We start from the raw sequence: 288,358 nt of genomic DNA, 5'->3' as shown, positions 1-288,358 counted from the left end.
CTTTTAAAAAAATAAAATAAAGGCTTTAATACTTAAATTTAAGCAAGGGATAGAAAGATATTTGATGTGTATTATAACAATAGTTAAATTATTTTTTACATGATTTAAGCAATATTTATTTTATTCTTTTAAAAATTTTAAAAATTGTGTCTGAATTTTGTTTATATATTTACCGACCTTTTTTTGGGGGGTAGTACGGGGGAATCTATTTCTGTTCTGAGATTTTGCAGGTTTTTTCCAGTGGAGTGGGATAAAAATGAAAGAAACAATATGGGAGCAGGTGGGAGTAGGTATTGGGTCAGGACAGGAATGGGATTTAAAAAAATAGACCTTCACTAGACTCTAGCATCTGACGTAGACCACATCTGATGAATAGCAGTAAAAGGCAGCAATGGAAATGTCAGGTGAGCATGAGATAGTGATTGAGCAAGTGTCAGCCAGATGTACACATGTGTTGGGAGAAAAATTTCAGTTAGAGAGAGGTTGTAGGATAGCTGATCAGGGATGGGTATTGCCGAATACAACCTTTTGTCTCTCATCCAGCAAGCAGGGGAAATATCCTTGTAAAATAGAAAGGCAGCAAAAGTTAAAGATGTTTAGGGTCTGTGGAACTATTATTTGAGACACAGCTTGTGTAGGGGTTGGCCAGCTTCTTATCACTTTGCAAAGTTATGGGATTGCTGTGCATGGGTGAAATGTCCAGTTAGGCAAAATGGAACTCATCCCAGCTTTTAAAAATCCCATATACAGGCACTTACATGGTAAGTGAATGGGGAAATGGGTGCTTAGCTAGCACTTACCTAGCTGGAAAGTTCTGTTAAGCAGTGGGTCACTGAAGGAGAACAGTGCTGGCTGGGACAGTGCCTAAATACCTTTAAAAATCTAGGCCTTGTTCTTTCTATACCTTCATTTTTCATTTGTTAAATGGGGAGAATATGATATTCTACCTTTTTTCTGCTTGTTTATGTAGATTGTAAGCCTTTGGGACATGGGTTGATTTAGACAGACAAGTAATTCTGACATAGAAAAGCAAAATTAAGAACAAGCATTTATAGAAACCATAATTTGGGTTAAGGTATTAATTGTACACAATTTCTACATGGTTAGCTGTTTGTGTTCACCATTTGTAGCTCATCTTACATTAGTGCAGGGACTGTGTGCCTGGGGCCTCTTAACACAGCTGCAATATAAGTAATAATAATAGTCTTCTCTGCAGTTTTGTTGTGTACTGCACTTAAAAACTTTCTCACACATTTTAGTCATGGAAGGTTGGGAGGTGAAAGTTCTGCCACACTATTCAAGTGATGCACTTCAGACAACTGAGAACATGAATCTCAAAATAGATCCCTTTACTTCAGTACCTTGATTGTATACTAGAGTTTAGCTGGTTTTTATGTTGTTAGTTTGTGTTTTATTATGTCCCCACTTATAATTTTCCAATGGTATCTTTGGGGGATTGTTGGTTTCTTTTTTGCTCAAGGCATATCTCACCCTAGCGGTGAGTCTTGATTGGAAGGATTTTTATTACCTAGCTATATAATACTTAAAAATAGTGGTTTCCTAAATGAAATTATTTTAAAAGTAGTACCATATGGGATACCATAATACATATATAATACATATACAATTTCAGCATTTGTGAAATCACTGTAGTACTCTGCTTTATACAACATGACGTGCTCAGTGGCATCTCACTTCTATGTCTTACAGTATGTTTTGTAACAGCTTGTTCTGTGATCAACTTAGGTATTTAATATTCTTACATCTTATAAAAGTGTTCTATCTTATTAAAATAGCAATAACCATTGCAAAAATGCTGTATATATCTTAATATTGCAATAACCATTAGAAAGATGATCCATAGATCTTATCAATATAACTATAACCATTAAACTACTTTAATATTAGTAAAAGTGTATAAAAATAAATTTCAGCTTAATATACAACACTAATGGCTTTTATGTATACAGTACATCTACTTTAATGGTTATAATAAAAAAGGAAATATTGTTCAATAAATATAGCAAAAAGGACATTTTTATATAGTGTGAAAGTAGTTAAAAAGCCCACAAAAATCCAGCAAGAAATAAACAAATGTGTGTACAAATACTGTAGTTATTATAAATATCTACATACCATAGTTATGCTAGTGAAATCAGTGTGATAAATTGAAGACTCATGTTGAATTGCATTTATCATGCAAAACTGACTTTCACCTGTGCTCTGTCCACTAATCCATTTCCACTGGAACTTATACTGGCACTGAAAATCTCTGATCAGCTTCAAGCTTGAGGTCAGACTAGATGATCATATTGGTCCCTTCTGACCTTAGAGTCTATGATCCTGTCTACACTTACCTCCGGGATTCGGCAGCAGTCGACGGGAGTTATGCAAGCTATGCAAAAAACTTGCATAACTCCTGTCAACTTCTGGGCTCCTTTTCTGCGCGCCGTCTTCACTGCACTGCACCAACGGGAACCACATTACCATCGACGCAGTGCTACATCACTTGCAAAGGTGGTCTTAGTATGTCGATTTCTGGATCAACTGAGCAGGTCTTCACTGACTATTCAGTTGATCCAGAGAAATCAATCTGATGGCAGCAACTTTGCCACTGTCAGTGTAGCCGTAGCCTATGAGTCTATAAGTAGCCACTATTTAAAAATTGGGGTGGAGGGGGAAGAAGAATGGCCAGAGAAGTGTTTCCTTTTTTCACTCCCAAGTATGGAATTTCACTCCACAAATTATGATAGCCCATGGCCTTGGGAGTTCCAGTGTGCAGTTCTGTGTCAAGGAAGGGCTTAAGTTCTGATGACTTTCAAGTCCCAGCTTTCCACTGAGACAGGCACTTGCTTCTTCTAACCTTGGAAAACTAAAACATATCAGACTCTGAAATGGTAACATTCTTAGAGATGGAAAAGCTATTCAAATATTTTTAGATGTTGTTTATGAATCATATTAATTGTGTTTTTCCTCTTGTCCACATAGATCTATACAGTTGAAATAGTGTTATGAAAGGAGCCTTATTATTTCAAGTGGACAGATGCAGAAAATAAAATGCCAATTTAAAAAAAAATCTAAAATTAATCCTGAAATATTTTTGTTAGTTGTTAGATATTCTGTGATTATATAGGCTCTTACCCTGCTAACACTTATATGCATGATTAACTTTACTATTTTAAACTTCTCATTGTGGTAAATTTAAGCATATGTTTACGTGTTTGTAAGGTCAGGGATGATAGTCTGCCTAGAAATTGTATAGATTTCTTTTGCTGGCTGATTTGCAGCATTCATTCATAGTTTTACTAATTAATAGATCTGTATTAAATATGCCTCTATATACCAAGAAATGTTATTGTTAAAGAAAATTAAGAATTACAAAATAAAGTTTTGCAGGTCGATAAATAGATATTAAAATATCCTCGGAGTTCATACGATGTCTTAAATATATGTACAAGTAAGTGTAAAATATCACGTTGCCTTTTCCTAAAAAGGACCTTACTTTTCAGCAATATTACCTGAACCTCAGTTAGAAAACAGTTTCATGAACATAGCCTAATAATATTTAGTGTAATTACACAATTAGTCATTGCTTTTGAGGGGTCTGATCCTGCATTTTTCTCCAGCCAGTAAGAGCAACTGAAGAAGCAGCCAAAGCAAAGACTGCTGTACCTGTGGGGAATCTCCCAAAAATGTGTCCTTGGGGGATTGCTGCAGAAAGGAACCAACCAGAGAATCCAGCCCATAAGAAAAGCTGTAGAAACTGCATTGGACATTCAGAGAACTTTCTACAGTTTTGACTGGACTTATATTTGCCCTGTGCTGATTAGCTGTTTACTCAACCCTCTCCCTCACAGCCTCTTCCTCAGGGATGTGTATACATAGAGCTAGTGCACGGGAAGCTGAGGATGTAAATCTTACACTGCTCTAGCCTGCTGCGCACTAGGTCATCATGTGGATCCTGCAACCATGTACTAAAAGTTCCCTAGTGTGCTTTGAAGAACTGTTGTTTGAAAACTCTTTGGAGCAGGAAATATCAGCTACTCTGTAGATGTGCAGCGCCAAGCACAATGTGGCCCCATTCTTGGTTGGTCCTTAGGCGCTACCATAGTAATCATAATTAATTTCAATAATAATATTTGCACAGCCTCAATCTCCCATTGAGTATAATAGAGTTTTGGGTACTCTAGAAATGCAGAGTCGAACCCTAAGTGATCCTGTGCATTTGAATGTTGATATGATTACTGATTAATCTTTTCTCTTCCTTTTTTTCTGTATTTTGCTATTAACAGTATTTCCCTTCTGTTCTTTTTACTTTTTATCTCTAATAAATCTTGTCATGTAGGCAGTGTATGACCCTTTGACCCTTGTTAATTTAATTGATGATTATTTATTATTTTTGGTGTGTTACTTGCAGTATTCAGTTAATTAAATCATTTTGAGTCATGGATCAACAATTTACCTTATATGGATATTTTATGGACTGTAATTGAGTTTGGTTTTGAATAGAAATTATTTTTTACTAAAGGAAATATATACAGTATAAAATATACTGTGTCTTTACCACATTCTTCAGATTCAATTTAAAATGGTGGGGGGAAATAGGTCCAGACTTCGACTGTATTGGTGCCTAACTTTTAGGGCTTCAGTAAAAACAGAAGACGATCACATTTTATTTTAAAATTAATCACAGCCTCTATAGCTGAAATGTCTTACAGTTATGTAACTTTCTGTGCAATACAATGAATAAACAACTAAATATATGCTATAGAATGGGATAAATATTTGAATAAATAATTCTTGTTTGATAAATGAAATAGTTTCAGCTGAAAGAGAGAAGCTGATGGTGAACATTTTATACTGCAATCTGAAAAGCAGCTGTAATTCTCTGTCATCATGGAATTTTGGAATCCAGTTCACAATGACAAAAGGGTTAAAAATGGTGTAATTGCATGTGTTGGTTCAGTTTCACTATAGTGTATGCAACTGAAAAAAGACGAAAGGTGGACCTACACAGATGCAAATTTATTTATACTATAATAATGTACATTAATGTGAACTGCCCTAATATGGGGTCAGAAGCATACTTTTCACTGTTTAAGGAGGAAAGCACATGATACTTTAATAGCCAAACAATAGCTAAGTGCCTTACCGTTAATTTGATCGAGACCTCAATTAATATTTTAGCAAAAGCCTAGCAACATATCACTCAGTTGCACTTGTCATAGATGTGAATGATGTTTAATTAAACCAGCTTGACAAGGAAGAAAATGCCAAAATCTTATCAGAATAAGGATTTATGCACTCTACGTATAAGTATTTTGTCTGTTCTGACAAGGTTTCAGTCCACACTGGGAACTTCAATATAATGAGGAAAAGGCATTTCAGAGATGAAAGCAACTTTAAATGTGCAAAGTGCCAAATGTAGTATCAGACTAGTGAAGGGGTATTGCTGTGTATTACTTAAGAACACTAGTTTGTCACATAGCAATTACGACCACTTTCAAAAGCATGTTCACGATGGAAATGCATCAATTGAGAAAATGGGGAACAGCTGTAGCAGTGGCCAGACCATTGATCTTGAGCTTATGGATTTAAAAAGAAATGTAATCCATTAGCTTCTCACTCAAGAGGTAAGGCTCGTTTGTGATGGCTCTTGTGGGGAGGAGGCACATGAAAAGCTTCTCCTCCCTGCCCATCTTGTGTGGCTGCACAAGGGCCACTCAAAGCAGTCCCCGTATTTTGAGGTAATGCTTACGGTTGCCCTTCCTTCAGTGGAAGCAGAATGCCAAATAGCAGAGGGACAGAGAGGAGGTTGGGCCATTACTGTCACCTAACCCTTGCACTGGATAATGTGGCAGGGCAAGCTCACTGGGGATCAGTCTACCACATTCTGCAGAAAAGGACCTGTGGGTTACAGTGGACAAGAAGCTGGATATGAGTCAACAGTGTGCCCTTATTGCCAAGAAGGCTAACAGCATGTTAGGCTGCATTAGTATGAGCATTACCAACAGATCAAGTGAAGTGATTATTCCCATCTATTTGGCACTGGTGAGGCCACATTTGGAGTATTGTGTCCAGTTTTGTCCCCTGCTACAAAAAAGGATGTGGACAAATCGGAGAGAGTCCAGCGGAGGGCAATGAAAATGATTAGGGGGCTGGAGCACATGACTTGTGAGGAGAGGCTGAGGGAACTAGGCTTGTTTAGTCTGCAAAAGAGAAAAATGAGGGGGATTTGATAGCAGCCTTAAATACCTGAAAGGGGGTCCCAGAGAGGATGGAGCTAGGCTTCTCTCGGTAGTGATAGATGACAGAACTAGGAGCAGTGGTCTCAAATTGCAGTGAGGGAGGTCTAGGTTGGATATTAGGAAAAACTTTTTCACTAGGAGGGGGTGAAGCACTAGAATGGGTTAGGTAGGAAGGTGGTGGAATCTCCATCCTTAGAAGTTTTTAAGGTGCAGCTTGACAAAGCCCTGGCTGTTATGATTTAGTTGGGGCTGGTCCTGCTTTCAGCAGGGGGTTTGGACTAGATGACTTCCTGATGTCCCTTCTATCCTTAATCTTCTATCATTCTATGTGCATGGACTGGCTCCAAGAGATGTCATGCCTGCCTGAGGCATTATCTTGGTAGTGCTTATGTTGTGTTGGAGCAGTTCTGCACCACTCCATAGTCAGGTTGTGGTGGTATAAATGAAATAAAGAGCAGGGCCTTATTCAGGGGGATAAGGCAATATGCTGCGTTTATTGTGAATGCAGAAGTTTTTAAAAGCAATTGCCTACACACACAAACACACACAATTGAAAAATTCTGCAGGTGAAATATAGTTTCCAGCCTAAGTGTTGCTCGAGTCAGTCTGCTGGCCAAACAGGGTGGAGCCGGGCCTTTGTCAGTCGCGAATTCAATGTTCCTTGATGTTTGCAGAATGAACTCAAAGTCCTCATCTTTTCGCCCCATTTTTATAGTAGTCAGTTCCCATTTGGGTCTATAGGTCTTGCTGTGTCATGCTGCTCTGTATATTGGTCTGATTATCAATCACCCGTAACATTGCAAGCATGACGGCTTTTCATTATCTCCTTGTTTCTGTTTCACACTTCGTCTTGTTCCTGTCCTTGAGACAAGACTCCTCTGTACTTATAGGGTTATCTTGGCCTACATTCTTCAGCCATCTCGATCATGAAAGTTATTAAAACAAAGTCTCTCCACTCCCTCTTGTTACGGAGATTTAGATTTCCATTTTGTTATCACACACATACTTCATTCATTCCTCAATCATGCAACTACTTTTTACTTCAAAGAAAACAAATTTAAAACAAAAATTACAACATCAAATTAAAACTACATTTCAATCAATTGATATACATTGAAAGGGGGAAATTACAACTTATAATAAAAGGAAAGATAGTATGGTGGAAATGGTCATCAACATGAATTCCACTAACATCAAATAGCAAAGTCCATTTACAGCAAGTGTTCTTTAATAGGGATCAAACAAGCACTTGTGTGCTGTAACGAAAAGGGCCTCAGGACATTCCCAAATAGATACACAAATAAGATCCTAAAGTGTTACATGTAGGATGTTTCCCAAACTAGTATAAACACAATTGCCTAAGCAAAACCTCAGGGTGTTACAACTGAGGTTTCACATTCACGTTTGCCTCCTAAATAATACTAGTGATAAAACAAACAAAATATCTCCTCTCGGTCTACATTGTCATAAATACTACATACTAGCATGTAATATGTACCTGCCTTTCATGGCAGCTGAATAATTACAATCACTTAGATAACACGTTGCACTGTTTAATTGAAATAAAGTATGGATAGATGGATAAAATGAGTTAATATGGTATGTCAGGATCAGGATAATTTCAGCAACTTTTTTCAAAATAGGTTCCACATTTGCTGCCCTCCTGTATAGTTCTTATAACAATTGATTCTCAGGATTCACTCTAGTGGCTATCCCTCTGTGCCGTAAATAGCTGTTATGCTTTTAATACATTAAAGTTGGCAGTTTGCACAATGTTCAATTGTAATCCGCTGTTCCCAAATGCTATAGTCTATCCTTAAAGTGAAACAAATCCATTGTCATAGTCCTCCAAGAGCTATTGGTTGTTTTATGACCAATTGAAAGTTCCTTTTGGTTACTGTTTCTGTTTTAGTGAACCTACAGACAGTTTGAAACAACATTTGAACTGAAATTTCTGGTCAAAGACTCTCTCTTCCTTTCTCACTGTGTTAGTGTTTATGGATTTTTCTCCCCTTATTCTCCACTGAGCCCATGGATAGAATTTGCAACATTTCATTTTTTATAGTAGATGACATGCATTTCTTTCTCTTAAATAATAATCCATCACATTCAGAAAGCTCCTCTCTGAAAACATTGTACTCTAATAACGTATGTTACTTCCATTTTAGCTATCCGTCATCCAAGTTGTTACCTTTAGAGTCAGGTCTTTTTACAACTGCGTCTTACATGTAAACAGCATTTTTGGGTACTGCGTTTTCAGGCTACTGAAAAGTAATTTGTCAGTTAGAAAATACATCCACTATATCAATGTACTGTTCTGTTTTTTACCCAGTTCTCATGTTATATTTTTAAGGACCCAGACTTGATTACTAATGCCCTAGACTTAATTTTATATACAATAATGTTTCCAATAAATACCCATGTATTGTTACTTGCTTTTAACGATGCTGCATCAAATATCTGTATAAAGTTGTTTGTGGAAAAATCCTGCACTGTGCATATCTGTGCATATTGTTTATAGTTTATCTATATACTAATAATCTATGCATACCAGTGCATATTTTTATAATAATCTCACACCAAAAATCCTATGGCCATAATTTCCAAAGCAGTCTACAGCTCAGTAAATATGATACTAGGTTTCTAGTTATATATATGCTGCAGTGACAATTTATATTAAGTGTATATTTAAAAATAGCACATTAAAGGGTTAATAAATTATTAATATATGGTTTAATGAATGGATAATGAATTGTCCAACAGATCATTATGTTGCTTTTAACCATGGCCTAAAACCATCTGTAACACCTTCTACTGATATGCTTATAATTATATGTAACACATACATACTACTCATGTCTGTAAGAACCTTGCAGCAGTTATTAATTATTGATTAATACGTTGTTGACGTAACCTTTATATAATATGGGACCTTTGCTACTTTAGCTAGGTTTCTTCCCATGTATTTTACATGTGTATTTTACTTTGTAATTTATCTATAAATAACTCTATAAAATAGTGTAAAAAAGCAACTCTCTTTTGCTGAGTACCTACTATTTTCATTGTTTAGATGTGATATTTTCATGGCCCAAAAGTATTGAGCTATTCAAGATCATTTAAAATAACTGTTTAAATAGAAAGCTCTGGAAAGAAAAAAAAAAATCGGGAACAGCACACGTGAAAAATAGTCTAATAACAAAAAACTGAAAGGGTATGACTTTCTGTCACACCAGTTTTACACTAGCATTCCTTAATTTCAGTGGGTTAATCCTGATTTATACTAGTGTAAGTAGGAGCAGAATTACATCCTGAGTCTTTCTATGTGGTTTCAAAGAATAGCTTGATATAGTTACAATCCAGCTCACGTAGCTTCAAGTAGTTAAGGTTTTGGAAAATAAATGAGAATCTCAAATTACAAAAAAGATTAGATGCATTTAAAAAGGAAATTAAAATGAATTCTCACTAATCTAATGCATATCAGTCAGAAGTAGGAAATCCTTTTGGCTGATGTAATTCAGGATACATTTTTATAGTAAGGTGAACATTTTAGAAAATCCTCAGAAGATGCTAATCTTCAGGGTGTTGGGTCTAACTGAGGAACTGAAGGCCTTATCCATAAAATAATCTTTTGGCTGTTCTTGAATTCTCATTGGATATCAATGTCCAGATTCTGGCTTTAAGCCATTTCCTGCACCTGAGAGTTGGGTGGAGGTGCTGTGCTGTAATGGGAGCCTGAAAAGGAATTATGCCATTCACATAGTCTGCAAAGATCCAGCCTAGGCCAAGGTGGAGTAAGTTATTTCTCTTCTCTCTCTCTGTTTTTGGGTTCTTGTGTGTTCAGAGTTCTGGATTTTAAGACATAAAACAGTGTTACGTTGCAACCTTCCTGAAAGAACATTTTATATTTTTATCGAACTTCCCTGTTTTGTATGCCATGAACATAACAATATGTAGACCATTTTAATCTGTCTCTTACCCAGTCTCACTGCAACAAGTATAAAGCCAAGGGCAAGTTCCATTCTCAGCTACTTACCTGCCATGCCCATTGAACTCATGGATGAGCTAGATTTCAATTACACCTGTGCAAATCCAGAGCACAGAAACCAATGAAGTGAAAATGAGTTCAGATTCTGGCCCAATGGGAGTTGCATGCATGAAATTAAAGCTGATCTTTAAATGTTTAGCAAATAAAGGTATTTTTCCCCAAATTCTCTCCACCCCCTCCCCCCAATAATTCCACCGTGGTGTAAAAGTAGTTCCAAGGGCTTTCATAAGTCCTCCATAGTAGGGTGAATTTATAGACCTTTTCTCATGACAAACATATATTACTCCTTTCCATAAATGCAACTCCCTTTAATGTCAGTGGAAGCACCTAGATACTTGCCCAGCAATTATATGACATATATGTGCACCACTGAGTTTGCCTCTTCCCCTCAAATATCTCAGATCCTTATTTGTGTGCTTTTGATATACCTGAAATGTACTGAGATAAAAAAAAACCCAAAAACCTGTCATCACTCCACTTACAATAATAATGTTACCTATATGGCTAGTGTACAATGACATTGAGTGTGACACATTGCCTTAGGAAGATCATAATTACAGTAATAATCCTCAACTCCTCCATCCTACATTGGGGAAAAAAATACCTAATAATCTTTTAACTACCTTGAGGACTTTCAGGAACTTTCTGCAACCAAATGCTTCTTAATCTGAGTTTTATGTAAGAAATAATCCTTTTTAAAAAATTGTCTTAATCTTTATTCTTCCTAGTGAAAGCAGACATGTCTTGGATTTAAGGTGATTAAAGATTCTTTTGGAACCCCCCACAAGATCCTTTAATCACCTTAAATGCAACCCAGCTAAAAGTAGTCCAAAAGGTCAGCTGTTTATGTTCTACAATCACTGCCAACCTCTCACTGGATAAAGAAATAAATATTCGCATTAGAAAGATTGCCACCACCTTGAGTAGACTAACTAAAAGAGCACGGAACAACTCAAAGCTTACCATCAAGACCAAAATGCTAGTGTACCAGGTTTACATCCTCAACACTCTCATGTATGGTGGGGAAACATGGACAATTTTCAATCATCAGGAGAAAAGGTTAAACAGTTTCAACTTACACTGCTTACACCATATATTCAACATCAAATGGCAGGATAAAGTTACCAACGCAGAGGTTCTGCAAAGGGCAAATGTACCAAGTGTGACAGCCCTGCTCAAACAAAGATGACTGCACTGGCTGGGACATCTGAGCAGATTGGAAGTTGGATGCATATGTAAGGACATACTATGTGGGGAGCTATCAGAGGGAACTAAGAGCAACAGGACGTCCCAAGCTTCTCTCTAAAGATACATGTAAGTGAGATATGAAGTAATTTGGAATTGATTCTGACTAATGGGAAACCTTGGCAAGTGATCGTAATAAGTGGTGCCATCATCTCCGTCATGGCATCAAAATTCATGATAGGAGTTAGCTCCTACAGCTTGAAGAGAAATGATCTTGTAGGAAGCAAGCAGCTCCCAACCAAGACGCACATATTTGCACTAACTGTCAAAGATTATGCAAATCTCAGATTGAACTATTTAGTTACATGAGACATCATAGCCTACAATCTCCACTGTCTCTCTCAGATGAAAGGATGTTAATCAATCATATAAAAATTCATTCTTTTTAAATTGTCTTAATCTGTATTCTTCCAAGTGAGAGCAGACATGTCCATCAGTCATTATATCCATTTATAAAATAGACATCATGAAAGGAGAAAATTAATTATTTTATCAGGTATTCATCCCCATGCTTTTCAAAGGCACTTTATAACGGTTAGAATAATACCAGACAACATCTTTCTCTAATAGGAAATCTATACTTCACAACATTCTGTAGCAGTTGATCTAGTTTCCCTGAAGAGCAACCAGGAGGTCTGAGAGCATCCAGCAGACTCATGGGACATTCTATGGCCTGCAGTCAGTGGAAAGCCAGAAAAAAAAATCTCTCTCATGTGGCTATAAAAGTGACCCGGTTTCAGCAGGGTCAAACATCCTTACCTTAGTCTTTCTTAGCTAAAATATGATCAGCAACATTTTGCACTAACTGATTCTTCTGAGTGGTTTTTCATGTAGAACATGGTACAGTATTCATAGTCTCAAGATAGTAAAGCTGGAGAATGACTATAAATAGGTTTGTCTGTAAAAGGAACAGGCAGGATATCACGGCCAGCCAAAAATGAATGAAAGCAGTTCTGGAACATCTGTAATTGAAGAATGTCTCAGCCTTTCAAACCTGGCAGAGTTATCATAGAGGGCCACCTAGAGGTGGGTGGCAAAAAGGGCAGTTTGCCCTGAGTCCTCCATTTGAGAGGCCTCTAGACAGTGTGGAGTTGTGACCTAGTGCATGGGATTGAGGTGCCACTTAGGTTTGGCCCAGCTGCCCCTCCACCCTGAGAGAGACCAAATTTGAGTGAATGGTGTTGTAACCTGATGCAAACGTGAGTAGTATTGCGACCCTGTGTGCCAGGTCTCAATGCCACTCATTCAGATTTGGTCCAGCTGCCCCTCCGTTATGGTAGAGGGGCAGCTGTGCCAAACCTAAGTGGTGCTATGACCTCGTGCATCAAGTCTCAACATCCAGAATGGGAGCAAGGTCCAGCCCCAAGGAACAGATGCCACCACTGCAAGGAGAGTGCACAACAAGCCTACTCTCCAATCCCACCCCTTCCAGGACCTTCCCTCAGCAGGAATTTTTTTTGAAGGACAACAGGGTCTCAGTTTCAGATCTTGCCCAGGCCCCCAAAAATCTCTGTGGTCCTGGCTGAGTATTGTCACCATTATTATTTGGAGCCTCTTGTAGAATTGCTGGAGTTGAAGTGTGGAGAGTGGAACATAAAGCATTTCACTATGTAGAATGTATCATAACTAACTCAGAGAAATTAACAAAGTATTTTATGTAACTTTTTAATGAAGATTTATTGAAACAAATTTACCAAAAAAAAAAAAAAAAGAAGCGCTCTCCTTGTCCTAGCTCTTCTCTAATACCTTACTGTATAAATAAAATTTCTAATGTCCACCAGCAGGCATGAAGTACTTGGGTATCTTGTTAAACAAAGCACTAAAAATATAGTTAAAGACCCTATCATTCCAGTAGTCCAACCATTCATGTGGAGCAAATTAATGCTCTCATTGTGGGGTTGAACCCAAACTGTCAGTGATAATAGTTCTGCAACTGAATTACTTACTTAATACGCTTCACTTAAAATTTCTCTGACTGACTTTAAAATAATTCAGCACATGATCAAACCTTTTTATGGGAAAGGAAAAGACCAAAAGTTAAAATAGAAAGATCAGAAGCTCATACAATAAAAGGTGACTCTGGGCTTCCAAATATAGCAGTATATTGTATTGCAAATTGCATCCCTGTCTTGTATCTAGTGAATCACTTCCTACCTGGATCCATTTGAAGGTTCTAGACATTTTACCTTTTAATTCAGTTCTGCTTAATTGCACCAAAGAAAAAAATTGTGAAGTTGAATGTTTAAGTATAGCAAGGATGCTTTGGTGAGAGCATATATGTTGATATACTTTTTGCCCAGAGCTAACCTATTCTTCCACTGAAACAATACTAAAATAAAATTGCAGGATAAATTCCTTTATTGGGAATTAGTTGGGATTTTTCACTTAGGGATTTGTATCTGGAGGATTTATCAGCTGTCTTTGTATTTGTAAAATGATTTTAACTAGGGAAACAATCAACAAACTAAATTTAGTATAATTTTAAATTGTCTGCAGTCTTGCTTGTCAAAAGCCCCTGAGCCATCTCATAGGGCTCTTCCAATACCAATTCTTCTCTCTTTCAGGTAGTCACAAAATTGTATGCAGTGTTTCTTGGGCTACTTCTACTTATGAAATACATTCTCTAAAAAAAGAGATGGGAACGTAAAATTAGCTGTGCTTTATTGAGAGATCATGGGTTTTCCAAAATATTGGAAAATGTTACAAGATCTGCTTGAGAATCTAAAATCAAGTTGTTATATTCTGGCCCCATTTTTTAAATGTGGTATTCTGAAATATGGTATTAGAAGTGTGGGATTCAAGGTGGTAATTTTAACACAGATTATTGGCAATGTTCTAATAAAAAAGTAGGTCACATATTATATTATAGAAATGGCATGGCATTCTCATTTGCCAGTAACCCGCACAATTTTTTCTTCAGTGAACTGGACTACCAAGAATTTAAAAAAAAAAAAAAAAAAAAAAAAAAACCAACCAAACCAACTGTGTGAGGAGATTGATCCTTTGGAGGATCAGAAGAAGAAAAGCTCTTTTGTTCCACTATTTAAAAAAAATGTCATGTTGACATGGTAGAGGTAAATATAGCTGTAATGCTTGATAAAAGCGACCATAACGAAATTAAATTTAACATCCTTGTAGGGGGGAAAATACCAAAGAAGCATTTAACTTGAAAAGAGGAACTATGTAAAAATGGTGAGGCTAGCTAAATGGAAATTAAAAAGAACAATCCCAAGAGAGTGCAGTTCTGGTTGCCCCATCTCAGAAAAAATATATTTGAATTGACAAAAGTACAGAGAAAGGTGGCAAAAGTGATTAGGGCTATGGAACAGCTTCCGTATGAGGAGAGGTTAAAAAGATTGGACTTTTCATCTTGGAAAAGAGAAGACTAAGAGGGGATATGATGGAGGTCTATAAAATCATGAATGGTGTAGAGAAAGTGAATAGGGAAGTGTTATATACCCCTTCACGTAACACGTGAACCAGGGGTCTCCCAGTTAAATGGGCAGCAGGTTTAAAACACATATAAACACATATAAGAAAGTACTTCCTCGTACAAACTGGGGAACTCATTGCCAGAAGATGTTGGGAAGGTCAAAAGTATAACTGAGTTAAAAAAAATGGATAAGTTCATAGAGGATAGGTCCATCAATGGCTATTCGCCAAGATGGTCAGGGATGCAACTCCATGCTGTCTGCACTATGACAGTTGAAAAGTTTGTTGCTATCTCTTCTTCATGCCTGTGCCTTTCCCATTCTGCATGTGGGGTAGATGCCATTAAGGTAAATTAATGCTGTTCCCAATGTTACTACCACACAGAATTCTTTTTGGAATTCCACTGTGATTTGATGATAACATACCCCACAGAGCAACTGCTTCCAGTTCTGTCCTCCTCCTGCTCAGACATACTCTCTCTTTCTTTCCCCCAAAACTGCAGATTTGTGAAAATGTGATGTAAGCTTAGGAAGAGATTGAATAATCCACAGATCTGCTTCTCTTCTGTTTTGCTGCTCCAAAACATTTCCATCACTTGCTACTCTCCTGCACTTACCTCCATGCTGTGAAGCAAAACGGGGAACATCTGACTCTCACGATGGGTGAACTCATTAAGGATATAGGTAGGAACTAACTCAATTCTTCACCCCAAACCTAGACATTATTCAGGTCTGAAAAATTGTATTAGGTTGTATTTTTTGTTTGTTTACTTTTATGTTTGCCTGCCTCTGTACTCCTAGACTTGGGTGAGACCAAAAGCTTAGGGCTTGTGAGCAAAATGCTAAACTGAGATACCACATGAGACCCTGTTGTGTTGGCATTTCTGACCCAGCTAAAAACTGGAACTACTGGAAATCACCTGAAAGTCAGAGCTCCTGATACTTCCAGTCTGCTTTCCAGTTCTAGGGCCCTAATTTCTTCAACCTATTCAGTGGAATATCAAAGCACAGAGAAACTGCAGGATTAGGCCATAAAGAGATTTGGATGAGCTGAAATTTAATGAGTCACAGTTTTTTGTGCTTATCAAAACTGAACTGAACATCTGAACTGTATGAGGTTCACCCTTCATTAACATGGAAGAAATGAAATCAGCCTGGCAATAAAAGAAGCCATCTGCCATCTCGGTCAGTAATGCAACATGACCTTCCATTGTTATGTTATTCTTCATGTAGATTTATATTTTAATATTTCATATTGCACCAGCACTACACAAAGAGTCAGTGGAATTCATTAGTCAGCTTGTATAATTTTGTAAAAAGAATCATTTGAAACTCTAGTTGCAGCTTGAATTGATGCTCATTCATTTCACAGTGTTTAGGCACTAGGAGGGAACTACAGTGCTCCACGTTTCTGCCTGACAAATACTGTATGCCATATTCTTTCTAAAAAGAATAATTTCTCGGTAAATAACTTGTACGGGTTAGTATTTCATGCATTAAATGGCTTTAAAATGTAAAAAATAGCTGTTAGTGATTAAGAGGACCTGTTAATTTCAGTTGATTATAGGGAAACATCAGCTCACCTCTAGTCAAGGTTGAGAAGTCCTTTCTGTTTAAAGGATGACTCTTCTAAGTGTTCTAAAATCAGCAGTTATTTGGAGTGCTGTGAAACTTGGTGTGCTCATGAAGGTGCAGGGTAGGATTAGTGATCCAAATTTGGGGGTTTCTGAGATACACCTCCCCAGCAAAGAAAGAAAAATGAGAGAGAATAATACAAATTAATAATCCACCTATTGTTATGGCCAAGAGATTCTACCAGTGTGATTTGCACACACCTGGGACTCAAACCACAGTTCTTATTGGACCTAAAGCTAGTGCATGGCACTCACTACCCCTTTGGGGACACAATATTGAAAATGTTATTTAACAAGAGTTGAGCCTAATGCCCAGATTTGAGCCTAATGCCCAGACACCAAGTGGACTATCCCTGTAGCACAGTGCCAAAGAAGGCTGCTAGCCAGGCAGTTTTCACTGGCTCAAGGGTATATGCTGTGGCTATTGAAGCTAAGCCACACCTACCAGTGTAAATTTGAACCCAACCCAAGGCAGAAATCTGAAAATGGACTGTAGCCATGTTGCTACAATCTGCCTTAGGTGGTGTTATTTTGTGTAAATGTAATTTGAGTATAGCACAAATTTCAGAAGGTGCTTAAAGTATTTTTTGAAAGAAACCATTCCACATGTGAATGCTTGATTGTAGGCAAGGGGGTCTTAGGAGATGGAGAAGCAGGGAGAGAGAATGAGGGGCTGTGCCAAAAGGAATGTGGATAAATAGTGATGGATTGTAGGGTACAAGAAAGTGGCTGAGAGGTTTAATTGAGAAGGATAAGGGAGAATTTTGAAGAATAGGATGAGAAAAGAAGAGGATGGGAAAACTGGGAGGGATGACACGGAGATTGGTAGGTTATTGAATGAGGGGGATTAGGAGTATGGGGTGCCTGTCAACCCCACAATCTCCCCTTGTTTGTGTGTACTGGGATTTGGGGCCTGCCTCTTGGTGGGCAGGGTCTGAGCCACTCTCCTTGACCTTCCTTATGTAAGTCAGGATCTAGGGATGCCCTGCCACACTGGTGATGTGTGAATCTCTCTTACTCACTCCCTCCTGATCTGAGCTGAGATCTGGAGAGACCCTGTTACTTTCCCTGTCCACAATGTGGAGTCTGATGTGACCTGCCCTTCTGTTAGTGTCTGAGTCCCTCCTTCCTATCCATCCCTTATGTGGGAATTGAGGCTAGCAAAAAATTCAGAAAGCACTCAAACTATTTTTTAAAAGAAAATTAATTACACATGTGAATCACAGAATCATAGGACTGTAATGAACCTCGTGAGGTCATCTAGTTCAGCCCCCAACTTTTATGGAAGGACCAAGCATTACTTAGACCATCCCTGACAGGTCTTTGTCTAACCTGCTCTTAAAAATCTCCAGTAATGGAAATTCCAGAACATTACTAGGCAATTTGTTCCAGTGTCTAACTACCCTGCCATTCTGTACCAGATAACTGGATGATAGCTAATATGATATTTTTAGAAACGACTTCAGAGGCAATCCCAGAAATTACAGGCCAATAAGCCTAACTTCAATACCAGGCAAATAGGTTGAAACTATGGTAAAGAACAGAATTCTCAGACACGATGAACACGATTTGTTGGTGAAGGGTCAACATGGTTTTTGGAAAGGAAAATCATGCCTCATCAATCTATTCAAATTTTTTTTGGGGGGGAAGGGATCAACAAGCATGTGGACAAGGGCGATCCAGTGGATACAATATACTTAGATTTTCAGAAAGCCTTTGACAAGGTGCCTCACCAAAGGCTCTTAGGCAAAGTAAGTAGCCAGGGGATAAAAGAGAAGGTCCTCTAATGGATCAGTAACTGGTTAAAAACAGGAAACAAAGGGTAGGAATAAATGGTCAGTTTTTAGAATGGACAGTGTAAACAGTGGTGTCCCCCAGGGGTCTGACCTAAGACCAGTACTGTTCAACATATTCATCAATGATCTGGAAAAAAGGATAAACAGTGAGGTGGCAAAATTTGTAGATAATACAAAGCTCCTCAAGTTAGCTAAGTCCAAAGCAAACTGCGAAGAGTTACAAAGGGATCCCACAAAACTGAGTGACTGGGCAACAAAATGGCAAATGAAATTGTGTTGATAAATACAAAGTAATACACATTGGAAAGCATAAACCCAACTATATATATAAAATGATGGGGTCTAAATTAGTTGTTACCACACAAGAAAGAAATCTTGGAGTCATTGTGGATAGTTCTCTGAAAACATCCACTCAATGTGCAGCGGCAGTCAAAAAAGCCAACAGAATGTTGGGACTATTTAGGAAAGGGATAGATAATAAGACAGAAAATATTATATTGCCTCTATATAAATCAATAGTATGCCCATCTCTTGCATACTCCGTGCACATCTTCTCACCCTATCTCAAAAAAGATGTATCAGAATTGGAAAAGTTACAGAAAAGAGCAACAGAAATTATTAGGAGTATGGAACAACTTTCATATGAGAAGAGAATAAGACTGGAACTTTACAGCTTGGAAAAGAGACGACTAAGAGGGAATATGATAGACATCTATAAAATCATGACTGGTGTGGAGCAAGTAAATAAGGAGATGTTATTTACTCCTTCTCAGAACACAAGAACTAGGGAGTCACAAAATGAAATTAATAGGCAGCAGGTTTAAAACCAACAAAGGGAAGTTTTTCTTCACACAATGCACAGTCAACCTGTGGGACTCTTTGCCAGAAGATGTTGTGAAGGCCAAGACTATAACAGGTTAAAAAAAGAACTAGATAAGTTCATGGAGGATAGGTCCATCTATGGCTATTAGCCAGGATGGGCAAGGATGCTGCAAAAACCATGCTCTGAAACGTTGCTAACCTCTGTTTGCCAGAAGCCGGAAATGGGTGACAGGGAGTCACTTGATGATTACCTGTTCTGTTCATTCCCTCTGAAGCACCTGGAATTGGCCACTGTCAGAAGACAGGATACTGGGCTAGATGAACCACTGATCTGACCCAGTATGGCTGTTCTTATGTCTTTGGGACAGTTAGGATGTTTTTTCTGATGTCCAACCTAAACCGCCCTTGGTGCAATTTAATCCTATTTCTTCTTGTCCTATCTTCAGAGGTTAAGGAGGACATTTTTTCTCCTTCCTCCTTGTAACAACCTTTTGAGAATGCCTGTCACTCTTAGGGGTTCTAAGTCCCTCTCTCGGCACACCATGTGAGCCAACATCTAGGGAAGTTCTGCCCTTCTGGATGAGGAGCTGAAAAAAACATTCTGGGAGCATACACCAAGACCACACTGCTGAGACTGCAGTGAGTTGAGAATGGGCATACTGAATGCATATCACAGTCTCTCCATCATTGGCACTGTGTGGAGATTGGAACACCCACTGAGATGAATGGAGCAGTTCACACCTTTCTGTTTCAGGCTATAGTCATCTCCCTGGGTTGTCCTCATACAGCTGAGAACTTCACATTGAGGTGAATGGTCCACTTCACTCCTCTGTAAGCCTCTGTGTTACAGATGGATGAGTAAAGCCCCTTCTCTCCAACCTCCCTGTAGCCTGCTTTAATAAATCCCCTTTAAGGATTATCCTGTGCTGAGAATCTGAATATAGCAAAGCAGTTGCTGATGATTCATTTCATACAGTTTTATAGCTCTGTTACAGTTCAGGTTGAGAAGACTTTTCTATTTAAAGCTTGGTGGATTGCTTTAAATTTTTAATCATGATTTAAATAATAGATTTTAATGGGGTTTTCTAGTTCTTCTTTTTTGTTATTTGCCTAAAGAAATTGATTCTCATTGGTTGGTTATCATTAAAATGTTGATTGGCAACTTTTTTTTATACTAGATTTGGTCATTCTTTTTGCTAATCATGAGGATATACCATATCTATACACAATTATTTAAGTGGTGAGATATCATAACTTACATTTATTTAGAATCTTAATTTTTACATTTTTATGTAACAAAATGGTGAATATGAATTTCTTATTTGCTAGATGATTAATTTTTTACTTTTGATTTATGTCAAGCTGTATTTGGATATAAATTCAAATTAAATTAAAATGCACAAAAACAGCATTTTAAAATTAATTAAACTATCTTAAGTGTGCTAGGTACTTAAGGAAAAAGGTTATCAAAACATGTTTTGCATTTACAACTAACTGATTTATGAACAAATGAAGTATTATCTGTCATTAGTGCACTGAACTGGTTATTTACGGTCACTGTGTCCTTCGAGATTTTAGAACTAATAGATGTCTTCTCACACCTAGGTTTTACTGATAAATTGGAAAAGGGCTTTCCTGCTTTTTCAGCTCTCACTCGAGCTATGTCTACACTACAATAGCTACAGCTGTGCAGCTGGACCGCTGTAGTGCTTCTGGTGAAGATACTCTAAGCACACAGGAGAAAGCTCTCTCATCAACTTAATAATGCTTGCCTCCGTGAGAGGCGGCAGCTATGTTAACGGGAGAAGCTGTCCTGCTGACATAGCACTGTCCATGCCAGCACTTAAATCAGTATAATTTACGTCGCTCCAGGATGTGGATTATTCATGCCCGTGAGCAACATAAATTATACCAAAGTAATTTGTAGTACAGACATAGCCTCGGTTTCTTTCTTAACTTTAGGTGACCTAGGCCAGGTCCACGCTACAGACTTATGTCTGTATAACTATGTCGCTCAGGGGTATGAAAAATACACACCCATGAGCAATGTAGTTATACCGCGCTAACCCCTGATGTAAATAGTGCTATGTCAGCAGGAGAGATTCTCCTATCAACATGGTTGCCGCCTCTTGCATCAGCATAGGAGCGTCTTCACTTAAGCACTACAGTGGTACTGGTGCAGCTGTGCTGATGCAGCATTTTAAGTGTAGACCTGCCCCAAGTCACTGAATGGAACTAGTTGAATAAGCTGAAAAAACAATTTTAAAAAACCCTCTCTGCACCTTCAGAGTTAGAATTAGGAGGCTGATTTATACTTTTTACCAAACATTTAAATGCTCTAAATAAAATGAAATCATATAGCAATTCTAGCAGTTTCATCATTAGCAGTCCTGTTTAATTTTTAAGCATGTGTAAACTGAGGCTGAATAAAGTTAACCAGTTTGCCTAAGATCCCACAAAGTATTCTGATATAATATCTAGTAAAACATAAATGTTATAATACATATACAAGCCCTAATTTTTTCTTGGACGCCATCCTACACTTAAATTCACATACTAGATGTGACTACTTTGTACTGCTTTGTAGGTTGGGGGGGGATCCAAATACAGAATCCTCCCCAAACTCCCTCTGCTGCCAAATTTTATTTTTAGTCAGTGAAAATAGAAGCTCTTTGGCCTTTTATGTAAGGAAGGAAAGCTTGTTTAATATAAAGGGCCAGTCTTATTCCCTACTTAGCACCACAAAAATAGATTAATGGATATTTGAAAAGTACCAACACTGTCTCTCTTCCCCCTCCCCCTTGCAAAATAACCTGTGCTTTGCATCCAATTTCTGTCGATCACTTTTGTCTTTTTTGACTACCTCGCTCCAGCATTTTCCTCTTTTAAAAACAAGAGAAACCGCAAATGGAGCTGTGTAGGAAAAGGTTCTATTCCTGGTTTGATTGTTTTAATGTTACTGCAGGAGGATGACCTGTTTAAGCCAGGCTACTGCTGCTGAGTTTTAGAGGCACTAGTTAATTGTACAGACTAGAAATAAACACACACATGGCAAGCCAAACTGAAAACCCTCAGTGGAGCTGCAGTTCCACTTTTGAAGTTGGAATGAGCACTGTACTCAGGTTTCTGTTTGGTTCTCTCTCAGATGTCAGAGGAAGGGCAGGTCATCAGCTGTGCCAGAGGAGCACTTGGTGCACCTAGAGGGGAAAGGATTATGCAAAGATAGCTTTAAAAAACATAGTTATGGCTCCCCAATCTTGGGCTGATCTGTGCCTGGCTGGCCTCTGGTGTAAAGGATTGCAGCCTTATTACATTAGCTACCAACAGCTCCCCAAGGATGTTCCAGGAGCTGGGGCACAGAAGAACTCTAGTCAGTCTCCTTGGCCTGTCCATGCCCTCTATAATAGGGACTTAAGAAGGGGACTGGCACAGGAGCTGTTATGACAGACCTATTCTACCTACAAATTCTTCCATGTAGATGGAATTCCATTGACTTTACAACTGCTGCGTGCATTAAGATGGTGAAAAGCCACCATGACATGGGCCAGTACCTTCCCATAAAGCCTGGAAGAAATCCAAACTAGCCACTGATCAGCTGAATGGGCCCATTCATCTGATTTAGGTTTGGAGGTTCACTATTCTCTAACCCAGCACACTCCGTCACCAGGCAAGTCATCCTAAGCTTGCAAACTTTCTGCCTTTAGGCTCAGGCCTGGTCTACACTGCCAAAGTAGGACGACGGAATGTGGCTTCCATCGACCACATAATGTATGTGTCTTCACTGGCTGGTCATTTCCCTCGACTTCAATCGCAGGAAAATTCGACATAATAAAACCACCTCCGCAAGTGGCGTAGCGCTGAAATTCAATTGTATGGATCGAATGAGCGGAAGTGTAGGCGGAGTGTAGCGTAATTTGATGTAATTCGCCTTTGTGAATTATTCCACAATGCTCTGCTGTGACCATTCTGCACTTTTGCACTCTGCTGCACTGCGACCATGTACACAGGAAATAGTCCTTCTCCTCAAGCCCTGTGAAATTTTGAATTCCCGTTTCCTGTTTTGTCAGCGTGAGAGAGACCTTATCAGCAGAACTGATCATGGCAACTGCATGCTCCAAACGCACTCCAGCCAGAGTCGACCTGAGGTCTTGGATCTCATCAGTCTGTGGGGCAAAGTCTGTTCTGGCTCAGCTCCGAGCTAGCAAAAGGAATTTAGATATTTACAAAAAGATATTGCTCTGCGTGTTGGGAAAGGGACACGGGGAACGCACAGCAGTGCTGCGTAAAAATCAAAAAGCTGAGGCAGGCGTATCAGAAAACTCAGAAGGCGAACAGTCATTCTGGCTCATCACCAAAGACATGCTGCTTTTATGAGGAGCTGCATGCGATTCTCAACGGTGACCCCACCACTGTTCTGCCATGCAGCATAAATACCTCAGGGGAATCCAGGATGAACAAGGAGGACTCTAAAGATGAGGAGGAAGAGGAGAACACCAGAGCTAGGCAACTGGGGAATCCATTCTCCTTGAAAGCCAGGAGCTGTTTGTAACCCTAGAACAGCCCAGCTGGATGCAGGACACCATGAACGACCGAGTTGCCGGGGAAGGGACATCTGGTGAATATGTATTCCAAATCTCATTTCTATGGTTATCTCCCCAGTCCAGCTTCTTGTCATAGTGGGGAAAAAAAATGTGTAGTGGTGGGGATGGACTTCTTTGTTGTTAGTTCACCTAAGCAAGGGGTTCCCCCAGGAAAAGAATGTTTATTTGCACAGGGATGCTCTGAGAATCCTCCATGGATATCTCCAGGAAACTTTCATTTAGGTAGTCTGTGATCCTTTGCCGAAGATTTCTGCAGAGAGCAGCCTTATTTCTTCCACCACAATAGACATTTTCCCCCATCACTCTTGTTAATTCTGCAGGCATTATTGCGGAACACAACACAGCAGCATAAGGACCAGGCCTGTACCCAGAGGCTTGCAGTAAATCCTCCCTTTCCATCTCTGTTACCCTCAGGAAACTGATATCACTCATGGTTACCTGGGGAAGATGGTGCAAATTTGCAGTACCTGCTCCATACAATAATTTTTTCTTCCATGGAAGGTCTTTTGGAGTACGTGAACAGCAAGTCACAAGACAGCATGTGACTGTGATGGCTCTTAGGGGTCGAGAGAGAGGTTCCCACATATGGTTTCACCTGAGGGAATTTCAACCCCACACACACACACCGCCTTTTCAAAAAACAATTTTTGGGAGGGTCGAGGGGCGCAAAAATCCTGCTTGTTGGGGAACTATGGACTTATGCAGCATGCACTGTGGAGATTTCCCTGAAATGGGTGCACCAGGGCCTTACTTAACATGACTGCAGTAGGTAGAGATTGGTATGCAGGTCTGCCGTTCCCTTGGGAATATAAAGGGGAGTTATTTTTACATTGCAACATTGCTTTTCGTCCTTGGGACTGGATAACAATGGATACCTTGTGCTTTGCTTGCCTTTCAGTGGACAGTGCAGCATTCAGCTCAGCATCTACTACTCCCGCTGACCACCTGTCACAGATTAGAAGGCGGAAAAAAAACCCTCTGGATGACATGTTCACCGAGATAATGAATGCCTCCGTGTCTGCTGACACAGAGCTAAGAGTCTGGAGGATTTCATTTTCAGAGAAAATGAACATGGACATGAAGAACAGGAAAGTGGACCAAGAATATGAGCATGCAACACATGATGAGATGCTGCGCATAATGAGGGATCAGTAGGACATGTTGAGGCATTTGGTTGAGTGGCAGGATAGACTCCCTCTGCAGCCCCTGCAAAACTCTCAACTCATGCACTCTTTGCTAGCCCCCCACCTGCAAGTGATCTAGGGGGAGGTTGAGCAGGGTGCAGTAAATGCTTCACGTCGGGTGAGGGGAGCAGAAAGAGGTGCCATCCTCTTTAAGAAATGGGACTGTGTTGTTTGTTGTTTACACATTGAAACTTTGCTCGGTGTCCCCTCACAGTTCCAATCCTTTCCCTCCACTGTTAACGACCACCAAGAAAAATTTACTGCTTTAAAGATCATTACTCTTTCTTTATTGAGACTGCTGGGGGGCAGGGGCTAGCACAGTGATGTAGTACTGGGCAATAGGAAGGGAAGACAGAACACAAATTTTTCAGAAACATTAGGTCTCACTGCAAAACCGATTTTTCAAGACTTCCTTGAGGTGCAGTATTCTGCAGTTGGCTGTCAGCATTGCACTGCTATCTGGCTGCTCAAAATTGACAGCCAGCCTATCTGCCTCCACAACCCACCCCAATAAGAACTTCTTCCCCTTTGTCTCACAGAGATTATGAAGCACACAGCATGTACAGATAACTGTTGGGATTTTTTTCCCACTGAGGTCTAGCCTAGTGCGTAAACTGAGCCAGCGAGCCTTTAAATGTCCAAATGCACATTCCATGACCATTCTGCACTTGCTGAGCCTACTAATGAACCTCTCCTTCTCGCTGTCCAGGTGCCCAGTGTACGGCTTCATCAGCCAGGGGAGCAATGGGTACGCAGGGTCTCCAAGGATCACTATTGATCCTTCATTTCAATATCACCAATATTTATTTTATGGTCAGGGAAGAAAAAGAAAGTCCCTGCTTGCATCTTTTGGAACAGACCTGAGTTCCTAAAGATGTGCTCGTCATGCAATTTTCCAGACCACCCCACATTAATGTTGGTGAAGCAACCCTTGTGATCCACAAGGGCCTGCAAGACCATTGAAAAGTATTCTTTTTGATTAATGTACTCTCTGTCTAGGTGGTCTAGTGCTAAGATAGGAATATGCATGCTATCTATCGCCCCCACACACACAGTTTGCGAACCCCATTGTGGAAAACCCATCCACTATGTCCTGCATGTTTCCCAAAGTCACTACCTTTCTTAGCAGAAGTCTGTTAATGGCTTGGCAAACTTGTATTACAGCAGCTCCCACAGGGATTTACCGACTCCAAATTGATTCCCAACTGACAAGTAGCAATCTGGCATTGCTAGCTTCCACAGAGCGATGGATATCCACTTCTGCACTGTCAGAGCCAGTCTCAAGTGAGTGTTCATGCATTTCAGGGCTGGGGATAGCTCTGCGCAGAATTCAAAGAAAGTGGCTTTTTGCATACGAAAGTTCTGCAACTACTGCTCATCATCCCACACCTTCATAACGATGCAATCCCATCAGTCAGTGCTTGTTTCCTGGAATCAGAAGTGGCACTACACCGACTGCAGATGGTGTGTGACAGCCAGCAGCAAACGGGAATTGTTTCGTTCTATGGCTTGTAGCAGGTCATCTTGAGTAACATCACAATTTTCAGTGCTGCAGCCCCTCTTGCTCTTGAAAATTCTGCAGGATAAGGGGTGAAGTGTTTGTGCTGCTCACAATGATAGTGCAGAGGTGAGCGGGCTCCATGCTTCTCCCGCAATGGCATGCACGCAGCAGAGACTGAAAGGTTTAGAAAAATGGTGCGGAAAAGCGTTAATCTGTTTGTTTGGGACAAAAAGGGAGAGGGAGGGAGGACGTTGCATCATGGGAGGATGACAACCTTCTCAGAAGCCTCTGCAGCTAGTTGCACTGTGGGAAAGCTATTCATAGTGCACTGCTTTGATTGTCAGCCTAAGCGCGGCTAATGGGGACTCAGTGAGCGTGGTGTGATCATGCTCCTGCGACTTCTAAAATACGGCATGTGAAAGTCGATTGAAAATAAATCGACTTCACGCCGCCATGTAGACATATCCTCTAGCTTGTGAAGGGCTGGCATGGAATGTACATTTTTCCAAGTGCCCAAGCCAACAGAGAAGTTGAAACTAAAGGTCCCATTGAGAATGAAAGGACTCTTGTCCTATTTTGGATACACTTTAATGAGAAAGCTAAAATGATGCTTTTTCTTGCATTCCTGAAGTGTATTATCTCCACACTTCACTAGTGATAGTATAATTTCCAAAAGGTTTCTTTGGCTGGGACCTGATACCTTAGAATGGGCCTAATCTTGCAACTCTTAATTACATGAAAGATGTGATTTCAATGGGATTATCTATATGAGTAAGGGTTTCAGATATTTTAATATTGTCTGATACTAATCTGTGCTTTACTTTAAAAATGCCAAGTAGTAAGTAATTGAATTGAACCCTTGTCCTTCTTGTCTGGTGAAAATCAGCAGCAAAATAATCTGTTGTTTGAAGTTATCAAAGCTCTTCTCAAGCTCTCCCTGCTGGACGCTCGCCAAGCTACTATGTTTGGACACACATGCTGGCCCATGTGCTGTTAAGCTCCTCTTCATCACTGAACAAGCTCCAGCCATCATCTCTAGCTCTGACCTCTCCAGCACACCTCCTGGGCACAGATTCTTTGTCTGATACCCACTTCTGGAAGTTGCTGTGAGGCCCAAGGGTCAGTGCTGACCACTAGCTTAAGCACACATTTTCCCGGAATTCACTTTTGTGGGCATTCTGGTTTATAGCATATTCTGTCGGGGAGACACCATAGTTGTAGCAAACAGACACACATTTTGCAAAAGTATTTCTAAATACTTCATTTTAGATGGGAGAAGTAATATAAAGATCCATGCAAAATAAGAAACACCCTGTACGTGATTCCGTGCCTCGGTTTCCTCACCTCTTTTGAGTGTTCTTTGGGATTTGAGTCTGTGTCCCTTCTGGGATCCACGTGCCCTTAGTCAGACTGCATGTCCCCAGCTTAAGGCTGCTCCTCTGAATTAAGGAGTCTCTCTCTGACCCAGGCACTTAATGTCCTTCAGCTCTGGCTGATATAATAATAAAAAATATTACCACTCAGCAAACCTGCCTCTTTAGAGTCCCTCTGTGACTCTCTTGTCCATTCCCTTTATGGTAGAAACCATGAAGGGGACTGGCACAGGGGCTGTTATGACAGACCTATGCCACCTGCAGATTCTTCCGTGAAAGGGGAATCCACTGTGTTCTGAAATCCCTGCTCTGACGCCTCTATCTCTTTGTCACCTGCTGAGAAATTTCCACGCCTCCAGCCTCTCCTTCCTGCAGACCACCTGGAGTAACTAGATTCTTATTGCTCCTCCTTAGTGTAATACCCATTGTCCTGCAAGAACAGTCATGTTAACTTCTTTTGTTTCTTTGGTTGTTTCTTCCAAACTGGGGGTGTTTTATGTGACAGGGTTCTTGTCAGCCCATTGATTTTAGAAACGCTATGTATTACTACACTGAGTGTTGGAACAATCAGAATTCATAAGCTGTACAAAGACAAGCCTCCCAAATCATCACAGAAGTGATCATCACTGTCGGCCTTCAGGATATCAGTATGATTGCTTCTTATAAAGTGTTGGGTCCTTACTTTTAAAACCATCTTCAGGCACTAGCAATCGTACCTGTTGCTGCCTTGTCTCAGGCCTCTCTTTTTTTTTAGCAAGGAATCAAATACTGAGAAGGTTGTGACAAGACAGCCCCAGCTTAATCTGGAGTCCTCTGTTTTTTTAGGCCAGTCATTCTGATTTTAGGTCTGAGTGTAGAAAAAAAAACTGTGCTAGTTGCATTTGTTGATGATCACCTTTTGGTAAGCGAATGGAGACCAAATGACCATGTGGGCATTTTTAGATCTATCTGCTACCATTGATTATAAGATGGTGATGATGGATCTGCAGTCCACAGCAGGTACAGATAAAGTTGCTTTTCAGTATGGCAGTTGAGGGGTAGTATGGAGTTCTGAAGGCTCTCCAATGCAGGGTTTCACAGCATTCCTGTTTTTCTTTCCTACTATGAAATGTAGATAGGGGTGTTAATGAGAGCGGAGGATGTGGGTGACTGTTCCTTCAGTTGATACCAGCTGTACATCTTTAACTTATTGGACTAAAAGGCTCCAGTTGAGTAACATTCCAAGTGTCTGAGACTAGAAAATGGATGAGACATAAGGTGGTCTGGGCCACCTCGAAAGAGCCTCTTAAATCTCAGAGCAGCTGGTGGTCCTCCAGTGAGCCTTAAGATTTGAAGGAGTCAGGAAGATCCCAGAAGGAGCCTCAGGCCATGTCCAAGCTACAAAATTATGTTGACGTAAGTTCCATCAGCATACAGCTGCGGCAGTTATTAAATTGCTTGTATATGTACAGACTTGCTCCTTGTGTTGGTGGTGCACATCCTCATCAGGAGCATTTGTATCAATGCAGAATGCAGTGCACCATGGGAAGGTATCTCGCTGTGCAACTCACCACCTTTCAGCTCAGACCCTTTTGGTAAGTTCTTGCAATGCCTTATGGGTCCAAAACAAGTCACATGGGTGATGGGACCTGGGGTCAATTTCCAATCCCCATAATTTCATAATCTCCATCCCATAATTTCATCTGCAGCCAATAATATTTCATGCCTTTTTGTCAGAGTCCCACAAACTCGTGTGTCCTTTCTCGGTGTCTGACAGAAGCATGGAGCCTGCACAGCTCTGCGCTATTGTCATGAGCATTCCAAGCACAGAGCACCTGATCCTGCTGTGTTTGCAGAGCCACTGGAGGAGCTGCGGGGGCTAGATTGCTGTGGGATGTAGAAAGAAACAATTCAAGTTTGTTGGTGGCATTCATGGAGCAGCTAGAGATGGTGGAACACTGGTTATGGGCCTGAGAAACAAGCACTGACGGGGGGGAGATCACATTGTCATGCAGGCTTGGGATGACAAGCAGTGGCTGCAGAACTTTTGGATGCACAAGGCCACGTTTTCTGGATCTGTGTGCCAAACTTGCCCCAGCTCTCTAGCACAGGGATACTGAAATGAGAGCTGCACTGACAGGTGAGAAGCAAGTGGTGATAGCACTGTGGAAACTTTCAATGCCAGATTGCTACTGGTCAGTTGGGAATCATTTTAGATTCAGGAAATCCACTGTAGGGTCCATTGTCATGCAAGTGTGCAGGGCCATTAATTGCTTCCTGTTACACAGGACTGTGACTCTGGGCAATATGAAGGACACAGTGGATGGTTTTGCAGCAATGGGCTTCCTGAACTGCAGTGGGGTGATAAATGGCACTCAGATCCCTATTTTAAAACCAGGCCATCTTGCCACAGAGTACATCAACAGAAAGGGCTACTTTTCTATGGTTATGGAAGCACTCATGGATCACTGGGGATGCTTTACTGACATCAGTGTGGGCTGGTAAGGGAAGGTGCATGATGTGTGCCTCTTTAAGAACACAGGGCTGTTCAGAAAGCTGCAAGCGGGTACCTACTTTCCCAGCCAGTGGCTTGCCATTGGGAATGTTGAAATGCCAATGGTGATCCTGGGCAACCCAGCCTACTCCTTGCTCCCCTGGCTCATGAAGCCGTACACCAGCCACCTGGACAGCACCAAGGAGCTCTTGAACTCCAGGCTCAGCAGGTGTCGAATTACAGTTGAATGTGTCTTTGGTCATTTGAAGTGTCTCGGGTGTTCTTTACATACAAGATTGGTTCTCAGTGAGAAAAAAAAACCTCAATGGTTATAGTTGCCTGCTGCGTCATGCGTGATATTTGAAGCAAAGGTGGAAAAGTTTCCGCCAGGGTGAAGGCGGAAGTGGAGTGGCTGTGTGCTGAATTTGAACAGCCAGATTCAAGGGTTATTAGTAGAGCTTAACGCAGAGTTATACAGCTCAGGGAGGCTTGGAAAAACCATGTTAATACTGAGCTGGAGTAGTGTGTGTTGCTGTTGTGGCCTTGCTCTTTTGTGGCCCGGAATGAATCTTGTAGGTGATTGGTGTGTATGTAGGAATATAACATTGTCCATGCACCTATTCATATTTTTTGTGAGCTATGTTATGGGTTCTGTGACACAGGGAAGTAACAGGATATTGATCGCTCTCAGACCTGCTCAGCACCAACCACCATATGTTGTGAACTAATAAAGATAAATTATCTAAAAAATAGAATCTGTAACATGAACCAGGCAACTACAAACATTTAGAACCTAGTAAAACTTAATAAATGAAGGGAACGGAACTTATGAAAGGGAAAGATCACTCATCTCCGTTTCAGGTACACACACGCCAGCTGTGGCTTTCACAGGTCAGTGTATGTGAAGCTAGGATTGTCTTTAATGTCCCCCAGAGTAGAGTGGTAAGGGTAGTGCACCAGCCCCTGATAGCACATAGAATGTTGAGGAGGGGTGTAGGGAGGTCCCAATTGGCGTTCTCTATGGGCTGAAGAGGGGGCAAGCATGGGATTGTTGACCCTGCAGGTCTACCAGTCTGCAGCATCTCTGTTTGCTGTCTGAGAAGCGTAAGCATCTCCTACTGCACATCCCCCTCCTTTTCCTCTACTTTTCTCCTCTCCACTCTATCCTTGTCCATGCTGTCTGCAAAGGTGTCCCTCCAGGCCCTGGTCTTGTTCTCTGATGCTTTCAGGATCTCCTGGAACATGTCATTCCAAGTCATCTTCTTTCTCATCGGCTCAGGCATTCCGTGTGTGTGGAGGGGGAGAACCTGAAGGCCACAATGTCAGCAGCTGCAGGTACAACACACACAGGTACCATTTTCAGTGTATTCATGTTAGAAATCAAAATGTAGGATGCTGAACTCACTCTCCTTGATCCCCAAAAGTTGTAAGTCTCACATTCTCACATCTGCTTGGAATTGATAGAGCATGGTGCCAGTCACAGCACCAGCCATGGTGAGTATGGCCATTGGAGTGGGGAGTTGGGGAAATGAGGGGGAATAGCTTGCTAGCATGATTTAGTTTTATAGGGCAATGGAACTGAATACTAGCACCATTTCCTATAGGTCATGGTGATTTTAGCTGTTCTCACTCCTGAGGATAACAGAGGCAGAGAAAAGCACAGCTGCTGCTGGTATCCCCATGAAACCCAGGCCCATATACTGCAAACCTATGTATTGCAATGGTGGCTGTTGAAGTAGTTGCTGAGTGGTATCGGGACGCGTCCTACCACTGTGGAAGACAGTAGGCAGCCCTCTCCAGAAACCTTTGTCAGAGAATTGTGGAGTACCTCCATGAAAGTTTCATTGAGAACTGTACAAATGATTAATGGGATATCTGGTGTACATAAACAAACTGCTCTGCATGGCGCCCACTGTATAACCCTAGAAGGGAATGAAAAGCAGATAGCATCTGTACCTCTCTTGGTTGGTCCAGTACCTCTTCTAGCACAAGTAAAAATGAGCAAATCAAAAAGTATGTCCTGCTACTTTGGGGACACCATCCCTGTAATTTCAAAGTAAAGAGCATACTTTCCAGAGGTTTCTTCCTCTGCATTAGACTCACCTGTGCTTGACTATTGGGATTGGCTGGACTGGGGGGTGGGAGGTCAAAAACAGGTCCTGACTTGCTGTTGGATCCCTCAGTCGCTTGTTCCCCATACTCCTCTTCCTCATCCACTTCCTCCTCCTCGCTCTTCACGGCAGGGGTCTGTGACTCTGGCTTCTCAGAGGTATCCACTGTGCTCTTGGCAGTGGAGATGGAGTCTCTGTTAAGGATGGAATACAGTTCTGTAAAATAGGTGGGTCTGTGGCTCTGCATCAGATTGATTGATAGCCCTCTGGTATGCCTGCCGCAGTTCCTTGGATTTTACATGGCACTGCTACTGATCCATGTTGTAGCCCTTCTCCTGCATCCCCTGAGCAATCTGCTCATAGATGTCCGTGTTTCTACGGTTGGCTTAGAGCTGTGCATGCACAGCCTCTTCTCCCCACAGGACCAGGAGATCCAACACCTCCTGTGTACTCAGCAATGGAGAGCTGCTAGGTGTGTTCACCAAGCTAAGCAACCAGGAAAAGGAATTTAAAAAATTCACAGAGTTTTAAAGGGGGTGACGGCTTCCTATCAAGGCAGCAGAGTTCACAACAGTGCCCAGAGCAGACAGTACGAGGTATTATGGGACAGCATCTGGAGGCAAGTAATAGTCGATGTAAGCAATGCAGTATCTACACTGACACTGCATCACCCTAATTACATTGACCCTGAGTTACACTGCTCAGAAAGGTGGTGGTGTTCAGTTGGCATAGAGAGGCACATATGTTGGCAGGAGCCAAATTTACGTGAAGATACTTCCACAGCTAGGTTAACGTAAGCTGCCTTGCATTGACCTAACTCTGTAGTGTAGACCTGGCTTCAGATTTGGGGGTGAATTTGTTAAGCTTCCTAAGTCTCAAGAGGTGGTCCAGTAAGCCTCATAAAGCTCACTGAAGTGCTCCCTCCTGCAGATCTCAATAAGGCCACAGAAAGGGAAGGGAATGACTTAGATTCCTCCTTACCCCCAGTATCCTGCTCTCTCCAGACCCCACCCGCACAGATCTATATAGGTCTGCAGGAGCAGGGTTCTCTTCCTACAGACCTCAGAGGGTCAGCGGGTGCATGAAGCTGGGTTAGAACAGAGAGACTCTGGGGAAGAGTCATTTAACATGCTATATTAAGATCTCCAGAGGGGACAATCCCTCAACATTAGTAAATTAAATGTTAATAACTCCTATAGTTAGTCTTCTGTCAAATACATTTTTGTCCCAGGCACTAGAGCTCAGCAACGGGAGTAGAGTAGAGCAGGTTTAGATTTCTCTAATTACCTGGGTTTTTTTTTTTTCCTAGTTCTTTTTGTTTTTTTATGCGAAATGGAAAAAAGGTGAGAAGGAAGTGTTTGGAATTCTAATTAACACCTCTGTTTTTAGTTTATCAAGAAACTCTAGTTTGTTTCATTTCAAATATTATCAAAGCAAACTCGGACCCATATATAACCTAGTATTTGCGTTTGATATGGACTAAAAAATTAAAAAGTATCCAAATGATGTAGAAGCCTAAGTTAATTAGGCACTTTTGAAAATTTTAGCCATGACCTTTTTAAAAAAAAAATAAATAAAAGGAGGATGTTGTTTGGGGAAATATATGTGTGTGTCTGTGTGTATATGATCATGTAAATGAAGATGGTATCATAATATACATAATATGCACAAAGGGGCCAAATTAAGCTTTCACAGAAAACCTGAATTGTATTGCTTCTTTTGTTTGACTTTTGACCTTAATGATGATGTTTTAATATAGAGATGAGGGTTTTTTTGTTTTGTGTTTGGGTTTGTTTGCGTGTAATTACCTAGGTTTCTAAAAAGCTGTGATATGGTGAAGTCAGAAGGCAATAGAAGAGTGCTCCTATTTGTAAACTAGGAAAGGTGGGCGGGCGTGAGCCCCAGAATGCTCCGGGCTTTGTTCCCTGCTGACTAACTCAGAGCCACTGGGGGGCAATTAGGAGCAGCTGAGGCTGATTAAGGATCAGCCAGGTGCTCCATAAAAGGGCTCCGCCCCAAACACACAGGGCATGAGCTGGAGGAAGTAGGAGTGCTGTGCTGATAGGAGTACGGAGCTGTGCAGAGGAACAGACTGGAGAGCAGAGTGCTGTGGTGGAGCAGTGAGGAGGAAGGTACCGGCTCAAGAAGCCAGAAGGACTGAAGGAGGGGGAAAATTAGCCCAGGGGAAGAGTGTGCCGTCTGGAAAGCAGTACCAGCAGCACATAGCTGCTTCTCATAGGGCCCCTGGGCTGGGACCCGGAGGAGCGGATGGGCCCGGGTCCCTACCCCCTCCCCTGGGAAGGCGGGGTGACGGGCAACTTCCTGGCCCACTACAAGCAGGAAGGTGTGAGACCCACTGAGGGAAGCCGGCCATCAGCCACAAAGCATACTGAAAAAACAGAAGTACTGTTATGTAACATCATATTGACACCCAAATGATTCATCATCAGGGTTGGAGCCTTCAGATCTGCAGCACAGACGTCTCTGCCACTTGAGCTAGTGGAGTAATTGTTAGCAATAGTATATAGTCATTCTCTGTGTGGATCAGTAGTAGAAGGAGATGAGAAACACCCTTTGCTAATAGGTTTTACAAGTATTTGCTGACAGCAAAGGAATGTTGAGACTCAGAAATCATGGGTTCCATTCCAGGCTCTGGATGGAAAGTGCTTTAGTAGTCTCAGACTTTTTTGCCTGTTCCCTCCAAGCTTGATACCTCCTGCTTGCTCTCCTCCAACCTATCTGTATCCCAGTCCTTTCTCTTTCCCACACCTGGCTCCTCATCCCAGTCCCTCTCTCCACTTCTTCGGCATCTAAACCCAGTTCTTATCTCCTTGCCCAGCCAGTCCTGATATCCCTCCTGGGTTTATCCATATGAGTCCCAATCTCTCCCCTTCACTTCCAGGCTCTCTCAGTCCTAGTTTGTCCCTCTTGGATTCCTCTTGATCTGTTCTCCACCTTCACGTGTGACCTTTCTGTGCCTAGATTAGCCTACCTGAAAATGCCAAGATCAGGGCAGGCTGCAAAAGGAAAGCAGATTTTCCAAAACTGGTGGTTAACACTGCAGTTAGATTCACGAACCAGACACAAACAATGCTCCTGATTTCCAAGCCAGGTTATCAAGAAGCTACAGCAAGAAATACACAGCCCCTTTATTGCATTTCAGTGTCTGGCTCCCAATCAGCAACTGGGTCCAGTAAAGAGATACATTATTTAAACTCTATTCCCCTTAACCAAAACTTCAGGTGATGCAGTGTCCCTGCGCTTTTGATCAGAGAATTTCAGCAGCCGTGCTCATCTGGGTTGCACATGCTCTGTCCCTGTCTCATGTTGCTGTTAGCACCTTATCTAGCGTGCACGACCAGACTCCCCTCTGTTTCTCCTCTACCATATGTACACAAATTGGGCTCCAAAATTGAGGGGAGGAGAGTGGGTAGTGGAGCACCCCGAGGGACACCCATCTCGAAGAACCTCAGTTACTTCACAGGGTGAGTAACCTCTTCTTCTTCAAGGAGTGTCCTGTGGGTGCTCCACTTCAGGTGACTGTCAAGCAGTGTCCCAGTGGATGGAATGGGCTTTGGAGTTGCATGTGTAAATGATAACAGTGTAAGATCTAGCAATGTGTCTGATCTTGAACTCTGGACAATTGCGTAGTGTTTTGTAAACACGTGTGCAGAGGCCCAAGTGGCTGCTCTACATATGTCCATAATCAGTATTTTGTTTAGAAAGCCTATTGAAGTCGACAGGGATCTGGTAGATTGAGTTCAGATCCCCAATGGGGGTTGCAGGCAGATACACCCTGAAATTCATTTAGCTAGTCTCTGTTTGAAAATAGTTACAACCAATTTTTTCCTTTTTCCTCAGTGGAAATGAAAAGCATTTGTGATTTTCTTAAGGCTTAGCTCTGTCAGGGTAGAATACCAGGGAATGCCTGACGACATTACCCATGTAGTCTTGTTCTGGCAGGAAGTGCAAGCACATGCTGTGAACTGCGTGCACTTCCAGGAGATTTATGTGTAACAGTGTCTCGGAGGGAGACCTCCTCTCCTGAATTGTGTGGTGCTGTAGATGAGCACCCCAGCCCATCAAGGAGGCATTGGTTGTAAGAACCATTGAAGGTGAAGTCTCTGTGAAGTGACACACACACACACACTCTTACTCTCACTCTCATATATTATATATATATATATAATGTCCACCAATGTAGAGTCTTTGACTTTGATCGGCATTATGAGGTGTCTGTTTAGGCTGTGTTTGTGTGGTATGTAGACGGTTCTTAGCCAGCCCTGAAGACAGTACATGTGAAAATATGCATGTCGTACCATGAATTTGGTTGCCGCTATATGACCTAATAGTTGGAGGCAGATTCATGCTGATATGTGTGGATTGTTCAGTGCTTAGGAGATCAGATTGGTTATAGTGATAAACCTGTTTGATGGTAGTGATGCTTTAACCTCCAGAGAATTGAGAGGGGCCCCGACTGTTGATATTAGAAAGTCCAATTTCTGTATGGGGTTTCAAGTTGATTTTTGTATGTTTAGCTATAATCCTAGTCGCAAAAAAAAGGTGATTGTACTGTGAGTAACATTGAGGGTGTCTGCCCAATTGGGGGCTTTTAGTAGACAATCATCCAGATAAGGGAATATTATTCTCCTTACTTGTAGAAGTGCACTGCCACTACCACAAGAATTCTGGAGAACACCCATGGCAGAACTTTATATTGGTAATCTGTTCCCAGAGGAAATCTGAGAAATCTTCTTCGGGGTTAAGAAGTAGTGAGAATAAAATCCCTTCATTCTGTGTTGTGATGGTACCTGTTTCATGGCATCCAGATGTAGACAGTGGTTCACTTCTTGCCATAGAAGATGTTTGTGAGAAGGGTCTCTGAAGAGGGATAGAAAGGGAGCATGAATGAGGGGATGAAGATAAATGGTATTGAGTACCCTGTGTGGATTATTTCTAAGACCCATTTGTCCGTGGCGATAGAGTGGCGATAGTGTTCCACGCTAATTAGAAAGGGGTGGAACAGTGTCCAAAACGAGGGATGGTCAGTGATGAGTAGGCCTTGTGGTGAAAAAGGTTTAGTTGTTTCCATTTCTTGTCATATGGGGGTAGATTTAAATTGGTGTTGTTTACCATGCTGGTTGACTGCATCAGTGACTAAAAAGTTTGGTGCTGGGTGGGAAAATAAAAAGCCCACCCCTTTTGAGGGGATGTAATTCTTTTTATCAGCTCTCTTGGGGGTGGGTGTTATGGTTGCTAGGGTCTGCCATATGTTTCTGGCTGCCTCTATAAGTGCTTCATTTATTGGAAGCACTATTTTTTTTTGCCGATGTGGTTTGCAGAATGTCCAGTAACTTATTTTGGGACTCTGGGACCTCCTCTAGAGGGATCTCTATAGAGTCAGCAATTCTTTTGAAGAGATCCTGAAAAGGTTTGAAGTTGTCAGCAGCAGTGGGTGGTGGAGGCATTATAGCCGCATCTGGAGAAAAGGAGGAGATATTGGATGGTAGTGTCATGTCCTGTTCCAGGGCCACCTCCTGTTCCTCAGAACTTTCCACAGGGGGCTCTGACTGAGCAGTCATGGAGGGTGGTGGGGGAGATTTAATCCTCTCCCTGTAGGAACTCCGGGGCCTACAGCATGCCGGGGCCTACAGCATGCCTCCTGTATGCAGGTCTGGGGTTCCAATAAGGCCACTGTGTGGGAAATGCCATTGGCGGAGGCATGCATGGGTGGCCATACCAGGCCTACCATACCTGTGATGAGGTTTCAGCTGTACAAGTGGTCCTAAGGTTGCAGTTGGATGAATAGGAGAGGAGTGGTGTAATGAAAAATCACCCTCCTTCTCATTATCTTCCTCCTCACTAAAAAACAAAGGTGAAGCAAGTTGACATGGTACCTGGGAGACATAGGTACTGAAGAGTGGAGATTCTGGCATCGGTGAGACAAGTAAGTTCTTGTGCTGCAGGAAATGGTGCGGTGCCAATTGATTTGGCACCAAAGTGGCTGGTGCCAACATCTGGGTGCTCTGCACTATTGGGGTAGGTGGTGGTGCCACAGTCTGTGGGGAGCATCAGTATGCAGTATTATTAAGCAGTTCTGTCAATGCCGTAGCAGAGGAGATGGTCCTTTGTTTGCCTCTTGACTCCAAGCCTGACTGCTTGGGGTCTCTGGTTGTCATGGCATATATGGTACCGGAGATCCTGGTGCCTCGTATGTACTCAGCCACAGTGCAGTCCGTACCAAGGAGACAGTGTGAGCCGGAAACCGTTTATTTTTTGGTGGCTCCTTCAAGGGAGAAGTTGATGCTCTTTTCCTCGCTGCTTTTTTGGAGGAATGAGCTTCCCTCTGTGAAGAGGGTGAAGTCTGTGGAGATTGCTGTTCGGGGGGGGAGGGGGAGGGGTCTGTTGGCCAGGATCAGATGCCGGGTGTAGTGACTTGAATAACTTTGAGATGCAGGTCTCCATCCTTCCTGGTGCAAGCCTTTAAGTTGCTGCAGTAAGAGCACTTTTATGGAATATGTATCTCACCTAAGCATTAGACACATTCAGAGTGACCGTCTGACAGCAGGAAAGGCAGCACTTGAAGTCCGGTGAACCAGGCATTGCTCAAATTAAGGATAGGAAAAATATATGTTTTGGGTTTTGTTTTGTTTTTTGAAAAAATAAACAGGGAAGAAGAGGGTAAGTAAATCTAACTATTATACTAACAACTACTCTAACAAACTGCTGTAAGCATTAAATAAAGCTATTGGTTTTCACACTGCTGGGAGGTGCATCTCAGGCGGAGGATGGACTTAAGAAGGAACTGAGGGTCTGGTCGCACACACTAGGTAAGGTGCCAACAATAGCGCGAAACAGGGACAGCACATTCACAACCCAGATGAGCACTGCTGCTGAAATTCTCCAATCGAAGGCACAGGGACACACCATCACCCGAAGTGGAGTATCCAAAGGGACACTCCTCGAAGAAACTGCATTTTTTTCAAAGGTTTATAATTTGACCAATTTGGGTAGATCAGGAGCATCAGAAAACACAACCCTCATCCAAAGGAAGTCCCCTGCCAAATTTCACATCTCTGCTCCAAATCATGTGGATGCTAGTTGAGCTCCTCATAGAAAAGATCCTATGAAATTTTTTAATGTGGGCAAAAGAACGTATTTTTTCCTAGCCTTGTTTCCAGAAACAGGTGAATGCTTTTGGCTGAAATTTTCCATAATAATTCAGCCTGAAGCAGACACTCAGCATGGAAAACTTCTGCCCAAACAGTTACGTTTGGCAAAGCTATAAGCAACTGAAAACAGGATTTTATAATTAGAAGTGTCAGGCGATCTTAATGATATGCTGCACTACCAGACCTGCATATGATTCTCAGACTTTTTCTGCCAAGATGGGTTGATTGAAGTAGGAATGAGGGGATTTTATTTATGGTGGTGGGGTATAGTGGATACTGATCCATTATTTTTAATGAATATAGTATAGGATAAGCTCTTTTAATAAACCAAAATAAATAGTATATATCACTTGAAAGAAAACAAATAGGACTAGTGACCTTCTCTAATGCATGCAGATATCAGGAAATCAAGGCTGAAAAATAAGCTTAAAGAATAGGTATGATGATTGTATTGGTTTGGCCTAAAAGTTATGAAAGTGGGTTACTCATCAGCATAAATTGGAGACTAGATGAATGGAAAATATGCATTAGCTGGGGAAGTAGAGAGGATCTTTATTTTTTCTTATACCAGTGTTCTTTGTTTTGACATTCTTATTCCAGTGCTGTCACCCTAATTACTGAAAAATGTATCCTGTGAGGTTTAAGGGCTTGTCCCACTTAGACCAAATTGCTTTTCATATAAGAGTAAGTAAAAATATTGCATTGTGTCACTGTATTTAATGTGTTTGCAGTAACAAATCTAATAGCATTTTGCAAACTAAAAGTATAACGCCAAGTTTCCTGCCCACACAAATTTCCTGCCCACACAATTTTCTTTTAAATTGTTTTTGTGACTTTTGTGTTTTGTATAAGGTGGCAGATGGTCAGCACTGGAGTTTGATGTCGTCTGTCTATCCACAGCAGCATGAAGGTTACCTGCACGGCCCAATCAAGATACCTCAAACCTAACTTAAAGGAATCAAGCGTGGAGGTAAACACAGTCAATCACTATGTCCATTCAGTCTTTCAAGGTTGTCAATTATTGTGTTTATGGTTTGTCATATCAACACTTGTCTACTGGAAACTGGACTGAAATATTAAACTCGTTTTACATAATCATTGAGCAGCCTTATGATGATGACTTTCACTCACTTCTATTCTACAGTAAAATCTATCTTAGCGTATTTTTTTCTTTTCTAAATGTATATAATTCACTCATCTGTTGTCTGTTGGGAGTCTCCCAAGTTTATGAAATATATATAAAGAAAGATTTCTCTTTGTTCCTCCTAGCAACAGTGGCTAGATTGGTGTCTGTGTGTGTGTGCAGTGGTGGTAGTGCAGGGTGGCATGGGAAATCTAGGATCAAGAAGAGGGCTTAGCATTTTGCATCCTGACCTCTAGTGGGACTAAGTTCTATATTTGTAGGCCAGTTACTCAGAAAGTTCTGTCTCTTGCACACATGAGTTTCACTCTTAAAGGTAATGTAGGTGACTTGAGAGGTCATGATTGCATAATGAGTCAATCCTATGAGGAGTTTTGAAGATGAGGACTGAAACCTTGAATTCCATGTGGACCCAGTGAGAAAGCAGGACACTGGCTAATGTGCTTTTGGCATCTTATGTTGTGTACGTTGTGTATGATGTGCTGTGTTCTGATCCAACTGTAACTTTTTTAAGGTCATCAACTTCTTTCCTGAGTACAGTATATTACAGTAATCAGACCAAGAGGTTAGGAATGTATAAATCCCAATGGCTAAGCTCAAATCCGGCATGAAGAAGTGCAGTCTCCTTGCCAGTCATAGATGAAAAATGGTGTTTTTCATGGCTGTGACTGTTTTGGTACCTAGGCACAGGAGAAAACAGGAGCCTAGGAGAACACTGAGACTGCAGGGAGTCCTAACAATATGAGGGTGGACTTTGTCAGTGGAGGGTTGAGGTTAGGAAGGTAGCGAGTTTTAAATGCTCCCTTTACCCTGCCATCATCACCTTAGTTTTTTGGGGTTCAGTTTTAGCCAGCTGTTTGCACTGAGTTGCTTATCCTAACCAGGATCTTGAATAACTAGGAGATGGTTCTCTTTCTATCTCCTCTGAAGGTGATGTAGATTTGGTTATCACGTGAGTATTCCTGACATTTTAGTTTATTTTCCACAGTCCCCATAGCTTCTTCATTATTCAGGGCTGGTAGCCCAATATTTCCCATTCAAATGCCCATTTTTAGTTTCTTTTTGTCAAACTTTAACTAATTGAGCTGAAATGGTTCATGCTAGGAGTCTGCCCCAGATGTTTTATTTTAAAAAAAATTCAGCCAATTGTTTTACAGTGTTAAACATATTTTCCTGACTTGTTTATTGAGGAGCTCTAGGGCCCTCATGTTTTGGAGTAGGAGCTAGACATTTGATAGAGGGGTGGCCTTTGTGTCATGAATGTGCTTTTTGCTATTCCTGTAAAATCTTACCAGATTTGGCAATTATCATCTTTTAATCTTTTTCAATAACATCCGTCCGATCTGGGACCCTCCTTTATCTAGCATATGTAGGAATGGTCTGTCACTCATCTCCCTGGACCTGGACATGGAGACAGCATTTGACAAGGTGGATCATGGATATCTCATGGGCACTCCCTCGGATTTTGGCTTCCGGCCCCACTTGATGGGGTTTCTTTGGGTGCTGTATGCCTCGTGAGGAGTGTCTGGTCAAGCTCATCTGGGCCTTGACCGAACCTGTCATCTCTGGTCGAGGGGTACATCAGGGCTGGCTGCTGTCTTGCCACCTCTATACCAAGCCCTTTCTCTTTTGCCTCCAGAAGAAGGGATGGAGTTGGTGCTTTGGGACCTGGACTTGTGGATGGTCCTGTTGGCGTATGCCAATAACATGCTTCTTGTGACCCAGGACCTGGGAGACCTGGCGTGGGTGGATGCTTTCCAAGACATCTGTTCGGCTGCCTCTCCTACCTGGCTCAACTGGGTCAAGAGCTCTGGCCTGATGGTGGGGGATAGGTGCCATGTGGGCTCCCTCTCACTCATGCTTTCTGCCATCCAGTGGGACACACGTCCACTGCTCTGTCTGGAAGTGTACCTTTCTTCCACCAATCCCTCCTCCTTGGAGAATTGAATTGACCTAGAGGCCAGGGTATCTGACCAATTGCAAAGGTGGATGGGGCTGCTCTCATGCCTTTCCCTTCTTGCAAGGGTGCTTGTGATCAACCAGCTGATCCTGTCAGATTTGCACCAGTTCGACACTCTGAACCATCCCACAGGAACCCTGGATGGTACCAGAAGAAGATCTTGGAGTTTTTCTGCACGTCTCTGTGGGTGTCCTGAGCCGCCTCCTGAGTGAGGGTGGGCAGGGAATAGTCTGCATCCACAGCCAGGTCCATGCTTTCAGGCTGCAGACCTTGTAGAGACTCCTTTACAGAGCAGGTAGTTCATCACGGAGCTTGCAGTCTCATGCCTTGTTTCACCATCTTGGAGGTCTTTGGTATGACCAGGCAGCTCTTTTTTTCTGTGCACAAGAGGTCTCCTGAGACCTCTCTGTACTGCCATTCTTTTATCAGGACCTGCTCAGCATTTGGAAGCTAGTTTCAGTGACCAGGTCAGTTTTTTTTTTATCAGGATCCCTGTTATGGAAACCCAATCTATGTGTGCAGGTGGTGGAGTCCCCCTTGTGTGCTGGAGAGTGGACCCTGTGGTGCTCAGCCAGTGCATGGGGCTGTTCAACCTGTGCATCCTCTTTCATGTGCTTCAGGAGGTGATGGCTGCCTTGCCTCCTGGTTCTCTTGCTTTCCTCTCACTGCTGGCCCTCCAGAACTTGACATCAGATCACTGCCCTGCATGTCTCCAAGGCCACCCCCAAAATGCCACCTGAGTTGGCTGAACAACATCCAGCTGGTCTGCCTCTGAATTGCACCCAGAGAACATAGGTACACACTCATGCTTTATGCCATCCTCTTCCTCACCTTTGTGTCCCACCCTGACACCAAGTGGTGGGATCTGCTGTAACCTGAGGAGGGCAGGGGACCCAGTGGGCCAGTCTGTACTCCATTCTGGTTCCATGTCTCCCCCCACCCCCGGGGATATTAAGTGGTGGCTCCTCCACTGAGCTGTGAGCATGGGTACATACCTGGCACAGTTCACCCACTCCCACAGCACTTGTTCCTTCTGCAGTGAGAGGGAGATCCTGGCATACATCAAATTGCAGCCTCTCTTTCAGCTCCTCCAGAACATGGTAAGAGCCATATTGGGTCAGATCAATGGTCCATCTAGCCCAGTATCCTGTTTTCTGATAGTGGTCAATGCCAGATGCTTCAGAATGAACAGAACAGGGCAATTATTGTGTGCTTCATGCCCTGTCATCCAATCCCAGCATCTGGCAGTCAGAATCTTAGAGAGACCCAGAGCATGGGGTTGCAATCTGGCTAATAGCCATTGATTGACCTATCCTCCAGGAACTTATCTAATTATTTTTATTTATTTATTGAACACAGAGTTTTGGCCTTCAAAATGTCCCCTAGCAACGAGTTCCACAGTTGGCTGTGTGTTGTGTGAAGTACGTCATTTTGTTTGTTTTACACATGCTGCCAATTAATTTAATTGGGAGACCTTACTGAGGTACTGGCTGCACTTCTCTCTGCACTGCCTCATTTATGCACACTCCATCTGTGACCCCACAAAGTCACAGGACCTTTTTGTCAACCTCTTCCTTTTCGCTGACCAAGAGGCCATCAATCAGACCTGGAGGAGGAAGGTGGCTGGGGCAGAGAGTGCTCTGTGACGGTGGGGCCTATTTCCAGTCCCTTATCCAGTCACACTTCTTGACAGCGTTCCTTTGGGCAGTGGTCCACTGGTTCCTTAGATGCCTTTGAGTAGCAGTGGGCGATGTTGAGGTGTCCTCATCTGGATCACTGATTTTCAACCTTCGACCTCACTCCTGTCCCCCCCCCCTTTTTTTTTTTTTTTTTTTTTTTTAAATTTGTGATCCCCAGTATGCAGTTGTGGTCTGGGTCCAATCTCTGCTCCCTCTAATTTGAGGGGATGCACCTCCAGCTTTGATGGGCCTAGACCTACCTGGCCCAATACCTACAAATAGTAAGGTACGCACTTTCCAACCACTGCAGCAAATAGCCCAGAGTCCCAGAGCCAACAGCCTCCTGCATTATACTACCCTGAGTCATCCACAGCAGGTGCATCCCCTATAGTGATAGAAACAAGAATCCTGTGGAAAACAGAATATCTGATTATGTAATTCAAGACAATATCATAGTGGGTTGAATTAAGGTTGCATGGACAACTGCAATTATGGCATTTTCCTAACTTCTGGGTGGCTGACTTTGTAAATCTAATGTTCTTTTAACATAGAGTGGTTTATTTTGTTTTGTTTTACATGTAATATAATTGTTGTAGAGGATGGATCCCTATAGGACTTACCAGGAAGAAATCTTAAGGAAGAATTTGCCCATCAGAACTCACAGCATGTGTTCTGACTTTCAGAAGAGAAGTGCTGCCCAAGCTCCATCTGAAGTCAATGGAAGCTGCAACCCCATAGTCCTTATGGCTTCTGTTGGTGAAGGGTGAACCTCAGAAGACTTCGCTTCCATTCAGTGAACAACTTTAACTCTTAAATGATTACCTGAGACAGGCACAAGGCCTCCATGAGCCCTGTGGGAGAGTAGCTGCTGAATCTCCTTGCCGAGGGTGCAGTATGAACTAAGTTCAGGTGGCTGGTGCAGAGAAGGTGGAGCCTACAGGCTTCTCACTCCACCCCCTTTGAGAGGTTAGTGCCAGCAATGACACTAGCCCAGAGCAGTCCTTGGTTATGTAAGGACTCCATTGTACTCAGCCCATGCACAGATCAGATCTGCTGTGCACACATATGGAATGAGGTACAACTGAGTCCTCAGATACAGAAGACTGCTTTTATAAGAACTATTCCTCAGATGCTGTAATTAAGGGTCAAAAAACCCAACCTTCCTGTTTTTTTTCCTGTCTTGCAGGCTCATTTACACAGAGGCTGCTCAGGTCACTGCTCTGAGATGTACGGAAGGTTTCCATGTATCTTTGACATAATTGTGCATAGTTCTTGTCAAGAGTTCTTCTGCTGGAACTGTCATCTTAAAAGGTTACTATGACATTTCCAAAATTTTCTGTTTCAAATATAAATGAAACATGTTTTCTCCATATCTTTATATGGAACGTGATATTTTACACAGCTAAAATTTTAATTATTATTATTATATTGTTAAGATTAATTTTCTCCAGTTAGCTGAAGGTTGAACTAAAAATAAAGCAAACCACCACCAGACTAACTGGCCTTTTAAAATGATTTTGGTTGGTTGGTTTGGTTTTTCATGTTGTTTCATATTTCTTAAGGTGTTTTTTTAATTGCTAGTTCTGAGGTGCCAGGTTAGTAACATGCTGAGGTTTCTTTTTAGTTCTGACATTAAAATAATTAATAAATTCGTTTTTAAATGCCTATTTTGAAAACCAAAATATTAATTATATTATAATATAATATTAATAAAATATAAGAGTTTAATAATTCATATAGTAATATTACATATTATGTTACATATATTAATATAATAATAATTTTTAAATTAAGTAGAAAATTGTTTGACTGAATATAGGACAATTTAAAAAAGGTGGCATGAAAACATCTTTGAAATTTGTTTGATTTGGCAGGTTTTAGATATCCTTGCTGTTTTTGTGCTATGATTCTTGGAGACCTTGTCTGTCCTTTGCTTCCCAAGTTAGGAGGATGTTGATGAAAGCCCTTCCCCTCCACAACCCCGGTTATGCTTTTGAGGAACTGGAGAGTTGATGGAGATGGCTTATATGGAGCAAAATGACACTAACCAAAGTACATCTCTACAGTCACAGCTGCTCGCTGTGTGCTCTATCACAACTGAGACTATAATGAAGAATATTACATGGACACATAGGATACTGGAGCTGCATACTGCCTGTTTCTTCAGCCCACTGTCAGCTCTGTGCTTACTATGCTGATCAGGTGAGCCTGATAAGGGTTGTCCTTTATCAATTGAATTCAGGACCATAGTTTGTTCACAGTGACACTCATGGAGGGAGGAAAAGGAGCATAATCTCTAGTTGCTGTCATGTACCTTTTTATTCATTTGTTTTTTTAAAACTGATTGATTTAATATCAGGCAGTCACCAGTGTCTGTCTGTAAAATGATATCTTTAATTAAGTGTTTCCATGCCTTTGATATAGTCAGAGAAATGTTAGCAAAACATGTCTTTTACTAGAATAAAAAAATTGACAAGCTAATTTGCAAACTACAAACTGGGACAAAAAGTGCAGTCATGCCACTTGCTTTTATGGTACCTCACCTTTCTATGTAGCAATAAGCACAGGACTCAGCCCAGCAGCTGTGTCGCCACTGCCGAATGTTTTGCAGACATCATGGAAGAAGTGAGTTTTATGAAGCATTTTATCAGCTTTGGAGGTCTTTGTCAGGCCTTTGCGCCAGAGAAAGCACAAACGTACTTTGGGAAAAGGTGGCTAATGGGCAGTAGAGACTGACCTTATTGGCAGACCAAAGGTGAGGCTCAGTAATTCGGTAACATATAAGTGTGGGGAGGTGACAAGTAGTTTGTGTTTGAACTTGACTGCTGCAGAGTCTGTAGTCTGAAACAAGGATCTTTTCATGCAAACAGCAAATATTTACTGTAGGATATAGAAATGAATAGACTGACAAGATGCTGATTTACTTTAGGATAGATGGGTGGATGGATTAATTGATATATCTGCATGGGGTTGGTAACTGATAGATTTGGGAAAGAATTGATGGATGCGAATGGAACTGTGCAGTGGAGCATACTCATTTTGATATTTTATGTAGATTTTATTCCCTGCCCCTGGCTTGTCATGGGCAGCTCCTGCTACTATCCCTGCCCCTTGAAGATGTCACCAGGTAGGAGTGATGAATCAGTTTCGTAATTCTGAAGATCACTTTATGAAATAAGATCTTCTGGTGGACCTACCTCCTTTCCTAACTCTCCATTTCCTATACTATTTGCTATGATAGAGGGTTTGGTGGGAAGGATTGTTTGGGGACAGAAGCTCAGTGGTTGGGGACCATAGGTTGATAGAGTTTTAGATGAGTATCTGAATTCTTGGATACTTGTCTGATCAAAAGAGCAAACCTTTTGAAGTTCCACCTTCACTACAATTTATAGGTATTTTTGCTGTGCTGGGGTTGGTTTCCCCTATGGTTCTATGATGATTTTTGTCATACAAGCAATAAGCACACAGACAACTATCCTCAACAAAATACATTTTTACTAAAACTGGGCTCTGGCTCACTACATTCTGCTATATGAATTTTGACAAATTTGACTGAGTCTATTTGACATATAATCTGGATCCATGATTACTGGTTCCCTGCATGATCCTGTCCAATAAGCAGATTTATAAGGTTGAGATTACAGTTCACATTTCTTCAGATTCACATATAGTAATAGTAAAAAAATATTTAATGCGGAAGGGATAGGATTATCTTCTCTTAATAAAGTGAAAAATATTTCATATTTATATGTTTCATGAATCAAACACCAGGAATTTGTTTTAATATTTACCCCCTGCATCATGTATCCATTACAGAACCTCAGCAGATGTCAGCAAGAGCAGGAACCAGACTAGTTATTTTAATAACCATTTTCTATGGCTACTAACGGAAAGATTGTGGCTAAAATGGTGCCTAACATGTAAAGGCTATATTTTTAGTTCCACTCCCTTCAAATTTTAGTACTCCACAATTGTGCCTTGATTTTTATCAAGGAAAATGGTCTCAATATCTTTGCAGTGATAAAGAAACACTTCTTTATCTGCTCAAACAAATATTTAATGCAAATCAAAATATTACACACTTAATTAACTTTGCATGTGTTTAAAGAGTAATTTTTTCCTGTCGTTTGCTAACCAACTGCTGGGCCTCTTTTATACAGAAGTGTTGGCTGGATTTATACTAGCAAATGTTTGTCTTTTCATAGAAGTAATATATAAATGGCACATTGGGATCAGTCTTGAATATGCAATCTACACATATACCTCCTCATTTCCTCTGTGTATTATATGCTTAGGTAGCTGCATGTGCAACTCCCATTAAATGGATACTTACTGATATTGATTCTTCTTTAGAGAACAGTATTTGAACTTGATATTTGAGTATTGTGCCCATTTGTAATATAAACTTATGTTGTTAGCCTTCTATTACAGGGAAACGTGGAAAATCTGGATATGAAAATAAAAGTTGCCCCATAAAGAAACTTTTATCTTCTGCATCTGGAATTTACTCAGTTCTGACGATGACCTATGGGTAACTTAGTGTTACAAATAGAGTCAAGTGCTATTAAAGTCAATAGTTTTTACATCACTGTAACTGAGACTTTTGTCCTAAGACAAACAGGTAGGTCAGTTTTTGTGTCTTGTTTAACTAAATAACTATGGAAAAGGGTAGCTGTTTAAATGAACTAAATATATGTGATATAGCTTTGAACTGATGATTTTCTATGACCTATCAGATAAAATAAAAAATACTAAATATTCTGCATTTGTAAGCTAAAATGAGTTTCAAGAGGGGACTCAAAGGAGGGAAAAATCAATAATATGCATGTTTTTCATAATTCGAAGATGTAACTCATTAGAAGTTTGATCTTTATACACTAAAGGAACTTGGATGCCTACCACTCAACTGCACTGGGTTTAAAGCATTCCATTAAGGAAAACAGAACTGTGTTGTAATAAGCATGCTGCATTACATCTCTCAAAAAGTTAGTATCCTTACAATATTTGTTGAATTTATACCAGTAAGAAAATCAGAAAAAGTTCACTATACAAATGTTTAAGATTTTTTCCTCTTAAAAATTATTTGACTGAACAAATTTTATATAATCTAAAGTTTGGAGAATCAGTTAGAGAACCAAGATGTCTTGAGTATCTCCTCTGTTCTGTACTCATTAGACCATGATTCCTGTTATAATCTAATAACTGTTGTTTCATACCTTTTATTATGTGATCTCTAGAAGGTATCTGTAGAACTTAACAGAGGCATGTTAGTAAAAATATTGGGGGTGTACCTGTTCTGTGGATCAATAATGTTTTCAGTGCTGTCAAGATGTAATCTTTTTGAATAGGTAATTCACCTTCTAATTCTAATAAACTAAAGCTTTGTCATCAGTTAAGGTGCCTTACCAAAAACGAAGTAAATGGTGTGGGTTTTTTTGTTTAAACTGTTATGGTTGGATTGACCTCAATGTCTTTAATGGGACTCTGGACCAGCAAAGGGGAGCTGTGCTAGAGGTCTTACCGCAGGATTGAGGCCCCAAGTGGTCCACATACATTTGAGTAGTGCTACTGCTTTAAAGTTTAATAGTGAAAATGTTTACTTAAGTTCTATTTCAAGAATATGATGAGTTTGTTTGCCCACTTCTGCTGCTTCCCATCTTCTTGCTCACAGTTGAAAAATGTTTTTTTCATCAAATGAATTGATTCCTGCTTCTGTCTCCCTCTGAACACATTAACTTTTGGTGGGATATGCTTGGTTACATATAGACAGCATATAACTGCAAAAAATGGCTGGAGTAAAGCAGTGTTGTTACAGGAGTAATTGCATTCTGTCTTTATCTACAAAGAGTTACGAATGTAGTCTTAGTTATCTTGGAGGGGAGGGATTCCCAATTCATCGCCCAGACCAGGCAACATAGTTGTAAAAACTGGTTTATTTCTTAAAAATAAATACAAAAATATAAATATAAAACATTGGCAGATAGAATTCGATGAAATGAATTTGCACAAACTCTTTTAAACCAGCTGCATATCACACTTAACACCACATGTTCATTTTTTTAAAATTTTAATGTACAGAAGTGGACATTTTTTCTTTGCCTTCTTAAAAGCAAGGGGGTAGGACATGTATCTAACAGAAGCGGCTTGTACAAGAGGTTGCTTAAGGGAATATCACCTTGTTCAAACTTCTGAAAGTACTTTTACTTACTAAAATGGACAACATTGAATTTCCATAGCTTTGGCTCTTGGAAGGTGATTAAATAAAATGTTGTATATATTCCATGACATCCTACTAGAAAGAATGAATGACAATGAACAAAAGAAAACCCTTGTGCTGAGTGGCAGGAAAATTTTCCTGAATGTTAAATATTGTCAAGTGGAGAAGGTGTTTGTGAAGTTACTTCCTCTCAAATGAACGAAAATGTAACCTATTGGGGATTAAGAAGTTTCTTTGTCACTTTCTCCTCCACCATACATTTCAGCTAGCTTATTAAACCGAGGGCCCCATTCTCTGAGGTAATCGTAATTTTGGTCTCCTTCAGTAGTGCCTGACTCTAAGGAACTCAAGGATTCAGCTATAGAATCATTCCCTTCATAGGCATAGGTGGCAAGTGAATCATAGGGTGGTGCAGAGGGATCAAGATCATGCTCCTTTAGCCTTTGGTTAATGAAATCTCGGACATCTGTATTATCTGGTGCTGATGGAGTCCTCCGTGGTATAAATAATGTTTCAGGGATGATATCTCGTCGAAGCTTCTTATCTTCAATCGCTGCAGGATTCCTCAGTGTGCCAATATCAAAGGCTTGGGTGTCTTCTTCTCCGCCACCTTCGTCATTATAACTCACAATGTTGTCTCTGATGTCTTCTTTAGACAGGATGAGAGGCTCTTTCTTTCGCTGCCTTTTCAGAGCAGCAAATAGCACTACTATAACTTTAAAAAACAAAAACAGAATAGCAGATAGATAAACTAAAGATCTCAGCTGCAATCTTAGCAGATACAATAGGTTTAACTTTACCTAAATTTTACCAACTCCACTTAAGATTCCCTTAAACATCAAAGACTCCATCCTGGTTTTTGATACACCTTACTGTGTATTGTATAAAAACTATATTGTGTTTAAGACAAAATGTGCTCTAACTGTAGATGTGGGCATATCTACAGGTAAGGATGCACTCATTAAATATTTTCTGTATCTTTGGCTAGACACATTGGTTTGGGCTGAAAACAGCCATCTACTTTGATGGTGAGGGAAAATATTTTTGCAAAGTTTGAAGCAGATTGCTCAAACTGTGCGTGAGTTACTTTGAAAAACCATAAAATTCAATCCTCATAGCCTTCCACATCCAAACAGCTTGTTTCTGACAATTTCAAACTTTGTAAAGTTAAACATTTGTAAACTAGTGCACAGGAATCTACGTGAATAGACTATGGTGGAACTGAGTCAAAATATTATTGATTGGTGTCTATGTAATGGTGATTCTGTTCGAGAACGAGCATGTTTTCACTTTATGGCTGGTTGTAATCATTCTTTATTGTTTTTAGTTAACACAAATATTCTCTCCCTGCCAATAAGAAATCTAAACATTAAACACTTAAGCACTATCTAATGGGCAAATAAACACCCCACTCATTATTCAGATAAGAAATGGCTAGGTATTTTTTTCTGGTGTTACCTTGTCTTTGTCTTTGTTTTGTTTCCCCTTAATCCCATATATTCAGGCAGCATAATATCAAGCATATGAGGTGCATATGATATTAATAAAAAACATAGATAACTCCCTTATACTCCACAGCTACATGCATCATTTCACCAAAGTGACTTCTGAAAAAATATTTCAACATTATATTGGACAATTTTTCATAAAACAAATCCCGATGGTGATCTTGTATGTTCTTAGAAATATCTGTTCTTTATGATTACTGAGGCATCATTTGAGCTTCTTTCTCCCATTTGTAAGAAAATTAGCCTTGATAAATAAAACTACCATAAGGTATTTTTACTTGCAGACTAAGGTTTTTAATACCAGCAAGACCCTTTACAATTTTTCTAGAATTCTTTCACTCCCCTATATTCCACAGGAGACATTAAAATTTAGGACATTTCCTAAAACACTGCAATACCCCTACAAAGAATAATTTACTCTTCAGTTCATAAGACACAAAATTATGGGGTGACTCAGTGTTAAAGAAATATTAAATCAGGTTTCTCCTAGGGCCCAGTAAAGGCTCAATTGTATGAATGCTAGCTATATAAGAAAGGCAAAGATCTTATGTCATGTATTTTATAAGTAACATTAAATGTGATTTTCTTATTGGCGGACTAAGAGCCTGTAAACACAAATTCCATTTAGGCCACGCTAGCAGGATCAGCCACAAACCTATTGCACTGAACAGAATCAGTGAAATCTGATTTACCAGTGTAATAGTAAAATTTGCCCTTTACTTAATATTCCTTTGGAATTTTTTTCCATGTGCATGAGAGAGAGAAAAAAAGTGTATATATTATTGATAGAAGAAACTAGACATGTATTTTAATATTTGAAATGTTAGAATAATAAGCATTTGGGGGCATTCCATGGCAAAATAAGTATGTTTTGCTTAACGTAAATAAAGTTTACATAAAATAACATTGGTCATGGACCAACCTTTTTGTGTGTGTTCTCATGGAACACACACTGAAATTGTCATCTTTATTCCTATTAAATATATTCTTTTCTTATCTAATTTTATCTACTAGATCCCTTTTGAACCAAAGCACTTTAGGAGTTTCAAGAGTGTCCTGGCCTCCCTTTAGTTCTCACAAGATATATTGTTTCAGGGAGTAAACTCCACCAGTTCATAGGGAAAAGAACACTGTTTCCCTAAGAAGGGTGAAACACTACGTGAACTTAAATTCTTAAGATGAAAGTATTGACCTGTTTGCTTGGCTCTCTCAAGCATTTCTAGTATATTTTCAATTGCAAAGGGCTATAGCTAATGGTTTCACATGGGTGAAGGGGTCAAAGACTCTCAAATCATTTATCTGATTAAAAGTACATTTTACTATTCTCTGCCAAAAACTGAAATGCCAAACTGTAAATGCCAAAAACTGAAGTCCCTCTGCATTGATTTGACTTTGCTATGTAGTTCAACCCTCCTAGTCATTTTTTTTAGAGAACAACTTCACTGTAAGTATGCAGGTACTGCTATTTACATACTGAAATTTGATTAAACAGTTTAACAACCTGGAATTTTTCATTCTTAGGTGTAGTAGTTTCTAGGTGACTAAGTTCACTACAATATAAGCCATTTCCACTCTAATTTTACAAAACCATGTAGCTTGCAACTGGTCAGGCCTGTGTATCTCTGAAATATTGGTTCATTTAAGAAAAGATACATTTTTCTATAACTTACCTAGCAGTATAATGATGCAGAGGAGAATGGCAATCAAAGCACCTGTGCTAAGACCCGCAGGAAGGAGCAAGGCCTCAGCGTTACAGGACTGCATATTCCCCCGGTTGTCGCAGGCACACACTCGAATTGTCAGAGTACCAGTGCTACTCTGAATTGGGTAGTCATTGTCTGATATCACCACGGGCAGGAAATAGGTGCTTATTTCATGTCTGCTGAAACCATTTCTTCTCGTCATAATTCTGGCAGTGTTATCTATATTAGTTAAAAATAATCTGTTACTAATGTATAACTATAAAATTCATATGAAATATAATATACACAAACATTGTTATCAGAGTTTGTGGTTCACTATGTTATTTTGGAAATTGCACTTCCTTAACATCTGATATTGGCCTTTTTTCTATTGGTATTTGAACTTGACAAAAAGGCTGCTTCTCTATTCCCTCGCCCCTCTCTCCCCCTGTGTACCACCACAACGCTGTGCACCCAGTCAGGCTGGTTGTGATTCTGCTATCATGCAGCCCTGAAAAATAAATAAATAAAATTATGGTTTCACCACAGCCTCAGTGTATGGCATCTCAGTCACATGCAGTGCATAAATAATGGAATCCCACACCTAGATTTCCTGTCAAGAGATACACTCTAGCCAAGGCACGCACGCAAAAAAAAGAAGAAAAACAAAAATCTTTCACTTCGCATTATCTAACACATGGGCATCATGGATCGACATTCATGTCACACTCCCCAGTCAGTACCCATTGCAGGTGGGGGAAAGCTAATGATCCAACCAGCAGACCAAATATGGTGATGAATCCTGGTCACGTGCCACCTGAGATACGTTGTGCATAAACAAAGAAAATACAACATGTATTCTGATTTTAAAGATTCATAATTTAGCCTCCTTGTACTAATACTCCTAGGAATGCCATCTATAAAATAAATAAGTAGTTCCTTATAGGGAAACAGCCTCAAAATGTTGGACAATGCACTGTGTTCCTCAGTATCTCATGCTGAAATATGATTGGAAGAGTGATTACCTCAGGCATTCAGAAGATCAAAATGCAATACTGTATTCCTAAGCAGTTTAGAAATGTGTATTTACTCCAGATACTCTCTAAGTGCAAATAACACAGAGTCTTACCATACTGTTATTAATCTGTAGTGTAAACTGTAGCATTAAATGCTGTGCAAACAGCCACCCTGTAAGTCAGAGCTGACAGGAGGGATGCTGTTCTTCCTTCTAACATAGGACAAAAATACAGAAACCAGAAATAAGGGCAAATGTTTCCTCTTTGATCAACCTTGTCAATCTCTTATAGAAGAGCATTATCTGTACTGTCAGCTGACTTTCCATTGAAGTTAATGAGTGTAATCCATCTATAAGAAGTATAGAATATAATTAGAAATGGAAAAGATATATTTTCTTAGAGTCCATCCTCTGCATTGCCAGGATCTAGTCCCCAGAACATATCATCTATTAAACTACTACATTTGGTTTGATCTAGAAGGCTAAGGAATGATGAACATTCCATCACAGATGTTCTAAAATGTTCCTTTACAACTCCTCCCATCTGATGTCATTCTGGTTTCAGTTCTTTTTATGCTGGTTAGTTTCATAATTCTAACAAAAGTCAAAAAGACAATGGGTGAGTGCTCATGTCATGTCCCATTTCCCCAACAGAAGACAGAAACTCCTGAAAGCCTTTCCTGGCAACCGACAGAAAAAGAAATGACAAATGAACAAAGAAAAATCCAGTGGCTATACATTTGGAGTCATCAGCCTCATTCAACTTTACAAAGAAACAGAAGACGGGAAGGACCCGGACTATGCAATAGAGATCTTAGGAATCTCACCCTAAGAAGTGAGTCCCTTTGCTCAAGCTTCCTTTGCTCCCATTATTCCTCCTCCCCCCCATACCACTCCAAAAATCAGTCATTAGATTTAGCCTCTGCTATACACTGCCTTGCACCCACAACCAAAAAGAATTGGATATTTCCAGACTCTGTGTTGTTTGTACATTGGCCAGAAGAACTTTTGTCAATGTTGTAGGATCTTACTAAACCATTGACAAAGGAACAAAACTGAGAAAGATTCTTCTTTTGAGTCTAGGATTCTGTGAGTTTAAAATGAGGTTGAATAGGTGAACTGGGATTGTATAAAGTGAAATCTTCTGCAGGACAAGGACAACTGATATGTATGGTAGGCATTTACCTACCTCAAAAAACTATCTTATGAGTTGAGATTCCATCATTTTTGTACTTATGGCATACCTCTCTAGAGCATACATTAGTTTATTTGTTTCCAGATAAGAGGCTTAATGACAAGAAAAAATATGTCATTTGTTTTTGAATGTGTATAGATGAAGTATAACCTCCAGTGAATACAGGTGTGTGGCCTTTATATGACTTAAGTGAAGTTATATTCTGGTTACGGTGTCCTAAATGGTTATAACCACTACATGTAGTTTATAGATATGTCATAGATGGCATTTATCATGAGCCTTCAACTGTCTCATCTACTCCCTACTAATCCATCGCTACTGGGACTACTTAAACATTCCAGACTCCTGAGCAGCTTCATACAGTTTAAGGTCCAATGTCCTGTGACCCATAGGAGCCACCAACAGTTTTATACTATCAGAACGAAGAACATTCTTAGCTACCCAAAAAGGGATAACACTGCTTCTTACCTTGGAAAGACCCCAGATATCAGGTGTCAATGCTATTTTCAAAGCTGCCTAGTGGGTTTAGACACCCATTTCCCATGAATTTCAATGGCAATTGTGCATTTAGTCCCATAGGTAGTTTTGAAAACCTCAGCCTGAAGTTGTTGCATTCAGACTTCAAAGTCTGATATCTTAGTCTTATTGTTCCTTGTGCTCCTCATGTCTCTTCCCTTACAATTAGATTATAAACGTCTTGGGGCAAGGACTGTCTGTCCCTAGAGCCTAGCACTATGGGTCCCTGGTTTATGACTGGAGCTGCTAGGCACCACCATCATCTTTCCAGGGCTAAAACCAAGTGCTGTGTCCCCCTTTGGGAAACTGTTTTTTAATAACATTAATAAATAAGAGCTGATCAAGACTCAGCAGTCTTGATTCACAGTATGAACTTCTTTCTAATTTTACATAGATCAGATTAACATTACTCTCCTGATTTTCCGCTTAGTTCAGTTTATAATGATCCCCCAAACCAAAAGGCAGCAAAATCACTATATTTTGAAAGCATGTAAAGCCACCAAATGCAACTGAAATCTTGATGCAGATTTACTTAAAAATAAGCTTACATTTTTGGGTTTGTAAAATATTTAAATCTTTACTCATTTTAAAACAAAGGAAATTATTTCTATCAATATCCCCCACCCACAAAAATTTTGCAATATAAGCCATGATGATACCCAAATTTTCCAATATATATCCCATAAAGTGTTGGCATGGATAAGGCAAAGAAAGGGTTATAAGCACAGTAAGCTTATAGGTAATTCCACAGTTGTAAAATTAATTTTGTTTGCTATTTGCATGAGGTTCTGTGGCCCATGAAGGCCCAATCCTTTTTCCCAGTTAACAGGCCTCAACTTTTGCAAACACAAGTCCAGACATTTCATGAAAATACCTGTAGCATGTTTGGAATTAAAGATAAATCTTATGTCATGTGCAAGCTCTGTATTTTACCTTCATTATCCTGAACAGTAAAGTTTGGGTTAACAGCAGCTAAACTGAAGAAAAATTTTTGTCCTCCAAGGGGGTCATCTTTGTCTACTGCACTTATGGTCTGTATTAGCTGCAAATAAGGAAGAACAAAAACAAGCAGGAATTGTGATACAATTTTCTGCTTACTTCAAAGAGCAGTGCCATCTTTAAGAGAAATATGGAAGGAATCCATATTTATTTCTTTTGTTATGAATAATACCCTAAAATAGGATAACCTATCAAATGTACTTTTCATTGTATATGCTGTTTCTTTTCCTGATGAAGTGCAAAAAATAGAAAGTAAACTCGTTGGTCCAGAGTTTGGGTTCCAAACACTGCAAAGCAAAGTTTAAACCCAGTGCTTATAAACTCAAAACAACCACCTCCCCCTAAAATTCTGAACCACTACCTACCTTTGCCCCTTTCATGTTTTTCTGTATATTTTTAGCAAGACATACAACAGTCATACATTTTAAATTAATTTCTCATAGGAAAATGTCAATTTCAAAAGAAAAGTATTCATTGCATTTCAAACTGAAATTTTTATTATATTTAAATGTTTGAAAACTGAAATTAATTTTAAAAAGTTTTAATTTTATTTTTTTCCCCCACTAAAGGTAAAAGATTTTTCTTTCATTGTCTCCTTTTTTCCACTCAACTTTTCAACACTTCGGCATCAACTTTGGAAAGTTGGAGTGGCAAAAGCAAAAATGAAACATAACTACCACTACCTCTTCCAAATTTGAGGAAGTTGCAAGAGGGCAAGGGAGTGAAAAGAAAAACCACTAGACATTAACTTTATTGCACTAAGTGGCAAAAAGGTGGAAGATGGGGAAACAAAAACTGTCCAAAGTCAAACACCACAAAACAAAAACTTCTAAATTTGTAATAAAATTTATTTGTGCATTCCTCAGCACAGAAAATCATGTAAATTAAGAGTTTCTGAGGGGAAAAAATGGTTTACCATGCCTCTCAAAAGTTCTATTCAAAATGCTAAAGGACATACAGCTTTATCACCCCAGGCTGGGATTTGGGATTCTGGGCAGATCTCATAACTTAAGCAGCAGCAGGGTACTTGGGTTGCAGACTTCCAAAGAAAGCCTGTTGAAAATGTTACAGGAAGTAGTGGTGATTCCCTGTCATTCTTCTATTTAAGTATTCAGTGAACCAGTGAAGTTCTTCATTTAAACTTGCTGGCACTTAGCTACTGCAAAGACCATCTCCTAGATGAGATGCAAGTCTGAGATCTTTACTGCTTCATCCCAGCGTGACTTCTCCCAATCACACAGCCTCAGTTACCATTCTATGAGGATGGTTACCAAAACTACCTCTCCACTGACTGACATCTTGCCTTGCCTACTGAAGCTCAACTTGACAAAAACTGAAGTTTCTTTTAGAACCCACCTACGTATCCTCCCTGCTCCATTACTGTTATCAGCCCTACAATCCTCCTGGCTCCTCAAGCCTGAACTCTACTTGTCATTTTGGACACATCTTGCTCCTATGACATGCTAAATCAGTGGTTCTTAACCTTTCCAAACTACTGTACCCCTGAAGCCTGAGTCCCACCCCCACGGGGCTGAGGCATGTAACTTAGTTTCATGGCGCCCCTGTGGCTCCAGGCAATTGCCTTTCTTGCCACCCCCAATACCAGCTCTGCACTTGCGACCCCTCTAAACCCCCAGGTTAAGAAACACTGTGCTAAATCCTGCTTGCTTTGTCTCTGAGAATCTCCCAAATGTATCTGAATATCTTTATTCCTACCATCAAAACTCTTGATAAGATAGATCATCCTTTGCAACGTCCTCTCTCAGGCCTTTCAAACACTCATCTAACTCCCCACTTCTCTCTTCCAATCCTTCCACAATGCAGATGCAAAACTCTTGCATTGCAACCTTTGGCACTCTCTGCACTCAGAAGCTCTCTCTCTCTCAGGCACATTCCTTTATCCTTCTCCAAATAGTCTCCTTTGCTTTCTGGGTTACTTGGCAGCACTCACATATGTGCCTAGGTATCTGATGATGATGACAGTAACAGAGATCCTGAATATCCCAGTGTTGATGCTGGGTAGGTGGGAATCCTCTACCCACCCCTCCACAACAGTCCTTTTACTTATAAGAAAATTAATCTTGCTGATGCCTCCACCTAGCTGAACCCCATGCACACTCACTGGCATGCCTTGGGAGCCTGGAAGAATAAACCAGAGCTAATCTATGCACTGGGTCTAACCCAAAAGTACCAATTATAAACAAACAATATACTCTTAAATTAGATTTAACACGCCATTACTTAACAATTTAGAAAAAAATGATACAATAACAGATTGAGATAAACTACATTAAAGAGAACATATAAAAATCAGAACATTTCATACTCCATTGTATGGGCTACAATACCCCTAGGGGTCAGTTCAATCAATTAATAAATGCAGTTTACAGCAGTAAATAAAACTTAACCAACTTACATTTACCCTGATACCATTTACCCTACCCCTGACAGCACGCTCCTCTGAATTTCAGAGCTCTAGATGCTTGCATGGGCGTGTTTGAAGATGTTGAAGCTGGGGACAGCACTCTGTTGGTCCAGTAAAGTAGTCAAGCCAAGGAAAAAAGGCCCAGAGCAATTCTAACTTGGGATCATTCCAACCTGCACAATCCTGCTGAAGCTTGGAGCTATATTAACAAGAGGTCAGTAACCCGGGACCCTGGTTAGACAATAAGACCACTTCTCTTCTCAGACTCAAGAAAATCCTCAAAGTCTCTTGGCTACCCCCCTTCCCCTGACAGCACTTTGCCAAAGAAAAAGGTGGCGTTTGTTCTCCCTGCCTTCACTTCAGGCCAATCTCAGTCAGTCTGGTCACAGTCAGTCTCTGCCTTGGCAATAGCCTCCTAGGCTCCCTGTTTGGTCAAAGCCCCAGCAGTTTCTCAGCTGCAGCTTCTAGCTTTCCTGCAGCAACTTCACAGATGGCTTGGATATAGCTCTACAAAGCAATCCCCTAGTTAGTTTACAATTGGTGAAGTGATCCTTGAAAATATATATACATGTATGTATAATTAAAAATCCGTCTGTATAGTTTTTGAGTGCTTTGGTATCTCTAGATGAAATGTGCTATTATAAACACATATATCAGTCAAGACACACTTTACAGTGTCATGCCATGAATTGGGACACTACTTTAATTCTAGTGGCTTTATTCTTAAGGCATAAGGCACAAGGGAAGTCCTCATATATTTAATTATACAATTAGATAAGTGAATTATCATAGACAAGTGTGTCATAGCTTAGGCTGAAGGAAAAAATCGTTTTAAAAAATTTAATTCTGCCAATAGGCAAACTCAACGGAACAATGAAATTTAGCTTGAGACACTTCCACATATATACACTGGCACCAGGACCAATCATAATATTCCTGCACATTTAGAATTTTACAGCTCTTCCATCTCTCTCCCACACACACTTACTTTATGTAACCTCTTTCGTAGTAAAGACTCCTAAAATGTTTTCAGACAATAGGAATCACACCATCAGTGAGATATAGCCATGTCGTAAGTGGAATATGGCAATCATTCTGGGCCAACAACACTACTAAACAAGATTTAGGAGGGAATTAAGTCAGATGAAATATTCATGGGAATTTTAGGAGGACAGCATGCAATTAAGCCAGGCTCAGTTTGGTGAGGACTAACATCATGACTATTTTTAAAATGCCCCATGGGATCATTAATGAAAAGTGGTTAGTTCCCATGGTTGTACACCTGACCTGAACGACAGCACCTCCAGCAGAGCAGAGCCATCTAACATTATGCAGGAAGGAAGTGTGCCACCTGACTCACTATTAACACTTCTTGCAGCCACAGGATTTTCTCTGGAGCGCCCCCCATCTAAGTATCAGTCAAACCTACGCTTAAATTGCTCATAAAATACATTATTAAATGGAAGGATAGGAAGCAACTGATTATCTGAATCTGGTACTAGCCTCTTTTGGAATTAAAGAACATTTGTATTATTATTGTTAATTATTTGTTGATTCAAAGTTGTAGGAGTTTTAGTGAGCTAAATCCTACTAAGTTCCCTACATGCTATGCTCTTGATTTATGTATCTGTAATGGTCATAAAGTTAGCATTACCTCTATGTTAAGAAAGATATCGGTGAAACACACAATGTAAATAAATAGGTGGTCACATTTAGAGATGATTTGAATATTCAAACTGATTTGCAAAATACATTGCAAATAAAAACACTAAATTTGGTTCATTATTGTTCTTGATCATCTGACTCAAGTATTCCAAATATTTCACAAATTTTAGCATAAATGAACAATTGCCTGAAAATTCAGGTGTGGTTTTATTTATTTGTGCTAAGACAATGATTAAAGGATGGAAAACATGCCTTATAGTTAAGGTTATCATTTGGCACAGACATTTATAATAAATTTCACAGACCAGGAGGAGGAAAAAAAAATGAAAAGTCACAGAAGGGTCACCAAATAACACACAGGAGTCCAGTGGGTGTGCTGAAAGGTGGGGAGGGGCCTTGGAGACACTTCACCCTGTGATAGCAGCTCCTGTCCCACAGGGTTGGGCCCTGCTCCACGTGTTGCCACCTGGTGCATGGAGCTGTAGTACTACTCAGGTATGACTCATCTGCCCCTCCATCTTCATCTATGGAGGGGCAGATGGGCCAAACCTGAGTGGACTTTAACTGTGTGCGCCAGCTCTCACCGCCACTCGGTCTGGGAGCCTAATCAAGTGTGTTTTAACAGCCATTTCCCAGATTTCATGGACTTTATTCAAATTCACAATTTTTGTGACCTATGCAACAAAACTGTAGCCCAACTTATAGTGAAAGACTCAAGGAGCTCAATCGGTTTTGCGTAATGAAGAGACAAGTATGTACATGTGACTTGTATCTACATGGGGAACAGAAATTTGGTAACCCGGCTAGCAGACAAAGTTATAACAAGATCCAATGACTGGAAGTTGTAGCTAGACAAACTTAGACTAGAAATAAAGCACACCTTTTTAATAAGGGTAGCTAGCCTTTGCAACAATTTACCAAGGGTTGTGATGGATTTTCCATCACTGGAAATTTTGAAATCAATATTGAATGTTTTTCAGAAAGTTATGCTGTAGTTCAAACAGAAGTTTATTTACAAAAGTTCTATGTTTTCTCCTATACAAGAACTTAGATTAGATGATCACAGTCATCCCTTCTGGCTTGCTATTAATCATTCATTCTTCTCTAGTTTCAAATGTTTCAGTCCTCCAGCAATGAAGTAGTCTTCCTTCAGGTTCTTAAAATCACCTGCCTGGGTCACATGACACTTTCTGTAAAATACTACAATCACATATAAAATAGCAACTAGGTACGATATGGAAAAATGAACTAATATATCTACTAGTTCATTTTGTTAAATTAAGTAAGCAAGGACAATAATAAATGGCTTAACTCTGTCTCTCCCGACTCATGGGGGTAAAATAGATGAGTCGGAAGTTCAGTTATATCTCCCACTATCAGAAGTAAACTGTTTTTTAAAAAAAGGCAGAACATGGGAAACATCTTGTGCATTATCACTGTGATTTTTCAAGAACAAAATCTTAAACAGATTTTACTGAATGCTAGAGCATGTCCATAAAGTGAGTTTAAGCTAATTAACGCTGGAGATGCCACCAACCATCAGCTACCCTGTTCCACCTACTTTTTTCTTACCAAAAATATACTGAAGCAACATATACAAATTTTTTTCCACAGTTCTGAATATAAAACAAAATGCGTATATTGGAATTATTATACACATTAGATTTTCCAGCAAGCACCAAGAAATGTACTTTGTTTAAGTAATAAATTTAATACTCAGAAAATGGAAGTCCTAACAAACCTCCAGTTTATTTGGAATGGTTAAAAGAAATTCATGCACAACACTTGAGAAAATAATGATATTTGGTGACAAAAATAGGGGAGAATACACTTAAATTTGCTATTACTAGATGTCATAGGGCTGATATATGATGCCATAATATGTATAACTTGTACACTATTACTATTTAATTGTATATACTGGTAGGTGCCCCATTTTGCTAGGCATTCTCCAAGCGTACAGTAAATTACTGCCTCACGCCCTTTCGTCACGCACTTGTTGTTTTGTTTTGTTTTTTTCTAAGGAAAAAGCAGAAACTAAAGAAATAAAGTTACATGTGTACATTCCTTTGTCCTGGTGTCACTAGCAATTATTATTGAAATAATTTCAATGTTTTACTCATTGCATTCTTTGCTTATTGATTTTTCAAGAAAAATACAAAACCAAGGAGAAAAAAAAAAAGATTGCTGTCTGGAAATGCCACCAGGGATTCCCCCACACTATTATATCCTTCACCAGCAGCTTTTCATTGCTGGACTGGTATATAGCAACTGCAATAGAGCCAAGGATTGTGTGCACTCTGCTGATCAATCTATCTCAAAAGAGGGAGAGAAACATAAGGTGATCTAGAGACAGGTGAGTAAAATAGCTACAGAAATGGAAATATTTCCATGAAAAGACTGTGTAAAAAGATTGGGAATGTTTAGTTTTGATAGGAGATGAATAAGAGGGGACAACAGGGGGAGGTCCCTGAGGACTGGAAAAAAGGGAGGAAAGAGGATCCAGGGAACTACAGACCAGTCAGCCTCACTTCAATCCCTGGAAAAATCATGGAGCAGGTCCTTAAGGAATCCATTTTAAGACACTTGGAAGAGGGGAAGGTGATCAGGAACAGTCAACACGGATTCACCAAGGGAAAGTCATGCCTGACCAACCTGATTGATGAGGTGACTGGCTCTGTGGATGTAGGGAAGGCAGTGGATGTGATATACCTTGACTTTAGCAAAGCTTTTGATACTATCTCTCACAGTATTCTTATCAGCAAGTTTATGAGTTGGATGAATGGACTATAAAATGGATAGAGAACTGGCTAGAGCATAGAACTCATCGAGTAGTGATCAATGGCTCCATGTCTAGCTGGCAACCGGTCAAAAGCAGAGTTCCCCAGGGGTCAGTCCTGGGGCCGGTTTTGTTCAACATCTTCATTAATGATCTGGAGGATGGGGTAGATTGCACTCTCAGCAAGTTTGCGGATGACACTAAGCTGGGGGGACTGCTAGATACCCTGGAAGGTAGGGATAGGATACAGAGTGACCTAAACAAACTGGAGGATTGGGCCAAAAGAAATCTAATGAGGTTCAACAAAGAAAAGTGCAGAGTCCTCCACTTAGGAAGGAAGAATCCCATGCACAGCTATAGACTGGGGACTGACGAGGTAGGCAGCAGCTCTGCAGAAAAGGCCCTGGGGGTAACAGTGGATAAAAAGCTGGATATGAGTCAACAGTGTGCCCTGGTTGTCAAGAAGGCTAATAGCATATTGGGCTGCATTAGGAGGGGCACTACCAGCAGGTCGCGGGAAGTGATTATTCCCCTCTATTCGGCATTGGTGAGGCCGCATTTAGAATATTGTGTCCAGTTTTGGGACCCCCCCTACAAAAAGGATGTGGACAAGTTGGAGAGAGTACAGCGGAGGGCAACACAAATGATTGGGGGCTGGAGCACAGGACTTATGAGGAGAGGCTGAGGGAACTGGGCTTGTTTAGTCTGCAAAAGAGAAGAATGAGGGGGGATTTAATAGCGGCCTTTAACTACATGAAAGGCGGTCCCAGGGAGGATGGGGCTAGGCTGTTCTCAGTGGTGGCAGATGACAGAACAAGGAGCAACAGTCTCAAGTTGCAGGGGGGGAGGTCTAGGTTGGACATTAGGAAAACGTTTTTCATTAGGAGGGTGGTGAAGCACTGGAATGGGTTACCTAGGGAGGTGGTGGAATCTCCATCTTTAGAGGTTTTTAAGCTGAGTCTTGACAAAGCCCTGGCTGGGATGATATAGCTGAGGTTAGTCCTGCTTTGAGCAGGGAGTTGGACTAGATGACCTCCTGAGGTCCCTTCCAACTCTAATATTCTATGATTCTATGATCATAAAGGTGTAAAAACATAATGAATGGTATAGGGCATTTTAGTACATAAGCCAGCCATTAGCTGATGAAAATAGTTCATTGCAGGGTTCCTTAAATCTTCCTCTGAAGCATCTGGTACTAACCATTGTACTGGAGTAACCAGACCACTAGTCTAAAATATGGAATGAAGATTCCTGTGTATCTGTGTTCTACTCAGGGAACAAAAACCATAACATATGATTTAGATACCCCATGACACAACATACATTGCGAACAGTACATTGATGCAACATGAGTTGCATCAGTAACCTGGAAACATAATAGAGTAAGGCTTGGAGAGTTGTGAAACACACAATATTGAAAGAAGAAAGGCTAATCTCAATTTAAAACAACAGCTTAAAACTCAGGGGAGATATAAATAGAAGGGAAGGTCCCTGAAGGAACTAAAGTAAGAAATAATTGGAAGTGATGAGAGATTAATAAGAATGATGTTTAAGTAAATGAATCACTGAGAAATACTGACAGAAAAAAGCAAAGATATCGTTCTTGCTAAGGAATCGAAGGCAGTAAGAATGTCCTATAAATACATCTAGAAAAGAAGAAGAATGGTGGAAAATAAAATTGCTACAACTTGAAAACATGAGGACTGCATTTTTAAATACATATATTTGAATGTATCTTATAATAAAAAGACTAATGTTAACAAGGATTTCTGAGGACTCTAATCAGGGGAACTGTTGGATACAAAACTTGAAGATGCCAAGAGCAAAGGATAAACAAATAGATGGTAAAAGAATATTTGATAAAAACAAAAAGGATATAAATGTATGGACCTGGATGAAATGCACCAAACAGTTTATAAAGAATTAGTAGAAAACATCCAGTGTTTATTAATCTGTAATAAATTAAGGGAGTCGAGAGAGATACCCAACAACAGAAAAACACAAATTTTAAGAAGATTAATGAAGAAAAATCCATGAATTAGCCAATTAGATGGATATATTTTTCAGATATTATATTTGCACATATGATCAGTGAATCAGTCTGTATAGATTTGGTAAAGGAGAGTCTATTAACTGAGAAACAGCTTTGGTTTATTGAGCACTGATCATGAAAACCACATTTAAAAGCCTTCTCCATCATAATTATTGATTCAACAGCTACTCAAGACTCTGTGCAGGTAAGGCCAGGTGTGTTCCTGATCCCTGCTCTGAGGATGCTACTAGAGGAAGTAGCCTGTCCCTCCCTCAATAGGAGGAAAAAGTGGCCAGACAGCACTCAATATCTGGAATAGATTTGGCTGTACTTACTCTAACCCAATGATTTCTCTGATGAATGCAGTCCTCCTTCACAGAGGAAAGAGGTGATAGGGACCCTTTCCAGACTGCAGGTTGTTTAGGCTGCTCTACCTCTAGGACAACTGTCATTACACGCTTCTGTTAGCATGTACACCATCTTACCGGCTGTAGGCGTGTTTGTCTCTATGATTATATAGTGGGGTGATCAGGGTAGCTGAAGGTTGGTGGATAAAGGGGAAGTTGAAAGAGTGGAATAAGGATAGTTTGGAAGAGGAAGAGGAGGAAAACTATCAAGACTCCTACTCAGCATCACCTTGTACTTATCATAGAATCGTAGAAGATTAGGGATGGAAGGGACCTCAGGAGGCCATCTAGTCCAACCCCTGGCTCAAAGCAGGACCAACCCCAACTAAATCATCCCAGCCAGGGCTTTGTCAAGCCAGACCTTAAAAACCTCTCAGGATGGAGATTCCATGACCTCCCTAGGTAACCCATTCCCGTGCTTCACCACCCTCCTCGTGAAAAAGATTTTCCTAATATCTGAACTAAACCGCTGTTCCATTCCCCTTCTTGGCAACAAGGGCACATTGTTGACTCATATCCAGCTTCTTGTCCACTGTAATCCTCATGTCCTTTTCTGCAGAACTGCTGCCTAGCCAGTTGTCCCCGGTCTGTAGCAGTGCATCGGATTCTTTCATCCTAAGTGCACAACTCTGCACTTGTCCTTGTTGAATCTCATCTGATTTCTTTTGGTCCAATCCTCCCATTTGTTTAGGTCACTCTGTATATTATTATACATTATGTATATATTATACATTACATTATACATTATGGTGTTTATGGTGTCTTTGTCTGTCTTGTATATTTATAGTGTAAATTCTTTGTGGTTTTCTGCAGGTTTGGAAAATGCCAGGCACATGTTAGGTACTATCACAATAGAAATACATATTAATATATTGCTTTCTCTTATTTAATATATTAGATTTCAAGAAGCCAGTCAACATAATGACACATAATAAACATATAAAGAAATTAGATAAATACCAAACTACATAAAATACCATATTCTAGCATGGGATTGAAACGTTTTGATAAATAGTGATTATTCATCAGTAGGAAGTGGGAAAGATTATTAAGTGAGGTCTAAATTTGACTATACACCATTATAAATAAAAAAAGAGGAACTAATATACAAGAGGACAGAACTAAACTGGCAATGACCCAGAGAGATTAAGTTACAGGCATCATAAGCTTAATCAATGCCAGCGAACATACAGTTATAAATTCAATCAGAAGGGGGAAAAAATAACATGGGGACAGCCCTCTGGAAATGAAGGAGTCCAAGAAATAACCTGTTTTCAGATAAGCCTGCAATCCTCCTCCATACTCTCTTCAACAGTACTGTGATGCTTACATGCCATTCTGGTGCCTCTGCTGCCACTTTAATCCAAGAATAAAAATGCCTTTAATGTGCTCTGGAACACACTACACATAATAGGGAAACTGGTGGGTTTCCAACAACCCTAATGGTAAGCTGCCTACTAGAAACTAGACAGCAGAGTCTTTTCACTTTGATCAAAGTATATTTTTCAGTATCCTATAAAAGGATAAACAAAATAATACATTACCAGTTCAGATATTAATATCTTTTATGTTTTTGTTTTATACCCTCGCATAAACTGTTTGGAAAATAAATTGTCATTTGCATAAAAATATGAGTGTGACACTGATGTTTATAAATACGATAAATATGAATTCAAAGTACAATTGAGCTCTGTAGTAGTGACCTCTTATTGAAAAAATAAATAAATAAAATTTGATTACCAATTATTATTTATACCATGTTGCTTTCTTCTGGGAAGATAACACTGAAACCAATTAAGAACACATCTTTCAGACCTATATACTTAGGCATCTAAAGCAACAAAACAAAAACTCACAGATCCACTAATGCAAAAGTTTAAGAGTAAAATGAAGAGCGCTCTTGTAGAAAGCCATTTCTGCAAAACTAAAGAAAAGTAATTTGGTAATTTACATGCTGATTCAATTGTTATGTATTATTATGCAGGTCTAAAGATATTTACTGACAGCCATTCTTTGCTTTCATTTTATGTTTCATAAACTCTACTAGAAGCACTCTCTTTTTTAAGCAGCATGCTTTCTCAAGCGTTTTTAAAAATGACCTAAAGCTGAGTGCGATAGCAAAACCAAATAGCTTTAAGTATTTACAGAATGCATACCTGTCCAGCTCTTGCATTTTCACATACAAAAGTATCATAGAATATGGCAAACTGCGGGGCGTTGTCATTAACATCCAAAATTCTAACATAAACAGAAACACGAGTGGTATCTTTGGGATTGTCTGCCAAAAGAAAAGAAATGAAAACAGGAACAAGTGATTTCTTCCTCTCATTGGGGGGAAAAAAAGTTATGTTTTCTTTAAAATTTTTCCAGAGCTCAGCATTCAAGGTCAGATCCACAGCTGGTGTAATTGAAACAAATTTATTTACCGGTATCTAGTGGGCAATTAGGCTGTTTACATAAAGGTAAACACTACTTCTGTTAATGAAATAAGTAAATGTAATATATAAAAAGTATCTCTATTAGTAACATCAAATGACAATTGCTGTTATTGTTGGGCTTGAGTATTGTTCTGATGGAAGTTTGGTTTTTTAAAGCAAAACACAATGGATATAATCTAATCTGTTTTACACTGATGAGCTGTCCCTAGATTGAGACATACATACTCTGAAAAGATCTGATTTTCCTTTCACTTCTCCTTTAATAAATCAGGAAAACTTTCAGTGAAGTAAAAAACATTACACCAGTGTAAAATCAGTGTAAACCTGGTGTAAATCAGAGCCGAATCAGGGGCTACATACGTTTAAATCACTGTAAGAAAAAAAAATTTGAGTTGTTTTTTTTAAAGCAACCAAATAAAAGAGCTTACATACCCACTGACTTCTGTGGGAGTAGGATTCAGTGCAAATTTGCAGCCCTAAACTGAATAGTTTTTGTTTGTTTTTTTTAATTGTTGAGGTACTTACTCAGTAGGGCAGGGCAAGTCATGCATATGTCATCCATTTCTGAGAATTCCACTACTGAACTATATTAAACATTTATATGCTTTTGCTTTATTTATGGAATAGGATAGGCAACAATGAAGATGATCCTGAATTATAATATTCACTGGGTATATGACTTGCCATAGTATCTTGGGAGCAATTTCTAAAGATTCAGGTCATGTTCCCACTGTACTCAGTATTAACATTAGTAGGAAATTAGTAGGAAAGGTCTACTTGACATACTGAATTTCTTAAAAATGGCAAACAAAGCAGAAATGTAAAAGCCATGAAAAACAATGTCTTCTCTCTTCAAAGAAACACAGTGATACATTATAAAAGGATAGGGACTGTCTGGCAGATATGGATAGGGTCTGGCAGGTATGAATTTCAAGCAATTAATATGCCAATTGGTTGCCCTTAAAAACCTGAATTTAAAAAAAATAGCTTACCCCTTTAGAGAGACCAAATTACTACAACTAGATTGAGAATTTAAATGAGTTTAATAGCTCAGTTAAGCATAGAAGGGCCTTGAATTCCCACAGTATAAAATACTATGGAACAGCACAGTTATCACAGTGGCCAGAAGTCTGAAGAATGGTGGCATCAGCCATGTTTATCATTAGAAACTATCAGTTTTACTAGTGATGTAGTGCTTGCCCTAAAACAGTGAATTTCATAATGAATGCTCCTCATGAGTTGATTTGAAGAATCACAGACTTTTTTGTCACCTAGAATCTTCTGTGCCTGTGGGGCTGGAATTAAGTGCTATGGCATAGTAATCTTAATGGTACCTCAGGTTTATTCTATTTACTTTTAATGGCAAAATGGCTTCTTGTAAATGTCTGAGATGAATGAAAATATGTATAAAGCACAGTTGGACTATGCTATTTATTTTTAAGAAATTTATTCTGAGAGCAGGAGGATTTTACTGAAGTTTTGAAATTATTAAACCAAGGAAAACTAAAAAGATTTGGCTTACTGATCTCGGCTGCTATAACACTAAGATTGTGCCACTGTGATATCTCACGGTCAAGTGGTTTGGAAGTGTAGATGGATCCATTTCCAGAGTGTATATTAAATATTCTGTCAAGGTCAGTATGACGATCCAAAGAAAATCTAAATATGATAAAGGAAGAAAAGATGTTATGTAAGTGATTGAAAATGAAAAGATGCAACCATACGTTACAATAAATCTGTATATATCATTCAGATTCTATGCATATTCTATGAAAAATGTGTTACTTCAGATGAGATGAATACTTAGTTTCCACAAGTGTAAGCTTTTAAAATGCTGTGCATTTCATCTATTAGTTATGTTGATGACTGTCCCTGAAATCAAAAAAACCTACTTAAAATAATTCTTACTACTATGAATTACTATGCAATAACCTAGTGCACAGGAAAATACAAATCCTAAGAATGATCTTAATATGGATTTACCCATTACATTTAGTCTGGCAATTTATCCTGTAACTTTCATAGACTTCTATGAATGTTTTCTTTTTTAAATGATACCATATTAAAATATGAATTGTTATAGGGATTGGGGGAGGGACATTGTATAAATTAGTAATTAAACACCTTTTTCCTGAGAGGAAAATTTTCTTTCAGTTTGAAAAAACATTGACATCAGACTGACAACTCATTCTGAGCTTTTTGAAACTACTGTTACAAGTTTTCAGTTCCTATAGTTTAGTGTAGACTTATATAAAAGAAATCAAGTTTTTAAAAAATCAAAATAAAAAATGTTGACAATATGTTGACCAGCAGTATTTTCAATTTAATGAAGCTAATAAGGAATCTTTGTACAGTACTGTAAAGCCTTTGCCTTGCAATACTTATATGAGCAAACATTGTAGAGAATGTCAGTCATTCCATCACATGGTGGTAAACTGAAATCAATAATCAAATTGCTCTCTGAGTCTTCCCATTTTGGACCCAAAGTGTATTTCTCATGCACTCCAAACTGTTAGTAAAGTCAGTGGGGGCTTGGAGTAAATGAAGTATTAGGGTCTTTCAATGGATGTATCATGGGATTGCCAAAAAGCACTCAAGGTCTGTTTAACTCTGTGCTTAGTGGGAGCAGATTTAGGCCAACACTGAGTTATTTTCAAAATCCTGTCCCCTACCTATAATAGTATGCAGGTTTGATCTTGTTTGGAGAATCATCTAAGAGTCTGGGTGCTTTTGTAAATGTATATCAATGATCTAGAACATTCACAAAAATTGTCTTTGTATTTCCAGCACTTACTGATTTCAGCCAGACTGGAAATACTGTACCATGAGAATAGCCTCTCTCATGGTATTTTGATGCTTTTATTCCGAACTAAACCAGAAAGTGCAGATGTATGTAAAAATGACAGAAATAAAATAACCTGAAGTGAACATTCTGAAATCACAATAAAATTTGCTTCAGTGTTAGGATAAAAGGTTTGTTAGTTCTTAACCAAGCAGCCAAATCCTATGGTTACAATTAAGGAAAAATCCCCAGTGCCTGCTAGTTTTGGGGAAATTGTATTTCATCAATATGTCTATAGCGCATAGCAGTGATTCTGTAGCCATCAAATGTATTTTTTTTAAATATGGAGAAAAGACAAGTTTGATCATATAGACTTTTCAACAGGCAAGTGAGGCACCTATTTCTCACATCACAGCTCCACAGCCCAACAATGAGGGTCTGGATGAATAAGATTCAATCCTATTACCTTTAGAGGCCCAAAATCTTTCGTTATGTTTGTGTTATGCAACTGTATACCTTCTACATCATCCCAGTGTTGCCAAAGACCTGCAAATGCTGCTGTTAATCTTCTAAATCCAGGCAATAGCCCTACTGTTATTCAAGATCATCAAAAAACAATAGTGCCATAGGAAGCAGCAGGCCACACAGTTTATCTGTAGCTATAGCCTATTTTCACTTAAAAAAAATCATATTTCTATAGAAGGGGAAATTTGAGACACAAAAATTCAGACACAGCAGTGGGTTTTGAATCCTACCTAAAATTTGGGGTATTTGCATCTTGGCTTTGGTTTGGACTATTTGGGTATGCCTACACAGCCTGCAGAAGCAGGCTTCCCAGTCCAGATCGACAGACTCAGGCTCATGGGGCTTGTGCTACAGTGCTAAGAATTGCTTGTGAAGACATTGCAGATTCAGAAATGTAGGGAGAGGGTTGGGCTTTAGAATCTGAGCGCCAGCCCAAGCTGAAATTTCTAAGTGCTGACTAGACAGCTAGTTTTAGCATGGTAATGCAAGCCCCACAAGCCCCTCAACCTCGGCTGGGAGGCTCGCTGCCTCGGGCTGTGCAGACATCTCCTTATAGAGGTAAGGACTGCATGTAGAATACAGATCTGCATGATAACATCAGATTCATCCAAGCTTTGGAAGAGAGTGGTTAATACTTAGGCTCATCTCTATTGAAAGAAAGAACACACAACCTCATAAGCTGCCCAAATATTTCTTTTTAAAATAGGAAATCTCATCAAAGCTTTACCCAGGCTAACCTGATTACAAAAGAACACTATCAGTCTTAATAAAGAAGGAAAAAACTTAGCTGTTCGTTGTCTCCTGTAATACCTGCTATTCTATAGATGTCTGATGATTTTTCGGTAATAACTAAAATGTTATAGTCTTCATTTTGAAGAGCTGAATTCTTTGAATACAACTGTGAGGCTGTTATTGAAAAGAATAGGGACAACACATGCACATTGGAGTGTTGAATTTGACCCCTACTATAGAACATGTTTTAGTTACATTTTTTCCAGCAGAAAACAGCAACAACAAGAAAGTTAAACAATCATATACATTTATACATATTACTACCACATGTGGAAAGTCCTGACTTGATCTGTTCCTTAAACAACTTAAATCAAGACTCATTGATTCTTTTCACTTTTTTCCCTATAAAGCTGTTTACATCTCTGCCCTTCATGCCATTAGTTCCCCTGTCTTGCCTGTTCTGAATTACCTTCTGTCATTCAGCAGAAGAAACACTAACATGACAGAGACTGATGGTATGACAGCATCTTCAGTTTATTGTGCTATATCAATAATAGAGCATGATGGGGGAAATAGCTTATTCTGTTGAAGCGGAGACAACACAAGTGAAACCACCAGCTTTGTTCCTTTTTAGATCACAGCTTCAAAAACATGACTAGTTGTCATATAAAGTTAGAATGGATAAAGGAATAATTATCAATACTGGATACTTTAGAATTTCAAAATTTTCATCTGCTATCTTACTATTCCACCCTGAGTACTCATCATAACTGAGGCAGTTTCCTTTACAAGACCAGTTTTACCACCCTTCAAAATCTCCAAACACAGGAATATTGGCCTCATAGATGGTAAATGAGGCTCTGTAGCCAAGACAGAATTTGTCTATCATATGTGAAGTAAATCAGACAAGACATACACATATTTTGACACCTTTGTTAAATGTGGTCAAAGTCCAAATAGTTTTCAAAAGCTTAGTGCTCAGAGATTGTTTTGGGTTTCCTGCATGGACTCCAGGTAGGCTTCCTGATTTTTTTTTAATTCCAGTGTGTGGTAGCATGTTATGATTACTTATTTGAGGTGGTCCCTTCTGGAATACATAAGGTGCATGAGATAGTTCCTTAGATTTTTTGAGGTCCTTCTGCAGAGCTATTCAGTATATATGGAGTAGTATGCAGCGGTCACAGAAACATTACATCCATCACACACTCTCCACCATCGAGAGAATAGTTTTGCAGTCCCTGAAATCCAGCCACCATAGTGCAGATAAAGGGGGCACCCTCCTAGTCCTTAATTGTGATGAGTACATCAACAAGGCCAACAGACAACTCTTGGTACCACTTACTAGAAAGAACTCAGAGACCCTCCCCTCAACACACTAGTTCTCACAGGAATTTAAAGATACCATCAAATCCTTCCCCAAACAGCTCCAAGAAAAACACTACAGTCTCATCCCTCACAAACCTTCCTTCCTGCCCAGGGACCTTCTACATGCTTGCTAAGATACACAAACAAGGGAACACCAGCAGACCCATCATAATCTAGCCAGAGCACTCTCACTGAAGGAATATCAGGACACACAGAAACCATTCTCAAAGCACTCACCACACAAAGGGCCAATATCTTCCTCCAAGATATTACCGACTTGCTCCAGAAACTCTACAAAATTAACAACCTCCCCCAGAACAGCATCCTTGCCACCGTAGATGTGACTTCACCATACACCAACATCCCTCATCACGATGGCATTACTGCCTGCTTCAAATTCCTACAAGAAAATGTACAACACTTGGAAATCACACATCTCCAAACTCATCCATTTTATCCTCGCCCAAAACAAATTCCTGTTTAACAACAAACACTTTGTTCAAACAATGGAACCAGTCATAGTTACTAGGATGGCTCCCTATACGCAAACCTCTTCATGGGCCACCTCGAAGAAGCATTTCTGTAAAAATACATAACCAAACCAACGATATAGAAATGTATCTCTGGTTTATTGTTGATTTTGTTGTGCATGATAACATCAATGATATTTTCATCTTCTGGACAGGCAACCTAAACTTCCACATAAACTTCAACAACCACCTCCATCAATCAAACTCTCTCTACAATACATACAACACCAATATCAATTTCCTGGACACCATTATCTGCTTCAATAATTAAATCCTACCAACAGCTATATATAAGAAACCCACAGATCATTATATTTAACCTACACACCTTATCTACATCCTACACATCTTATCTACAATCAGGCACTCAGATACCACAGAATTTGCTCAGAAGAGAAAGACTAGGACACCCACCTAAACACACTTAAACAAGGACACTCCACCAAACAGGTGGATCACATAAAGGAAAGGGACATCCAAATACCCATGAGAACCAATCAATGCAGACAAAATTCTCTGACAACACGCCCCTAGTTGTCACCTACTGCCCTACACAGGAACTATATGGGGTATCCTTAAATAATTACAACCCATACTCAATGGGGACCACATCCTGAAGTAAATCTTTCTCAAACTCCCTCTTATGGCTGTCAATCACTACCTGCGGGTGAACACTTTTCACAAAAGGTAAATCCATGTCTGACCTCTAGTCCTAATCTCAAAGGAATCCTGCATAATGCCTTCAAAAGACAATCCTGGGAATATAAATTTATAACTCTGTTAGACACTAAAAACCATGGACTTAATGAAGACACAGGTTTTATGATTCATTATAACAATTTGTAACACACCTCATTGCCTGCTAACCCTTACTTGCCCACTTCATTTTAAGTGGTCTCCTACAACATGTATGGATCCCTTATATGGATCAATCTGTCCCAACTTGTAATTAGTTCAGACATCCTAGTTATCGTCTGCAGACCAGAGGAACAGCTCTGTGAAGCTTGAAAGCTTGTCCCTTCCCCAACAGAAGTTGGCCCAATAAAAGATATTACCTCACCTACCTTGTTTCTCTTCTACAGTTTATACTTTTTTGACGGGTGAGGGGAAGCAGGAAGCAGCAATCAGGGACTGAGGTTGTTCATTCCTCATTGCTCCTACATGCAGCTTAACAAAAGGAAGGAAGACCTGCTCCTATGGACCTTAGGAGGATTGTAGGAAAATGGGGAGTAGATCAGAATGGCATTTCAGCCTACCTTTGGGCCCCCTGAGGTTAACATGAGCAAATACTAGGAGGTTCAATAGCCCCCACCCTCCCATGTATCATAGGCTTATCAGGAATCTCCCAAACCCCCACAGGCTTAGGAACAGGAGGGCCTGACAAGCCTACCTAGGCTCATCTACGGCTTGAGAGACCCCCAAAGGCTTGGAAGTGGTGGAGGAGGGCTTGGGTGGCTGCCAACAAGCCTCCTGAAGATGAATGGGGGGGGGGGGAAATAACGAGGCCCCTAAGGCTCACAGTGGCTGGAAGTAGGAGACAAGGGTAGGCCCACACCAAGCAATAATTCTGAGGCTTAGAAGGGCTGATGGAGTTCCTAAGGGGCTACCAGGAGCTTATGCACATATCGAGGTAAAGATCAGCTCCTGTGTATCACTATTGTCTGTAGGTGAGTGGCTTTCCCCTGAGGACATTAGTTGTTGCACAGAAGAGGGGCTCTACTCCTTCAGACCTCAGAAATTCCTCCATGGTCTCCTCTTCCCAGTACCAGGGTGGAAAAGCTACCTCAACATTCAAAAGTTTCCTCAACTGCAATTTGAAAGAGAAATAATTTTTCTCCCTATTTTCTTGTTTGTTTTTGAAATCACGAGGTATACAGAGAGACTATGACATTACCTGATAGGGCTTGAAGCAGAATCCGGATCCCGTGCCATCACTGTTCCTATGATTGTCCCCACCTCGATATCTTCATGCGCCTCAAAAAGGTAAGAGGATCTGCTGAAGACAGGAGGTTCATCTCCATCTTCCACAGAGATTTTTACAATTGTAGTATCTTTAAAAGGCCCAAGATAATAAAATTGTGGATCCACATGGATATTCTCAGCCTCCACTTTCAGTGTATATAGTCGTCTGGTCTCATAGTCCAGTGGCTACAGGGAGGGAAAAAGGAGAGAAACTTTATTAAATTACATTGTATGTATTGGCTACATAGGGGAGGTAAGGACATAATTGGCAAATCATCAGCTGATGTAAAATCGTGCAACTCCACAGTGGTTAATGGGAGCTAAAGACACTCAGAACCTCATAGAAAAATCCTGTGAATTGTTTTCTACAGCTCTATAGAATAGGGACCCAGTTCCTTGAGCAACCAAAATATCCATCAAGTTCAGTGGGAATCACCAATTATTATTACTTGTATTACAGTAGCAGCTGCAGCTACGTAGATAGTGTAAATCTTAGAAAATTCCAAAAGTGAAATGTTTTATGAATTGCTATTCTCAAAACAGTTTTTCTGTGCAAATTTGCACCTACAAACTTAGCAATTGTTTGATGAATTTTGCTGATGTTTCACAAACACCATCTGTCGCTGCACCAATTTTGCCATGACCACCCCTTGACCCTTCCTCTACCCATTCGGTGCTAACAGTCAACCCACGACCTGACCTTATTAGGGTATGCCTATGCGATCGGCAGTCCCTTCGGCTCCCACGTCATATATGGGAAACGAAACTTAACTGACCATTATATGGGAAACGAAACTTAACAGCAACCAGGAAACGAAACCTATTGCAAGTATCCCCTGGCCAATCTGGTGCTGGCACAAAGCCCATAAAAGGGGTCTTATCCACGCCCCTGGTTGAGAGCCGTCCCGAACTACCAGCCTGATCACCTGGTCCGGACTCTCCCGCTCCCATGTCCCCCCCCCCCGAGCGCGAATCGTCTGTTAGCCAGCCGAGTTTGAGTTTTTACGTTTATTATGCTGTGTCCTTCTCGCCTGGATGGTAAGGAGTTAACTGTCAGTCTGTGTTGCAGCTTTACATTCCTTCCTCCGTATCAGTCTGTAACTTGTAGTTAACTGTTTGTTGTCTTTTTAAAATTAGTTTGTACCTGGCAGTTAACTGTCTGTTTAAAATCATTCTGTGTCTTGCAGTTAACTGTCAGTTCAAATTCAGTTTATATTGTATAGTAATTGTCTGTTTCATATTCTATTGTATTAGTCTAGAAATGGTTAAAAATCTATATTATTCCTGTTGTTTTATAATACAATTCATTTAGTCATTAATCGACTCATTATTGACTCTCGGGGACCATTAACCTGTCGGAACACAATCGAATCCTACAAGCATTCCACACATAGACTTTTCCATTGAAGTGAATGGGAATTGTGTTTGTGGAACTACTGCAGGATCAGGGCCATAATGTCAAATTTCATCAGGAAACATTTGCAGGAAGATGAACGTAGATGAACACGATGTGTTGGAAGAGAGTAAGTGGCTTTTGTAAAGGGGAATCATTCCACCCCAATCTATTAGAATTCTTTGAGGGAGTCAACAGACATATGGACAATAGTGATCCACTGGATGTAGCATACTTGGACTTTCAGAAAGCCTTTGACAGGATCCCTCCTCAAAGGCTCTGAAGCAAAGTAAGCAGTTGTGGGATCAGAGAGAGAGTCCTCTCATGGATGAGTAACTGATTAAAAGATAAGAAACAAAGGGTAAGAATAAATGGTCAGTTTTCACAGTGGCAAGAGGTAAATAGTACAGTTCACCAAGGATCTGTACTGGGACTAGAGCTGTTTCTGGAAAAAGGGATACAGAATGAAGTGGCAAAGTTTGGAGATAATACAAAATTACTAGAGATAATTAAGTTCAAATCTGACTGAAGAGTTACAAAGAGATCTCACAAAACTGGGTCACTGGGCAACAAAATTGCAGATAAAATTCAGTGTTGATGAATGCAAAGTAATGCACATTGGAAACATAATTCCAATTATACATACAAAAATGATGTGGTCTAAATTAGCTGTTACCACTCAAGAAAGAGATGTTGGAGTTATTGTGGATAGTTCTCTGAAAACATCTGCTCAAGTGCAGCAGCAATCAAAAAAGCTAACAGAATGGTCTATAAGTCATTAATGGCATTGAGCAAGCGAATAAGGGAGTGTTATATACCCCTTCGCACATAACACAAGAACCAGGCATAACCCAATGAAATTAATAGGCAGAAGTTTTAAAACAAACTTAGGGAAGTACTATGTCAAGGTCTGGAACTTGTTATCAGGGAAAGTTGTGAAGGTCAAAAGTATAACTGGGTTAAAAAAAAAGAATTAGATAAGTTCACAGAGGATATGTTCATCAATGGCTGTTTGCAAAAGATGATCAGGGATAGAACCACACGGTCTGGGTGTCCCTGAAACTCTGCCTGCACAAAGCTGGGACTTGGACAATGGGGTGGATCACTTGATAATTGCCTGGCTCTCTTCGTGTCCTCTGAAGCATTTGGCATCATCCACTTCGGAAGACAGAATACTGGGCTGGATGGACCATTGGTCTGACTAAATGTGGGCATTTTTATGTCGGAAAGTCATGCACATACAATAGCCTGAGTTTCATTGTTTAAAGACAAATAAATTTATACAGACCTAATCCACCAGGTGTAATTTTGAAAAAAAAAATTCTGAACAACTAAAGATTTAAAACTTTAGTGGGGAAAAAAATCAGTGCTTAATCTTGCTCATTTTCATTGAATTTCATGAATCCAAGATCAGAGAATTTTTTGAAAAATAGATTTGACATTTTGTCAGCAGTTACTTTTAAAATGAAAAGAGGAAGGGTTCAGGGTTATAATTAGAATCCAATTTGGGTAGACAAGAAACTCCATTCCTCAATTTCTCTGTGACTGTCACAGATGAAAAGTGGTAGCTAATTAATGATATATAGAATGAGCAGGCTGAGAATTTACCTGTGTGACAGCAGAGCAGACTTCATTAGCTCAAACAAAATAACAGGGAGATATCAAACTGATGATTTTCACTTATCAAAATGGATTCTAGGGATATTTAAAATTTTCCCCCCTAAAACTATTACAATAAAATTAGTGTTCATAAAAAATGCCAGAGTGACAACTTGGGGACTTAAAATGTTCTATATATCAGCAGAAGAGGTACTGTACGGGGAATGGAAACTTTCCTATGCAATGCTCCACCTTGTTATGAAGAGAAGGCAGAGCAGAAGGAAGAGTAATTATGTCTCCAAGCCCATTCTCAATGCCTTTTAACTGAGACTGCCATTGAAGATACCAATTGAAATGGAGAAATTTGTCCACTAGAAACTGAAACTCAGACATGGCTATCTGATACTAATAATTAGTAGCGTCCAATGATGCAAGGTGGGAATGAACCCATCAGTTTGAAGTGAAAGGCCTTCTGGCTCATTACTAAATCCCCTGAGCAATGTAATCCACCACATATATGATTTTAAACCCCAAATAAAAACAAAATACCTAAACAAGTGCTTACCTTTCAGTATCTAAAGCCAAGTCTTCAGTACAGATGTGTAGCAGTGTAAATACGTCACTCAGAAGTGTGAAAAAGCCTCACCACTGAGAGACATAGTTATATGACCTAACCCACCTGTGTAGACAGTACTACATCAATGGGACAGCTTCTCCCATCAACACAGCTGCCATCTCTTGTGGAGGTGGATTAACTACACTGACAGAAACAGCTCTCCTACTGGTGTAGTGGCATCACTACTAAAGAGCTACAGTGGCAAAGCTGCACCAAGTCGTATGACCCCACTGCAGGGGCTGAAGAAGTTAACCTTGCCTATGTTACTATCAAGTGGTGATAAGATTCTAGTTAAGATGACATGCATGTGGATTGTTCATTGTTTTAATTTTTTTTTTTTTTTTTTTTTTTTTTTGCTGTAATGTTTTGTTCCTACTACTGTGATAAACAGTACTTTGCTGATAAGAAGGCCATCTGCTCACTATCTAAATAAAGACTCCTAAAGGGAAGAACTGCAAGTGCTTGAGCTCAGTCGAGCCTGCAGGGTAATAAAAGTTTATATCCAGGGTACTGTAGCCCAGGGCCTGGTCTAGGAGTGGGAGAAATTGTGAAATTCCACCCTGAGATGTGTCAGATACCTGACATCTTAGGGAATCCACTTGGGGAGACCAAAAAGAGGACAGAGGTCCAGCTAGCCCTGTAACTATAACAGTATTCATCATTTTTTGTTCTCCTTTTTAAAAAGTTTGAGTGGTCTAATCAGAGCATGAACAAAACCACACAACTACGTGACTTAGACGGCTAAAATGAATAATGAACAGCAAAATAGTCAAAATCAACCATGTACGAACAATCAGAGGCTTAAATTTGTTCCCAGAAACTCTTAGCGAATACTTTTATGTAAAACAAATACATTCACAGAAACCAGGAGGGCCTCATGAACACTTCTGAAACAGGTGGAAAAATTGAGCTTCTATTTACTATCAGCAAATTGATTTGCAACAAGCCAACTCTACCACCAATACAAACCAAACAAATTTAGGACTGATCCATAATCCTTACACAAGAATAAGAATACTATGAGTTTATGCCTTGTTCAAAGAGTCACAAGCTCCAGCAACAACTTGTGCTAGTTTCATTAAAAGCAAAATATTTTTGGCTCATTTATGAATGTATGTGCTCTGCAGCACTGGAGGAAGAGGAACACTCCAGGAAATATGGAATTCTTAATGCTTCTGCAGTCTTGGAGAAAATGGTGTGCAGCAATGATGACCTGATCACAACACTGGACTAAACAAGGCATGTATGCACAAACATAACAATGTCTTTCACACATTTTCACTGTGACGACACACAGCTGAAACTAAGGGTAAGTCTACACTTGAAATGCAACAACTGTGCTGCTATAGTGTGGACACTTACTACAGCGATGGAAGGTGTTCTTTCATTACCGTAGTAAATCCTCCTCTCCAAGATGTGGTACCTCAGTCAACTTCTGTTGAATTCTTCTTTTGAGTGACCCGTGTCAACACCAGGCTTAGGTTCGCATAACTACATCACACAAGGCACAAATTTTTATAGCCCTGCGCAAGGTAGTTAAGCCGATCTAACTTTGTGATGTAGAAAAGCACTAAGAAATCCACAGTGCTGTAGCTGTGGTTAGGCATTCAAACTGTTCTAGGCCTTTTAGAAAATCACACCCTCTTAAGCTGCTGCTATAACTCTGTAGAGGTTGCGTGCTACAAGAGCCTGGCTGGCAGTTACTGACCATGATGCTCTTGCCGTCTGATACTACAGTTATCAAAAGAGAGTTACTGTGCACTTGTATCTTAGATACAACAGTATTTCTCTGTACTATACCACTGCAGTATTTCCCTGTGAAATACACTGAAATCTGTTTCTAGTGCCTAGTGAAAAATTTGTTCGATGGATATCAAACAAACTTGTATTAAAATCAGCGATATTAGTGTCAGCATACTGGAGATGGCCCTTAATACATCTACCTCTCAGTGATATCTCAAACTCCAATTATTTCCTGTTCTAAGTACAGGGAAACAGTACAATCTCTAAGCTACAGCTGTGTGGTAATTCTTGCAATTGTTGAGCTTTTAAGGGAGGTCATAATATGATCTATTTTTTTCCCCCTATATGTGTCCGATATATATTGGGATTTGCATCAGTTCTCAACACCAAAACCATTCAGTGGTCATTACTGATTATAGACACCTTTCGCACAGTTATGATGCCTTCCTGTGTGTCCTTCTGTGTCACAATGTCAAACATATCTGTTCCGTCACCATCAATAATTCTGTATTCCATTTCTGCATTTTTTCCAGTGTCAGCATCAGTGGCTTTAACACTGCCAATGGCAGTGCCAACTGGGGATGATTCTGGAATGCGGAGGTGGATGGTGTCTGAAATAGAAAAGAAGCGGAACAAGTTAAGAGATGCACAACCACTTTTAGAAATAGTGCATCATGATAGTCTTTAATGACATTACTATATACTCTTTGTTATGATGGACCCCTGCTTCATTCAGTACAGAGGCTGGACAGTGAATGAGGCAGAGGGATAGTAAGAAGGGAAAAGTTCAAGTAGAGGGCAGATCAGGATTCTATTCCTGGCTCTGCCATAGACTTCCTATGTCATGTTAGGCAAAATCTATATAAATGGATACAGATAATGATGATGAATTAAAGGCAAACTTAATTCTGACATTTTCTAATACATGCATGCTTGACTTTACAACCTTAGTGTCTTTTAATGTAATATTACATACTGTTGGTACTTTTCAGATACTAATAATCACTCTACTATATGACTAAATATACAAAATATTCAATCATGCTCCTTAGAATGAGATGTATTTTTTATAGACACAGGATACTCCTTTTTCGTGTGTCCCACATACATTTTATTTCACTTATTCCTGTATACATAGCTATAGCCTTGGAAACTCACAAATGTAATTCTTTCCTTTGATTAATCATGTTATTTTTTCCCCTTAAAATTTTTATTTATTGCTCATTATCTAAAAATTTCTGTTAATTTTTAAAGCATTATTAAATGATAGTATAATTTCATTGTTACACGTTACTTTATGCCTAATACTAAAAGAGCTGTAATCGTAAAATACCCAATTGCAAAATGACATGTAATTCTAAGACACAAAATTGACCTATTTTAAATTTTTTATAATTGAGTGGCAAACACTTTCCAGATTCTAAATACCAAGGCTGTTATCCTGACTGAGCTCCTTGAAGAAGGGATTGTTTTTTAGTTAATTTTTAAATTTACCTTGATGCCACAGAAAAATTAAAATAGAATCAATACTATTTCTTTATGAGGTCACATTATCTAAGAGAAAACCAGAAAGTGTTTAAGGATCACCACTATACAAGGAAAGGAGGTGAACAGGTCACCCAAAGGTGCATACCCAGTAACACAGTGATGTCTTACCCCATAGTGGGGCATGGATTCAGAGGGCAGGATGCAAAGGGGCTTGTTGATAAGATGTATCCTAATAAATTAGCAATCCCACTTCCTGAAATATTTTGGATTTTTCCTCTAGGTGTTTCATGCAAATACAAACATTTCTTAGTTTAAGAAATCTGACTGCATTACAGGAGTAAGTAGTTTATCATTGCTTGTTTTGTCTATATGTAGTTTATATTAATTACTAATGGGGGAACCTCAAAGGATTGGAGCTTCAGTTCAGGAAAGCATCCAAAAGTTCACATGCTTATCCAAACCTCTTGAAATCTCACCTAACCCCGCTCTAAAAACAAGTCCATGATCATCTCCCATCCCTTAATCATGTCCCATTTAGGTCCACTGCTCCTTTTGTTAATATTGTTGCAGAATGCTTCAGAATTCTGAAATGGGAAAAACTGACTTAGGCACATCAGACTGGAAATCTAATTTCTGCAGGACTGCGTGATGGTGATGCATTCCAAGCAAGCAGGATCATTAAGGGAGCTAGTGGTGGACATGTTCCCCCAAAGCAAGGCATAAGAAGAACTGGGAAGGCCACTGGCAACCTTCTTTTGTCAATAAAGCTGCAGGAAGACCTAGGCAAGTCACTTGGTGATTGCTCCTGATACCTAACAGAATTAAAATACGGCATTGCAAAGAGAGAGGTGGACTCCTTTTGAGGAGATCCATATCAAGGAAGTTCTCTGGTTCATTTCGGGGATAGGACTGAGTTTCAGGCTCATTCTTATTTTTAGGAACTAATTTATCTAGTTTACATAGTGTTTGCCCAGTGTAATTTAAACTTTCACATTTTACATTGGTTTTAGACTGTGCCACTTAGTGAAAGGCCATCAATCACCACACCAAAGACAGACGCTAAGTCAAATTACATTCCTCATAGATTCACGGGGTTCATAGATACATTTTCATAGATTCACACAGCAGTGACTCAGTATTGTATCACCAAAATGCACTTAGTTCTGTTTATTAATATCAGTTTCTTGACACTCTTGCACCTCAGTCATTTCAGCTCCATGATTTAGCTCATGTTCTCTTTGTCATTTTCATTACCCATCTGTAATATTAAAATCTGTGTACTTTGCTACATTAGTACATAATCTCGCTATAATCTGTTAATGGTTCAAAATATGAAAAAACATCCTACTGCTCATATATATAACATAAATATTTATTCAGTGCTGTGAGAGACCGTGAGGAAAGACCATATGTCCCATAACGTTTCACGAGACAGTACACATGAAGGGGAAGAATTAAGGATGCCATGGCAACATTTAGTCTCATTTTCCATATTCTTAGGTGTTTAAAACAAACTATAGAAGTGATTTCAATTTTTAATTTTTTTTCACACACACACACTCTCTCTCTCTCTCTAATTGTTTTTCTTTTTAGAATCTGAAAATGCTTAATGGTGCCTGAGAAACTCTCTTTGAATTTTGTTCTGCACTGCCATTAACACATGGAAAAAAGCCCCAAAGCCAGACCACAAGGCCACTACTTTGAATCCCTCTGCAAGACCCACTTCTTAATGCCTGTAGTACATTGGCCAACAGATAATGGATCATTTGAAGAGCTGTTTGGGGTGGGGGAGATGGATGGAACTAATGAGATATTTGTATATCATTCTGACCACTTCGTTTTTATGATCTGCCTAGGCACTTATATATCCCTGATCACCACAGTATCAGACCACTCCTCTCCCTCTGCCTTTTTTGTTTTGTTTTATATTTTAAGTTCTTTGGGATATGAATTCACTATGGGTTAGATTGTGCCTTCAGGCACAACTCTGAGCAAAAGGTGGAGCATGAATGGCAACACCCTGGCTTATATAGCCTTGTCAGGCACTAAGCCTCAGAGACCAGTCTGAGACTCCTCTTCCTCCTTGTTTTGGGGGGTGGGGTGGGGGTGGTGGTAAACAATTTACTGTGTGCCAGTATCAGTAGCAAATTAGGGGACACCTGCATCCACTCAGCTGTGATAGCCAGTATGCTTAGAGGTGAGAGGGGGAGGGAATAGGAGGAGCAAGAGGGAAAAACTAGGGCTTCACCCACTCCTTGTCCGGTATGTTGTGGGGGGGAATAGTGGGCAGGGCACATCCACTTACTCCTGCATATCCAGACCCATTTGGCCTGCACAAGGGAGTAAGTGTGTCGGCTATAGCACAGTTTATCATTGCTTGCCTATTAACCCTTGTAAAGTACCATTGCTTGCTATACCTATGTTCAATCAGAACAACCTGGGATGTAAATTACAGGGGGAAAAGATCTGTCAATTGCACTAGCTTTGTGAGTCCAGAGAACCCAAAGAAATTAGCTATATTGTTTTTAGCAACTAGGATGATCCCAAAACAAAACTCCACTTCCGAATACAACTAAAGGTAGGGAAAGTTTATGTACAGATCCAAACATGACTCTTGTGTTCCCTTCTCACCTTATGATTCTATGATTGTGGCTCAAGTCCATTTCCTGAACAACGGCAGCAGCCGTACAACCCTTAGTGTTACACATCTGACCAACAGTGGGGGATCCTGCTCCCAAAGTGACAGTTATCTGCTTGTGGATACTCCATGGGCAAAAATAGGCTAATATATAATGTATAATAAGGGAGTGATTTACATAAGTGCCTATGGGATAAGGAGCAAAAGGCCCATTGAAAGTCACAAGTCCCATTGATTTCTAAATTCAATTGTGCACATAGGAGCTGGCTAATGCTACTGAATTTGTACTGGATAGTCTTGCTTGTAAATATTACATTGGGATCAGAGGTAGAATTGTCTAACTACACTTGCATCATCTTGTAACCAGACAGAATGAGCTTTAGCTAAAGCCTTAGTAGTAACCGATGTTCCCAATAACGAGATGAGCACTTGAGAAATTGTGCATGAGCTCTCAGAGAAATGGCCTGGGATTTCTGAGATGTTCATGTTTCTCTAAATGTTCCACAAAAGGATGCTCTTGCACAATGAGTTTTCTGACATGCAGCTGGTCGTTGCATCATGGTTAGTTATGTCAAAATCACAACCAAACCAAAATGCTAGATTTGTTCACAGCTCTAAATTCAGTTCTCTAAGGGACACATTTTCTAAAAGCTTAACTGAGAAGCTTATCAGTGAAACCTATCAGTGAAATAATTTGCTGGGATATGTAATGATAATAAATACTGGTTAGTTACAATCAAAACAGAACACAAAAAATGAAGTTATGCATTTCATTTTTCACATGCTTCTAATTAGTTCTTTATATTCTTTACGTTCAACTATTCTAGGATAAGACATCTTTCTTTTCCATCACAAAATGCATGTTTTCCCTGTCAAAAATCAGAAATGGCTTGATATACTGAAGTGGTACATACTGACTCCAAATCCTTGGTTGCGCTTAAGTTACTTATGCCACAAAGTGACCCTAAAGCCACCTTAACTGGACATTCCCCTCCAGCATATGGTGATCCTCATGTTCCTACTCCATCCTTCTTCCCTATAGATGGGAAAAGGGGTATGGCTAGGGCATTCGAGCACATTGGTGTTCCCAACCTCCCAGATCCAAGTCCTTGTGGCTGTTATCAAGTTGCTCTAATTTATACCCTGGGACCAACACCTGTTTCCTCTATGACTGGATACCCTTTGTGCTCCCAATTGAGCTGGACCAAATGCCCTATGCTTGCAGCTGATGATTGGGCTCACTGGTATTAACAGAGATCAGTTCTCTGAAGTATCTGCAGTAAACACTCCACAACTGATATCAGTGTGGTCTACACTGGTTTCAAAAAACAGATTTTTATCTAATGAATTTATGAATCTAGTGAGACTGTACAACTCACGAATCTGAAAAAAAAAGTCTGATTAATATGACAGATTTATGATTATAAATTCATTAACCTAGTAAGAGATTGACAATTTCATTAAGCTCATAGACATATGATGAAGTCAGGAATCATTTTAATGTTTATTTGCAAGTTTTAAATGCAATTTAAAGAGTTTTTTAAAAATCAATACTACGTTAGTAGTGTCACGAATCTGGCAAGTTTTCAATCAGTGTCATGAATGCTTTAAGGTTTGTGTGTCTGGTATAATGTACTCCATGTATATTGAAGCAGTGGGAGGTGTCAGTAGAAAGTGGGGGATAGAGACCATACGAATATCCCCAACTACAAAGTAAAACAGTAAAAATGTGCTGTAGATGAAGGGCTTTGTAATCATTTCCATTTGAAGTGAACGGAAAAATGCCCATCAACCTTTCTTGGAGTTGGATCAGGCACTAAGTGAATACAATGAATATAAAGCTAAAAAGTCAGATAAGTATTGAATGAAGAAGTCTCTTACAGCAGGTCTGTAAAGTCTACTCAGACACTCAAGCCAACAGTCTGACTCTTGCTTAAAAAATCCCAAAGTAATATACAGAAATAAGCAGCTGCATCTATATTGCTGCATATATACTGTACTAAATAAAATTGCTGATGCCAATCTGTGAGGCTTTTGCCCTGCAGTTTCCAGTGCAGACAGCACCTACAATGGTCTTCTGCAGTAGTCTGCAAAACTTCTGACAGCAGCAGGTTGTAATACTTTCATCCACAAAGAATCAGAGGTGCCATGATCCTGTATGAGCAATGTGCATCTACAGAGACGTTAACATATCAAAAGAATAGCCATGGAAAAGGGAAGGTAGATCAAAAGTGACAGGTGAGTGGCAAATTCTATCCAGGGGAATTAATTGTAAGTACCCGGAGCTGTCCTTGATTTATCTATTTTGAATTTACAGATTAAGTTACTTCTCAATATAGTCACATGCTGTTAAATACAAACAAGAGACAAATAGCTACATAGTAACTGCAGTGTTAGTAGAGAATTTAGAAGAACACACTGCATGTTATTTTATAACATGCTGCAGGCAGAGGTACTGGACCTGATTCTCCTGCATCAGTAGAGAATTTAGATGCAAATCTGCAATCTCAAAAGCAGGGGAGCTTTGTCCTGGACTGGCAGGAAAAAGGGGCAGTGGTTCCTTTATGGGTTCCCTCTCCCTTGAGGGTTGGGAAGGGAACGGCCAAAAGGGGCTGAAGGAATGACCTATTTGTGGGTGGGCAAAGTAGGGCCCAAGGAAGCAATTGGTCCCTGAGGGTGGGGGCGTGGGCAGCCAAACTAATTGCTGGTGCCTCCTTGTGGCAGATATGTAGTGCAGGCATTCATTACACAGGGGATACAGTTCCCTGATCGAAAGGAGTTGGAGGTGGACTTAAGGGAAGACATCCTGTAAAGAAGCTGGGGGAATGGGGCTCCTAATATCTGGTACAGCAAGGAGATAACCCACTTTCACCAGCCCCACCACTGAGATCTCAACAACAGGCTGGGAACAAGCTGTGGAACGGTGGGTGGGTGGGGCATGAAGTGCAAATGATTAAGGCAGGAATCATGACCTGCACTGTACAAGTTATTGCTTGATGGTTCCCAGAGGAGTTTAGCTAATAAAGTTGTGGCCTAATTAAACCACATCACTTGCATTTTGTCTTTCTTCCTGCATGTCCAGGACAATTATGCACTGCATGCTATTTCATAATGAACTTGCTGAAGTCAGAGACAGTGGGCCTGATTCTCCTCTGCTGTACAGTGGAAATCAGGAATAACTTTACTGAAGTCAATAGAGTTGCACCAGGGTAAAAGTAGAGGAAGAGAAGAATGGGAAACATTTGCTATTACAGAATCTTGGGCACTTTATAAATGTTCTGGCTGCGATATATGCAGAATATGTTAAATATACGTAGTAAAATGTTCACCTGCATAAACCATCCTACCACAAAGAATATTCAAGGAACTGGGACTCATTTTGCACCCAGTTTCCTCCAGCTGTTTAAATTCTAAGAAGTTTGCGATATGAAAGAGTCTAACAATTCCAGGTTACATAAATAGAGGCTAATAATGGTTTTCTATTTTAGTTCAAGGCTATGAAGGCTTGAAAGCTGTAATATCACAAAAAAGGTTAAAAAGCAGTATAAAGTGCTTTGATAAGCTTAAGCTGTCAAAAACAGTGATGTTAAATGCCAGTCACTTTCACTTTGGGAGGTTCTCTGCATATCAGCTTTTTATAGCTGTGTCTATACAAATACAGATCTGCCTGGATTTCCTTCATGTAATTCCTCCCCAGAGCTGTGGTCTTCATGATTAAATGTTTAAGCAGGAACTACAATGCACCTATTTCCTCCTTGCTAAAATTAATACGTTTTGTTTTCCAGTAAGAATAAAAAAAAAAAAGTTAATCCATAGGTAACAGGTAAGAAAGAATTGCTCTAATGCTCTTATGGTCCTGCCCCACTCCCCCAAATAATCCTGAAAGGTATCCCAGTTTTCTGTTGTTATATTTGATCATGTAACCATTTCCCTGAACAAAGGAGTACTGTAACATTTAATTTTCTACTTTAATAACAGTGAATAAATCTGTACATAAGCTTTTTGTTCATGTGTACCCCATAATCTAGATTTACTTTAAATTAAACCAGATGGCGATTGCTTAACTCTTTAATTCTGAAGCTTTTGTAGTGCAGGAGGACTATTAAATGTAGCTTACTCTGGGGGAATCGCGGCGGATTGTCATTGACATCAGTCAGTGTGATGTTCACCGTGGTGGTCCCTGATAATCCACCCATCTGGCCTCCCATGTCTTTTGCCTGGATAACCACTTGGTACTGCTCCCTGTTTTCTCTGTTCATGTTTGGCAAAGCAGTCCTGATGATGCCTTTAAGAAAACACGCAAGCAGTTGTTATTCATCCCTGCATTTTTGATATGCACAGTACCATGATACTGAGTCTTTTTCAATCCATCTTTATAACATATTTTTCAAGTGTGCATCCACTATCAGTGCGATTTAATTATCTGTGTATCACTGTAAACAGTCTTCAATACAGCTTCTCTCTATGTAAAATTATAGAAACAAACATTAGTACTACATTACTACTGTTTTGTCCATTTTCTAGTTCCTAACCAAAACAATACAAGTTACTTACGCTTTATTTAGGTAGCTGTAATATAGATAGATTTCGTATTTATTACATAGATTGTAAGTTATTAAAACACAGCAAGTAAGAAACAATGTAGCACTTCACTGCTTGACTTTGTACAAATCTGCCCTATTTGTGGTGAGTTTTCTAGAATAAGAAAGAAAACCACCCAGCTTGTGGTAGATGAAAACAATATCATTTTTCTGACCTGTTTCTGGCTCCACGGAGAAATATGGCTGTCCCTGAAGTATGCTATAGATGACACGGGCACTGTTTCCATATGAAGGGTCATCGGCATCAGTAGCTGTGACTTGCACCACAGAAGTACCTGGAGTATCCAAATTCAGCTTAGTTCTGCATGGTACCAGAAGGAGGAGCAAAAGCACTGGTTTTCATTCAAGCAAACCCCATTGAAATCTTCATTGATTCCTGCATCACAGGGACCTCAGTTTGTTCATCTACATATAAACTTGTGGTCAATTTTTTAAAATGTATTTACTTACTCAAGTTTAAGAATATAGTACTAAGCAGTTTGGAACTTGCTTTCTTGAATCTGAATATATGATCAGAACCCAGTTAGTAGTGTGAAACCAGAACAGCAGCAAAGTTTCACATATATCCTTATATGATTATTACTGGCTAATAACCACTGTTCTCTTTCAGGTTTTTGAATATTTAAAAAGTGTCTGTCTTTCAATGACACCAGATTGTCCAATAAATCTTTCTGTGCAGTATTGTCAATGCATTATATAAACAAAGACCCCAGGAATATTAAAAGGACAGCAGATTGAATAGTTCATCCAGTCTGCACTTCTCGCCCTGGTGAGAAGAAGGAGATATAAGCCACCACTCCCTCTCCACTGTAAAAGGGGAAAAACAAATAAATATTACATACATACATTTTTACCTAAAATATATATTTTGAAATGCCTTAATTTTTTACACTTCATGAAATAGCACAGCTATTTCAAAATTTTCTGGGAAATTATCCCTCCTCAAACCCTTCAACCACCTTCACTATTACTTGTTTTTGCAGCAGTACTGATTCCCGTCCTGCTCAATTCTAAATGATGGCACTTATAGTGATAGTAAGTATCACAATTGTTTCTTGTCTATTGTAGCTCCATATACTGTTCACACACATACTTTTGCTTCTCTTTTTTCTATATTCTTAAAGAATCAGCTACCACCATGGTATCTCCCTGTTTGGCAAGCTATCGGATTTCTAGGGGACAGGAAGTCCTTCAAATTCATGTCTTCTCTTGCCCCAGTTATCTTCCCTCTGTTGCATACTCTCACCACATCACTGCATAATATTGACACCTGCGACACCAGCAACCAGAATCAGTTTTCTGTCCCTTCTCATCTGATCGATAGTAATTCTGATTCTAAAAGCAATTGTCACAGCAGGGCGTATGGGGCTACAGGCTACACTGTTTCTTTGCTTGAAGCTGGATTCTGTAAGATGCTAAGCACTCTAGTCCTGACACAGCAAATTACTTAAGCAAATGATTAACTTTAAGCACGTGAGTAGTCCTGCTAGCATCAATGGGGCTATTAAGCACATCCATAAGTGCTTTGCTGGACCACGGCTAGAGAGCTCAGCATCTTGCAGAATTCAGTCCCAATAGAGCAAACAAGAAATGACTGAGAAAGAAGTATTTCTAAAATAAGGCAAGAGAGTGTTGGGGGGACAGGAGAGTGTTTTCTGCTTTTGTTATGTTGAAGTTTATAGGAAAACTTAAAAAAATAGAATGCAGAATTCTTTTAAGAAAATGAAGTTGGGAATAGAAATCATAGAAAAATGGCTGCACATGGAGACTGGTGAAATAGAAGATAATCATCTGGAATACCTTGTTATACTAATGACTGCTAAAGACCATGTCCACTTGAGGCAGAAAACTGAAAATATGGTACATGCTTTGAAATATACTAATGTACAGATTTCCTTAGTGACACTTAAAAATATCCAGCTCATCTTGGAAACTGATGAAAGGTAGTGCTGTTCTTTTAGAGACGGCACATTTTTAATCCTGTAAATCAAGAAGAGAGCTGCATGTGCCCCCAGATGATGGAAGGCATTGGAACAGAGAGTGACTCAGTTGTTTGTGACAGTATTACCACTTTTGGTTCAGAGTAGATGTTGGGGGGTGCAGTGCACATAATTTCAGACACAGGAGAAAAAGTTAAGTTTTGAAACTCTGAGCCTGCAATTCATTATGTGGGGATGGACTGATGAACCTGCAAGCAACAAACCTGCAGGGCTTATGGTCCTGTTCCCAAACAGTGTAAGAAGTATTGCACGCATAAGACAAAGGTAATAAATGACAATCCCTACAGCATCAATGCAAGTGATACATTAACGAATAGCAGGAGTCAAGCCTCAGATGCAATGCATAGCTCATTCTCTGCCTTTTTCCTGCTCCCTTTTTCTTACTCTTTGCATTCGCAAATAAGGGAGTGCTCGCAAAGGGGCTTGGCATATAGTAACATGATGCATGGAAGCTTCTGTCTAGTGCTTAATTTGTGCTGGAGCACAACTTTGCACACTCCTCCATGCACAATGGAAGGACTTGCAAGACCATGTGTTACACAATGGTGTAAAGTACATTATTCAGTGGAGAGAAAGATCTTTAAACTCCCCATTTATGCAAGGTGATATCTGTTCTTCCTCTTTAAGCAGCAGCTTATAGATTTAGTAGCTGAATTATCTCTCTTTGTTTTCTGTTAAGTGCTGGGTGAAATTGTAGGGGCTTATATATACATGTGGTTTATACACACCAATTAGCAGCATTTATTAAAAGGAAGTCAAATGTGTTGCAGCTGGATTCTTTTCCTGTTCCTACCAAAACTGAAACAGATCTGTCATAGTTCTCTCTGGAGGGTAATTTGGAGTAAAAATTGGAAAATATGTTTAAGGTTTCTGAATCCTTAGCAGAACTGGACCTTTGAGTGTTATTTGATTGAATTTCGAAGGGCAATAAGACTCTGGATATTGGATAATATTTCTTCCTCCTATATGATGATCTACTTTTATTTTGTTTTATGGTATGAATGCTGATGAGAGAATTAAATTAATGGACACTGAAGTGAAGTTACAGTAAAAAGGTCCACTTCTCTTTATGCATTTTTCTTTTCAGTCGCATGTGAATACTCTACATACCTCTTCAGGGCTTTGCAACCTTAATGACTGAGGGGAAAGTTGATGCTCAGTGTTTTCTTACATATAAAAAGAATTCAGCAAAAAATGTGAAGAATTATTATTATGCCCTTCCTTATAATTAATATATTTAAGATTACAAAGCAACTTTAAAGATGCAGAAGTACAAATATTTGAAATTGGCAAATGTTCTACATTTTTTGCCATGCTTCTAAAGAAATAGAGCTTTCTAAGTAACATGACATTTATTGCTTTAACTTCAGTTCTTGATTATTTGTTGTTAATTTAATGTTAATTCTTAATGGCTTGTTGTAAACTATTAAAAAAAAAATCAAGATTGCATGCCTTTCTGGAAGACATGCTTTAGTTAAACACCAGTTGTTTGGCTCAGTACAGAACTAAATGGGTGAAATTATATGTATTCCCGTATTATACAGGAAATCAGACGAGATAATCTGTTGGTTCCATCTTTAAACATCTATTTTTTTTCTTCTGGACTTTATAACATGCCTCTCTGAGAGCTATGCTCCACCAGTTGTGTTTCTCTAGGTGCACAGACAACATCTGACTGCATTTTCATTTGAAGCCACACCACACTAAGCACGGAATAAATAATTTTCTATATCCTTCCCTCTACTTTTGTCATCTCTTTGTCTGCAGTGACCACCACTGCAAAGTGTCTCCAGTGCAGTTTCACAAGGAAAGTCTACGCTGCAAGTCTGAGCAAACCTCCTAGTCCAGGTAGCCCAATTTGTACGCTAAAAACAGCAGTGTGGACACTGTGGAACCAGCTGAGGATTGGGTTAGTCACTCAAGTTCAGACCTCGGGGGTTGGGCAGGCTTGAGACCCTGAGCTGCCGCTCAACCTGTAATGTCCACATTGCTATTTTGAACACACTGGCTTGAGCTGAGCTAGCTCAAGTCTGTGTACTCGGGCTGGGAAGCATGCGCCCATCTGCAGTGGGGACAAACAAACACAGGCTTCTTCTGAAAGCTACAAATTTGATCCTGCTCCCGTTGAAATCAATGGGAACAGGCCGGGGCTTGGCATCAATTATCTCATTACCAGATGGTGTCATGCTGAGGGCAATGTGGAGCCACATCACCCAGGGTGGGGAGTCAGGGCTTGGGCAGGGACTGTACTTTTCAGTGCTGCACTCTCTCTTTGGATGGCGCAGCCCCTTTCCCTTTGTGCATCCCATCAGCTGCTATGTGGTGGTTGAGGGGGGGTCATGGTCAAAGCAAGGATCTTGCTAAGCTTATTGGACTTGTGCCTCCTTAGGCCCTTGCATATGGATGAGGGCAGAAGGCCACATAAAATAAAGCTTCTTGCATCCTCCCCATGCACTAGGGGGACCATATTTCCCAAAGAGAAAATGGGACACTGCACGGGGTTAGCTTGAGCCATCCCTGCCCAAGCCCTAGCGCCTCTCCCACATGGGGCTGGCCTGAGCCCTGCTTCCAACCTTAGCTGCACAGGACTGGCGTTGTTGCTTGCTCAAGGCCTGCCTCCTTCCCCACGTGGAGCTGGGGTCACCACACGTACCCCCCTGCATGTTCCTCTGCACCCCTCTTTTTTGACAAAAGTGGACATTTGTCCTGCTTGCTCTTGCTAACTGATTAAGCTGGAACGAACAAATAGGACAAATGCCCACTTTCGTCAAAAAAAGTTGGGACGGCTGGGACACAGCTTATAAAAGGGACTGTCCCAGCCAAAACAGGATGTATGGTCACCTTACCATGCACCCACACAGGGGTTAGACACATCTACAATAGGGACCTTGATAGTAAACAAATAGGGGGGAAAAGACTAAATTAATTAGATAATATATTCCCAAAGAATAATTCTACCAGCTCAAATTATGGTTAGTTCTACCTTGCAGCCTTATTCCTTTTTATTTCCCTATGCTAAATTGCATGAGTGTTTAATCAGCCCTGAAAATTAATTTATTCAGATCAATTTGAATGCGTTAGCTGTTATCTTTGTTTCACCTGCACATTTAGCCACTTTTGAAACTAACCCCTCTTTCACGCCATTCACATTATATAAAAATTGGACCTTGAATTGACACTTCCAACATTACCTAGCCCATTACCTCTCTGCAAATTATAGTTACCTTTTATCAAACTATTTATTTCTCATCTGGTAGCCAATTTTTAATCAGTTTCAATCGCTCTCCCATGTACCAGTCCTTATAGATTCAATCTTTGTGGATAAATCTTTTGTGGAGAACAGTTTCAAAAGCTTTTCTGAAATCCAAGCAAAATGACTGCTCATCCTTCACTTCTCCTTTGTTTGCCAATTCAGTAATGTACTGAAAAATACTGAAACAAATTCATCAGGCCTCCGAGTTCCATGGTCTTTCATCAATGTTTCCATTTTTAAATGAAGCCAGGCTTAGATAATTCAGGAAAATATGTTGCATTTGTGAATTTACAGCATATATTATACCATTTTAGATAGCCAAGTATCTCGTGGTATTACTGAAATAAATAGCAGATCTGATTCTCCTCCTCTCGCTTACACCTGGTGTCAATCAGGAATAACTATCAAATAAATGGAAAATTTATGAGAGAGAAGAATCCGGCCCAGTGTACTTAAGAGACATTTACTGCTTGAAAAAAGAACCGTAAATACTCTTCTGTATGCAGCCCTAGAGTAAAATTCTGTCCCTTGCATAACTCCTGATGAAATTGGTAGGAAGCAAAGCTACACACTGAGAGCAAACTTTGGCCCATACATTTTAAAGCTGAGAATACCATTGTATAGTAGGACATAAAAGGGCCAAGATTCACCAAACACACTCCAGCTACTCTGTGAATAGTGCAAAGTAGTTGGAATGTATTGGTGAATCGGTCCTGTAATATATAATTTATAATACCACTGCATTAATCCAGTTTTACCCTGTGGTAACTCCAAGGCTTATGCTGTGAAGTGGAGTAAAACACCGGTTAACCAGGTCCACAGCGTTTACATAATAAAACTAAACAGCCAGCTGCTAGATTATTGTAGCTCTCAGAAAGCATGTCTGAAAATAATTGTAATTATACCTTTTGAGCATCTCTAAAATCTGACCTAAGATGGGTGTAATAATATTAATACACTTCACATTTTTTAGTGCTTTCCATGTGAGCATCTTAACACACTTTACAAATATTAATGAATTTAACCTTTAAATTAGGTAAGGATCAGACAGGATAATTAACTAGAAGAAAGGCTTATAGAAAATGCATGGCAGAGCTTGGACTAGAACGCAGACCTTCTCCTTTGCAGTTCTGTGTATTAACTACAAATTAAGCTCCCTTCCGTTGGAGCATCTATACACATAGCATGCTGAAATAGCAGAAATCTATCTGCTGTTTCTAGAGAAAAAGAGAGGAAATAATTACATATGGTTTCCAGTTTGTTAATTTTTGAAATACAAGCACTATATTACATGAAACAAATTAAATTGAGAGGCGATTGACTCAGTAAAAATAATATCAGAAAGAGCTTCTGGATACATGGCATTCCAGTAAGTGGGCATAAACGAGTTGGAGACAAGCATAGCACTAGAGATTGTCCAAGTCTTTTGGGTGGCCTTTAAAAACAAAACATCATCACGATTCTTTGGATTTTTCTGCTGCTGATTGTAGATTTTATTTTAGTGTGCAGTGGACTGAAAAAGAGTTCGGTAAGAAATGTGAAGGTGTGCATTGTAATAATATGAGCCATTAAAACTTGTCATTCTGAGATTCTAGCTCAACAGATGCAGGACGGTTTTGCTGGGGAATTAGCAGGAGAAAGTAAAAAAAAAAGAAAAAGAAAAATATCCAAAGTGTTAGCATGGTGAGTGACTTAAATAAGAAGGGAATGCTGTAGGAAAAAAAAAAGCGATGATATGTTAGCAATGGGGAAAGGGGACATATAATACTAATGAGAGAGTGAACAAAAAGCCTGGGGAGCGAGTAGAACAGTGACAACTATAAATAGTCTCTGTTGGTCTTCTGAAGAGAAAGACGAAAGGAAAAGTATGTCTAAAGATGACAGGCTAACTGTGGGATGCCCAAGATGCAGTCCACATGTAAACCCAGAGAGCGCTTACACCTATATGAAGTGCATGTTGATATCCATAATGTAGGGGGGCAGAATTGATTAGAGGGCTAGAGAAAAAACTAGGAAGGATGTCAGCCGCCAGAAATGCTAAGAAAATCACAGCCTTGGTAATTCATAGTGCTGTTAAACCCTGAAGATATGAGGTGGGATAAGGCTAAGGGAGTGATTTAAAAACAGACTATCTAGGCTAGAAGAGATGAATAGAGAAACATAATTGAAAGGAAAGAAAGGATGAGATCATAAAAGGAATCAGCAAGTTTAAAGTCAGAAACTTCTATTCTTGCCTGAAGGATATTAGCGGAGAGTCCGCAGGAAAAATCATAGGGAAGAAAATGGACTTATCTGCAGCCAAGAGAAGAAACCCTCAATGAGAAACATCAAAAAGACAGGAAAGAACAAAGAAAAAAGTTACAAGTGATAACCCTTTGGGACTCAGTGAGGAAAAGAATGAAGGAGGAGGATATGTACAGTAATCTGTACAAAGACATCAGGACAGCAGGCTGCCTTACTAGGCTACTGACCTAAATGCAGGATCCTTAAGATAGCCCACTCATCTTTGTCCATGACACACACAGAGGAAAAATGAACAAGATAATAAGGGTCATGAACAAGAGACCAAAGTAGATAATACAGCAGGGTGACATTCTCAGACATTTCTCTCATACCACAACTGGAGATAGAATTCCTAAATGCACGAGAAAAGCACTAGCTGCCACCCCACACCTGAGGAAGAGCAGCATACTGTTCCATGTGTATCCAGGCAACTCCATGAACTGACATGCTGGGGGGAATAATCCTGAGTCCCTTCCTATCACCTTTGGAGTATATCATGATTAAAATAATGCTAGGAGGGAACAGTCCCTCTGCTCTATTGATAGGGTGACCAGATAATAAGTGTGAAAAATCTGGACTCTTTTTTTGGGTGAGGGTGGGGAAGGGCACAGAGCTGCCTATATAAGACAAAGCTCCTAATATCGCCTCATGTGTAATTATTTATGCTTGTGCTAATGGGCATAAAATGCTATTGTTATGGGTTGAGCTAAACCCCATTGAAACTGATGGTTGTAACATCTGCCTTTTATTATTGATAAGTGTAAGAAACAATTAAGCTTCTTCATGGGACCAGATAGATGAAACAATAGCAGCCTCCATGCAAAACAATGGCACATCACTGCCCAAAACAAAGGCAAATGCAAGACAAAGGGGTTTTGCCTGGGTATTGTCTGGTGCAGGTGTCTGTGCCTGTTTCCACGAGAGAAGCAGGAGAAACAGCACCGGAGCTGTGAGAGAAGCAGCAGAAAGCCAAGGACACAGCCAGAACAAGCATTGGGAACATTGCCCTGAGAAATACACGGAGAGAAAGCTTTTGGGTTATGTGTTGGCTGGACAAGGGCTTGGAACTATGAGAAAAGAAACTCTTCTGCTGTTTGATTCCTGCTATATTCAGGGAAACAATATTCCATACATTCTTACTAAATAGGCACAACTGCATGAACATCAGACTCTCCCCTAAATGAAACAAACTACTAGTCCCCAAATTTTAGGTAAGTACTGCATTGAAAAAGTGTTAACACTATTACCGTGAATGGTGAGTGCAGAATTCTGATTTAGCAGCATTTTACATCCATTTCGCACAGCTTCAAAAGGTGCAATGCTGTGGAAAGTCAGGCCCTATGCTTTCAGCTGAAAAAACTTCTGCAGCATTTCAGCCCGTTAGAAAATTGTCCTTGAATTTGTAGACCATACTTTTGACCTAATTTTGATTTATACTTCCTGAAGCCTGATAAAAGTCCTCCTGGCAACTCACAAACAAAAAAAGGCTACATTTATTAAATAAAATTGTTCACAGTTAATTGTTTGAGTAGCTGTAGTTACAACTGAGTTAAAACAGTGGTCAAATTTTGCCCTCTACTTACAGAATTTAGCCCTATTAACTTCAGTGGGACTACGTGTCTAAGTAAAAGGGTCAGGATTTGGTCCACTATTCTGGGAATACACAAATTCTGCTTTCTGTAATAACTAAATCTTTTAAATATTCCAGGTATTTGAGCTTTCTCCCTACACCTTCAATATTTGCACTAGAATAGGCCTAGCAGGTCAATCAGTCTTTTGGTTGCAGTGCAGTGATTTCAAAGGTTGTTTACTTGGTGAAATGAAGTACATACTGTCACTTACATCCCCAGAGAGTGCAAAACTTTGAACTGTATGTGAGGTCTAATGATTGAACATTAAGCTGCAAAGTCATGAATATCTCAGAAGCATTTACAGGAACGAAGGAAGGGGGCTTTTTTTTGTAACTGAGTATGGAATAATAAAAGCCAACAGGTTGAAACTGAACATGAAATCTTCACATTAGATATTGTACATTAGCAAAATGTTTTAATTGAAGGCATTTAATCACTTTCATTAAAAGTGTCCAAAAATACTTTATATAAAGTCTAATGGGATTGTGAGGATGGGACTGGGTGATCTGGATGTCTTTTCCAAGCCCAGCTCTTGCCACATGCCTCCCTTTCTATATGATACAGAATTGTTCTGTCAAAATCCTCTCCTATATTGAAGTTGCATGACATTTGCTGAGATTTATGGTACTAGAAAAGCTATAATCAATGTTATTGTTTTGTTCCATTTTTAAAAAGAATGAGCTAGATAACCTTGATTGAGATCCTTTCATTATTCAAACTAGTTTTGTAGGGTCCCACTGTGTAGTGCCTTCCTGTGTAAAGCATTACCTTTAAAAAAAAATTGCTTGGTCAATGTTGAAACTTAGAGATGTTTAAGCTACATGGCAGATGGATTAACTTCTAGTTAACAATACAGTTAATAGGATGATGCTCCCACAGAGTTCTGTAAAGCTATGTGGGGGTTCTCTTCTTCCAGTATCCAGACATTCATCTATTGCTTATAAACACTAGTCAGGGTCAGTAAGATCTCTCAAAACATTATCTGATATACTCGTAATTCATACATTAGTAGCCGCCATAAAGTCAATATTTACCAACAGATTTCACAGAGTTACTCAAGTTAATTTGTATTCTAAATATAGTAGGAAACTGGTATCATATATACAGCTGTATGCTAACTTGGCAAATACTGCATTTTTTAATATTGACCATTTTTTAATCATTTAAAAATTCCTGACATGGTCCTTCTGTAAAACTGTTTTCATCATATGCAGGGCTGTTCTGTAGATTGAACAGGTTATCTGATATGATGCTGATCACAACATTGCAGTCCATGTACACCAGGACAAATTAAATTCAGCATCATGTCAGCTAATTGTGGTTCAACCCCGACATGATTCTGAATGTTATTTGTCCTGATTCATATTTACCACAGAGTCATTGTCAACATATAGGACAGTGTGTAACACTGCTTTTATTTCCTCCCATGAGGCTCTGCCTCTTCCTTGGCCTATGTACCAGCAACAAGCAAAAATGAGAAGAAGAACCAGTGAAGCTCTCCTGTAAGAAACAGGATAGAGAGTGAAATGAAGCATAAAGAGAACAGGGACGCCACTCAGGATTCTGATTGCCAGCAGCCACAAAGCAAGCTGGGGGAGAACTGGAAGGGTAAGCAACAAAGTCCACGCCCCCAATAACCAATGCAAAGAAGAGAACAAGGGGAGAAAATGAACTAGAGAAGTGTCTTCAGGACTGTGCCTGCTGTCAATGCACCAGCATTAGGAGACAGGAGCAAAGGAGTATAGCTCCTCATCCTCAGAAGGCAGACAAGAGGGAGCCTCAACCTACTTTAGAGGGGCTCCAGTTCATAATAAAAGAAAGGAAACACTCCACTGAAGTTTTTCCTTCCCTGCTCACCTTTTTCCTGTAGATTTCAGGGAGGGATACAATTCACCCAGACCAAACCATGAAATATGTATCACATCTTTTCATTCACATTCCAATGAAGTTTAAATTAACATATTTAATATCATAAATAGACAAAAGCTCCAAACATAAAATTTGTATCTGGATCTGGCTGCAGAGTTTGAATCCTGAACTCTGCACCAGGAGTGTAGGGTTTGGTCTCAGGCCAATTTCCAATTTTAAACAGCGAAAATTACTAATATTACTTACCCTCTAAGGAAAAAATCAGGACTTAACTGACTTTATAATAGTTGGGAAATGATTATTTCAAAGAACATAGTTTAAAACATGTCCTTACCACTGAAGTCACTACTTACCCACTACTGACATTTCAGGAACACTAGCGGTATAAATTTCTTCTGGAAATGTTGGTTCATTGTCATTGATGTCATGGATTTTGATGACAAACTCTGACTCGGGCTCCACTGGCCTCAGAGTTCTTCTGTTAATAGCCTGGGCACGAAGGGTGTAAAAGGCTTTCTCCTCCCTATCGATTCTCCGAGTGGCATGAATGTCACCTGTTTTCTCATCAATAATAAAAAGAGTACCAGCCCCATCTCCTGATAAAATGTACTTGAGAGACCCATCACCTTTGTCCTGGTCAGAGTGGAGCTAAAGGAGAAAGAGAGAGAAAAAAATCCTTTTCTTTAAAAGAGAGGGTCAATTTTTTAAAGACATGAAGTCATTCTGCGTATAAAAAACAAGATTAGTACTGAAAAAACAGTCATTTCTGATGTACACTGACTTGGCATATTGCAGTCATTGTGCTGTATTAAAGCATTCACTTCTCTCTTATTTAACACAAAGAATCTTTTTGCTTGACTGTTGCGGCAGATTTTAGTTTTCCAGCAACACCTGTTCTCTGCTGTGAAACATTTGTGCCACAAATCTTAAAGAAGAATTTTATGTTAATGTTGACCTTTTCTTTCCTTGAAGAGAGCCTATTAAAAATTCACAACCTGCTGTGTTAGTTGTAAATTCACTAAACAGATAAAGGACATGGCAGGATACATGACAATTAAGGAAAACAGAACAACTGGCTGTGTGTCACACAATTTTTAAATTTTTTATTTCTTATTATTTATGTTTCTTTCTCCTAAACTGGAGTACATTTCAGTGTAACTCATTATCACTTTTACGCCATCAAATAGTTTAAATGGCTTACAGCAAAATACAACAGATTTATTAAGCAATCAGTATTGATTTAAATCACACTATCTAGGTATCTTTTCTTACTAATGGCTTCTAACATTGGAACATCCCTAATGCAAAATGTTGTTATATAGTACTCTACTGAAATGTAACTGGCTAAGCCAATTAGAATGTTATACTCAACACTACACCTCCCTACCTTGTATTACACAATTCTCTGCTATCTCATTGAATGTGTATGTCTGATTTGCAGAGTTGAATAATTCAATTTATTTTTTCCTGGAAATGTATTTTTATAATGATTTTAAATTTTGCAGATGATAAATGCCCCGATATTATTTCGGAAAGCACCTTTAAACTGTTTCTGATTCTGGGGCTGCAATGTTGAGCATGGAATTTTGAGAAAACCAATAATAGCCAACGATTGAGGTCCACAAGAAAATGAGTTGAAACAAACCTGAGCAAAATTTATGATTGTTGTAAGCATGCACTTCGGTGCCTCACTAACTTATTTGGGCATCTAATGATGCACCAATAATTAATTACTATTAAATAATAATTAATTGTACCTAATAGTTAACAGCAATAACATTAATTTATAGGTACAAACACCTGGACATCTAAGTGTTACAAAATGTGTCCACAATTATTTGGACCTTCAAATTTGTCACAACGTTTATTTGCAGGCATAAAATTGTACAAAACTGAAAATCAAAGTTCACTTAAAAAAAAAAAAAAAAAAAAGATTAGGCCCCAGAGTATTAGAACGGTCCAAAAAGTTTCACACTGAAATAAAACTAGTGCACTTTGGGCTTTTTCCTTATGTTCTAACTATAGTTAGGAAAACAGCATAGCAATATTAAATTAGCATTGAATATTTATAAGAATACCATCTTAAATCATATAAGCTAATATAATAAAAAGATGTTCAAGCTTACGGCATAAACCGATCACAAACTTAGATAAGATATAAATATTCCCCCATGGTATGCAGTTGTTATATTTTTTTCTGGTGCACTATGTTGCTTTCATATTGTCCTTTAAAGCGTCTATTTCAGGCCAATATCAGAGGCAAGATTCTAGACTAGATGGACCATTGGTTTGTTCTGACATAGCAAACCCTGGGTTTCCGTGCAGAAACCAAACAAGTTCAATGGAGCAGAGGGATGGGTAAAGGTCAGAGGCAAGTTCCTCTTGCTGTGGTAAATTTTCAAAAGCTGAATATTTCCCACACTCATAATGAGGATAGCCTGGAGAAAGGAAGGAACTCAGGCAGGATCTGGGCCCAAAGCCATTATCAACCTAAGAACTGAGAATCTTAGAAAACTGATTACATATTACTGAACTTTGATGAGAATAATTTTCCAAGTCTCTCTTGATTCAGCAATAATCAACAACAGATATTTGCATGGAGCAAAGAATTACAAGTTAAATTTTGTTTGAGCTAAAAATTAAAATAAACAGTGTACACAACAAAACAAACTACATGTTTGTCATACATCTCTCTTTTTCTACAAACAAGGAAGACAGTCAGGGACTGGCTGGCTGTATCTAATAGGATGAAAGCATGGAAAGTAATTGTAAGGGAAGCCTCTTCTATGTAAGTTCCAGTCCTCTTCTCTCCTCCTCCAGTTTCTTTGCCCCCTACTATTTGGAAGTCTCAACTTCTCCTCAGGCTCCTTCTCTTCCACCTCTTCTTTGCTTTCTAATTTTCTTCCCTCTTTTTCTCCTAGGCCTTCCCAAGGACAAAAAGGAAACGTCACTGACAATTCCTTCAGCTATGTGCTTCTTAGGGGGCAGAGAAATGATACAAACCATTCCTGATGCTCTCTGTCATGGGAAGAGAGAAGATGATACTGAGATAAATTTAATTAGCAACAAGTAATTTTCCTTTGTGTTTTGAAGCAGTTTTTTGGCATGCAAACAACTGTGTCTGCAAACTTCTGGGGTACATGGACCCAACCATGCAGGAAATAAAAAAAGGTGCAAGGGATGTGGTTACATTAGGCCAGATGTCCTTAAAGTGTGGAGCCCACAGGCCCACGGCTAAGAATGGGGAGCCCCACAGTTAGCTGATGGGGCTGACAGACAGAGCGCTACCGCTCATTTCTATAGCAACTTTCCCGCCTTCCTGTTTAGTATCATGTACAGACCTTACAACAAGCAGTTGTACAGTGCTTATTCTGCTGGTGAGTTTGCTATTTTTTCATATCATTGTGTGGTGAAAACAGGATCAGTACTTATTGCCAAAAGATGGCAGTATTCCAGAATGAAAGCCAGAAGCTGAAATGGCTAAAGTTGATTCAGAGAAAAAAAAATCTGCAAAAACAAAAAAAATATGATGAAGCATATTTAGATTTTGGTTTCATTTCTATTGCAGTTAATGGAGAAATTAGGCCTCAATGTGTAGTGTGTGAAGTAGCTTAAGAAAACAATAGCCTGAAGCCAAAAAAATTAAGATGCCATTTAGAAACAAAACATGGCAATCTGGTGGAAAAGAACAGAGATTTTTTTCGCAAGAAAGCTACAAGAAATTAAACACACACACACACACACACACACAAAAAAATCCAATGAAAAATGTGGCATTCACCTCTTCAAGTGCTTTTAAAGCAACATATCAAGTTGAGTACCACATTGCCAAGAATAAAAAGCCTTACTCGACTGGGGAAAAACTGATTCTCCCAGCTGCAACTGACATTTGCAGGATGATGCTTGGTGATAGTGCAGCAGAGAAATTAAAAATGATCCCCATGTCAGTCCTCGAATCTCTGACATGTCAGAAAATATCAGGGCATAGATGATCTTTTGATTACAATCCAGTCTATTTGCAATCTAGTTGGATGAAACAATGGATATATCAAAAGAAGCTCATTATTGCTTATATTTGGAACTCTCACAAAATATCAATATTGGAAGATTTTTTGTTTGGCAAGCCAATTAAGGTGCATGCAAATGGAATCTGAACTGTTTAACATTTTAAACGACTTCCTAACTTCTTGTGAGTTGAAGTGGGAAGCCAGCGTCAGAATCTGCCTGGATGGAGCGCCTTCTGTATCTGGAGGAAGGACAGGATTGATAGCCAAAGTGTTTGAAATTGCTCCACATATATCATGGACTCATTGCACCACAAAGCCCTTGCAACTCAAAACATGGCTCAGAAACTTATACATGTTCTGAGTTCTGCTATTAAAATCATGAACTTTATCAAGATGCAGCCTATAAAGGCACATCTCTTTGCAATGCTTTGTGCAGAAATGGGAGCGGAGCACAATGCTTTGTTGTTTCACATGGAAACATCATATCCATAAGGAAAGTGTTGCAATGTATTTATGAACTAGGAAATGAAGTTTGACTTTTTCTATTGCATTTGAATTTCAGCAACGCAGACACACTATGTGATCCCTGCTGGTTTGTGCTTTTTGCTTACCTTGCTGATAATTTTGACAAACAGAATTCTCTAAATGTCTCATTGCAAGGAGCAGAAAGTACTATTTTTGACCTGCACAACAAGATATCAGCATTGAAGAGAAAGCTAGATCTCTGGAAAACAAAGATAGAAACTGGTTTAAGCATTCCATTCCCATTGTTAATGGACGCTATTGTGGAAAGAGAATCTGAACAACTGAGTGTTATGGAGCCAATCAAGAATCACTTGACTTTTCTCACAGCCAGTTTAGATAAATATTTTCCTGAAGAAAATGCACCCCTGAATGATTGGATTATCCAACCTTTTGTAGCTGAGGCAGTGACCTTGTCCCATCTCTCAAATGACATTCAGGAGAAGCTGATTGAACTTCAGAGCAATAGGACACTGGAAATTCAATTTAAAAAAACAGTCCTTGGGGAGTTTTTCGTCAAAAGTTGGCTCAGAACATCCACCTTTGTCAAAGTGTGCGATCAAAGCTCTTTTACTGTTTGGTTCATTTTATTTGTGAGAGATTGGATTTTCTGCCCTGGCTGTGCTAAACACAAAGTACTGTTCGAGACTGGAAGGGGAGGACAAACTCAGAGTGTTGGTTTCAAAAATCTCCCCACAAACTGATAAACTGTCTGCAGAGAAACAGGCACACCCTTCACATTAAGTATCTATATTTGAAACTTACAGGTGTAGGCAATGCAATTAAAGTTCTCTTAATGGCTTTTCATGCATCTCTGGACCCTGTTCAGTTGTTGAGCCCTGACGGTTGGAGGGGTTGAGTCCCCTCCTGAAGAACCTGAGGTTGAGGTGGGGTGAATAATCGGTGCCGGAGAGATGGCGAGAGCCGTGCTGAAAGTATTTCTCCGTAGAGTCCGAGTTCTCTTCCACCCTCCCGTTAGGGCTCGGCATTAAGCTGGCAGGGTCCCCTCATTCGAGGAAAGCCTCTGATTGGCAAGTCCAACCGCAACCTCCTCGTGGTGAGAGTCGGTAACTGGCGGAGTCCAGGCTGATTGTGGAGGACGAACCCCCCCTGCTGTGTGTGTGTGTGTGTGGGGGGGGGGGGGGGGGGGCAGCCCCAACACCTAACTGCCCCCTGGTAAGGATTAGCCTCCCCCAGGCATGGGTTAGTCTCCCCTGGTAACGGGTTAGTTTCCCCCTGGAAAGGGTAGTATCTTTTAAATTTATGGAGAAAACAGAAATTTTATTTCATACCGGATTGGCGCTGGACCGGGTTAAAAACGCCCCTGCTACTAGTTTCGACACCCCGGCTAGTAGTGTTAAATTGATTAGGGGTATTATTCATAGAGCCGGATCGATGCTATCTCCTTATGCTATAGATAGAGTAAAAGATGGAATAGCTGGTTTTATGGATGATATTAATCTCCGAGTTGGAGAGAAGAGTGTTGTTCGGGAGGAACAAGAGGATTTTAGTGAGAGCCAAGTTTTAGATTTTAATCTTTTACCGATGGCTTTTACGAATGTTTTATATAGTGACCTTAAGATAATCGATTCTAAATCTAGCTTTTATGACAAATATTTAGATTCTTTTGATGATCCATATTTAATAGAATTTAATAATCTTAATAATAATAATACATTTTATCAATGGGCTTTAGTTTTCATACTATTGACCTGTTGACTATGTTTAACTGTCCTTTCATGTAATTTTAAAATTAATTGAATAATAAATATTACTTATAGGTTAGATTTTGATTTTAGATTATCTTAGCTACTGAATACTAGATTGGACGGCGGACTGGCCGCATAGTAACCAGGACAGGGCAGGTATTTATGCCTGTACAAATAAAAGGTCTCTCTTTGGTTTATGAGTAAGCTATCAAGCATACTTTTGCATGTGTCTATTTTTGTCTGGGTTAGGGAGGCGTGTCCAAAAATTGTAACTCGGGAGGGGGGTCCTCAGCTCAAAAAGGTTTGAAAACCATTGCATTAAGCCACAGCTTTATTAATGCATCTGGGAACTATCCAGCAATAACTTGTACAATGCACGCCATCATTTCTTCCCTAATAGCTTCCACCAATTTCAGAGGTGCCATCAGCCCTCCCAGTTCCCAATCTGACCCAGATGCTGATGTTGAGATGCCATCACACTTCTGTCATATGAGAGTTTTGGGGCTGGGAAAAAGGATTTGGCTCCCTGCAGTACCAGATATTAGGAGCCAACCCCTCCCTTAGCTTCATTAGGGAATGTCTTCCTGTGCTAAGGTGGCCCTGCCTGGGGTGCCCTTTTGTGGCAGGTCACGTACAAAGAGTATGCCTGCCTCAGGATCCCCTTTTCTTCAAGAGTCCCCAGTAACTCCAGAGAAGCTTCTACATGTAAATGGCCCATTTCATAGAATCATAGAAGATTAGGGTTGGAAGGGACCTCAGGAGGTCATCTAGTCCAACCCCTGCTCAAAGTAGGACCAACCCCAACTAAATCATCTCAAAGGCTTTGTCAAGCCACACCATAAAAACCTCTAAAGATGGAGATTCCACCACCTCCCTCGATAACCCATTCCAATGCTTCACCACACTCCTAGTTTTTCCTAATATCCAACCTAGACCTCCCCCACTGCAACTTGAAACCATTGCTCCTAATTCTGTTATCTACTACGAATAAGAAGCTAGCTCCATCCTCCCTGGAACCCCCTTTCAGGTAGTTAAAGGCTGCTATCAAATCCCCCCTCATTCTTCTCTTCTGCAGACTAAACAAACCCAGTTCCCTCACCCTCTCCTCATAAATGATGTGCTGCAGCCCCTTAATCATTTTTGTTGCCGTCCTCTGGACTCTGTCCAATTTGTCCACATCCTTTCTGTAGTGGGGGGCCCAAAATGGGACACAATACTCCAAATGTGGCCTTACCAGTGCCAAATAGTGTGGAATCATCACTTCCCTAGATCTGCTGGCAATGATCCTACTTATGCAGCCCAATATGCCGCTAGTCTTCTTGGGATTTGTGGGGTTAGTTTGTTCCAGAAGTCCCACAATCATAATTCAAAATTCCACAGCACAGTCCAAACAGTACATTTACTCTTTCAAGTCCCACCAGTCCATCAACACACCAAATACAGCTCTGGCTCTTCTCATGGTGCCCCAGCTCTGCAATGCAGCTCTGGCTTCTCTGACCACAGCTCACACCCGCCTCTCTTGCGGAGGTACTTCTCTGACTTGTTTCCATATGGTTTCAGCTCCTGCCCAGAGACATTAGTGGGCTCATCCCTACATCATTTCCCGAACTTCAGCCTCCTGACTTCAGCTCTCCAGCTCAAAGAGCCAGCAGACATCACTCTCTGCTGCTCTCAGCCTTCATCCCTCTCCAGGCCTCTCTGGCTGTGGGTCTGTGGCCTGGCCCGCCCCCAACTGCCTTCTGTTTTCACCAGCCTGATCTGGTTTTACTGCTCCCTCCTTCAAGGGCATCCCCTTCCTGAAGCTGTCAGCCCAACTCTGCTCTTCCTCTGAGCTCTCTTATTCTCTGGATTCTGAAGTCTGTTGCCTTTGGACTGCCTCTCATTTATAACTCCCAGAGACAGCCTCCCCTCCTATTACCCAAACTAGGGTGCACCAGGTTTGCAACAGGAGAGCTTGGCCCAGTTTCATTCAGTTATACTTCCCCAGTCCAGGATTTATCAGGAAACTGCCCTTCCTCTCCCCACATGGCATGAATACTTCCATTGAACACTCACACCTGCTAAGTTGTGACAACTTGACTCACACCCCCCGAACCTATACATCAGATCCTGGAGCTGCTGTGGGGTAGATGGAAAAACTCACGCCTGTCCCCAGCTAATCTGGCTATGAGGGGAAAATTCCTTCCCAGTCCCAAAAAGCTGAGTAGCACAATTCCCCCAGCAAACCAAAAAACCTGGTCTGATGCTAACCCCATAGGTTCTGATTTGGGGAGAAACAGGGCTCTGTCTGAAGCGACAAGTGCATAAATACCCTTTCTCTCCCCTAAGTGCACAGTGGCCCAGTGACCTATCTGAGCCCCTTCAGGTCAACCCCATCTCAAATGATGCCACCCTTGCTTGCAAAATAATGGAAGAGGAAATCTTTAAAGGGACTACAGCCTCTTTTCCTCCCCACCCCCACTGGCCAGACAGAGTGCTCCCCCCTCTTTGTGGTTGCAGAGAGCCCATTTTTAGAAGCCTCTGATAGTTTCACCCATTAAATGTAGTACTCTGAATATGTGATATATTATCTGTGCATATCTAGATATATACAGTATTTAAAATATATTTAGACTTCATTCTAATACATTTCTAACTGCTAAGTCCTGAGTCAATAATTATTTTGTCATATTAAATATCAAATTAATGCATGTAGTCACAGATTGTCCCAGTTTCTTAATACCATAGCAAAGTCAACATGCCATTCTTGAAATATACATCTGTTCAGACCACTGAGTGGTTATAAAAACAAGCAGTGGTGCCAGGCTAATTTAAAGTAGCCCTTTTCTTTTACCAAATTATTGTAGAGATGAAGGGATTTATCTGCCCTCAATCTCCATGTGAAATTTCTAACAACTTTAATGGGAGTTGTACATGCAGAACAAATTCACTTCACCTGCATAAAACCAGAGTAATCAGGGTCTATGTGGATAAAGGGAGTCAGGTTTGCACAGGTAAAACCAATTCCCAAAACCAGAGGTAGAGTGTGGGGTCAATATTGCAGCTCCCTTCAGCCACTTTTCTAGCCCGTGAGATGCAGCATTTTCAAATATCCCACAAATATTCAAATATCACAGGAATCCTGGGTTTATGATAAGAAATAGAGGTTTATAAGATTCATTCCAAATGTTCAGTGTCACAAAGGGTGCTTCCATAGGCCCAATAGGCACTGATTTTCTAGCAGTCTCCCAAAACTCAGTGGTGCTGGTAGCACACGTCACAATTGCAGGTAGGCAATGATAATACATGAAGAATCGTAGGTATAAAGGGTAAGTAACTGTCTTCTAGCATGTGTATATCACCCTCAGGTGGTCTGACGAGTGAAATTGTATTCAACAATAAACATAAACGCATTAGTGATGGGTGGACTTTGCAACACTCAAGGAGTTTAAATTGGGCTTAGAGAATCACTTATCAGAACTTTAGACCCTCTTTCATTTGCAAATGGGGGTACATATCTCACAAACATAGCCTCGCCTGGGATTTCTCCTTTTCTTCTTTTGTACCAGCCAGCAAATAGAAAATAAACGTGATATAAACCTGTAAGGATGAAACGGTGGTGGGTAACCAATTTTTTTCAAACCTCCAAAAAAAAAAAAAAAAAATATCTCGAGTTTGAGGGACAAAGAAAGGTTCGGGTTAGTTCTTATTTATTCAGAACCACCTTACGAAAACCATTCAATTATTTGTATAGTAATTTGGAAAATCTGTTTTCTTCATTTTCACAAGATATATTGAACAAACTCACAAATCCATTGTTGGCAGAAAATTACACGATATATTTACTAGGGTGAATCTTGAAAAGTTCCCAAACCAAAAAATGAACTTGATGTAACTAATCACTTGTTTTAGTTGGTGGACAACATGATGGTTGCCTGCTTTATGTAACTTGGACTGTCCCTATTTTTCATCAAATGAATATAGCATAGCTAGACACTCTGGATAAAGGCAATATAGAATGGAGATATAGGGTTTCCTGTTCCTTTACAGTAGGACCGTGCATAATAGTCATAAAATATTTCAAGATACTTTGTTATGAGTTTAAAATGGTGTTCTGTTTCTCCACTAGGATCATGAACCTATGCTGAGTTTCAGGCATTTGTCATATTCCAAACGGTCTCTCAGTATAATGGCTCCTCAAAAGCCAACCAAGCGTTCTCGCACCCAAGCTTCTATGGACACCACCTTATCTTCAATCTTTAGGGGCCCTAGGTAGAACCTTTCTGGGAAATGGAGAAGCTGGCTCTGATCAGCTGGTCTGCCACATTAGGCTGGAAAGTATCCTGCAACTCCACTGAAAACAGATGCAGGAGACGGATATGCCCCAGACTTCTCTGTGCACTGACTAATAAAACCTGCGAGGCCTGTGGGATGGACAGGTTGGAGCAAAATTTGTCATTTCCATCAGAAGCAAGTGAGTTTCTCAGGGTTCTCACAAGTTTACCTAAATTTGCACTGGAGTTTCAGGTTCATGCAACCTCAAATTCCACAGTGAACCTGTTGGGACTGAATTTTAGAACAAACCCAGCCAGAACAAACACAGCAGCTTCTGAACAGCTATAATTTATAGCTATATCTTAATCTAAAGTCATGCTGAAGCTGATTTTTGGCTTACAATATGGGCCATCATTGAAAATATAAGTATGCTCACTATGAACTACCTTTGGGAAAAGCCACAACATATAGTCAGCATAGATTGCCTTCTTCTACAGTACCTATATGAAACAGAGGTAGTTAAATAAAGGACTTTGAGGATACACTTATGAATGTTTTTGGAGTGGCTTACAGCCCCATTGCAGAGCAGAACATTTAGAAAGAGGCTACTAGAGGAGTAAAGCAGTAAAATACATAGAAGTGAAGTGAGGAGATGGACTGTATTCTACCTCATTCTGCAAGCACAGCACCAATTAAATAAGCGTTAGGAGAGGCAGTCTTGTTTAGTAGTTAGAAGATATGCTTGAGAGGACAGTTGATTCCTAACTGACTGGTTCTGTAAGCTTGCACAACCTTACTCTGGTGTCAGATCAGAAGCAGGTCTTCTGACATTGGCTTCACACATGCAGCATTATTGCAAAGAACCCCTGGCCATTTATAGTGGAGAAATATCCATCATAAATGACGTTTGGGGGAAAAAAACCAAACATATTCAATGATTTTAAGCCATCCTATAAAAACTTAAAGATCTTGTCCCAAGTGAAATGTGATTTGTCTTTTCCTGTTTAGCAAGGAAGTTGACAAAAAATAAGCTGGTGAAATTTTTCTGTACTACTTTAAGTGTAAAGCTTTTCACATAGCTCTTTTGCCTAATGGGCATCTGTGTTTCATGACAGCCAAGCTGAGAAAGCAGGAGACATCTGTTTCACTTAGCAATTTTGTTTCACAAAACAATCAGCTGTAAAGATGGGGTTTTGTTTTTATATCCATACCTGATATTTTGCAAACCAATGAATTTCTTGTTTCTGCCTCCCACAGGAGCATTTCACTTTTCAGTGGTCACCACTATATAATTTATCTTATTAGACAGAAAATCAGAATATCTGCTGTATTTATTTTTCTACAAGTCTGACTCACTGTACGGCAACTGCAATTACTGAACGTCACAGCCCTGTCCATTTAATTATCTTTCTACACTGAGATTAAAATACTTTGTTTATCTGAGAACACATTCATCAGAGCACTATCACTATCAGAGTACTACTATAAGGCAGTATTATTAAAATGAAGATAGTATAATAAATATTGGACAATGTTTGGAAAGAGATGTAGCAACAGGCCTATTAGATGTATGGCTTTTACAAAAAATGCTATTAATAGGGAATAGGGAAAGATATATAACAGCTAGAAAATGTAACTGAGTTACATAAAGCAGAGCTAACTCAGACTCAATCCCCACTTCCCACCATGGAAAAGACACATATGTAAAGACGATTGACTATAAGTCTCTGGAGCAATTTCCATTCAGTTATGCCTCTAGAGATCTACAGTATCTTCACTGAAGTTTGTCGAGTTACTCTAGGTGTAAACCAGTTTAGTTCTAATTTGAAAAGTGACTTGAAAATTGCACTGGGAAGGCTACACCATTACTGCCTTTCAAGGATTACAAATCAAATTTGTCCGATCTATAAGTAAAAAGATACTTTTTCCCCTTAATTACCAACTCTCCAAGCTGCACAAGGAATCTGAAAGTTGGTTTCCTTCTGTAGTACTAAGGGTATGTCTATACTAATGGTGGCAAAGTCGCCACCATCAGATCGATCTTTCTGGATCGATTGAGCGGTCAGTGTAGACCCACTCAATCGATCAGGAAGTCGATGCGGTAAATCCACCCCCTCAAGTGGCGTAGCGCTGCGTTGATGGGAACACGGTTCCTGTCGGCGTAGTGCAGTGAAGACGGCGCACAGAAGGGAAGCACAGCAGTCGACGGGAGTTACGCAAGCTACTCTGGAATAGCTAATAATAATAGCAAGCATTCTGATGTAAAGATTAATACAATGTGTTTCTATTAAAATCACAGATTCAGAGGTTATATCTGAATTTTACATTATCTAAAATTCACAGTATCAAGATATAAGTAAGAATGTATGTAGTCACTTTTTAGACTAGAAGTATACAACAAGTAAAATCTATCAGCTGAATTCTTACATTAAATCTTAATTCAAGTGAAGCCCGTTTTAATGCACAGTAATGTATAGGAAACTACCCTTCCTGAAACAAATCTTCACTTTTTTCTTCAGCAGTTTTCACCAATAATAAGGACCATTCAGTTCTAACTTCCCAAAAGCATTTTTTTTTAAACTTCCCATGGCTTGCAAAGTATCACTGTGTATTGTGTCTATCTTCAGTAGTATTTGTCTCCTGTCATTCTACCCTTGGCTTCCTGAACCTGCCGTTTAATATGAGTACTACACCAGCAATGAGACCTAGATATGAAAATCAGATTCAGATAACATCCTGAATTTCCTCCAGTTTTGAACAATAGTTTCAGATGGTATGTTTAACTCCATCTTTATTTGTTAGCTTCTTTCTATTTAATTATATTGGCTACATGATTTAAATCACATATTTTTGGAACTGCTCTCATTTATACTGTAGTTCTTTTCCCCAGCCACTGATTTTCAGATGTTGAAAAGCAGCATCAAACTCTTTATTTTTTCATTCATCTCTTTTCTGAACACTCTGTAGTACAGTAGTACTCTCCTTACAATTAACTCCTACAGGAAGGCTTACTTATAAAATACAAAAGCAGACTCTAATTCTAATAACCATGGTATAGATGAACAGTTATTTCTTCTAAACCTCAAAACATGAGGTATTAAACTTACGTCAGTTAATTTCCCTTTGTACCAGCCTAGAAGACTAGATCTACAACAGATGTGGCAAAACCGTTTCTTCTTTCCCTTTTTTCTTTCTAGAGTATCAAGCCTATGCGATCTTTTCCCTAACTGCTGAGCTTTAAGTGATGCAGCTTGGTACCAAATCTCATTCATTTGTAATGTGACTCACTTATTTCGACTTATTCTGAAGGTAGTTTTTAAAGTAACTCTTGTCTGATGACAGATTTTGCACTGTGTTTCAATGAGACCCTTACAGTCACACTCTTAATTTCCCAAAATCTCACTCATTTATGTTATCACAGCTTGCGAGTCCTGTGCTAGTATGTTATTTAAAAGAGTGAGAAACGGAGAGGAAAAATGCATATCTCAAAGAGCAATTTTGTGGGACTGGGAAAGATGAAGAGAGAACAAAGTTAAAAGCAAGTATAGCCACTGCATACCGGCTGTGAGCTAAGAAAACCTTTGAAATACTCTTGCTCAGGACAAACACAAAAAATGGAAGACTTCATTCTGCACTGCATTGCCAAGATTAGATTAGTTCATTTTAGTTTGGATTCGTAAGCCTCACAGTGCCAAATTTATCTGCGGTGTAACTCCACCAAGTTATTCCGGGGGGGGCGGGGGGGATTGAACAAACCCACAAGATCCATTTGGCAGCTAATCTCAAATCCGGTAAGGCATTGTTAATGACTGCTTGCCAGCATGATATCTGTTGCCATTGGCTCTCAGCTGTTTTAGACATCAAACTCAAGTGGAGCAACAAAGGCTTCATCATGAGTGTGTTTAATCAGTGCCCCAGTGGCCACATCCCTCCCCAGGTAAAGGCCGCCTAGCAGAGGGGAAGTTGCAGCTTCCTTGGGCTGCCACAAACTTCTGTTCTGGCGGAGGCTATATCCATTCTGGCAGAGCCAGTGGGAACTATAGATTAATCTGATATCATACACCAAGTGGTAGTTGTGAGTTATCAGGCCAATGTTTAATTTTCCTTCCATTGTTTTATGCAAAAAGTACAATATTAGGGTAAGTTCACCTTTTAAAACAGCTGAAGATCAAAAGCAGACTAGTGCAAACTACGTTCTTAACCTGTTCCTGATAATGGGCCCAGATAAGATATCTGATAATAGTCCAAGCTAATAGGAAAGAAAACATTGAGAGGTTTTCCTCATGGAGTTTCTCCTACATCATTCCAGCAGGGTAGCTGTGTTTGCCATGGACTGAGCTGCAGGGCACATCCACAAACCCTGCTGATCTATAAGAGGCCAGGACCATCCACATGACGACTGTTTCCCCTCATTGGCTCTGGAGCCCAGTTTCCCTTTCCCACTCCCTAGAAGCTTGGACCAACCTCCTCCCACTCCCCATGACCAGAGCTGCTGCAGAACCTTTTAAACAGGCTTCCTGTGGCAGAGGGGTTTCAATGATAAATGTAAAGCAATCCCAAGATATATCAACTCTCTTGTGTATTTTTCCCATAGCTATCGGGCAAGGTGATGTGTATCTTTTGGCTCTGCCTGTACCCAACTTGGGACTGCACACTGCCTGCCTCCTCCCGCCTTAAGGATCTCAGCACACTCTGTGGGGTCTCACGGGCAGGTTCTGGGGAGGCGGGGAGATGCTACTCATGATTAGGATTTCAAATTTCCTTAGACTCATTATTATTCAGTATGCATAGTTTATACGTTTCAAGATTGGAATGTTTCTTTTTGCTGGCTTATTAGGTCTGAAGTAGCAAAACCTTATAGAGTATAATTGAATGTTGTCTACTTATGAATGGTGCAAACAGTTGACCAATTTTCAAGAGCATACTCCCACGCTCAGCCAAACATTCAGCAACAATCTACATAAATTGGTTTGAGGTGAATTAGGAAGTTTAACGTGCTGAAACCCAACACAGCCCTTTCTATCACTGCACAGGAAAATCCATAAACCCAGGAAAGAGAAAAATATTAATGTACACAGGTTTTTCAATTAAGACAACAATCAAAGAGGTAATTAAGCAACAGTTTGAGATGACCTTCATTCCAACAATAAGAAACATTTTTTTTTATTAGATAGCTTAAATATGACTTTACAAAGGAGCTTAGGTATTAACCAAATAACCATTAAAACAGCATTAGCCTTCATACATCTTATTACACAATTTGCATTATGTATAAACAGCATTAAGTCCTTTTCTTTTTAAATGAAAGCAAACTTCATTAACATCAATGCTTCTTAGCTCTTTTGGCTATTGCTGGAGGCTCACTGAAAACGGAGAAAACAAGATTTTCTCTGTTTCAAAACAGAATCACTGTAAAATGTAAATTGTTATGTATTGGGCACAAATTTTACCTCTCTATCTTAAGTCAATTTTGTGTTCACGGAAGTCCTGGAAACCAACTTATAGCAGTACAGCAGCACCAGCTCTGCCAACACACTCAAAACTTCCTATACCCCCCAGTTTCATCAGTGCACCCCAACCCATGCACAAACCCTGCACCGATCCATCAATTGACTTAGACTATAATCACTTTAGGGCAAGAACTGTTTGTTATTATAGAGACATGGGTATATTCTTGGGGCAGCTGTCCCATGCCATCGCTCACCACTGCCCTGACACCAAGGCTACCCAACTCTTTTTAGCACGTTAGCTCTCACTGAGCTATTGTGAGTACGTCTACTCAAGTTAGGAATCATGCAACTAGCTCTAAGTATAGACATATTCTGGTGGTGGGGTTGGAGGACGGGGAGATGGAGAGGGGTTGCATCTGCAGAGGGGCAGGAATGAGAATTTGTGCTAAGCAAGCCTTGAATGGGTTGTTTGAGAAAATCTGTGTGTTACTAGCCCTCAGTGTCTGAGGTGTGGCGGGAGGTGAAGATGGGGGAGAAATAGCTACTTCCTGATCTCAGCACAGATTAATGTGGTGTTTCCAAAGAGACACAATGCAGAGGTTTGGAACTGACAGTGTGGTTACCTTGACCACTGAGGAAAAAGAAATATGTGCACTGCCAGAATTGCCAACATATGGATGCTGGATGATTTTTGGATCACAAGGTTGCAGAAGCTTGAGAGAGAGCAAGGGGTACATCATAACCTGGGCATTGCTGTGTACAGGCTGATTTTGATGGAGAGAAGTGGCCCATGTAAGCATCATGTTTTACCTACTCTTCAACATCTAACTGGTTGTGATCTTCCGGACTTTGTGGGTGGAAATGATCATTGTTTTATTCCTGGTGTACACCTCATACAATCTATCAGAGCAGATCTGGATTGCATCAGAGATTTGTATCCAGAGGCTGTGATAGTTTTCTCTGATTTGTCTGAGCATCTGAATAATTGCAATATGAAAGCTATTAAGTGTTGAAAGAACATTAATTGGGAAATTGGAGCGTTCATGACTGACCAGAAAATTCATACTGTATGGCACAGAAACATTACAAGCTCTGACACTTCACTGTTTCTCAGAGATGGGGTATATCTATTGGACAAGGGTCAGATCTCTCTGTCAGATGTAAAACTCTTAATATCTGGGAACAGAAACACTGACTGTGATTTCTCTAACTTTTCCTGCCAGAAACTCAACCCCTGAATCATTCTGAAGCACAACCAGGAACACCATTCCACTCTAACATAGTTGTCCCTCATTCCAGGCACTGAATGTGAATCAGGTTACAGGAAGGGAGGAACGGGAGCATTGCCCCCCACACCCCCTTCTTGTCCTCTAATAGAATTAGATGGAATCTGGTGGGTCAGAGTAAATGGGTTATAAAGGAGCTTGTATATTTCAGAAACAGTGAGGTTGGCAGAGTGTAGGTGTGTGTGTTAACAGAATGTATTGGAACATTGCTGAAAAAGGGCAGAATTAAGCTTGCATGGGCAACCTTAACTGTGCATTTCCTGATTTTCAGAAGTTTGAGTTTTACAACTCTGTGTTCTGCACGATAACAAGATACCATCAAGAAATCTTAACTCTGCATTAATATAGGGTTGTTGTTTGTTTGTTTGCCACTGATTTCTCTACAGCTATAGATCAGGTACATCATGGGAAATAGCAGACAGCTAACAGATACCACACTACCAATGCACTTTGACCTTGACCTGGCAAGACTACCGCCAGAGGTCAAAGGATAATTCAGCTTTCATATACTCTTCTCAAAATGCTAAAATGGGTATCCGGTGTGAAGTGAACTGAAAACTTATTTCACATTATACATCACTAAGAAGCCATAGATGATGCCCAGACAAAAGAAATATTAACAAGGAGTTAAGGGGGAGGGCTTGTATCAGAGGTTAAGGATTAAAAAAAAATCACAATGATATTACAATTATCACAAATCCTAGCATTACAAATCCAGGAAATTAATTTTTTTTAAAATCCATACATGTTCAAAAATCTCACCACAAATTTGTATTCATACTGTTTGGGGCTGTTTTTGCCTAAAGGAGCTATTTATGGGTCTGAAATAAATGTAATATTATATGTAGCATCATCATCATCATCATCATATTTCCACCATGTAGGAACCAAAGTACCCCAGGCCAAATCTTAAACTCATTTTGAATAATCCCAATGAGGTCAATGTGACTACTCACATGAGAAGATCAGAGGTTTTAGTATTTCATCACCATAAAAGACTACTCCAGGCATTAAAGCAGTGAAAAAACAAACACAAATATAGAATAGTCACATACCCTTAATGATAACTTACATTTCCCTTTATCCTAAATAACAACAATGGAAAGTTAGAAGACATTGTCTTATTTTATTTATTCCAGAAATATGTATTTGTAACTGAAATGTTTTAAGTTAAACCCTCACTTACTAATATATCATTTAAAAAAAAAATCTTGAGAGTGTAAGATGCTTAAATAACCGTTCTTTCACTTTAATTATATAAATGTGGGCTTGATTCACAAAGAGGATATTTTCTTCCCAGACTACTTTTCAGACTAAACATCACAGGATGACAAAGTCTAGAGAAGCCCGTCTAAGTCCTTCTATGATTAGAAGCTGTACCTGACAGTATTTTCTTCAAAATGCTAGTTGCTGCCCTTGGCAATTTATGCCATACACTGCATCATTAACTGAAAAGAATGTCCAAATTGTGCAAATCACAGAAACTGGCTCCACAATCTCACCAAAGCCTTCCACAAAGCATTTATACAGTTTTACAAAATTTGCAATTTCTTGCAGCACACTGCATCACACTGTTCTCTTGCTCTTTATCTAATGGAATATACTATATTCACTTCATTGTGATAAAAACCAAACCAAAACCCTACCTGAATTCTTGCAGTCCTTGCTCAGTTTAGGTTGGTGTCCCTTGCTTACTGTATTTGACATTAGTTCAAAAATCTTCCATTTGCTTTTCTTTTGCCTTCAAAACTATGTATGCCTACCTCTATGCCCCTTCTTCATCTCCTCTTTTCCAAATGACATTCGTCTAATTTTTCAAACTTTCTCAAATAACTGAAATCCTTGGACTCCCTGTCTCAATCTGTTTGCCCACTTCATTTCTGTATTTTTTTAAATATGACCAAAATTATACGCACTATTCTAAATGTATCCTCTCTAAGCTACTCTTTGTTATCTTTTCCAACTTACATAATGCCACTTGAGTTTTTTGTAAGGTTGCTGCCAAGCCTTTTCCCCTAAAGTTTAACCATCGTTACTTGATAATCATCCTTCTTATTTTAAGCTAAATGACACTGCAACTTTTTCTCTCTTCACTGTTTCCCAACTACCTTCCCACTTAAACTGCTGTTGTAAAACAAAGTATTTGTCCCTCTTCATTTATAATTATTGTCATTTCTATGGCTCTCATTATCTGTCCTATAGTATCCTTCCTTAGGAATCATGGTAGGTGTCATGTTGCACAAAAGCCTTTTGGATACTTTGTAGGACAGGAGATGTACCAAAAACATGGAGGAGAGTGTTAACGGCCCTCCTGGCCCTATTGAATCTAGTACCCGGTGTGTTCCAGGAAATATTAATCTCTGGGAAAAAAAGTTTACCATTTGGGCTGGCAGAAAGGAAAGGCTGCAAATGCAGTACAAGTTCTTAGATAGATTCAGTGAAGACAGGATAGCTTTTATTCTCTGTAGATCCTGAACCAACAATTCATGTCCTTTAGGGGGTCTCATGTTTGGTATCAGATTTTCCCCTTTGGATCTCCCTCTCTCAAACCTCAGCCCTAGAGGAAATTCCAGCAGACTCCATTAGAATCCTTCAACTTGTCTCCATCTTTCCCCCTCGGGAGCAATCAGTAGCCCAATTTACCTATTTCTTTGTTCCATAATCTAGCCGCCAACTGGACCCTCTGGTAACCAGCTGAAAAATTTCAACTGGATTTCCATTAGGGTGTTCCTTGGAATAACAGGCCTGAGCTTGGTTCTGCCTTCCATCTCCTGAGAATTGTCTGATTGAGGTGATCTAGTTGAGATCCCTCCACATAGCCTACCTGCTGACTACCCAGTCTGTAACTTCCATATGAGGCCCCTTTAATCACCTCACTCCTGCAGTAGTTCTGAAGCTTGCTTTTCAGTTCCCATCTAATCTATACTTCCCACCAAAATTGGTCGGAAGTCCAAGGCACCGACCCTTCAAAGGCCAGTGAGCCTTCCTGGATGTGGCCCCTCTGAAAAGAAAGCATGCCATGCAGTTTGTCCACAGCCTCACTGCCCCCAGACTAACTCCCATTGTTAACATCATGTATTAGTTTACTGTCCCTCCAAAACAGCTCAAGAATGCAGCTTCTTAGACATACTGTGTTACTTGCTCTACCATTTTACACTGCTCATCCACTGGCTCTGACTTTGTGCCTCTGCAGGCTCTCTCTCCCATCTTCCCAAGTGCACTGCTTCCAAGTTGCTTCTCTCAGTTGCTGGATCCCTGACAGTTCTACCTTATGGGCTACTTTCTTCCCCAAATTATCCAAGTTGCTCCTGATCTCCTTCAGGGCTGGCTGTGTGCTTGACCCCTGGTAACTTGATTGCTCATCGATCCTTCTGGGGCACTTGAATTTGGGTCCTCTACCTCCTTGCGGTTGTAGCTGTCTCTGATTCTGTCCAGCACTAGATTTGGCATTGTGGTAGCATTTCTGGCCTCAGTCTTGGCTTCTTCCTTTGTCCCTTAATTTTCTTCTGCAGGTGCAGGGCTGATCATCCCCCTGTGGTCTTCCCCTAGCTTTTTCCTTACTAACTGGAGCTGAGTTAATGCTGGGCTTTCCAGTTGATGCTGGGTTCCACGTCTCTCACTTTGCAGGCATTAGCCAGTTTACTTCAGCCCAATATTCTGGGCTTTTCAGGAAGTCTCCTTTGATGGTAACTCTTTAGTAGCATCATACATTACTTTAAGGAACTTATTGCCAGTGCTCACCACCAAATCTTTCTCTCAGGCTAAACAACTTTTCACACTGCCTTTTCTCCAAGGCAGCTCCTGTTGACTTTTTCCAGATCTAAACCCACTGGTCCCATTATTGTAACTACTGAACTGCATTTAGTTGATTTATGCCTCATTGTTCCTGATACTCCTCCATTTTTTCCCAAACGACAACTCCACATTTAACCCTCTGCAGCCCTCCAACTCTGCATTCCTCAATGGCCCTCTGACCATTATTCCTGGGCTTTAAGGGTCACTCCAACATATAGGGGGCATGTGCTGAGGAGCTGGCAACCTCATTACATCAATCACACAATTTAAATACCTTACTATTCAATATTCCCTCTAAACAATAGATATTTACAGAGAACAAAACATCTTCTAGTACTGATCTCTGCGACATCCCACCATTCAAACTGTATCTTCTCTAAATGCTTTCCTTTACAGATACACTCTGTATTTATTATCCAGCCATATCCATTTAGCTACACTTGCAGCTCAATACTGATACCATATTTACTTATACTAAATTAGAGATTCATTTTTTTCTGGAACTTTATTAAATGCTTTCCTAAATTCCAAGTAAATGGCATCCACCATTACCGCATCAGCTCTTTTTTTAGTTTCCTCAAAAGTGATAAAGATGTCATGATCATATTTTCTTAAATTCATACTATATTTAAATAAATTATAACTCCCTAGATTTTCTCACCTGTTTAATTTGGTTTCTTCTGCTCAATTTCCTTTAAAGCCCTTTTCATTCTGTCTGAATTTGCTTTGGTGAAAATCAACATAGTTTATTTCCTTTCTGTTACCCCTTTAACCTTTATTAATAACCTAACTAGATTACAACTATGATTGCGTAGGAAATAACAAGAATGCTTAGCCTTTATATTCTTCTTGATACAATATTTTCAAAGCTCTGCATACACTGAGTTACTCTTAACACTCTTCTGAGTTTGATGTGTTTTGTTATTGTAACTTTACAGGTGGAATAAGTGAGACAGAAAGTGTCACACAGCAAGTCAATGTGTATTCTTCCCCTCCCTGAAATGTTTTGTATGCACTCAGCATAAGCACCCACATTTCCGGAAGCAGACGCTCATGTATATATGGAGACACATGAACCTCAGAATACACAGGCATAAACAATTACATCAGAACTGCATCTGACTCAGAAGACTGCATGCAAAAGAACATTAGAACCTTTGTGGATAACATGCAAGAAAGAAGGCCCTGCACTATTTCGCGTCTGCACAGCTCCTTCTTAGCTTATTCCTAGTATTCAATTTGCTCCAATACATGTATTTGTATTATATATCATTAACCTATTGTAAGCAATAAAAGCCTTTTAGGGGAAAAAAAACAATTAAAAAATGTTCATAACGTAGGATAGTTGCAAATAAAAATGAGAGCATCTGTTTTCCTCCACAATTATTTTTGGCAGAAAAGAAGTCTTGCTACACGACCACCTATTCCTTATCATGAATCCACATTAAAAATTATTCCAAATGGGAACTCTGTTCAGTTTTTCTAAAATATCACACTTTCGTAATTTTACTATAAAACAAACCTTGCATCCATTACCTAGTTCTTACAACCCATTGGTTTTCAGAGCTATTGATTTCTAGTTCAGGCTTGTACCCATTTCTATGGTCAGACAGGCAGGGCTGGGTGCACTGTGGAATCAGTATGCCTAGCCCCAAGTTTGTATGATTTTATCACTGATTTTAATCATGATTTAAATCAGCAAGCAGGAAACCTTTATTTAAATAATCAATTTTAATTGTGTTTTGCAGTTGTACTTTTTAGTTATTTTCCTAAAGAAAAGCTGATTCTCACTAGTTGTTAACCATTAAAACATGCTGATTTGCAACTAACTATAGCCTTTACACTGAATTAGGTGCTTCTTTTTGCTAGCCAGGAAGATAAATAAAAGTATATACTTACAGTGTAAGAAATTATATAGTTTATCTTAAATGTATCAAGAGTTACATTTTTGTTAGAAAATGGTGAATGATGCATTTCTTATTTACAATGTATTCATGATTTATTTATTTATTTTTGCTTCTGATTTTGGTGTGTCAAGCTCTATTTGGATGGAAATCAATTGAAACAAAAAAAAATTGCAATTTTATCAGTAGTATGATTATTAATTAAAGCTACTGTAAATTTGCTGGACACATTGAAAAAAATATTAAAATATGTGTTACATTTAAAACGGATTTATTAAACAAAGGAAGTAGTATCTTTAGTGTAAGGAAGTATCTTTAGTTAGGGAATTGAACTGATTGTTTCTGGTCACGATGTACTTCAAAATTTCAGAATTAGTAGACCTCATCCACTGACATCTACTTTTTATTCCTAGTTTGGAAGAGGAAAACAAGCTTTTCAGCCTTTTCAACTCCCAGTTGGTTTCTTAATTTGAAATGAAATAGTTATAGAACTGATCTTGCTGAATAAATTGAAATGAATAAAATATTCTCTCCACACTTGCAGAAGAGGTCATTGCTGTCAAAAACCAGTTTAGTACTTCAACAGCTTTGGTTCCAGGTGCTTACCCAGTGACTTCCACCAGTTCAGTGTTTGACTTTCTTTAAAACGTGACAGCGAACATGTATTGCTTAATATTATATTTATTTAAATTATTTTAATAGATTATAAGACGTTTAGGCCTTGCATAAGTTATGAATTTCAAATGAATTTTTTTTAAAATTGAACCTGTATTTAAACAACAACAAAAAAAATCCATTAAAAATCATTGCATTGTATCCATCCTGATAGCCCATGGGCTACAAAGACAGGAGTGACTGGTATAATTCAGTAGTTGCTTCCTTTGACTGATGTGAGGAGCCACTGCTGCTAGCCATGAAGTCTCAGTAGTATAGAGCTTTAGAAAGAAAATTGTTTTAAGTAGAGAAAACAGCCATTGGGTATCAAGGATGGTTTAGAGGTCACTGGAAATAATTTTTAAAAAAAGGACAATATCATGCCCCCAAGATCCAGGAGAGGTGGAGATTCCTGTGACTGCATTAGCCACTCCCATAACACCACTATGCCTCTCCATCGGGGGGGCACGTGGCAGCAAAGTTCAGGGAAATGGATGGGGTTAGGGCACTGAGTGGATACCCTTGCATTGGGTAGGGCGAAGATGAGTCACAAATAAATGATCTCACTCCTCTGCCCCTATGGAGATGACCCAAGCAAAGGTAACAGAGTCTGGGTCCATGCTACCTTCCCAACAGACCCATTTCTATGAAGCAAAACCTTTTGAGGGGGGGGGGTCCTGATCAAGCAGCTGCACTGACAAGGGCCTAATCCTGCAAGCAGTTGAGCCCCCTGAAGTCATTGGGAGTTGAAGGTAGCACAGTACCTGCAGGATTTGCTCAGCAGCATGCAAGTTCATGCTATTTAGTAGTCTCCTGGCAATGATACGACTCATTCCCATTCTCTCTCTGATGGATTTCATTCTCAAACAATAAGGACACAGAAGCTGGATTGAGGCTGCATATTTAAAACTTCCAAAGGGCAATGCACATAATGACCTACACTGAGGAGCCATTCCTCCTTTAGCCTCCTAAAACAATGAACCATGAAAACAGTCAGGAATGGGAACATACTTTAGCCTGAGACACTCATGACTCAACAATATTAGTTGGGAGCAGGGGTAGGTGGTTGTTCTGTGGGTTTATTCAAAAGAGCAACGTCCCTCTGTCCACGCAGGATGACAAATAAATTGAATCTAAATTATATATTGCCTCAAAAATGACAACAAGGGCCCTGTTTAATGCAGAATTTTATGGTTAACATTTTTATCTGCCACACAAACAAACATTCTAATATAAAAATAAGATCAGGATTCCAGCAAAAAGACAGTTTTAAAAGATAAACAGTCATTTTAAACTTTTTTCACACATCCCCTCATGGGTATTTTATTGTAAGTGACTGATTTTCCCTTACCCACACCCTCTACTCATTGTTATCTGTGTATGTAGGATTTTTAAAAGGTCATCTGCATTTGATAAAAGAAATACCCCTAAAGTGCCAGACTTTAAATTGCTGTTGAAACTGCAGGGTTTTCAGCTATTTATACATTTATAACTTCAAACAAGGTGTAGGTCAAACATTTCTGAAGCTTCCTTTTTTATTACACTTCTAATTCCTGGAGTGAATGGCTTTATTGTAATGAAGTGGACTCTGCTTCTCCATAGCTACAGCTATGAATACAAATCATCTCAGTTTAATCAGTTCTTTACTTTTTAGAGAATTCTTTTGTGACAGGAAGACATCACTTTAAAAAGAAAGAAAAAATACTTTCTAATTCACTGGTTTAAAATATGAATATTGTTTTACACTGATTTCTTTCTTTCCTTAAAAAAAGCCAGCCTACAGTAGCACATTATGATTTAAAAATCCTCAGTTGGAAATCACCCAACAGGATTGCAAGTCCCCAGCATTATGGCAGCTAAGTGCATCTCACTGATGATTAATTCTCTTGTACGTCTGGTGGAAGGGTGCCCACTGCCTACACTGTCCTCCCTCTAAATCTCCCTGCCAGCTGATCAATGGGATTGCATTTTTGTGCTGGCACTAGACTGAACAGAGCGTCTCATTTAGCAATAAGATGCTGCAACGACAGATCAATGCTACTGTTGGGTTATGCAGGAAACTTTTAGAACATTTTAAAATCATTTTCTTATAAGGCTGAAAGAGGCAGATGGCAGAAACCCTACAGCAACAGTTAGTGTGACTATGTCAACCTCTCGATTTCATTATCGGTTAATTTACTAACATACACAGTTCTGTATTCAGCAGGTTGCTTACTGTGTAACTAACATCTCTACCATTGCAGATGTCTTCTTAGTTCAACTAAAACCATCTATCATTTATACTGTGCTCACCACCCTATTATGAGCACCCTCCAGATCTCTCTTTCTCTCTCAGACACATCCTGCCTATTGTTTGCAATTTCAGGATCTTATCCTGAAAGGTGCTCAGAATCTATTTGCTTGCTTTCTTTAAAACAAAGAAACACACATACACCCCCCTAAAAATTTATAAATGGTCTGCACTCCAAGTTCATGTACAATATGCAAAACATACTTAAAAGCAAAATCAGTTTAAATAAACCCTTCCTCACCCACCCATCAAAACGAATAATTCCCCTTTTAACCGATTTGCACTTCCTCCATTGCCTGGTTCAACATTAAAGCTTACAGCATCCCCTGCTGATTGATAGACTCAGATTGAGGAAGCCTGCCAAACAATTAGTGGGACTACCGAGTGACAGAGGTGCTAAAGGAGCACTCAAGGAAGACAATGACATTGTGGAGAAGTTAAATGAACTCTTTGCATCAGTTTTCACTGCAAAGGATCTGAGGGAGCTTCCCACATGAGTCGTTCTTTTTAGGGGACAAATCTGAGGAGCTGTCCAGATTGAGGTGACAATAGAGGAGATTTTGGAAGAAATTGGTAATTTAAAAAGTAATAAAGGTCACCAGGACCAGATGCTATTCACCCCAGAGTTCTGAAGCAACTAAAATATGAATTTTCAGAACTAACAACTGTGGTATGTAACCTATCACTGAAATCAGCCTGTGTACCAGATGACTGGAAGACAGCTAATGAAACACAGCATTTTTAAAAAAGGCTCCAGAGGCAATCCTGGCAACTACAGGCTGGTAAGCCTAACTTCAGTAACAGACATACTGGTTGAACCTACAGTAAAGAACAAAATTATCAGACACATAAATGGATATGATATGTTGGGGGAAGAGTCAACAGGGCTTCTTAAAAGGAAATTGTGCCATACCAATCTATTAGAATTCTTTGAAGGGGTTAATAAACATGTGCACAAGAGTGATCCAGTCAATATAGTGTGCTTGGACTTTCAGAAACCTTTTGTCAATGTCCCTCATCAAAGGCTGTTAAGCAAAGTAAGCAGTCACAGGATAAGAGGGAAGCTCCTCTCATAGATCAGTAACTAGTTAAAAGATAGCAAACAAAAGATAGGAATAAACAGTCACTTTTCACAGTGGAGAAAGGTAAAAAGAAGAGTTCCCCAAGAATCTCTACTTGGTCCAGTGCTATTCAAGTATTGATAAATGATCTGGAAAAAAAAGTGAATGGTGAAGTGGCAAAGTTTGCAGATGACAGAACATTCATCAAGACAGTTCAGTCCAAAGTTGACTGTGAAGAGTTACAAAGGGATCTCACTAAACTGGATGATGGGGCAACAAAATGGCAGATGAAATTCAATGATGATAAATGCAAAGTAATGCACATGGGAAAACATAATCTCAACTATACATACCAAATGATGGGGTCAAAATTAGCTGTTACCACTCAAGAAAGAACTCTTGGGTTCATTGTGAATAGCTCTCTGAAAACATCTGCACACACTGCAGTGGCAGTCAAAAAGATAACAGAATGTTACAAACCCTTGGGATAGATTGTAAAACAGAAAATATCACAATGCCAGTATATAAATCTATGGTGCACCCACACCTTGAATGCTGCATGCAGTTCTGGTCACCCCATCTTAGAAAAAGATACATTAGAATTGGAAAAGGTACAGAGAAAGGCAACAAATATTACTAGGGCTATAGCACAGCTTCCATATGAGGAGAGATTAAAAAGACTGGGATTATTCATTTTGAAAGAGAGACAAGTAAAGGGAGGATATAATCCAGGTCTATAAAATGGTGAGTGATGTGAAAAAAGTGAATAAGGAAGTGTTATTTACCCCGTCACATAATATAAGAACCAAGGGTCATCCAATGAAATTAATAGGCAGCTGGTTTAAAATAAACAAAAGGAAGTATTTCTTCACACAATGCACGGTCAACCTGTGGAACTCATTGCCAGGGAATGTTGTGAAGGCTAAAATTATAACTGGATTCAGAAAAAAGAATAAGATAAAGTTCATGGAGGATAGGTCTATCAATGGCTATTAGCCAAGATGGTCAGGGACACAAAAACTCCATGCTCTGGCGATGGATCACACGATAATTGCCCTGTTCTGTTCATTCCCTCTGAAGCATTTGGCACCATCTAGAAGACGAGACTCTGGGCTAGATGGACCACTGGTTTGACTCAGTTGTGGCCATTCTTATGTTCTTATTCTGGCAGACTGACGGAAAAGAGGAAGAAACTGAGTTTTTGAACACTGTACTAGTGCTTGAGAGTATTTTGCACTAGTTGAAGTGTCTAAATGGCCTTCAGATATTGTCCAGAATGGGAGACTGCATGGTCAGAAAGAAATCAGGTGCTGGAAGAATAGCCCTTAAGGAGCCTATGGCAGTTAGAGGGTCTCAGAGATTGCTCTTGCACTGAGAACTAATCCATTCAAACTTCCAGCCAACCCAAGTTAAACCCAGGTAAACTTTATGTCTCCTCCCCTCCTCACCAGTTCAGAATTCCCCCTTACACTAAGTCGCCTTCTGGAAGAAAGTCTCCTTCCCTACAGCATTTGAAGGGATTGGTTGAGTGTCCTCCCTTCCCTGCTAGCTCTTCAGTAGCAGCTGGTTGGCCTGTTCTCCCATCCTGCTTTCCCAGATGCATAGTAAGGTAGTAAGCTATCTGTTCAATAAAGGTCCAATAGAGTCAGAATATAGCCCATCACCCTGATGACACCAAATGTGTGCTTGTTGGGGACAGGTAAAGGAGGACCCAAGATCTCTCCTTCCAGAACACAAATGAAAGGAAAGGAGGAGTCTGGGACTGCTGGCAGATGATCATTGGCTGAAATAAAATCTAATGTCATGTAAAGTTGCCTGGTTTTGGACCAGAAGTTTTGCAGATTTTTGTCAAAGATTTTTGTGAATTTGAAAATAGTTTCTCAGGAGTCTATTTGCATGGTTTCTGTTTCATTTAATGTTTGCAGAGCTCTGCTTAGAGTTTTACCTTTCTTTTAGTCATTTACTTCAAGATGTGAAATATATGGCTTCTTTGATAGAACAACACGGGTCAAATGATACTGGAGCACTGTTTTCCCTATACCATTGATTCACAGACTGAAGACAAATCTAGTAGGCTATGGCACAGCCTTTAAAGCAAGTAGTGGAAACACATGCCATTTAAAATAAGACCACACAAAGCACTGAAAAATAAACAATTGGGAACAGTCCTGCATTTGCAGGGGGATAGAGTTGGATGACCTAAAAAAATCTTTTTCCTAATTGTCCTGTAAGTTTTGCAGCTGCATTTTCCTTTTTCTGCTTAAATTCCTTTCTTCATGGCTAAATATACTATATGTTTCACCATCTGTAACATCATTGGACAAATTTCTGAACACTAGCAGACTCTATTCATATGTATTTTGTGTATTTTCTTTTTCTAAACTATATATAGAGTTTTGATTGCTGCTGCTTCAGATCTTTTTGATCTTGGATCATTTCCCCCTCACTTTGGGTAGATGTCGGTCTAAGCTGCAAAATTCAGAATTGGAGTGAAACTAACTCAAATTTTGAGAGATTTGTGGATCCTAGCTTTTGTTTTGGGCTCATTTTTACTTTCGCATTACATCAATTGGGCTATTATAATATTATGACCCACATTCCGTTTTTTTGTTTTCAGTTGCTAAAAAATTGTATTAATGGATTTTATGTATGTCTAGTCTAAAGAAAGTACAATTGTGCATTTTTGTACTACTGTTACATTGCCCCTTATTATTACACACAGTCACTTCTATTATGTGATACTCTCTTTACTGATGCTTACTTCTTTTGTGATGTATTGAAAACTGTGTGAAAATTACAAGCTGTCACTTTAAATTTCAGGGGGGTTTTCTGCTCCTGCCTTGCAGGCTAGGGAGCTCTGCAGAGAAGCCTGTGATCTATGCCTAAGAGTCTGTTAGCAGGCGGACAACCTAGGATAAAGTGGGGTGAGTTGTGCCTTTATGTTTTCGGGAGAGTCTGCCTTGTCTGGGGGCTTTTTGCCTTCCTCTGCAGCATGAGAAATAGGTACCTTACAGGCTGAAACCAATGTAAATGGTGAATTCTCTGTAACATGAAGTCTTTAAATCATGATTTGAGGACTTCAGTAACTCAGTCTGAGGTTAGGCATCTATTACAGGAGTGGCTGGGTGAGGTTCTGTGTCCTGCAATGTGCAGGAGGTCAAACTAGATGATCCTGAAGGTCCCTTCTGACCTTAAAGTCTATGAGTCTCTCTATGGGTTCCTGTACATTATCATTTTTTATTCTAAGAAAGTAGTGTTATTTTGCAACCTTCCAGCAAAAGTATTCTTTGTTTTATCTAACTTCTCTATGGCATGCCATGAAAGATAACACTTTTCATTCTTGCGTACCTCCTGGCCTACTCAGATTTTTCTTATGTAATGTATTGAGTATGAGACCATTCCAAGTCATGACATAACTAATCCACTGAAGGTATTGGGACAAATCTTGCTCATTTTACTCAAGTGGATAATCTCTACTGACCTGAGTGGTGACTAGTTGTGTGAACACAATCATCACCAGCTGAAAGAGATGTGTAGAACTGGGTGGAAAAAATGTGCAGTAGTGGATTGGGGGAGAAAATCCAAACATTGAGGTATGGCATCAAAATGCTTCTCAAAATGCAGGGGGGGACACACCACAATGTTATTTACGCTGTGGAAAAATATGCAAGTTTTTGCCAAATATAATTTTGTGAAAAATTTCAATTTGATTCAAGGTTTGCTTTCTGTCTTCTTATTTTCATGTATGTATTTATTTATTTTTGGTAAGAAACACTATGTCACCCGTAATTAAATTCACTAAATTCTCAATTTTTGCATATGGAAATTCAGGAAGCAAAAAACATATAGTTTTGGAGAGCCCTATTTGTGAGACATACATAACATGGTGGATTGCTTGATTATAAGTTTATTATATGAGCCTGTAACATCAACTATCATCTAATCTACACATGAAGAGAATAGGGCAAATCTATACAGCTAAGTATTAAATTCTGTGCTGTAAAGTCCATCCCATAAATTCAGGGGCAGGAGATGTCAGTGAGAGGACAGGATGTGGAGTATTGCTACCTTTCGACTCTCAGCCTCAAAATCTGAGGGGATCAATTTATTAACATATGGAACCTTTACTGAAACAAAAGTATTTGAAATACCTATTCATCTTTAAATCAGGTTAAACTAGAAACTTTTAAGCTTCAGCTTCTAATGGTTAATCCCATTCAGCAGAATTAGGCCAAAAAGGAGTGTAAGATTTATTTTAACAAACTTTAACTGCATCCTACACTGTGTCCTTAATGTAAATGAAATGGAATTGTAAATTAATTATTTTTATTCTACATTTGTGTGACATTATTGCTGATGTAAGCAAAGAACAGACTAATAGCAACGATTTAAACTAAGCATCATACTGTAAATTTGCCAGAAAAGTGCCCACAAATGTCTTTCAGTATCAATTATAACAGCTGCACCATTCCACTCTTTCATTGTTCTCAAGAAGAAACTGTCAAGTGTCAATTTATCTGGTAATTTGTTTGTTCTACAGACCAAGGAGAACTAGGATTAGACTATGAAACTGATCTTCACTTGATACCTGGACAAGATATGAACTCACACCTGTAGAGATGAAATTATAATCCACTTACCCACTGTAACACATAGTCACTACAACTTTATGAAGTCAAACTAATTGGATAGTTAAGTTGAAACACAGGAAAAGCTCAATTCCTGAACCTATAGCTGTAATGTTTTGCCCTGTGCATTCTTCTGTGTATGTTAATTTTATCTTTTGTGATACACTGTATGTATAATAGCAGGAAAAATGAAGCGTTTTTCAAATCATTTCAGAATATTCACTACAGTTATTCCTGTACACTTACTTACTATGAACAAGTCCTGTGTTGGATTTTTTTTTTAACAGCTGATTTAGATCTGTTCAATCCACATACACCCCTCTTCCTTTCTGCATCCACACACCTACACACCAGCTCAAGATGGAGAGAGAGAGAAACTTATCTTTGAATATGTGAGCATGAATTATGATATTCTTGACACATCTGGTACTTCCTTAAGCTGATAATTGTTAGAACAGCACTTTTGGTTCTGTAGGAAAAAGTCATTGATTTTTTCTTCGGGTATATTTTGAATTAATCCAATTTTGCACAACACACTTGAAAATAACTCATGTCTTGTAACAGCGCCCCTTTCTTAAATAAATAAATAAATTGCACCTGGAACCTGATACTAAAACAAAGGGGGAAAAAAAGAGTAGGAATCAGTCTTTTGGGGCACATTAAGAGTCTATATTAAAGTCATGTTACCCTTCACCATGGCTAAAACAGAATGGAATTCTTAACCATTATTATGAGACAACAAATCTAGATAAAATGTCCTTGTTGCTGTTAGAATTTTAAACTTCAGTGGAGCAATCTCTGAGTTACCTCTCTGGAATTATGAAAAAAGAAGTAGCTTGGTTGTAGGTATTATCTCCTATGTTAGCAATACAAAGATATTCCAGTCGATTCTACAAATCATAGATAAACCCATATCCTCCTATAATGCCTTTTCTGGGTCTAATTTTCTCTCGTTTGCCAGAAAGGATAGTATTTGATAATGGAAACAAAAATATAGCTTTGACAAAAATAAGCCATGTTTTTAGTATTATCATCATCATCCATTTCCACTAGCACTCACAAGGTGCTAGGCACCATACAAAGGAAGGCCTAGCCCCTTCCCCAGAAAGCATACAATATATAGTACATAGTTATTGAGATTTTTTTTTAAATGTATCCTTTGTTAAAAAAAAATAAGTCACTTCATATATTTAGTAAAAACTCAGAATCACTGCAATATATTCAGAGCTATTGTGTCTACCTCAGCAGGTCACAACTGTGGTTGAATAGCTGCTTTTTTGACATTCTGGTCCGCACTAAGTTTGGCATGTCCTGTAATTTGCTCACAATAATTTAAGCTATATTCCTATAACACTCTTCCAGTTGGATTTTCTGGAACTGGCTTAAATAATAAAAGCCACAAAACAAACAATGTGCAAACTGCATTTTGAACTTCACTCACTGGTTCCAATAGTTTCACAGGATATTGTGATATTCAGTAGTCTTCAGGCTCCTTCTCAGTTGCTAGATATGCAGATGCATGCTAAAAGACATGTGATTTGCCACAGATAATTTTACCCATGAGCTTAGGAAGCTAGCAGCTGTGAAATCACAATCATGAAAAATCTGGTACTTCAGAATTTGAATCTCTGCTGAGCATCTCATTGCTGCAGTCCTCATAGTAACGGCATTCTGCATTTTTAAAATTAACTTATGTTAAGCACTTACTTTGACTTTGACATTTTGCCTGTGGCAAACATTGTCCCTACATTCTTGGCCACCTTAACTGAATGATTTGTTTCAATCTTACATTCCTCATCAGGTACAGACCCTTGCCCCCACCCCACACAAACTCTGGAGAAACAAGGACCCAGTTGGTGTTTCCCCTCTCCATGTGGCCTTGGGGGAAACTACAAAGAGGAATCAACCAGAGATTCCAGCAACAGAGGCAGCTTAAGACACTCAGAGAACTTTCTAGTGTTGACCCAGACTTCTCTGCCCTATGCTGACTGGCTGTTTGCTCCCTCCAACCCACTACCTCACAGTCTCTTCACCTGACCTGCTCCTCACCCTCATCTTCCCTGCCCTGTCCCCCTTACCCTCCTTTCCTTCTATTTCCCCTCTCCCTTCCCTTTACTTTCCATTTAGCTTAGCAACTCCTACCTTCCCCCATAACTGTGGAACATCACATTGTTCATTCTGTGTGTTCTACCTCTTCCCCCACCCTGTGTCTGTCTGGTCTATTTAGATTGCAAGCTTTTCATAGCAGGAACTGTCAGCTATTCTGTTTGTGTAATGGCTAGCATTTTAAGCTGTTCCTTACGCACTACCATAATAAAGCAGATTAAAAATTATTTAAAAACTGGGTTTCATTCTTCCTCTTCCCAGCCTCAGCCATGAACCTTGGAAAGCAGATACGAATATACCAACTTTAAACAAAAGGTGAAGACTTCAGAAAGAGATCTGAACTGTTTATATGAATGTGTTTTAGAAACATGGGTTAAATAATGACACTTATTGTTCTGTTTTTATATGGTGAGCGGCTCTGTAAAACTCCAGAGAATGAATCTGCTGTAGAAGGTGGTTTTACAGAAATATATTTGGAAATATATTTCTGCTGCCCTTCAGGTGGATGCTCTGAATGTACAGATTGGATTTATTCTTTTCACAAAGCGAATATAATGAACATGAAACTGCAATCTTATCTTTAACTCGCCTTCAAGCCTCTTCTTGATTCTGTTCCCTCTATATTTATTTTCTCATCTCTTATCATTTTGCCTCTACCTACACTCTGATTCTTCAGCAATGCCAGCCTGTTTGCATCTCCCCTCACAGCTGCCTTTGTCACGTTCCTTACACATGGAAAACTTTTCCTGAACCAGCCCGTAAGGCCATTATTGTCTTCTCCTTCAAATCCCTCCACAAGACCCATTTCTACTATTGTGCCCACTAGAAAATTGCCAACTAATAATGCCCAGGTACAGGGGCAATTGGAGATAGTAGATATTAAAAAGTGATTGTATTTTATCCTCTCCAGCGACTCGATAGGGCTTGCCATCAAAAGTTGTGAACACCTCAGAACAGGGATTCTGTTCCCTTCTCCCCCTCCATTCCAATGTAATGCTGCCATGGCTGTGATCAGTGGAGGCGTCAGAACCAAAAATGTCTTTGTGCAAAAGAGGAAGCTGCTAGCAGGGCATTCTGTCTGAGGTGCACTTAACTTCAAAATTTACTCCACACCTTCATCAGCAATAGTCCAGAGCAGTTGCTCTTCAGGGCATGCTGCAGGGCCTATTTATTTCCCCAGGCCTTTTGAGAGGTAAGACTATGATGATGGCTGCTATTTGTGAGCAAGGTGGGGTATTGTGCTGATCAGTTTTCCTCACCAATCAGTTATGTTCTGTTTGGAATGGGGACATGCTGCTGGTTTGGCTTTGCAATTGTGTTTTTAATTCATGGCAAAGGTGTGACTTGAGGTTGCATAAGCACTTTTGAAAGATGTATTATAACCAGAAATAAAATGTCTGCATTTTTTAATGTTTTAAAATGTCTGCATAGCACCCTGACCATTTTGGGTGCTACTGTAAATACAAACAATAAATAATAGTCTTTAAAGGTCAGCATTGAAACTACATCCACAAAGAGAAATGGATAATAAATGGAAATAGTGGCTGACAAAGACAATTTAGTCACATTTAAGCTTCTGTCATTCTGGAACTCCTTGCCATTTAAATTTCCTGGAAATTTTAATCAACGTTGTCGGGGGGGAAGGGGCGGGGGAAGAGGGAGAAGGAATCAGTTTCCATTCAATATATTCTCCACCCATTAAAGAAAAAAAAGTCTATTAAAATTATTTTCTCTTCTTTTTTCATGAATTTTAATTCTTCAGCTATGGATGCAAAAAATGCTTCATGAGAGAACGAACAGGGAAATATTTAAAGAAACTACTAGGAATATAGTCAACGAGCCAAAGTCCTTCTCCACATTATTTTCCAAAATAAAGTACTTTGTAAGTGAATTTTAACAGAACCTGGGACTAAAAGCATTAGAATTAGCCTATGTAGCTACAGATGAAAGGTGTTAATCAGAATCTTGATTATTAACACCAAGTTCCACTTCCAAATAAGCTACTGTCTGTCCTGAGAATTTTACCACTTCTCAGCACCATATTTTTTGGGTGTTAATGAGGGAGAAAAACACTCTGCCTTGAGTGCCAATACCTCATTATCCTTTGGTCCATTTAAACTAATTTTTCAATCTATTTCCTGGCGAAAATTAGATGTTGGGTTTAAATATTTTGAACTGGCATTTCTAGATATTCTGAACCCAGTCCTGCAATACTTATAGTCCTGTGAATAGTTTTACTGACTTCAGTTGAATGAACCACATGAAGAAGGGCTGTAGGACTAGAACTTATGTAATTTTTTCCAAAATATCATTTAGACGCCTACATCACTTTTGAAAATAGGACTTAGGCATTTTTGCAAATGTTACACTCTTTACCTATCTGGTCAATTTTCATTGCTATAGTATGTAGGTGTTTTAAGATATACCCTGTATAATTTAAAAGCACAAATTCTTCCTGGAAGGCCCTTGTTTCCACCTCACGTTCACTGGACTGTTGACTCATAAATTGCATATTTTAAAAATGCAAATCCTGCTGGACTGGTCTGCAACTGCATACGAAGAACTAGACTGTGTAAAACCTTTATACAGCAACACAAAACTAAATCCAGGATTGCAAAAAAATTAATGAAGTTAAGGAACCTGAGCCTATTTATGGTTTCTAATGGAAGCATACATCATGCAAGCTCTAATAAAACAGTCCTATAGAATTTAATAGAAAAATATACACCTGCTAAATAATTTCATAGGATTGTTGGGAAAATCTTTAAAAAGGATTCTCACTCTTTATTAAATTATATAAATCTGTAAGAATAACTCCTATAGCATCTTATTGGTTTCACCCCTGTTCCATTTCATACAATTGTTCCATAAGAATGTAGTTTTGGCCAAAAATCAGCTGAAATTTGTTTTACATGTTGGGTTCCATGAGACGTATATTCAGAATGAAACTCTGGGGGATATGAGCATGGTCTTTCATTGGTACTTGCTAGCATAGATCCCTGCACTTGTGCAGCACACCCATGACATCAATAGGACCCCATACAGGCACAGGTGATCCCAATGCAGTACGGCTGTTTAAAATTCTTGAGTTTTGAACATTTCTCATCAGGACCTAAGTCAATGAAAATAACTGAATCTGCATTGTCAAAGCTTGTGTATGGCTGTTGAATCCTCAGTTTGTCATGGGATCTTGCAACACAAAAGCCCCAAATTTTGTATTTATAGAGAGAGAGAAAGAATTGGGCCTATTTGAATTAACAAATATACATAACCCAGTATTTTATATTGTATTACATGTGGTTATTTGAGTCATGAACCTTACTTAATCTTAGCAAGGCAACATAACATGATGTGGCTATTACCCAGGGTAATGCAATGTAATTAAATATTTTCAGAACAAGCATCCACTGTCACATAAGATCATGAATCTAAATTCACTAAATGTATAAGAAAGTAATGGAGCAATATCAAACCTTAATACAGATCTACCTTGCCTACATATTGATAATTAATAAATCTGTTGTATAACAAAAGCATAAAATGTAAGGCCTCAGCTAGTGCATTCTCAAAGAATAGTTACTGATTACTGGTACAGTCAATGGAAGGAGAGAACCACCATGCTAATGGACCAAATTCTGACTTCATGTAAGCTGAGAAACCAATAGCTAGGAGGAGATATGTGAGAAACCAGTTACTCAGAAGAGAGCTGTTGTGCCTGAATACCAAAAATCCAGAGTCAACAGAATGTAGGAACGCTATTGGTTTTGTCTTTGATTAACCATGGGAGTTCATTCAGGAGAGGGTTAAAAATAAAGTATGTAATCAATGCATTTTTGCACCTCCTTCCTGTCCCATCCATGGTCTCTGCATTACTCTGATTACCCATACTCTGTATAAGTAATTTGCACTCATATAAGAATTCATTACCATCTGCTTTGGATGAAAAGCATAAAGACAGGAAGATTTAGGTTGAGCAAGTTGCTGTTTTTCTTTCAGTAACAGTGTATAATAAAATTATTTATTTGAACATTTTCCCTCTCTGGAACATTATTCACTTCTAGTTATTCCATCTACCACCTCACCATGGCGCTTTGAAATACTAGGCCCAGTACCGCACTGATAGATTCAGTGCTACCGTACTGACTTCAAACAAATGGGACTACATCAAGTGAAGTCAACGCAGAAAGTGGCCCATTAATTTATGCTTTAATCTGGGAATACTGAATTCTTTTCTTGGTGTCAGTAGCATTAAATTCACAATTTCATTCCTCATATTTCTTTTCCATCACATTTTTAATGACATTCATCTTCTGCAGTTTACTGAGACATAGGGATTACTGGAGGAGGGAGGACATTTTGTGTTTGAAAGGATTTTGTGTGAAAAGTGCAGGCAGGGGACAGGATTCCATAAGAATGTGCATGAAACTGAAGAGTCAAAGAGAAAAAAAATATAAAACAGAATTTTAAAGTACTTGTTTTAGACAGAGGAGAGAAAAGTAAGTAGATGGTGGCAGGAATTATGTAAAGATCACACAAGTACTTGTGAAATACACCTTAGCTTATTTCAAACATTTATATGTTTCTAAATAGTTTAACAGCTATTTTCATTATTACTTTTAGAGGTCTCTAATAGAGCAGATAAACAACTTGCATAGTATTGCCTGGCAAACCCACCATTCAACCATGAGAACAAGTCACTGTAATAACTTGAGAACAGTAGTAGGACAAATGTATAAGAAAGTAATGGAGTAATATCAAACCTTAATACAGACCTACCTTTCCTACATATTGATAATCAGAGCCTGTATATTCCTCCAGCAAGAAGAACTGGTTCCACATCCAGCCCCTCTTTTGGCGGTGAAGTGCTTTCCCATCATTCCCTGATACACGTGCCACAAAGCCTTTTGGTTGGTGGTCAGTAGTCCTTCTGAACAGCATTTCTGCATAGCAGGGATGTGGCAGGAACACCCAGAGCAGCAGTAGCAGTACAACTTGCTGGATTATCATAGTTCTCCACTGCTGACTGTCCTCCAAGCCAACTGGCTGTGAGGTCAATAGTGTTGTTTGCCTGTATTACCTTTAGGTGTCTATTTAGTTGGACGTGCAGCCCAATGGTTTCCAGTAGTTTCTCTCTCTTCCACTCATATCCACCAAATCCTCAAAGTAAACAGAAAAGACAGTGTAAGTTGAAAATATTCCATTTTCCTGTAACTAACTTCACATGGTATTTGACAGTGCAGCTGCAAAGCCTTGCAGCAAAGAAAGCAAACTGGTTATTTCCCATGTGCACCTAACTGATGGCTGATGTGGTGACTATAAAGGTTTTCAGTCAACCTTCACCAAGTGGGAGGGTTGCAAATATAGTCGGTAGCTGCTTTCAAAACATTACATGAGAAACACAACAAAACTGCACTGAGCTGATTAACTTTTTTCCTTAACTTTTCAGTTTAAAAACATTGAGGATGTTTTTCATGTAGACTAGGGGATTAACACTATTAGCACTTACATATTAAATACTGCAGCCTTTACTTCAAATGTTTTCCACCTGATTTGATTTACAAGTAATCCAGTGTTTTATTAATCTTGTTATCCAGAGGCCTGAAAGGCTAATGCAAAGAAGCTTTAGAAACCACAGAAATGGTGAAACACTAGTTCCCTAGGGCACTTTAAATGGCAAAAGAGAACATCATATGCATCAGAAGAAATGCAACATGACAAGAAGCAAACTTTTAATATAAAAAGTTCTTAGGATTCAGTACTTACAGTATGAACTGAGGGAGCATACAAACTCAACTTTAAATGCAAGAAAAATGATTAAAGAATTAGGGCCTGATCAGATTTGATGTTAAGTCATTGTGAATGCAGGACGTTTTGGCTTCCAATATACAGTACTTAAATTTGACACTCAAGGTGCAACTATTAGTGGGGGGGGGGGGAGGGGAGTAAATCCATTTCCAAACCTATTTTGTTAAGTTTGTATAGCATCTTATGGTTTTTCTATACACAACAAGGCATTTATCACCACGGTGAGACAAACAGGCAGATTCTGTCAATATCCTACATTGGCATCTAACAAAAAAACTGCTTCCAGTTTTGCGCCTATGCTCCCTCTCGGCACATTACTCTTCACCTCTGTTAACACAATTAGCTGATCTACATTTCTTTAAAAGATGACATTTGGAAATTACCAAACACTTAAGACCAAATGGCTCATTTAGATTGGTTTTGGTAGCCACATGATGTAAAATACAATTTTAAAAAAGAATATTAACACTTAAATATTTTTGTTTCAGATCTTTAATTTCATTCCAAAACATCTCTGCAACTTGACACAAGCTATTCTGAAATATATATAATTATGTAATGATACATTATGGCCTTTAAGTAAATCAGATTTTTATGTAATAAATACAAATAGAGATTATTCTAACGATATACAAATATAGCAGGCAAAAATTTAGTAGATATAAATACAAATAACTCTATATATGGGAATAAAAAAATGAAACAATGAGTAACTAATGGTTCATCATTTCTGTGGTTTCTAAAATTGCATTTGCATTCAGACCTCTAGATAACAAGATTAAAACAGATTACTTGTAACTCAAGTTTGTGTACTCTGTTCCTTTTAGTTCCTCTTTGCCAAGCCCTCATCACCACCTTCTTCAAATCCCGCTTAAAAATATTCATTTTAGCTGTATCTCCTGTAAGTGCCACACACCTAACAGAACTCAGATATAATACACATGCCTAAAATGAATAATTACATACAATTATTAGTGTAACACTTGCTTTCTCTTCCCATTACCCAAATTTAAGTTTCCTACCCCTACTTATTGTGTCATGTCTAATTTTTAACACCCAAATTTGGCAGAGGGGTCTTCTGAAAAGAAGTCACTTGGACTGTGTATGAACACAAAGGAATTGATTTTACCATTAAAGCAGTGGGAACAAGATTGGGCTGTTTGACATTCCTCAACAATCTTCTCTTTTACTTATTCTGCAAGACACAGCACACTTCTGAGCACTAATAGTGAACTTCTGGGAAATAATAATCTTTACACAGCATTTTGTTTTAGATGAAATAGCAATAGCTTTGCATAAGCTACATAATGCAGTCTGCACCCAGAACAGATGTGCATAACATAACTGTAGAATTAGTTAATTTCCTACTGGTTAATTTGTGTAAGAGAAATATTGGCTTCCTATTTCATCATCAAAATTTTTGCATAGCCCACTGACTCCTGCTAAAGGGGAAATGATGCCTGTTGCTAGGCAGCAAGAGTATATAAATGCTCCTATGACTCTTCTTCTCAATAGGATATATTTTCTCTAAATTTTCTTTTTTAATGTTTTATCTTAAATGTGCAAAAAGAGTATTTACAGCCAATGTTTGCAGCTCCTTAGTATATACATATACTGTATTCTTCCATACGCAACAAAAAACCTTAAGTGATACAGAAACTTGGCGGGTTTTTCTTTACTTCCCTGATTTGGATACAAAAGTATTTAGCACACCTTAGAAAAAAGGCATTGGGATACACTGATCCCTGACATAACTCCACTGACGTCAGTGGCTTTACACCATGGTTGAATATGGCCCTAGGCATTCAGATTCTTCAAAGTAAAGATGTGTAAAATTTTCATAAACTTTTCCGTGGCTGGGGGTTTCATTACTGACCTGGAAATGAAACCAGGCTCACTCAAGTTCACCAACCCAAGAGTTTTTAGTGAGGCTGGGCTGATTCATGCTTTGGGGTAGAAATCATGTGAAACTTGGCAATTTCACATGGTGTCGGAACATAAGGCCAGATGAAATTCAGAAGCTAATTTTTGCTTTGAGAGTTTGGATTCACTCAGAGCTGAGGGACTGGCAAACAAAAGTATTTCTGCTGTGAGGGAGGACTTGAAGGGTGTTATCCATAAATATGTTCATGGTAATCTACAGGAATTTAAACGTGTTTATCATCATAAATTTCAAGCAATGCACCTCGTTGCTTGCCCCCTCCTCTGAGTTCTAAAAAAAGTCACTGTACTAATCCTTTTTTCAATTTGCAAAAGTCTGATGAGTCTCTTTCCTTAATAGTGAGTTTCAAATATTTTATTGCTTTACGCAGTAAATTAATTTTAAAGCAATTCATGAAACAGGAGCATCTCACAGCACAGTGTATTCTTGTGAGACATTGCTTAACTAGTATGTGTCTGCTACTACCAGGATGCTCCAATTAGGGTTTGCTTTTGACTTTAATGACAGCAAGATCAGGACCCAGGAGTCCAGGATATACAATGATATATTACTGTAATGATATATTGCCAGACCAGCACATCCTTGTATGAGACAGGAGTATTTATGTGAGCAAAGATTGGAAGGATCAGGCTCAATCATGAGTGTGTAACATTGGATATTGTTTGTACTTGTTGCTGGATTGCACTACCACAATTCTATGTTGCCCATAACCCCATACCTATATTCTTTTTATTGAGACAGACACAGAGAGAGAGAGAGAGAGACTAAATTCTGCTCTCATGTGGTGGTTCTTGAAGTCAGTGGAAGTTGTTACTATTCTCTTCAGCCCTCCCCCCGCTCCCCCAACATGGAAAATTATTGGATTACCTGTGTAAAGGAGGTAACAGTATCTTCTTTCTTTTGCTTCCCTCTCCACCTTACGTATGTATATTCCACTAATCACACATCACTATTTGATGTAGAAGCATTGTTAAATTCCTTTTGGGAAATAATTCTTCAATGTTAGGGGTTGTTATTGAATTTCCTTCTTGTTAAATTAGGTCAGTGGAATGAAAGCTCTGATGGAATTTGTTAAAGCTACAAAACTAGCTAATGTACATGGACTTGGCAAGCAAGGTTGCTTAATGGATGTATATAGTACAGTTCTCCTCCATTCCCCCTGAGACTCCTGTCTGAGTTCAGCTTGCTGTTTTAAGTATATTATTAATTTTGATAGTCACCTACTTGAATGAAATAAAATGTACCTTTAAAAAAAAACCCAACAAAAACTGGACTGTCCTTCTGCCTAATGTATTGCAACTAGTAGTGGCAATGTCACTAGAAAAAGAGCACTGGGGGGAAATGGTAGTTTCGGTTTTGAGTTAGATGAGAACATACAAATAACACGGAAAACAGAAGGCATCCCCAGCTCTGTATTACATAATGCAGGTAAGCGGAGATTGTTCATTACCTTAACAGTGCTGATCCAATCACTGGAGTAACTTGAAATTGTTATCGGTTTCTAACTGTTTTCACTTTATTAGTGCCATGGAAATCTCTGGGAAACATAGCCAAATTCTTATGGAATAATTTCTCAGAAAAGTTATGTGGAATGCAACAGAATTTCAAGACTTGTTAAAAACATATATTAATTCAGAATGCATATGAAAATACTGACTATTTCACCCAATCTTTCCCTTAGATCTCTACCTTCGGATTCTTCCAGCATCCTATGGCTATGACCATGCCCTTCAAGACTATCAAATAGTTGTGACAACATACATTTCGCAATTTACATCTTTAAAACCTGAAATCTTATTTCTGTAAAATATTATTTCACATTAAAGCAAACCCACTGTGAGAGTGCACTGCGCCTGATTCTGCTCTGATTGACAACAATTTAGTTCCACTTACTTCAAAAGGGTTACTCCCTGTGTTCTGTGGTGAGAAAACAAAATCAGGTTAGCTAGCTTGCTATATTCCTGCTAAAATAAGCATCACTGACTAGCTAAAAATTTCAACATTAGGTTTCAATTAACACATTATTGAACCGGCATTTCACATCTCTCTCCGATCTACTGTTTCAGAATTAACAATTAAGAATTAAGACAATAAAGGTGACTCAAGGAGAATCCACATGTAACTAATACTAATAGGAATTACAGGCACATTTACTTTAGGCTGTGTGCTCACCTATCTCCCCCATATTTTCAGTGTTCTTCAACTTCAGTGAAGAGTAAAATTAATCTCATCTGGCAATAAAACTCCTAGTCAAACTGACATTGTGCAGTTCTTTATGTGAAGTTATCAAGAACCTTGTCATTTCAGTTAACAATTTTTTTATTTAAAACCACACAATTTATTATTTCTACAGGTAGCTGACAATTATTCATGTCTTGTGTAGGTGTAGGCTTTTGCCTGTTTTCTTCTTCTTTTTTAGTATAATAATAAAATAATCTTAAATAACCAGTTTTATGTACATCAAGTTGAAGGACTTGGTATTGACTCTTCTCTTTTTGTCCTCAAAAGTAAGCAAGCTTATAATAATATAAAATATCTGTTTTCATATGAGCCACAATGAAGACTAAATGAAGGATAAAGAATCTTTAGAAAAGATGTAACCTTTAGAAAATGTTCCTTCACAAAAGGTTAAACAGAGAATGGAATTATTTACTTAACATGGAGAACACGTGTTTGACATTGAATTCTACCGCCCACATTGATTATACTGATGCCAATTCCTGGCTCATAAGCAACATTTCCTTTGATCCAATGAGATTTGTGTGAAACATAAATGTGTGCATTTAGACTTCTTTTGATGAAGACCTGCCTCCTCATAACAGCAGTGCTCAATGCTTTTAAGTACTTCGTTAATAAAGTCAACCCCAGGCAAGAGGCTAATATCAGATTTTATGTATGAGAGGTTGGAAGAGGTGCTTGTTCTCAAACAAAAACAATAAGATGACATTCCTGAGCTGAAATCTTGTCTACTGCCTTGGCTGTTCCAAGGATTCTCAATGCACAATTTAGATCCTATCCTGAAGGAGCCACTCCCACCTCTCTTGTATTCCTGTGCATTAATGCATCACTGACCTCAGTGAGTCAGCAGAATTCCATTTAAAATAGTAACTACATTAATTATCAAAAATTGATCTAAACCTCTTTGGTCTGTAAATCAAAGTGATCTGGAAATCAAAGTAGGCAGATCCTCCTCACATGATTGCCAGAACAAATAGGAAAAAAAGTTCAGGTAAAATAGGAACTAACCTAGATTCTCTGCTCCAAACCTGACTTTGGCCAAACTTGAACTACATTTTAAGTTTGAAACATTTCAGAAATCTTTTTTAAAATTATTTTTCCACTCTTGTGTTCCTCTGCATTGCCGCTTTGAGTCAGAACTAGAAGTAGGTGTGCCAAATACTATGTGAAAGGCTGTTTGCATCATTTCAGACCTGACTAGAAGCATGAAATCCCACGACAAAGATTTTTCTCACAAAATTTCCAGATTTCAAAGCATTCATAAGTAGATTTGCATTGAGTTAGTGTCCAGATTCTGCATGCTTGTCCAAATCAGAAAGAACCTTTGCATCTTTCAAGAGATGCCTTTCCCTAAGTAACATTGCTCCCTGGTTTCAATATGCCAGAAATGCCACAGGAATAGACTCTTGCACAATAATTTACTTCTCATGCTTACTATTTCAACCACAACAAGGAGGTACAGAGATTCATGCAGAATTTTTTGAAAGTTCACTTTTGGCATTCAAATAGGTCAGAGTAAGATTAAGTTGGAGGTGAATTTTAGCTTCCTGAAAGTGAAATGATTTATGGCACTGACAAGAGTTGCAGAGATGTTGAGAAATAATAATCCACACACAGCTTCAATAATGTCCCTCAGTCCTGCACCACAACATTGCTAATATTCCAAAGAAAAGTATTTTCTGGACAGAGAATGCTTCATAACGAATTAAGATAAACTGTGTGGGCAGTTTTATGATGAGAAAGTTTCCATTCTGTTAGGGGATATAATGGAAAAGATTCTGCTTTCACACCAGTTTTACTCTGGTGTAACTCCACTGACTTCAGTGGTGTCACCCCTAATTTACATTGGTGTAAGTGAATTCTAAATTCTTGAGCCTAATTCTGAAATAATAAGACTAGTCAACTAGCCTTTAGCAGAGTGGGCATGGGAGTGTAACTGGGTATGTAAATGCTTCATTTCTCCATCAGCCTTAGAAAATCCTACGTTCAGATGTACTTTAGGGATTTTAACCTCTTTTGCCACATCTTTAATAAAAAGAATAAAAAATTGAAAACTGGAAAAGGAAAAACCTTGGTGATATTCTAGGATACTCAAGGATACTCCTGTGATACTCAAGGATACTCTTGTGATACTCTAGACCATAGCTGGTGTAACAGATTCTGAATGCATAAAAGTGGCTTTTCCAAAACACAACTGAGTATTTCCCTCTCAGAATACAACTTGGTACTCATAAATAATAGGATGTGGTTCTTTCAACACAGCTTCAGTTCAAAGTAGTTGAAAAAGAAAAATGAAATTGTTTCAAATGACCAGTTCTTAGAAGATTTTAATCATATCATTCATCTTATTATGCATGAAAGTCCTTCAGTTTAATTTGATGCATGTAATTATGAAGATGTCCCCAAACCTGTTCACAAGATAACTGCCTCGTTCTGAATCAAGGGACTAACTGATGATCTTACTGTCAATTTATTTTGCTACCTGAAGCTTAACAGATCTGTACTGGGCATGTTCATAATATGTATTTGTGAAAGAGACAGCTATATTTCTGAACCATGTTCAGTCACCCTTGAAGTCTTGTGACTTCAGATCCACATAGGAATTTGAACCGAAGTCTACATAGGAATTTGAACTGAAGTTAGCTGCTAAACTGGACACAAATTGAATGGTTCAGAAAATTTGCTTCTAATTAGGGATAGTGAACTCATATCCCCCTATTTCAAAGCTGCGTGATACAAAATTAATTTTCCTTTCAAGTCCAAATATTATTTTATCCACGTCGCAGTCAGGAGAAAGAAACTGTGAAACACAGAACAGAGAAAAAAATTCTTAGGAGAAAAAAATACTGAGCAGTATTATTATCTTTGTCAAAAAATATAATGTTGTTGAGTGTTAGGTGGACTGTACTGAAACATACTTGAAACCCCAACTATTTTTTTTAGCAGTGTTTCATGGTTAAGAATAGGTGTGTCTGATACAACAAAAATTCTAAAATTTCACACCTTTAAAAAACCCAAACACACGTTAAAAATGAACAATAAGGTATCCAGTGTGTCCTCTATTATCATTACCCATCAATATTCCCTTATCATCCCCACGCACAGCTTTAACTGATTTGTCCCATAACAAAAAAAAAACAAAAAAAAAAAGGAGTTGGTGATTATAGGAAATGGATCCCTTGAAAAGGAACTGAACTTTTATAATCATCCAGTCCCTTCCATCCCCTCTCTATGGCCCACCATAGTCTCCTAAAAACTCCAGTCCATATTTTGTTCCCCATCTCCTACCACAACTTTCATAAAGCCTGTCCTCTTATATGCTCCTCTGTATTCTGCACCTTTTGTGTCATCCCTCTCAATCCCCTTCCATTATTCCTCTATATCGTCTCAGCATGTTCTACCCCTTCTATGTTTACTATCTGTACCTTCACCAGTTCCTTGCTAGCAAGTTATTCTTCCCTGCCACCCCACCCTCTTCTGGTCTCTATTTCCTGACTCATTCTGAAATTCCTTCAATATGATCTCGAAAACTCCAATTCCCACCAGTGTCCTCCTGCCTCCTCCCATTCTGAGGCAGGGGAATCAGCTCCATCCTGCTCCTCTGTGATATATCCCCATTCACCTCCTCCTAAACTATTTTTCTACCATATTCTTCTCCCCATCCACCCACCCACCTCACTCTACCCCAGTTTATTCCTTTCCTCCCTGGGTTCAGCCTAGCAGTTCCTACAGCAGCAAAACTTGGAGTCAGGAAATCACTCTGTTTACATTTTGTCTCACCTCCCCACAAATAAAGTACTTTGTCTGCCATGTCAACCAAAGAAAAATAATTGGACGTCTCTAGGCCAATTATTGTGGAGAAAAGAGGACTCAAATAATAAAACAGGTTTTAAAAAGAATAGGCAAATATTCAAAAACAACAAAACATTAAAATGGCGGTTCTGATTTTTAGCAAACATGCCATAAAAAAACAAACAAACAAAAAGTCCACTCTGAAGGCTATTGTCAGGGCTACTGAGTTTTTCTTTGAATAAGCTGGAGGGGGTTTTAAAAATTTTGAATTTATATTAAGAAGTTATAGCTTTAATGTTGACTACTGAGCAGTTAGTGATATTTCCAACAGACATACAAATGCACAGACACACTCACACACTATAGATGGGTCAGCCATGTGCAACAGTGATTATGTATTCATTTGCATTTTAGCAACTGAATCTCACTTGAGAGAAACATGGTTTTAGATGAGAAGAAAAAGTATTAGTGAATGAGGTACATTTTGTAAATCCCCAAAACAATAAATCTGCCAAATCTTCAATCTCTATGAGATACACTTGTAGTATATGAGATTGCAATAAAGGAAGTATGCAAATAATTACAGTGATAGATCCAGGCAAGTAGATCTATCAGGATTACTGTAATGCTATAATTTAGAAAGAACATGTGCCAGAGAAATAATTGTATGCGATCTTAGTAACAATACATTTATTTTTTTCTTATTCTGTTCCAGTCCATCCTTGATGTTCTTTGAATTTTCTGGGAATGGAGAGATCATAAAATTCTATTAGGGATGATAGATTGAGAGGTACAGCAAAACTTGCAGTCCTGGAGGCTCAACTTTCCCCTTGTGCAGCAGGTGATTTCCTGGCTAGCAGCATGAATTCTAGTGAATGACACTGAGCATTTATGAACAAGACATTTTTTTCCTTCAAGGCAGGTGGAATTTTAAGGCTTCAGGTCTGTACTTTCCAGTGCTTTCACCCTGCCAGCCAACTATCAACCCCATCGGAGAAATAGAATAAGCACAGAAGCGTGCCAAACTCTAAAAACTCACCATAATCACATCAGGAGTTTATATCTGCAGCTCAGGCTGAAACCTTACAGTTTCAGAGAGCAGAGTCAGTTCACTAAAGCATGAAGAATGGGAGCATTGAGAGACTGTGCCTGCTTAGAAGGCTGTGTAATTTAATAAAGTGTTCACTGGTGTCTACACGCTTGCTCCTCAAACTTGTGTTAGAGCCTGTGCCTGCAGCATGGAGACTCCCATTGCTGCTAATCGGATGAGGGTAGTGGAAACAAATTCTCCTATGAAGACGGAAAGAAATGGAAGAGAACTATAGAGGCTCACAGTGTGAAACCTTACTGTAAGAGGATAGATTGGAGGTGGTATCACATTTAGAAAGTTTACTAAAATTATATCTTTGTGTCTTTACAATTATTTATTAGAATAAGTTATTGAAAGTCAGAGCACAAGTATTTAAGAAGAAACAGTTCCTATATTATGCGTTGTTATTCAGGTTACCACACAGGTCCAGCATTTGATTATTCAGCTAGAGAACAAGAGATCCTTAGTATGCTTACAATGTTCTCAGTGATTCTGACAATACCTTATAAATGGTTTATCAACAAGCTTTTTCAACTAATTTGAAGTTTATTTTGGTTTATTCTTTAAACATGTGTCACTTTCCTATAGCTGTACAATTTGTTCTTATATTTGTTGCATCATTCTCTATTTACTCTTTTACCTAGCAAATGAAGAACTAGTCTCTGCAGTGCTGTTGAAACGCATTTGGAATTCATACAATTCTACAGTGAAGTACTTACAATCACATATTATAGTCATGGCTTTTTTTGCCTCATGGGTTTTACTGAAGAAGCTGTTGCTACACACAAGTAAAATTCTGCTAAATGAGTCAGATATGTGGAGTCTGTTCTGTAAATTTTTTAAGAGTTAACCCACAAAAGAAATCATGGTTCAACATGGATTATATATTCAGCCTTTTGTGCCTTAAATATTATATCTGCTATGGCATATTACATCCAGAAAAACTATTTAAAGACAATTAAGATTTCAATGTCAAGCACTCCAAAGTTAGAAAACATCAGAATTAAGATTGTTTGTGAAACATTAATTCAGCCCTCTTATGTGTATGCATTATAATACAGTCTAATTACATGATCTCATGTTATTTCTCCCCCGCTTCCCCAGGACCACTGTCACAATCAGTGTACAACAGGCTGCGACCTGCATCTATTGAAGTCAGTTTCAGCACCAGCTTCCATCAGAACGTCAGGTGAGGTAGATGTGGTTGTGAAAAATTATGAACTGACTGCAGTGCTTCTGAGAAGTTAGAGATATTAGTTAGAGTGTCTAACCAGTTCCTCTCTCTATCCCAAGTTTGCAGTCAGACGGCAGTCAAAATGTCCAGGTGGCAGTGCCCCTATTTGCATGGTGCCTCAATTTAACTGGGAGGGAGTTCCTCAAGAATGACGACAGTGTGCACAATGCTTATCATTGACTGAAAACTGTGACCACTTTACTTAGCAAGAATCCTCTTCAGACATGGTAGCACTGCAACTGCTCTGTGAGCAGAGAACAAAATGAAAACAATTTTACTCCATCCTAATCTCAGAGGCTAGACTTCACTTAGCCTCTTCTGAATGGCTTCTACCATCTGTGTATATCTTAGCTACATATATGGACCCCAGAAGCACAGTAATAGGATAGTATTTGAGCACCTCAAAATATTCAATGTATTAATCTTCTTTTCCACCCCTCATCCCTGAGAGTATAGAAATACTATGATCCTTAAAACTGATGGGGAACTGAGACCAAGAGAGACTGTGATTTTCCAAATGTCACATAGGAAGTCTGTGACAGAGCAGGGAATTCAACTCCAGTCTCCCACGTCCCTGGCTACAAACCTATCCACAGTACCATCGTTCATCTAATCTCTGCTAGCATCCAGCCACTCTTTGACAATGCCACAAAGCTGGTGAGCTGTGATTAAAACTAGTGTCAGCCAAGCGATACCACTCAACTGCCTACGAAAACCTGACTTTTTGGCTCCGGTGCCCAAGAATTCTATTATCCTGTATAAACAGGCAAGTGATGAGGTAGCACAGAATAACTAACAAATCAATGACACAAAAAAAAAAAAAAATTAGCTACATCCTGTCTACCGTCCTCAATCTGTGATTTGACACAGTGCCTGGATAAATCAAAGTTAGATTCTGGTCACACAATAGTTGCAATTAAGCCTGCCAGTTAAAAAAAGCACCACAGGGAGGTAAAGCATATCAAAACAGTGGTGCACATGCGTAGTTATGAGACAAAATATGGAGCTAATTAATAACAATTATTTACATTCACACATAGGCCAGGATTCTTGGCATGATTTAGGCCTAAGCCTTTGAAACATGTAAAGTAGCAGATGCTGTTTGCATTTCATACAGTTTGAGTAACTACAACAGCTAACTAGCTATGCGTAACCACAAATTCTTACCAACTTAAGTAATTTCCTTTAACTTTTTCTTACGTTTTAAATATTTTATGCTTATAAATGGAGATATATAAATGGATGCTTTATAATGGAGATATAGTAGATCAAGCTGTACTATTTGATACAGTATTATAAGGTATAATGTTACTAGATCAAACAAAATCTAAAAGTTGTTCCTTTAAGACTTAAGAAAATATATAAAGGAAAACTAAAGCTATCTAAGGGCATTCTAGAACATATCCCTTCACAGTATGAGGAAGTTTGGCTGCCTAGGCAAGCTGACCAAAAAAAACCTGACCACAAAGTATTGCTAATAGTTCAGACCATGCTATTTTAAACAGAAATGTGATCAAGAAGATTACATATAAACTTTTAACAAAGGTATATATAGAACATATTTGCTCTGCATTAAAGAAGTTGGAACAGTCAAATAGTATGTTGCAATGTGAAGTGTAAATCTTTAAGGTGAACCATGCAAAATGTTTTAAGGCCTAAATAGCCATACAGCCTGATTAACTGTGATTGGTAGATGCACGGATTGTTTTGCATATGAAATGATACTATTAACATTTTCATTGCGGTATAGGTAATAATCAAGTATTAGTACAGGGGTGTATACAGCTGTTTTGTCTTATTTCAGTAATTATATTCTATTGGAATATAAATGGAACAAATAAAGAGTTAAATGACCGTATACTGCTGCATGATGAACTACTACAAAAAGACAGACCCATGATGGAATGTGAAAGACTTCATGTAGTTTCCATTCTAACTTCAAAATGGACATTTCTGTAGACAACTAAGAGAACTTAGATGGCAAAAAGAACTTGCAGTCATGCAAAGTTGGCCATAGGACCATACCTCTAAGGGGCCCATGGAAAGTAACTTGGGAAGCAGGTTACATACTGGAGCTAAATCAGCAGGTGTTGACTTATGGCACAACATATCATATACAAACTGAGATGGCTCAAATTGTTTACACAAAGATGAAAGAATTTTCCTTACAAAGTTGAAAAAAACCATAAAGAGATGACATTTTCTCACTGGGGATAAGGGACACCCAATTTTACCCTGGTTGGACATTTCAAATCTCTATGCGACGCACTGATCACTTTCTGATTCAACCACATCAACTCTGCCAAGAAGAGGAACTGGGCTATTGTACCCAGCAGAAAACGTACAGAGTGCCCTGTGATGTTCAACACATTGCTTCTGGAAGCCAAAACACCTGGACGAGAGACTGAGAGTGGGACTATCACTGGCTAGCTGGCAAGGGCACCCTCTGTTTGGGAACAACTGAAATCTTGCTGTTGACAAGCAGCCTATTAAAGGACTATCTAGGGAGATTTCTGTGAAATCCAGACAAAGAACATCACCTTCTGTTCTCTATCATCTCAAGAAACCAGCCACTGCAACTGTGAAACTCAGCTGAAAAACCCAACTTCATGCCAGTTTCAAATGACAAAAATACTTTCATATATGTATTGTTTACCCTAGTGTTGACTTGGTTATTGCTAGGTGAAATGCTTCTCAGAAAATACATAACCGAGTTAAAAACCCGAGTGACTAAAATTTATGATCATATGCAATTCACTAACAAATTTAGTTGTAGTTGTCTAGAAATTATACTAAATCAATAAGTAGTTGACATCTTTGAGACTGGAGAAACTCACTACACTAATTACGTGTACTATTCTTTGTAATAGTAAACTATGCTCCCCTACAGCAAAAGTTCACTGTGAGAAACCCTAAACCCTGAGTTTTCAAAGAGTCCAGCTTAAAAATCACACAGATTTTGTGGTCAAAAGAATTTAAGCCTTCTTAGATAAAAAGAGGAAGAAGCTTTGAATTGACTTGTAAGCTAAAGATTTTACTTCTGCTCGAACCTTTGGACAAAGAGCTTACAGTACTGGTGAAATTCTGGAGACATCAGAATAGTGTTAAAATTACCTGCATAATTTGTTTGAGTTAATGGGTGATAGTCTTGCATGTATAAGTGGCAAATCTTGGCTATGAGTATGGCCTTGGCAAGGTCTGTTGCTGAATTGACATTTTTAATAATTAAATAACTTGTCTACATTTCTAAATTCTACTTTTCTTGAACTGACACAGCAATCCCATAATTCCACTGACATAGAACCCTGACTGGAAATAAATAAGAATCTATATTTATGGATCCATGGTTCCATATCGGTACCAAAGTCACCTGATTGGACTGGTACAGACCCAGAATTTTACAAATTGTGATAGATTGAGATAAGACAAGACTTTATAAGAATTAAACTGATTTATCAAATCTTGAAAATTGTAAGATGCCATCTTGAGTTTTATTTTGATATTCTGAATGCTGTCATCTAACCACCTTGATTTTGCTTTCTGTAGTTTCTCATTTGTTTTCAAAACTGTTTTGGTTAATAAAACTCAAACTCATAATTCTTCAGTCAGTACTTTACCTAGGAAACACAGAGCAAAAGAACAGGGAGAAACCTAGTAGAAATAATTAGCTAATTAAATTATTTAACCAATGTGTGTTTCATAACCTATCTTTCTCACCTCTGGTAGAATGACCCCTAGGGACAGTTGCAGACTTTTGGATTTTTGTGTGGTGTGCTGAAGCAGCATGATTCTGCAGAGGGCAGGGCCATGCAGACAGTAGAAAGCTGTCTTCAAGAAAAGTCCATTGTGTCTGCCTAACACAAGTCACTGTTTAATGGGCAGCACAACAGTGAGTTATGGATGGAGCTTCACCTGTAATTGTGGCTCCAAGCTGTTTGCCATTCAGCATTGTACCGTGTGGAGGTATCAACCACAGCAGAGGCTGTTGGGGCATGTCTATACAACCTGTGGCAGCAAGCCTTCCAGCCCTGGTCAACAGACGCAGGCTCATGCTACCGTGCTAAAAATAGATATGCAGTCAGTGCTCTGAAGTTGCAGCTCAGGCTGGAGCTTGGGTTGTGAAGCCTAAGGAGGGGGTGTAGACTTCAGAGCTCAAGCTCCAGCCTGAGCCACAACTTCAAAGCACTGACACCATAGCTCTTTTTAGCACGGTAGCATGAGCCCAAGTCAGCTGACCCAGGCTGTAAGGCTCGCTTCCACAGGCTGTATAAACACACACCTAGGGTTCCATCTTGTGAGGTGCTAAACAATGCCTGAACACTCACAACTCCCACTGAAGAGGTAGCAAGTTGAGAGAGCTCTGCACCTCTCAGGAGGTGCTTAGAACCTTGCAGAATTGAACTCTCAGTGGCGCTACAAATGTTGTGACGAGGCTCACTTTTATTCAAATAAACATGAACATGAGTGAGAGAGGTGCCAGTTGCAGGAATGCAGTTAGTGACAAGGACAGAGATTAAGAGAAACATATGGAAGGCCTCTTCATATTCCAGTTTCATTTTTATGTAATGCATTTACCATACTGGGCATCATCAAACCCAGGAAGGACAAAGGTGCAAAATCTATGTAAACCTAAATGCCAGATTACACACATCATTTCTGGCACCAGATGAGGTGTTGATCTGAAACAGCTGAGATATGAAATAGGATCCCCACAGGTTCTAATTACTGATGATAATCTTCAGCAAAATCGGAAACATCTTACAGGCCAAATTTATCACTGACATAAGCAGATGCTACTCCATTGACTTCATTTTTTGGTGGAAAACTGTAGCTTTCCCATTATCAAGAAAATTCAAAGGAATAAAAATCAAAGACCATTAGTAGGCTGATACCACACCTGTTACTACTTTGCATTATGAAGAACCCCAAGCCACTTTTGATTTTTGCTTGGAACCCTAATTAATACCAATTGAACTCCCACTAGAGGTTGATTAGAATAGCACCCAGGCTGATATTTTAAGAAATATCCACTGATTTTGGGTGCTCATCTTGAAACATCTAGGCTGTGATTTTCTCAAGTGTTCAGCATAAGCAATTCCTGTTTGCTTCAGCTGGAATTATAAGTGCTCAATATCTCTGAAATTCAGAGCTTGTGTGAGAGAAAAGGGAGAAAAAGAATGTGTGTGTTTTGGCACCCATAAATTGAGGCATCCTAAACTTTTGGATATGAACATTTTGGTCATTATTTCTTTCCATATGTGGAATTCTGTCTCCTTTTTTACATTGTAGTGAAGTGTTTTCCCAACATAGTGTATTATGACAACATCCTACTGGCAGAATATTACTTTTCTTTTGATGCCACTATTTAAATGTCCTTAGTTTTCCTAGCCATGACTGTGTGGGGTATTGTCTGTACAGTATGCAAACACTGCTCTGGAATAAAATCCAGCTCTTTTTCTTTTGTGCCATTCTGTAGGCAACAGATTTTGAGGCCTCACTGTCATTTGCAGATAATCCAAGAAGTTTCATATACAATTTCTGTATTGGAGACATGTCAGACAATAAAAGTAATTTTTTTCTACTATTATTGGAAGCATCTGCTGCATTAGAAAATAAATGACAGGACTGCAAGTTATAGGTAAGGATTTCCTTGGAGACAGAAGTTATTTATTTTCTTGTTGCTGCTTTTATTTGACCACAGCTGTAACTGGCAACCGTGTTTTCAATCAGGGAACACAGTGAATTTGCAGGTAATATTCCATAACTGGTGCTGAACTGCATGTTATTTAAGGCTAGCTTCTGCTGAAACTCATTCAGCCTTTGTATCTTTCAGACAACAACAAAAAGAGGAGGAGCTTTCTCTTGTATTTTGTTTGTTCTCCATTATTTTTCATTCACTACTGATATTTTCATAACTTTTTAATATACATTATTCACACTATTATGACCTAAAATACTACTTTATACATTATCCATTTTGCTGAATAAGCATCCTTGTGGCTGCAAAGTGAAAGAAATGTATTCAGTCAGCTTTTAATTTTTTCAGTCTTTTAGCATTCTATCAAAAAGGGCTTACTCAATAACTGTTTATTACTGTCCTAAGAGCTGGGGCACTCTATTTCTGATTCTACGTACCTTTCACCAACTCTAAGATGATCTCAAACTTTTAGTCGAAATGTTTTACTTCGGAATTTCCACAAAAAACTCACAAAAAGGGAGAAGGCCAATTTAACTCCCCAGTATATCCGAACATCTCCTTTCAGTTATCATAATTGAGCATTTTTCAAAAGGTATCATTTGAACTAGCAATTTCCAAACTGATTTGTGTATCACTGGTGGTCTGCAGAGATACGGATGGACACATGGCTCCTTTTGCTTCATAAATTTATTTCTGAATGTTGAACCATGCAAGTTTTTGATTTTTCAGAATTTTATAGCTGATTCTTGTTTTGTAGGTGTGCATACCTGGCGTTTTTCTATTTTTATTTTATCTTAACCATTCCTAGTAGCTGTGTGTATTATCCCTCCCCTACTTTTCTTTATATTAAATTATTAATCTCTCTCAATTTTCTGTTAAATAAACCCCTCCTCTCTCACTCATCTTATTAGTTGCTGTATGCAGTGTTGGTGTAACTGTATTGATGCCAGGATATTAGAGAGACAAGGTGGATGAAGTATCTTTTATTGGACCAACTTCTGTTGGTGAGAAAGACAAGCTTTTGAACTTACACTCTTCTTTTGGAGCTCTGTGTAAGATCGAAAGCTTGTCACTCTCACCAACAGAAGTTGGTCCAATAAAAGATATTACCTCACCCGCCGTGTCCCTCTAGTTCCTTCTGCACTATTATACACATCATCCCATTGCCCTTCTTCAGAATCACCTACCACCCAGAACTCTGCACTTGTGAAACAGAAACAGAACAGCAGGCAATTTGCAGGGACTCTCAAAAACAATCCAAGAGTAAAGAGTCACTGCTGACCCTCCTCTCCCCAGTTTAGTCTCAGGAAAGAAGCTTACAGAGAAAGTCTATTTGGGAGGAATTGTGGGGGCCTCACTCCTGCCTTACTTAAACAACACCCCTCTTGATCTTATAATAATTTGCTAACATTGCACATTTTTGTTATGCTTCCCTTCTGAGCAAGATGAGAGAAACAGGCAACAATGTATTGGGAGAACTTTAAAGGCATTGCATCATATAGTGGAGATCAGTGAAATATGGCTAAGGTTCAGTAGGAATGTGCTCTTAAACGCCACATGTAAAGTTTATAGAATTTCTTCTATAGGAAATCTACATAACGTTCTCAAAAATATTTGTAAAGAATAGATTAAAGTTCCTCCTGTGAGATCTCACCCCACCATTTTTACCCCAGTACAACTCCATTGACTTCAATGGTGTTAGCTCCTGACTTACAAGAGGCAAGAGCAGAAATGGAAGTTACTGCAAGTCATTAACAAGGACTTCAGTGGGGTTGTACAGAATACAGTTCTGGGAAGAATTTGCCTTATTTGTCTACAGTTTATATTATTGTTCATCTATTATCTAATTATTTTTGGTGTTTTAATGGATTCTGCTTCTAGGGATTCATAGTGGTGCATTATAATGGGAGGTTAATTAGGGGTCAAGGACTTCTACAATTTGGAAGGGTGTTACTGGAACAAAAATTAAAAGTGCTGATTTTTTCAGCCCTTCCACTGAATCTCCATTTCTTGGCAGTAACGTACTAAGAAGACTAGATAACAGGTAGATTACTGAGGTTCTGCCTTACATCTGCCTGTCATTATAGACTATATTGCTATGTTGTTTTTAATTAGGAGCTGTTTTATCAGCATGTACACCAAGAAACCATCTTTTAAGGAGATTTACAATAAAAGACTGAATTCTCTCTACACTCTTCTGGTTTATGAGTCATTTTTAACAACAGGAGTATGTCCTATCCTCAAAATCAAACTAACAAAGGATGATTCGTGATGATACATATTATTTGTCAGCCTACTTCTCTGAAAAATTATTGGCAAGAGAGATACTAGGAATCATACAGCACATGCAAGCTTAACAACAGGACACCTTCAGATCATTCACACAGTGGGAAGCAATGTAGGAAATCTGAGCCACCACCGGTTTTTCTGAACCTTACTGAGGGAGTCAAGTGTTATTGTAGCCATGCTGGTCTCAGGATATTAGATAAAAATGTTAGGTGAGGTACTCTCTTTTATTGGACCAACTTTTGTTCATGAGAGACACAAGCTTTCGAGCTATACAGAGCTCTTTTCTTCAGGTCTGGAAAGGTACTCAGAGTGTCCAGCTAAATACAAGGTGAAACAGATAGTTTAACATACGTAGTTAGCACATACTCTAAGAGACCACTCAAGATGAAACAGCCTGTTGATACTCCTGTAGGCAAGGGGAGTTGTCGGGCTGCAAATTGTTTTTAACAAGCCATAAATCTGGTGTCTTCATTATGACCATGATTTTAAATGTGTAGCAAAATTCTGAATTTAAGCTTTTGAAAGCATTGTGCATGTTCGATCTTGTATTTAGCTGTAGCACTGCGAGTACCTTTTTCAGCCCTGAAGAAGAGCTCTGTGCATCTCTCACCAACAGAAGTCAGCCCAATAAAAGATATTACGTCATCCACTGCATCCTTCTTAAAGAGTCAAGAGCATTTGAAACCACTACTAACAAAGTTGTCAACACTTAGAGCTGGCTGAAAGACTGAATACATTCTTGGTGAAATTTTAATCCAGTTTTTCTTGGAAACAACGTCCAGAAAATTTTGACAAGCCCTCGTCAACACTTCTCTCAAGGAGGGAAATCCACTGTCATACACAGGCCAGTAGTTAAGGAATTTTGTTTAGCACAATCCCCTTCTGTGTGTCTTTATCAACAGGCCAGTATCTAACCTCCAATTCCTGAGCAATTTAAAGTAAGCATAATCTTTCCTGTGCTGTTCCATGTATAATTTGCTGCATCCATTAAGTCCACTGCATGTACTGGGCCTTAGTGGGGAATGAAGGGGAAGAATAGGGCTTAGGATGCAAATCCTTTTTGTCTCCTCTTTTTTTAACTTGCTTCACAGGTGGAGTACTACTAAGCAGTCCTAGTAGCATAGAGATGACTGTTGTGGGAGGATTTTGTGCAAATGTACAGGAGGAAGGTAATGTGAGGTCCCTCTCTGTACCCATGCGGTCCCAAAAGGACAATCAGAATCTGGCTCCAAGGGCAAAAGGATGATGTAGCAGGAAATGCTATTAACAGGAGAATTTAAGAAATCATAAGTTAAACTAAGCAACCTTCAGTGATGTGTGTTTTCTGCTACATTCTTCGGCCTCCTTATATACCAATTTATACCCACACACCCTTACGCTGACTTGATAATAAATTAACAATGTATTGATGAATTAACCATACATGGAGATGCATTTGCTCCATATTTTCAAAATATATTGGCTTCCAGACAATATAACGATAGCTCTACCTCCATTACCTATTCCTTTTTTCCTTTTCTCTGCTATTTCTTTGCCCTCTTTGTAGTATACTTTTGAAAAAGGGTTTAAAAACTGCATGGCATTGAAAACATTAAACTTTGTTACTGAATACAGGTCTAGAGTCTGATCTCAGTTACAACAATATAAATCTGGAGTAACTATTGGCTGAAATGGAGCTACTGCAGATTTTCACTGGTGTATTTCAGAGTGCAAGTTGATTGATAGTATCGACCTAGAGAGAAAGGGAGTTGTATTTTATTACACAGATATACACACATACACACACACACACACACACACACACACACATATCAGTTATATAACACGTGCCATTATCAAAGCTCTGTACAAAACATTAGCCAATCCACACAACAGCCATAAGACAGATGAGTACTATCATCTTTATGAAATTATATATGAATGAATATGAAAGCACTCTGCAACTGCAAGTTGTTTCTTTGCCTCTGAACTTTTCCATTTGCAAACTCTTGACACATTACTAGAAATAACCATTTGAGAAGAATGACAGTAGAACTATACGATAATAAACCAAACAGCATGTTCAGCATGTGGAGGGGGGTACTCGCAATGTGACCAGGTAGTGAAGAAGGGGGATTAAATGCCATGAGACTAGTGGAATCTCTCTACACATGACACAAGGTCCTGCATCTACAAGAGAATTCACAAGACATCAAGTGACTGCTGACAGGTAAGAAAGTCACCAACTTGGTGGTTGTCATCAGGAAGAAACAGAGGCTAGCAGTGACAGGAGAAAGAGAACCACAGCAGCACTAGAAAACCACTAATTGCACTGAATCATTCCCAGAAGAACCCTCTTGTTCAAATACACCAACCGCATCTGCATCCTTCTCCTGCTGTGATTGGAAAATAGCCTCTGTGCAAGGGCCGGCCTTCCAGGTGGGCAACGCTTGTGACAGCCTAGGGCACCCTGGTCACGGTGGGGAGAACCAGGGTCAAGAGACTACAGAAGGGCTGCGCCCACATGAGAGTGGGGGATAAAGGGGATTGCGGGGCAGGAGTCAGGCACTCACGCACACTCACTCTCTGCCCTCCCAGCAGCATGACACCTGCAGTGCCGCCACCACTCCACCTGCTGCTGCTGTGCCTGCTGCGTGGTCACCCACTGCTCAGGGAGCAGAACTTAAAGGATGCCAAAGGGCGCCATTTTCCTTAAGGCCAGCCCTGTTCTGTATTCCAATAGGTTCCCCAACCCACTCCCTAAATTCCTGCTTTTCCAGTTAGTGTTTCCCCTAAAAGACTACTGTTTCTTTGCAGCACATTGCTGTGGACTGACACTAACATAAACATACAACTGTGACAAGCTACGCTGGTGTTGCCTATAGTAAGAGCGCCCCTGAGCAGCATCTGCCCCTCCCCTTTGTGTGTCTTTTTAATGGAGCCCTTATACAGTTTGAGAACAGGAAAAAGGCCATTCCAATGCAAATGGAAGTGGGACATCGCATAAGTAAATAGCAACAGCCTGATATGGTCATATAGCCTGAACCAAGATTTAAGAATTTCCAATATCCAAAGGAGAACTCTCTACAGTTTCTGAACAATCCCATTAGCTTTTATGAATATAGTAGAGCCATCTGCTAAATAATTACCAGTAATTAACAATTTTGCAAAAGTTATTGGGGCAAATTTTCTCCTGATGGGAACATTTTCAGGTCCCTTGATTTCAAAGACTTACTCGTTTGCACCAAGAGAGAATCTGTTTGCAAATGATTTAAAATAGGAAAAAAGGGCCCAACCCAGCAAAGAAATTGCTTGCAGCTCTAGGGATGACTATATCTAGCACACCGGTTCTCAGACTGTGGGTTGGGACCCCAAAAAGGGTTGCAATCCTGAGTTAATGGGATCGCCAAGGCTTCGGCTTCAGCCCTGGGTGGTGGGGTTCAGGTTACAGCACCCCCACTCAGGGCTGAAGCCCTCAGGTTCTGGCCTTCCACCCAGGGCTTTGGAGCTCAGGCTGAGGCTTCGGTCTCCTCTCCCGGGATCGTCTAGGAATTTTTCTTGTCCGAATGGGGTCACGGTGCAATGGAGTTTGAGAATCGTTGATTTAGGGCAAGGGTCCTTATGCTTTTTCCACAGTACGTCACCTCTTAATAAAGTATCTTGTGGACCAACCCCAATGACCATTTGTGCGCTGATGCCCAATGGTAGCAAATTTGTCAAGGATATTGTTGTTAGCAGAGGTGTGGGGGGTGGGGGAGGGGATGAGAGACAAGCAGAAGAAACACAAAAACAGGCACATAAGAAGCGGAAAGCCAGACACAGTTGGAACAAGCACTGAGAGCATGGCCCTAAGAAAAGTTACACAGTTTATCGGTTGAGTGTTGTCTGAAAGGGGCATAGAGCTGAGAGTAGTTTGAGTTTTCCCCGTGTTCAGGGAAACAGGACTTTGTACATCCCTTATAAATAAGCAATGCTGCATCACAGGTACCTGACAATCAACGTCGCTTCCTAATGAAAATAACCTGCAGGGCCCCAAACTTTGGCTACCCCTCAGGTTAAAACGGGTAACAATACTTTTAGCTGTCTTAATTCAATTTAGCAGACTGAAACAAAAGAGTCAACATGCTGGGACCAGCAATCTTTCAATAGACCACAGTCTGGGAACTACAAATAAAAGTCTCTTAACCCAGTTTCAACATAAAATGATTATAAAGTCATATATTTGTTTTCACATCTGCCCCCGGGGTAGAGCAGAATTTGATAAACTAAATACCTATTTGTATTATGTTTAGTCAGAATTCAGTTTGCTATTTTTTTTTTAAGTTGTCACTTTAGACTTCTGGGTTTTGATAAATACCTTTAAACATTACTGGCAAAAGGAAATATAGCCCCAAGGACTGAACATACAATGTTTAATGTTTAGATATATTGTGTATTGAAAGGGAAGGGAAATGGAATGATTCCAAGTATGTAGAACAGTTGCTGTCTGAAACAGTAAAAAATGATAATATAAAAGCAGCAGTAGCATCACTATTAAGGATGGCTTGTCTCCAATGTAATGTCTGATATTCTGAGTTTGATTGAACCCCAGCCATTTCAAAGCACATTCAGTTCAAACTTGCTATGTAACTTCTCATCAAATGTGCAGTTTTATGTTTCCAAAAGGAAGGATGGGGGTAATAACAGTAGTTGAATTTTACTTTTTAAACAGTGACTATTAGCTATTGCTTTTTGCTACACTAACTCACTCGCACATTCCCTGTACACCCTCATATGCTTCTCTCCACTGTTTTTTAATTAAAAAATAGCACATCAAAATTATTATTCGCATGCTTATTTAAAATATATTAAGCAGCCAGCAGGGCCTAGTGAATAGGGCAGTGAACCAGACTCAGGAGAGCTGGTTTCTATTCATGGTTCTGCCACTGACCTGCTGTGTTGACTTTAGGCAAATCACTTCATCTCTCTGTGCATTAGATTCCACCTCTTACCTTTATTCATGTTGTCTATTTAGTCTGTAAGCTTTTCAGATCAGAGAGAGTCTCTCCTTACATGTTTGTACAATATCTAGCACAATGGGGACCTCATACATACAATAACAACCTATATTTTGGTTTATTGCAAAGATCCCAAAGTGCAGCTTCTTTTGTGGAGAAAAATACCAGTTGTTTAATAGTTTAATAGTTTAATAGCAACACCACACAATTGTTGAGGACAGGCAGGAATAAAAACCCTATTCAGATGAAACAGCAGGAGAATTTTAGGCAGCAAGCAGGACCAATTCAAACAATTTTGTCCAATCTGCAGCAATAGGATGTATGAAAAATTATATTCAGATGATTTTGCTCATGGTCCAGTGCTGCGTGGTGTTGACTACATACAGGATCTTGCTGCTGAGAGATCTCTGGGATTGCACCAATTATGTACAAGTTTGATTACTTATTTTCTGCCCCTTTTCACACATATAGGACATGTCTCCAGCTCTCCCTCACCACCCTAGCACCTTTTGCTCCCCACTGCCACACAAGTTTTTATTAGCACAGCATTTTGGGTCAGATGGAAGAAGGTCACAGACAATTTTGGGTTTGAAATTTATGCCCCACTTGTGTGTCTTTCCTGGAGACCCCAACTGTGTTTAAACAGGCCCTGACTAAGAAAATATAAATGACCAAGATAGTATTTGGCAAGAATGCCAAGGTTAAATCTCTACTTTGACACAATGTTTTTTACAATCCCAAAAGGTCATCGTATGTTTCATTTGAAATACAACACCTACAACAGCACAGCTCCCCCTGGCACAATGCTGGAACATTGGTTCAGTTCTGATTCAACCTTCAGTTCAGAAGGAAAAGAGCCACTTACTGAATCAACATAATTTTTTGCAGACACTGAGTGTTCCTTGTTTATTTTCCATCCAAGTGTAAACCCAACTCAATCCTGATTAGTTTAATAAAATTTAATGGGCTTCAGAACAAAGTGGGGGTGAGTCCATAACTAGAGTTTGGTTGTACTTGTTAATTTTAGTATTTATTATTTGAATTATAGTGATGCCTAAAGTTCATAACTGACATCGAGGCCACTACTGTGCTAGACAATGTAGAGACATGTGGTGAGATAAAAGTCCCAACCCTGACCACCTCACTCATTAAGAACACTGCTGTCTATGAGATGTAGTAGAAAGAAAAAAAGAGACAAATGAGTATTTTTATGTAGTGATAGAGGATAGTGACTGGATTTTCTTTATCATTAGTTAAGAGTCCACACGTGGCACCCAGTAGATGTAATGAAATTACCCACCAAACACACATTTACAATGTGAAACAACGTACCGGCCTGCCGATGGCATTTTGTATTTTTAAATTATAAAAAAGCTCCATAACATAGCATAAATCCACTATCAAATATCAAATGAGAGACTGAAGATGAAACTACTTGCAGGTACCCCTAAAATAAAGAATATTCTGTAGGTGGCTAGAATCCAGTACTTAAGAGTTGAAAACAGTGCCCTTAGAATCTTTATTACTTTGTAAAGATTGATTTAATGGACTTTTATTAAGGAGACGACATGGTGCATCAGCAATGAAGAGTTGTACAAAAACCCCAACATGTCAACGCCCACACAGGTAGGTCAGATGCACAGAAGGGTCACCCCAAGGTAAAGTTATCACTGATTCTGACATTGCTGCATGCCTGTAACTAAAGTCAATGGGAATTTTGTGTGTGTATCAGAGTTACAAAATAAGGTCTATTACAGGATATTTCAACCCTCCCTTTAACACATCACAATGAAAACTTAGTCTTGTTTATAAGAGGTGAGATTATATATGATTAAATCTTGATTTTACTATTTCACATAGTACAACTCACATTCAAATGTCTACAAACAGCAGGAGACATGAAGTGAAAAAAAGGCATACCATATAAGGTACAGTAAGCAGTCCCGAACTGATGTGTTTGAATGGTTTTGGTTTCTCTTCACATTTGTTTTAATTTTATAACATATTGTCTATAATATATATTTCCATTTATCTATTTAACCCTTTTATACTAAATACTAAAATAATTTACTGAGGTGATATGACCTACAATACTGTAACCTTCTTACCCAGCTAGCAGATCAATACTTTGTTAATATGCAGTGATTTCATACATTCATTTGAATGAAGAAATTGTATATGCCAGAAGTAGAACTAAGCAATTACTAAGAAATAGATACCATTTTGAGCAAATGAAAATGGGGTCTCAATTTAAGCTTTTTCCAAGACAACATATGGTGACATATACTATTAAGCAATTCTACAGATATTTCATCCATTCCAACTCTTCTGTGCATATCATTTAGAAAGGTAGAATGTTCACGTTGGGGTTTTTAAATAGTATAAAAATCAATTCACTAGCTGTCAAATACTTCTCAGGGATCATTAAAAGTTTATGAAACCAACCACTATCTTTTGAGAATTATGTGATGGGAGAAATTTTCCCTTTTATTAAAATCTAGGCAGTAAACAAAACAATGTCTAAATGTATTAGAGCTGTTTGGTATATGCTCTTTGACCAATGCTATCAGTAATACAATACATACAAGATTCTAGAGCAAGATCTGCTTGCAGATACACCGGTATTACTTTGTTTAAGGCCCTGATTCAGCGTGCTTAACTTCAGCACATGCTCGAGTCCCATGCTTAAACCATTTTGCTGAATTGGGATCTGCACACACACAGTTGCATTTTGGCCCTCCCCTACGTCTGGCCTTAGCTCAGACTCCAGAGACATCAGGGGGTTGATGAGTAGAAGGGGAGGCGGGAGTCCCTCTCTCCAGGGGAAGGTTGTTACACCTCCTTAATTTGGATCTCAGGACATTCACTCAAGGCAAAGAGCTTTTGCAGTGCTGCCCAGCTCAAGAGCTCCCACTCGTTCTTGAACAGCATGCCTCCTATAGGTGACCAAATACATATTTTAAATATGTCCTAATTACCAGGGGCTACCATGACTGCAGTTATCCACAGAAGTACTTTTAATTGAGTGTGCAAAAACATGTCATATAGAGGGAAGAAGCATACAGGATTGTAGTAACAAACTAGATTCTCTTTTGGGTTTTCTTTTGAGGGGGAAGGGAGAATTTATCACACCTTGCAGAGCACCCCGGCCAGCCCTAAGCCTTCCTCCTTCAGCGTTTGCCCACAAAAGCCTCTTTACCACTGAATGAGAACATCGTCACTGAGGATTAATGCACTTTAACTTATGCACATTAACTTCACTGCTTCAGTTGATTCACCTTACTTTCCTGATTAGATAAGGCCTCACAGAGTAGGAGTCCTGCAGGACTGCCACAGAAGAGTTATGAGGTAAGGGAGGACAACACGGCAGAGTTGATAATTCCCTGTTTTCATACCTTTCTAACCTAGACCTGCTGTTGTAGTCACAGCTCCTTTCAAGGAAGTAGAGGAGAGCTTGGGAAGCTTAAACAGGCTAAATCCTAGTTACGAAGACTAATGGAACACTTCAACCAAGAAAATATCAGAGGAGAAGTGAAATTAATGAAATGTTACTGGCAAAACACTCATTTTCAACCTTTGGAGGGAAAAACTAGTGAATTCGTACATTTGGAAAGTTTTACCTTCTTTAAAGGTATTTCTCTTCTCCCTCAGAAAATTTGTGTCAGTGCCATAATAAAATTAAATCAGGACCAAGCAAAATAATATTTTAAATATGACATCAGAGCAAATACTTATCTATAAAGCTTTTCCTTGTTTTTATTTTTAAGGAATGATGATTGCATTTTGTCCTTGGTTTAAAATAAATTCCAGAAATTTCTGTTTCCAAACTAGAAAGCTGCAGATATTCTCATGTATGCATGTCACAATTTATTCTGTTTGAAGGGGCACAGGTAAAAATGCATTGCAGGGAAATGGTGTTGTCTTTTCTATCAAGCATATAGTTCAAGCCTCACTCCGTTGAAATACAATTTCCATCTCTATCTCAGTGATGAGTATTCATACCACTGAGATGGCTTGAATCACTTTTCCACTGGAAAGAGGAATAAAAGCAGTGAGGGAAACATGCACTGCTTTGGAGGGTAATATGCACATCTAACACTTTGTTTGGCTCTGAGAGAGAGAGACTGGAGTTATACTGGGAAAGGGAGGATTTTTAAAGCTTGATGCCAAAAGTGTACCCAGAATGATCAGTGTCACTCTTCCTGTTCTAACACTTCTTTTCCATTTAAATAGCCACTTTCTGGTTTGCCCTAAACACTGAGTGGCCAAAAGGCAACATCACAGCTGCAACTCATTCAGGCTATTATTATAGGTGTCTGAAAGGATGTTACATCTATGTCTCGTATGTAAAAGCAGAACACAGTTGCTGGGAACCTGTGCTTTAGTGACCTTTACATCTTGTTTAGAATTTCTCTAGGCACTCAGCCCCTGAAACATGCAGTTATTTATTACTGCAGTTGTGAAGCAGGAAGAATTTTCCCCTTCTTCCTTCATTGCCATTGCCTAGGTGTAGTGCCTAGACTAGTCAGTATTCACACTAGACATAAAGAATTTTGAAGTCAGGAGAAGCACGCACTAAATATACAAGTCCCATACAGCAGCAATCAATCTTATCTGACTGACTAACCCCAGAAACATTTTTAAAAATATTTTTTTCTTTTGATCATCTTCCGAAGCTTTATGACTGACACTTTTCCGTTTCCTCTTTATATTGAAGTTCTAACTGAGCCAGTATAATAAATAATATATTTCTTTAGCCTCCCTATACTCTAGTTAAATGGCATACACTGGGACTGAAAGTGGAAATCTATGGACTAATGGGTGTAATCCTGAGAGAGAATAGGTAGGTGATTTATCTGAGGTTTAGATTTGATACATTAAGAGGAAAAGGTTTTTAAAAAATCCTAAAATTTTCAGTTCAGAAAATATATTCTTCTAAAATGGTACCAAAGAAATTTCAACACAGATTAAGAGTAATGCATTCCAAGAACAGCAGCATTTTGTTTTCATATTTTTACTTTTAAGAAATTGTACATATTACATAGGCTGCCTCAACAAATGTTTAAAAAAAAAAAAAAGTGAGTATGAATGCAGCCCTAATGTGAGAATTAACTTGAGTTACATAGTGATATTTTTTTAGGGAGTACCCATTACTGGTGCAATACATATAATTCACCATTAGAAAAAGATGACCAGGAGGATACATTCAGAGCACATAACAATGACCACCTCAGACACAACAGGTATTCTTGAATATTCCCATATGTGGTGTCATATCACAAACAAAATCCTTAACTCAGTCTGGGTTTCCACTCACTTCACTTTTGTGTAGTTTACACTCAACTTAGTTTCATTGACAATACCTCCTATTCCCTCCTCTGCCCTACTGGAGGCTTTGTTACTGTGGACCATTCATCTTTTGAGACCACCCATCTAACTATCTAGGTGTCTCTTGCTCTTCCTGTTATGATTACATCCATATCAAACTCTTTTCTCTCTGGCAACAAAGCAGATCCATCTCTCTAACATGAAGCTCCACCCCTAGTGTCACCTCTAGTTTAGTTCTAAGCCCTCTACTCTTTTCTGTTTAACCTTTGTCCCCTTTATTACAGCCGAATGTACATATTTTACACCTCTAAATTATCCTTGTCCACTTTTTCTTAAACAAGTAAATATGTGCCTTCATCTTATTTTCCTTTAGATGTTTTTACCCAAAACATGTTTCTTTTGAACAAGTGGGACATCCTCAACACATACCTCAATTTTTTCTATCTTCTGAACTGACTTTGCCTTTGCTTCCACATACTGTAACACTGCCATAAGCCTTACCCTTGAACTCTTATTTTCATACATCTTCCCTCAGTCCTGTAAATTCACTTTTCACTCTCTGCAACTTTTCCCATGTATGCTAATGCCGCAGCTTCATTTCTACTCAAATTTTTAGCCATGCCTCTTTTTCCTTGACTGTTATGGCTCTCTTTTCTCTAGTCTCCCTCAAATCCCTCTTCTTCAAATCTCATCATGTGCATGTCGGTACTGTCTGCCTTTTCATTTACATGAAAAAATGCAGCCAATCCTTCTCTTCCTCAAAAAATTCCATCAGCTCGCCATTCTTTTCAGGATCCAGTTCAAAATTGCTCTTATGTTCTAAAACTTGCTCCAACCTACCCACGCACTTTGTCTCTCTCTGCTCCCAAACTACTTCCCTTTGCTCAACCAGTGCTGGCTTCTTCTTTGTCCTTCCACATAATCCTATCACTTTTGGTGTGAGGCTTTCTTCTTGACAGATCCTAACCTGAGATACTGCTGTATCCTTGCCTGATTTACTGTCATTTCAAATTTCAGCTGAAGATCTCTTTTCTACGTTGCCAATAAGTATAAAATAAAAGAAATAAAAAGAAAACGTAGCACAGATAATAGTTAGGGCTCCTCTCCCACACAACTCTGAAGCATTTTGGATATATTTTGTGTTAAAGAAGATTATTTTGAAGAAATTTATTTTGGTTTACCTTTTTTTTTTTTTTTGTGCCACATCATGTGATCACATAAGCTTAAAAATTACTTATAAAAATGTGATATAGGTTGCATAATTTGCCATGCATGTCAATGGAATTCCATGCACTTGCATTTATTGCTACGGTACAACATCTCTGTTCTATCAAGCTATCAGTGTCATAGCAAAACCTGTGCAATTAACCATAGCCAAATTTAATGTGATATGCCAAAACGTTCTGCAACCTTTGTGGCACATTGCAGGGGGATATAATGTTTAGTATTGGGAAGCACATTGCATGCCTAATATTGGAAAAATTGACAGGATAAGAGGTCATTACTATGGCAATATTTTCACAAGCCTCTTGTAGCATTTGGTAAAAACATTGTGAACCCTCTAATTATGTTGCCTTAGGCAGCCATCCCATTACATACCGTTGTCTCATATTTATTATATGACTCTTTTAAATGCTGTCAGAGTAATCAATTGCATAGCAGTCTTTCAGATCAAATGTGAAGACACTGATCTTTTAGCACAAAACACAAATGTGCTTTGGATAATGATCTTTCCAGTTAGGAAGATTAGTGTACTTTGAGAGGAACGTTAGTTACTAAAGAGCCTGTTAGGTTTTATTCTCTGAGGTCAGAATAAGATACCTTGAAGTGACAAAAAAAATCTAGATCCAGATATATGATTGGTTACTGGCTGAATGCTGACCATGTTTTTGCAGTAAAATTTAAAGCCCGTCCCCTGAGCAGATCTGGAGAATATAATGTATAGTTATATGAAGTGTGGTTTTAAGCATGTCAGTTCCAGGATACTAGAGAGACAAGATGGGTGAGGTAATATCTTTTATTGGATCAACTTCTGTTCATGAGAGAGAGAAGCCTTCCAGCCACACAGAGGTCTTCTTCAGATTATTGTAATAAGCCATAAATCCAGTGTCTCTGTAACCCTCTAGCCCCCCTTTTTTGTCCTATGACTACAGAGGTGTATATAGGCCATTCTGCCTTGAAATGATCCCTTACAATATATGTGTTAGCTACTTTTCCTAAATCATCTGTTCCACCTTGCATTTTGCTGTTACACTGGGAGTTCCTTACCCAGACCTGAAGAAGAACTGTTTGTGGCTGGAAAGCTTGTCATTCTCATCAACAGAATTTGGTCCAATAAAAAGATATTACCTCAGTCACCTTGTCTCTATAATGCACAGTGACAAAAGAGCATTTACTACATGTTTGAATTTTGGTACTCAACATAGAGCAGAGAGAATTGCTAATATTTTGGACTTTTTATTCCAAACGTTGGGCACAGTGTGGTCCTACATCAGGCACTTCTTATACTAAAAACTCATGGCATGGCACTAGGCAACACAAAGAGACAGGGAGGAGTAAATTTCAACTTATGTCAGCTTCAGCAAATCTGGCCTGTAAGGTTTAGTGATCACATACTATTTACAATCCTATGATACAAAAAGCATCATATATGAAAGCTCAGAAGATAAACAGAGATAAACAACTATGTATGGTATTTGTCAAGGGAACTTTACCAGGGTGAGACAGAGAAAATTATAAACTGAGAAATCATCATGTACTTAAACTGAAATGCCAGATGATGTATCTAATGCATTCACTAGCAAACATCTGCATATTTGTTTATCCCTACCTTGCTGAAATGTATCTCTAAATATATTCTTTGGCAATAAGATCCAATCGTAATCAGAGAAATTACAGCAATGCCCATAGAATTCATGCATCTCTACCCAAGGGGGCATCCTTGACCTATTGATTGAGGGATATTTGTTTTTCCACACTCGCTGGGCAGTGCAATGTCCTGTTCTATGACCAGCTGTTGACTGTTCATTAAAATACAAGCTCCTTTTGTCTGGCATTTCCATAGATGACATATCATAGTAGGGGATGGTAGTTCTCTGGCCACATTGGCATATTACAGTGGCATAATTTTAGATTAATTCTACCTTCCAGATAAGTGTAGAGGTGGCACATAATGAAAACAATATTTACCATGTGTGCATTTCCCATACACTTGCAAAACTGATGTCAGGATTCTGGTTCATATGGATATAATTTCTGACAGGGACACATGGAATACAAAGGTTAGAATTAGAAAAAAAATGTTTTCCTTGAGTTTCTGACCTTGGAAGTACTGACGTGTATTCTTAATCCCATAAGGAGGAAAATATAAAATGACTATATCCTGTCAGAAAAAGAAAGTAAAGATGGTCCTATGGTTAAAGCACTTGACTGATACCCATGATACCTGCATTCACTTTCTGGTGCTGCAACAGTTTTCTTCTGTGACCTGGGACACTTATTATCTCTGTGTTTTCAGTTTCCTGTCTGTAAATAGGGATAATAGCACTCCCCTAAATCACAGGGATATTATGAAGTTAAATCATTAACAAATCAGAGGTTCTGAGATGCTATGTTAATGGGGACATATAAATACCTAGATAAAAAAGAAAGAAGTTCTCTCTCTAGAGCTTTCTCTCCTCCTCTTCCCCCACTAATCTCAGTAAAATATAAATTTTTAACTTCTCCTAAAATAATCGAGGTGATTGGCTTTGGTAGGAGGAGGATCAACATCTTATTTTTTCCCACCTGTTCATAGAATAATATGTTTGCACCCAGGAGCTGTCTATAACTGGAGGAGGGAAAAAATTCATTGCTTACTGTATATGGTACCTTTCAAAGCCCAACATATGCACCTGATCCTGACTGATTCAGAGCACCTGCAACTCCCACTGAACTCAATTGGTGGTGCACCACTGATGACCAGGTCTTAACTTCAACAAACTCAACACACCCACACAGTACATTACCTTCAGCTAATTGAGAGTTAACCAAGCGTTAATTTAATATGAAAGCAAACATTTGACTAGCTGAACGTTCACTGAGCCAACTGAGTAATAAATTAGATAAGAGCAGCAGCTGTGCTACCACCCTTCATTTTAACACATAGGCTCTACATTTATGTTTACATTTTCCAAAGTGCAAAAAGAACGCTAGCACAGACAGGTCCCATTTTTGCTTTGTGTTGCACACTAGAGGATGCTAAAATGAGTTTTGCCTTGAGCTAGCTAAATATTTAAGGATTCTATACAGATTTTATGCAGCTGCACAGTAAAAATGTATTTCTGTTTGGTAATTAGTACAGTCTGTTTTGTGAGATTTCTCTTAACATCATTTATAATAAAGTATTCGTAGATGTAAAAAGAAAATAGCTATTCTAATCATGACTCAGTTTGTCATTTTATAGCTAGTAGTAAAGTCGGATATATGTCTGTTACTAAACCCGGGCTATTCAGTAGGCATAAAAACTCAAGACAAGGATCAAATGTCTTCTCTCTCATCTCACAATGGACATCTTTCCACAAGATGGCACCAGAGGGCTAAAAATCTTAATTTTGTTAAAATTTCCTTGCTAGACAAATGGAACAAACTTTGATGGGAATTTTACTATCAACAGTTCACCTTCCAGTGAACTGGGTCACTACGTTGATAACATAACCCTCCCTGCTTTGACAAGCTGCTGAACGCTGAGACCTAATTTTGGTTCATTTAATATGCAGCAGGATAAAGCGTAGATTTCCTAAAAATTGCAGAGAGGAAGGAGATAGCATTTAGAATGAAATATTTGCTTTTCAAGGCATAGGCAAAAACATACAAAGGGATATGCTAGTCATCCAAACAAACATTGATTGCCCTGAAGTAAGTGGATCTCATTACACTTTAAAAAAAAAAAAAGGTAAAAGTTTAATCTAAAAACTGGTGAACTATTTATTTTTCATTGATAACTGAATAAGTTAGGTTTATTCAATTTTTTATCCATATTAACATTTTAAATAGAAATTCAACTGCCATTTCAATTCATTGAAAATAATTAGGAATATATTTCATCATTGGCTCTTATAGCATGCACCTTTATAAAGATTTCAATCCTATTGTTATGTACACATTTTTCTATTTCCTAGTATCCACAAAACATTCAGAGTTTTGTTAAATGCATTAATAAAATTCTACAATAACGTCAGATTGAATTGTGTCCACCACTTTGAAGAGCTGGAAACAAAGTAAAAATTCTATGCCCTAGTTGCTAAACTAGCACAGTACTTACAATCCTACTATTCTGTGCATTAAAATTTGACTTTTTGACATGTATCTCTCTCCAAAATAGTGATAAAATATAGGATCTACAAATAAAAAAGCAAAGCTATGCATTCTCCTTAAGATTTTTTAACTAACTGTATTTCTTTTCTTTAAGGAGAGAAGACCCTGAAGGATATTTGCATTATGAAACGAGAGATTTTATGTCAGAAACGTCTTATGTTTCATTGGCAGTATTTATGATAGTACAATATTTAACTGCATCGAAAGTTGAAATTTCATTTCTGGATCAGTTTATTTTACCTGTTATTTTCAGGCACTCGTACTTTACCTTTGAAGGCTTAATGCCTCAAAGTTCATTGAAATCAATTATAAAACTCATACTGACTTCAAATGGGCTTTGGTTCAGGCCTTTATTTATTTGTTTTCCTTAGGCTTGCAGATGTCACTGCCATTAGATCATTTTTTTTTTCATGTCATGTATCTTATTAACACTAACTGGTCCAGTTGTGGTCTGTTATTGACTAGTGACACCACAGGGACTCTTCTCCAGAGGCAAAACGTTCATAGACTATTCATGTATTCAAACTTACAGTACTGTGTTTTCTTTTCTTATTAATAGGTGGTAGCCAATGCTTTACAAATACATATTTAATTCATATTGGGAAAAGTAATAACCAAATTACAATACCAAGGAATTTTACATATTGTTTGCTCAAGTCTATGTATTGTGCAGTCAGCATTTCTAGTCAGCAAGCTTGCAACACTGAAAAATGACCCAATCAGTGGCCAGGTATGCATGCAGAATAAAGGTAGTCTGGGTTGCTCACTAGTTATTGAGATGAACTGTTCCATTTGTGAGTAACATTAAATGGCATGGTGGACTGTAGGGTTGGAAAAAAACCCTATAAGAAAGAAGTGACTTGAAAACTGTTGTTTCAAATATTGTTCTAAATCATGAATCTAACTTAAGTCCCCAAATGTAACATATTGAAGTTACAGTTTAAATATATATATATATATATATATATATATATATATATATAAAAAGTTTTGCATTTCAGAAGTTAAAGAAGATCTCTCTCCTTCTTAGCCATTCACTCAGAGGTATCCAATTTAAAAGAGCTCTAGCCCAGTGACCTCTCTTAGTCACAGTATAGACTGCTGAATTATTTTGAAGATTTATATGTATCAAAACATAAATGGGATTATTTCTATAATGCACTGTGCCTCAATTCATCACTCTTTCTCTAATTCCCATTATTCTGACCTCAGCAAGAAACTGGAAGAAATGAGCCACTACTGGGACATATTGAGACACAGCTCATGTACGTCACAGAGTGGGTTTAGCTGGCTAACACAACGATAAAAAGCATTGTCTCTCTCAAATTTGTGGTCTCATTCAATTTATATAATTTCATCACATATTTCATGACTAAAAATAAAGTAACTATTTCAATCATCAAAAACATTTAAAACTCTATTAGTGGTCAGTAGATCAAACCTCCAAATAAAAGAATGAAATAGTAGTTTCTCATATAATATGTGATTTCATCAAATTAATAAATCCATTAAATCAAGATACTTCCTCACCTAAGGCCAGTTAAGGTGGGGGAGCAAAATATGGATATAATAAAGTAGTGTGTCCATAAACGTATTAATGTTCCAGTGGAAATGCATCTACATTCAGAGATGGAGCTAGCCCCCAGAAAAGTAAGGTCTGGTCCATGCCACATTTCAGCCCATTTCAGTGACAAAACAGAGCATGAAAATTCAATTCAAAATTCAAAAATAATCCCAGTTATACACACAAAATGATGGGGCCTAAATTAACTGCTACCCCTCAAGAAAGCAATATTGTAATCGTGGATACCCTCATGAAAACATCCACCCAGTGTGCAGTGACAACAAAAAAATAAATGGTTATGGATAGACAATAAAAATATATCACAATGCCACTATATAAATATATGGCATGTGCACACCTTGAATACTGCATGCAGTTCTGACTTTTTTTTTTTTTTTTTTTTTTTTAGAAAAAAAAAAGATACATTACAATTGGAAAAGGTGCTGATAAGGGCAACAAAAATGATTAGGGCTATGGAACAGCTTCCATATGAGGAGAGGTTAAAAAGACTGGGACCATTCATCTTAGAAAAGAGATGACTGAGGGAGAGTATGATAGAGGTCGGATGAAGTCATGAACTGTATGGAGAAAGTGAATAGAGAAGTTTTTTTTTACCGCTTCACATACCACAAGAACTAGGGTGCTGCCCAAAGAAATTCATAGGCAGCAGGTTTCAAACAACCAAAAGAAAGTACCTCTTGATACAACGCACAGTCAGCCTGTGGAACTCGTTGTCATGGGATATCATGATGGCCAAAAGTATTACTGGGTTCAGAAAAGAACTAGATAAGTTTATGGACGTTAAGTCCATCAATGACTATTAGCCAAGATGGTCAAGAATGCAACCCCATGCTTTGAGTGCCCATAAACCTCCAACTGCTAGAAGCTGGAACTGCATGACTGGGGGATGGATCACTAGAAATTGACCTGTTCTGTTCTCTCCCTCTAGAGCATCGACACCAGACACTGTCAGAAAGACAGGTTACTGGGTTAAATAGACCACTGGTCTGGCCAAGTGTGGCTGTTCTTTTGTTCTTAATCATGAGGATAATAAAATGCTTTAGGGCATGAAGTCAAAGCAGCAGCATATTGCTTAACATGTCAGACACAGGGACAAGAAAGGAGAAAGGTTTTCCTAATGGCAATCAAGATTTCAGCCCTACCAGCAGGGTAAGATGGGTGGTCGGGGACAGGAACCCACCTCAGAATTTCAATGGCAGAAACACCAATCCTCCACACAAAATAATCAATCATTTCTGATAATTTAAACATAGTGAGATAACCCATGTAAGTATCCTCTTGCTGGAGACATATATGAGGATTGTTTCAGTCAAAAGGCTGTAGTAACTCCCCTAGCAGGAAAGAGAGATATGGGGTCTGGAATATGAAGTAGATCTTTTTATGGGGAGTGGGAAGCAGTAAAGATTTAGGGAATCTTCTCACTTACTCCTTACGCAGCTCTTCAATTTCTTTTCATACCGTAAGTGCAATTCCTTACTTCCCTCTCTGAGGCTCAGGCCCGATTTCTTATGGATAGGGTGGCAAAATTCAAGTAGCTGATTCAAGTAAAACCTACTATGATACTGTTGCATATATAGCAGTTATAAGGATGACATAGGCAAATATAAAAAAGTAAATGTTTCATGAAATCATTACATATCTTGATATATTACTGACATATTATAATATATATTATTATACTGACATATTACTGATACTTTTTGGAGCATTTTTTTTTTAACAGAATATTTTAAATAAACTAAATTGATGACTGAAAGCAGAATGTTCCTGGTTTCATGAATTAAGAATTAAATTAATATAGTAAGAAGAGCTACATACAATTTACTCATTATTGATGTTTCTTACAGGTTATAGGGCCAGATTCTGCCTTCACATACTCCCCATGCAGCCACATTTATTAAGGTAAGAGTACAACAGGATTGTCAATAAAATGGATTCTTTCTGGTAATATAGGAGTTATGACACCATGGTATCACATTCTACGGTACTGACTCTACATTCTGCAATGCTGTGGATGATAAATGTGGTTCACTGGACATGTAATTATAATTCACCACTGTAATCACATATGGTAATTCTTAATAATTTAGGCCCTAGTCCTGCAATGGAAATTCTGAGGACATCCTAGTAGGTCCATGTGATTCTCTTTGCAGGAATGAGACTTTAATGATATATAAATCAAAATGTTTTGAAAAAAAGGCTTACAGTAGTAATGACTTATGTAAATTATGTAATTAAACAGAAATAATCAGTCTAGTACCAAGTTTAGAAGACTATTAATATAGTGAAAGCACCCTATAAAGAATGCAAGTGCATATACCCCAGATTTTTTTAAAAACGAGTATTTATATATTAATTAAATATATACAATTACAGGTGGAAGGAGTGGATGGATAGATTAAATATTTGCATTTTCCTACAGTTTTAGTAATTAATATTATTTATATTCTTTTGAATTCTGTAATCTCTCCTTGTTTTCTATGTCTTGTGCATGTCATGGTATGCGCTTTTCAGTTACTACCTTTAAAATTGAAAGAACGCAGATGGAGGACATTTTATTTGCATACACTGAAGAGATTGATAATTATTTCTAGTAGTTTGGGGGTATTTATTTATTAAACACCATTTTAAAAAGATTCCTTTTAAGGGTTAAATCCTTCTCACATAACTCACTCCTGTAGGTGTCAGTTCAGCAGAACTACATAAGCATATGTTTAAGTATCACTGAAATCAATGGGGCTTAAGTGATTTACTGAAAAGAAATGGACTGCTAAATCAAGGCTGTAGTTCTACTGAGGTCTAATAGTGAATTCTCATACAAGTAAAGTGAATAAAATTCACAAAAGTAGAAAGATGGACTCAAGTTGTAAAGTTTAGATCCAAGCTCTTCCAGATACAGGGCATTGGTGCTTTAGTTTAATTTCTGAAATTGTGGTCACTTGTAAAAAATATGCAATAAATTTTAGAAACATAAGACTGGAAGGGACTTTTGGGTCATTGAGTAAAGTTTCCAGCCACTGCTGGCAATCCAATAACATAATCCCATTCCTGAATTTATCATATTCCATTTTAAGATTAGTTTGCCCTTACTACTCCTATTGAAAACCTGTTACAGAATCTCACACCTTTGATGGTTTTTAACTATCAAAACACTTTGATAACTGCAGATAGCCATCCATGATTTAATATTTCAATAAATCAAGAGCATCCTCAATCTTAAACTAATGCAGGGATTGGCAAAAAAAAGGGCCAGGAGAGGGAGAGCATGGAGAGGAAAAGCATGCACAGCTGCATGTCCTGAATGCACAATTCCAGGATAGGGCCAGTTGTCATGAAGTAATTTCTCATCATAATATGGGCTTGATGCTGCATTTGTTATTCATTCAAAATATCCTTTGAAGATGGCAGGAGTTTTGTCTGTGTAGGAACACGGGAAATAGTCTTTATATGAGGCAGGTGCTCTGGGAAATTGGTGTGATTTTACTAAGACACAGCACCTCCTACTGGGGGACAAAGGAGTGAGAAAGAACAAATTGGCTGGAAAAGCCATCTTTTTATCAGAAAATTACTGGCTGCACATAGCTTTTATGAGCTCAGTGTAAAACCTTGAAAAATTTGGGGAATTGTTTTGACTAGGCCCCAAAAATCCTCCTTCTTCCCCTTTGGCCCTGAGATGGCCTTTGAGACCATGGGGTATTGGTCCTGAAATGGACCATGGCTCACTTAACTTGTCACCTGTGCATACTCCTTGTAAAAGTTGCACATTTTATCTGTAGTTTGCATGGTTAACATGTGTTGTGTTATTTTTTTAAGTGACAATGTGCAGTTTTTCAAAATTATGTATACTTCTGATATGACAAATTTCACCTTTATTTTAAGGTTCTTCTTTAGTGGAATAAACATTACTATTAACTTACTCCAACCTTGCTATATATGGTTCCACCTTTCACAAACTTCACCACTGATCCAATTCACGCACAAATTGCAAGTGCTACATGTATACAAGGGTTCATTTTGTGCACCTCTAAATTCTGGTTTTTGCACTAGCAAAAATTCCCACCACTATGATTTATTGCAAATTTGTAGACCTGAGAATTTGCAGGATCCTACTGTTAAAATGGTGTAAATCCTTACTGAATCTGACCTGTATCCAGAGACTGACCACAAAGAGGAGAAAATCCACCCATTTTTCATGGAAAAGTCTCATAATTCTAAGGCAACTTCTCACTAGCTGTGAGGAATTCCAGAAGGATTAATTGTTTGTAGGCCTCTGTCTAGGAACAGTACAAATCTCAGTATGATGACAAAAGAAATCAGCTTACAAATAAATGTACACTGGGAGATTCCTTACATGACAGCAAATTTTGAAAGATAAATGGAAAACAATGAAAACAAACGTATTTGAGGGAAATAAATCAGAAATGTTGGTATTTCATGGGAGGAAGAAAATCTTAGGAAGCTGTAAAGGGGCAGTTAAAATGGTCAAAGGCACTTTGCACTTCATGCAGAGGCATCCTGTCACCAAATCAGGGAAGTAAGAGTCCACTCTCTAGAAGCCTGATCCAAAGCCCACTGAAGTCAGTGGGAGACGTTAAAGGGCTCTGTAAAACGATCTTCCACTGACAAGGAGATTGATAGTATTGGATGATCTAACAAACCTTTTTCACTTCAAATTTCTATGGGCCATGAAAATACTACTAAATCATTTGCCACTAATTGGGGCTATTTACCTACATAATGTAGGTCTCTGTTCAGAAATCACACACTGTGGAGCTGATTTTCAATTGGGCCTGCAGGTGCTCAGCATCTCTACAAATCATTCTCTATAAGGTCTCAGTGCAATGGCACAAGACTACTCATATCAGCGGGAACAGGCTGTACAGTATTAATTCTGATGCTTTAAAACAATTTAAAAACCATTTACTATATTTAACTTTAAAGACATTACCTATTACTATGTCCTCTACTTCGCTGCATCTCGCACAAAAACCTCAGATGCTCTGGTCAACGTAAAGCTTACAACAAAGCGGTGCTTTGATTGCAGTTGGAATGTTTTAACAATTAAAAAAAAACCACAACTATTATTAACAAAAGCTATTTTCATATTTTGTCTTCAGATAGTGGTTTATTTTATGCCACATTATGATCCCGTTCAAGTTAACAAGAATTTTATCACTGACTTCAGTGGCAGAAAATTTGCCCCCTCAGTGCTAGCCCCCCAGACCAGATAGACAGACCTATGTTAGCGGGGCTCAAGCCGATGCACTAAAAAAAAGCAATGTAGAAGTTGCGGCTCAGGCTGTAAAATGAAGGGGTCTGGTGGGTTTGAGAGCTGAGCCATGATGTTCACACTGCTATGGTTAGTAAACCAGCTCAAGCACCGTTAGCACGTCTGTCTATCTGGGCTGGGTGGCTCGCTCCCCAGCTGTAGTGGAGATGTATCCTATGGGGATACCTACTCTGCAGTTAGACACCCATGGCTGGACTGTGCCAGCTGACTCGCTCTTGCTGGGCTCAGGCCAAGGGGCTCTAATTGCAACGTAAACATTTGGGCTCAGGCTGGAGCTCAAGCTCTGGGACCCTCCCACCTCACAGGGTCCTGGAGTCCCCGCTCTAGCCCGAGCCTCAATGTCTACACTGCAGTTAAACAGCTCCTTAGCCCGAGCCCCACGAGCAGGTCAGCCTGAGGTATGTAGCTGCAGTGGAGACATACCCAATGGTATTCATTTCAGAAAGTATGTAATTTACTTGCCTGCATCTGCCTTTTCCATTCTTGGAGAGACATGGGCAGTAAGTTGATAAAGATGCTATCTTATTAATGAAGCTGATGGACCTTTGAGTCTCTTTTAATACTGATTATTAATTAGCAAAATATATATATATGGAAATAATTTCCTATACTACTCAATGGTTATGACCTATAGTTGTCTCATTAGAATGATAATAAACCTTATATCCCTATCTCCACCTTGAATATTTTCAATGACTCCTTTCCACAACACTCTCAGTTGACTAAAAATTGATTCGTCCCTGTCTACTTTACCATATCAATTTTCAATAAAGGGATTCTTCCCCTTTTAATTGTTTTTATCATCTCCAAAAGTATGCCACCACTTTATACACATGGTTGGCTCCTTTGCTTTCAATGGAAGTGAAGGCTAGCCCTATAGTTATTACAGCTTTAAAGGGTGGACATGCGTTTCTTGTAGCAACCAATGAAGGAATGTACATTACTCAACCGATCCAGTTTCTTAGACACGAACACATGATTTATTTTATTTATATTCAGCATTTGGATTATGTCATAACTCTTCAAATGTTCAGTTCATTCTGTTAAACCAACATATTACACATAAGTTACTAACGCGCAACCTGACATATGAGGACATGATATCATGAGGACATGATAATAACTAATTTCTATATATTTTACATTATGTTAATTTGAAAAAAATCTGTGATATTAAATGTTATATTTCAAGCTCTTTGTTTGTAAGTGCAGTGAATTGCATTGATATCTACCCCTTACTCCTAAAAAGCCTGGGTGCTATAACATCTGCAGAGCTCACAAGGATTGCATTAATTTAAATTGCGTGATTTTATCATACTAAATGAAAATATGTCATTTTTTATGCAGTAATGCAAAGCTCTGAGACGGGATTTATTGCATTAGCCTATCTATAATGTGACAGATGATGGAATACCAGCGATAAAATCATAAGATTTACAAAAAACATAATTACATATAGGGTCACAGAAAATTGCACATGGGAAAATATTTCAGACAAAGACTTCTGCTGTTGTCATAAAACACAGAAGGGAACTTCTTTTGCCTCTGAGCACCAGCAGAACTCTGCAGATGTCTGGGCATTTTATTTCCTACTGGATATTCTTTCTGAGCGGTTACTTTAAAAAAAAACAAAAAAAAAAAAAACCCTAAAACATAACATTTTATATCCTTTAATTGTACATTTACTATGATTTAAAGTTGATTTTGACTTATGTGTAAGAGTCTTCATTTAAAAAAAAGAGTTACAAAGAGAAAACTATTGTGATTAAATGAATTAAAGTGTGTATGAGTGGAGACAATATTAAAACAGACACCTGCCATGTTACCTTAGAGTATATCTATATTGTCTCAGTGCAGCCTCTTGATACCAAGATAGGATTAAACATTGCCATCTAGTAAGTTTGAGTACAGAAGCAGATCCAAAATCATATGGCTTATGATAGTGCAAACTGGAGAATGATTCAGAGATTCTTCTAGTGCTGTTTATGCCTCCTGTAGCACACATTTCCCTTTTATCAACAGAATGACACAGACATCTATTTCATACTAGTTTCTGGAGGCAAAAAGCAATAATGGTAGCTTCCAGAAAGAAGGAAGGAATGGATATCTAATGTGAATTAAGAGATAAAGAAAAGATAGTACCCGATTTATCGTAATGCAATCCCTTTAGAACATATAAAGTTTCTTCTCTCCTCTCGTGTAAAGTAACCATTTTTGATGTTGAATAGTCAAGAAGGCTGCTGGTAAAGAAATACACAAAAATACTAGCTAACATTTCTGGCAGACCATCCCCATAGTAAAAATTAGACTGATAAGCTAATAAACAGAATTAATGAACTCAGTAGTCCTCTGGATTGGGCCACATTCTGGCTCCCCCACATACACACAGGAGCAAAAGCTGTCTGTGTCTAGCTTATTTTCATCTGTGCCAGTGTGGCCTAGTGGATGCTCTACTCTGACTGCTGAAACCAACACAGTAGCAGAGTAGGTTTCAATCTCTACCCCTACCCACTGAAGCAAGTCATCATTCAAAGGATTTGAGAGTGAAGACGAGGTAAATCTACACAGAGATGGAAACAAACAAAAAATACATACAAAAACACACCCCAGAGGGATTTTTTTGAGGGCAGCAGAAAGAGATCAAGAGAATACCAATTCCAAGGGGGAAAAATTAAACTGACATCAAAGTTTTACCAAAAATCTGGCAACAGTTTTTTGTACATAAAATGCCATATTTTAAATTATCTTTATAAGCGGAACTACTGAAGGTGAGTTAATTAATCTTATTAAAGGCAGCATGGTTAGTCAAAGGGTGAACCACTAATATAGTCCTTATTGGTGAATAATCCATACTGGAAGGTGCAGGGTGACTTAGGTTTTTCTTAAGGCATATTTTATACACTGTTAATGAAGTGTTCACTGTACCACATTCTGAGTCTCTTTCTTCTCTTTTAATAACTATAGACAATACACAATTCAGTGAAGTTTAAAGATGCTTAATCAATTTTACCATTGCAACATATTTATGCAATGGTATGGTATTAGCCTTTCATGTTACCTTTCATGTTATTTGACTTTGGGGTACCCAAATAGTCTGTTTGAGAGGAATTAAAAATAAACAAAGGCTCCTTCATTCTCTCTTATTTTAGATATTCATCCTGTATTACAAATGATGTTAATTAACGTTTTAGCATCTATTCTACTACAAGCAGTAATTCATAATAGAGAGCAATAAATATATTGCTCAGTGCAGCCACAGTGATAAGATGTTCCTGCAATGTTTCTCAAGCCCCTCTTTATTGCCGTACTACTTGCCAGCTTGACTTTCTATCTTTCCTTCCATTTCCGTCCATCATCCCAAATTATGGAGCTAACTGACTATTCCAACACATCATTGATATTTATGAACACCGACATATTATGAAGTCTAATTAGGAGGCTTCAGACCTTACAGACAACACTTCAGCTAATATTGAATCAATTAAAAATTAACATTTATTATTAAGTTAGAAACCCCACCTCTTTTTGCTGCCAGTCCAGCAGTACATCATGCTTAACCTTACCCTATGCACTAATGCTGCAACCTAGTGGCATGATAAGGTATGAAGTAGGAAAATTCTGAGAGGATAATATGTTATCACCTGCCACCTGGTTGTAAATCTGGTTAAAAGACAAAGAAAATAAGTAATTTGAATGGAAATCACCCAGCTGAGAAACACCGTTTCAGTCATTTGTTTCCTTGGGAAATCATGTTGAGATGAGGAAATGACTTTGAGAACCCACAGTGGGTATCATTTTCAAAGTAACCTTTTCTGTCATTTACATTGACTTATTTAAGAAGAAAGATGGAAAAATATGTACTGTTTCAATTTAAGCTGTTTTGTAATGTCATTCTCTAAGTATTTGTTTTAATAGGAATATATAGCTTTGAATAACAATATGAAACAAGTTATGATTTTTTTTTAAACTAAGCTCATATTTGGACGATGACTATAACCACAATATTAGATTCTATTAGAACTGTATGGTATTGTTTTCATCACTTTGCACTTTCATAAGAGAGCTTTAGTCCATTGCGAACATTCATTATATAAAATCTTACTACAGCTATACACATCAACTCCAAAGCAAAATCCACAATACTGCTCCCCAATGCTGTAAACAACTGTTGTCTAAGTATCTATATGCAGACATATAAATATCTATATTTACAATATGTCCTTGATATTTTCCTATGCCACTTACAGTTACAAAAATCAGACAGTATTACAAGCCTAAAAGGAGGGTAAAGCAAGCAATAGGTTCTATTTACCTATGCCACCTATAGCTGCAAAATCAGAGATAGCATTACAAAAATAAAACTAGCATAAAGTGTGCGCTATGATCTATTTTATCATCAACATTCTATCAAAGAAAATTAAGTTCAAACATAACGTCCTGATACTCAAAACCACAGAAAACACTGATTTAAGGTGGATATAAATTGTGTAATAAACCTGCTGCACAAATGAGCTTGTCAGCTACATTGGTATTTACCAGAATGGGTTTGAATTTGAGGATTCCCAAGGCACATAAAAGATTACCATCTTATGATACAAGAAGTATTTATCTCCCTGCGCCAGCCCCATTGACTCTATATAGAGCTACTTGTTCTACTCTGGAAAAAATAACTTATCTTTTCAACTTTTCTCTCCCCAGCCCTATCCCACACATATTCTCTTATCTCTTTCTTTAAAGCAACAAATTAACATTATATTCAAATAATATGCAATTAGCATAAAAGTTCTAGTCATCTGAAATTCTCAAGAACACTAGCACTAAAATGAAAATATCCCTGGCAAATGCTATATTAAACAAGTGTCTGAGATTCAGAAATATTTTCCAAGTAAAAAAAAATCTGGTAATGGTAACATGTACATATAAAGTCTACTGTCGTCATAAAGAACAGTCAGATCATTCTTTAGAGAGCTGCTTCTCTCTCTCTCTTTCACTCACTCATACACACACACACACACACAGTATCCTTGCAAGTAATAATGTGCAGTGTTGGATAACAGGGAGGTTTTTACTGCAATGAAAGATGAAGATTATAGAAAACAGCTCCATTTGTCTGGAAACAACAAAGATGATAGGTTAGTTTTAAAATGCTAGTTGCTGTTTATCCCTGATTGCACGTGCAGATGCATTCTCTTATGCTAAAGGGCTGCTACGTTTTTCTGATTGCAACTAGTATCATGTACAGTATTAGCCTACTGCAAATACCTAGTGCCGCTGACAATGCCATCAACAGTTACTTTTTGGGAACATCGATTTGGATTTGCACTGTGCTGCATTAATTTAACACATAAAATATGGATTTTATTGCAGCAGTGACAATAAAGGCTCACAACTGCTGATTACATATATTTTCTTCTTTCTCTCTCCCTTTTTTCTTTCATTTTTATCTTATTACAATGTAAAATACTTGTATAGGAAAAGTGTGTGCACTTTTCCTTTTGTATGAATGTGTGTATACACACATACACAAAGTATTACTTATATGTATCTTGCCATCCATCTCAACACAAAGATTTGCTTCCTGAAGAAGAATTTGCTTTGTCCGTAATTATATTTAATATGAATTCAATGAAAAGCCAAATACAATAGTGTAATATCAGAAAAAGACTTATAATAAGGAATCAGGGAGAGTGTGGGCATGCATGTGTATGTTGCACGCTATGCTCATGATAGTTCTAATGTTAAGAAACACTATGCTTTTCAAGTCCAAATAGTATTTCCCCCCCACCCACTGAATTTGCAGTAATTGAATACAAACCAAAACTGCTGCTTAGAACCTAGCCTGGTTATTGGGGAAAAAAAAAGCTTTGCAAAATGCAGTTCAATCCTGAATATGTATAAAGGCAGTTCACTTTGTGTATGGCATACACACATGTATCTCCATTTCATTCATATGTCCTATGTATAAAAGTTGTATATATTAGAATAATTCTATGGATTACATTAAATACAGTGCTGCTGGTACTTCAACAACAACAAAAAAGCCACCACAAGAAATACAATTATGAAAGGTTCCTACCTTTTATTCTGCTTCTGAGTAAGTGTAGTAGTGTGCAACCAAAGCAACACCGGAGAATTTGCTTTACTATCTTCCCTTTTTTGTTTGTTTGCTGCCGTTATTTTCTAAGACTGATCCTACTTGAATATAACTCAGCTTCTTCTCACAGCATCGCTTAACTCTGGACAGCAGGGAACCAATGCTAAGGCGGGGAGCGCTCTCACTGACTGGCTTTCATTCAAAGCTCCTGATTAAGAAAATAATAAAAAAAAAAAAAAAGAAAAAAAAACCCTCAACTCCCTCACTGAGAGAGAGAGGTTCTGCTGACAGAGCCACAGCACTTGCCATGGGAAGGTTAGAGACTGGGAAAGCACAGGCTTTCCCAAGCACACAGTGATTTGCAAGTGAATGCAGTGGGAGGGCACAGAGAAAGGAAAGCTTTTTTGTTGAAGCCTCCCCCTCTCCCGCCTGATAGAAGACTCTCTGTGTCTGAAGTCCAAGGTAATCAGCCTAATCTACTCTATTTGCAGTGATAAACAGTAAACACGTGACCAGTTCTTTTAATCGTTTTTTCCTTAATTAGATATATTTACTTTTCCTCTATCATCAGTGATCCTGCTGCATCACCATGCCACACCACTAAATACGTCAGTAAAATAAAAATAAATAAATAAATAAAACGAAACAATTTACAAAGATACCAAGTTAAATTACAACCAGCTCTGAGATGCAACCAAAGAGTTGTTAATGATCATTATGACAAAATGTTTCCAAAGGTCACCCGAGAAGATGCTACGAAACTACTATTCACTCTCCCCAACCTTAAATTTTCTTCAAGTTAATAGTTGCATCACTTGTGTTTAGTATCTTATTATTTGGATCATTACGTTGTAGCTTCCCATTTTGCTGAGGTAATCCTTTTCACAGGTTTAATCTGTAACAGTTGATGTTTCCTAATACAACAAATTGGACTCAACACAATCCCTCCTTGGATCATATTAAGCCCAATCCTTTCTCTGTGATATAGTGGAGGATTGTGTAACATTGGTTAGGAAAGATAGAGCAAATATCCACCTAAGATTAAGTCAGTGGATGTCAGTATTGCTCCATCCAAACAATGCCAAGGGGGAATTTTTCTGGTTGTAAAAAAGGCCTAAACCCCTCCCCAAAAGTTCAGATGTATCAGATTTGGGATGCAGCACAAAGGAAGATTTCCTAGCAGTGAAATGTATTATATTACAAAGTAGTCTCCTCAGAGAAAGGGATGGAAGCCTCATAATGCCTAAGTCAGCTGCTATTAAAATGTGTCCACTGCAGGTGGTCCATGGACCACTGCAGGTCAGTTGGGGGTGGTCCATGAGTGCTGATAGAGAGAGCACAATGTGGCCTCTTTCCTGTTTCCAGCTGCTAAATTGCATTTAAAAAGGCAGCAAGAAATAAATTTAGTACTTTCCCATTATTATTTTTGTATGTAAACAATTGCTGCAGTTGCCACAGGACTGTAATGAGATCACTAATAGGGAAAGGAGGTGATCTGTGCAATCACCAATGGGAGGGGAGACAGTGCATGAGAAAGCCTATCTAGTAAGATGTGGCCCATGCAATGCATAGAGTTTGAGAATTCCTGTCCTAAGGTCATTGAAAAGTTAAATAGACAAAATGTATTGACATGAAGGAATGAAACAATACAACAGAAAAGCTATTCCCTCCCCCCCCAAGGATATAGCACAATGCATAACATTTGTAAATCATTTCCGTTCCTGCTTTATATAGTGACTGAGAATGAAGTTCTTTCCCATTCCTTCCAACATGGGATGTTATAACATGGGGAGGGCTGTGACACTTCCCAGCAATCTGTATTGCACCAATCAGAGGCCCCCACATGGGGGAGGGAAGGGTATACTTTACCAGGGTCCTTAGATCGTGGGTGGCCCGGCTCAGGCTGCAACCCCGAGGGGTATGGGTATGGGAGGAGGGCCCATATTACAAATTTGTATTGGGCCCGAAAAATTATGCTTGGGCCCTGGCACCAATACCAAGAGAACAATACCAACGACCCCAGTGTTTCCCTTTATTCATATGAAGCAGGAATTATAAAATTCCCTTGTGTTTGATGAACTTTCTCCCAGACTGAGTTGAATTTGGTACTCTCAATAATTGCCTTTTCCAGCTAGACCAACTGCTTCTATGTTCTGCTTCTGCTTTCTAAAAGCAACATGTCCAGGTGCGGTCCCTACAGTACCAAGCTGAACAGTCTCTTAAAGTGACAACTACATTGAAATAGATGCTGGGAGTTACCAAATAATTTTAAACATATATTGCTGTGAGATAGCTCTACAAATCTGAATAGCTGTTCGGATAATGATCCAACAGATTCTTATGTTATGAACTGTTTATAGTAATTTTATCTTCTTATTTTTACATTTTGTCTTAATTATATGTTGCAGTCATTATGAAATGAAATGACAGTCTATATAAACAGATCTATTTACACACACACAGTACATATATATACATTTACATATACACATGAACATAGAGAGAAAGGAGGAGAAAGAAAGACTCTTTCACAATACCAGGAAGGACAGAATGATTTAAAGGATTCCTATTCCCTAATTAGAGTATCTTGTTCTGGTTTACATTAATTAAAATTAAGTTTGGATTAAAGTGGACTAAAATAAACTGGAACAAGGCCCTCTTATTCTGGAAAAGCTATCACATCCAACCTTAATCTGAATTAACAGTCAAGTGTAGACAGGCTCTAATAGGTTTCTAGCTTCTGATTTCTCTTATAATGGTCACCATTAAAAAGTCAACATTCACCCACAATGACAACACAGTGGTATCTAAAATAGCACAATTATATACCCTTAGGAATCCAAGAAAATACTGGAAAATGTTTACTTTCTACCATGTGAGAGAGACAGCAATGTTATAGGCAGCACTGGTATCATTACCTATTTTAAGGTTGCCTGGCTTCCCATTATAAGCTTGTTTTCAGAAGCTTATAGCTTTGCCAAACTTCCCCATGCTGGTGTCTGTCTCAGACTGAATTATTTTAGTAAGTTTCAGCCAAACCTTGTCAGCTGTTTCTGAGAACCAGGCTAGGGAAAATACATTTTTTGCCCATTTTAAAAAATTCTGGAGATCTTTTCTTTGAGAAAGCTTTAAATACTCCCATGTTTTGGAGCAGGGACTTAAAATTTGGCTTTTGTGCCAGGGATGTGCCTTTTGCTAGCCGCAAGAAAATCCACCCAAATTTGGCCAAGTTACGTAAGACTTTGAAAAACTGCTGTTTCTACACATGCAGCTGAGACTTCTTAGCATTTAGCAGCAACTTTTCCCAAAGATTCCATGTGCACTGAGCATGCTCCTCCCCAGGACTGAGCAAGACTTACTATGCAACTGTAGATCTTGGCCAGGGCGGGCCATGCTGGGTCTGGATCTGGGCGCCTGAATGGAGTGTGGGGAACCTCCCTCTCCTGTATTCTGAATCCTCACCCTGTGGGGCCTAGGAAACTGGAAAGAGAAAGTGGCATGACTCAAATGTGGAGGGGAATGGAGAGCAAAGCTTTAAATGACCTAGATCACAATGGGTCACTATGAAATAAAATTTCTAAGCAAGCTGGGTCACTGAGAAGCATACATTTTTAGTACCACCTTGAGGAAAGACCCCCTTTCATTGGCTTCTTTTCCAACTTATCACCCCCTGGAGGAGAACTGCCAGTCAGGGTTGCTACAGGAGGCAGGTAGACCTTTCCCCACTCCCTCAGCAACCCAACATCATTCTCACAGAAGGCAAGGTAGCAAGAAGAGCCCAGTAGTTCAGGAGAGCTCCATTCCTCTTCCTCTCCCCCTCCTCTGAACTACAGGATGACTTCTTTGCTCTTATCCCTACTACATAGCAACCTTCCTGGAAGGGGGTGGAGGGAACACTGCTGCAAACCCTCCCTTCAGGCTTGGGAGAGAGGGTTGAAGAACGCCAACAAGCTGAAGGAGAAGCAGAGGTGATACTGGGAGAAAAGGACAGCAAAACTGATAGGGGAACAGGATTGAGCTGGGGCAGAATTGCTGGGCAGGAAGATGAGAGGAGGTGGGGGTAATGAGACCCCTGCACTTTTTTTCACATCATTTTAAGCACTGGGGACTAGAAATGAGTAGATTGATGCGTGGAGGCAGAGGGAAACCAGGACTGGGAGTTAGGTGGGGGGAAACTGGGACCTGATCGGGGATCCAGGAGTGGGACAGCAACTGGCTAGAGACTGGGAGTCAGCAGATCGGTGGGAGACTGAGGTCAAATGAGGAGCTGGGGGGAGACTGGGACTGAAATCCAGTTTGGCAGAGGGAAGGAAATGAGGAAAGAGGCAGATCTGACAAGAAACAATGTGAACGGAGAACAGGCATTGCTTGGGCAAAGGGACTGGACAAGGGGTTGAGGGGGGGGAAGAGACAGATTGGATGAGGAGCAGGGAGTCATTGGTTATAGGAAATATAGGTGGGGGAGTGCAACTGGAGGCTAAATGGGAGAGAGACACAGATCAGATGAGGAGATGGGGAGGGAAGAGTCTAGCATTTGCTGAACAAGAAGCCTGGGACTAGAAAGAGGCTTGAAGTGTAGAGACTGGATAGAGAAAGAGAACAGGAATGGCAGAAGGAACCAGCGAAGAGACAAGACTGGAATTATGTCAAGTGGGAGCAGACTGGGCAGAAAGGGTAATACTTGTGGAAGAGCAGAAAAGTCTGTGCCCACTAGACCATGGAATGGAACCAACATTGGATTCCTGAGTCTCACCATTCCTCCTGTCAGCAAATATCTGTGATACTCACTTGCAAACTGACGATCCTCCTTGCGTGCTGATCCACACAGAGAATGACAATCTCGTACTCAATCAGAAGTCTTTGCAGTGGATCTAAAGGTTCCAACCCTGCTGATGAACCAGGTGAATGTGATATCAAATGATGAAATTTCTGTTTTATCAGTTAGCTTTTTAAAAACCTAGAAAATGACAGACTCCCTTCCCCAAAATAACTGTTTTATAAGAACGTTCAGGTTGCAAAGTCAAGCTCTCAAAATTTAGGAAAAAGACAATTGAGGTGGCCTGTGCTACCTTAACTCAGCTCCCTTTGTGTATGAATTATGATATAGTCATAAATTACATGATCACAGACTATTTTTTCCAAGGAACCCTGCCTCAGTCAGTGCACAGTATGGACCTTCTCTGAGGATGAATCATGTGTAATGAAGGATGTGTAATGAAGGAAACTTATCTATAGGACATATAGCTCATTCATTTCAGAAAAAGAAAGGACAGTCTCACAGTTAAAGCACTTGGATAGAATTGGATTCTATCCTTGCCTCTACCACAGAGTACCTGTGTAATATTAGGCAAGTCACTCAAACCAAACTTTTCACAGGTGGTCACTAATTGTTTGCGCCTCATTTTCTGGGTGTCTGATTTGAGACTCTGAGGTCTGACAAAGTGCTGAGAACTCACATCTGCAACTCAAGGCAGTGAGAGCAGTGTTTTGAATTTATACAGTGCTAAAGAATTCTAAGTACTCTGAAAATAAGGTTCTCTGTGTCTCAGCTTGGATTCTCAAAATAAATGGATACTTCTGACAGTCTTTCTGTGCCTCATTTTTCCATCTCTGAAATGGGGATAATACCAGCCCCTCACTCCACAAGGGAGTTGTGAAAATAAATTCATTAATGATTGTGAAGCACTAGGATACTATAGTGATGAGCCCATGAGGAAATTAGTAACCATCTTCAAAGCAGGGTTTGAATAGTGTGCAGCATGTTTCAGAATACAGGCACTGGGAGATTAAGATTAAATGGGGCCCAGATTGAAACCCAAAGAAACCCATTAAAAGCCAAATGCTCTGGCAGCTTCCCCTGCAATAGTGCTCATAGTACTCTTGGCTTCCTGCCTGGTCAATGCTATTCCCTGTTGCCCCAGGGCAGCTCCTAATATTGTCCTCCAATGTCCACCTATTCTTCATCATAATTCCTTTAATCCAACACAGCGAGTCTGTAGAAAAATCTAAAATCTGAATCCAGATCCATGAATCCAACACCCCTCTTGATCCATCCCTGTATGTCCTTTTCTTCTCTAGTTAAAAACTCACAATCCCCTTTTATGTAAAAGGAGAAACAGGTCTTCGAGGCATGCTGTACGCCCTACTTCACCTGTTTTCATTACTCCACACTGTATAGTGCCCGATCTGCTATGTACAAGTCTCCTCAGTCAGTGCCTTTTCTTCCCAGGCCTTTACCTGTTCTGATGCTCTAAACAAACATGGGCATAATAAAAAGTTGAAATTACCTATAGTTGTCTTGCAGACACCCTCTGGTATGGTATAAATGAAATGTAGAATTTCAATACATTTGTGTCTTTCCAAAAGACCACACATAAGTAAAATGGAACTGTCAGGCAGGATACCAATAAACAAATTCCACTGTAAATGTAGATTTGTCAAGAATTTCTGAAATGATTAAAAAATTATCTACAAAACGTTATGGACAAGTCATTACAGAGCATAAGCAAAGGTCTTTCAAACCCCTGTCGTAATGGCAATATAATGAACAAGAAAAATGCAATAAATTAAAAACAAATGCTTGATTAATATAACTGCAGCAGGACATAAGCCTTTTGATATTTAGATGTTAAAAAGATGACATTTTAACGGCCCTTATGCACACATGTATTGATGAGAAAATATACTCCAAGATGCACTGTTCCGTCTGCACTGCTCAGACTCTTTTTGGTGTTTATCATTATTTCCCCCTGCCCCTTAGATAACATGTTTATTGTTTTCCTGTTAATGTTGGTTTTAACTTTTTTACAGTTTATTTACAGGTGTAAATGATTATAGGAAGCAGTCCAAAGAGTAGATTTGCACCTTTGTCAATGAGACCTAAATAGTTGCAATGTCAATGATACCATGTCACTCTCTCTTTTCCTTGATCTTTCCTTTCCTTAGCTCCTCTCTAATCATTTGAAATAGGACAACCAATTCCTACATTCTATTGTTTGATCCCCTTCTAAAGTAAATTAATTATCCCCATTTTGTGTGTCAGGGTGCCATTTTTCACAGGGTTTGATTCAATTAGAAGTGTGTTTCAGCTGGAATAGCTGTAAATTCTAGTGTATTGTACAAACAGCGCTGTGAATATGTCATCCCTTCAGGAAGAGACAAGTGGTGTATTGCCATCCCCTTGAACTTAAAGAAGCATGTACATGCATATGCAATTGAACAGCAAGGAATAAATAAATGAAGAAACCCTCCTACTTTGATAAATGTAATCTGTGTTCTTCCAGATACATTTTTTATTTTTGTATTTGGCAAATGCGATGGCTCACATGATACAAGGAACAGCAAACTAGCTTCAGTTCAATTGCTCACATTTGAAAGAAGCTGCATTTTTACAATGAAAGAAATAAAATCAAGCATACTTTTCAAGCTAAAAAAAATACCATGAATGACTTTCAGGAAAACACAAAGCCAATCGGAAAGCACAGTATTTTTCCCACCAGCAAAATTAAAAATTGGTGAAAGTTAAACAATATAGAGAAATGCTGCAATTTAAATAGCATTTACATAGTTGCACCTCATGGAAAAAAGCTGGGTAGGATTGGACACATCTTGAGTTCTTTATTCAGGCTTAGATTATATCTAGATGTCCACATGCAGAAGAACCATTGCAAACATAGATCTCTCGTTTTCCAAATTGCAGAGAATATGAGTGGCATTGCTGTGACACAGCACCACCTCAGTCCCGAAACAGCTCATGTGGAGGTGCCCTTCCACAGATTTCTGAGGTTGGAAGCGGGTGAAGGGAAGGACCTACTCTCTGTGACTGTATCATCTGCTCTGTGGCAGAATTTGTGTGTGTAAAGTTAAACAGCTCAGAGCCACATTACCAGTCTCTGGTTCCAGTTCAAAGAACCATCCGATGTTAGAATGGCTCCATCAGGAGCTAGGCTGCAAGAGAGAAAAGTATTAGCAGAAGAGGAACTGTCCTTGTAAATTTTCTCCTGGCTTTGAATAAAGGGGAGCGCCTTTCCCCACAGATTTCCAAGAGCCACATGGAGTACCAAGATCAAAATCCATCTCCCACTCAACCAATATTATTTGGAAAACCTCCTGCTTTCTCCTCTTAGATATCTTCTAAGATGGAGGAGACAATGTGGCACTGACCTCTCCGATTGACATCAGTGGGAGTTTTCCAGACTAAGGACGGAGTAAAAAACTCCAAAATTGGCCTAGTATCTTAAACCACTACATAGAGATACACTTTAGAAGTAATGATGGGGAAAAGAGGAGTTTTTTATTATTTTTTTATTTTGTGGGATGGGAGAGTGAAATAATGAAAACAACGGGGCATTCTAGATTTAGCATCACTTATAAAAGTCATCCACAATTTACATAAACATGGGAACAGGTCAGCAGGATAACTGGCAGATATTTTATGGCGTGTGACTATAAATGGCACTCTTATTTGTGAATGGAATTTCTGTCTAGCAGATCAGAGTTCAGGACGGATTCCACACACTCAGGGTGGCTTGGACAGGTGCAGTCAGTGAATGCAGTAAGTGATATGTTGAAGCCCTGATGCATTTTTGAGGCCCCAGGATATTTTTTAGGAATGTACAATTACACACTCAATGGACCATTTTCAAAGAGATCACCAAGTGTGTTTGAGAGTCTCAAAATGCTACATTCATATCAAAGCATGTGCATCTGGACAATCAGTAAATCAGCCATTCCCTATACCTTTTTTAACGAAGAAGATCAAATGCAAGAAGTCTACCATTAAGCAGTACTGAAGTTGATCTTTTAATCACATGTAAATCAGGACATCCAAAGTCACAGTTTCCACAACCACCATAAACAGCCACATTATATACACACATAAGGATGCCTCAGTTAAGCACCATACTTTTAGTCATGTAAAATCCTTCATACATTCAGGTGGACCAAGATGTGGTTGTTGTATATACAAGAGCAGGTGCTAGATCCTTTCTATTATTTCCATTGCTGAATGTTTTGGTTTATAGTTTAAGACCTACATAAACTACACAGACTTTCAACTGGAACTTTTTCGGGTAATCATGACTACTTGGGTGTGACAATTTGGGAAATACGTCTGGACAACTTATGAATTCTTGTTGGAGTTATGAAGTTGTCATTATAAAATTGCAGTATCAGGAACTGCCTCTATGGAAATGTGGATTCCACCACTTGCTGACACAGGCTGAAGCATGCACCTACTAGATAAGGGACAACTGGGTATCAATCTTAACAACTCTACATAACTGAAGCATTGATATGCTAAGGTGATTGGCTGGAGCTGGGAGAAGCTATTTCCTCCCGTTTGTTTGCAGGGGATGGATCAAATGGGAGTAGAAAACCACCAGCAACAGAATGAAAGATCTAGCTGTTGGTATGGGGAAATATAATCTGGAGATACTCACTGAGACAAGAAGAGAAAACTTTTGGCAGGAGACGAGAGAAGAGAAGAGAAGAGCAAAATTTAGTAGCATGGGGGTTCTGTTAACTGAAATCAAGCAAGATCAGGAGATGGCTAGGTGGATTAGAGTAGGCTACATATTTCAGAAGAGAAGTCATGAGCTGCAGATGAAGGAACCTGGATCTCTCAGAGGGCTCAGCTCAAAATACAAGCCTCTCTAGAGTGGTGAGGGAACAGATGGTGGAAATGCATACAGGTGTGTTTATTATTTTGTTGAGATTGTGTATTTCTTATGTTGTTAAGTAAAAAACAATAGTGTTTTAGAATCCTTAGTAAAGTCTGTCTGTATTTCTATGGACATTCACTCCTGCATGCCCCTGAAGAGGTAAACTATAAACCAGACAGTTCATATCTTTGATGACATTCTGGATTATGTGCAAGAACTGCTGGGGAGGCTTATGAAAGACAGCACTAATTTCAGGACCTAGGGAATTGAATGAGAGGGATCCCCATTGCCAAAAGGGGTGGCAGAAATAAGGTCTGCAGCTTGAGTGCACCCTTAAAGGATCAAAGCCAGGCATAGGGCCTGAACACTTCCCAGCTCCAGCATATGAAAGGCATGTGGGATTCAGCATCTGGAGCCCTTAACAGCCTTGTGAGTGTACACTGAATCTGAAGTGACAAAGGAAGCATTCGTTGGACTCTGGGGGCAGTGTCCTGACCTACAGGCTGGTCAGTAATGTTACTGAAAGCATGTGGTGAGAAACTGTGCTTGAATCTGATATAGTTTGTTAAGTTAGGCATTAGTAAATGTTTTATCTTTATTTTTCTTGTAACCATTTCTGACTTTTATGCCTCATTTCTTGTACTCAATTAAAATCTCTCTTATAGTTAAACTTGTTCTACTGTTTAATCTAATCCAGTGTGTAAATTGAAGTGTCTGAAAAACTATTTATGATAATAAAATGGTACATTATTCCCTTTAAGAAATAACAGACATAATATATTTGGGACTGTCCAGGAGAGGGCTGGGCAGTACAGGACATCATTTCTGGGAGGAATTCTGGGACAAGGGGTGTGTTGGAGTCACCCTGCAATATAACTGAGACTGGTGAAAACCACATTGTAATCCAAGCGTGGCTGGCAGGCTGCAGTTCCACAGAGACACAGCCTGTGGCTTTCATCCTGCAAGTCAGTTTGTGAGAGACACCGATGGGAACAACTTAAGTAAGGCATTGTGAGGCACCCAAGATTGCAGGGAAGGGGTGAGAAGCTGTTTATTACCTTGGATTTTACCCTGGTAATGTCACACCTATATAAATGGTCCATTTCACACAAATATTTGTTTTTCCACATATGTATTCCAGATTTCAACACACACACAAACTGTGGGCACAGATTAGCAGGTGTAATATGCACTTGAAAATTTGGTCATTTGGTTCTAGTTCCACTCTTAAAACACGTGTCCAAACCACATTACGTTAAATGGGAATTGCACGCATACACTTCAGTACACAATCTGATTGTAGCAGGACTCAGACTTGTGCACCCTGAAATCAGTGTCAGAATTTCCAGTGACTTAAATGAAAGCTGAATCTGGCCCTCTCTCCACCATCCAAACAGTTACAGTGGAGACAGAATAAGAAAATTTGAGATAAATGCTTTCTCTACACTATAAAAGGGGATCATAGCTAAGAGACAATGGCACTTATATAGAAGCAAGGACTCCTAAGTAAATGTGCTTTTCAATTAAATGTAAAATTATTCATGGATATTTTTATTTTGTTCTTTAAAAGCATTCATGTGGGAGAAAGAAAGTAGCAGCAGCAGCAATTTCTTGTGTTTAATTAAATGTATGAGAAAACCAAATACATGTCTATATAAATATACTGCAAAGTAAAAGTCAAGTTTACATCCTGATACATAGGGGGGAAAAAAGCAAAGAAAAGGAGTGGGGGAACAATCCTATGCAAACTGTTAAGTACAATAAAAAAGGCATATAAACACCTGCTCATGGCCACAAGTCTTCTCATTGACCTAATGTGAAACAGATCAAGCTTACAATGTTTCATTTACCTATCAGATGAAGTATTCCTGCCAATTTTAAAATGTCAGAATGATTTAAATGATACATTTACCAACTAGAAAAAAAGTTATTTAAACTAGTATTTTCTAATTAATGTATCATAGTGTTGATGTCAAATTCTTTATTTATGTAGATTAACTCTTAACATTAAATACTTTCCATATTTTCACCTAAGAATTTCAAGAGAGAGAAGGGGGGTAAGAATAGCACATAGCAAGGTTGACTGTACTGTCTATCCCCCTTCTTAGAACCTTTACCATTCACAACAACCTTCATAAAGCGAATAGAGTCTAGAAATCTCACATTTTATTTTTGTGTCATTTGCCTTTTTTATAAAAAGTGCCCAAAAAGAGTAATTTTTACTTAAAAAAACAGAATTTTAAAACACATTAAATACCTTTTTTTTTTTTTTTTTTGGTTAAGTGATTCACCAAAAGTTGAGGTTTTTTTGGTCTCATTCTAATCTATTAAAAAGGCTTGCCAGGTGTTTTTAGGGGGAAGTTTAAGGGTTATTTTGCTTTGGGTTTTTATGCCGATTTTTTTAACATTAAAAATGCAAGTTTTGATGATTCTATATTTCATGGAGAACTATGGATGATTGGAGAATTGATAGAATGAGGACATCAGAGATACCATACATGTGAAACCTGATTAACTTAGAGGTGCAGTTATTTTTAACACTTTAAAAAAAATCCTTTTTTTAAGCATTTAAGTTAAGAAATACTTAGAAGGAAAACTGTTAAAAGTTTCATCAATTTATTTTTTGGGGGGGGACCCTGAGTATCCTGTCCAGGTGGTGCTGCACAAGAGAATACACTGATGCCAACCACATGTGGAGGGGTGTGAGATGCAGTCTGTCCTGAGGAACCACATAAGTATAGTCTGCCATGTGGCCCAGGAGGTTGAGGCCCACCCTCACTGTTGTGAGGGGACAAGTCAAAATGTGGGTTATAATATCTGTCATTGCCCGGTATCTTTCCTCTGGCCCTGGATGAGTCCAGCATTTGTCCGATAAATTCTAGTATTTGTAAAGGGACTAATACTGATTTCTGTTAGTTTATTAGGAGGCCCAGCATCTGACAAACACTTAGGGTGATTGTGATGTTGGCTTGAACCTAAGACCTTGACCTGATGAGCCAGTCGTCCAGGTAGGGGAACACCTACACTCCTCTCCTCCTGAGGTAGGCCACTGAATGCACTTGGTGAAAACCCTTGGAGCAGCTGAGAAGCCAAAAGTGAGTACCGCAAACTGGTGCTGGCCATCTCCTACCATAAACCTCAAGAACCTCCTGTGACAGGGAAGATCATAATGTGAAAGTAGGCATCCTTTAGATCGAAAGCAGCATATCAGTCACCAGGATCCAGAGAGGGAATGATGGTGGCTAGGGAGACCATGTGAAATTTCAGTTCTCTGATGTACTTGTTGAGGCATCTTAAGTCCAGAATAGGCATCAGTCCTCCCTTTACCTTTGGAATCAAGAAGCAATGGGAGCAAAAACCTCAACCACATAGTCCTCGGGGAACCTCTTCCACTGCACCCACCAGCAAGAGTTCTTGCACCTCCTGTTCTAGGAGCTACTCATGAGAGGAGTCCCTGAAGAGGGATGGGGAGGATGGGTGGGAAGGTGGGAGTGAGGCAAACTGGAGGGTTTAACCAATAGCCACCGTGCTGAGCACCCACCTGTCCAATATTATGGTAGCCCAGGCTGTGAGGAAACAGGCTAAATGAGAAGAAAACAGAAGGAGGGTTGGATCCATGGGTAGAACTGATAGGTCACTTTTGGGCACACCTTCAAAAGGCCTGCTTTCTGCCCAGATTATGGTGGCTAGAGCCCGGTTGAGGGCTGGCAGATGATGAGCAGCCCTGGTGCTTCTTGCAGGCTTTATTTTTCTTCTTGTAGGAGTCTCTGCATGGGTGGCCCCAGATAGCTACTCATACTGGGGCTTGAAGTGCCTCCTAGAAGAAAAAGGTGTAGAAAAGCTGAGGGACCTCAAAAGTAGCCCTCGAGTCCTTCATGCCATGCAGTCTAGAGTCTGTCTGCTCAGCAAAGAGGGACGCACCATCGAAAGGGAGGTCCTGGATAGACTGTTGGACCTCTGATGGGAGACCCAAGGATTGGAGCCATGATACCTGTCTCATTGACATTGCTGAGGCCATCATCCTGGTTGCAGTCTGATGCATCAGAAGCCGCTTGCAGGGATGCCATGGCTACCAATCTCCCCTCTTCTAAGATGGCCTTGAACTCCTGTTTGGACGAGGGGGACAATGAGTCCACGAACTTGTCAAATGACTGCCAGATATTAAAGTGGTATCTACCTAGCAGCAGCTGTTGGTTCCCCACTCGTAGATGCAGGCTGGCTGTGGAATACATTTTTCAACCGAACAACTTGAGGCTCTCTGTGTCTTTATGTTTAGGGATTGAGCTGACTTTCCCATCTATCCCTTTTGTTGGTGGCTGTGACAACCAGAGATCCAGCGCAGAGTGGGTATAGAGATATTCAAACCTTTTGCAAGTACATAATATTTTCTTTCTGCCCTCTTAGATGTGGGGGGCAGGGAGGCCAGGGTTTGCCACAGGGCCTTAAGCAGTTTAACAATCCCCACATGGACTGGAAGGGCCGCTCTACTCAGTTACTTCATTACACTTTCATTGTTGAATCATGTCTCAAAACTTGATTATGAATGCTTTAAGCAAGGAACCATGTCTCTGTGTATTTATAGAGTCCTAGCTCAATAGGACTCTGAAGATGATTGGGCTCTCAACGCTACATCAATATAAATAATGATAAGATATAAAACAATAATAAATACATTAATATCAGATGACCAATAAGTATTCTAGAAAAAACAGGGGAAAAAAGCAAACGTACATTTCCTGATATTTCTTAGATTAAAAACAGAAAAAAAATTAACTGCCCAACCTGCTTAAAATATCTTGAAGTGGGGAGTGTTGAAGTCCTATTTAGAGGTCACTTTTAACACCTAATGTACTGTGTAGATGGATATGAAGAGACTTGTATAAAAAGCAAAATTTAGATCACACATTTTCAAATAAAAAAAACTTAGTAGCTCTGGGGCATAAGAGAGAAGGAATTGGAGTAGAAAATCGTGCAGTTTCATGTTAATGCTAAAGTTCACCAAAGAAAATGATGCTCTGCCACCCCCTTCCCCATTACACAGAGTAAAATGTGTCTCAGTCCAGATGATTTAAGGAAAACAACAACAAAAAACTAAACAAAGTCTTCATGAAAGAGGGAGAATGAACACACAAGGGTTCAATGACTCACTAACATTCTCCCTCAGAGCTGAAAGAATATAGTGGTTGCTGCTGCATACATCACCACTTCAGTTACATAGCTATGCACACAATTTGCTCAGTAAACAGAAGTCCATCCATCACCACTACCAAGAGAAAAATATAGAAAACTTAAAAAAATTATAAGAAAATGTTAAAAACACAAAACCCTCCCCCGCTCTCCTCACCATGATATAGGCACCCTGTAAACATCACCACCACCACCTGCCTTAAAATAGATTTCATCTCTCTACCCACCACCACGTTTTATTTAAAATATTTATTTAGGGAAACTACATCAAATAAATGAGTTTTACATTGTGTTTTGAGGGCAGCAAGATTTGTGATCAACTGATGTATTTCTGGGGTGAGTCCAGCTGCAGAGAAATCTCACATGCTCACAAGCCTCACCATTGTGTCTAGTAGTTCCCATGGAAGAAAGCTGTTACGGGCAATCAGGGTCATACAGGGGAAAATTTACACAGCTATCTTGAAATGGGACTGGCTCAGGTTATCTCCCAGAGCAGCTCCTTGTGAATGCTGAGAAGGACAAGCTAGCCTTAGTCGTTATTTAACATCTACATTGCATTAGTACTTAAAGATTAAAGTAAGCTTGGGACATACTGAACAAACATATATGCCTCAAAAGCTTAAAATCTGAACAACACAACAGAAGAGAGCAAGACAGATTAGATTCCACAGCCAGAAGGGACCACTGTGATCATCTAATCTGACCTGCTGTATAACACGACATAGAATTTTTGCTAAAATAATTCCTTGAGCATATCTTTTAGATAAAATTTTTAAATCAAGATTTGGATGTTTAAGTGATGAAAAATCCACCATGACCCTTGGTAAATTGTTCTAATGGTTAATTACTCTCACTATTAAAAATGTACACCTGACTTCCACTTTGAATTTGTCTAGCTTCAACTTCCACCCATTGGATTGTGTTATCCCTTTCTCTGTTAGCTTGAAGAGCCCATTATAAAGAACCACGGTGTAGGAGGCTGGACTTGATGATTTTGAGGTCCCTTCCAGCCCTACATTTCTATGATTCTGTAATTATTAAATATTTTCACCCCATGCTTGTATCCTAAATCGACTCACCTATAATCTTCTCTTAAGCTTAATAGTTTGACCTCTCTGAATCTACCACTATAAGGCATGTTTTCTAATCCTTTAAACATTCTTGTGGCTCTTCTCTGAAACCTCTCCAATTTATGAACATTCTTTTTGAATTGTGGGCATCAGAACTGGCCACACAATTCCAGCAGCGGTCACACCAGTCCCAAATATAGAGGTAAAATAACCTCTCTAGTCCTAGTCAAGACCATTTAGGCATCCCAGGATACCACTAGCTCCTTTGGTCACAGCATCACAATGGGAGCTAATTTTTAGGTAGATAAACCTTGTGAAACTCAACAGGAAAAAGCCTTCAAGATCAAGGAGTGTCTGCCGTTCTTCATCTTCTGCTTCACAGAGAAAAATGAGTGAAAATATCTCAGGGTATCGCACCGTTCAACCTGGCTGAGCAATCCAGCAGTACAAGGATGGATGTGTTCCATTGGTCCTTGCCTAAAACAAGTCCATCCTTCAGCAAGACCAATATTTTCTCAAAATATCGTCTGTGAATGATACAGGAGATTAGCAGTGGACATATGGATATGGTTGCAGTCAGTCCAATATTGGATCCCAATGCCTTGTGGCAGATGGTCTAGGATTAGTGTTTTCATAGTTGTTAGGAAAATGAAGAACGTGCCAACACACAAACTTATTTTACACCTGTTCGGATGGCAAAGGGCTCAGAGGTAGAACCACTGCACAACAACATGTAGGCATTCATCTAGTTATATCTGAGTCCTACAGGGGTGACAAATTTAGAAGCTTTGGTAGTGTTCATTCCAGTGCTCTTTGATGGTGTTACCCTTCTTAAAGGAAATGAACCCATCTTCAGATCTCAACAGTAGGAGTCTACATGAGCACGGTCTGTATAGGTCTGAATCTCACAGAAAGAAATCGCCACGTCTATAAGCAAATGCTTGGATTTTTTTTTGCTTTGTCCTCCCACCATTTGTTTTTGATTTCTCAGATCCTTTGAACCTCAGCTTTGAGCTGATGGGAAGAGCTCTGCTTCTGACTGGATGATGGATGGTTTTGCCAGTTGCAGAAAACTTTTCTCTTCTGATCCAAGAGGGCTATCATCTCAATTTTGTTTTTGTCAGACTAGTCCCTATGGCAGCAGGTAGTGAGGATTCCTCACAAGCTCAGGGATGGTCTGTTTTAGAGCTTTCCAATTTTCTTCAACACTTCTGTTGTCATTTCCAGGTGTGCATATGGTCAGTTTTCTGTTGAGGTGTGTTTGGAAGTTCTCTTAGTACACTGAGGATTGAAGGTTTTGGATGGTGGATTGCCATCTGAGTGCTTTGAATTGCTTTCTGTGTTTCTCTCAGGTTTTTCTTATTCAAAATTTCATCTCCATTCACTCATGTTTTCTCTCTGCTACCAACACTTACATTTTCTTTCTTCTCTATTCTTCTGATGCAGGTTGGCATATTAGTCACTGGAAAAGGGCAGGGCTGGGCTCAAGGGGGATTTTCATGAAGAATGTTGATAGTTTGATCTTTTTGGCTGGAAATGTGGAGGGTTCCAATTTCTATCTGAGGTGAGATGGTGGTCTGGCCAGAATAATGGAATATTATTTCTCTCCCTATCCAGTCCAAAGATCAGGTCCAGAGATTTACCAGCTGGGGATGCAGGACTGAAGATTATTTACCTAGACTTCTCTGAGGTAAAATAAATGTCAGAGGCACTATTAGAATCAGCACTGAGGTCATTAAGGACAATGAAATTTGTTAACTTCAATACCACGTCTGACAGCAGCTCTGTCAAAATCTCTAGGAAATCTTTGGTGTCTGGTGGTCTAGAAATTAACAAGATCTCCATGTCAGACTTTGCTTCATTTACTGTATTTGATGTATGAAGGAAGTAATTTGGCTTGAGACTTTGCTGCAACAAGTAGTCTCGAAGGGGCGAGGAAAGCTAGCATTGGACATACAATGTAATCTATCCCAATTTTGATGAAACCTGCTGCATCAAGGGTCAAACCTCAAATAAAATCATGGACAGTACTACTTTTTGACAACTGAACTTCCTCGTACTAGAACAAGCCAGAGATATTAATGTTGTGACAGTTACAGCCATGTACAAAGGCAGTTGTGGTTTGAATGTACAAGGTTGGTTATAGCAGTTAAGTGGTACACATTATCACCAATGGTTTGTGTTTCTGTGAGCTGACATTAAAAATATTAGCAGGTGTAGTTAAGACCAAAAATTATTCTCATCTGATGCCTGTTTAGTAGTTTACAGGAAATTAGTTTATTGCTTTGAACCAGTTCCTGAAGGACATTATAAACACACACAAAATCGTAACTGGTGTTAACCAGTGGCAACCTGACCGCCTCAACAAAAATGGAAAGGATGTTTTAGAGTTAGGTTTAGCATAATATCAGATACCAAAATGAAAAATGAATGAATAAATCTTGGCACAGAAAATTACTATTGACACTTCAGGAGTTAAATCAGTTAGTAAAACAACAGGCTAAATTTTCCCTAATTAGGGTAGATTCTAATAAATCTACTGACTGCTTTTTTCTCTGCCTTGCTTGAGAATCTTGCTCAGACAATGTATGTCAATAATCTTGTAAGTGGAAACATATTAGGATAACTTAAAACACATACTACAAGATCACCCTATGTGAAGTTATGCATATGTACAATATTTTTTATTTCTTTTGTGCAGAATTTGTCACTTTCGTCTTCGTTTGTGCCCAGAAGTGTCATTTTTGCTTTCTCCTAAATATTTTGATAACCACAGCTCTGTCTATTCATTACTTTTTCTTGCTACTTGAAGCTAGGAAATTGCTCCTCTGATATGATGCCAAATCATCTGATACCAAAACTCCAGAGTTAGATGGCTACGGTTTAAAGAATTTAAATTCTACTGCTGTACCATGCACATCCATTAGTCACCCTTTCAAAACACTCACTGGTGTCTAATAGAAAATAGTTTGTAAATAAATGAAATGCACCTTTTCAACCAATATTTTTCCCTTTTAAGATGATATTTTTTATACTGGAGTCTGGACGGGACCTTAGAGTCACATTAAATAGGTTTTGCCTTCCAGGTTTGTCACCTGGTGGTTTCATCACAATATAGCCCTTATGGAAATACTGCCAGAATAGTATTAGAAACATTGCAACAGTGATTCACACTTCAGTCACTTAAGTTAGGTCATTTATTACTTTCTCTAGTCTTTCCAAAATGTCACAGAGTAGTATGAAATGAATTTTGCCTACAGAGCCTGAAAAGACCATAAGATTTTAGCCACAGGTTAGTAGCATTTGAAAAAAAATAATTAAACAAGACCCAAAACAGCCAAAAGCCTTTTATAGCTCATTTACAAACTGGACAGCAGCCAAGGGATTTAGGTTCAGTCCCTAGTTAGGTCATTTGCTGTGCTGCTTTCTCATCCCCAAGAAACCAAGTATTCAAGAGCTCCAAGTACTGACATTTTCTAATTATGCGATGGTATAGCAGAACATGAAGTTATGAGGTATAATGAAGGCCTACGGGAGACTATTAGCACAATTTTTAGAGGCTAGCAAAAGTCCTTTTTAAAATATTTATTTTAGTCACAAACCCCACATGCCAGCGTAGCAATTAAAAGATGTAAGTGAACAAGCAGTGTCCTGTAAGATGGCATATCACTGTGTAATAGATTAATAGAAATGTAAGTTCAGTGCTCAGTTTCTTTTCCCCTTAAATAAGCATAGTAGTTTCCATGGTTTTTTTTTTTATTGTTTCTCAAATGTAAGTCTAGAAACAGTTGCCTTGGGCAGAAATATATGCTTGAGGACTTTCTTCCAAGACAATTTGTAGAATTTATTGTTTCCACTATTTTTTATCATGTGGAAAAGCCCAATTTCAAAATTTGTCTTATCCTGGCATAAACTTTACATTTCCCAAATCTTCATTTACATCATCATAAGGACTGAACTCTGAAAATTAAAAAAAAAAAAAAAAAAAGTGCAACCACCTCCATCCACATTCTCAATGTCATTTTCATCAGCTTCCTCACACCCAGGGATTCCTGCACCCAGCATAGCAAAGAAAATTCCTATTACAGATCCCACACAAGCAAAATATTTGGTATGTGCCCCACCCTCTGGTACTAGTTCCCAAGTTGTAAAGGCTGTGCTGTCTAGTGGTAAGTGCACAGGACAAGAACTAGACACACCTGTGTTCTAGTTGCATTGCTACCATAGGCTCCCTCTGTGAACCTGGAGAAAATGAGACAAAGTGACTTGCTCATAAGTAATATAGTGAAAATAATTACAACAGGGACAAATATTTCTCTCTCTATTTGCAAATTGTCCATGCAAAGCTTACAGATTCTTTGCATTTCTTTTGCAAAATTATTCACTGAATAATTCTTAATTTACAGAAGATTTTTGAAAAAGGAGTTTGTTGCAAGAACTGGATATTTGACATTAAACAAATCCTAGTTAATTTTGATTGGATACATTGACCAAATGGCACTGTTTCTGGTCCCTCACTGGAAGAGCAGAACATTTGCAATTAAGTTTCTGATGCAAATCATGCACATTCACGAGTTTGTAAATTTCTTTCCATTAATATTCTCATAATATTCAAAATGTTATTTCAACAATGGAAAGCAAATGCAACATGGGGTGTGGACAAAGCTGAAATAGATTCAGTACATAAATGCTCAGAAATCCCTGACTGTTTTGTTTTTTTTTGGTTTTTTTCATTAATATTTTATTTGGGTATTCACCCAGCTCTACTAATAATATTGTATTTAACTTCCACATAAGAGTACTGTGAAGATGGATTAATTAATTTTTATACAGTGCCTTGAAGATGTAAAGTATTTTTACAGTGTATACTGGATTTACACTTCATTTTCTTTAATATTTACATACTTCAAGGTCTGTCGAGAAACTGCAGAATTCTTCTGTGAACGCGTTGAGTTTATTTTGTTGTTGTTTGTTGTTAATGTGAAGAATCATGCAATTTTGAAGGATGAGTTTGTATCAAAAGTCAACATTAGCTTTCCTTGTACTCAGGAATGGTCCTGGACCAATCCTTTTGTGAGAACTCACAACCTATAGGAAGGTGGGTGGACACAGCGCCAGTAGAGAGAAGCGATGGTGTTAAATGGATTAGCCAAACAAAGTGTTGCGACCTTTGCAAGGGCTGCATATATTGAAACTGAGTAGAATGAGACCAGCCTGCTACAGAAGATGAAATATGGAAAGAAGGACAGTGGTGACCTGTGTAATCTGCCCTGTAGGTATGCTGCTTTTCACAACAGGTCTCCCTCTTGGGGTCATGCTGACTGAAAGTCAGTGTTTCCTTAGGAAAAACAATGAGAATTTGCAACATTTTTAGATTAGCTGTTAAATTTTCGAAACGTGGCTCCATCTTACTCTGTCTTTTGAAAATTAACGTCCTAACCCTTCTGCTTTGAATTTAAAAATGACCATTTCAGACTCCAACATCATGTTTAAGTCAATGGGACGTGGGCATATATTGTGCTTTATTAACAAAGGACAGGTATTCCAACAGAGTAACCATTGGACATTGACCTCTGTCATGTGACGGGAATATTAAGTCCAGTCATCTGAGTCATATCCATTTTACAGGTATGCTCCCAAATACGCTGAGAATGTATGAAATAAACAAATATCCATAAATGTACAGTAGATTTTCTTGCTTGATTTTGAATAATCTTCTACCTTTTAAAAAAAAATATCCACTCATCTTGGAATATGAAGAAAAGAGGGATAAGTGAATGGTGATACAATGCAAAATTAAACTGTGCCTAATTATATCAATAATTTTCCTGTTTTTTTTTAATGATTTAAAATGTATTGATCTAAGCTTTATTCATAAATCTCTCTGAAGTTTGCATTTAGTTTTGCTTTAAAGGTAGATGGAGGCCTTGAAAATTCCTTGTCTTTGATGACAACTTCAGAAAATTAGTTGCAAACTAATTTTAAAAGGTTATTTCATTATCCACTTACCTTTAGGATAAACAGATCTCTTAAATGTATTAATTTACCTCGATAGGGCCATTCAAGCTTCTGCTTCAAAACTTTTGCTGGATTTGTATTCACCTGAGAGGGGAGGAAAATAATCAGATGGAGATTGCATTATTTGTTAAAATATGGGGGCTATGACAGTGACACATGTCTTCATCTAAATCATCTACTGAATTTAAAATAGAACTCTCTAATCTAAGCAATTGTGCACAAATCACTCTAGCATTCACAGGCAATGGAGAAGTAAATCAATAAGTAAGCACAAAATATACGTAAGCATATTTATTGTGGATGAGTGACTCAACTTTTCAGCTTAATGGCTTGCTGTTTCTAACCTTAATTATTACCACTACTTCATGAGAATCACAGCAGGCTCTAAATCCCATATGATAGAGACACTTGGAAAATTATCTGAAGTAAAGGAACATAACTGTGACACTTGTTATAAGAACAATCCTGTAATTACTAGTCTCAAACTCCCAAGTTACTAGTCAGCTAGCCAGAATATCTGCAGGCATCTACAGTAGGTCATAGATGGGTTACGTATGCCCGCAAAGCATTCTCTTCTCTCTCCATCATATTAACTGGCATTTATTACCTTACTGTAAGTATTTTTTATGCTTGTTTAGTGAGAGCTACAGAAACCTAATATGGCATCTCTGGGATATATCATCCCATTTAATATTGTGATCAACATGTAGAAATTAAAATGAAAGATATGCACAGCAGCCTCAACACTATTTTTACATACTACTGACTTCTGATTGCTTTCACTGTGAGGAACATAACTCTCTTCGAGTTAGGAACGCGGTGTGCATGTGCACATGCACGCTCTCATGAGCAAAAAAGAATGAGCATGTGTATGTGTGAGAGTATGTGCACACACATTCAATGGATAAAGTTGCAAATCATGTATTTTTTAAACAAAAAAGGTATTGTTCTTTGGCCTTCCCTTGCCAATTCATTGAATGAGAATTAAAAGAAATCAAAATCAAAATCAAAAAGACTTTAGGTCAGGGTCACTTACTGTATACTACAATTAGTTTCTGGCTCTAAAACAAAGCCAAAGTAGATTGATATTGGTGGGTGCAGAGGATAAGGACACGCTGTACTGTTTGTATTTTCCTCCTAGAGATGTGACAACTCACAGTTGGTGTGTGATTGCCTGCCTGTCTTATCTTTAGTGGGCAAGTCACACATTAAGCTGGTAAGGAAAGATCCAGGATAACACTGGGAGATGAAATATACAGGTAACCGCTATTCATCTTTTGCATTTTAATTATATCTTTTATTTTTAATACATTGAAAGCATTCAAAGGAGATACTGTTCTCCATCATGAAAGTATTTCCTAAGCCTTTCTGTAAATACACAGCAATCTGGAAAGATCATATATGCAGTAAGTTAAAAGCAAATGCAAATGTTTTCTATTTTGATAAATAACATTAATTGACTAATCAATCAACCAATATACCAAAACACTTCTTTGGAAGTTTACAAAGAAAGCATCTGGAAATGCAGGGGTTCAAAAAACCATGATATTTTGGCATGTTACATATACTGTGTATTTGGTATTACATTTAAAAAACAAAATAATAAATGTATAGTTTAAATATAGAACATCAAAATCAGGAATAGAAAATACTATATGCAATGGGACGAGTATTTCCCTATTTGATTTCAATGGAGTTATACAAGAGATGAATGTGGATACACGTGGTCAAGAAGAGCAGCCAACAAAAAACCAAAAGGAAATTAACATAGGATTTTTCATATAGATCCAAGCCCTATCTCCTAGCAGAGCCCAAGAAATTGGTCTGCAAGCAGAACATTTCCTTAAGGAAAGGAAATGTCCATCTACTTAACCAAGAAAAAAATGGAGCTAAGCCCCAGCCACTACTGCAGCTGTAATATTGAGTAACATAGTGAGATTAATTATCAGGGGATCCACGTAACAGCTAATCAACTACCAGAAGAACACTACTGTTGCAGACAGAGAGCCAAGGACTCCATAGGGAACAGTGCCACAGATATTCTAAACTAGATCTACATTTATCGCCAATCTCCAGAAAATGCAAATCAGGGGTTGCCAAACAAAGATGCTTTTTTTTTTTTTTTTTTTTGCTGTACCCTTATCTTAATTCCTCTCTGTGCACGTCCATCCCCCCATCACACTGCATTAAAGCATCTTTAGGGGCTGTTCCAACTTTTGCTAGGCTGTAATAACCACACAGGACCCAGAACAGTCAATAACTGACACAGTCTAGAGCAGGGGTGTCAAACATATGGCCCGTGGGCCGCGTGCTGCCATTGAAAGTTGCAGTATATTTCGCGGTGAGCCCAGGCCGCATTGCCTTTTTAAGAGATTTCTCAGCGGATGGTGTTGCCACTTGAAGAGATTCTTAAAGCAGCAATACCTTCCTCCCCAGAAGCCTGCCGCCGAAAAGAAAAGCGTGAGACTCCCTGAATTTTTCGGCGGTGGGCATCGCTGCTAGAAATTCCTTAAAATGGCAACGCAGCCAGGACCGACCGCAAAATCCCGCCGCCGAAAAGACAGAAGTGGCCCGAATTCTTCGGCGGCGAGCATTGCATGGCCCCAGCGAATTCAAGTTTATGTGAATTTGGTCATCACCAGCATTGAGTTTGACACCCCTGGTCTAGAGGTATCCCAGCTAGGCCCCCTTCCCATTACTACCTTGGCAGTAGGGAGTGTAGCAGAAGAGACCTCTAGCACAGCTCTATGCTACCAAAGATCCATCTTTACACAGAGGTCCTCATCCCTGAGTTGGTCAGTAGTTTAGGAATACACAAGCTGTCAACATTTTTCACGCCAGCTACCAAATTCTGTTCTCACCCCTCTTAGTGTCATCCCTTGACCAAACAGTTTTAAGGACATGATAGGCACCCCTGAGAAGGCATTGGGGGGCACAGATAATCCCTCTGGCAGTAGTGCCTCCTGTCCCCTTGACCAATCAGCACTGATACGAGTCCAGAAATCACAGCCCTCAATGTCTTCCGAGACCCCCACCCACTGGGGCATGCACCATATATGTATGTTTTTACTTCTGGGGTTCAATCAGCTGAATCATTCAGCTGGGGCTGAATCATGACCCCTTCTGCAGCCTGCCTATGTTCCTCTCTGCCAGTCAGTCTCAATCTAGGCCTCCCTGTAGGCCCAACTGGGAGTGTGAGCCAAATCGGTGAGGACTACAAACCCTAGATCAACCAGAGAGGATATGTAGGCTAGAAATTTGTCCTCCAGCACTTAGCCATTGGAAATTTGGTAGCATCATCCCAGAAGCACTCAAACTGTCATGGTATAAAAGAGGCCATCTTGTTTCAAGATCTTATTTTCAGAGAGCATGAAAGTGCAGAGAGGAATTAATTAATGACATCTGATCATTTTCATTTCCACTATATGCTCATGTGAAATAAACTGCTGAAGTAATTAGGCTTATTGAACATATAACAATTACTGCACAAACTTGTTCAGAGCATGCATATTAAAAGAGAGAAACAGTAATAGTACATATGCTGGTAGCAACTCCATATTAAGATTACCTAACGTGGCTAATTAGAACCTCATTAAATCTAAAAATCAAGGAAATGCCAAGTTAGGGGGAAGTCTTCAATGTTCAGTGTTGCTCAAATATCACACAGAATGCTGACAAGGACACAACAGAAACTTCACTTCTTCCTCAAGAACATACATGGAAGCATACCCAACATACAATTAATTCATGCTGTAAAGCAAAACCTTAACTCTGACCTCAGCAAGAACTGTTTTATCAATGGTGGATGATAAGAATATGAAATCACACTTAAGGTTTTGTATTATTGGCATCAGCATAATGTAAACAAATACCATGAAGCATTTGTATTTTCATCTATTTTCCTCCAAAACAGAAAATAGAAGTATCCCCTACTTAAATTATTAACAGTAGCTTCAGAAGGGCTACCTCCCCTGCTTTAGGAATGCCCGCTTCAGTCTAGATCAGTACCATCCTCACATATTTGACAGGACTTCAGTCACCCATAACTCATTTTTTTCAAGTCAGTTCTTACAATCAAATGTTATCAAGAGCCAGTGTTTGTAATTTGTCCCTACTGATGGCATACTATGCATTGCCCAAAACTCTCATTAGTTTTAAAGCCTCTGGTATCTGGCGAGCTTTCAGTGTCAGCAGGTCATCCAGAGAGAAGTTGACTATGGTTTCCTTATTGCTTCCCTAGATACTGAATTCTCAGCACTGGGATTAAAATGTAGCAGTTAGAATGAATATCTTGGGAAAAGGGGCTACTCTACTATGTAATAATAGCTTCTCGACAGGTGCACAACTCTGCTCAAGAATTGTTTGCAAGTCAAGTGATCTTGAACATTTCTCAATCTACTCTATCTTAGTGAAGAGAGCACTAGAACAACTGAGATGAAGCATGGAGGTGGCACCTCTAATTGCTTCTTAATTTAGTGCAATACGTCCAGGGAACACTCATTCCAAAAAGAGATACAGCGTTTTTACCAAGAGATTTTACACATCCTGGCTTCAGACATGACTAACTATCTTCCCTCAGCCCACGATAGTATATATGTAATATGCTCTTAAAGTGGTGAATGTCACAATTCAGGGTCATTGCACCTATATTCCCCCACCATGGTCCAGCAAGGAAACTCACCTTTTAGGCACTCAGCTCTCAGCCATCACCTCTCAGGTAGAAACACACGTCTCTCTTCCTTCTGACTAAAAACTAATAGAGGAATCTTCACACATGCTAATAAGCTTACCAGAGAACACCCTTCTTCCCCCATATCCCCAACTCCGGCAGGGACTCTGGTAGGAATCATTTCTTCAAATCCCACCAATGTTTTTTCTGTGTTTCCAAGTTTGTAACAGCCTTAGTTCAGAACTAGCACACCCACAAATGGGTTAGCTTTTCCTTTATACAGCTTAGGCCTTTGATCTTCAGGTTCCAGGAACAGAGTCATCAGTAGACAGTGGTTCTGTCATCGGGGTGTAGTTTCAAAACTTTAGGTTTTTGCATAACCAGAGATGGGAATTTGCATTCACCTTTCCCTAGAGATTCCCCAGACAAATCACTTGACACTGTTGGTCCCAGAAGTCCATTCTTGTTTGGCCCATTGTTCAATATAGTCCTTGGAAGTTCATGAAAATTCCAAGGACTCAATAATACATAACTTTTGCATTTAAATACAATGGACTCCATAGACATTTCAACTTTATTCAATAAGATTTTTTTAAAGATATTGCATGAAATTGCCATATCTAGCACAGTCATTGTCTCAAACAATATCTAACAATGAGCCTAACAAATAATAAAACGTAAGCTTTTCTGATAGAGCTCAATGAGAGAAGAGCAAAAGATTAGCCCTTGGCATGTTCTAAAAACAAAAATGGCATGTTTGAAAGCAAGAATGTCAAGGGGAACACAGAATGGCTTCTGAAGACTCTAAAGCAGAGTTTGGGAGAAGACCCCACCTCCAGGGGACGTCAGAGCTGAGGAGGGGTGGAATTAACAGCCTTTTAACCTCCTTCAAAAGGGGAGAAGAAAGGGGAATTGTGCCATATGGACTGTTGTACTAATTGTCAGTTGAACTGTGAAAAGTGAATGAAAGCTCATAAAGTGTTCCAATAAGCTATAAAACAATAAATGTTGGTGGGGAAAGGTGCAAAAGGACTGCAGAAAGACGGAATTAATCCAAACAAAAGAAGCCTACTGATATAACTTAAGGATGGTGTTAAGAGCATGCCTGGTAAACAAGAGAAACATGGGACCGGAAATTAATAATCCAATATTCATGGGGTTGGAAATTAGGCCTTATTTTGGTTAACAACAACATGAGAGAATAGGCTGTTCCACTCATCACCTTCCTTCTGGGTTCTTAAAGGAGAAGGGTATAGCTGGGAGACTTAAGGTGTCTGACAAACTGCTGACTGGGAAATGACGGTGGACCAGAAGGAGTGAACTTCATCATCCTGGCTGCCACCCCCACGGTCTCCAGGAAACCTAAGATCCCCCATGACATTTTTGTCACCTTGATCCTGAAATATGTCCTTATCACATCAGGTCATTGAAAGAGACCCAGATGGCACCACTACCTTCACTGGTTTTGGCTAAACCACCTGGGATGTGCAACTTTTGTTTTTGCTTTCACCACCACCTCCAATGTGTCCTTTTCCTTCCTCTTCTCTCCTCCCACCCCCCTTCCCTTTTGCCTTCTGTTTAATAGAAGTCTAGCATAACTTCCTAAGACTGTATATTTTGCCACACTGCTGTAAACCTGTAACTGTAAGGGCAGCAAAAAGCAATACCCTTAATAGCCCAATGCTGGTACAAGTTAGTGAGTCCTTGGAGCAGTAGAGAAGATCACTTGCTTTGCCTTTGTTTCCTCAGCAGTGAGCTTGCAAGTAAAAGTCAGCGCTAGAGACAGAAGCTGTATTTTCTCTCTCTTTCAATCTTTTCTCTCCCTTTTTGTAAGCATTTGTCTTGTCTTCTAGGAAACGAGATCCAGGAAACAGATCCAGTCATATTAACTAACTTTTTTCTCTTTTTGCCCCATAAAGGGCAGTTATTACCACCTTTAATATCTGTAAGAGGCTGTTACATGCATGGGTGGAGGGCAGTGGTCCTCGGGTCCTTTCTACAGCTAAGGGAAAGTGAATAAGTGATATAGTTTAAATGAAAGCCTTACTTAAAACACTTTACATTTCAAAGGCTTTCACTGCTTTTTCTTCTTCTTCTCCCCCCATATCTTTAGAAGGTTAAAAGAATTTTTATTTGGGTTTTTGCCATGGGATTAAGCAGGCTGAGTTATCTATGGTCCAAAACCCTGAATCATGTTTAAAACCGTTAATGTTGTACACTTTTGACTCTCTTGGGCCATTTAGTCAATCAAAATTAAGACAACAGGACCCATTAAAAGAACCGGCCAAAACTCAGAATTTCTAATTCAAGGGAAATTTTGAAATTTCTTTTTTTTTCTGATTTGGAACAAGAACAAATATTTCCTAATTTTCTCCACAAACTGTATATTCCAAAAAGATTTTGATTTTTGAAAAATTTCATTTAAGAAATTTGGTTCAGATATCCAAGTTTCATTTTGCAATTTTTAATTTTGTTTCAGAATTTAAAAATTTTGTTTTAAATTTTATGGATGTTTCATTTAAATATTATTTCTTAACATGTTAATAGCAGTACTGTTTTCTTGCCATGAAACACTGACACTTTACAGCACAAACAGGAGACATTTTGCTTTAGAAAAGGTTATAAAAACAAAACTTGGATGGATTGAAATCAAGGGCAAGCTCCCATTCATTTAAGCAGGATCAAGATTTAGCCCAAGTCCTTTTGCCATTGCTTTTTAATATTTCCTCTAGAAGAGAAAGTACCTCTTTTCATCCTATTTTCTCTTCTCAAAGTAATGCTGCTTACTCACCTATCTATCTATGACACTTCAATAGGCAAAAGGTCGTTTCAAAAACAAAACGCTACTATCTTTGCAAGCTGAGGCCAATATGTATAAACAAATAAAGTAACAGTACAACCCAGATACAGTTGATTTGGTAATCTGGATTTTTAATATTTACTAGCAGCAGGGAGTTTGAATTGCACTTTGACTTTTTTTTTTTAAAATTGGCAGATAGTTTCCTCACATATCCTGCATAGCTGTTCATAATCATTTGGACAGGTCATTGGTTCCTACATATGAAGCTGTCTGAAAAGATTGCTGACAGTGTTCAGCTTTTTTCCACCATGAATGGACTCTGGGGTATTCAAATTCATTTGGGAAGCATGTCATTCTAAAATGTCGAGGAACGTACAAGATGTCAACATATTTTGAAACTGTAGCAATACCAGTGAAAGTTGTTCATGTGTTTATTAATAGAGCACTCTTTTCTTCCTTTAGTACGAAAGAGAAATAGCTGTATTGCACTGATACTTCCCCCCCCAAAAAAATAGCAGTATCCAGTCTCCAATAACTTTTTACTACGATGCACTGGTTATTTTTTTTAAAACCAATCATACAACATAATAGGAGTCAGATACCAACTACATTTTGGGTAATGAGATATGCAAAGTGAAAAACAGGGGCAGCAGCAGTAGTTGTTCTTCTCTGTCTAGTCCATCTTATCTCTCCATCTACCTTGTCCTTCCTCTTCCCTCCTTGAACTCAATTCTCTCTTGCTTCCTACTCCTCCCATCCCTCCCTCCTCCATTCTCTGCCACACATTCTCTTCCCAGAAACAGGCTCCAGTACCCTTTCTCCATGTCTTGCCCCAGTTTGGTACAGTGAAGATAAAAATGGCACAGGCATCAACCCAGGATGGATCAGTAGCCCCTTGCACATGACAATGGTATTGCTAAGGGCCTGTAAGTCTTGCTACGTGCTGGAGACAATAACTCTCTGAATCATGGGAAATCGACTCCTGTACAAGAGTTGTTGAGTTGCTCTCTAGGGAAGATTGATAGGGCAGGAGTGATAAGAAGGCAGAATGGTAACAGATTTTCTCCATGCTTCACTCTTCTCCAGCCTTAGCCTTGACTCTTTTGTCCTTCTGTACCCCATGTCTCTCATTGCAAGGTATGGCCTATCAATGCCCAGTCCTGGCTAACCTCCACCATCTACTTCCTCCATTCCTGTCATTGCACTGCCATCGCCTCTGTTCCAGATCCTGTGACCAGGCTGACATCCTCCACTCCAAATTCACTCTCTCCTCTTTCTGCTCTGCCACCTTTCTAGCTGCACAATTTTACTTCTTCAACTTAACTGAATCCTACATACTCAATCCCAGCTGCCTTTTCGCTATCTCTGACTCACTCCTCAAAACCTCCTCTCCTTCTGACTCCAATTCTCTCTCTGCACAAGATCTCACTGATTTCTTCAAGAAAAGAACCCAAAAACCCCATGACATTTTCCCTTAGCTTGGTGCTAAGACCACTATCTATCATGCCACCCAATATTGTCTCATTGTTTGCTTGTATTTTCTCATCCAGTCTTTTTCTATTTGTTGTTTCCTTAGACTGTAAACTCTTTGGAACAGGGACAGGTTTTCTTTTCCTGTTTGTGCAGCACCTATCACAATGGGATCCTAGTCCACGTCTACAGCTCCTATGCACTATAGTAATACAAATAAATATAACAACTGGTCACAGGCCTAAATAGTGGCCTTCAGTGTAATGTTCAGCCTGCTGTCGCTTTCACTGGGTCAGGTGACTCCTCATTGCGGTTGGGGTGTACAAAAACTGGGACAAAATATTGAAAAAAGGAAGATTCCTGACTATCAGAAATGTATGGTCACTTATCAGTTTTGGTCTTTGAGCATCTGGAGTTACGAAGTTTTAAGCCTAGATTTTTAGAAGTGAGTATACCAAAAGGTGTATGCATCTTGCACCTGATAGACACACACAAATCAAAGTGCACACAATCCTGACTTGCACACAGACTGGCTAATGAATTCATACAGACTGAGCACATGCAGAAGTACACAGGTGTATTTGAAAATTTAGAACTTAATCTATAGGTAGGCTTGGAAGGATTAGGTTTTTATCTGTAAATGTTGATTTCTTGATACACACAAACCGATGAAAAACATTTATCAATAATAATATTTACAAATAGGAAAAATAAGAAAAGTGCTGCCTGAGAACTTCGATAGCATTTGATTTAAGGATATTTACTTTGTGTATTTTCATATATGATGTTGACAGTATGTTTTAACAGTTCTAAAGCTTTACCTTTTTGAATCTCAGTATCTACTCATTAAATTATTGTCCAATCATCATAGATTACCAAAACTGATAATTTTAATTGAAAAATGAAAAACACGCTTAAAAATAAACATTGATATTCCATTAATTTTTTTAAAAATCACATTCTGCCTGTCTATTGGCTAACTGTCATTGGAGCTGGATATTCATATTAAGCAAGTGTACAATAAAGTAGTATGGTCAAGTGATTAGAACAGCTGAATAGATGCCAGGAGTACTAAACTCTCTCTCTTACATGCTTTCAGACAAATCAGTTAACCTGTTTGTAACTCAATTTACCTGACGGTAAAATGTGAATACTGAACATACCTCAGCAATGTTGAGAGAGTTAATGTTTTTCAAATGAATTGCGATTCCCCAGGTGCCACACACAAATGAATAATTATTTGCAGTTTCTAATTATATTGGATAACCATTGTAACACATTAAATAAGCATATACTTTGAGTTTATGAAAAGAACAATTTAAAAGATCAACAATGCTTGTGCCTTCTTACACAAAGGCTACTACATAATTTTCAAGAATAATGTACCTTGTATTTTATATCTCGGTGATCTGTCCAGCTCAGCTGAAACTGCTATTCAATATTCTAACAAACCAATTTCATCTCCCAGAGCAAATGCACATTTTCAAGGAATTGGAGGGTCTCCCCCCCTTCCCCCCGCCTTACACATGGTTGTATTGAAAGATTGCTTAAACATAGCACAGTAAGATGATAAAAAAAAATACAGGGTCACTGCACCAGTTTTATTTTCAGTGATGTGTTGAGTCATCTACAAATGTTGAGGAAAGAAAATTTTCTATATACCAGAAAATTACATTTCATATAATGTATCTGTCGAAATCTACAAGTTGTTTGATAGAATTTTGCTGAGTTTGTGAAAATGGGCAACTGAGAACTTTTAGAGGTTTGTTGAATTTTATATATTATATCTACAGTAGAACCTGAAAAAATATGTTTACTTCCAAACAAACCTTTCAGTGACATTGGATTTGCCTTTTACAGTGTGTAACAAAGCCACTAACAAGACAGGTTCCGAATGATGGATGGTAGACATTTCTGATAGAGAAGAGCCAAAGCTGGTTACCACCAAGTTTTCAGTTCTGAATACTGTAAAAAATATTTTTGGATATCTTTACGTGCACAGTTCTATTGCCAACCTAACTTGACTTCAGCACTTAGGAAATTAAGGTGGAGGCAGAAGAGGTAGGGTATTGCCCTGCTTTTGCTGCCTTATTTAGAAGTATGGTTATTTTCCTCATCCCTGGTGAAAATGTAAGGCAGTTTTCACTGTCAGACAATGATCATGTAACCACAAGAAGCTTTTATACTGAAAAATAAAATGGAGAAATATTTGTCAAATGGCTAACATCCTCATGTGAAAAATTCTGGGTAAAAATGTAAATTTGTTCATAAAAAGGTACAATATTGGCATTTTTGCTTTGTGGAAATGGTGAAATTTTGTCCTAGATTAAATCTGTGAATATTTGAAAGGTATGCAGAATAAAAATGGCCAGCAAAAAAGTATAGGTCCAGTCCAGCAAGCTGCTCAACACATGTGTGGCCTTGCCAGTCAGATGTTCAGTTCAGTTTTCTAGGAAGTGGCCCGTTCGTACCTGCAGATTTACAAGGATAATATAAAAAGCTCTTTTTAAAAAACATGATCTTAAAATATAATGCTCACTTAGTAACAATGATTACCTTAGTGGACATGATAGGCATAGAAGTAGTACAAGAGAAAAAAAATACTATAGAAATATACAGGAGAGAAAAACTGACCAATAAAAAAAGGGGAGAAAGTTAAAGAAAATTAAAAGAAAAAAGTTAGCTAGTAGGAGTTATGCCGTGAGACATATTTATTTTTGATTTGTAAAATGCTTCTATCAAATCACAGAAAGTCATTTTTTGAGACTTGTGATCTTAGAGTATCAGAAAAGGATGAAGTGAATGGAAGGGAAGGTTACCTTGTACACTAACTGGAGTTCTTTGAGATATTTTTCCCTAAGGATGCTCGCTCAACTTCAGGCATGCATGCATGCAGGTGCTTTTAATTGGATACTTTTGGTGGCAGTGCCCATTCACTCTGCACATGCACCCTAGCTATCCTCATGTCCCAAACTGAACATATATAAGGCAGTTTTGAATTAACAGTCCTTAGTTCCTTCTCTAAAGTCTGGCAAGACAAGATTCTGAAACAGAGGAGAAGGAGGGTGAGTACTGGAGCACCTATAGCAACAGATATCATGAAGAGCTCCAGTTAATGTACAAGATAAGTAACTGCTCCTTCAGGTAACATCCCTATGGGTACTCCACTTCAGGTGATTCACAAGCACTACTTCCTACAGGAGGTAAGTACTTTGGAGCTCAGTCGAAGACTGATGAAAAACAACAGTTTTAAAAGCAACATCTGCTTTGGAGGCATGAACCAGAACATAGTGCCCGCAAAAGGTGTAAACCAAAGCCCACGCGGCAGCTGTACCGATTTATGCAATTAGAACATTCTTCAATAGCACTCTGGGTGTAGGTTGTGATCTGGTAGAATTGGCTGCAAGGGGACTTGGAATTAGCAACCTCATAAGATAGAATGTAGCCAGAGACTCCTTTGGAGAATCCTTGGATTGAGATAGGGGCCCCTTCAACTCTTTTTGCAAAAGAAACAAATGTACCATCTGGAAGAAACCCTAATAGATTTGGTTCTTTCTAGATAGAAAGCCAAAGCTCTAATGTCTAACGAATGAAGTGAGGCATCCTCCCTGGAGTGATGAGGTTTAGAGTTTAAAAACAAAAACCCATACCTTTGAGTGTCCTGATTGATATGCAAATCTGAGGTTACTTCAGTTCAGGAGTAGTCAATGGGCAGACCCACAGGAGAAATCCAGACCACCAGATGCTTTTGAATGGATCACAAAGTCTTTTTATTTATTTATTATAATTATTATTGCAGTATGAAAAACATCTCTCTAGAGTCTGGGCCTTGACTATACTTTGACAAAAAAATAGATTATCCTGCTTTAGTTTTAAAAAGATATATATATCTCAAAGATGTGGTTTGAGAGATACTTTTTCCGTGTAGAAGACAGTATGAGGGGCAGGTAGGAGAGATTCAGCCATTAAGGCTTCAGTTGGAAGTGACTGCCACTAAAAAGGCAAGTTTCACAGACAAAGGTAGTAGGGAACATATGGTTAATGGCTCAAAGAGAGGTTTATTGAGAAGACAAGGTTCAGGTCTCACAGAGGGGTGTGTTCTCAGATATCTGGGAAAGCCCTTAATAAATCAAGAGTAGGATGTGGGAAAATACTGCAAATCTGTCCATCGGTGGGGGGGGCCCAAATAGCAGCTAAGTCAACTTTCATGGAACACTGGTCCAAGTTCTTTAAGGCAAAAAGATAGTCCGAGATACATGACAGAGGAGAGTTGAGAGGGGAAGAGGCCCTGCTGTGTTCACCTGTCGTGCAATGTCTTCCACTTCTATAGATAAGTTATTCTAGTAGATGACTTTCTGCTGTTCAGTAATATTTCCTGCACTTCGTCTGAGCGGTCCATTTTTATTCCTGAGAGCCAACTGCAGTGCAGTGAGTTTGGGATGAAGAACCTTCCTTGGATCAGAAGGTTGGCTATCAGTGGTTGATTAAATGATGGATGAGATGAAAGGCAAACTAGATAGGGGAACCAGTAGCTTTGCCTTGTCTGATTTTGGTCAGGATGTTGAGCAGTAATGTAGTTGGAGGATAGCAGTAAATTTCTTGATAAAATAAGAAGATTTACTTACAAGCATGCATTTAAAAAGTACATTGATCCATTGCCAGGCAGGACAGCTGCCATTATCACATCAAAACACCAGTTACAACAGAAACTTACAGGGGAAAAAAAAAGGAAGAGGGTTATTGTCTCAAATAGCTCAATGCAAGAACACAGAAAAAAGATCCTTTCAGAATTTTAAGGGACATAAAATATTACTTTTCCAAACTGAACTTCAATATATTGTGAGAGGGATGCTTCAGATCAAAGGCGCTCCCTGGACACAGCCTGGTTATTCACAGCAAAAGTGGTGGTGCAGAGAATGGCAGTTAAAAATTCAAAGCTGCTCCCCCTTAAAAATTGTAGAACTACTACTTGGGTTTAGGGGGAGGCAGTTAGAGGCTGTTGCAAAAGCTTTTTCTTTCATTTCAGGACTTCTACATTTTGGAGGACGTAATTCTTGTGATGCCCGGTTGGCAAAGGGAAATGTTATTTCATGCTGCTGATGGGAAGCCAGTAGTGTGTACAGCCAAAGCATTCAAATGTATAGGACTGAATAGCACATCTATGAGTGGAGCAGTCTGGTCAGCCACCAAGAGGGCCCTTGAAAATAACTCCTTCCCTGAAACATGACTACCTTTCAGGAGTTCCTGGTTCAGGAAATGTTTGCAGCTTTGAGCCCATAGGATTGTGTCAGAAGAATTCAAGAGGGAATCAACAAGATGCTGTGTTATCTTTCACAATTACCCTGTTATGGCTGCCTGGGAACACAGAACACCACAGCTATTCTCCCTCTCCACCACAGCACATTTCTGGATAAAATTTCAAACCCCAGTCAAATTTGGGACAAATCATTTTGTCATTTATGTTTCATGACTACATATAACTAAAATGGCCTAGATTTGTAAATGGAACAGATATCCTCCTCCTCAAACCAAACAGTTCACTATTTCCAGGAGTTCATTACACCATTGAGTGGTTACAGAGCAGCGTACTTACAAGCATGCCAATTTAAGGTTTTGTTGTTTTTCCCCCCAAGAAACAGGAATGCCATAGCAAAAATCTGCATCTCTCCAGTAAAAATTCCCTTTCAAGGCATTTTTACTGTTTGTATTTCCCCATAACTATTTCGAATAACATTGGGAGGGGAGGGGTAAGAGCCAAGATACTGGCATACAATCCACCATTGGTGGAAACACATTGCTATCCGGGTTTCTTAGAATTTTTGCATTGGTTTATAGAAAGGAAATCTTTCCCATTTAATATCAACAAACATTAAAATGGATCCAGAAACTTATCAGGCTCTGGTGTGGCTTCTGTCCCTTCTGTATCTGCTGCAGGCCTTGTGGAAGTCAGTTTCTCAGGTGGGGCAGAAAAAAGGTCTTCCAAAAATATCCCTATGATGTGCTGTTGCTGCGGCTCCTGAGGCTAAGTCTCCTCTGGAATTGGTTTCAGCAACAGAGTCACTTTGCTGGCCTCACTTAGTGCCTGCTGTGGGCTCCCATCAGTTCGGTGTTGGATTCTAGGGCCAGTAGGGGACCATTCCAACTGACTAAATCATCATGCACCACTGTGGACTCTGGGCTCGGCGCAGTGCCCAGCACCTGGTCAAACCACTCATAAAATGATCATGATGTCAGCAAGTTGCCCCAAGTGCTATTCTAGTCCATGGTTTTCCTGTACTCAGCCTTCTGATGCTTAATCTGCTTCCTGCACGGGTCAGGTAAATTTGCAATACTAACAATTTCTTTGCTGGTATACATTATCATTCCTGGTACTCTTACTAAAGTACACTTCTTTGTTGGCCTAGTGCCACAGATTTACCAAAACCTGGCTGTGCTCCAGTGACCATGAAGAAGCGTACTTTGCAGAAGACTTCTTCTGTCCAGTCTTCAGTGGAAACACAGAAGGATGTCTGATGGTGTGTTTGCAGCACAACAGTCAGAAGTAAATTGAAGTGTTAAGTATCGACTCATTGAGCTGCTGCACTGCAGTGCACTAAGAATGATTGTTTCCTTTTCTCTGGAGTCAATTGATGATTCTTAGGAAAGAGAGGACAAAGTAAGTTGTCCATGGGACTGTCGGGAACTTTTGGCCAGTTCCCAGGACCCAAGTCTGGGGTGAGCTGTGTCTACAATGCAAAGCAACAGAGCTCCCACCTTGAGTTTCAGCTTGATTTGGGCTTGAACCCTCTTACTCCTGCAAGGTCCTAGGACCCTATGTCCAACCCCAAGAGATATTTGCGTAGACTGAAGAGAGGTTTCAGCTCAATCCGGAGTCTGAGCCCGGGTTTACATTGCAGTGTACACATACATCCAGTGGCTAAATTAAGGCTTCTGGGTGGAAATAAGCAACCTTAACTAAAGCAGCTGCTGCAGCTCTCACTATTACACTAGTAAACCTGAAAACCAAAAGATGAAAAACCATGAAACATAACTGAGCTTAATTGTATTACCCTATCACACAACCACCACCACCAATAGGAACTGGTGGGGGGAAATGGGATGTGGCAAAGCTCTTCCTCTACCTCAGCGGGCCCAGCGCTTCCTTCTAGTGGTAGGTCTGGGCTCTCCTTCACCTTTTAGTGTTCTTCCACCTTCTAGTGGTGCGGGAGGATAATACAGCCTCTCTAAGATGGCGGTTCTATGCTGGCTCCTGGTCCTGTCTCTGGTTCTCACAGGCCTTTGCCTCTTTGCTGGGGCTCTTGCCCCCCCCAGTGAATGGCTGGTAGAAGGTGGGGGGAGGCCTGGTCCCACCCTCGACTCTGGGCCCCAACCCAGGGACCCTACAAGTAGCAGTCTCACGCTGTGGCTTTAGGAAAGCTGTTAGCTTCCCTGGGTTACTTCCCCGTGCCCCTTGACTTAATGTCCTTACCCTGCTCAGACAGGGGTCCTTCCTGACCTCCTTTCCAGGCAAGGCTCTTGACCCTGACAGCCCCACTGGGCGTGGTGGTGCCCAAACCAAATGTCTAGTTCAATCTTTCCCTTCTGGCAGATTCTCTTCCCTTATGCCTCCAGACCTGGGAAAGGTCCTTTGCCCTTTTTGAGCAGGGTTTTTCCTTCCCTCAGTCTTTGTACCTACAGGCTTCTCTTCTGCCAGCATTCTGCTCCTTCTCCTAAACCCTCCTGGCTCTTGACAGTGTCTTGCCTGCTCACACCCTCTGTTAGTTCACCTCACTCTCACAACTCCAGCTACACCCTTCCTCTGGAGGGGAGGCTTTTAACAAGTCCTAAGTGGGGCCTTGATTGGCTCCAGGTGTGTTAATTAACCTGGAGCAACCACTGCTCAGCTACCAGGGGAAAAGGAACTTGCTAGAAGGCCAATATATCAACCCCAGGCTCAGCACTCTCTGGTAGCAATCCTGTCTAACCCTGTTACAGGGGGTAGTTTGCAGAACTACTTCCAAAGCATCCATTTCTACCAATCATCTTCACACTCCTTACTTAATTCTCCACAATGTGTCTTTCCAAAGCCTTTTGGCAATGTGTAGTTTTGTACTTTGCATTTTGAGAAGGGGTAATTACAAATTGGTGTGACTGTCTCCCTTGACTCCCTTCTCAGCCAAAAAAAAAAAAAAATTAAGGAGACGTTAATGCTAATACAAAAAGTAATAGGCCATCATGTCTACGCACTGCACTACAACAAGTTAAGAATACCCCACTGAAAAAGTAGAATATTTAATTTGGTTTCTTCTGACAGTTGTTCACCATTTTATTACAGCTAGCTTGGCAAATCCATTAGCACCTAAAGTCAGTTGTTTTCCCCAACAAAGCAAGTAATCTTGTTAGAAAGAAGTGTAAAATGCTGAAACATCGCAAAAATAACCAATGTTTTACTGTCTGGTCACCATTTATTTATTTCTCTGAATCTAATAAGGATGGTATTAGACCAGCCAGTCTGGGGTCCTTAAAAATAAAGGACTGTAAAAAATCTAAAATGTCATTGGTGACCTTAATTATTACCTGATATTTTGCATCAGTTGGTATATAACTTAAAATTGTTGCAATTTTAATGCACCGTGTTACCACAAGATTGCTTTATTCTTATCACTGAGTTTTTGTAAACTAATTGTTACATATTGATCATTGCCTAAAAGCAAATATTCAAAATAACATAATACCTGGTATTAGAGGGCTGTAACTTAGCAAAACAAGTGCATAACACGATCCAATGTCTATAGCTGAAGAAAGCAAATCTTTAACTGGGAATAAAATGAAAATATTTAACAGGGAAGCTAAATTACCCACTGCCACAGGTCACCAAAGAACATTGTAAAATCTCCATCACTTGGAGTTTTTACATCAAGACAAGATGTCTTTCTGAAAGATAGCCCAGTAACCTAAGGTTAAACTAGAGCTTAAACGCACAGGTAAAATTCCACTAGGTAAAATTATATAGCCTGAGTGATCAGATTAGTTGATCCTAATGGTCCCTTCTGACCTTAAAATCTATTAATCTTTTATTCTGTGCATTTGTAGTGTTTCCAGCATGTACCCAGATATAGGTGTCACTTTGAGTTTTCTCCACAACGGAAAAGATTTCTAACATAAGGCTTTTAAAGCAGTCTGAGAAAGTCACAGTTCATTTTCATATTTAATAGAGTGATAACATTAACAGAACATGAGTTTCTGCTTCAATAATGGTCTGTAATAGCTTCAAATATAAAGGTCTCAGTTTAGCCCTTGCATTTATGTGTGAGTAGCTTAGGCCATTGTGGAGCATCAACTCACATATTAACATTATCATCACTTAGTTATATGGAATGGATTAGGAGACAGATTGCTGAACTACTGGCCTCTAAATAAAATTAAGAAAATTTATTCTTGAAAGCTCAGTATGCAGTACTTTTAAAATACTATAGGCCAAACTCTTTTGTCATTTATACATGCGTAACTCAGACTGAAGTCAGTGGGAGTTAACTAGTGCAGAATTTAACTCAGTAATTGTTTTCTATGTGAAACAATATAATAAATTAGTAATAATTCATCATACAATGCCATCCATCAGATAAAAAACATGTTCACTCAGAAATAAATCCACTATAGGCCATTGCCCGAGATTAACATCTCCTGATCTGACCCAAAAAAACCCCAAAAAGAGTTTGTGTGTATGTGTCAGCTTCATCTCAACTATTTTACACAGACTTCTTTTTGCATGCAGGCTCAAAGTCCTTTAGTGTATGATTAATTTAAGCATACGAGTAATTCTACTAACTTCAGTGGGACTGCTCACATACTTAAGTGCATTTCTAGATCAGAGCATTCTGTAATAGCAGCAGAATATCATTTGTTGACATGCAGTTTCACTGACAATATATACAAAACATTAGTAGCAGCAGTTAATGGAATAAAATATTGTTACAAACCAATTGTCTCTTGCTGCTACACCCAATTAGAGTTTCAAAAGATGGCCTCTCCTCCCCCCTCCACATTAGGCTTTTTCATTCTAAAAAAAACTTCCACCGTTGCTAACACTGGTGCAGGTACTCCAGCAGTTGCAATGCCGAAAACATTAGTGTAGATAGGGCACCAGCAGCCGCTGGTGTTTGTACCACTGTTTTGTGTACGACAGTTTGGAACAGATTAAAATGACCTGGTGTTTAACACTCAGTGACCATTTTGAGACTTACACTGTAAATGAGCAAATGAAACGCAGCAATCTCATATACCAGACAATTATTGTTATTTTACTATAATTCAGTGACCATTATAGATTTAAAAAATAATTCATGAAAACGTACAGCTTTCCAACACCATCCACCAGTAGCATAATGCAGTCATGAAATAATAAACACTATACACAATAATACATGATCCTATATTTTAAGGCCAGAATGCACCAACCACAATGCATGCAGGGTCAGAATTAAGGTGTCTCTAATCCCCTTCAACTAAGAGATTTCTGAGTTTTGTCTGTTTATCAGCATATTAAAGCTGTGGTTTAATGTTGGGTTTATGTTCTTCTTGCTGTTTTTGTTGTATTTAATAATTGTATATATTACATTCTGTGGTATTGGATACTGTGATTTCTGTGGAGGTCAAGGAGAAATCATACACAATAGCAGATTTCTCTCAGTGTAAGGTATGAACTGTATTTCAAGGGGCTTGAATACTGTGAAATATACACTGTCAAAATAAAAATATTTTCCCACTGAATATCATTATGTATTTTTACATTTTAAATTTTAATCTCTCTGCCAGTTTTGTTATTCTTTACGCAGGCACAGAATTAACTTAACCAGTAGCATGTTTTCATGCGAGCTATAATTTTGAAACCAAGAATGGTTCAACAACCACCACCAACAGATCTTGTTTTTTAGGGAAGAATAAAAAAAAAATGTAATGAGTTATAACTTTCCAGGGCTCATAATATATTCCAGATTGCACTTCTCCATGGATAGACATAATTGTTCTACATTTTTATTCATATCCAAGCAGATATGTTACTATTGTCAATTATCAGCCTGAAAAGGCTCAGTTTGACATTTTCACAGCTGACTAAGATTTAGTAACATCCACCATTAATTTTAATGTGGGGTGTGTGACTAAATCCCCTAGTCTGCTTTGAAAGTCTCATTTCATAGTTTAGCTTGTTTCAAGAAGTATCCATGGATTTCTCTCTTCTTCAGAAGCTTCAAAAATGGTCTAAACATCTCATTAACATTGACTCCTCTCATGAGATTTCCAATTCAATTAGAAAATGTCTGAGTCAGAAAGCCGAAACCTAAACATTATATAAATTTGTACATGCAAAGCTCACCCATCACTGAAACACAGCCACTTGTTGAAACTATATTGAAAGTTCACATTGCAGAGTTTTATTTTTAAAATGAAAATTGAGAAATATTTCTCCATTTGATACTAGAGGGGAAGTTTAGGCAGGCAGCATTGAGCTACTTAAGGTGGATTTCGGCCGTCACACTGGCATTAACGTGTTTACTCATGCAAAAATGTCTCAGTTTTTAAAGGAAAAAAGTAACTCTTGGTTAATCTTGAAGCTAAAAATCAATTGATAGTCTTAGTGTGTGTTCTGATACAGTCAGGTAATTTCATTATAGCTGCACCCAGTTCCATACGAGGACTGTCAGAGTAAAACCGAGTTTTAAAAAAAGGGTTTTGTAATGGAGGTAAGGTCAACAAACCTAAGCTAGAATGTTATTCAATAACCCTTTTCCCTGTGGTGCCTTGTAAGTGAGATATTGCATTCCACAGGGTGTTATCATGAGTGGAAAAACAGACACACATACACATACATGCAAAAAACCAAGCCTCCAACCATAAAGTGGCACACTTGTGAAAATAAAAAGTCTAAGACAGACATGAGCCTCTTCAGTTTTAACAATCCAGAACAGAATGAGGACTCTGAAAAACTACTGACAATTAAAATGCAAGTTGAATGTACAATTGTAATAAAACTAGAGAGACAGGAAATAAACTCTAGCAATGAGAATACAGCATTTGAAACAAAACGCCTGGAAAGATTTGCTTAATCAAATGCCACACTGACATTGGTAATATAAATCCTATTGCCCAATTGAACCTCTGATCCTCTAACTTTTTTCTCCTTTAAATCTAAGTGGATAAAATGTTAAGAGCTGGAATTATCTACAAATTATGGGAAGCAGTGGATGTCAGTGTCTAATAATTCTCAGGTATACCAATGACATTTTAGTTTGATGGATTTGCAAAGTCCAGTTTCCACTTCTGCTTTTCTAAAGAGCTGGCATGCTTTACAAGACTATTAACCCTCCTCAGCACTGGTTTTAGCTGTCCTGCTGCTGCCAAATAAAAGGAATTCACTTTTGTCAATATAAAAGCCATTTTCCCCAATAATAATTCCACCTCAAATGTCTGTTCCCACTAAATTTTCCTCTCCTATTCTAAAATTCTGCTTCATTTCCCCCTTGTTTTTATTCCCCCAGATCTTGCTCATCTCATCCAATCTTTTATGGCAGCCACCTTCTTTGGTCCTTTTTCTATCATTTCATCCAGTCTCTCAAATCTTGCTGCATTCACTGCTACCATTGTCAGAAATTCCATTACTCCTCATACTTTCAACAAATCCATAACTTTTGACACTTTGGACCGTTCTCTGCTCTTGGCTCACCTGTTCCCTCGTCATGTTTCTACTCCTTCTTATTAAAATGTCTCATTGTCTGTCAGTACTTCCATCTCAGCAGACAAACAGCTCAATTTTCAGCCTTCTGTTGTCTTCTCACACAACGTCAGCCCTTGAAGTTAAAGGTAGAGACTTTGTTGCTTTCCTTATTTATCCACCACTTCACACTGATTATTTTCCACTGTACATATCTTGCAACACGAGAATGACTAAATGATTAAAAACATGCCTTACAGTGAGATTCAAAGAGCTCAATCCATTTTTTTTTAAAAAAGCAAAAAGGGTGATTAAGGAATCACTTGATACAGTTTATAAGTACCTACATTTGGGAACAAATATTTAATAGCAGCCTCTTCAGTCTAGCAGAGAAAGGTGTATAACATGATCCAGCTGAAGCTAGACAAATTTCAGACTGGAAATACAGCATACATTTTGAAACATGACGGTAATTAGCCATTGGAACAATTTACTAAGGGTCATAGAGGATTCTCCATCATGGATAATTTTAAAATCAAGATAGGATTTTTTTTTCTAAAAGATATTTATTTTGGGGGAATTTCTCTGGCCTGTGCTATGCAGGAGGTCAGACTGGACAATCACAATGGTCCCTTCTGGCTTTGACATCTGAATTATGCAGTCCATATCCATTTCATTGTTCAAGTATTCCCCATTGACCGCAATGGGACTACCAACAGGAGTAAGGATTGCATATGTTGACCCTGTGTGTATAACCCAATTCTACTTCATGACAGTCATGTTTCTTACTCATCTGAAGCCTTTTCTTTCAGAGTAACTGTATAGTACATCATAGAAATGTAGGGCTGAAAGGGACCACAAGAAATCAATGAGCCCAGCCCCTTGCACTGAGGCAAGAGCAAGTAAACCTAGACCATCCCTGACAGGTGTTTGTCCAACCTATTTTTAAAAAAGCCTCCAATGATGGGGATTCCACAGCTTCCTTGGAAGCCTATTCCAGAGTTTACCTACCCCTATAGTCAGTAAATTTTTCCTAATATCTAATCTAAACCTCGTTTGTTGCAGATTAAGCCCATTACTACTTGTCCTACCTTCAATGGACATGGAGTACAACTGATCATGGTACTCTTTATAACAGCCATTAACATGTTTGAAGACTTAACAGTCTTCCCCTGCCCACATCATCTTTTCTGAAGAGTAAATATAGCCAGGTTTAAAAAAAAAAAAACTCAAAAACCCACACGACTCCTTTCATCACAGGTCAAGTTTTCAAAAAGTTTTATCATTTTTGCTGCTCTCCCCTGAACACTCTCCAAATTGTCCACATCTTTCCTGAAGTGCTCCACATAAAACAGGATACAATAGGCCAACTGAGGCCTTACCAGGAGTGGGACAATTATCTCCTTTGTTTTACATACAACACTCCTCTTAATACACCTCAGATTAGATATTAGCCTTTTTTGCAACTGTATCACATTGCAAATTGAATATGAGTCAGTTATCTATAACCCCGGATACTTTTCAGCAGTACTACCACCTAGCCAGTTACTTTCCATTGTGTACTTTTACATTTGATTCTTCCTTCCTAAGTCAAGTACTTTGCATTTGTCTTTATTGAATTGCATCTTTTTGATTTCAGACCAATTTTCCAACGGTTGTTTCAAATGCTAATCCTGTCCTCCAAATGCTTGCAATGCCCTCCACCTCCTCTTCCCCCATCTTGGCGTCTTCTGCTAAACTATAGGCATACTCTCCAATCCATTATCCCACTCATTAATGAAAATATTGACTACTAGTGGACCCAGGACCGTTCCCTGCAAGACCCCCACTAGAAACACCCTCCCAGTTTGACTGTGAACCACCAATAACTTCTCTTGGAGTACAGTCTTTCAACCAGTTGTACACCCACCTTAGAATAATGTCATCTAGACCATATTTCCCTAGCTTGCCTATGAGAATGCTATATGGGACTATGTCAAAAGCCTTGCTAAAAATCGAGATAAATTGCATCTATTTCACTCCCATCCACTAAGCCGGTAACCTTGTCAAAAAAGGAAATCAGGTTGGTTTGGCACAATTTATTCTTGACAAATCCATGCTAGCTATTCCCTTTCACCCTATTGTCCTCTAGGTGCTTACAAATTGATTGTTTAATAATTTGTTTCATTATCTTTCCAGGTATCGATGTTAGGATGACTGGTCTATAATTCCCTGGGTCCTCTTTGTTCCTCTGTTATAACACAGTGCTTCAAGATTCAGCTCCAACTTTATTTTTCTACTCTATACAGTGTTAAGTGTGCCCAGAAACCCACTAAAAGACGTTATTCCAATTTGCTTTGACCAACTTCATGGATCATGTCACACACACCAGTCTAAAAACAAAAAATGTTATGTGCAACATATGCTGTGTTCCTCCCCTCTACACACATTTAAACAATATTTAGGGTGACAGTTCAGGGCAACCATACCATATTTCCCCTCAGTGGTCCAGCAAAGGTACTTACTCTCAGGATTCCAGCTCCACAACTATTGCCTTTCTGGCAATATCTCCCCCGCCTTCTGACCAGTGTATTTCCAGCTTGCATAGTTCCCTGCCTTCACTGTTTTATTCCCACATTGCCCAAGAATACCTACTTGCTTTCTCTTCAGAGATGGTTAACAGGTGTAATTGCTATAGTTATAAGTTACCATACAGTTCTTTCCATACAAACTTATTTGTAAGGTAAAAAGCAGTACATAGAAAACATAATAAACACAATCAAAGAACCTACACACATGCTTATACACTTACCAGAATTCACCCCAACCCTAGTACAGATTCTGGCAGGTGCACCCTTCCAATTTCCATCCCAGGGGATTCCTTGTGCTTAGAAGTTCATCAGAGTTTCAGTTCAGAAGAAGCACCCAGTCTTATTGGGCCTCACTAGGCCCAATCCTTCCAACACTACCCTACAGTTTGGGGACCTCCAGGGACCAGGGATCCTGCCTGTTTGATGGATTAGGAACAAGTCATGAGCAAATTTAAAAGGAAGCTCTTTATCCAAAACCCCCTTTCCTTGTCTGCTGGTCCCTGGAAAATATAATATAAAAAATTTGAAATAGTACATGCGTACCTCTCCTGAGGAATGGCTCCAAAATGTAGCTCACAGAGAAAGTACATGAGCATCCCCCCATCCCTAGCAGAGAAGGTACTTACAATACCACAAAAACCACAAATGCAATTGCATTTTTAATGCAATGTGCCACCAAAGGTATTCATCGTAATTAAACAAGGTTTAGCTTTATTGAATTAAATTCATTCAGGATATTGCAGGAAATTGTCAATCTGTCTCACTTTGGATTTACATACTAGATTTATCCCATGTAATACACTGTGATGGGGTTTCTATAATTTCACGGTCTATAAAATATCTTAGTGTACCCTAATCAGAGAGAATGAAGTTCACCCAAGTATATTAAGGTTGGAGGCTTCCCATAATGCTGAATTGGGTGGTTTCATTCCAGAGACATGGGCATAGGTCAGAGCTGGAGTCCAAGAGTCCAAGCCATGAATAACCCAAAGCAGGGAAAGGCATTATGGATGGGCCAGGGATGCCATTGAGTCCATGATTGTGTGTCTCCCGTGACCCACATTTCTCATGTGGGGGAATGCCCAGGAGTTGCAGCCACTTTGTGACTTTAAAAGCAGTAATAGCAGCTACAGAGGATCTACAGAACTGTACAATTCTCAGCCTACAAATTGGAGTGAGTTCAGGCTGCCCAACTCCAACGTATATCTATGGTGCTAAATTTCACTCAAAGATGAGAAATAAAATACCAAACATCTCAAGGTTCACCTTATACATTTTCCTCAATTTTGACTGATTTACACTGCAAAAAAATGACAATGATTCTCTCTTGTGGGTTAATGTGTCCTTGGTAGGTAAGATATGAGCACCCATCTAAATCATATCTTGCTGATCTGGCTTTTATTTTTCCCTCCTTATTAAAATACATATTTCTTTTGAAGAATATTGTCACATCCAGAGAACACAATTTAATATGTACCTTGACACTTCTAAGAGACTTAAGACTGCACTATCAAACTCAAAAGTCATGAAATTCCAGAGATAACGCTGTACATGGAACCTTAACTCTGCTCCCTTGTGAATAAGCATTAAAATGCAGTTTTTAATTGCAAAGCCATGGAGTCAAATATTGTGTTAGATCATTTTTCTGCAGCCTTAGAAGATGAAGCCAAAAGATTAAATGATTTGCACAAAGACACCAAACAATAGAGCCAGGAACAGAACCCAAGTCTCCCAAGTTCAACTCTAGTCTCCTTTCCACTGGACCTGACTGCTGAATATTATATCAGTAGTTATTTTGTGGCTGTATCAGTTTCTGCAAAAATTAGCCTTTAGTTAGGGGAAAAAAATAGTTCCATCTTTTAGAATTATAGTGGAGGGCCTGCGGCAAACACAGTGAAACAACTGTGTGGGCCAAATGCCAGCCACCCGGAGCGGGAAAGAAAGCCCCTAACGAAAGTATGATCTAGTATTGTGCACACCCCAAGAATTAGAAACAAACGTGGTGGTTTTCATATGGAGAGTTGTCAGGAATTTTCCCTCACAATAATTTTTTTTTTTTTTTTTTTGGGGAGGGGGGGGGGGGGGGGGGGGAGAAGCAATTTCAAAAATTGCCAAAATATTTCTATTTTCTGTTAGGAAAATCAAAGTGAAATATATTTGTTTGCTGAAATGATCCCAAAATGCTTTTGTTTCAACTTATTTTAATATAAAATCGCTCTCTATTGTTTTACGGACACTGTAGCTCCAGCCCCTGCCCCCATTCTCTGTTATGGGTGTAGCTCCCTGCAGGAGTACATGTCCTGCAGTGCAACTCAAGGACTCCTCTCTGACCAAGCTGTGTGGTGCATCATAGTAGTCACATACCTCTGGTGTTTTATGGAAGATTTAGTCCAGCAAGAGAGCCTGACCTATAGGGAGGACTAGAGGCATCAGGCTCCTGAAGTACAACTCCTGTAAGCAAGGGCACAATAGTGGGGTAGGAGAGGGGGAAGAGGAGCCCTTTGGGCAGCTCTGAGCAGAGTAGGGTGACCAGATGTCCCAATGTTATAGGGACAGTCCTGATATTTGGGACTGTCTCTTATATAGACGCTTATTACCGCTTTACCCCTCACCCCCGTCCTGATTTTTCATACTTGCTATCTGATCACCTACCCAGCAGCCAATGCCTCCTCTCCTGGCCATAGCCAAGATAGCAGCATGGGTGGCCCCAAGGCCAAGGACCCACCACCCACTCAGGAGTACCGTCTGGGATGTCAGCATCCCTGCTCAGCTGGGGAGCCCCTGCAGGACTACTGGTCGGCAGGCTGGGAGTGGGAAGTGTTGGGGCCTCCCAAGGTTCTGCCCCAGTCAGGGCAGCAGTGTGGGGAAGGGCTGCAGCCCCGAAGCTTGGGCTTTCCACAGGGATCAGGGACATTGGAGGGCTGCAGAGCTTGCATGGTACTCCCCCCTGCACACATATGGTGCTATGCCCTGCCTGGCACTAGGGGTCTGTGCTTGGCGCTTCCAGCACTTCTTTCCCTGGGTGCAGCCCTGCAAACCTACCTACAGCTGACTAGGCCTCTGCAAGGTGTGCATCAAGCCCAGCTGTGTTCCAGGACAACTGGCTTACTGGAGAGTTTGCCCCTTTAGGCCCCCTCCACCAGGAAACTTCTGGTTGTGCATCTTCCCATAAGGATGTGCCTCTTCCCTGCCAAGATAAGGAATTACAGTTTAATGTTGAAATGTTTAAAAAAAACAAAAACAAAAAACGGGCAGCCTTTCAGTCAATGGACTGAAATTAAACGTCAATTTCAGAAACACTGAAGTATTTTGTTTCAATCAAAAATTGACATATTTTGCTTGGACATTTCCCAATAGAAATTTTTAGAATTTTCAGCATTTCTGTTACATAAAAGGTTCAATATATAAAATTTTCATTCCAATTTGGGACAAACACCAGTGTTGAAATTTTGGAATTTCCAGCACGATAGAAATTCCAAATTTCATTCCATTCTAGTGCTAGGCATATTCTGCATTAGCTGGATCCACAAATCTGGGGTACAGAGGGATCCCAGCTGTTGCAGACCTCTTCCGCCAGGTCACTGAGTTGGATAGAAATATTATTCTTCCCTTAACCTCTCTTTAAATCCATCACATACAATGCCTATTCCTGGGCTGTCCACAAAAGGATCAACATATGCTCCTAAAAAAGGAATTAATTGCCTCAAATTAATCTCAATGGATTTTTAATTTAAGCATAACTGTTCTGAAAATATGGTTAATCATTTAATTACTGATCATAACAGTAAAAGCATCCAATTACTATGGGATTGTGGATGAATCTTGAGTAGTGTTACCACCACTTTGTCTCAGTCTGATCCCTTTTCATGCCAGATGACTTTATGTATATCCAAACAAACTTGAAACAAAAACCCAACAGCTACATTAAAAGAACATTATAATTCCAAAGTCAAGCACTCAAAAAGTTGGAACGGCCTTCTTAAAGCTAGTGCAACTTTAATCCACCCCTTTTACGATTTGGTCTTTTATTTCATAACCACATGCTGTTTTTTCCAACAGGACTAATGCCTCATTCGCTGACAGGCTGGATGATACTCTAGGAACTAATCAGGGTTGTGTAGTGAATGAGGCCTATAGGACCTTTTCTTCATTTGTTGCAGAAGTTGTAAGTTGCATGGTGAATGAGGCAGGTAATTACAGGAGAGAAAACAGGGCTCATTAGTTAAGACAGCGGAATGCTGGCCTGGAGAATTGGATTCTATCCCTCCCCTCTACCACAGAGTCCCCATGTGATGCTGGTAGATCAAATGTTCACAAGTGGCTCCTCACTGTATGTTTCCCAGACTTCCTGAAGTACTTTGTGCTCATAACTGTAGTACAAATCTATAAAGTGCTATAAAATGCTAAGCAATCAGGAACAAGAATCAGGTCCTTGGTATCTCAAATTGGGTATACATAATTAGTGGATGCTTTAGGCCTAATGTCTCTGTGCTTTTGTTTCCCCACCTGTAAAATGGGGATAATCTCTAATAAAAAAAGCTCTTTGTGAAGATGAATTAGTGTGCATGAAGCACTCAGATAAGATGGAAAGCAACCTAACACTGGTGAGAAAATTAATAATTTTATATTCAGTGGAAGGTTTGGATGGCATACATTAATTAAGGCCTGAGACCATACACTGAAGTTTGAGAATGAAAATTAATAGTGAAACAATCTACTGAATGAGACAGGGATCCTACAGAAAATATAGGATGTTATGTAATAAAGGCCGTATCATAATGCATATGCACAAAGAGCCTGACATGTGGTCATGCAGGCAACCTTAATGTTCCTAACCTGAACATATTGCATTAAAAAACAGATTTTTATACTTATTTGTTTTAAAGGTAACACCAACTGCTCATCAACCTTGTCACTGTCAGTTGCCAGGTTTCTTGCAGGCATCACAGCAGAAGCAGACTTTGTGGAGGGCTTTTCAATAGGAGAAGGCAGCTGCAGAATGTTTCATCTTGCACAAGGACTGCATGGAAGTAAGTCAAAGGAAAATCTACAGAACCACCTATCATGCCTGATTTGTCTACCACTCCAAAGGAAACCTGGAACCTGGGGTTTCAGGTCACATCACATGTTCTGATATGAAAACAAACTCCTTAGAGTACATATGTGAACATGTTCATTGTGACCAGCCCCAGCATGGATAAAGCATATATTAAACACACATTTAAGTACAATATACTCCGAACAACCTCTGCTCAAAATTAGTGTTTGCACTGATCTTATCCAGGTAAACTGGCATTTCAGGTGCCAGTGTCACCACCACCAAAAGAAAATGCCCATAGGAAACTTGTACGACATCCCATTTTCACAGTGAGACATCTCCCCACACGAGTCTCAAAACTGTTTCAGAAATGTTATTTCACTAGCACATTTTCCCATTAGGAGATTCGTATTCAGCTATGTGTTTGACAGTCTCAACACCTAGACTATTGTACAAGATATATAGGGTTACTATAATGAAATTACATAAATACATTAAGTGTGTGTGTGAGTATTTATCTTTATTAGAAGTGACGGAGAAGAATAAATGATTTCACACAAGTGATTTTTTAAAATTATACCTAAGTAGATAATTGAAAGAAGATGTTAATTGCTACTTGAAAGGTAGGGATTTAAAAATTATGTGAAGTTATTTTTGAAGACTCCTTAAGCAAGCACCCAGGAGGGGCCAAAAAGCTGCATCTATCGCCTCACCTCCTTTTAAGAATGTGTGTATATAACAACAGTAACATTTAACAGATCACTCTAGATAAAAATTATTTAAATTTTAGTATATTTGCTCCACAAGCCCCCAGATGTAATTAAGGTCTATATAATCTGCTAGCAACAATATTTCAGAACATCTATATCAATAGTGACAGATCTAACACAGTCAATCATGGTATTAATTACTACAAAGGAGGCACATTTTTCTCCAAGCTGGGACCCAGTGTTGCATATAATCGGCCTCATTTTGCTCCAGAGTTGAGGTGTATCACCACATTCTCAAGATTCTAGACCTTCAGTAGCAAAAAAAAAAAAACTTGACTTCTGCATCAAATGTGCAGAACACAATGTGAAATATTCTACAAGGCACCCATGGAATTAAAAGCTTCTATAGCAATATCCTGGTATTCAGAATAGCTCAAGAGCCCTTGACAAATCACTCAGGCAAGAATCCAAGAAGCTACATGTGCAGAAGCTTATGTTGAGCTAAATGTCAGTTCCATAAATCCCTAAATCAAGTTTTTCAGCTATATCTTTTTCCAGATCCTAACAAGATATACACAGAATGCCAACAAAGCTCTCAGGCCCCCAGGAATGCTCAATTGTTGAGTACGTGGAGTTCCCTATTTTCCAACAATGATCCAGTTCTAAACTAAATGGCTTCACAGAGATAGATGGCCAACAGATCTAGAAAGATAAACAGCTACCCTCACACTACTCTGACCATTTGAAAAGTAGTACAACAATATCCTATTCCAACCCAGCCAAAATGAAGTTATCACTAATGTAAATCCTATGGATCCTGGCCTACAGGAATGAAGTGAAAGGTACTTGAATTTAAAAAGTTTCAGAAGACATTTTCACCATTTTTCCAAGTAGGTCTAATATTTATATACTCTAGTAAATCCCTGTCACCCATGTATCAGCAATATTCATGTACAGAAAAAGAAGGTCTTGCCATCACACAGGATTCCAGAGATATAACTGGAGAAACTAACTTGAAATCTGAAGTAGGCATTCCTTGGAAAAGTATCACTAGAGAAGATACCACACACCATCAGCTCTACAGAGCTTCAAAATTTTGGGAGAATCTCCTTTTTACCTACTCGGATCGGCAGGGTAATTGATGGCAATGTTGTTCTTAGATTTCAAATTAAACACGCCATCTATATGATAAGGTATAGAACAACTCTATCAGAGCTATGTTTCAGGCTTTGTGCAGACCCAGGGAGAAATCACTACATCTGTTTCACATTTTATTCACAATCGTGAAGGATGTAGGGCTTTTTAATTTTTTTTTTTTTTTTTTAATTATAGCTTGAAGTCATGAGCATAAGATGGATACCTCCAGAAAATGGTACTGGCTCATCAGAATGCAGCAAGCTGGCTCAATTAACAGAGATCTCAAAAATCTCATTAACAGCTTGAAATCTGAGCTATCTGTGCAGTGGGGAAAAGTATGTAAGGAGCCTTCTCTCCCCTCTTCCACCACCTTGCGCAGTCCACTCAAAAACCAGGCAGAACTGCAGCCCTGTTCTTAGCAGAGCTCAGTGACTTCTCTCCTCACTTCTCTGGAAGTCAGGTGGACCTGATGGGGGGTTGGGAGGCATGGCCAAAGGCAGGACCACAGCTCTACCCTATCCAGGAACCAGAGAAGATGACTGGCCACCCAGCTGAGCAGAAACTGCACCCCACAAAAAAGGTGTAGTATGATAGATGTGCTGCCTATCCTTGCATGCTTAAAGCTCTGAACAGCATTCATCCTCAGGTGTCTCTACATCAGACCCAAAGCAGGACTGTGCCTTCAAGACATAATCTAGCCCTACAGGGTCTCTCTCTGGTGCTTCTTGATTTAGATGTAAATTTTCAACCACATCTCAGCATAAGAAAATTCTGACTTCAGCAGATAAGGCCCATCAACTCTGTGCAATCTGAAAATGTGGGGCCACCTTTAATATTCCAGAGAAAAGATTAAGAAGACCCATGCAATCCACATATAGATGGAGTATCAAGTTTGCTAGCATAGCTATGCCTTTAATTTTTTTTTTCTTTCTAACCCAGTTTCTATTGTTAGTATTTCTATCTTAGTGCTATATTTAATTCAGATGGCTGGTCTACTCTATCCTTAATATACTTTTGGAAGATTTCAATGTTCCTAGCACATACATCATCTCCCCAAATATAAAAATCAGATGTGGAAAGAGCTGGCCTCCTCATTTGTGCATAATTTGAACATCAGCATATCAACTGGTCACCAGACAGTTATCCTTTGCGAGAGAAGGGGGATGAAGTCTTTTATCGGACTGACTATTACCTTACCCACCTTTTCTCGCTAATATCCTGGGACTAACATGACTATAACAACATTGCATACATTTATCCTTTTGTCATTTTACCTTCTTTTATTATTAATTATTATTATTATTATAGGAAAAAACTACTACTGGGTTTTCTAGCTAAGACATCTGTTTAACTGTTTTAAAATTGCAAAAGACTTTTCCCCCCAATATTGGTGTAACTTCTTATCTTGAATTCCAACTGAAAACAATCACATCACACAATGGTAAATTTCCAACTCCTAATAAAAATTCAAGGCTCTTGATACCTAAGTCTGTTTTTATCTGTGAAGATTCCTACATCTTTACATGGCTGATTTCTCACTTGAAGTAACTTGGTGCCCTGGTTTGAAACTGAATGTTTGCAATGGTTAAGCTTTCTTGTATTCTTTAACTGGAATATAAATAGTAACAGATTATCCCACCTCTAGATATGAGACTGTTACTTTATAGTAAATTTTTGCATTCTGACATCACTTGATTTTATAGAATACTTTCTTGTGGGTAATGCATCTACATAACACATCATGCATATAAAAGCAATCCATAAAGTACTTCTAATAACAGTAACTGTGACTCTATGGGGGTATGATTAGCATCAAATAAATGCACCTCAAATGGCTTTTCACAAATCAAGAAGGGGGATTTGAGTTTTTTCATCCTGCTTTTTGTTTTTCTTATAATCAGCACTGACCTCTCCTCCCTGAATTCTTAAAAACAGTTTTATAAATATAACAAAAATTGAAGGCTGTCCCAGTTATCCATACCCACTACATATGCCAATATATAAACTGGGAATTTTTGTTGTTGCAGTAGGTCTAGTTGAAAACTGAGATGAAGCAGGAAGTTACAGATGAAATTGGACTACTGGGTTTTTAATCCTTATAATAAATTCTGTGTAGTGAGAGTTTCTTTTAGGTTGATTGAATGCCCTATTACCAATTCACACCACAGATATATTTTGCAACCAAGACTGCAAAATGTTGCATGCTATTGAATGAAAAGAGGTCAGATAGGATTTAAGGGATTTAAATTAGAATATAATGGCAGAAATGTATGAAAATAGCTGAATTATTGATTTTAAAAATGCATCTTTTTATTTTAAGTTAATATCTCAGATCAAGAGTACAGTTAAAAAAAATCTAGGGTCTGGATCATCTTCTAATTAGGAAAAAATTCAGGAGAGAATGCTTTGGAGAAAAAAAATTCTCCTCGGTTCATCCCTATCCTTCTGTCTTGGGGTATGGGTGGAATTCCTTGCCTTAAGCCATTCTCTTGAAGAACATGCCTTAGGGTTTGCCCCAAAACCTTGGTGATTCTTAAGGATCAAAGGACACCCCTCAGGAAATGAGGTCCACTTGGGTGGAGGCTGTGTGCCACTGATCAGCCAAAATATACCTACTATAGTCACACTATCAGAGTCTTCCACTGATTGCTTCCACCTGCAGGATTCCTGAGGAAGGCTTATGGAAAAGCTAATAGTTCCAAGGGTTGAGCCATCTCTACTAAACAAGACGAAGAACAACGTATACATTCCCAACCCTGACTTCCCACTCATCTTCTGGTCAACCTAACTTCCGCCCACGCTCCCAGCAGGAAGAGGACCCACGGAAAACTCCCAACAGGGTTTGCAACGGGAGGGGAAAGAGTCATGAAGGGTGGGAATTCTGTGAGGGAGGATCCAATCCACACTTGAATATGTTTGCTAAATGGCAACCAATCTGCTCCATGACACAATGAATGATAAAGGATAACTCTTTGCAATCCAGTTCTCTCTGCCAAAGCCTCTGTGCACAGTTTAGAAGAGTTTCCTTTTAATCTAAATTGGGACACTGGGCCCAAATGTTGTATTTCTTGTGCATTCGTGACATCCAGTGAAGTCAGTGAGGGCTCCAAATGTCCAACACCTCTGAAACTCAGCCAATTTTTAAGTGCCTTCCTTTAGATATACACCTGTGAAATTTTGGCCTAAGTGAATTGCCTTAGGTCATATAGAAATTAGTGTGAGGGATCAGAATTTACAGCCCTATGCTGAGTGCACTATATCACAGTGCCTTCCCTGAAGGAGCAAAACCAATTTTAATACATTCTCTGAAGAGGACATAGCTGATTTAAAACAAACCATGGAAAGCAATTCCACAGTCCCAAGGCTTCAGATGGTAAGTCTACGCTGCAATTAGACCCCCATGGCTGGCTCAGGGTAGCTGACTGGGGCTCTCAGTGATCAGAATAAAGGGGCTATTTAACTGCCGTGTAGACATTTAGGCTTGTGCTGGAGCTGGGCTGTAGGAGCTTGCGAGGTGGAAAGGTCCCAGAGGCGAGGCTGCAAACCAAGCCCAAACCCAAATGTCTACACCACAATTAAATAGTCCCTTAGCCCGAGCCCCACAAGCGCAAGTCAGCCAGTATGGACCAGCTGCAGGTGTCTAATTGCAGTGTAGACATATTTTTAGAGCAGTGGTTCCCAACCCACCGTCTTTCAAAGTCGCCCACCGCTTCCCTCCTGCCAGCTGTAGAAGGGAGCCACTGCCTAAGGACCCAGCGGAATGTGTTGCCATGGGCTACAAGACCAGTGCAGGTTCCTTGCTGCACCCAAGGGAATGGAAGATCAGCAATCCGCTCCTCCTGGCGGTAGCAGGGAGCCTGGCAAAGCACTCCGCTTGTGTCCATGGGTTCTGGGGTCCCCGCTGGAGCCAGAGAGAGAGGAGATCAGTGCCCCCTCCCCCGGATTCAGCAGAGAGCAAGGTGCTGGGGTCCTTGCTGGAGTCAGAGGGAGGGGAGCACTGATCTCGCATTCCCCCTGGCTGCAGAAGGGAGCCTCTGCCTAGGGACCCAGGTGGAGCACATGGTGCTACAGGACACATGCTGTTTTGCCAGCTGCAGCAGGCAAACTCTGAACACTGAGCTCCTTCCATCTGACTGCAATAGGAGTGGGGGGGAGCAGACAGGGTTACACTAAGACAAAAAAAGAAGGGAAAAAGCATTTTATTTAAAATGTCTCTCTCTCTTCAGGTCACCTTCAATATCACCAAAGCCTGATCCTTCACTCAAAAGTCCCATTAGACTCAAAGAGAGATGGGCAGGCCTATTCATGACCCCAAGATACTAAGAAGTATATATCTAAGTAGTACAAGATATTTCCAGCTGTCACTAAATTTGACTAAAGAAAGCCTTGATACATATACTATACAATGAGTGTGATTCTAACATGCTGGAAAAATGACACACAGCCATCAATGTCATCTTCTTATGAAAGTGAAATATATACAATTGAAGATAATATCTTCATGTTCTGCAAATCTTTTAGTATAAAAGTAGGAATCAATAGGACTATAACTATGCAGATAAAGAGTTCTCTTCCCACCCCCACCCCATTTTTTCCCTGTGAGGATATGGGCGTTTGCACATATAAAGTAGATAGAATAGTTAATGGTCATATTAATAGGTAAGGCACTTATATTTCTTATGAAAAATCAATAGAAATGGATATTAGAAACTAGAGCTGAGCAAATACAGCAAAACATTTTCTTTGAGTTGCTGCTGAAGTGAAAAGGCTTTGAGAATGCTCATGCCAACTAAAAACATGCACATGCAGATAATTACATCAAGTGAATATGACTAGAGAAAGTTACATTTAAACTCTGTACTCCACCAATAAATCTTATAACAGCTTAATAACTTTCTATTAATCATGCCTTGGGCCTATCCTGTATAGCCTACAAAGGACAATGTTCAAGTTTTTCTAAAGTTTTCTAATCCTATTTATCTGTTACTCATGTCTGAACTGCTTCCTTTCCCTGAAAGCTTGAAAACCTCGCATGCCTTTTTCAAACTCTTCTTCTCATTATATGAGTTATAGGCACCCCCATCAAAGAACTGAAATAGCACCTTGTGACCTACCAAAATTTACTAAACAAACATGAAAATTTTAAATCCAGAAGACAGCTTTTGTTTAAAAAAAAAAAAAAAAAAAAAAAGGGGGGGGGGGGGGGGGGGGACAAATAGGCTGTGATTCTCATCTGATTTTATCACTCCAGGAACAAAGTTGTAAGCAAAACAAGTATCATGATACTCAAAAAATGTCACAAGAACTGACACCACCACCATTTACTCAGCTCTAGTTAGGACAACCCCCCCACCCAATTAGCAATTACTCACCCCAATCCATCATTTAAAAAAAAAAAAAAAAAGCCTCCGATCTAAGCCACGCTCAAATTATTGCTTAAAGGAAATCTTACATCACACCTTGAGTATCTGTTCTCCCACCAATGTTTTGACTCCACCCCCTCCAAATTCAATTATGAGGAAATGTGACCAAGGATCTCAACAGGTGGGAAAGAGGGAGAGATGAAGTCTCTTACAGGAGACACAATTAAGTTGTTGCCAGTGCAATTGTCTAAAGAGAAAGAGCCAAGCAATTAGAATTATAATGAAACAAGTGGTGTTCCCCAGGACATGAACACAGCTATTAAATATTCTGGATTTCATTATGATACTCCTAGAATAAAAAGTTTGGTATTATGTTATTGAAGAACACACACACACCACTTATGCTGCTCTACTAGATTCTCCAACCTAAGTTAGAGACAACACTGACCTTGTCTCCTCTATGAATAGTAATTCTTTACAGTTATCCAACTCTTTCATCCAATTATCTCAAAAACCTTCAAGGGATTTGTTATCTCCATTTTACAGATGGGAAATGGAGGTATACAGAGGTGAAGCAATTTATGTAGCACATCAGGGGCACAGTGCTCTGTGGCAGACTCACAATTCCCTGCAATACCCTGAATGAACTGTACTGAATTAAGTTAAACTTTATTGAATTAGGTTAATACCCTGCGGGTCCATTATATTAAAACATGCAGTTTGTGTATGGGTTATTGTGGAATTGTACATATTTCCATGGAAGGGATACATAGGAGAGCAGCAGGGGGATGATTAGGCAAATTCACTCAGGTTGTAACATCTCCAAAGACACTACCACCCTGGAAAGGTCTTCACATACTATTTCAGACTGGATTCTACAGGGATCAACAGACAAAATGGTTTTTGAACAAGGTGCCTGTTTATAAGCTACATCATGGCCTTCTTCCTCATCCACAGAGGGTCCCCATCCTTAGGGTAAGGTTCAAATGACGGGTCCTGCTGAGTCCTCATAAGACTGGAGCTTGTTCTGAGCAGAAGCTGTGTTGAACTTGAAAGCAGGAGGAGACCCCTTGGGCTGAGGTTTAAAGGACTGTTCCTGCCAGATTCAATGTTAGGGTTGGGGTAAATTGTGGTAAGCTTATTAGTAAGCATGTAGGTTCTTTTATTGATTTTAATATTTTGTCTGTAGTGCTTTTTACCATAAGAATAAATTAGGATTGTGTAGAAAGAACTGTGTGGCACTTCTAACTGTAACAATTACACCAGTTAATCATCTCTGAAGAGAAAGCAAGCCATTGGGCACAGGCAACCTATCTGTGCTAGGAATAACAGTGAAGGCAGGAAACTGTGCAGCCTGGAAATGCTCCCTTCTGTCTGGACTAAGGCACAGGTCTCCAACCAAAAACGCAATGGCTAGATGTGGATGTCTTTGCTGGACCACTCAGGGGAAATCAAACTATGATACGCTCCACAGCTGAACCCAAGTCTCCTTAGTCTCAATCTTCTAACCTATCCCTGTACCATGGTGTCTAGCTATAAGCAAAAGCACTTCAGTGGATGCTATTCCAACCTCACATGTGCCTGACCAACATCTTTCCTCCCAATGCCCCTTTTATTACTGCCATCAACTGCTCCTCCAGGTAATCTTCCACTCCTCCCCCGCTCAGCCCCCCCAACACAACCATCACTGCTAGTTTTCAGTGTCCAATCCCTCAAACTTTTAAGGTCTAGCTAGAGATTTCCCAGCAGCTCCGCTTCAGATAGTATGAATTCTAGTGTGCTTTGGGCCCTGATGTACCTCAGACTGCATCATGCAAAGCACCTTCAGTAGAGTGACAAATGTGTTCATTCTTCTAAACAGGACAATATACTATAATGATGGAAAGTGTCAGAGATTGCCAGCAAAGGGATCTTTGATAGATAGGCAGTCATACATTTGGTTAAATCCCATGGGTGTGCTAAGCACCTTTCTTTCAGGCTAATTGGAAGGAACAATTAAATACCTCTTTATTTAGTGTTAGTTGGAAACAACAGGCAGCTGAGCGGGGCTAAGCAGTGTCATCTGGTAGGTTTTCATGGGACAGGTTGCAAACACAAGGGAATAGGATATTGCTTTACAATCTGTGTGTGTGCTAGAGCAGAGAGTCAAAGAAGCAGTCATAAGAACAGCCTTGAAAGGAGACCAGAGAAAGAGCAACTTGGGCCACAGAACTTGCTAGAAAAGCAGACTTGGAAATTATGAGGCAGGAAACTGCCTGCAGTTTTTTCCTGCTTGGTTCAGAAGAACAAGACTGAGGGTACTTTGTTTTTTTGGTTAATAAAGGGGATCACACCAAAGGGTATATCTGATTTGTAACATCCTTTTAATGGAAACAATTCTGCAAAGCCCCATTATTGACTAATTACTTGGGCCAAAAGGAGCAACGTTACAATGTATCACAGGCGTGCTAGAAGACCCTTTGTACAAGTGTCTTTGCTTTTTAGGGTAAAACAGTCTCACTTAACATTATTATACAGCAAGCTTTTTTGTGCTTTAAAGTTGATTAGCATTCTGGCTTGTTTCAGCTAGTCACATTTCAGTATGAATTCAGATTTTGTTTTTATGAAAGAAGAACACTTATGAACCAGACAAAGTATAAAAAGAGATTATGCTGTCACATTAAGCATACATGATTGACATAATGCCCTCATTGCTCTAAAAATGTTATTTTGTTATTGTAAGGAACATTCTAGAGACTATTAACAATATAGATTTCTTTTTAGAAACTTAGCTCCTTGATGGTGTGCCAGATTTTATAGTTAATATTTCTCTCCTCCATTTAGTTTTCCCATGTAATAGCTAGTTTTGCAACCTTTTATCTTCCTGGGGGGGGGACCAATTTTATATAAAATCTTCCCAAAGTCACTGTCAAATGCGTCTACATAGATGATGGTGCACTACCACATCCTCAAAGAATATCTATTGCGTCACCTCACAAAGTACTTTTTCTAAAGATTTGTGTTATAGGGGACCATAGTTTGCTCTCAAAACTTGAGTCTCATGAAAATGTTTTTACCAATATTTCTACATTGATTCCACCTTGCCCCAAGGCCTGGGACAGGAACTTACAAGGAAAAAACAAACAAACAAACAAAAACGAACTATGGATATAATAGTATGTTTTCATTGCACTTGTAGGAAGGCAGCTTGTGTGTGCACCAATCAAAATAAAATGGGTTAAATAAGCTTTTTCTTTTGGCTACTCATTTCAAATAAATAGTCACATTACTGATCCAAATATTTCCAGATTGCTGAAGGTACTGGAGACCAAGTAGAGCTCCTTGAGGAATTTGTACTAGCAAAATTGGTGAAGAAAACATTCTCCTCCCACTTTCCAATGCCTTTTTTTTTTTTTTGGGGGGGGGTGGGGGGGGAGGAAATCAAACTTTTTGCATTCTTTAACAAAATCAGAGAGTTTTTGCAGGTGAAAAGGTCAAAAAATGATGGCAATTTTTTAAAAGTGCAATTCACTCCATTTGTTTTTTTATAATTTGCATATAAAAACAAAACAGTTAAATGGAAGAAATTATAAAGTTTTGTCTCTAAAGAGTAGCTCATATTCTAATCTCACTTTGTAAAAAGAGCTGAGGATGATAAATTATAAAGCATTCCTGGCCTGTTAAAAAAATCCATTATATATATTTTTTCTTGTAGGAGACCTTAATTTTCTCCCTTTTCTAATGGCATTATAAGCCACCATGGCAAAGAAAAACAGGAGATTGCTGTTTATAAATTAGACAGTCTACTGTTTCAAAAGTCAGGAACCTAAAATAATCTGCCACCTGGGGCAAGGAAACAGAACACTTAGATGTTCCAAAAATCCCCTAGTCCATCTGTGTATAACTGTATGTAAGAGATGGAAGAATCATCCTTATTTCTCTCTCCAGAAAGATTTCTTTTCCACAAGTTTAGGGAGGACATACCTTTCCTTTACCCCAGCTCCCTTTTCACAGTCCTAAATTACCAATGGACAATTGTCCATGGAAAAAGAAAACAGTAATGCAAAGATCCACAAAAGCCATGGTTTCTTAGCTAACATCCCGTCTGGTTCCTATATACCACCACTGGTAGCAAAGAAGATTGAGTTTGGTCTCTTTCTAAACAAAACTCTATGTTTGGTGGGAAAAGATAATATATGATATGAAAAAAATCATAATGTATTTATAATACTACAAGGTGCCAGGTCTAGATAGCATCCCTGAAGCGGGTGGAATAGCACTTGCGCAAAAACTTCATCAGCTTCTTGTTAGAATTTGAATAAATGAGGAAATTCCACCTAACCTAAAGAACAGCAATATTGTGATTATTTTTAAGAAAGGGGACAAGTCAATGTGTGGGAATTACTGAGGTATTGCCCTCCTCTCCATTGCCTGGAAGATCCTTGCTTGCATCCTTTTAAACAATCTCCTCCCTCTTGCCGAAAACATCCTTCCAGAATCTCAGTGTGGTTTCAGTCTCTGGACATCTCCAACATGAATTTTGTTGCACGAAAGATCCAAGAGAAGTGTAACAAAGAACGCTGGCCATTGTTTATTGAATTTACTGACCTAACTAAGACCTTGATTCCATAAATCGTGAAGCATTATGGAAGGTGCTGTCTAGGTTTCATTGTCCACTGAAGTTCATTCATGTTCCCAGGCTACTTTATGGTAGAATGACCATCACTGTCCTCTGTAACGGGCTGGAGATGGACCTATTCACCATCCATACTGGTGTAAAGCGGGGCTGACCTATTGCGCAAACCCTTTTCGTCATCTATTTTGCTGCTACCTTGACCCTTATTTGTGACCGTCTTTCTTCTGGAATTGGGACCGAGTATTACATGGCTGGCCAGGTCTTCAATCTGCAGCATCTTCATTCTAAAACTAAGGTCACAAGGACTGTTATTACCAACCTTCAGCATGCAGATGACTGTGCTATCCTCTCGCACAGAGGCTGACATGCAATCCACCCTTGATCTTCTCTCAGGTACCAATCATAACCTAGGACTCTCCTTCAGCACTGGGAAGACTGAAGTGTTCCATCAACTTGACCCAGGACAAGCTGCCCCCCTTCTCCCACAAAATGTTATTGGCGATGAACCCCTGGGGAACTGAGCATTTCCCTTACCTCGGTAGCAACCTCCCCAGACAGCCGATTTTGATGGGGGAGGTTGAATATAGGATCCTTTATGCCAGTGTATCCTTGGGAAAGTTGCTCTACTGTGTCTTTATTGACAGAAATCTGCAGATGGAAACTAAGATTCTGGTCTACAATGCAGTAGACATCCCCATTCTTCTTTATGAGTGCAAGACATGGGTGACATACCAAAGCCATCTTAAGTGTCTGGAGTGGTACCAACAGCTGTACTTCAGGAAGATTCTCTGTATTAGATGGGAATACCGTTGCACCAATGCCAGTGCTCTCTGTGAAGCTATCACCACCAGTGTTGAAGGAAAGATTATGAAACATCAACTTCACTGGGCTGACCATTGTGTGCAGATGGCTGATACTCATCTTGCAAGGCAAGTCCTCTTTTCTCAAATTAGTCGTGTTAAGAAGGCCCACGGGGGACAAAGGAAATGCAACAAAGACACCATAAATTAATATGTTAAGAAGGGAGACATTGAGAAGAGCTGGATGGCAACAGACTGAAATGGCAACACATCATACATCAAACCTCGGCTCGTTTTGAAGAGAATCACCTTGCTCAAGAGGCTGAGAAATGGCAGAAGAGGAAGAAAAGTGCATGGCATCCCAGCCAGCAGTTGCGCTTTCTCCAAGCAAGCACCTATCACATATATAGAAAAACCTGCAGAGCATGAATTGGACTCCTTTGCCATCTTAAATTTCATCAATGACATTCCCCCAGCAGACACCACCCCCGTATCAAGAGATAGCCACCGCTGCCACATGTATAAGTAAAAGGGAACAAAGTTAAGATTGCACAGTCAGACTTAACTCATACATTTTGCTACCTACTCTAATATATTGTACTCTTTCACACTAGTTATGTTTGCGAATTATGTGTAGTATTTTGAGTTATGTCAAGGATCCATGAAGCTTATGAACTAGCACCCTTCTTTAGCATTTATATAAATCCTCATGGAGTACTGGACTAGGACTCAGCAGGTGCATTCTACACCCAGTTCTGCCACTGCCTGCTAGGTGACCTCGGGCAAGTCACTTCATCTCCCTGTTCCCTAATTTCCCCATCTATAAAAAAGAGAATTATGGTGCATGTGTAACCCACTTCTTTTTCTGGGTTACTTGGGAGCAGGCAACACCCACTGGTGTACAAGGGCGCCTAAGGTTGCTAACAACAAAGGAGATCCTGATTATCCCAGTGATGATGTAGGATAGGTGGGAATCCTCTATCCACCCCTCTGCTGCAGTCCCTTTACTTCTAAAGGAATTTAAAATGGGCGGTGCCTCCACCTGGCTGACCCCTGCACACGCTCAATAGCGGGCCTTGGAATCTCCAGGACTAAACCTAGTCTAATAATCTGAGACATAGGTCTAACTCAACAATTACAATTATGCAAACTGAACATCCAATATACTTTAATTAGAGTTAACACACCTTTACATAACAAATTAAGGAAATATGGTGTAACAGACTGAAATTAAACATCACTATTATTTTAAATCCGCAGGGGCAGTTGAATAAATCAATTGATAAAAATAGTATACATTAATAAATGAAACTTGTCTAGCTGGCATTTACACTGCCATTATTTACCACACCTCCAGAGTGTACACTCCCATAGAGTTCAGAGCCCTAACCCCTTGTTTGCGTGGGCGCGCTTGAAGATCTGAAGAAGGAGACAGCACTCGGTTGGTTCAGTGCACCAGTTCAGCCCAGGTATCAAGCTGGCCCAACCAAATGCCTGCAGTCCTGGCCCTGCTTGAACGGACTCTCTCTCTCTCTTCTTCTCAGGCCCAGTCAAAATCTCTCTGCTGTGCCCCTTCCTTTATAAGCCCGGCCCCAAACAACGGGGGGGAGAGGGGGGACGCCACTCACACCACCTTTACTGCCTGGCTTGGGCAATGACACCAACCTCCGAAGCTCCCTGCTCGATCAAAACTCCAGCAGACTCTCAGCTTTGGGACCCCAGGAGCAGTCAGCAGCAGCTTCAGGACCCCGGCAGCAGTCAGCCAGCAGCTTCCAGCCTCAGCAGCACTCCACCCCAGTACCAAAATGAAGTCCCCCACATGCTTTTTTTCCTCTCTTCCTGGAAGGGGAAGTGTCTCTCTCTCTCTCTCTCTCTCTCAATCTCCCCTTTTTCCCCAAGGCATCATGGGAGTTGTAGTCTCCCAGGATCTTCCTAACTAAAACTCCCAATTAAGTTCCAAGGCCCCAGAAGTACCTGGTGTCTACACATGTCTTTCATTAAATCCTTTGAGATGAACTGATGAAAAGTGCTATATAAAAGCTAGGTATTGTTATCTAAAGACCCAGATCAAGTCTTTTCTACTTTACAACTATCAGATTAAACCTTGTCATTAACAGAATTGCAAGAGTAAATTAAAGAATCACTCTTAATATGGTATTAAGAGCACCCTCTGCAGTGTTAGCCACTGCTATTTCTTTCATCAGTTATTAATAAGTTAAGATTCCGTCATGGGTATGTTTAGTAAGTGTCAGGGATAAGTCAAGAGCAATAAACAAAATTTCACAGAAGCCCACAACCTGTCTTTGACTTTTACTAAAAATACAGGAGGGGGGTGGTGTGGGGAAATGAAACAAAGCACTGCCGGGGCGAGTAGCTGCTCTAGTCCCTCCACTGTTCCTGCAACAAGGCCTGACCACTACTGCTCCAGCCCCAAGAGGCTGACCCAACCCTTTCTGGGGACTGCTTCACTGGTGGTCTGAGGCTGGACAATATTCAGGATCATTTCTTTACACTATTTTCTTCCAGGCCACTCCTTGCAGTTTGCAGACATTGAATCAATAATGTGAAGTCCCCACTCCTGTAAGGTTAGAATACCAAAGGTCTACATACAAAACCCCACTAAACATTAAAAAAAAAAAAATCATGAGAGGGAAGAAAACACTCAAAAAATTGACCAGGATGCTTTTTCTGGACAGAAGTCTGTACAATCCCCTCCAAGGTGTCAGAGGGCACTAATCCCCTGCATCGACAGAACAACAATTTCTTCACAGATGGTATTTAACACAAAATTTACAAAGTAAATGAGTATGATACAACCCAGAGATGGACATGAATCATATTTGTATCTGAATCCAGATCCCAACTTTCTCGAAGTTCAGACAGGATTTTCCTTCAAGTCCAAAACCAATAAAGATTGATGCTGGAAGGGGTTGACTAGATACCTAAATGACTTTATGGGAGGCCTATTCTAGGGTGCAAATATATTGATGTGTGATACTATATCAGATTCAGATTACTAGTAGCCTTCTTGAAACTCAACAGGAAATCCTTGCAAAGACACAGAACTTCTCCTGAGACCTTGGCTATTGATCACCAAGTTTTCTACCACAGCTAGATAGAAGGTTGAAACTTAAATACGAGACCTCCAAGAAAAAAATATAGTTCTATAGGGACTTGTGCTGACAATTTAGTAGGCGGCACTCTTCCTTCCAAGTCAATCTGAACCAATATATAGCATAGTGCTATAGGACACAGTATTGCTCAAGGCACTGCCTTTCTGACTAAATAAAGCTGAAATCCTGAAAATTTAGTTAACAACCCCATCAAACTCGTTGTAATATATAGGGTATTTGCTTCAGTGCCCTGGACAGATTTCAACTTGAGTAATTATATTCTGCCTATCTAAATTCCCTAGGCTCAGATCTGAACAGTGTGTACAATGTGCATGGAACTGTAATTGGAAACTTCAAAACAAAATGCACACAGACTTACATCTTTCCCTTGTATCAGACTTTCCCTTGAATCAATGGGAAGTCCTGAAACACAGAAATAGCCGTAAAATAGACCTGCTGCATACAAGATCACTTATGTTTTATCTGTGACAGATGTTTCAGAAGATTAAAAAAATCCCTCATGGTATACTTAATGGAGTAACACTACGCTGCAGTAAGAGTTTTTCCTTGGGCTCTAGCTACTGCTGTCTGCTTGCGCCCTGAAGCACAGGGAATGAGTAGCAAAGAAGCCACCCTTCTTATCCTGGTTCGTATAATTCCTGCTACAGAAAAGAGACTCTGTACTAACTTCGTGATAGTGAATGCTTGGGAGGCTAAATCCACAACTTCCTGAGATTTGGACCTGGTTCTTGGCCCTGTCCCTGAGATGGTTACAGGAAGGTAGTCTACCCAGTCATTCAGGACTGACCATAGATTACATCCTGCAGAGGACTACATAGGCCACCAGCTCATAGGCACCCCAATGGAAAAAGCGATTACAGAAGGCATGGCTTACATTTCTTGAATCAATGGCAATGGTGGCTGTATAGACATTCCCAGAAGACTCCATCTGACCTGGGGCCCAACCCTTACTCATCCTATTGAGGGTGTGAGGCCTCAATATATATGATCTCAAGAAAGAAAGGAAAAAAAAAAAAAAAAAGAAACCTAAGAGAGATGGTCATATGACCTTAGAGCCTCAAAGTGTCACCTGCAGCAAGAAGTATGGCCAGCCTGGCAGCTGCTACTCTGCAGCTCCAGGAATGACAGCTGCTCCAGCAGAACTCTCCCACAGACAAGTGGTTTGACAGATATGGCAATTTCCTGCAATATCTTTGAAAGATTGTGTGTTAAATTTGTGTGTTTTGTGGGCCAGGCTTGAACATAACCAATCGAGGGGGGAGATGGGACAGTTATTGAAACTCCCATTCAGTATTATCAGGGTGTATTATTTTAAATGAATGGTTTGTGTATGACTGTGTTCTTGTTCAGGGTAGAGTGCTACCACAGCTTCTCCAGGAATTACAAACAGTGGGTCATGATTAAGGCAAATCAGTCAGGTTGTAACCCACGTAGAGAAGTGTCACCTCCCGGGGAGGCTCAGGTCTCACATATACTAGGTCATATTGGATTCTTCAGAGAGGTCAACAGAAAAAGAAAAGGTCTTTTGGATAAACAGCTAAATTGACTCAAGGCCTTCTTTCTGATCCAGCAAACAAACATGAGCTTCTGTACAACAGGGCCCCCCCCAATCCTCACAGAAGGGTTGGCAGGACTGTCACCTGCCAGAGCCTGAGGTTGGAGTGGAGGTGACCTCTAGTAATCTTTTAAGCATAATGGTGTGTTTTTATTGTTTTTTATGTTTTCTCTGTAATGCTTTCATCTTAAGAATAAATATGCTTGCTTATAAAGGGCTGTGTCCACTTATAACTGTGTAGCCTCTGGAGCAGAGGTGGCTAACCAGTCGGAGACGAAGAGCCAAAAAAAAACAAAAAAAAACAACACACACCTATAGATACCACAAAGAGCCACATTTACCTTACCCTCTGCCGAAAATTCACACTGATCCATCAATTTCGGTGGCAGCTTGTCAATTTCACTTTGGTGCCCCATACAATGTGCAGAGCAAAGAGCCGCATGTAGCTCGCGAGCCACGGGTTGGCCACCCCTGCTCTGGAGAGAAAGCAAAGTGCAGACACTGGCCTGTTCAGGCAGTTGACTTTCTGGAAACATTATAGTGCAGGCAGGAAACGGAGCAGCCTGGAAAACCCCAATCAGGAGGGAGAGAGATTCAGGTAAGAGAGGTGATGGCAGAGGAGCAGGGAGCCTAGAATGGGTGCCCTTGGTGGAATACAAAGAGGGTGGTGGTGGATGGAAATACAGGTGCAGTTTCCTGAACTGTGACACACAGAGAATCAATTTCACATCAGTTACTTGCATGCAAATTAGGTGTCCAAAGTTGAACATGCAAATGTGCATGTGAAGTACAAAATTCAAAGTAAGTAGCCACCAGTATTCATTGGAATGCACCAAGTAACCATTCCATCTCTTTCCTCACAATTTAAATACATAAAATGTCTGAAAAATTAAGTGAAATAAAATTTGTCTTAATTTAACTGAATTACCTCACGTTTCACTCTCAGACATCATTCCTGCCTTTGTCTCTCCTGCTTTTGCCTCTCTCTCCTGACCTTCCCATTAGGAGTTTAACATCAAAGGTTGTCAATCACACAGTCCTTTTCTCTCTTTGTTCACCAGTTGGACTGAGATATCAAAGGATGCATTACCTGTACTGGAAACGCGGGGACTATGTCAGAGATAACTAGTTTATTTGCATGGTGCAGTCCTGTTGGTTACCAACACTTAAATCATCAGGGAAGGTGAAGAAAAGGAAGATATGATGATATCTGAAAATCTCCAAATGATCTTAACTGCTTTACTTTATCAAAACTAAAAGAAAAGCCAAATGACCAAGGCCTTATTTCCTATCTACTGGTCACTGCCTTTAAGCAAGAGCACCCCATTAGATCCGCTCATTGGAATTTCTTTTTATTCATAGGTTATGGGCCTGTGAATCCCCCAAGTCAAACTCAGCTCTTGTTTAAAGTCAATGGGAGCTTGCCACATGGAAGGTTTGTAGGAACCAGCTAGTTATATGGCTTACAAAATATAGCATAGATGGACTATGGCCATTTGAAATGTAGCAACTTGTACATCTTAATTTTTTTTTTTTTTTAAAAGCCTCAAACTTAAGTTATCACGGAACTTAGTTTGTCCTCTTACTCAGTATCACTCTGCACTCCTACATATTCGTTCTGGTGCACCTCGTATATTCCTCCATTCTATCAATTAGTGCAGTGAAAACCTGCTAGCATGACCTTATAATCAAGACATAACTAGAAATGATTTTTGCTAATTTGCATAAAACCAAGAGGTTCCACCTCCTCAGAGCAACTAATCTACTTAGTTATTTGAAAGCATAAACCCAACATCAACTGCCCTTCTTTGTTTTGCGCCTGCTGCTTCAGTCACATTGGAGAGAGAGGGAGGCTGGAGGTAGGCATGCCTGAGAATTTCGCTCTGAATGTCTTCCTTGCCCATGAGGCTTTCCCAATGGGGAGAAAATGCAGACTGCTGAGGACAAAGAGCAGCACTTATCCAGGCAGACAACTAATATAGAATGGATCCATTTCAGAATGAAGCCTAAAACTGACTGACATTTTATGACTTGCCAGGACTAGAGGTGGTGTCTGGGGCCTTCTGGATTTCCAACCTCTTTGACTATTTGTAATTTCTAGAATTTTTTTTTTTTTTTAAATTAATAAAGCCTTCAGGACAAAAATTATTTTTTGTTGTTTCTGTAACTGAACAAGTAAAATATGTAACCACCTTGAAGTAAAGGAGATTCTGCCTATGGGTAGTGCTTATAGTACACCAAAGCCACTCTCAAAACACACTTTGGCTACTTTTGTGACATCTGGAGAAATTTCAAAAGAACAGGAACATGGCAACATAGTCAAAGTGTCACCAAATTTCTGAAAATGCTCAGAAAAAGCACAAGCTTGCAAAGACAATATAGAGATCCATATGTAGATTAAATAAAACTCCAGATAACAGAACAAATTAAAGGAGAGATGAAATCTGACCAAGATTAAGTGAAATATGCAATTAAATCTAAACAACACCACATGTAAAGTAACCCCTGAAACAAAGAAAACCCCTTACATTTCAGATCACTATAAGAACTATAACACCAAATTTTCAAAGCTTTGTTTACTAGATAAAGAATCAATTATACAATCTCCACCCCCCACACACACCTCTACAAAAACGTTCAAGATAACAAGCTAAACATTAGAAGGTTTTTTAATTATGTGTATATATAAACAAAAGGTCAACATATGAAAAAGAATTGGGAGGATGGGAGGGGGGAAGAAATCACAACCCTACTTATTTCTCCAGCAATTATGAAAAATCCTTTCAAAGCAAAAATCATTATCCTGTTCTTTTGCAACAAAATTTGTTCTTTTAGGAAAGTAAGGGGGGGGGGAATGGTTAGAAATTAATCTCTTAAGAATTGTGACAGCTATTGGTCTAAATAGCTGTTTTTTCTTTTAAACCATGTTTATTTATCTGAGATCTAGAGCAGGGCTTTGAGGGAACTGTATAAACCAGGATTTCTTAAAATCCCATATTTTACTTTTCTTTTAAAGGGATCATTTAGAGCAAAGCTTTTGAAGGGGAAGGGTGTGAAGGACCTTCTTTTCCTTCTCCTGGCTCTATTCTACAGTTGTTTAATTTCCACCAGCAAATTTTCCGCTGACTTAAGTGGGAGTAAAAGTAAGCTCCCACTCCCTGAATGTGGTTGGTTTTTCTAGTTCCTTACTGAATTGAATGTTTCTTTTTTGATGGTATGTTTCTGGATGAGGGCAATACAAACATTGTGTGAGGAGTTTAGCTTTCTTTTTCTTTATTCTTTTAGATCAGTTTAGCTTTCCAACATTTCACACAACATGCAGGAAACCACTTTTTCTTGTTTACCCTTTAAACAGAGAAATAGTTAACCAATTTTTGCAGCATTACTTTAACTCAGTTAAAATTGAGAGAACAAACTAGTGCATGCTAGGGAATGAAAAAATCCTAATTTACTATGACTGGTTTCTCCTTCTCTTCCCTAATTCAAAAACCATAGAAACTCTTACCTGAATTGGAAGGAAATTGTAACTGTACCCACTCTAGCTTGAGCTGAACAAAGAATCTACCAGCTACAGCTTGACAATTGGCTGCTGTTAAACTGCATTTAGCCCAGCTGTAGGTAATTTTAAATTCTCACAGGTGCAGCAATAATTAATCAGCAGGAATTGAGGCAGTATGTGTCTTCTGCTGCAGAAAAGCCCTGCAGCAGAAACCTGCCATTCTCTGCTGGCAGGCCTTGCAAGAAGAGAAGATACCACTGTGTTTAAAAACAGACCAACCAAACCAAAATAACTATCACTCTGCTCTTTAAGAAGTGAACTTACAGAGTGCCAATATGTTTTGGTCTTTGTCCTACTTTTATTTTGTTCTTAATCTTCCTCATAAGTTCTGATTGTTAATGCATTTCATTTTTCCTTCACTTGCCCTGAGCCATCATTTTCCCAACCTCTACCCTTGCCACAGCCTCTGAGCTGACATAAATGTTATCACAAGATTTATTAAGCTTGAAAGAAATTTTAATTTTAAATACAAAGTATTTGCTTTTCTGGACTGTGCTGTTTGATTTTCTGTGATGCTAGGATGATCTGTGTTGAGAATAGTAAAAATACAATAATATTTTCCTTCTTTTTTAATTCCTTTTCCTAATAACTGCTTCTGCTTTCCTACTGCACAATTTCTGAGATTTTCAAATCCAATCACCAAAGTGGGAATTTGAAAGATACCCATCATCCCTACCTCAGCTGAGACTAAATTAAATGTCACAGAGCTTCTTCACTCATGTCCATACTAAACATAAACAAAAAAAACTTTTAGCTTTTTAAGAGTGAATAATATCCCTATAGTTCCTTTAAAGCTTAGTTTAATGGGTACAATGATTCAGAGCTTTCTGAAGCTTTTCTCATTGTCTCACCTTGTGATTTTTTGAGTGCTTATTTGTTCTGTATTTGCCTTATACATGCTGTTTCCAAAATATTATCATACCATTGAAAAGTGCTGATTCCCAGCCTCCCAATGGAAAAGAGGCTCTAGCCCTGGAAAATGTTGAGATATATGATATGAAGACTGTGGCACTTTTAAGACATTTCAAGTTATTTTAGAGGCTCTTATGGAGCCCTTTATATAGTTGGAATGATGCTAAGACGTTTATAGAAAACATCCCCAATAAAAAATTAAAAATCTCTGTAAAACTTTTGAAAAATAACTTTTTCACCCTGAAATTATCTGTTTTATGCAGAGTACAATTTGGTGCAGTATAAAGCTTTTACTGAAACTTGTCTGGGATGACCTGCGTCATGCTCCTGGATGCAATATATGAGCAATGCAACCTTCACAAATGCAGGCAGGTAAACACCTTTGGAAAACACCACACAATGATACAGACTTTAGGTTATTGCGATAGATAGGTCTGATACCTTAAAAAACATACTGATAATAAGAGTTTATACCAAGTCAAGATAACATTTCTGTGACTCTTTTGAGTAGTTATATATCCAAAATGCTCTTCATAGATGATAAACAGCATTTTTTTCCCTCATGGTGCTTGGAATCACACATTTTTCTCCTTTTTCAACCAACAGCCATTAACTTATCACAAACAGACCAGTAATGTACTGGAGGTAAGACTTCTCTCTTTGCCTCTGGCCATCCCTCAAGTAGCATCCTTTTGAGGATTTACAGTTTACTCTTCTTACAAATTTCATTTCCCAGCTCCTGTAGTTTATCAGTACAGATGAGTAGCAATACATATATTTTTATGGTTCAGGCTCTGGCCTGGAACTTAAGAGACCTGATTAAATGCCCAGCTCTGCCACAGTCTTCCTGTGTTATCTTGAGCAAGTCATTCAGTCTCTGTGCCTCAGTTCCCCACCTTCATCTGTAGATTTAATACTCATTTATTATACTGAATATCTAAAGCATGGCCCTGTCATTGTTTATGTCACTCCAGAAATTAATGAATGCTAAAAATTATTATTCTAATTGATAGCTACTGTATCTAGCTTGGTCTTCAAAGGCTAAATCAGTTGGAAATGACAGAAGAGGAGAAAGACCTGGGTGTATTGATTGATGACAGGATGACTACAAGTTGTTAATGTGATGCAACTGTGAAAGAAACTAACGCAGTTCTAGGATACATCAGGTGAGGTATTTCCAATAGAGACAGGGAAGTGTTAGTACCATTATACAAAGCATTGGTGAGACCCCAACTGGAATACTGTGTGCAATTCTGGTCTCCCATGTTTATAAAAGATGAATTCAATGTGGAACAGGTGCAGAGAAGGGCTACTAGGATGATCAGAGGAACGGAAAACCTGCCTTATGAGAGGAGACTCAAAGAGCTTGGCTTGCTTAGCCTACCCAAAAGAAATCTGAAGGAAGATATGATTGCTCTCTATAAATACATCAGAGGGATAAACACCAGGGAAGGAGAGGAGTTATTTAAGTTCAGCACTAATGTGGACACAAGAACAAATGAATATAAACTGGCCATCAGGAAGTTTATACTTGAAATTAGACAAAGGTTTCTAACCATCAGGGGAATGAAGTTCTGGAACAGCCTTCCAAGAGGATCAATGGGGGCAAAAAACTTAACTGGCTTAAAGACTGAATTTGATAAGTTTATGGAGGGGATGGTATGATGGGACTGCCTATGACGGCATGTGGCCCATCAGTGATTGCCAGCAGCAAAAATCCCCAACTTCTGGAGACAGGATACTAGATGGGGAGGGCTGAGTTAATACCGAGAATTCTTTCCTAGGTATTGGCCTGTTGGGTCTTGCCCATATGCTCAGGGTCTAACTGATCACCATATTTCGGGTCAGGAAGGAATTTCTCCCCTGGTCAGATTGGCTGAGATGCTGAGATTTTTTCACCTTCCTCTGCAGCATGGTGCATGGGTCATTTGCAGGTTTAAACTAGTGTAAATGGTGGATTCTCTGTAACTTGAAGTCTTCAAATCATTATTTGAGGACTTCAGTAACTCAGCCACAGGTTATGGGTCTATGTCAGGAATGGGTAAAGTTCTGTGGCCAGCAATGTGCAGGAGGTCAGACTAGATGATCACAACGGTCCCTGACGTTAAAGTCTATGAGTCGAAAACAAGCAAATCACTCCTTTGTGCATTTTATATGTTAGTGCAAGAGTTACTCCACTGATAACAATGTTGTTTTGTTTGATGCGTCATTAACATCATACAACAGGATACTTCATAGTGCCTTCTGAATATAACATAATCCATCTTTATCAATACTGTATCTAACACTCTAAGCTCTGAGCAACTTTCAGATAGTTACCATTTCAAAAAAGAGAAAAAAAATCCCTGCCACACCCCAAATTTAGAATTCCTCCCTAAATTATGCAGGTTTGAGATGCAAAACCTTAGGTAAGATTCAATTAAAATGGTCCTTAAATCTGCTGTTGGCCTAGGATTTGACAATATTCAGTCCTGTACCAGTGACAAGTTTAAGGCCCAATAACTGTTCAGATACTAGAATGATGGGTGTGGAATAAGAATCAGAACAGATTAAATGAAAATATATAGCAAAACATCATGACTAATGGGAAGTTTATATTATATAGGGAGCTGGTTGTTTGCTCTGAATTAAATGACGTACAACACTTGCTCCTAGCTGTGGCAAATGGAGAGATAGCTGACCTTAAAATGATAACATTATGATTTAATGGAAAAGCTTTATTTAAAATAGTTTTTGAACGTTTATTAGTTATAATTCCTCTCTCTCTCTCTCCCTGTATGCATGGTACTAAAAAGCTACTCAGCTTTACAGGAAGAAAGATAAGAAAAAAATAGTTCCAATAGATAAAACACCCTAAAATATTTTGTTTTGGGGGGGAATATGTGGGGTTAAACAGAATACAGGATGGCGGGGTGAAGGTTTTATTGGCACTCATTTGAAGGGCTGCATCAAGTAACTCTCAAAGGCCAAACCACCCTTGAGTAATCTGCCATCCCAAATTAGTGTCAAAAAACTTTTACTCCATACCATGCCATCATGTATTCCTATATTCCCATTTTTAGTACTGTACACAGTAATCCAAATAAGGGGCAATAAAAACTTCAGTACACATTATGTATTTTATTTATTCCCATGTTTTAAAGGGAAACACCCATTTTTTAAAAATTACTTATGCATATCAAAATAATCACCATGGACAAAATGCAGAAAAGGCCTTTATACTGCAATGTATTCTGTATATGCTACATATATTACATAAAAAGGGATTTTAGAAATGTTTTAGAGAGTTGTTGAGTATTAATGGGACTATTTCTTGTATCTTGTAAAGCCAGACTCCTAACTCAGTTACTGTACTGTGAATCCACCCAAAGAGGACTGAGAGGGCCAGAAACATTTTACTAATATATTTTCAAGACAACTAATGACCTGAAATAGCATCTATATAGATAAAAATAAAGTCAGATATCATGGTATCTTCGAGGGCTATTAGCAAATGCGGCAAGTCCTTTTAGAAAGATGTCAATCTCCCCTTTCCAATGACATAAAGCTCTGTTTCTAGCTAAGTAGGGCTGCAAGACATAAGAACAACAGCCAATATCATTCTCCTTATATCTATCACTGATCTAAGACTCAATCTTCCCCATTCGGGCCTTTGGATTAGTGTAATTTGGGGGGAAGTATTCCATATGATGGGGAGAAAAGGACAAGAATTCTTGCACATTGAATTAAAAAACAATATGGTGGTAGTTTTGAAGCTGATCAGATAATTGGAATGTCTGATTAGTAGATGGATTAATGGACAGAGTTCAGGCGAGGCAGTCAAAGGATAAATACAATTTATCAGAAACCTCTGAAATTTACCATTTGTCTCTACAATTTGTCACATGGATATCACACCATATATGTTGTATGTTTGGGTAAGCTTTTTATTGAAAGGATATGACTGTTCTGGTAGTTTTTAATACAAAGGCTCATAATCCAATTTACTCCTCCCTTTTGTGATTCAAGAGTCCATTATATTTTTAATGATCCCGACCACAGCAGCACTAGGTTTTCTCTTAAGGGGAGGCCTAGAATTAAGTTTTGAATCTGATTTATTTACTTATTGTACATAGCTGATTAGAGAGTAGTAAAGGTGTAACCATTTAATGCAAAGGGAGTTGTGACATTCTCCTCCCTCCTCCACTCTGCTTCATCAGTTTTAGAGTTCAATTGTCATTAGATTACTTTTTCAGCCTCAGAGATAAATTCTTAAGAAAAATGAAATTTTGAACTGAAGTTCAACCAAATTCTATTTGAACTAGACAGAAGAGACCAAAAAAAAAAAAAGAGAACTTTGCACAGTTAATTTATTTATAACATATAGCACTTCATGGATATGCCTACTTGGAGCTCAGAACACAATAAAAATGAAATCCATTTCAACTGTTATTTTAACAAAGCTGCACCATGTGTTTTCCAATCTTCTATTCTCTCAGAAGCATTTTATTTATTTTTTACATGTTTGGCTACTTAAAAGCTTTTATGACTCTTCTTTATAGAGCAGACTCGAGGGCCAGCCTGTTTGAGCACAAGCCAACAGATGAGGGAATCTATCTTTTATCCATTGGCAGTATTAGCATAATACATAATATGGGCAACAGAATGAATGGATAAGTCTCATATGTACCTAGTTGTGTGCTATTACTATATGGTATTATAAACCAGGATCAATGCAATTCAAGGGGAAGGTAAAACGTATATAAGGCTCTAATTTAGTAGTTATATAAACATAAAGCTTCCAGTTGTTTATGTGCAGTGCTACACATGAACTTACGTTGAACTCCTTTTTGGACTTGATAAATATCCAGCCTTTTGTACTCTGTTGCAGTGTCAATGTGAATAGTGATGAGTAAAAATGTGCAGTTATTCAATTTGCTCCCACTAAACATCCACATATTTGCTTATATTTCAATAACAAATCTGTAAATAAGATTTCAATATTCCTTCCTACTCTCACATACCCCTCTACCCAACACTGTCCTCATCTCTGCCCCTTCTACTGTTACTTATAACCCCAACACTGTCTTTGACCCTCAGTCTCCCAACTTCAATGACATCCCAGCTCTCTTTCTTTCACATTCTCTCCTTAATCGAATTGCCAACCCCCTTCTCCTCATCCAGGTGACATGACCAATCCTGTTTTCTCTTAAATTTTTCCCTGCTCTTCTATGGCATCTATATTGAATTACAATATTCTGTTCAATGAGTTTTGGGACATACTGGTAAATTGTTTTGAATGTATACAGCACCTTGGATGATAAGAGGGAAATTTTCCATTCTTTGGCAGAGCTCGGAGGTCAAAAGGTCTGAAAATACCCACTACCTACAGTTTTCCTGCAACACCTCCCCCCCCCCCCAAAAAAAAAAAAAACAAACAAAAAAAACAAACCAAAAACCAAAATGAAAATGAAAAAAAAATTGATGCAGGAAAATGTGTCTCAAAATGAGCCTAGGTACATTTGGAACTAAACACAACACATCGCAACAACATCCCTTCCATTTAGCAAAGTATCTGTTGCAATAAAGATAATTTGCCAGTACTGCAGTACTGAAGTGGCAGAATAAGTGAAAGTCTCTAAATGATTCTCAGTTGTGTTGTATGGTACAGCAATAGACAAGGAGTCAAGAAACAGGGTCTGCTCTTAGAACAGCAGCAAACTTGTAGGAGAACAGGAAGCACCAGGGGACCAAGTGGAAGGGCAGAGGAAAAAGGATGGTGATGTTCTTAATTTTATTTTACAAAGAATACCAGCCACTGATTTCCAGGGGAATAGAGTAAAAGAAATGTGATCACTTCCAGCCCTCACTGGAGGGATCAATTTTTAAAACATTTAAATATGGGACAAATGGGTATTCCAGCTACTGCTAATGTTTAATTTATGTTACAGAATAAAAAACTGGTAAATAACAGTGCTGATACTTTAATGAGTTCAGGTCTATCCAGGAAGTCCTGGAATACAATGGGAAACCCTGTAGTTGAGAGTCTTCCTTCTGAGTTTCCAAATCAGATGATCCATGTACAGCAATATCACATCATCAGTTTTTGAATACCTTTCCCTAATAAGTGCAGTGGAGTTCTGCTTCAAAAATCAAGGCACAGTGGGGTCTCGTGAGTCTGGCTACTACTCAGACAATCATGACTGGTGCAATTTTCCACCTGGTGCAGTGTGACAGTACAAGGCGTACACACCACTTAAGTTCTACTTCAGTCCTCAAAATGGGGCTTAAGCAGTGCATTAGCCTTGTGTTGGCCTTTTATTTAGAAATGAATTTCATTTCAAAACTTCTAAATGACTTTGCTGATGTAAGCAAAAAGGCCCAAATCAACCAAGATTCACTTAGCGCTAATAGCACTAAATTGTACCCTAGATGCAAGCAATTTGTCAAAACTAAGTAGCATCAATCAAGGGATGAATCTCTTTTCATTTGGATGGCTGTAGTTCACATGTTATTTTGTTCTTTTTTGGTGGGGGAGGAGAGACATGCTTTCCTTTTAGTTAATTTCCATCATCATGTTTAGTACATACACATGTCTACCTTCAGGAATATTTACAAATGAAATATGATAATGCAAGAGCTGATTTTACAATAAAGTAACATAATTTTATATCTGGATGTAGAACTATGCACATATCTTCTATGTACCACTGTCCACTAGCATACTGTATTTATTTGGAGCATCAATTTAATGTCAATTAAAAAATATAACCATTGCGTTAGCATATCTGGATTCTCACTGAATTGAAGGAAAATGTAGATTCACTGGGGTTTATAGCTGTGAGTAGAATATGACCAGACTTTAGTTTTGATTGTTTAAGCTTTTCATTTCCCATTTGTTCTTCTGAAAACTTAAAAAAATATGACATGATTTATACATTTAAAAAATCAGAGTACAATCCACTGGCTGGAAAAAAATTCAAGTGACAAAATGAACTGAAAAAGATTAAGACTCAAGTATTGTAACACAAAAGAATCACTGTACTAGTTAGCTGATCTCACTGTACCATAAATAACGCACTAAAAGGAGTAGTTAGGAATATTAATCAATGCAGTACAATTTACAGAAAACCACACAAAATATAATTCTCACATTCCACATATGTTTTTATAAATCATTCATAAGGAAACTATTTTTGAGAGAAAGATTTTTTTCATGTTCATTATAATTAATTTTGGATGGTTACACAGTTTTTTTCCTGACATGCTATTTCAGTAGAATCATTTAAATCTGAAAAAAATAAATAAATAAAATAAAAAGCCAGAATCCCTAACTTCATGTAAAAGTTATTTTTATGTCTTGTTAGTGAAGGCAATATTGTAACAAAAGTATTTTATTAGATGCAAAAAAAGAAGTTAATATCAAATGTGGATTCAATGAGTTGTGGCTCCCAAAATGTACTAAAGCAATTTTTTTTTTTTTTTATATACCAAAGTAAGGATTTAAAAAACCTAAATCTGATTATTGAAGAACTAATTAATTGTATTCTTACCATTAATCCTCAACATGAAAGATACATTAATTAATGATTAAACAAAGCAAGTACTAATTGCAGCTAGTGGGACTCAAATTCAAGTTAATGAAAAACTAATCCATTCTGCAAGATCAGCCAAACAGAATTTTTCCTTTAGAATTATGTTATCTTAAAATTAAGTAATGACACCACTTTAGTAGTAAAATGTTCCCATCTCAGTAGTAAGTAAAAATATTCCTTTTTTTCCATCTGCACAGTAGAGAATAACATGGGCATGCTTATACTTGCCTTAATGCGTTTAGTGAGAACAAACAGCTCATTCATGATTTGTTGCTAGCTTTGGTATTCATTGTGCCTTTAACTTATATGGCCTACAGTGTGATGGGAAAAGAATAAAAAATTTCTTCCTTGCATGATCTATGTAAACACTATCGAGAACAGAAAATTCTAGTTGCATTGAGTTCTTCCCCACAAGCAGCACTACGCAAGAAGTAGACAGTGCTATGGCTCTGCCCCTCCAAAGAAGCCAGAATAGCTATCTAGCAACGTGGAATGGAAGATGCTGCACCCTTTAAGGAGCTGTAATAAATTATTTGCCCTACAGAACAAAGAGGGATTGCTATGCTTCCCTGGACCAGAAGGTTTCCCAGAAGAATCAAACAGACAAGGTTGTTTAGTTCATTTAATCTTCTATCTGCCCTTGATAATGGTGAATTTTTAAATGAATCTATGAGGTGCACCAGAAAGGGAATCAAGATACTTTCATGCAGGGAAGTGGGATGATGGATTAAAAATGGGAGCAAGAAAATAATGAACACACAGACACAATCACAAACCCCATCTATTGTAGTAAACTGACTCACTACTGGACAATGGTTTCTCCACAATAGATTCCTATGAGTCAGTATGGAGAACAGTTTAACTAATAACGTGAATGTATTCCAGAGCTAAGACAGAAATCGTGATAGACACCATGAGCTAGATTCACCAATATGCTCCAACTACTTTGCATTGTAAGGCCACCTTTACCCATCCAGTATTAAGCAGAAAGCAACAGAAATGTACAAATGAATCTGGCTAAATGTTCTCCCAAGCATCAGTCATATTTTCTATAATAGCCTTGAAAATTACTTGTTTCCCATCTGCATTGGCAGTTGAACAGTTTGGCTTCTTGAATACTTCAGTATGACACAGACTGATCAGCTTTTCTTTTCTTAATATCATTTTGTATAACTTTAACTTTTTTCTTAATTAGTTGGTGACACCTTCATTTATAATTTCCCTGATTGCATAGGCTCTGACTCTTGTTCTTACCCAGATACCTCCCACCCAGAAATTAAAAATGTTAGCCTCGGGGAGAGATGCACATAGTACCCTCCCACTCTGACAGTTCTAAAATTTAGAGCTGTAGGTGCTGCTGCTGCTACTTCTGCTTTCTCTCTCTCGTCTTTAATTGCTCTTTACGGTTGCACTACATAGTGATAATAATGCATGACCTTTTACTTAGTTCTGCTTATATGCTGTGCGTGGTGGAAGTTCTCCCAATTATACAGACTTTTGCAGACAGATTGCAATGCTGACATTTCTATGGAATCCCATAATTTTTGCAATATTTCCACTTCCCTGAGGGAAAAGAACAAAGAACAAAAACAAAACAAAAAAGAATCTGGGCAGAGTCAATTCCATCCGTTTTTGTTGCATAGCACTCCTTGTCATTTCTCTCAAGCAAAACTGAAAAGATACGAATCTGCTAGATTCACAGTGCAGTATCAAGTATTTTATCAGAAAGATTTGAAGCATATCCAAATTTAAGCTCAAGGACAAGGATACTGACTGTCATTTGTAGCTGCAGGCTATGCCTTTTGTTTGCATGACACCACCATCCCTGTGTGTTTATCACCATATTGTTAAGTTATGTTCCCAGCATGGGCAGACATCCTTCTAGTCTATTGATTTCAGGACCGTATCTGAACACGTTCCTCCAACAGAAATAATCACTGGAACCAAACTGACTTCTCTCAGAGAATGTTACTCCACCCACAGCAAGACAGAAAAAGGATAATGACGTGGGGCAAAGTTGTGACTCTGGGAAAATGAATTAACAGAAATAAATTAAGATGTATTTTTTACCCTTGCAGATGAAGGAAATAAGAGTTACTGACACAAAAGTCATGATCTAAGGTATCCTTTGATAAAAGCTGTAGCAGGTTGCATGCATACTATTGAAGTGAAAATAATGTGACATACACGATGTTGAGAGTAATATACTAACCAGACCACAAATAAGCTGTGGCATAGTAAAGAAAACAACTGTACTGCAGAAGGTAGCCATATGTCAGGTGTAATGTATGCCTTTCCATTCCTTCAATATGAATGGCATATACCCACAAGGAATTCATGCTATTGAAATTTATTTGTGCATAAGTGGGGTTTGTGACAGTTACAGCTATTTCCTGCAATATTCTGGACAAACCTTATTAAATTAAATTAAACCTTATTGAATTTACTTTAAGTATTTTGGGAGCTGATTGAATTAAAAGTTGATGTATTATTGTGGGACTGTGTGGAACTTCATTAGGAGGAAGACAGGATTAATGCAATCTCTGGGAAGTATTGGGAGCTTCAAAAGACTACATTGAATAACATGGCAGACACGAATGATCATTTGGGACAATGTGTGTGAAGTGGAATTCATTGGCAGTACTTGGGAGGAGGTGGCTGTAAACTTGCACCTACAGACTCAGCCTTTGAAATTTTGCCCCCTGAGGGGGGGAACTTTTGTCTGGTGATCACTTGTTACATGAGGACAGTTCAAAGACAAACTTTATAAAAGAGTAATTGACATAGGGCTTGTTTACATTTAAATTGCTACAGCAGCACAGTTGGACCACTGTAGTTATTCAGTATACACACTACCTACAGCAGCAGAAGAGATTCTTCCATGAGCGTAGGTAATCCTCCTTCCTGAGAGGTAGTAGTTAGGTCAATGGAAGAATTCTTCCATAAACCTAGCACTGTCTACAAAGGTACTTAGGTTTCCTTAAGTATGCTGCTCAAGGGTGTGGGTTTTTCACACTCTGACCAATGTATTTAAACCAACATAATTTTCTAGTGTAGATCAGGCTTTACTCATGAGTGTGCTTGTTCTGAGCTGAAGCTATGATGAACTTGTGACCATAGGTTCTCCACTGCCCTGGGTGGGATATGAGGGGTCAGTGCTCTTGCTGGAGTTGGGGGGTGATCTCTGGTAACCTTATCTGCATGTGTGTAGGTTCTTTTATTGTTTTAAATGTGTTTTATCTGTAATGCTTTTACCTTAAGAGTGGAAGTACTTGCATAGGAAGGGCTGTGTGGTAACTTAACAGTGCCAAGTGCATTGTTTATCTTCTCTGAGGGCAAAATTATAGCAGGCTAGCTCAGTCAGCTTGACTTTGCTGGAACGGTCACAGTATAGGCAGGGATCTGTGCAATCTGAAAATACCCCATTCAGGAGGAAGAGACACGCTGGTTTCCACCCAAGAGGGGTGATGGCTATGGCTGGGAACATAGAGTGAGTATGCTTGCTGGACCACTGATGAGGAATAGAGGCACAGTGGTCCTCATCTATGATAGGGTTCCTTCCCCCATCATGTTCCGCAATGGCTCACAGATCACTCTCCCAGTTCACTTCATAAATGGGAATGTATTTTAGTGAAGCGTAGGCATTTTTGTCTGTGTTTTGAGTATCTGAACTAGTCCTTCACTAGGCATATGATGAATTAGATTTCAGTGGGATTGCTTGTGGAGTAAGGTACTACTCAATGTGGTGAGTGGTGACAGAATCAAGTCCAAAAAGACTGGGAGTTCTATTCCACAGAGGAAGCATATTTATCTGGCTACAGTACAGGAGCGGGAGCAAGAAGATCCAGGTTCTTTTCCTGTCTCTGCCATAGATTTGCTGTGTGACCTTGAGTAAGATCAATTCACTTTTTTGTACTTCAGTTTTACCATCTGTGAAATGGGGATAATTGTTAATAACTGAAGCATTGTTTATTTGTATAAGAGTAATTAAAAAAGAACTTCATTATTCAAGGAAGGAGGCAGGCAGGATCTCTTGGAAAATCCAATGCATTAAGTTATCTACAGTGGAACTGGGAGAGTGTGCTGGGCGAGTGTGCATATATACCTTGTATAAAATGTTTTGTGGAGTTATTAAAAAGTATTGTAACATTCACTTTTTCTAACCATCTTATACTGATAACGAAGAATCTGCATGACCAAAATGTAATAGCTTTTGTGAATACACTCATCTGGAGCATTATGTACAAGGTAAAGAGAAATAACAAAGTGTGTGCCATTGATAGCCTCCTCACATTTGGAAAAGTCACACTCATACTCAAATCACTTAATTTTCTTAGGAACATTACTAATTGGAAGTAGGATTTTGCTTATCTTTAGACATAACAATATTCTAGTCATTGTTTGCATACACACAAATCAAATGCGTCAGCCTCTGCAAAGCAATAGCATTTTCTTTTCTCCACACAGATTACAGTTTGTATGCTATAATCACTGTTGCTTCAAAATGAAGCCCAACTCTGCACAGATAATGTTAAAAGTAGTTGTAGGATAAAACTCTCAAAAGCACCTAAGTCTCATTGAAAATCTTTCAATGGGAGTTAGGGTATGTCTACACTACAAAATTATGTCAACCTAAGTTACATTGGCATACAGCCACTGCAATAATTTAATTTTTTTTTTTTTACACTCCTTCTGTTCCTTCATTTCTAAGACTAACAGGCCCTGCACACTTGCGATAACACAGCTCCAACATGGACTTCCTGACTCCAAACTGATTAGTGATCAACCGGTAGCAGTCTGGAGTTACCAGCTTCCACACAGCGATCACCACCTTCTTCTCCACTGAGAGGGCAGATCTCATTCTGGTGTCCTTGCGCCGCAGGGGAGGGACGAGCTCCGCACAGAGTTCCATAAAGCTGGCTTTGCAAATTCGAAAGTTCTACAGCCACTGCTCATCATCCCAGATCTGCATAACGATGTGATCCCACCACTCAGTGCTTGTTTCACGTGCTCAAAAGTGGCAGTGCACCGTGTGCAGATGCTCCTTGAATGCAAACAGTAATCCAGCATTGTTTATTTGCATGGCACACAGCAGGTCAGGCACCTGGGATTCCAGGTCTTATTGGGAGCTCATGATGTACTGCATGACCAGCCGCAATATGTTCAGAACAGACAACAACAGTGGAGAACAGTGCAGGATCCATCCTTTCAAATAGAGATGGCAAGCACTCAGGAAACTAGGACTGTTGAAAAATGCCACAAAAAACAGTTGGAAACCCATGCAATGATGGGACGGAAATCACTGCATCATGGGATGTTGAGCCTGCACCCATGATGCACTGTGATCCTCTCCACCTTCCCATAACTTCTAGGGGCACAAGGTTGGAAGTTGCACATTAGGATAACTGCCCACAGTGCACTGCTCTCACTGTCAGTGCAAGAGCATCAACTGTGGACATGCTTTGGCAAGACAGTAAGTGCTGTGTGGACAGGCACAAGTGTTGTAACTACAGCACTTTTTGACAGAACATGCTTCAATACAAAAATAAAACCTCCTCTGACCACATGCCCCTAATAGTCACCTACCACTCCACACTGGAACCCATACAAGGTATCATTAAACAATTACAACCCATACTTGATGAGAGTCACATCCTGAAAGAAATCTTTCCTGAACCCTCTCTGAACAAACTCCCAACCTCTTCAAGCTATCATCAGAAGCATGCTCACCACAGACCAGGACAGACCAACTCAAAGCAGCACCAGATCCTGACAGAATAACAGATTCACAACCTGTAGACATATCTCCACTGCTGCGATGATCAACACTACCTACAACACACCTTTCAAGATTAATGAATCCTACACATGCCTATCAAATGTGTTTTACCTCATCCAGTGCACTAAATACCCCACTATCAACTATGTGAGTGAAACAACACAATCACTATGCTCTAGAATGAACAAAAACAGAAAAATTATAAAAGACAAAACACCATGTGGGTGAATGCAATATCTGACTTCTCAGTCCTCATCCTCAAAGGAAACATACACAACACCGTCAAAAAAAAAAACCTGGGACTTTACATTCACAACTTCGCTAGATACTAAAAATCATGAACTGAATAGACACTGAATATATGGTTTATTACAACAATCTATAACCCACTTAATACCCCCCCAGCAGTTTTTTCTCTCCTCCTCCCCCCATGATTGAAGAGGTGTTAACGGGACATTTCATCTTGAATGGTCCCTTAGAATATGTGTTAAATGCCTATGTCAAATAATCTATTCCACTTTGTATTTAGCTGTGATAGTCTGAGTGCCTTTGCCTTTCCCAGACCTGAAGTAGAGCTCTAAGTAATCTTGAAATCTTGTCTCTCTCATGAACAGAAGTTGATCCAATAAAAGATATTGCCTCACCCACCTGCTATTGTTAATATCCTGGGACCAACACAGCCACAATAACACTGTAAATTCAAGTTTGTGCACTTTCAGCAGCCCTTCTATTCAATACATTAATTGCTCATTCAAAAATATTAAGAAGGAAGAGTAAGAGATATTCCTAGCTGCAACAAAGTTTGCTATCTTGGATAATGTGCATAATACCAGAAGTGCATGTAACTGAATGAGAGTCGCACTTTAAAAGAGAGGTAAACATATTGGAGAAAGTCCAGAGGAAAACAACAAAAGTGATGAGGTTTAGAAAATATAATCTCTGAGTAAAGGTTTGCCAACTTGCATGTTTAGTCTACAGAAGAGAAGACTAAGGAGAGATATCATAACAGTCTTCAAATATGTAAAAGATTGTTATAAAAAAGATGGTGATCAATTGTTCTCCATGTCCATGGAGGGTAAGACAAGAAATAATCAGATTTAGGTTAGATATTAGAAAAAACTTCCTATCTATAAGGATAGTTAAGTGCATATTTATGGAACAGATTACCTATGGATGTTATGGAATACCCATCAGTGGAGATTTTTAAAAATAGTTTAGATAAACATCTGTCAGGGATGGTCTAGATATATTTAATCCTGTATCTGCACAGGGGGATGGACTAGATGACCTCCTGAAGTCCCTTACAGGCCTACATTTCTATTATTTTAGAAACAGTGCTAAAAATCATACAATATTATGTGACAAGGGGAGCCCACACTGAAAAATTTCCACAAACCCCTAGTCTAAGAACCATCTGGGGGGGAACTATGGGTTAGCTGTGAATTACTATACTAGTGCTCATGGCCACTATATGCAACGTTATTATTTACAGGTTTTTCTAAGAAGATCATCATCTGTGTACCTCAAAAACGATGAGGATTTTAACATCACATCATCCATGTGAACTAAGAAAGTATTACTTATTCTCATTTTACAGATGGGAATACCAGAAAGGAGCACAGAAAGGCTGACTTACCGGCCCAAAAATAAATTTCCTTTGGTATTGAGTCATTTACAAAACAACAAAAAGCCCTGGCTAACAACTGAATGAGAGAGTTACATTGACATAAATCAGAACTGAACATAAGTGTAATGATGCAATATATTTAATACAAAATATCTTGATCTAATTGAAACATACACTTTATCTCAGATTTAGTGAAGCGTGCAGGATATATTTCTTTGTGGAGCTTTTTTTTTTTTTTTTTTGGCTTGTCAGTTATGTTATTTCTAGCAAAACAATTACAAAAATACAAAGTGAAGAAAAATCAAATTGAAAATAGTGCGAAGAAATGTAAAACTATAACAAATCCTAGAGACAAAGTCTGCCCTTTGCAATACCTACTCAGAGTCACTGAAGTCAGAGTTGGCTCAAAATATCTCTATACCATTTTAGTGGTGTGCCCAATAGAGTTTTAAGTATAATGAAGATAAGATTTGGGAGAATCTATAAAAATTGAGAAAATGTGTTTACATTAATCCAAGTTGTAGGTTGCTATAACCACAACAGCAGGAATTACGTTTCTCCTGACCGTTGTTTAAAAGCCAATTTAAAAAGACTGGAGTTTTTACTTTATTAAGGAAACTATGGCTTCCCATGTTGAAGCCATCATCCACTGCACCATAATTCACTCAGCTTGTAGCTTTGGGCATTATATCCCTCCGTCACTTATATTTTCAACCCATGGGGCAATACTTCTCTCTAAACATGTACCACAGTCAATATATATTATATATTGCACTGTTAGTATGTCATTGATTGTCAAATTTATTGAGTTAACGAGTAAGAAATATGTCAAGTAAAATCTTAGTAGTTGCTTCAAGGTTCTGTGCAGCAGATGCTTAATGGCTTCATACAGAGACAGAGGATTTGTTTGGAGACTGCCTGGAATTAATGGAGTACGATATTCTTGCTCTAGAGTTTGACAATATATCACATTATTCTTATTTAAGGTATACCAAGAGCCGTCAGAGTTTTAAAGAATTGTATGAAAACTACCAGAGGGTAAGCCTATAATTCTCAAAATACATGTAAATATACCACTTGTGTTTGAATGTGCTCCAGAAGGAAAGGCATTTCTGCAAGTAAGAAGGGTATCCTACTTGAGCTAAATAACACAAATTCAGAATTTCTTTTTATTAGAATTTTGTTTTTCATTTGCTATGTTTTCCCCACTGATTGACAATTATAATAAAATTAAATGAATAGGGGAACCTATAAATTAAATACCTCACCCTCTAATCATATGTATGTAAACAGAAAAATATAAAGAAGAATATTTATATAGCAATGAATACATTTAGAAATATAAAGATAGGCCTAAATTTTCAAAAGTGACTGGTGATTGTGGGTGCTTAAGTAGATCCACCCTAAAGAGGTTTGATTTTCAAAGGGCAGGTGCTCAGCATTTTCGGAAAAGCCAGCCCCTTTTAGATGTATTAAGGAGGACACCCAAAAGCAGAAACACTGAAACTGTAATCACATTTGAAAATTTAAGCCGGAGTTCATACAGATAAATATACTTAATGAACAAGCTATATACGTGATACTGTAGTTACATACATATATATATATATATATATATATATATATATATACACACACACACACACACACGGCTGGGAGATACACAGATGGGTGCTACAAAGAAGGGCAATGAATGAGGGAGGATAGTCCCCTTCTGGGATTCTCCCAATTAAATTAATTCAACCTTGGTCCCACAACAGTTACTTCAGGCAGCACTCACCACACAACTTCAGATGGAAAGCGGAGAGGAAAGAAGAAGTGGAGTCTCCCAGCCTGGGAAGAGCCCAGCTGTTCAGGGCCTGCTTATTTCCTCCTACCCTCCCTCTGTCTGAAAAATGCAGCCAGCAGCATGCTTCCTCCTCACCCAGAAAGCCTATCAAGCTGTGGTGCTCCCTCCCTAGGAGCCTGTGCCTGCTCCTTGGAGAGGAAGAACAAAGCAGAGGATGGCAGGGCTTCAGAACTGCTAGAGAAGGGTATCCTTTCACTTCCCCCACCCTGCCAGCTATTGCTACTCCCTGACAACACAGAGTGCAGTGCAACAGGACAGGAAGAAAGAATCAGCTGTAATGGGGAACATTCAGGGGTGTAACCAAAGTTTTCCTAAGGAGGAAGCGCAGGTTACCTGCCAAACAGCAGAGGTTGCAGCATGCACTTCATTCCCAATTTCCTCATTGGCAGAATCCTGCTTTACACATATGCCGCATTCCAAGAGGCACATTCCTGGATATGGTCTTCCTCTTCCCCCCTTCACATTGCCACGCTTGTCTTTGCAGTGCTGCCATCTGTCCTTGTGGAGTGGGCCACAAAGTAAAAGAGGTGGAGGAGGCAGCATGGTAACTTGGGATAATGGGAAACTGGGAGTCAGGTCTGGGACCTCTCCCTCCTTCCCCTCCCACTAGAGAGATCAGGACGGGTGGGAACTTCTTCCCACTTTCATTCCCACCAGGGGAACCATGACCAGCTAGGACATCTCTTCTCCTCTGCTCCCCTCCCACTGAAGAAACCAGGATCATCAATTTGCATATGATTTGCCTCAATGTGCTAGGTGATAGTTCTGAAGTTATGGGTTGCACAGACAACCTTAACTTTCGCATTTCCTAAGTTTTGAGCATTTGACTTTGGAATCCTAATAGTATTATTTTGGGGACACAGAAACAGACACCTGATTTGTAAAGGTGCTGAGCTCCCCATAATTCATTTGAGGTTAATGAGAGCACCGACGCTTAGCATCTTTGAAAAATAAATTGTATATGCACACACTATATGTACATTAGTCACTGGTTTGTGATTCAGTAAATAAAGTGGGAATTGAGAGGTAAATTCTATAAATGGCACTATCATGCAAACATTTCATCATACTTTGGATAGTTTTTGCTTCTGTTAGCCAAAAAACTCTTATTTTCCTCAAATGCCAATGATCTTTAACACAAAGATTAATTAAATGATAAAAATGCAGTGAACTTTTTTGACTCTGACAAGATATGAAGGTTTTTTTAAAAAATACAAAACACATGATTTGAACTCAAGAACCTTTGAAATAGCAGAGATGTTATCTACTAGTCTACACATTTTTTGGTGAATATCCATGGGAAATTACAGACATCGCCTGATTCTGTACCCTTTACTAAGGCAAAACTGCTACTGACATCTAAACATATTGATAGCGATGAAAGAAAGAATAAGAGTATTGAACACAAAGGCTAGAAAGTTCAATTAAAGTTCGCTCTAGGATCTAAATATATACTATGAGAAGTTTAACTAAAAATAGGTTTGATTTACTGTTTTTTGCTTCTTCCACAAAAAGGAGACAAAGAAAAAGCATTTTGATATGTTCACTACAGGTGTTTGTATAAAAGATACTTTTTCAAATTCACAGTAGCGAATCAATCTGTAGAAGAACAGAAAACGTAAGATTTCTTATGTGATGCTCTCCTTTGCAATCTGGACTCATATATTTTGCTGTGTCACTCCTAACCCCCCACTCCTGGGGCCATCTTCCACTTGCCTTGCTGTGTGAAGCCCCACTCCTGAGTCAGCCCACACCTGCAAGCAAGTGATCCCTAACCTAGTGAATGAGTGCTTCTGGCCAGGCACTCATGGGATTATGCAGTGGTGTGATCCCCAGTCCCAGATGCAACCATAGAAACTGCCATCTTACAGAGTTCAGTGGTGCCCGCTGGACTCTGCAAGCTCATTGGTTAGTCAATTTATCAAAGAAATTGATATGTACCAGCAGTCACTCTAAATTAAGTCTCTACACACACCCAAACCACATGAATTGCTTTAGATAAAACATACAAGTTTATTAAGTACAGATAGATTTTAAGTGATTATAAACCAGAATAATATAAATCAGATTTGCTCAGGAAGAAATAAAAAGTCAAATCACATTCTAAACTAAACTTAACACTTCAGTAGCCTTACAGTCTTTTATATTACTTACCACAGGTTGGCTGATTCCTTCAGCCAGGCTCCCCCCGGCCCATAGCCAGTCTCTCTTGATGTTGTCTTGTGGATGGATTACAAGGGAGAGCTCCAGAGACCAAAATGCTCTTCTTTTAACAGATTCCCCTCCCCATCCCCTGGGGGGTCAGGTGATCGGCAATGTCTGGCATGGCTTCCTCCACTTGTATCAAATGAGCATCCACTATCAGATGCTTAGGCCAGTCCATTGTTCCTGTATGCATGCCTCAGCCAGGCATGAATTCTCACTCTGGTTTGTGTTTGCCTAGAGCTATTCAAGCCATGTGAGACACACACATTTGGGATTATTACATTGCAGAGTTTCAGAACCACACATATGACATTGCATGAAGCATACTATCATAACAATAATGTTTAGCATGCCATGAGCATTCCAAAAACACCTTACATGATATACTTCACATGAAACAATACACAGTTACACTATAAGGGTGAACATGAATGATACATAAATCACACCCTAAGGGTATGATAGGGTATAGTGTGTCACACCCTATCAAGTTCAGTTCTATATAGATAGGAAAGGTAGTGCATTTCCTCTAGTTTGTGATTTCTGTGACTATCCCCACTTAGCTTTCGATGTTCTAATTATATTGCAATTCTCCATCAATCTATATGCTTCTTATTTAGTGATGTTACACTTGCTACCGATATTCATATACAAAACATTTAGCCTTTTATTTCTCATTTTCTTCTCTGTTCCCTATTCTTTACAGACTTTTCCCTAAGTATTTGCTAGTTTGACAAATCAGCTCTGTACATCTTCCCTCTCTAATTCTGTATTTTAATAAGAACCAATAAAGTCATAAGGCCAGATTTGTCTCTGGTCTTTTTTCAGTTGTGTAGAAGGTGCAAGGATCCTTTCCCCCATTTTGTCTACACAAGGGCCAGGAATAAATCAGTCCATGTTCTTAAGCATACACAGGTCAAGATTCTCAAAGACGAAATCAATGGGAGTTGGGTACCAAACTACCCTTGAGGATTTGGGACACAGAGATTGCTCTTTCCTACTGGCCCTGGAGGCACACATTACCCCAAAGTGGGTGGGAAAAGGAAAAAAGTGTCATGCCCAATGCCTTAAGCCAGGTGCATCAACTCATACAGTGGGCTATGCACATTACAGGAGGAGTCTTCCTTCCCAAAGGCATCGCCTTTCTCATGAGTGCCTGTCTATACTTGTGAAAGACTTGTTTATAGGCACCTGGCTTTCAATGCAGTGCCATTTGCAGCATTTCTGTCACTCTTTCTTGCTGCCTATATGGAATTTCTGCACTCCTCTTGAACATCCCTCTTTCCTGCCTGCACACCTACATCACCATCATATGTTAAGAGAAAGTGACATTCTTGTCCTTTTGTGTTCTGTGTACTGCATTGTTTCAGAAATGCCAAGGGATATTTTCAGGCCTTTTGAGAAAATCTAATCTAACATGACATATATAACAAGAATAACTTTGCATATTCCCTGAACTAGCTCATTCATCCTCTTCTCAGATACCATGGTGATGAGACATTTATAAAATACATAGATAGATTCAGCTAGATAATAGCCAAAACACTTAAACTAGGAAAACAAATCTCAACTCTGTTATTAGATTTATCATTCAGCAGAACAGATGTCCATAAAACACCACATCATTTCCTATTTTTTATTACGCCCTTTAATCCTCTATTGTAGCATCTTTCCTCTTTCTAAGCTTATTACAACCCTCCTTAGATCATGGTTTAGCTAACAGTTTCTGCAGAATTTAAGATTTCATATTTTTATACACAAACAACAGATTCAAAGTTAACTTTGCTAAAGTGATATCAGTGCAGTGTTATTTTCTTAAATCTTAGACAAACAGGTCTGATGCTGACATCTTTCTCAGCTACTTTATATGACTTTGGCAGCACAAGGCATCCACAATGCTGATTTAACTAATCTGTGGAAGTGTCTCCTAGTGTGAGAAATATCAGGTAGCATAGAGCCACTGTGGCACTTCTTACACAATCACCTCATCTTCACCACAACTCCATAAGGAGTATGTAATAGAGTGACTCTCCCCTTAAGAGTACTGGGGACTAGGGTCAGTTAACACCTGTTCCATGGTGTGTCCCTTTAAGGCTTCTGGAGTTCTGAAGTGGATGGAGGCAGAAGCAGGTATTGGGAGAGAGGAATTGGTCCCAATTGGTAGTCAGTGTTTGGGTAAACCTGGGTCACCATCTCTTTAAAAGCTCCAGGACCAGGAGCTTGGTAGAGTATGTGGAAGAAGGCTCTCCTCTCTCCCTGCCAATGGGGAAAAGCTCAGGGAAGGAGGACTGTATATATTCTGACTCCTTTTTTAGAAGAGGTTAGACATCACCAGTGGACTGAGCTGGGGCTGCAGCTAGCCTGAACTTTGACAGAAACCACAAGAAGGAGAGCTGTGCAACTCCTGCACCAGGGAAAGACATCTGACCAAATTCCACACAGACCCAAAAATGACAACACTTGCACACTTGAATCCAGGAGAGGAAGCATGACTGAACTTCTAAAGACCACAATAAAGAGGGCTATGGGACTGTTGAATGAAGGCGAAGAGTGGGGTCTGTGGGCTAAGAGTTTGTGTTTTGAGGAAAAACACTAAAGAAATAAGACCCCAGTAGTCAGGCTTGTAAGTTATTACCAAGAACTAAAGGGGAAATGAGGAACAGTGCCTGCAGGGCCATGGCAGATCACAAGGCACCCTGGCAAGACCTTTATCTACAGGACATTCCTGGGGACTCACTATGCCCTGGTTACCAGCAAAGCCTCTCTGGGCTATAGGCAAACAAGCATAACTTAGAGAAGTCCTGAGGCTGCTCTAACTTATTCCAGTAATCAATCAATTCCCAGTGGACACAGGTTTAGTTGCCCTTCTATATGGAAATAGATGCTATAGCCTTGCAGATCAGCTCCTTACTGACCGAAAATCAGTGATGTAAAGTCTGTTTCTTAGAGCAACTTGTTTTATTTACATCAGTCCTGAAACACAGATGGCCACAAAGAGCAGATAGGTAAAAACCCTCTTTCATTAATCTCAGCCAAACATTTGGATCCCGGGGAGCACCTCTGTATCAAAAATGTATTCTAGTCAGAGAGATTACAGCAAAACGCAAACTCTCCAGCTGCTAGCAAAATCTCTCACAAAGAACCAAAAACCAATGCCACCACCACCACATCTCTTTAAAGTCTGAACAGTTCTCAGGTACTACAAAAAAGAACACAAGACTGTATGTGGCAGCACCATCTAGTGAGTTCTGCCATAACTACTCCTTTCTATTGAGTTCTACTGAGCACAGTTCAGGTAGAGCCGAGGGTTAGGGCCAAAAGTTCTGAGAGGTGTGAGTTACTAAAGAAAGATATAATTCTTCTCAATGGATTATTAACCCTGAAACCCATCTGTTGCTCTGTCTTTGTACCACCACCTCTCTCACCTTCTTATATCTGTATGTCACTCTTTTTCACAACTGCTATATGTCTGAAATTTCTGGGAGGCTTTAGTTTAATAAGCCTCTTTTCCACCTTCCCCAAACCTGTTGAAGTCCTTGAAGGGTAAGATACATTTTCTACTGACATTGGATGGTATGTCAAGGGATGATTTATGACATGAATTCAAAACTGGGATCCAGGCCCACCCTGCCTCTTTCTTTATGGCTGTTTGGAAAGGGGTCCCAAAACACTTTTCTGTTGTAACAGGATGTCACAGCCTATAAAAGGTTGAGAACCACTGCCTCAAGTAGTTCCATCTTTATGTATCTTATTTATACAACAAGAACAACGAGAGTTCTGTGGCACTTTAAAGACTAACAAATTTAATTTTAGTAGGCATAAGCTTTTATAAGCCTTAGCTCACTTCCTCAGATGCAGTAGGTAGAAATGATACAGCAAATGAGTAACATATAGGAGGCATCATATACATATATAAGTGCATAGAGAACAATGGGGTAGGTGGATAAAAGCCGGGTACTTGAGGTCTAATGACAACCATTGAGTAGGAGGTGAGAATGGGTGATCAAAGCAATTTACCTCTTGTAATGAGAGAGCCATTCCAAATCTCTGTTTAAACCCAGTTTAAATGTGTCAAGTTTGCAGATAATTTCTAACTCAGCAGTTTCTCTTTGAAATCTGTTTTTGGAGTTTTTTTCAGAGCAGTACAGCAACCTTCAGGTCAGCGACAGAGTGCCCTGGGAGATTGAAGTGTTCTCCGACTGTTTTATGGATGTTGTTATTTTTTATGTCTGATTTGTATCCATTTATCCTTTTGCGACGTGATAGTCCAGTTTGACCAATGTACATTGCAGAGGGGCATTGCTGGCACATGATGGCATGTATAACATTAGTGGATGTGCAGGTGAATGAGCCCCTTATGATGTGATTGATGTGGTTAGGATCAGCGATGCTGTCACTAGAGTCGATGTGTGGGCAGAGCTGGCAAAGGGGTTTGTTGCAGGGATAGGGTCCTGGGTTGGACTTTTTGTAGGGTGTATGGTTGCTGGTGAGTATTTGCTTAAGGTTGGAGGGGCTGTCTGTAAGCCAGGATGGGTCTGCCACCCACTGCCTAAACGAGAGATGAATCATCTGCTAGGATAGGTTGTAGATCTTTAATGATGTGTTGGAGAGATTTTAGCTGGGGACTATAGGTGATGACCATTGGGGTTCTGTTGTTTTCTTTGTTGGGTCTGTCCTGTAGTAGGTGACTTCTGGGTACCCATCTGGCTTTGTCAATTTGTTTCTTCACTTCTCCAGGTGGGTATTGTAGTTTTAGTAATGTTTCATAGAGATCCTGTAGGTGTTTGTCTCTGTCTGAGGGATCTGAGCAAATCTGGTTGTATCTTAAGGCTTGGCTGTAGACAATGGATCATGTAATGTGTCCAGGGTGAAAGCTGGAGGCATAAAGATACATATTGCAGTCAACTGGTTTTCAGTATAGGGTGGTATTAATGTGATCATCCTTTATTTTTATTATAGTGTCCAGGAAGTGGATTTCTTGTGTGGACTGGTCCAGGCTGAGGTTGATAGTGGGATGGAAATTATTAAAATCCTGGTGAAAATCTTCGAGGGACTCTTTCCCGTGGGTCCAGATGATGAAAATGTCATCAATGTAGCGTAGGTAAAGAGGAGTTGTTAGGGGACGAATTTTGAGGAAGTGTTGTTCTAGGTCAGCTATAAAAATGTTGGCATACTGTGGGGCCATGCGGGTGCCCGTAGCTGTGCCACTGACTTGGAGGTATAGACTGGCTCCAAATCAGAAGTAGTTGTGGGTCAGGACAAAGTCACAAAGTTCAGCTGTCAGGTGTGACATATGATCAAAATTATTAAAACACTTTAATCTGGATCAGGCACTTGACTTTGACGGGGGTAGCCTTTTTATCAGTGATGTTGTATATATATGTTCTTGATGACTTGAAGTCCATCTTTGTGTGGAATGTTGGTATAGAGAGCTTCTACATCCATAGTGGCTAGGATGGTATTTTCTGGGAGATCACTGATGGATTGTAGTTTTCTCAGGAAGTCAGTGGTATCACGAAGATAGCTAGGAGTGCTGGTGGCGTAGGGCCTGAGGAGAGAGTCCATATAGCCTGACAGTTCTGCAGTGAGAGTGCCAGTGCCTGAGATGATAGGGCGTCCAGGATTCCCGTGTTTGAGGATCTTGGGTAGTAGATAGAATAACCCTGGTCGGGGCTCAGAGGGTGTGTCTGTGTAGATTTGTTCCTGTGTTTCTTTAGGGAGTTTATTAAGTAGATGTTTTAGTTTCTTTTGGTATTCCTCAGTGGGATCAGACAGTAGTGGCTTGTAGAATGTGGTGTTTGAGAGTTGTTTGGCAGCCTCCTGTGCATAATCCAATCTATTCATGATGACAATGGCATCTCCTTTGTCTGCCTCTTTGATTACGATGTCAGAGTTGTTATTGAGGCTGTGGATGGCGTTGCATTCAGCATGGCTGAGGTTATAGGATAAGCAGTGTTGTTTGTTGACAATCTCAGCTTCTGCACGTTGGCGGAAACACTCTATGTAAAAGCCTAGTCTGTTGTTTCTATACGCTTGTATATGTATATGATGCCTCCTATATGTTACCCATTTGCTGTATCATTTCTACCTACTGCATCTGAGGAAGTGAGCTGAGGCTCACGAAAGCTTATACCGGCTGAAATTAAATTTGTTAGTCTTTAAAGTGACACAGAACTCTTGTTGTTTTTGCTAACACGGCTACCCCCTGGCACATTTATACAACAGTTTCTTATCTGCAGATAAATATTTGTATTTTTGTATTTGTATTTTTAAGTAAATAACATACTTGGATATTTGGTGTCCTTTTTTCCCTCTAATTTCCCTCCTCTCCTCAAATAGTTCCCTTTTGGTTTCATAATGGAGGAGAAGACAAACAATTGTATTTGATTTGGCTTCCAGGAAACAAGGGGTTTTGTATTTTTTTTTCTCCTTCAAGGGAGTTTGCTAATTAGAACATGGTCACCTCCCTGTATGCCAGACTGGGGAGATTATTAATATGTGAAAACAAATTAGGTGGGTCCTGTTGCATAAATTAATGAATATGGAAAAATTCAATCTTAAAAATAAAGGAAAAATCAATTTCAATTTAAAATATGTTATCTCTAGTTATGTTTTACATTTTATCCTGTTCAGAGCTGCAACCCTTCAAAATGTTCTTGTTATTTTGTTTTCCATCTGTATTCTGTTTTGTCTCCTTTCAGTCCTCCCTGGTTTTAGTTTAATTTTCCCCAATCTGGTTACCTTGTTTTATTTTCATGTATTATTGCTTCTTTTAAAAAAAATTGTTTTCTAAATTAATTTTCTTTTGTTTTCTAGTTGTTCTGTTAGCTCTGTTTATCTTTCCCTTTACAGATACAAGGTTGGTGAGGTAATATAATTTTACTGGACCAACTTCTGTTGGAGAAAGTGAAATTTTTGATCTACACCTGAAGAAGAATTCTATGTATCGCATCTCTTTCCCCAACAGATGTTTATCCAATAAAAGATATTACTTTACCCACCTTATCTTTCTAATATCATGGGACCAACACGGCTACAACAAAACTGCAAACAACGTATCTTTTTCAATGCCCTGCACACAGGATGACCAGATGTCTTCATTTTATTGGGACAGTCCTGATATTCAGGGCTTTTTTATATATGAGCACCTATCACGCTGCACCCCATCCCAGTTTTTCACATTTGCTATCTGGTCACCCTACCTGGACAAATCTGTAACTTCAGTGTTATAGATGAATCTGGTAGTGTAACCTGTACTTAAGTGTACTTAATATACTTCCCATTATAAAACCCTCTTTCAGTTGCTTATAACTTTGCCAAACTTTATTGTTTGGGCTGAAATTTTTCAAGATGGGTGTTTGTCTAAGGCTTAAGTTATTTATTTATTTTTGTAAGTTCAAGCAAATATGGTTCAGCTATTTGTGAGAATGAGGTTAGAAAAATATGTTGTTTAACCCATCTTAAAAAAATTATTAAAACACTTTAATCTGGATCAGGCACTTGACTTTGACAGGGGGTAGCCTTTTTATCAGTGATATACCTTTTGCTGTTACCATGAAATCTGCCCAATTTCAACCAAATTTTAAGATTTTCAAACATCTAATTCCATACAGGCTCAAGAGAAATCCATTAGAGTATGGCTGTTAAATTCTCCAAAGATTCAGTCTGTACTGGGCATGCT

At 39.2% G+C, this 288,358-nt stretch overlaps 1 protein-coding gene and 2 long non-coding RNA genes across 26 annotated transcripts; 1 reads left to right on the top strand and 2 right to left on the bottom strand.

Moving 5' to 3' along the window:
* The first annotated feature begins 15,505 nt into the window (after positions 1–15,505).
* LOC137167514 (uncharacterized) lies at positions 15,506–45,727 on the top strand. Its single transcript, XR_010924130.1, has 3 exons — positions 15,506–15,653; positions 40,489–40,606; positions 45,603–45,727. It is a non-coding gene; the product is annotated as an uncharacterized lncRNA (long non-coding RNA).
* Positions 45,728–50,331: 4,604 nt separating this feature from the next.
* LOC137167385 (cadherin-10) lies at positions 50,332–260,752 on the bottom strand. Of its 24 annotated transcripts, XM_067569566.1 has the most exons (20): positions 260,678–260,733; positions 258,101–258,267; positions 257,519–257,648; positions 232,263–232,386; positions 210,615–210,707; positions 208,805–208,847; positions 194,838–194,936; positions 193,475–193,572; positions 192,046–192,166; positions 141,048–141,127; positions 102,658–102,952; positions 91,424–91,543; positions 90,785–90,952; positions 82,965–83,152; positions 77,123–77,376; positions 70,817–70,953; positions 69,013–69,134; positions 57,483–57,591; positions 53,812–54,063; positions 50,332–51,348 (listed from the first exon to the last, which is right to left on the bottom strand). In XM_067569566.1, the coding sequence occupies exons 7-20, from the start codon at positions 194,845–194,847 to the stop codon at positions 50,855–50,857; spliced, it is 2,448 nt and encodes an 815-aa protein (XP_067425667.1). In that variant the 5' UTR covers positions 194,848–194,936; positions 208,805–208,847; positions 210,615–210,707; positions 232,263–232,386; positions 257,519–257,648; positions 258,101–258,267; positions 260,678–260,733; the 3' UTR covers positions 50,332–50,854. The 24 variants fall into 24 exon arrangements, with proteins under 24 accessions (XP_067425667.1, XP_067425724.1, XP_067425743.1 ...); XM_067569623.1 differs by lacking the exon at positions 194,838–194,936 and having other exon boundaries at positions 193,475–193,575; positions 210,653–210,707; XM_067569642.1 differs by lacking the exon at positions 194,838–194,936 and having other exon boundaries at positions 210,653–210,707.
* Positions 195,938–201,956, bottom strand: LOC137167498 (uncharacterized). The gene is made up of 2 exons (XR_010924121.1): positions 201,890–201,956; positions 195,938–196,633 (listed from the first exon to the last, which is right to left on the bottom strand). It is a non-coding gene; the product is annotated as an uncharacterized lncRNA (long non-coding RNA).
* Positions 260,753–288,358: the final 27,606 nt, after the last annotated feature.

This window comes from Emydura macquarii, unplaced genomic scaffold, assembly GCF_026122565.2.
Source record: "Emydura macquarii macquarii isolate MOO-44397 ecotype Brisbane River unplaced genomic scaffold, CSIRO-AGI_Emac_v2 contig_320, whole genome shotgun sequence".
NCBI lineage: Eukaryota > Metazoa > Chordata > Testudines > Chelidae > Emydura > Emydura macquarii.
Note: the sequence above shows the minus strand (reverse complement) of the source record. Positions and strands in the feature narration are given on the sequence as shown.

What these genes read in the sequence shown, in the direction of transcription:
- LOC137167385 (XM_067569511.1), bottom strand. Translation starts at nt 195,061, where the DNA reads ATGTGTGGTCTTTTGGAAAGACACAAATGTATTGAAATTCTACATTTC. An exon ending in TGTCTGCAAGACAACTATAG is followed by an intron (nt 193,576 to 194,973) that starts GTAATTTCAACT and finishes CTGGTTCATCAG; the next exon opens with CAGGGTTGGAACCTTTAGAT. An exon ending in GGAGGATCGTCAGTTTGCAA is followed by an intron (nt 192,167 to 193,474) that starts GTGAGTATCACA and finishes TTCTCTTTCCAG; the next exon opens with TTTCCTAGGCCCCACAGGGT.